The sequence below is a fragment of the Poecile atricapillus genome, chromosome 3 (genome assembly GCF_030490865.1).
Source record: "Poecile atricapillus isolate bPoeAtr1 chromosome 3, bPoeAtr1.hap1, whole genome shotgun sequence".
Classification (NCBI taxonomy): Eukaryota; Metazoa; Chordata; class Aves; order Passeriformes; family Paridae; genus Poecile; species Poecile atricapillus.
In genome coordinates, this window is record NC_081251.1 from 75,812,505 (window position 1) to 76,100,862 (window position 288,358).

General features: G+C 37.8%; 1 protein-coding gene and 1 long non-coding RNA gene across 2 annotated transcripts; both read left to right on the forward strand.

The window, feature by feature from the left end:
- Nucleotides 1-28,620: 28,620 nt before the first annotated feature.
- Nucleotides 28,621-31,114, forward strand: LOC131577430 (uncharacterized). Its single transcript, XR_009277206.1, has 3 exons — nucleotides 28,621-28,672; nucleotides 29,546-29,666; nucleotides 29,903-31,114. It is a non-coding gene; the product is annotated as an uncharacterized LOC131577430 (long non-coding RNA).
- Nucleotides 31,115-39,366: 8,252 nt separating this feature from the next.
- Nucleotides 39,367-212,756, forward strand: PDE10A (phosphodiesterase 10A). Its single transcript, XM_058835297.1, has 22 exons — nucleotides 39,367-40,594; nucleotides 115,754-115,882; nucleotides 143,549-143,577; nucleotides 154,514-154,634; nucleotides 156,515-156,564; nucleotides 170,097-170,237; nucleotides 172,643-172,798; nucleotides 175,513-175,563; nucleotides 177,354-177,412; nucleotides 180,002-180,053; nucleotides 183,591-183,733; nucleotides 185,933-186,025; nucleotides 186,580-186,766; nucleotides 188,167-188,309; nucleotides 190,299-190,382; nucleotides 192,792-192,942; nucleotides 195,515-195,670; nucleotides 198,874-199,046; nucleotides 200,158-200,269; nucleotides 202,020-202,100; nucleotides 204,206-204,294; nucleotides 208,692-212,756. Exons 1-22 carry the CDS (start codon nucleotides 39,730-39,732, stop codon nucleotides 208,807-208,809), a joined length of 3,183 nt encoding a protein of 1,060 aa, XP_058691280.1. The 5' UTR covers nucleotides 39,367-39,729; the 3' UTR covers nucleotides 208,810-212,756.
- The last annotated feature ends 75,602 nt before the right edge of the window (nucleotides 212,757-288,358 follow it).

The following is a 288,358-nucleotide window of genomic DNA, read 5'->3' on the forward strand; positions in this document are numbered from 1 at the left end:
AGAAAGCAGGAGCTTGTTCATACAGGGAAATTTTGCTGATCACACTTGCATAATTATAGCAGGATGGTTAGAAACATCATTCCTTGCATAAATGCTTTTATTCCAGTGTAATGATGTCTATTTGACAGACCTGTATGTCTTAGAAGGACTATAATAAATTAAAAAGTATCATTTTTTTTTCTGAGAGTCATAGTGGAATATCTCTAACTAATTCAGATCTCTGTGTTAGGCTTCTATAACTTTCTGGGTGGCACAGATAGAGATGCCCTGTAATACAGTCTCCTTGATAAAATGATTCTAATGAGAAGGGCAGCATGTAGCCATGGGTCTAAAATTTGTGAATTTACCCACTAAGCCACAGGTTCTTCTCTTGCCTTTGAAGAGATCATGATTTAATCTGCTTGTGTATGCTCATTTGTCCTCTTCTAACAGCTAAGGAAAGCCTCTTCTTTTCAAGTCTCCCAGGGTGCTGCCAGGTTTGGGTCATTAAACTTCAGATCTGTGACTAGGAGGCACTATTAGCTTTACTGCTTGATTGTATTATCCTATTGTTTATATGACTGTGGCTGTTCTTTAAGGAACACAATACTATATAATCTCTATCCTAAAGAAATCCCATCTCACAGAGAAAGAACCATATGCTGTAATTACAATCAGGGTTGCTATTAAACACCAGGCAGTTGTTAATTTTCTGCTGGTGCCCAGGATCTCAGAGGCATCCCCTTATTTTTCTGCCTGTGACTGGGAGCAGTAATGAAGAGTGATTGGGACAGGAAGAACAGTGGCCCAAGATGGGTTCCTACACCATCCCCTTTAAAAGGACACATGGATCCACAGGCAGCAGCCCTTGCAATAATGAAAACTGCTTCCCTATGGATTTGTGTCTTTGGGAAACATTGGGCATCGTCTGCATCTTGGTGGGTTCTCAGATGTCTAGTAAGGGTTATATTTGGAGGGTGTGTTTACTGTCAGGGAAGGCACCAATAGGGTGATAGTCTGGCTTTCATCCTGCTTCATTGTGTGGAGGCCTCTTGGATCATGACTGGAAAGGAGTGTTAATAAAGCCACATTTTCTCCACCCCTGTGGAGAAAAGCACCCTCCATTTCATCAAGAACAAAATTTGGATGATCTGAAGTAATCTAAGACCACTTAAAATCCTCTTTCATTGATACTGGTGTAACTTTATGGTCTTCTGTGGAGTACCTTATCATTTACATTGGTATAAAGGAGAGATAAATCAGTTCTTATGTGCACTGCTGACCGGGAGAAGAAAAAATTAAATACAGTGTTGCCTCTTCGTTTTTGTCCCAATTTCCCTGTGGTTTCCTGTTGAGAGATTCAGATCTCTTTCTTTGTCTCTCTTCTCTCATCCATTTTACAGTCTTTGCACTACCTCTTTTTAATAGTCCAAGCATCCATGTGAATGGCTTATTAGAAACACCTGAGTTTGATAGCTGTATCATTTGAACCTATCTGGGCTTCTATTTAATCTCTGCTCGTGGTATGTCATGATGAAGAATAATGCGGGAGAAGATGACGTGTCCCTTATTCAATAGCATCTATCTCTTCCTTCATTATTCTCTCTACTGTAGAGTGAAACAAGGATAACAAAGTTTAGATCTTGTCTCTTTTGATTGCTTAATTCATTTTATAGCTGTATATTTGTAACATAGCTTTGACAAGTATATCTTTGGTAGAAACTCTGACCCAGTTCTTGTCTTCATGGGCAGAATACTGAATTTTCTTACAAATGCACTTCTTTTGTAACAGGATTTTTTTGTTCTTGCAATTCATTTTATTGCCTGTTTTTTGTGAGGAAGGTGACGCTAGCAGCAAGCAGGTACAATGGAGAATTGTGCATACAGGGCAACATGTTTCATTGTAAAGCAGTAGACAGGTTTAAGAGATGTTATGTCTTAAGACCACATATTTGTTCCTCAAGTGCCTGTAATCACATCCTAGGGGTAGATGGTTTCAGTAGAAGTGTTAAAATCATGAGCTCCATTTCTAAGCACATTAGGAATTATGTAGCTGCATTTGGTTCTTTAATGAAGGACCGACATTCCCAACATCGAAGGTTGCCCCTGACACTAACAAATCATTAGCATAATGGCTATGAAACATTTTCAATTGATTGTCATTCTCAAATTGCCAAGCATCTTTTCTGCAGTTACCAAATAATTTAATTTTTTTTTTCTTGGACTCAAACAGTTGAGCAAAATTTCAAGGCACAGCAGGCTGTACTAATGAGGATAAGCAAATGATGGTGTGAGTTGAATATCTGTGCCACTGCCTTTGCATGTGTATGTCAACAAAGAATATGCAGAATCTTGTATTGCTGCACTAAAAGGGGGGGTGGGGGGTGGGGGCAGGTGGGGGAGGAATGGGACAGAACCCACAAAATAGGTGTTATTTACATGGAAAACAAAATGCTGCTTGAGGGGGTGGGGTAGGTGAGCCCAGTGCTTAGTCATGCTGTGCTCCCTCTGCTCGTCTGCCTCTCTGGGGCTTGCTTCGGCTTGTTTGTTTGTTTGGTTTTTTTCTCAGTTTTTTCAGTTGTACATCCTCTTCTTACAGGAACAGTCGCTAAAATAGCTTTTTTTCCCCCTTCAGATGTATAACATGTGCTTGTGCTCAGGGGGTAATTTGTGCCCATGTTTAAGGAGGAGGTTGCCTTTGTTTCTGATGCCTTATTCCAGCAATAAGACTAATTATGTTGGATTTTTTATACTTTTTGTACATGCCAGGTTGCTGTTGGACTCATCATATTTCAAAGAGATTGAATACAATCCATTACAGCATTAAGTAATTACTCATCTGTTGTGGCAACAAGTAAACCTATCATAGTGATGCTTGTGTTGATAATGTAGGAGATATGGACATTTCAGAAATACCACTTAACACTGCTTTTCTCACTGTTTTTAATGGGAAGCATAGTTTCCATCCTCAATTGTAGCCTCTGTTGACCTCTTTATTTTTTCTACTGGTGTATTCACCATTTCTGGATGTCTCTCTATAATAGCATGCCTATATGATGGTTATTTGCACTGTTTGCCTGTGTCCTGTCTACATATTGCTGCAGGTTTTCCTACCTTCTCTGGTTCAGGGCACTGAGGGATTTTCTGGGCTGTTATGTATGATGAAGCTATCTCTGCAGAATTCATTTCATGCTTTCCCTGTGTACAAATGATGCATTTGCTGCTGGAAACATTTGAAACAACTGGATCTTTACTGTGTATTTCGTTGTTTTTATTAGACACAGTCTCTTGTTCAGAGAAAAAAAGGATCAAGAAAACTAAATTTGAACTATTTGGGGTTTTGAACTGTTTTGTGTCCCCAAACTTGCAGCACACTTCCCTTCCCCACTCCTACCCCCCACACAGACCCCACCGCTGCTGTACAGAAAAGCATTAAATGGCTCTTCTGCCCTGTGCAGTGAATGCCTGCCTCTTTCATCCCAAACATGGGCTTTTCTATTTGGTGTCTGTCTTGAACCAGACACTAACCAGATGTGGACTATCACTGTTTCAGCAGGCTGTAAAACAAAAGGAAAGAAAAAGAATTCAGTGGAAGTGGAAAAGTTTTGCTGGTCATTAAACTCAGTGTCAACGCTTAACAATATCATATTATAGCTCTGGATAGAACTTTTCCTCTCCACTCAGTTTGGATAAGTTTTAAAAACAAAGTGCCTGTGGAGATGGTTTTACCTCTCTATTACCACTGTGGTCACTGATATGTATAAAACTGCAATGAGTGGTACAAAGTCAGTGTTGGGAACAGAGGACAACATCATTTCAATATATAAATATTACCATTTCCAAAGGACAGTTTTCCTAAACTGAGGATGTTTTTTGTCTTGTTGATGCCTGTATTGCTTTCTTTATCCAACATCCATATTTTTTAACATTTTAACAAGCATAACACAAGGTCATGGTTAAAACCTGATAGTGCTGACACAAGTGAAATTTTCATCATTGACTTTTGAGAGAGGCAGAAATTTCCCTGTTGAATTCTGTATGCACTTTTAATGCTGTTCAAACCAGTCCAAAGATGATTTATTGTTCAAAGAAATTGTGTGGCCTATCACACAGGTTTTATTTTTCACAGCAGTGATCCTAACCAGACCTGAGGTCGCAGCACTGACACTGTGCAGGAGGAAACCTAGTAGTACAGGACTTGGCAATTCACAAAGTAATTTGGGATGTTTGTTTAACATTGCAGTCAGTGTGTTTGTAAAATTGCTGGATTTTTTTCCCCCTATTTATTTTCTTTGTTTTTATTGTCTTGGTGATGGGTTTTAGGCTGAGTCTGTAGGCTTGCCAGAGTATTTCCTCGGCTGTTTACACCTGTTACGTAAATCCTTGGCAATAAGCTATTTTTCTCAGATGTGGAGACATGTTGGTTTGAACTACACTACCTGCAAGTATCATGGCAGTATTGGGATTTTGTCCACGTCCAGCAGTGCCTATTCAAAGGTGTCTCAATCTCCAAGACACTGGGAGACTGGGACTCAACAGCCACACAATTCACCTATATTTCTGTATTCACCACCAATCCATCTATATTTCTGGGGCTGTTGCTGCAAAATAAGAATGTTAAATATTTGCACCTTTGTTTATTTAAGTAATAAGACTTAAGGTTAAATCTCAGTCTAAAAAACATGGGGAAATGCATGGCTCCATGTTTTGCATGTAAGGCTATTTTTTTTTTTTTAGTCTAAATATTCTGTAGTGCTGTGTGTTGCACACCTTTGAGAGTGGTAGGCCTGAAAAATAACAATAGAAATGATTCTGGATTTAACTTCTTTCAGTCTCTCTCTTTTGGTTTGACATGCAATATCAAGCAACTCTAATTTGTTCAGACCACTTTTATTTTAATTCCTTTTTTTTCCATATTCCTATTATTAAAAACATTCACTAACAGCCTTAGACAGTATCCTGTAATAAGTGGGAACTATCCTACATATCCTGCTTTAGAAAGGTGTAAGGGGACGGGGAGAGGCTGTACATTTGGGGCCAAATTTCTGTTTGTCCATCAGTGACACCCTGATGGCAGCAATGCAATCAGTGTCAGATTTATTTGTTTCTGAGGATAGCTGTAGACATCTATTAGCTGTAGAGTAATAGATGCAAAGTTCTCAGAACTGCCTAAGAACTGCAGTGCATTCTGTCTTGAAGCTACCCTCTGGTGTCTGGGTTGTAGTTGATATTTGAGGAGGCTTGAATCAAAATTTGTCTTAATATGACTGAGAAGTAGGAGTGGTCTTAACCTAAGGTGGGGAACAACTCAAGGCTTTTGATTTGAGCAGCATTAAGTTTTGGGTTTTGGGAGAACCTGGAACACTCAGCCTTGTAACAGTGCTCATTCTGAGTGCTAAGATAGAGTCCATCCCAGAAAGGTTTCCTCATTGTTTTGTGACAGAGTTAGTTCAAACAGGTAGGTAACAGGGAGAGAGGGGATTAGTTATTCTCCAAGAAGAGGGTAAGCAAGTGTATAGCCAACATCTCCTCTTCAGAGGTCCTCGCCACTATCACCAGCTTCCCGACTGCTGGAGGACTGGGCTGGGAGCACAGTGCCCTCTGCCCTCTGACTTTGCAGAGGAACAGAACTCCTGCTTCAAGTTTGCAAGTCAGACAGTGCACCAACCAAAAGCTATTTCATTCCTTGTGCTGTCAGAGGTACCAGAGGTCGGGCCAGGGTCAGTTAAGGTTGTGTCTGCCATTTCAGTGCCAAAGACTTTTGGAATTGCTGCAAGTGATGATATGATGAATGCTTCTGTCACAGGGTGGTAGTGAGCAATTTACAGTGTTTATGCCATGTCTGGAAGTAGTTCAGCAGGGCTGGTCTTTCCAAATCTGAAAAGCATTTCAGAAGTCTAGGCGTAGGCTTTCAGGTCCAACTGTTCAGTTCTGGATAGTTGTTCTGGCTGTACTATTTTCAAAAAGGGTTAGAAATATCTAAACAGCACTGCTGATGCAATAGAGACCCCAAATCAAGGGGTAGGGCAGTCACATTTCCCTTGTCCAGCCACTACCATACTTTCTCTTGAGGAACCATTACTTATTTTGGTTGTTGATTTGATTCTTGTTGAGTAGGGTACAATGCAAATGGTGTTCCTCCAGATACTTGGGCTCCCTACCAGTCAGACTGCCTGGATGCTGGTCATTAGGTCTGTTCAGAGAGCACATATGAAGCCTTGTGTTTACATGTTCAGCAAAGTTAGATCTGATGACTTGAGCTGGTGTTTTATCAGTGCAAGCTTTTTGCCATGCATGATAAATATTTCTAAGAAGCAGTTATGATGGGGAAGCTTGGAAAGGATTGAAGCGGGCAGTAAAATTTCAGCATCAGTACCAGTGCCCTCCTCTGCTGATTTGACCTTTGAGGGTTCTGGGCTGTCTCTTCTGTCAGAAAAAAGTGTTTGTCCACGGCTGGCATTAAGCTGTATTATCAGATGACCTAGGGCATACCTATGTGTTTGGTCATGATCTTTTGGCATGAAGATCTAAGGCAAGAATGTCACTGAGCACTATGCTCCCTCTACCTTATTTTCCTTTGCTTTTTCATCTGACCAAGTTCTTCTTCACTTCCTGCTGCAGGCTGCTGTATTATACATCTAGCCATTGCTCAGTACAGCTCAGATATCCACCAAGTGGGAGGACTGTATGAGTGTATGAAGCTGCGAGAAGGAATAATTGATATCTGTATTATTGTGTTTCTATGTATATACTGCTATAGCCACTGATGGATTTTTCATGATGCACTGCCCTTGTGTATCATTTTCCTTGACTAATTGGCTGTGACAGGCAAGATGAAACCTAGGAAGACACAATAGTTTTAAAATAAATGCACTTGTCTTGAAATTGGAAATAATTGAATGATCTGGATCCTAATTATTCTTGTACTATAGAGAACTTCATGGTTTTTTTTTTTTTTTTTTTAATGGAGGTTGATTTTTTCCTTCTGTTTATCTTCTGGTTTTTAAAGGATCCAACTACTAGAAATTTTAAGTAAATCTCTAGTGATAAAAACCTAATGTAATTTTATTTAAAACCATATAAATGAAAACCCAGTGTCCTAAGCTGTTTCTTTCAAAGCAGAACACAGCGAATTTTTCTAACAGGCTAAATATCATGAGACTCATGTTGCAATACAATGAGAATGGGAGAAATGGGGGAATTTAGCAATACCCTAGATATTGTTGAGTTCAAAGCCACACTGAAATAAAGCAAGCCTTTCCAGACTTTGCAGGGAAATTCATGTCACATATATGTAGCTAATAGATACATATGTTATATTAAAATAATTTCTTATACTAAAAAAATGAACCCATCCTGTTATAAAGTCATTTAATGTTTTAATTTTGTCAACTTAATTTCATGTTATTTTGTGTGCAAATTAACATTGTATAATTAATACTTAATTTATAAGTAGAAAGAATGGTCTTGAGTTCAAGTAAATTTCATTGATTTAATCCTGGGAGCATATTATGAAATGTAAAGAGCACACACAGTTTGAGAAGAGCCTGTGATTCCTGCCTCTGCTTGTTTTGTTGTGTTCTGTTTTGAAAGGGCAAGCACGTTTGATGCATTCAGACATTGGAACAAAAGACTTTCTGCTAACTATCTTTAGTTAGGAGAAATCACCAATGTTGGCTTTGATTCCAGTTTTAATAAACACAAATGGTGATGACAGCTTTGCTTGGTTTTTAAGATTGTCAGTCTGTTTCCGGATGCTTTTCCTGCTTGGGCCGAAGGCGGCTGAAAGCCTTGTCAGGGTGGGCTCTGAGCTCCGGGGATGGAGGGGTCTGGAGCACCCTGCTTCCAGTCCTGCCTGCAGCGGGGTGAACTCACGAGCTCCTGCAGCCCCTTCAGGAACAGCTTATGTAACTTCGGACATGCCAGCAATATCCTACACTGTGAAATAGTCTTTTGACTGTTTGCTGGCTTTTTTATTTATTTTTTTTTCCTTTTTTCTTCTATTTCCTCCCCGCCTCCTTTCCTTCTCTCTCGGAGGGATTGCATCATCTGCCTGCATTTCACATCTTGGGCAGCAGGGGAAAGGAGTTGAATAAATCAACATGTTGCTTTTATCAAGTAAATCTCTGTGAAGTGGCCTGGTCGGAAGAAATTTATATTCTTTCTATCTAAGCCGTCTCTAAAGAATGCTTCACCCCTTTTTTCCTTTCAAGGATTTTTTTCAAGGCTTTCCAAATCACTTTATCCGAACTTGTGATGAGTTGAGGCTGTGTTTTCAACAGTTTGCAAGACTGCTAACCCCTTTTCTCAGAACTAAGATGGTCTAACAGCTAAAATAATCAGAAAATCTCCTTGCTCTAAAGACACAGTGGGACTGTTACCTCCATGAGAGGTAAACATCCAGCACCTTTCCACCAGCATGAACTCGAGATGGAAGGGAGGAGAGAACCTATCTCAACACTACCCAAAGCTAGAGAAAGTAAGATGGGTGTGAGGAAGTGATCAGTTTTCAGTGGTAGCAATGGCACCGATATCAGAAAAAAGCATGGGGCTGTGGTGTCAGGTTTTAGCATGCAAAAATATTCTCAGTTCTTCTAACATCTTAAAGCATGGAGCAATGTCTACAGTCACAATTTCTCTTGTTGCCAAGGATTACCTCGTTCCACTTGTTTGTTATTGCTGGTTTTCATGTTTTCCTGTTTCTCTCTCTTTTTTTTTTTTTTTTTTTTCTTCTTTGTTTTCTTTAAAGGGGAAAAAAGAAAAAAGTCCCATAAAAAAGAAAGCTTTGCTTGGTTTCCAGGATTACCCTGTGAATGATGTAGGAGTACATGCTCTATATTAAACACAGTTGGATACTTTTTATCAATTTATATTGAAATCTCTTGTTTTCAAGATGACAAGATTAGGGATAGGATTTGGTAGGGGCATGAAGGGAGGTCGGTTTTCCCCTTAGGCAAATTGATATATATAAACTAAAAATCCTGAATCAAAAAGAAAAAAAGCCCAAAACAACAAAACAATAACAAAAAAACCAAAACAACCCAACAAACTTCCTGGCAATCTTTTAAGCTTGAAAATACATTCTTATATTGGGGGATGAGTATCCATAGACTTGTTTAATCTCTCAGAGCTTCTTCTGGATCAGGCAATGCCTTGTACAGTCCCTCAAAGAGCTGTATTTCAGAATAAGTTTGCTCTAGTGGTCTTGCCTTCCACATTGCCACTGCTGAAGTTCAGAGACGACCAGGGATAGATCTTTAGAAAGCCACATGTATGGCAAAGAGGAATGAAGCCCCTGTCTCCTGACAAACAGATTCCCTGTTATTGCTACTAAAGGCTGGATGTGTCTGTCTGCTGTGCTGCTGGCTTTAATGGGAAGAGACTGGCTCTGCAAATAGTCATCATCTTTTTTTTCTTCATTATAGCCTAGGAGAACTGAAAGGGCAGTGAAAACAGAAGTACCCTCACAAACATAAAAGGAAGGACTAAAGGCAACATCTGTGGGCTGTGTTCATGTGCAGGCTAGGACCTGCAGGTGACTGCTTGGGTTTGATTTTTAATGAAACTGCAGTTAGAATCTCATATCTGATGTGCTTCTCAAGAACACAATCCTACTTAAGGGTAATATTAATACTTCATTTGAAAGTCCTTACCTGTGTTATCAATGTTTTAGAGGATGACAACAGTGTTTTAACACGATGAATTTATTTTGTAATTTTTGTAGGTTTATTACTTTTTTCTTCCTTCAGTCTGCTAATAAAAATATGTATGTTTTGCTTTTACTTGTAAGAAATTACATGTTCCTTGTTTGTGACATAAATTCTCTGTTTTGAAAGTTGAATTATTATATATATATTTTAAGAACTAATATTTTTATTTTACTTCAGTTCATTGCAAACCATATTCCAGGAGCCAGTTTAGCTTGTCAGCGTTATTTTAGATGTAGCCTTCATTAAATACCTAGAAGCAAATTAAAATAATTTATGTAATTAAGATATTTTCTCAAGGCTTTGGCTTCCATCACCAGAAACACAGAAAAAGGGTGACAGGGACTTTACTGTTTCGGAAGTAGAGAACACTTAAGTGCCAGTGAAGTATAGGGTACCTTTATATAAAATAAACATGCTAGAAGAAAACCTTCAGCAGTATCCTTTGCATTTGGTTCGCTTTGCTGAGAAAGGAAGTGTTTACTTGAGAAAGCATCTGGATTTTATTGTGTTTTAATTCATTGTGGACAGCCTGATGGAGTCTGGAACCACTTAGAATGTCACAACCTTTCATTGTCACATGCAATGTGGAAACGAAATAAAAAGCGATCCAAATCTCAGGCTATGTAGGCAAGTTGTTACGTTTGCTGTGGTCTTCCTTCTATAAGACAGACTTCTTGAGCAAATACAAATTTATAGTGACAGTCCTTATAGTGCCTATTTGTTAATCTGGATAGTCCTTATCCAAGTATCCTTTGATAGTTGAGACTGTGAGCTTCAGTCAGTTTTCTCAGGGATAGGAAATCAGGAGAGAATCTGTGTAAAATTAAAAATGAGCAGAATCCAAAGACTAGAGTACCTTTTCTCATCAAGGCAAATGAGAGGAGGTGGCATCTGTGGTGGCGCATCTGGGTTCACTACTTCTTGGTTCCCCCTCACTGGTTCAGGTCACTTCTTTTTGTTACGATAAGTAGCATCACCGGAAAGTTAACTCATTTGCAAGGTCAACCATGGTCTGCAGGCATAAGTCTGACTTATTTAAATAAACTTTATAGGTTTTTTTTAGAAGCATGCCTGACTTTTTGGAATTAGTTTCTAGTCCCATTTCTAGTGACTCATTTTTGAGAAGATTGATGTAGACAAACTGATCTTCAGTGAGCTGCATCCAGCAGTTTCATTTTTTATAAAATTTTTAATTTATCATTTTAAAGGTAACCTGCCCACCTACATGAGTCTGGTGAACAGATGATACATTTCAAGAGCAGACACTTTCATTCTCACTCCTCCTCTGAAGCCTATGCAGTTACATCAGAAAACAATTTGGACAAATACATCTAAGCAGTCCTTTTGTTTAATAAATACCCACAAAAGAATCTGGTATTCCCTTTCTCCTCATGTTCCCATTCTTCTCTTTGCGTTTTACATCATGCTTTGTATCAATCTGTTTCTAGAAGTGTTTTCATCTTCAGTAACACTTTCTGATGGCAAATCCTTTGCAGCATTAGTGCACAAAGATCTTTGTTGTGAAGCAGCTATGTTGTATGTTTGTGTGTATATAGCAACCCTGATGGCCCTAAGCCACAAAGACATAAAAATCAAAAACTGATGTACATGCAGTGTTGCTGACACAAAACCAAAGAAATGGAAGAATCTAGAAAATGAGGGCAGTGCATACCTTCCACCCACATGTCCATCCCTTACTGTTACTGCAAACCCCATGCACTTAATTAGTGGAGAGAAAACTTGCCCTTCTGCACTGTCTTCACTAGCTCCTTCTCCTTCTCCACACAAAATGCAAACAGTAGAAGACTTGCTACAGCACTGAATTGTAGCAGCAAAGGATGGTGTGCAGGAGGTAACTGGAGTGGGGGAAAACTGATGCTGCTGCGGAACCCATTTGAGACTAGGATTTATGGTCATTGATTCATGATGCTTGTGTTCATGGTATCATCATCATATAATACCCACTTGTAAGTGGACAATTAGCAAATGTGTATTGTTTAGGTGGTTATTAGCAACACTGAAGGCACCAAGATCGTTGTTTGGCAGTGAATGGTAATTTCCTAGTTCTGTTGAAAGGCAGATCAGCAAGGAGGGCCCCACTGGGCAAAGATGTTGCACTAGCAGGAGCAGAGGTGCGATGAAAGTTTCATCTCCCCAGTTAGCAGAGACCCTTGGAAGGAGAACTTAACATGATACAGTGCTAAATGGCACAGTCAGTTCCCTCCCTTCCCACACTGTCTCTGCTGTGCTTGTGTAGGACTGTCCTGGGTTGAGTTAGGGACTGTGGTAAAGTAGAATTACTAATAAAAATGCAGTTTCTCATGAATCCTCCTTTATTTGTATTTTTATTTTCCCCAAAACCATACTATGCAATGTTTGACTAAAGATTGCTTGTAATGCTAACTTCCTTTGAAAACACTTGTAAAACATCTGTTCTGTCAGTATCTGTGTCTTTCCGTGGGGCTTATCCTAGAGCAGGATGGAAGTCAGACTATGGTTTTACTTTTTATTGTTGATGGGAGAAACCAAATAAACAGTAAAATGTGGTTTTCCAAAGGGAGATCAGCATTTAAAATACTATTAGAACAAATGGAATTGCTAGATTCAACAGTGTGGACACATCTTAACATAGCATGCCTGTGATGAGTACATGCATGTAAAAAGCACATGCATTTTGGCCGCTGTATGATGCATAAAAGATGGACGTATAAAAGTTTATTATAGCTTCACATCCTAGTTTCAGGCACAAGTCCAGCTTTCAGTGCAGGTGTCATTCCTGCTGACTTTAAGGGTCCCTGCATGCACAAAGGGTGAACATGACCTTGGCTGCTCTATGGAGTGTAAGTCCAGTGTGTTGTACAAAGTGCATTGTCATGGTTCCAGTAAAATCCTGTCACATATGGGTGATTCATAACTGATGAAGGCCAAAAGACTTCTGTGCTTTTCTAGTTCTGCTTCTTATGGGGCAAAGGGAACCATATTTTCAAAGCATGAAACAGCTTTAAAACTTCAGCAAAACTCTACATCATAACAGAAATATTTTGGTTCCATCTATGGAGGAGACACTGGGCAATGTGGCTGTATACATGGTGTCTGCAGGATTGCACGCAGCTGCCAGCCCCTGGCATCGTATTTCTGTGTACTTTCTTATAAAAAAGCAGTTCCTGCACAGTTTGCAATTGGCCTTTTTAATTGTAAACTTCTGTTTACTGTTGCCGTGGGTGTTTTTCCTATTTGAACCACAGCTTAATGGCTCAGGAATCTCTCTCGCACAGGTTAAGATCTGCTTTCTTTCTATTGAATTAAAGAGATTGAAGTCCATCTGTTTCCCTTTGGTATGACACTACTGCTGCCTCTGTGAGTGAGCTCTGCTCACCCATGTGATGGTCTGGTGATCCCAGGGCTGATTTGTATTTTGTTACATCAGTGGGAAAAAGTAATTGCCCACTTAACTGTCTTCATAAATAACAGGTTATTTTCTCACAGAATTCTTTTGTTTGTAAGTTTATTTGTCTGAATTTTAAATAATATCAGGGAAGTAACTCAATTTGCTGACAGACTAATATGTTGTGAGAAAGGCTTGTCATTGGTTTTGTTCTGAACAATTTTACTGGGAAATTATTCCCAGTAAACTCCTAGTTTATGAGGGTATGAAACCAATTTGCATGCTGCCCCTGTGGTAGCCTAATTTATCTGCAGAACTATTATACAGAACTCACCAGTAGTTCTCACATTGGGAGGAAGCAGATATGAAGTAGACTTAAGTATGGTAATGGACAAGCGCTAAGGAAAATTCTGCTTCATGCCACTCTACTAATTTCCTAAATGGCATAGCTCCTTGGTACCTAAGTTTTGTCTCTTGTTTTAAAGAAATTCCTGAACTGTGGATTCAATGTTTGGAGCAGAAGCAGTGAAAAGCCTTCTATAAAACTAAAAGAAAAATAGCAAGTGAGTGTAGTATCAACTTCACTGAACTGAAAGTTAGAGGGAGTTTTAACCCTCCTCCATGTGGCCCTGTTCCAATAGTGATGACACGGTAGCAGACAATGGTATATTTGACCAATCCAATTCTGAGTAGGTGTTAGATATAATTTCTAGTGCCAGGGTGCTTTACTGAAGGACTAGTATCTATTGATATATAGGAATGTCTATAGGAAGGTTCTACCTGAACACCAGGAGCAACACAAAATTCTTGTTTATATTCTAAGGTCACAAGTAATGCACATTTTCATCTAAAGTCAGCTGGGCACCCTCAAGGTGGAAAGCAGTAAGTAGGGAAGATATATAAGAATTTATACAGGGGATTTGTTTTTTTTCTCTGTCTTTAGATAAGAACAGTGATTCATTCCCCACCTTCTAGGATATTGTACCAGTTTTGCCTGGGATAATTTTGTTCATAGGTCATGAGTATCTGTATTTTAGGTACCACAGCAGTAATAACACTGTGTTTCTCCATGCTGGCTGGAGCTCCCAGTGACAAATACTGTGCAGTGCTTGCTTTTCCCCAGGTGGGCTGTGCAGCACCGTACCTGCTCAGCACTCCCCCAGCAATCAGTGCCAGGTGGCAGCAGTGCTCAGATGGATGTCCCTGAGCAGGCTGTGTCTGCAGGAGTTGCTGTCACGTGTATCAGCTGCAGCATGGAGATCTTCTTCTATCCTCAAAGGTATCCTATGTGTAGGTAGGGGCTCCAGAAACTTGAACTTCTTCAGATTCATATACTAAAATGTCAAAGGTTTTTTAAAAAAGTAAATGGAGAAAATAAGCTCCTTCTTATTTTTTTATGCCTCTGTCATCTGATTCACAAAGTTTGCAAACATTGATTTCATGAAACCTTAGAAAAATTCCCACCCCCCCAAAGGGCATTTTTATTCCTTTCCTTGGAGCTACATGTAAAAAACTGAAAAAGCCCAACCATCCTGGAGCTCCTTTAGGGAGTAGGTAAGGCTGACTTACCTTTCAGACAAAGGAGGGAGAAGGAAATCTCTCAATTGACAAGACTTGTTGTTATCGTTCCCCTTTATAGTTACAATTTTTATTTTATTGGAAAGTTCTTTGTTTCAGAAAGCCTTTAGCTTGAGCTGTCCCAGTAATGAGTGCACAGACAGGTAAAATTTGCCTCTGAATTTCAGGTGTTGGGTAGTGAGGGCCTCCAAAAACTGCTTTCCGTCTTGTTGGCTGTCTTTAGAGTTTTTGTTTGGAGCTTTTCTTAGCTGGAGAAAATGACTGTTCAATGCTCCAGCCATTCCAAATCCTCAACAGAAGATCTGAACATGCTTAAAAATCTTTCAGCATGTTCAGTCATTATGAGTAAAAGAAATGTATCAAACCAGACACTGTATAACTTTCTTCTTTAACTGGAAGTCTAGGACTCAAAACTCTCGGAGATCAACATTGTCACTTTCTTCTCTGTAGAGTGGTTCTATGAGGTGGTGAGTCACTATATTTTAATTTCTTGCTTTTGTTTAACTGTTTGGAAAATATGCCAGTGCATTACTCCAAATAGTTACTCGTTTCAAGAGACAGAACCAACAAGTGTCCCCAAACTAGCTGTTCCTCTGAGCCACACACTAAGCCAAAGCAGAGCTGCCCATGAAAGGAGGCTCGCTGGGTGTAAAAGCTATCTGTGATGAAAAGAGCAAGCAGCGACTCCTTGCAAGACGCTGGTGTCTCGGGGAGGGAGCAGGAGGGGCTGGCGCTGCAGGCACCCGGCAGATGGCATTCTGCTGGCTGCATCTGCTGTGTGCCAGGAAGCAGGGAAGTGATGAGCACTGGGGTGTGCAGCCCTGTTACCCCACTGCCCTCACCATCCTCTCAAAATAGGAGATGTGGTGTCATTATTTGTCTGGTTTAGTGGGATACGCTGCTGGGATTGCCATCCAAGTATTGCCAGCCAAGGGGAAATAACATTAAAGGTTAAGAGCGCAGAAAATAGTCAGGTCACTTGCAATTTAATTCAGTTTGGAAAGAAAGAACAAAGTCCAGAAGTTTCCAGACTGGAGGGGGGTGGGATGTTTACAATTTCTACGGGCAAGCTCAGATTTCGGAGGGTTCTTTTTTCACTCCTTGTTGCAGTATTTGCTGCTGCTGTTTAATGATTATACTTTTATAACTAGTAAACTGCATGGAACATGTTTAGACTCTGTATACTGAAATTATAGGAATCCAGAATCAATCATTTAAGATTCAGGATGGTTGCAAAGGGATAATGACTTCTGTTTTGCTTTTTATTAATATCATACCTGTAAAGAGATAAATGCATGTACTGTACTGCCCACTGTCACTCATTGTGGAAGTTTCTAAACCTCCCCATCAATGCCAAATCTGAGTATCTCTGGCACTAAAGGCTTAGTCCTGACACTGTTCTCACAAGGCTGAGAAGTACACTAGCAAAGGATGTCAGTAGAGGGATTAAATCATGCTGAAAGCCTCTTGGGGAGACATTTCAGTTTGAGGCCTGAGGTATCAAACCTGTCTTCTTGGTGCTCTGCCTTTGAAGCCACTTTCACCTGAATTGCTCATAAAAAAGTTATCTGCCTGCCACTCTTAACAACATGATCTCTCTCCCTGATGAAGCTGGGATAACCACATAATGATAATGTAGGGGAAATGGAAATACTAGCCAAATAAATACACACTGGAATAAAACTGGAAAACATCCTCTAAGCTTCCTCCCCCAAGCTTAGAGCTGGCAGTCAGAAGAAGGTCAAGTGTGTGCTGCTCCTGTAGTCCCCAAATCTAGGCTGCACAGCTCCTACAAAAAGTCTGCAGTATAAGGCAGTATAGCAGTATCCTTATTATTGTTTATGCCTGTATTGCTGGCGTTGGCTCACTGTTGAGTTTCTATGTCCTGAGGTAGACAAGATAACCCCTTCCAATGTTTCAAGTTCAGAATACATTGCCTTTACCTAAGCTACTACCTGCTGTTTCACCTGGGAGTGTGTGTGTTTGGTCAACCAGTGGATAGTATCTTTTCCCACCTCTCTTAACAGGATGATATGGATGAGCCCTAAGAAGAGTTTGGAGAATGTAAACCACCTTTTACATATCTCACTTGGAATAGCATTTTTGAATGGGCTTGTGCACTACAGTCTCAACATACATCCTTTAGTTCTTTTCATGCAACAAAAATATTCATAGGAGCTGAGAATATAGAACACAGTCTCCCCACAGGTTTTCATTAAACACAGAAGTTCTCAAGTGATTTGTTTCAATTTGTTTAATAGTTTTGAGATAATTCTGATATCTCCTACTGATTGCACATGCAAATACCTTGGGGAATCTGCAGAAGTTGCTTTTGGATGGTGTTTCTTTAGCAATGTGTGGCGTCTACATTCCAATTTGAGACTATTGCTTATAATTTTCTCATTCTTTTGAGAGAAGTGATTACAAAGACTTAAGATGACAGTACCAACTTAGTTGGGGCCTAGCATTTTTACTTGTTGAGTTTAATGTATAACCTTGATTGCAAAACTAGTCTGAAGCAAGCTATTTTCAAGTCTTCATTTTCAGGGGGAAGGGCTAGAAAGTAGTTTTAAAATCTTAAAAATGTTTCCTTTAACCTTGTGATGCCAAACACAGGAACCCCATGCTAATGCCTTGTAACCAGAAAGGAAAATAGTCATCAACAAAAAAAATCAAGTTGTCTAGAGCATCTTTGGAAGAATGATCACAGAAAACTCTGCCTTGTGAAATAACCCAGTGAGTAGGCTGGGTTGGGTGGTAGAACTACACAAAAAGTTGTTAAATCCACAAGGATGGTATTTTTCCTTTTTGCTTCCAGCAAGTACCTTCTTGGTGTACACCATATTGACCTCCAGGTTTTGTATAAAGACTTGCTGCTATTCAGCTAGAGACATCAGCTTCAATTATTCACAGCTTAGTGTAAGATAACAGTATTTTCTTGGGTTTGGATGGCTTTTGGTTTTGGTAGAGTTTTATTCAGTATATCAATATCCCTGTGTTATGCTTTTGACAAATTCCTTAGGATCATGAAGTTTAATGTGATTTTAAAACTTGAGTGATTAATTTTTAGACTGCAGCTCAAGCACTATTACCATGGCTTAAGAACAATAAAATATTCTAAGAGAAATTTTTCTGTTTGTGCTTTTGGACAAAAGAAAAGAAGAGGAATAAATAAACATATAGAAACCACCATTTGCTCCATTAAATGAAGGAATTGAAGAGCTATGATTATGAGAGCAGTCAATTCATTCTGAATTTCTGTACTTGGTACAAAAGGTTCAAATAGACACATAAGAAAAGCTGAAATAATCCTTGCCTTGATCAGGTATTTCATATCCCACCATTTTTGATGCCAGACAACCACAGCACACCGTGATTAGATGCTACTTCCACATTAGTCTTGCAATTGGTTGGGTTTATAAAGCATGGTATGCGCTTGTTACGTAGCTGCTGGTCTTCCTTAATGCTGTTCTGCTCTGAGCAGAGAATGGGAGACAGAACCTGCCAAAATCATTAGGTCAGGGATAGACTAGTACAGGGAGGTGAAAAGATTGATGAGTACAGGGAATATGGGCACGGAGTATTTCTGATAAGAGCACGGCCACATGGATTTTTTTCACAATGAAAGGCACTAGAAACAGAGGAAGGATTTGAGGAAAAAAGTCCTGCCATTACAGTGGTAGGAATGATGCTAGCAACAGAACTCAGCATGACTTTGACAGAAGCAAGCACATCTTTGAAATCCACTGAAAGTTTATTCTCATCATTCTCACAGAGGAAACCATGACTGCTTCCCCGGCACAAACCCAGACTCGTGCTGTGTGCCTTGAGAAGAATGGCCAAGCCTTTCCCAGCTCTGGTTGTCTGTGTGTAACAGCCACCTTTGGAAAGTGCCAGGGGAGCCTTGCCTGGAAAGTACAGTGCCAGGGGTGGTGAAGTTCTAGTATTTGATGTAAATCATCAATGAATGGTGAGGATAGAGCCCTGTTGGTGGTCTGCTTCTCATCAGCTCCAGGGCAGGGCACAAACCCTCCAGATTTAGGTATCTGCCTCTGTGTTCCCATTTCTTTAATATAAAAAGCTTTACCAATGGTGATAGCTGATGGGCTTTTTAATGCACCAGCTACAGAATCAGGCTCATTTCTTAAAAAGGCTGTTAATGAATGAAGTGAATTGTTTGGCAATCCAGTCCACATGGAACCTGATTAAAAAGCAAATATCCTTGAAGGTCTGTTAGGTTGGATCTGTTGGTTCCTCGCCTGAATCAAGACCAACAGCTACTGCATAAAAATGAACTTGACCTGATTTACGCTTCATAATTCTGTAGTGACTCACTAATTAAATTTCACAATTCCAACTGCACCCCCTGGCTACTCATAAATATCTCAGAGGGTTTAAAATAATGTAGGTGTTAGTCTTTTAGAAAGATACTGTCAACCTATCTTTTAGAATCTTTATTTACTAAATTCTGGAACTATGGTGTCTGTTTCCAAATACTTGGAAAATACTTCCACAAATGATGAATGACTCATGTGTTTCATCTTTCATCTCTAGGTAACTCATGGTGACATAGTGCTTGATCTCCCTCTGTCCCTAAAATATGCTTGCTTACCCCTCATTCATGATTTATTTTTCTGCTCCTTGCACTGGTTACTTCACCTGAAAATGTCTCATTGTTAATATTTATTTCCTCACACACAGAATAAAGTGTCTCAATCTTCCACTTTCAAAGTAATGCTTGCTTTGTTATTTCTCAATGGGCCAAGTTTGTTCTCACATTATTCAGGTTTCTGTTATGTTTATTTCTCATGCTATCATCTCAGTGGGCTTAGCCTACCTTCTTTTAACTTCTTTGATAGAAATTCCTTCTGCTGCTTTTTGAAGGGCAAGCAAGGTTAGAAGAAGAGATTGGGAGTTTATAATGTGATTTTACCTCTGAGTGTGATCTTCAAAAATGCCTACCCTGTAAGTTTCCCACATAGTGTACTGGAGCCAGAAAGTGGCAGGTTTATTTGTAGTTGAGACAGTACCATATTTCTGTACTTCGTCTTTCCATCCTGTTGTTTCCCCCCATTTCCTTTCTGGAAGACATCCTGATGTTAAAATAAATTCTCATGCTCTAGGGCTTCATCAGGCTTCACACAGGGGTTAGGAATGATATTTATGCATACTGGGAGTGGTTTTCACCTTTTTATGACTCCTCAAGGACAGAAAAGAGTTGTAGATGAGAGACATCATAGGGGAGATAGTAGAGGGAGTTCTCATTTTAAGATACCTGTGTAGTGTCTCATAGTCTTATATCCCATGTGAAACTGCAGACCACATTTGCATCTGCCAGGGGAAAAAAGTATTCTTCAGGTCACTTGGCTGAGACCTGGAAATAAACTTGATTTTCTCTTAGGATAGGTATGTGGATCACCTACAAAGAATGTGTGGTTGTACCACACCTGTGGTTGCAAAGATTTGAGTTCTGTCTTCCTTCCTGCTCATAGCCTTGGAGCATGTAGACAGCTTGGTTGACTGAAGAGTCAATTGCTTTATTATAATGAAAATCATTATTCTCAACAGAAAGGGCAGTGGTGAAATTTAACAGCAGGAGGCCGCAGTAGATCAACTTGTGGTCTCTTCTAGCTTTAAACACTAGGAAATCTCCCTCCAAAACTGATGCCATTGTTACTCCATAGGTTTGCTGGCAAGGAGAGAATTTCAAGGCAAGCATCCAGCACCCACCCACAGATTGTGTTGGCTTTGAGCCTGGCAGCTTGAGTCCCTTCCAAAATGTATCCAGGATCTTCTCGTTAGGAATGCAGCATATTGCTGGTTGTGACACAGATACAGCTGAGTTTACTCCATGTCTTATCTGTAACCTTTTAAGATTTTCACATGGCTTACTCATTTGCAGAAGCTTTTGTAAACCTGAAAACAGAAAACAGCATGGGTTTTATGCAGCTACTGCTGTTTTCCCTGATTTAAGATGTTCCTAGTCTTGCCTCTGGGTATCCTTCATGTTACTTTCAAACCTCCAAGGGTCTGCTGTTGTTGCTTTCTGGCCCGCGCCCTTCATTTTTTCTGGGCAAACCTCCCTCTAGCCTGTTGATGTTGTTCCTAATTGCCCAAAGGAATCATTGCTGAGCAATGTGAGGCATTTCCTTCCCTCTTATTAAAAAGCACCAAAATAAAACTTAGTCTTTCACAGCAGTGGCTACATCTACCACATCTTAACATTGTGTTATGGCTACAGCATTTTGGACTGTTATTGTAAAGTAGCAAGGTGCTTTAGATCAGGTTTTCATTAATCATTCCTGTTCCCTGACATTAGTACACACTGCATGTACGTGCATGGAGGCTCAGTGAGCAGCCTAGTACTTCCCTGACAAAAAAAAATTGCATGTGCCAAGGTCTTGTCACTATGGCACTGTAAACACTGGGAGGAGACCACTGTGCTACTGTTTACATGGGGCAGGACTTGTTCCTAAACTCCAGTGAAGAAAAGTCAATTGAAAATGTTTTTTCAAGGTACTTAATTTCTGTCCCCTGTACTTACCACCTGCTATTATTTTTATAGAATTACTTGGGACTAACCCAAAACAGAGGTCAGTTGTGCTGGTTTGTCATAGTGCTTGAATGTGGAACAGTAGATCCTTCAAAGACTGACCAGTAAACTGGTAAATACATAGTCTAAATGAAGTCTAAAAAAAAAAAAAAAGAAGCTAGGATCAGGCAACTGCTACTTCATAGTGATACAACACAATTCTCTTCTAAATGAGAGTAAAAGCTTCAATAGAATTCTGGTGATTTTTTTGGAAAATGTTTAATGATTACTGAACACAGTCTACTCTCATCACTCTTTCAGACTCCAGGACTGTCCCTGAGGTTCTTCTGGTTTAGCAGATATAAAAACTCAGGGAAGAATTGTTGATGAAATAGATTTTGTAGTACTATTAGAAAGCTGCATGATGCTTTACAAGTCCTCAAAAATTAGCTTTCGTGGGTGTTAGCACTTTCTTGCAGTCAGATGCTTTGATTAATTACACCCTCTCTTAAAACTTCTCCATGAAAAAAAATCCCATTCTTAACAACCAGTTAGTCACTGAAGGTCAATAAACTGGAAGGAGAAGTCTTGAGATTCCTCTCACAGTAATGGCTAGTGATAATCAATCAAAAGTTAAATTTATTTTCAGAGGGAAAGTTGTGGTTGCTCTTTATGATAGAAATTCTGGATCATGAATATGCCAATAAGATTACAGAATTGTTTCATTTAGGTCAAAAAGATATCCAAGATCATCGAGTTCAACCTTTGACAGATCACCATCTTGTGAACCAGACCATGGCACTAAGTGCCATATTCATTTATTTCTTGAACACCTCCAAGGGTGGGGACTCCATGACCTTGCTGAGCAGTCCAATGTTTAATAACCACTTCCATGAAGAAATTTCTCCTGATGTACAACCTGAACCTCCCCTGACACAGCTTGAGACCTATGTACTCTCATCCTGTCAGTGGTTGTCTGAGAGAAAGATGCCAAACCTCCCTGGCTACATCCTCCTTTCAGGCAGTTGTAGAAAGTGATAGGATCCTCCCGAGCTTCCTTTTCTCCAGGCTAAACAACCCCAGCTCCCTCAGCCATTCCTCCTATGACACTCTCTAGAGCTCTTCACCAGCTCCTTTGCCCTTCTCTAGGCCTGCTCCAGCACCTCATTGTCCTCCTGAAGTGAGGTGTACACAGAACCTGAGGTGTGACCTCACCAGTGCCAAGTACAGGAGCACAATGACATCCTTGGTTCTGCTAGCCACACTATTGCTGGTACAGGCCAGGATGCCATTCTTGGCTGCCTTGGCTCATGTTCAGCTGGCTGTTGACCAGCACTTCCAGGTCCTTTTCTACCAGGCCCTTTCCAACCACACTTGCCCCTGCCTGTAGTGCTGCATAGGATTGTTGTGGCCAAAGTGTAGGACCTATCTCTTGGCCTTGTTGAACCTCATACCTCTGACCTCAGCCCAGTGATCCAGATCCTTCTGCAGATCCTACTTACCCTAAAGCAGATCAACACCTCACCCAACTTGGTTTTGGCTGAGAATTTACTGGGGCTGTACTTGATGTCCTTGTCCAGATTTTTAATAAGTATATTAAACAGGACTAAGGCCCAGTACTGAGCCCTGAATAACACCACTGGTGACCATCCGAAAATTGGATGTGGCACCATTCACCCCCACTCTCTGGGCCTGTCCATCCAGCCAGGTCTTAACCCAGCAAAGAGTGGACCTGTCCAAGCCATGGGCTATCAGGTTTTCCAGGAGAGTACCATGGGAAACAGCATCAAAATCTGCTGCAGTCCAAGTAGGCAAACATCCACAGACTCTAGGTGGGTCTTCTGTTCATAAAAGGAGATCAGGTTGGTCAGGCAAGACCTGCCTTTCCCACCTCTGTGATGTCTGGGCCTGATCCCTTATTTGTCCTGTATGTGCCATGTGAATGCATTCAGGATGATCTTTTCCATAAGCTTGGCAGGCACTGGGGTCAGGCTGAGAGGCCTGTAGTTCCCTGGATCCTCCTTACAGTCCTTCCTGTGGATGGGCATCACATTGACCAACTCCAGTTGTCAGACCTCCCTGGTAGCCAGGAACTGATGATAAATGATGGACAGTGATTTAGCAAGATCTCCCATCAGCTTCCTTGGCTAAATACCATATGGTCTTAGACTTGTGAGTGTCTAAATGGCTCAGCAGGTAACTAGCTATTTCCTTCTGGATTACAGGAGGTCTATTCTGGGATGCTGAAGTCACTCCTTTAGTGGAAATTCCATCTGCTTCTCACCAATAGCTTGGAGAGTGGAAGGCCTGGGCTGAGATTTAGTCTCAGGAGCAGGGTCATGTTTCCTTCTACTCTAGCTGGAAGGATTCTTCCAAATGAAAAATCATCCCAAAGATGTATTTTAAAAGTGTGGTTGCCCTCCCTTTCATAAAAATGATTTACAACCATTAATGCCCTAGAGGCAACCAGAAAGCTATCAGAGCACAGAGAAAGGTTTGAGCTGTGCTTGGCAGAAACATGTACCTGCACATGAAATGAGAAACCTTAAGGGGTGAGGAGTGCTCTATTGAGTCTTAAGACATTAAGAGCTCAGTTGTTAGTCTGGTCAGTCTCAAGGTGAAATGTTATTTCAGCCTCCTATTAGCAGCCTCCTGAGATATCCATTCCACTCTAGTTTTGTACCATTGCACTGATTTTGATGCTCTACCCTGCAGAGGAAGTTGCTTTGATATCTTTTTGCTCTTTATTCCTTTATTGTTACTGAAAAAGCTAATTCAGTATTGCATTGCCAGCATGCAAGCACGTGCTGCTTTTTGTTTGATACTAGGCTACTACGTTGATGCAACCTGTTATACATTAATTGTATGATTTCAATTTGCCATTGGGGACTGCTGAAGAAATAGGCAGGAGAGTTATTTGTGCCTCTTTCACAAGACTTTTGGTTCCTTCCCCATTCACAGATCTCCAGGAGCTGTCCTGGCCTCTCTTTCTTGTCCCTGGCCTCTGTGTCTTCCCTCTTTGCTTGTCCAAAGTTCCTGGCAAATTCTGCTGCCTTTAGGTGGGAGAGAAAAACACCAGTTTTAAATAATTTCTTAACTCATCCTATATGGCTGGTGTTTACTAACACACTTTAGCTGTAGGATCTTCAGTAGTGTCTGGAGTTAGCAAGATGTTTTGGTTCTATTCATTTAAATCCTCTTTTTTATCAACATGCATAGCACTTTCTGATGGAGATAAAGATGCCCTCAAAAACTTCCAGCCTATGTAAAATGGAGCACAAACAAGAGAGAAGAGCAGCATGGAAGAGGGTGAGAGGGAAGAGGGGAGAAAGGGAATGGAGGCGAGACTGGCATGTTTACTGGAAAAACTTACTCAGATGACTGATACTAGTGAGTTTTGCAGATTAATATGGATAAGTTTTAAGGCATTTTTTCTGAATGTGGCAGAGGCCACTGTTAAAGTTTCATTGAAGCTTTGTGAAAGGGAATAAGGTAGGAGGAAGAAAGAGTGAATGCATGCCAGATGGGGTTTAAGAAGAGAAATCTAGGCATAGATGGCATGAAAAGATCTTGCAAGCAGGCATGTGAGGGGAACACAAAGGGGATGGAGGGAGTGAATGGAGATGGGGGAGGGCCAGGCTGAGCAAATGGAGCAAGAGGAGGAGGATGGGCTAGTGGGAAGGGGATATGCTTGTGAAGAGACCCTGGAAAGTAAAAGTAAGGAGTTTGGCATTGGTTGAGATGGGGGGAATGGAGAGCACATGGAACCCCCTCGGGGGCTGAATGCAGGTGAAGGTGCAGAGCTTGCCAGCCTGGACAAGTTTGAGTGGGTCTGGAGGGCACTGAATCTTCTTCCTGGAGAGCCCACCTCAAACTGTGGAGACCAAGGCCTTGTTCCAATGATAGCACAGTGAGAAAGGATGATGTTTTTTAAAGGTACAGGGAAGAGGATTTATATAAGACCTTTCTGGAGAGTCCTTCATTGGACTCAGCATTGCAGCCATGATACATGGACAGTCATAAAGATATTAAAATGAAACAAGGTACCAGCTCCTAGTTAAAAAAAAATTAAAAAACATCAAGGGGGGAAATAACTAAACTTTTTTAAAAGTGGAATATTTTCCCCAGCTGAGCTCAGCTGGCCTTGGTGACCAAAACTGTGCTGGCAACACGCAGATCCTTGTCCCTCAGCCACGTACATGTTGTTTGCCATTACCATATCAAGCAAATTGTTGCTTGGGGGATTACCTTTCGATGAGTGTTGGTGTGATTCAGAGTGCGTTCAGTTTTGTGATTCACGGAGCTGCAAAGGAAAACTGATGACTGGGGGCAGGGGAAGGAGCACGACAGTAAGGCAGAAAATCAGTGTCCAGAAGGCATTTGTGACAGGCATGTTTCAGAGTTTCTAATGATATCAGATAGAGACATTTGGCAACAAATACATTTATGCTGCATGCTTTAATCTTTACTTTCTGATGATATTTTAATGTTTTACAAAAACACTATTGCTAACATATTAAAATTAGTATTTTTAGATTGCTTCCTACTCTTAGGTAGGTTCTGTTTAATCACACAGAACAAGTTAAACCAACTGTTTCAGACAGTTACTGGTTTGGGAAGGCACTCTGTTTATTGGGCTTTGTTCTGAAGCCATTATTTTTCTTCTGTTTTGCCAAATTTCTTCTTCATGTGAAAAGTTCTGGTTAAAACATGCATTCCCCTTTCCCTCAACTATTTTTTCAAAGCTAGGGTTGCTAGGAGCATAGAAGAGGCCACTGTAGATAAGCCTGTCTGGTGGTCTTTCCCTGCTTTGAGAGTTCATTCTTAGAAAGTTTGGAAGAATCCTCAAGAAATCTCAATGAAGTCAACTGTGGAACTAACAGCTCATGGGAGAGGATTTTTCCTAGTCTCATTCATTGAATTACCAGTCTAAATTCTGAAACATAGGTGAACTTCTAATTTAAAGCTTGACCTTGTTAGGCTGATTTTTAAAATAGCAGTGATTCATACAGCATGGTTACACATTGCATATTCTAAATATTTTTAATCAGTTATACAGTTTTAGCATTTCTGGAGAAGAAGCAAACTGTTTTAGTTACTAACTACACTACACTACCCTACCGTGGGCCCTCAAGTTTCTGAAAACTGATACTTTCTTCAGAAAACAACCAGGAACCATCAAGCTACACAAGTGCTTAGGTATACCTCAGCATTCAGCATTAATTATTTAGTTAGTTTAGTGTGTATAGTAGTCATTTGTACAAACACAATGTCCACATAGTCCTTAAACACACAAGAACAAAATGTTCCAAGGATTAAACATGGGCTGAAGTGACCTGTCAGCTGAGGATGCTCAGTCAATGCCTGTGCCTGGAATACGCAAATCTCTAAAAAAAACATGATCAATAATATGTACTAATGGAGCCAAAAAGACCACTTTATTGGGTTTTTATGGAAAACAGAATGCAAATAATTATGATGAAAATAAAGAAATTCAGAAAAACTATTTTTCAAGTAGACACAGCATTTCCCAAACAGCAGGACATAATGGTTTTGAAGTTACCTGCAAAGTCAGAATTACTCCCACAGTAACTTATAGTGAATAGCCTGATCAGACAATGACAGCAAGGAAGAATGAACTTATATAAATAATAAAAAATATAAAATTATAAAATAAACAATTTCTCCAGTGTATTAAGTACAAGATGCTTTCATACAGTATCTGTTCTTTTTGTCCCACATAGTTTCTTTTAAAATTATACTTATTATAAAGAACTTCAAAGAAATCCCTTTCATTATGCAGTTAATGCAGGGCTTGAAAAATGTACCTTATATTTAAAAAGCCAGTGGAGACTGTGTCTACATATGTGGGCAGTTTGGTTTGGTCTCCTGAATGGAAGGTCTAGTTGTAATTCTGCTTTCCCTGGCTTTTTAACTTTTTTTGTTGTTGCTTTGGTTTTGTTTTGTTTTGGGTTTTTTTGTTGTTGTTGTTGTTTTGTTAATTTGTTTTTGTTCATTTGTCTTTGTTTTTTTTTTTTTTGTTTTTGTTTTTTGTTTTGTTTTCAAATATTCTTGGAAGGCACTTGCTGATGAATCAGCAAAATATGACAGTCTTGTTAGCTTTTCAAGTGATTTTCCATCTGGTAGATTCATCTAATTGGAGTGGTGGGTTTGAAGTTATTTGCTGCTACTCAATTTGTGCAATTCAAATACCTGCATGAGGATTCCTAGACTGCCTCCACATCCTGTGCTGATAGAGAAATGGATCTACTCTTTGTCCCATGTAACTACATCAAATACTCACCTGCAGCATGAGGCTTAGATAGCTTCTTGCATTTTTTGCCCTTGGAAGGAAGAAAACATAATCTCAGCGAGATTCCTATAAGCTATGATCAGAGAGGCTTTGAAAACAGAAGAATTATGAAAAGTGAATAAGGCAGTCAAACAAGGGAAGGGCTGGAAGAAAAGGGCCAAAAACATGTGGTCGGGCTCTTCTCTTTGCTGTAGAAATTACCCAATCCATTGAAGTCCATGGCTTTATGCTGGCACAAAGCAGAAAAAAAACAGGTGCAAGATTTCAGGCAAAGCAAGGACACAATCTTTCATGTAGGTAAATAAGTGAATTAACATTGTTTAGCTTGGACTTCTCAACCAGAAAACTGTTTTATGGTTTAGGAAGCAAGAACTTAAAGGGTTCATTAGATAAACATATTTCTGATTGCCTGAAACTGCTGCAGGGGTGTGGTAAGATTTAAAATAACTATCTGAATGGCAAAAAACTTCCCCAGAGCTCCAAGACGACTCCACTTACTTTTCCATTACCCTTCTCTATATTTCCCTTCCTTCTGAATTTTAACAAGCCATCTGATTAATACATCTGTTTTTCTTTTTTCTTTTGTGCTTTCATACATGATATTTCTAGATCTTTTTCATTTCTTCCTACATTTATTCTTGCATTTCCTTAAAATGGAACGTAGTACACACTGATAGCTCTTTTCTCAAAGAGAAGTATCTTTGCTGAAACACAGCTGTGCTGATTTTCACGCAAGAGTAGTAGTGTGAATTAACTTTTTGTTGTTATTATTCAAAACAAGATCAGTTTCAAAAAAGCCTTTTGAAAAACTGAATCTGACACACAGCGTACACAGAAGTAGAAGCTGTAATAAATCCTGCTGGGGTCAGGCCATTTGTGTCCCAAAAAGGAGTATGGCCCAGTGTGACTGCAGCGCTGTCAGTTACGTTTGTATTGCTGCCTGAAACCCAGCTACTGGAAAAATTGAAGAAAAGCTTCAGAAGCACCTCAAACTGTATGTCAGGCTTCAGCACAGTTCATGTGGATCAAATATTTTCACTTGGCAAAGTAATGCAGTGATCTCATGAAAACTGTTAATATTAACAATGCACTAATCTCTAGGTGGGAATCTTCCTTCAACACCCAGGCCAGGCCAGATTTCTGATTACAAAGAACAAGTTCTCAATGACAAGATGGTACGTTTAACTGGGGAGGTGGGGACTTTTATACATCTTACTATGAGCAAAAAGCAATCTGAGGTTGGTGGGGATTGGGTGGGTTTCTTTGTTTTGGTTTGGGTTTTTAATAAAATAACAGGTCAGTTATTGTTGTTGTTTGAAGTTTCTAAATGTCTTCTCAGATTAAATGAAGTCATTTATGTACATTGTAACTTAACGCTTGGTAGAGTGGCCTTGCGTAGAAGACTGGCAGTTCACAGACAAGGAGGCATGGTTTGATTTCAACCTTGAGTGTGGTTTTGAAAAATTACACTTCTGTTGAATATGAGGGTTTGTTTTAAAAACCATTCAGTGTCACGTATAGCAAAGAAAAATGGCCATGGGAAGAGGGAAAACAAAGGAGAGCAGAAGTTTGTTTTCCTTAAAAAAAGCAGGACAGCAGGCACTAAGGGCAAGCCGTGCATTGTGAGCATGCTGTCGGTGGCTGAGACAGCAGGAGGCTTTTTAGGCAGGGCTGGAGCAGTGCTCTTTGGGTGGCTACCCTGCTGGAAGAGCTCGTCTGCTTGCCTTCCTGGAAAGGCAGAGCAGGCAGCCAGGTGCCCTCCGGCAGTCTGCGGCTTTCGGGATCTGCTTACTTTGCCTCTGCCTGAAGCCAGCCCCAGCCTGGACTCTGTCCTCCTACGTGCGATGGAGGAGAAAATACACAGTGATCTTGCAGGCAGAGGAACACAGGAGAGACCAGAATACATCTGTGTGGTTTTTACAATGGTCTTTTAGAACGCTTCTTAAAAAATTCCTGCATAACTTCAGGGGTAAAAAAAAGAATATTAAACTTTCGTGCTTCTTCCTCTGTAAGGCAGCATTAGTGAATGATGCTTCCCTGTTTTGCAGAGCTGTCAGGCAATGTCTTGACTATTTGTGAAGTCTGCAAAAATATTAGGTGCTATGGACCACCTGAGAATGAAGTGTTTATAGCTAAAAGGAAGACAAGTGCTCTGTTGGCATAAGGACGGTAACAAATTTAATTTAGCAAGAATTTGTTTGGGGACTGAACTGGTTTTATATTTTCTTTCCTACTTGCAAGTAAGGGTGTGTTAGCAGAGTTTATAAGTTATAAAATTTGAGAGTACATTTTCTGCACAGAGGGGAACTGGTGCAGACTTTAGTATGATTCAGAGAGCTCTGAAGTCTGTATGACTGGAAGCAGAATGAAACATAGCAGTTCAAAGTGCAATATCTCTCACCTAGGGACGAATATGAATGCTGTGTTTGAGCTCATCCGCTGGAAACAACCAAGAGGAAGGAAAGTCCTCATGGCTATGTTCATCACAAAATTACTTGGGCAGCAGTGACTCCTCCCACCCACCCAGCAGTATGATTATGATCTATCAGGCAAAATGTCTCCAAAAGAACTGGCAAATGTTTAAGCTGTCTGTAAAACATTAGCAAGAGCTGTCTGCGACTTTAGTCACCTGCACTGAGGGAAAGTTAATTCCAAGTGGAAGGGGTATAGTAAAGGGCTTGTGAGACACCAGGAAACAGAACAACTGTTATATGAAAGAACTAAAAGATTGTGCCTTGATTAGTCAAGGAAAATTGTTTGAGAAAGATGTAACTACTCTCTTTAAATGCCAAATGTCAAAAAGGTGGAAGATATATTTAAAAAAATTTGCCTGTCTAATTTTTTTTCCTACTCTGTTTAAAGGTTCCTATGGCTTCCTTTCCCCTTCATTAAAAGCCCTGCTCTATAGATCATTTACAGCTGCATTAATGTTACCATGTTATTTTAGAGCTCCATGGGGATGAAATAGTCAAAATATTAACTCCCACTAGTTTCTAAGTGAGAAACACTCCTAGTTTGCTAGGTGAGAAAAATGGTATTCAGTTTTGAGTTTGTATTGTGATATTGATGTATTGTGATAAGCCATGTACAGAGCATGTGCTGGTAAGCAGGAAAAGCCATTGGCAGCAAAAAGTTTTGCTTTTCCAATACAATTAATCAGATTTTATTTAGTGAGGCCCCATTCAGTTAAACCACAACTTAGAGTAACCACAGGTGAAAACCTCACACAGAGATTTAGCTAAATGGAAGGTTTGCAGTCTCACAAAAGAATCCTTCCTCCAGAAATAAACTCAGAGTTGCTCCTGCATTAATGGCTTGTTTTGTCTGGATGTCAATCTGTACTGAAGAAAAAAAAAAAAAAGGTAATGATAGATAATTATATCTGAGTGTGCATGAGCCATATCAGATGTAGAGATGGTCTGATTGACTTGGGTGTTGGGACTGCTGTGTGGTTTATTTTTTCTGCTCTGGGAAAATGAGGGCTTGCCAGAAGCTTTCTCAGTTTATGGGTTCTGAATTATGGGGTTTGGTTGCAACCCCATTGTTGCTTTGCTTTGAAAATTGTCAGACCCAAGGTTCAGCATTTACATCTCTGCAGACTGTATCCAGCAAGAGAGAGCTGAGCTGAGGATGTAGAGATAGCTTCAAGTGGGTTACACTGTGAGTTTCCTTCTGATTTTGTCCTAAAAGTGCAGGACATTAACAGAAATAAAGGGAAAAAAAAAAAAAATTCAAATAAACTTTTTTTTCAAAATTTTGTAGATACTGTTTTTTTCCAATTATGACGGTAGCATACAGTTCTACATTTGTTTTCTAAGTAATAAAGCAATCAATATATTTTAAAATCCCTGCCCTGTTTGCCTAGCAAGAATACAAGAATTCCCAACCTGAACAGGACTCCTGTCAGTTACACCTATGGAATCCAATTTTACTTTCTTACTAAGGAGAACACATAAAGAAATTATTTGTGCCTATTTTATTTCTGGACTGCTGGTCTTGTGTTATCATAGGAGGAGGATATGTCCTGTTTGTTCTGCTTGAACTCTTGTGGTCTGTACTCGTCTCCTAGTCATTCATTCAGAAGACACATATCCAGCAGGAGAGATGAAAAACTCCCTGTCTCTGTGGCCAAGCTGATAAGATAACGCTGCTTCATTTCTACCATCCTAAAGCCTCCTCCATAGGCAGTCCCAGGCTTCTGGTAGAGCTAGCAGTCTGTCCTTCCCCTTCTACTTTAACAGCTAACCTTTATTTGGACCCAAGGCTTGGGTAGAATCTCCCTCCTCTTTTGAGGACCAGAGCTTTTTGTGGGACCTGCACAGAAGAAGGGCAGGAAAATGTGCTTCTGTTGGAGAAAGACTTTGGAAGCAGTAAAGGGAAAGCAGGTGAAGTGCTTGTTGCAGCTGAGAAAACAGGGATGCTGCCAGCTTGAAGTATGTTTACTGAAATGTAGCAGATGTGGCAGCATGGCTCCCCAGTAAACTGGAGAGAAGAATGGATCATGCATGAGGGAGAGAAAACTGTGGTAATAACAGGAGATACTGGATGATGGCAAAGGAGATAATGGGGAATAAGCAAACAAAGCTATAAAAGCCACTGAATAAAAGTGTATGACAATTCTGTTATTTTTAGAGGAGAATTGTACTGAATCAAATAAACTGGTCTGCAATGGTCTAGGGTTGTGTATATGAAAATATTTGTTCTGGGATGATGGCAGTAATACTTCAGCCTTCTGTGTGCTGGGTTTCACATGCTGATGTTAAAATATTGCATAAAGAAAATCTGTATTGTTAACTTGATTCTGATGCTACAGAAATACTGTCTATGTGGAAGAGACAAAGGGAGAAAGAAAAAGAGGAAAAAAATAAAGGGAGAAGTGGGAAGAACAGATAGCAAGTGTGTCCTATGGTGGAATATAAAGACAGCAGGTACATGTTCATAGTGTGTGCACGTATGTTGCTGTAAAGAAATGAGGTTTATTTAATTTCTTGGTCCCTAAGGTTAGGATGGGATGGAGAAAAGTTGCTTAGATAATAAACATTTTTCAATTTTATTAGCTCAGTTGTGCTGTTGAATGAATGCATGTTACAGCATTCTGAGATCCCACATGCTACAGCTATGTTTGTACAATAAACTCGAAGAGTTCAAGCTTTCATTTTCAAAGTCAAACTTTTTAGTTTTCAGGACTGAAAAGGTATGGTTCTGTGTAGAAATAGGTTGAATGGCTTTGAAACCAAGCTTTCTAGAAAGCACATTAAATAATCTGTGGTTGCTAGAGGTAAGCACTTCTTTGCACTTTTTGTCTCATCAAGGTGCTAACCCTGAAAGCTAATGACTGCATTTCACTGTCAACAGCCACATTTTCAGGTCTGACTTTTTTAACATAAGGACAGGAGTAAAAGTCCTGTTCCTCACAGTAGGTAGTTTGGTGGTCAGTGCAACTGAAGGAGGGAGGAATTCAAGTGAAAAGGGTGAAGCATTCCAAAAAAGCACTTATTTCTCTTGAGCAATGATAAGACATCACAAGGTGTTTGCATTCAACATGAAGTTATTTTATTTGTAAAGGTTGGATTCAGTCTCTTTATTTTTTTTTAAATTATTTTTTGTACCTCCTGTTAATATCAAAAAGGAACCAGCTGTAAGTTTAGGCTAGGACAAAGTTAAACTTAGAGCTGAGATTGCTAATTGCATCAAAGAATTTGTCAGTAGGGCTTTTCATGAACTGTTCAAACCACATTGGGGAAAAGTCTGCAGCTTTTTACTGGTTGTAGAATTTGGGAAAATGAAGAAAGGGATAGAAAGAGCGAGTTATAGGGGAAAGCTGGCATCCCTGTCATGACAATAGTAGTGTATACTCTGTGCTATGTGCTAGCAAGATGTACACACAACTCACCGTGCATGAGTACAATATAAGTCAGTATTAACCTTTCCTTTTGGATTTTTGTTAAATATATTCTTTAGTTCATGTAAAGAATAGAATTTTTATGTTCCAGTTGAGTACAGAATAGAAATAACTTATTTGTCTGTAGCAGATAGCAAATTTTAACAAATTTCTATCATAAATTAACTTAAGATTTCATTATGAAAACAGAAAGGTAGAACTACAAAAATCCTGATAATGCTGTTTATTTTTCTTGCAATAAAAATGGCTCTTCCAACAGTATTTGGTAACAACAATGCTATTGCCTACCATGCCAACCATTACATCCTTTGCTCTTTGTGTTTCATTACTGCTTCAGAGGCCCTGGTCCCAGGCCATGATCCTGTTCTGCTGGACAGGATTCAAAAGATGTTTTTTGTATCAAAAAGCTTGCAGTGTTTATGCTGCTTTGGGTTTATAATAAAGCATCTCAGTAAAGAGAGCTGCTACTGGAGTTTTAATTTCTCTAAAGGACATTTTATCTGGAGGAGTGTCCCCTGCTTTAACAACAGTAACTTAAACACAAGCAGCCATTTCACTCTCTGAAAACCCTGTAAATAAAACCAATAAATATCTGTTCTTTAAAAGGAAGAATTATCATTGTCCTGCATAAGAAAGCACAAAATGCTAGATGGTTTAATAAGGTTTTGTTTGGCTTCTTTTATAGTCCTTTATAGGAAACAAATCTGAGTACAATTATTGTAAATATTTCTCTCTGTATATTAACACTAACTTTTTTTTTCATTTTAAAATTAATCCTTTTTATTATTATTTCAATATAATATTTAGTAATATGTCTACCTGAAAATTTTGTGATTAAAGAATGTCCTACCTTTACACATGAAGTATCTTCTTTCCATAAAGAATTGTAGTTTTTCCATGGAAAATAATGCTGGAAACTTCTCATTGCTTTTGTGTGTTTCTAAACAGAGGAAAAAAAATTGGCAGGAAAAGACATGGTCTTCATAGCTTTATTAATGTACCCACTATCATACAGCACACAGCATAGCACACTTCTAGGGAAACTTTTTATCATATATAGTTTCAGACATAGAACCTTTCAGCTATGTTGAAAGCTGAGCAGAAAGTGAAATGACAGAGCAGAGCTGAATGAAGTACTGAAAGTAAAAAAGATATTTAGCTGGTTACTATTATTATTATTATCATTATCATTATCATTATTATTATTACTGATGTCAGTTATCTCTGAACAGACCTGGACTTCTTAAAAAATATGGGGTTTTGATTTTCTGGAAGAACTGCCATTCATTTTGTATCTCACGGTTTTTCTTCTGCACCTGGACTAGGTAATTCCCCAAAATATTTTCAAAATGGCTGCTAACACAGGTTTTCCTGTTACCAACACTTGCAGTTAATATTGGTGTGGAAAAGAGGCTTGGATGAGTGTTTGTGGGAATCAAAGAAAATGGTTGATACATACCCTTTAAACAAACTTACTCCTTGCATGAGTATGGTGTTTGAGAATTGTCCTTTGTAAGAAAAAACTCTTATGAAGAAGGAGATTCTATAAATTACTCTAAAGGCTTGACTTTAATAAACAGTGTCTTTTCTGGAGGTTTCTAATTTGTGATAGCAATTCAGTATCTGGGTGGCAATAACTATATTCTGTGAGATCATTCCAGAAAATCCCTGGGAAAAAAACCCAAAAATACAAACCCAAACCAATTATTTTTATCAACTTTCTCAGAACTTTTCCATAAATATTTTTACTTGTTTATTTTTACTCAGCCTCAGAGCTTGAGTTTTAGCTGCATTTATCCTTTTGTTGCCCCTGCCCCACTTTTCCAGCAGGTTGCCTTCTCGCTGTTTCATTGTGGCTGCTTCTGTCTCACCCACATTCAGGTGTTTGGTTCTGTCAGCTCCTCTACTGCTATCATCCTACATTTTTATAAACTCCCTTTCCCCATAGTCTGTCCTATTTCTTATTATTATTATTATTATTTTCCCCCAAGGAATTGGTCACAGACCATAGAATGGACTCAGGATATAAAGATGAGATAAGAGGATTTACCAGACAAAAGAGTGGGACCAGATAACAGATGAGTCACTGTCATTCTTGAAATGAAGCCAACAGAATTGGGAAAGAACAGGTGTTTGGTTTTAAGCTGTATTTAATAACAAAAAACTTTTGTTATAACTTGATTTTACTTTTTCCCCACAATGTTTTTCTTCAAGTATTTTGACTAATATTGCCAAATTATTGCCAAACAGTCTTACTTGCTGCTTTCAAATCAGGCCTATGCTTGTAAGTACAGTGCACCTGATGGCTTCAGTGACTTCCTCGTGGCTTTAGTGTGCTGTGAATTCTGAATTCCTGGAAAATCACATTTATCCATGTAAATACAACTAAAATCCTTTGCTTATGCTCATTGACACAGGGCATTTGTACCACAGCCATTGCACAAGGTTCAAGGGAATGCACCAGAGTATTTTATCTTGACTTTTATGTTTCTGTGTTTTTAAAATCCCTTTTTCTTCAGGGGGAGGGGATGTGTGGGGGAATGATGTAGCAAATCTCACTGTTTCATATTGCAGTGGGTGAGACTTCTCTGATAAATGACGTGAGTATATGGTTAGTACCAGAGTGGGATCAGTGACATCACTGTACTGTGGCAATGGAAATTTTGATGCTGACTGACCATTGAAAACCCAGACTGACACTGATGAGCAAATGTGATTCACCATTAATTTATCCCCAGGTATTGAGATGGCCATGAAGCATATTTAACTTGTCTGCAAGTCTGTATAATTTACAAATATAAATGTGGAGAGCTTGAAAATTTATTTTCACTGTCATCTAACTTTTCTCTGTGATTGCTTTTGCTTGCCCAGCCAAGAAGCAGGTGACCAATCAGGTATGAATTGCCATTTGCTAATTGTAACAAATAGTAATCAGATGAATAGTTTGTAAATAACCCTTAACCTGAAAGCTGCTTTTCTAGAATATCTGATAATTTCTTACAAATCAAAATGTATTTTGCCTGTTTGATGAACATACAGATACATATTTATACATGCACAATTGACATGCCTTGTATAAATACACAGATATCCAGTCTGAGGCAGTGATATTTGAACAACTGCAGTTTAGATGAACAACAATTGAGGAATTTATCATAGATTAGCATAGTTAAACAAGATTTCCAGAATTAGAAATTGATGATGTAAAGTTTCAGTAATTTACTCTTGATATTGACAGAACAATTTGAGACAAATCTGTCTAAAGGACCTGCTTGAATTTTTTTGGGTGACTGGCTCTTGCTTTTTGTCAGTCATTTCAATCTGAAAATCTCTTTCATCTCTTCAATTTAAACATTTTAGTGTATGAGTTTTTCTTATAAGACATTTTTAATTGCTAAACAAACAGGCTGCGATAACAAAACACAGTTCACTGAATTTTTGTTTCCATTAACAAATCTTTCTCGTGGAGAATTTAAATATTCACTGAATCTCTAGTCGTTGTGCAGCAGTTTCCAGGGAAAAGCTCTCTGTGTAATGGTTGGACTTAAGGAAATAAAAGCATCTCACAAAAAAAGGCAAGTGAAATGGTTATTAAACTATTTTGGTAAAGGCAAATGTACTAAGAGAAAGTGGATCACAAAAGCAGATTCAGTTTTCTGCTTTTTAGTTCAGGGTTTTTAGGCAACAGGTTTTAAGAACCACGTGGATGGAAACAGTTTAGTAAAACCTGAGTATTTTGTTTTGTTTTGTGGGTTTTTGTTTGTTTAATTAGTCTCTAATCTGTTTTTGCATTCTAAATCTTTTTCAAACTGTATGGATTGTTTCTCACTGTTACTGAACATTCAGCTGGCTGGAAATGCACTTTAATTTGAGAGCGCTGCTATTTTCAGAAGACTATCTTTTTCAGTGTTACAGATTGATACATATAGACTTGAGCGGAGTTGGTGTGTTCTCTAGCATTAAAAGATGTCCTGAGATGATAAATATAAAACACTTGAACGATTTAAAATAAAACCCAAAAGCGTAGGTTTACACTGTTTTCAAAGCAGGAGTCGAAATTCGAAAGAGCGAGCCTAATTTTGAAGGGAAATAGGAAGACTGCGGTAGTTCGATGAGGATTCCCGCCGACACCCGGACCCGGGAACGCAGCACCTGGAGCGGCGGCGGACGGCGCGGAGGTCTGATCTCCGGGAAGGTAGAGGAGCAAAACAGAATCTCCCGCTTTTCGGGTGCCCTGCTGGCAGCGGCAACACAAACATCTTTTCCGCCAGTATCTGCAACGATTGCGGCGCTGTCCGCTCCGTGCCCCCGCGGGGCAGCGCCCGCCCTGGCTGCGCCGGGACCCCTCTGTTCCTCAACAAAATCTGCTGCCAGCGGCACGGCGGCGGCCCCGCCCGGGTGGGCACCAGCGCGGCGGCCGCTTCTCTACCCGCTGGCGGGGGAGAGCGCCGAGGGGATGCGTCGTCCCCCTGGGGAGAGCGGTTCCCTCGGGCCCGCCCAGGTAGCTGCGGGGCAGGAGCCCCTGGCGCTGTGTCCAGCCGCGGCGGGATGTCACCGCGCCGGGCACCAGTGCCTCGCAGCCGGGCCCCAGAGGTGCCCCCGCGCTGGCGGTCGGCGCCGCGGGTGCCCCGAGGGAGCTCCCGCCGGGCACCCGGGCAGCCCGCGCTGAGCCCCCGCGCCCCCTTCGAAGGCGGGGGACTCCCCGCTGCCCGACAGCCGCCGCCGGGCGAGGAGACACGATGGCCGGGAGCCGCAGCCCCCGCCCGGGTGCGCGCCGCCGCTTCGGGGTGAGGGCAGGGGCGCCAAGGGCTGCGCTGGCTGCCCGGGTGATGAACGACGATGGCCGGTTCCCGGAGCTGACAGCGCTGGGGGCGCGGCTGTCCCGGGAGGGGAGCTCGGCGGCGGGCTCCCCGCAGCCCTGGGGCTCTGGTCGTGCCGACGGGCGGCGCGGAGCATCGGCTCTAGGGCGACCGCGGTCCCGCTCGGCCCGGCCCGACGGGAGCGTCCGACCGGGCTGAGGGGAGCCCCATAGCCAATTGGCCATGCTGGCCACCCTTTCCTGCTCCTGGAGATGAACCCCGGTGGGCTCTCCTCCCTCCTCTCGCTGGCTGACGAACAGAGCAGAGAGAATTTAGGGCGAAAACGAAATACAAGCGGCGGGGGCTTTGAGCCCGGTCATCGGCCCCGTTCCAATCCGAGCCCGCCTCTGGGCTTCCCTTGGCCGGGCGTTCGGCCGGCGGCTGCCCCGCTGAGGGCCGCCGTAGCGCGGACCGCCGAGGCACCGGGACGGGCGGGCTTCGGCCGGAATGGCGGGGTGAGGCGGCGGAGAGGGACCCCGAATGCCCGGGAACCCCAACGCGGGGTCGAGGTGGCGGCTGGCCAGGGTGACAGGCTCGGCTGGCGAGCGACGGTGCCTGTGCTTGCGGAGCAAGGCCGGTGGCAGCCCCGGAGCCACACTGCACCTGAGAGCAGGGTCTGAGGCAGTCTCCGGGGAGCCGGAGGACTGGCGTTGAGGGCTGGGTGGCTGTCAGTGTGCCAAGTGGTGGGAAAAGCGGGGGGGAGCCAAAGCAAACACGAGTGATGCTGAGCGTCGGGGAGGGTCTGCGCATCTTCGTGTAGAAATGGTGTTGGGTGCCCCACAGAAACGAAGGGTCAGCTCTCTGGCGTCTCCAGCCCAGGCACAGCAGGGCGTCTGCCTTTTGATCTCAGCAGCTGGACACATATGTTTAAAATAATGACACCGCATAGGGAGGATCTTTTCCTCGTGTTTCTCCCTGCTTTCCCTTTAGGTAACCGCTGTGCCGTAGCTCCCGTGTGCGCGCCTAGCAGTGAGAGGAAGGGAGGGAGAAGGGAGGGAGGGAGCCTGGGAAGCGCTGGCTCCGCCAGTGGGCGTTTTCTGGCGGCCGGGGCTGGTGCTGGAAGCGGCACTGCAGTGACTGTATCTGCCTCTTTGCAGGCGAGCGCGCACATACGGGGCAATATTTGCCTTTCTTGAAGAAAATGCAGATTGTTGCCTTTTTCTTACTTTGAATGCGAGGTGGGAGCATGGGGAAAAGCGGACTTTAAAGGGGATCGAAACCGCTTGGCGGTCAGTAGCGCCCTGTCCCCTCTGGCCTAAAGGGGGAACGGAAATGTGAGGATTTTATGAGGGCGGGGAGCCGGGGTGCGGAGGAAATACTGCCCGGGAGTTGCCGGAGGGAACGCAGGACCGATCCGCAGTTGCCCCTTCTTCGGCTCCGTCCTTTTTCGGCTTTCCCTTTCGCTTTACTCCGGTATCTCTGCTAGACGTCCTGCCTTAAACTACCGTGAAAGGGAGGGAAGAGCGGAAGCATGTCCAACCCGGAGAAGCGGATCTTATCCCGCCCCTCGGCCCCCCTGGCTGCAGCACCCGGGGAAAAGCCCGGCTCCGGCAGCCGCCCGCTCCACTCCCATGGCCAGAGCGGTGGAGGTGGAGGCAGCGGCGGGTCTCCTCCTCCTCCCCCCGCTCCTGGAGGCGACTCGGCTGCCTGCAGCTCCCTCTCTCTCCTCCTAACAACCATCAGCAGCAGCAGGAGCCGCGCTACAGGCACAGCCTCCTCCGCCGTCTCCGCCAGCATCGTCTCTAGAGCGGCAGCGGCTCCTTTCCTCGTTCCAATCCCCTCCTTCTCCTCCGCTTCTCCATCTTCTTTTTATTTCTTGCCGCCGCCTCCTCGTTTCCCCTCCTCATTTTCCTTTAACCTCACAAGTCTCCAAGGGAGGGAAGGAGGAGGAGAGGCAGCGAGAGCGGCAGGAGGAGGAGGTGGAGGAGGAGGAGGAAGAGATGTTGGCGGAGCAGCAGCAGCAGCAGCAGCTCACTTGATCGCCCATCCAGGCGGCAGCGGCAGGAGGAGACTCTTCTGTTCTTCCTCCATCCAGGGCTTGCTGCTCCGTTCCGCAGCCGGCGGCCCCCGGCAGCACCACTCCCGGCTCCTCCTCTCCCCAGCCGCCTGTCGCCCGTGGTCCTGCAATTCCCTCGGTGCTGCAGCAGCAGCAGCCCGCGGCGACGGGATCCGAGGAGGCGACGGCCCCGGCGGGAGCAGGACTCCTAGGCGGCAGCAGCGGCAGAGAGGCGCCTTCTTCTCCTTCTCGTCTCCCCTGCTCCTAGGGCCAGACATGGAAGATGGATCTAATTCTGCAAGCTGCTTTAGGAGGTTTACGGACTGTTTCTTGAATACAAGTAGGTACCGGAGCGCTGTGCCCGGCGGCGGGGTCGCGCGTGGCTCGGGGGAAGGCGAAGGGCAGTGTCCGAGGCTGGGTGCATGCCTTGTGGAAAGGGCATTTCTTTGTGAGTGGGGGGGAGGCGAGGACACAAAGGGGCCGTATACGTGGGGCGTGCGTGGACGCATGGAGGAGCGGCCGGGTGTGTATTGAGGATGTACGGACAAAGGGGATGCTCGATGTAATTGAGTGCTCTTTGTGGGAGCTGGCTGTTAACGCCTCGAGGATTTCGGCATCATTCCGGGATCAGACAACTCTGCGTGTATGTATGTCAGTCCTTTGCCTGGTACATGCTTAATTTGCTCAGGAATGACACGTAGGGGAATGGAGACTGTCCCCCCTACTTACTTGAACAGGCAATAAGGAAGCATTGTGGTATCGGCAATTGACAGAAAAGCGGCGGCGGAGGACCGAAAAGGGTGAAATGGATCGCTTCTTTCTCCATCCCCCGTCAGATCTGCCACGCGCGTTCACATTCCATATTTCTGATTCGGCTTTGGTACCGGGTGCCGCCTTCCCCTGGCCGCGGCTCGTTGTAAGGCGGGCCAGGAGCCCGAGAGGAAACATGTGCTCCTCGCTACGAGGGGCTGGCGCTGGAACGGGGATAGTGACCGGCTGGCGGGGAGGGCGGAATGAAGGGGGAATTGAGGCTGTTCACAAAGGGCGCCCCGCAGCCAGCCGTTCCCAAAGCCTCGCCGGCTCTCACCGAGCCCGAACGCGGGGGAAGGGCGCGGGGCCGCGGTCGCCCCGTGCCGGCAGGCGGGGATGGGGCCGGAGCAGCCGCTCGGCCTCCTCTCGGTGCGGGGCTCGGCGAGTGGGCTCCCCGTGCTGGCCGGGAGAGCCCGGCGGCAGCGGCCGCGGCGTGCGGGAGCGGGGAGGAGGCTTCGCATGGCACGAACTCCCCGTTCGCAGGGACGTGCGGCCCGGCTGCCCCTCGGGTGTCTCGCCCTGCCGGCTTCGAGGCTCTTCCCCGGCACGCCGCGCCCCGCCGGGTGCGCGCCCCGGGGCTGGGGTGGCCCCGGAACGGCGGGGGCTTCGGGCCGAAAGCGCCCGGGCTCTGCCTGCCCTGTCCCCCCGCCAGCCCTCAGTTCCAGCGCCCCGCCGGGAAATGTGCTGGGGTTCGGTGTGGTCACGGGACTAAAGAATTTACAAGCAGAGCATGTATCAGGGCTGAAATATACATACATACATAATATATATTTTTTTTTCCTAAGGAACTTTTTTTTTTTTTTTTTTTTTTTTGCTTGTCTAGTATTTTGATGCTTAGGGCGACTTCTATCAGCTGTGGTTATATTTTCTTTCTGTGACAACCCCTTAGTTTGTGGATCTATGCCTTGAGGTGTCCCTAGACTTGAATTTTAATCTATTAGTATATTTTAATAAAGGTGGCTTTTTGGATACAGGTGAACCGTGTATGGTTCATTGGGGGGAAATGAGAAGAACTCCAGAGATGTCCACTGAAACCACATTATCTGTTTTATTACTTACAGCTGTCTTGAGCACAAGAGCCTGCAAGTGTGGTAGTACTTGTGTTCCAGAGTAGTAGTGAATAAAGATAGTTATATTTGCTGCACTGTCTTTTTGCAACTTTATTCAATAGTTGAATATGATACAGAGCCACATACTTGCTTATACTTGAGACCTCAAGGGAATTCTAAACTCTTTCAGTTTTAATTTTCTTTGTGTTTGAGAGTGGTAGAATGCTGCCATGAGTGTGATACAACGCTGATGTTTTAAAAGAAGCGGTCTTGAGAGCAAGGAACTGAACCAGGGAATGTGTATCACGTAGGGCAATTCACTTCTATTCCAGACTAGGTAAAAGATTATGTGGAAAACATCAGCTTTGTTCAAAACAGCTTTAAAAAGCAGTAGTGAATTCAACTTAAGCTATTTTATGAACTCTTGAGCACAAGAAATTTGGTCATCTTTCACTGATTGTGACCTCTGACTGAAGATTTTCCGGCAGGCAGGAAAGGAGCAGAATTATTCTTTCCCCTGTGAGTTTACTGACGTCTAAGAAGACATGCAGCCTCTCTCTGTGGAAACACTTTTCCATACCCCACAGCCCATGCTCATGAAACTTTCAAGAACTTAAAAGTCTGATATTCTCTGCTCCTCTTTTGAATGTGATTGAAACTGACCAATGGGCTGAAAAGGTATTAGTGAGGTCAGACAGACAGATGGACAGACATTCACATGTGGTATGTACGTACATATGTGTACCCTTCCCTCCCTCCCAGAGTGATTGCATAAATCTGATTTCCTTAGGAAACCAGGCTGGAAAAAGGAGTGGAGGGAAGTCAAACAAGATACTATTCAGTTCCAGTGCAGCTACTGCAAAGAGCACTTGTCCAACTGTTTGGAGTGCTGTGCACAGTCCTGGTTACAGTGCGGCCGGAAGGCTATATTGTTTTGAAGAGGATGAGATCATGTAAAATAATGAAGATAATGTGCTGTGTCTCATAGCTTTTGTTTCCTGAATTGTATTTTAAGTTCTAAATCATATCTATGTACATATATTTGTTCTTTGACTTTAAAGACAAAAAAACCCAAAAAAACCAGCCTTAAATATTTTTGCAGGGAACCTGAGGAGTTCTGTAGGAAAGAGACTTGAGATGAGTCCTTCTGGAAAGAAGATTTGAAAGTGACAGAACAGAATCCTCAAGAGTGGGAAACAGTGAAATTGTTAGAGATATATTCTTCTTTCATCTCTGAGCTCTTTTGTTTGACTTGCATGTTCTCCAGTCAGGATTTTGTTAAAAGGTTATTATTATTAAAATTTTAGATTCTGCAATACTCAGTTTGTGCCATATCTGGCTATTTTACTTATTAAAATTCCTAATGAAGCCCTGGACTGCAGAAGCTTATATGAACTTTGTGTGGTGTATGTTGTTTTTCTTAACTGTTTCAAGTCTTGGTGCATAACACAGAAACTTTTAGTATTGAACATCCTGGATCAATATTCCAGTAGAGTTCTGCCATATTTAGAATACTTCAAGTTGCCAGGTATTCCAGTATTTCAGATTTCCAGGAAATGTCTTGCCTTTAGGGAAGCATCCCATCTTCCTTCCACATTCAAGCTCTCTCATGGTGCAGGTGTAGCATATATCATCTGAGGTGTCCCATGAGTCTGCTGGCAGGTATGAGCGCTTTAAAATGTCTGGGCTTTCTGCTTGTCAGAGAATTGTTTGTATTTTTATTATAGGCAGTTACCTTTTTTTCTGGCTGTTTTAGTCCATACCTTCACGTGCCAGATGCTAAGACTTTCTGACTAAGCAGCACTCTGAGAAAGAATACATGTAGGAAGATCTGTTGTTCAGGAAGAAAATAGTGATTAAAATATAAATTATGCCAAAAGTGTTCCTGTTGCTTGATCTAATGGAAAAGTTAATCTTGTCTTGACTCTTGTTTTTCCTGGTCTGTGTATTCATTTTTTTTGCAATCAGGGTGTTCTAAGTTAAATGCTGATGTTCAGCAATGAATCCCTCGTGTGAAGGTGGACAGAATTTGGTTTTCCAATTAAATCATGCTTAAAATTTAGAATATGTAAGAAATAAAATTGTCTCTGGTTTTCACCCCATGGATTCTGACTCCAGGTTAATTGAAAGCAAAATTATCACTAAAGTAGGATACAGTTAAGATAAGTGATATCATTCAACAGCTCCCATCAGGATTGGTGTTTCACATTTTGCATTAATGTATAGGAACACCATGTATCCTGGTCTGCAGCACTGCCAGTCTATTTCGTGGGATAGCAGAACAATACATAGGGCAGACAGCAAAGAATGGCACAGAAAGGTAATGAAAACCATGCAAGCACAGTAAGTTAACAGTGGAGAAGGGCTTTCTTTTCCGAGTCAGGTATTTTTACAAATGGTTGTCTGTGAAACATGCTGTTTACATTTGGAATATCTAATGTTCTGTCCCTTTGACTCCTCAGCTCTGCTGCCTGTGCCTGATGGTTTGGGAGTACCTAGCGCTCATAAGCCTTGAGAGAGGAGTAGCGCCTTCCCTGTTAACTCAGGAACCTTGCTCCTCCTGTGAGATGGACTGTGGAAGGTGTGACTGTGCACAGTGGGATAGTTTACAGGAGATGGTTTCTGTTTGCCACTTGTGTGAGGAGGATGGCAGCTTATTTAATATTCTAACACAAGGCTGTCATCTTCATCTACCCCATTTGTGTCCTTCTCCCTTTTTGCTTGTGTTTAAGCCACTGTCATGGACATGGTGAAAATCTGAGGTGTAAAGATGAGTTTTTATTCAACATGTACGTGACTTAGTGACTTGATTTTGAAAGCGTCATGTGAGTGCTTATTTGCACTAATGATCCAGGGCATATACCTGACTGACTTGCTTTTGTGTCATCCGTCATACAGATCAATACAACAGTAACTTCTGCTTAGCTTTAGGATTCTGTGCCATTTTCTAATACAAATAGATTATAAACAACATTCTCTCAATATTATGAAATTGTGGAGTCACTTTTTGATTCAGGAAGTTAAGAATGTGAGTCTGAGTGAGTGGATTTTTACTTGGAAATGGCTTATGCAGCTTGTTGATTATGTTAAACTTGGCTGTGTTTATAATAGTATTTCAGATTGAGTTTAGTATCAGCTCATTTTTTTTAATACTGCTTTAAAAGGTGTGTAAATTTCAAGCCATTCTGTTTAATACTTGAGCATTCTATTTTTTGTTTGTTTTATAATATTGCAGTTTTTGCACTGTTTGCACTATTATCGCATTCTAAAAGAAAACTAAAATCGTAAGTAAAAAATATATAGAAAAAGAAAAAAGGCTGTTTGAGGATTTTTTAATTTTTATGCTCCCTCTGCTGGCTGTTTCAGTTACAAGTACCTGTACTCAAACATTTTTACTAAATCTGGTTTTACTTTTAATGCTTTATCAAATAAGTAGTAAAGTGTACTGATTTCATATTTTTTAAAATATGAAAAAAATGCATAATTGTTGAATGAAGAAACACTATTTGCAGGAATGGGAGGTCTGACACTTTTTTTTTTCTGGAACAGTGTTTCCTTTTTTTTTATACCTCATATTAATTTTAACTCTTGTTCTAAAAATAGTTGAATCTTTGGGTGTGTTGGTCACATCTTTACTAGTAATTTTCACAGAAATAACAATTTATATATTTTTTCCAAACGATTTGTTTATCTGTTTCATTTGTTGTAACAAACTTATTGTCCAGCTTTGAAGAACAGCTGTGATAAAATGTAAGTAGTTATGCTATGTTTTGTTAAATTGAAAAAAGATAAAATTCAGTCATGAGTTTGACTTACTTCTACATAATTAGCAGCAATGCTGCACTCAAAGTGTTATGCAGATGTAAGGGATAATTTCTTAAGGATTTTTTATAGTAGTGTACAATAGTGTTCATCCAAAATATTTATAGCACCCAAAAATTGTAATTTCTAGGAACTTCAGAGATTACATACAAGGATTGCTTTATATATTATAGAAATGAAGCCATTTCATTCCCCGTGGGTGTCAGCGATGGCTGAAGCAGTTCAGCGTTTCTTGCTGGTATTTCTGCTGAAGTTCCAGGCTGCTCGGTGGTGTGTCCTCGCTCGTGCTGGTGCTTGGCTTCCCCCGGCCGGAGTTTGAAGAGTGCCACCTACTGAGTGACAGCTCCGAGAGCGCTGCTGCCTTTGCCACCTGAAGGCTCTCGCAGCTCAGCCTCGCTTGGCTTGGGGATATGACAAGTCGATGCAGTTGAACCTGGCAACTTGTGTGGAATCAAGTCTCAGCTTTGAGCTCTGCTATTAAATGATGCAATTTATTTATTTTTTTCCTAAGTTGTTTCAAGGTGAGGAGGCTGGATTTTCATCCTGCCAGGTGGGCTTCCCTTGCCATCTTTGTCCCCTGTTAAAAGCTTGTGAGAAAGTGTTGTATTTCTGTGGTTTCTTCATCACTTCTTGTCAAGCTGTCATAATTAGTGTGGGAGGAACCGGCCTGGCTGGTGTTTATGGAGGACTTTTGCTATGCCAGACAATGTAATGGTGTGTTGCACAGTCAAATGAGGCCATTCAAAAGGCAGGCAACAGACTCACCACCATGACTTTGTTAACAGATGAACATTCCAGAATGCTCATGATGTGTTTGTTTTTGCAGGAGAAAAGGACATTTTGGTTAACAAGTCCTAAATTTTTACAGGAAAGTCATGCATTAATCTTTAGCTTAGTGCACTCTAAGAACGCTTTATTTCAACATTCAAGTATGCTAATTATGTCTTTTAAAAAAAAACTTGGCAGCTACAAAATGTATCATTTACATACTTACAAGGAACTCCTTTATTTCAAAGTTCTTTTAATATATCTTTTCATGGTGATTTGTTGCTGCAGGATGGCTTTCTTAATTCCAGCTCCTAAGCACCTTGTCACAGGTGGCATTAAGAACAAAAAAATATTTGTTTTACAAATTTCATGTTCTTTTGGAAAACCATTGATAGCGAGTTTTGTCTGTGTGAGGTTTTTAAGAATAAAATGTCACATCATTAAGAGATGCCAAATCTTATAGCTGAAAAGGACTTGAGTTGTGGACAGTATATTGCCTGAAGACTTTCTGAAGTAGTTCTGACTCAAGAATATTAAAAGAGAAAGGTTTTGAATATTATTTACTGCCTTCAGAGAACCCATAGTAATGTTATTGGTATCTAATGAAAATAATAATAAAAAACCTCAATGTAGAAGCAGCAGTAGTAATTTTACCTTCTTTTGTGCTGGGACTCAAAGAAGAGACTGTCATGGTCTGAGACCAGTTAATCCACCTTCCATCTGAAAACTTTTAATTTTTTCATTAGCACTTATTGATCTGATTTCTTGTTTCTGAATTATTCAGCCAATAATTGTTTCAACATTCTTCCTTCCTCTCTCTTTCTACTTGCGTCAAAAAGAAATCCCCTAGTGTCAAGCCACAAATACTTTCTTAAGTAAAAGGAAGAAAACTTTTGCATCTGAAGTTCTAACAACTTTGTATAGAAACCTCATATCTCTAATTCTTCTGACCCATACATACCCAAAATAGCAGGTATTTGTAGCTGCTGACAAGCACTTCTGTGCTTACCTTAGTAATATTACTTGATTTGCTTCACCCTGTGGGGAATTTCCACATTGGCAGGAAAGAAGCCACTTTCTTTGTCATGTATATTTTAGTAGCATTTCTACAACATTGTGGTTCAGAGAATAAGATGCTTATCTTGAATTATGGTGGCTAAATGTGCGTCCTTTTTATTCTTTTGTAGTTTTCCTCACTGCCTAGTTTTTTATATCTCCACTGTATTTCTTCTATAGTGTATTATCTTATTTGCTTCCAAACTGGGTAAAGCTACTTCCCTTTCTTCTAAAGGTCTTTGACTTAGTCTTAAAAAAAGAAAGAAAAAAGAAAAAAAAAAAAGAAAATGTCTCAGTATTTCACTAAAAATTTTGTTCGCTAACACATAACCGTTGAGTTTATGATAACTCATTCTTTTACTTACACTGGGTTTTTTGTGTTTATATTTTGGTTTTCTTTCATGCATATACGCATACCTTGGCAGCTTCTCTAGAGTGAATTCTTTTTTGGAACATAGCTCTGTCGGCTGTCCTTTCTGTGCATGCCTGTCTTTTGCTAATATTGTAATTTCAGTTTTATATTACTTCCCCCTAGTCCACCCATAAACTTTTTTTAGCTGATGTTTCCTTTTTGACTGCTGAATTGTGTTGATTTTGTTTCTTCCTGCAGTGGTTGAGTGTCTTATACTGTCCTTTTTACAGTGTTTTTGTTTTCCCCAGCTACTTCTGTTGTGTGAAGGCACTATGGTGCTATTCTCCTTCATCTGGTATGGTTCACTTAAACAGTATTGTCTGGATTTTTTTTTTTGTAAGAAGAAATTTTGCATGGTAGTTTGAGAACGCTCATGATGTGTTCTGTATTTGTGGTGACTCATTGTATTTCCTAATCCGCCACTGTCTGCCCAGCCCGAAGTGTGATGTCAGTAGAAATTTTTTCATGCCTTTTTTTGAGCACACGTAGGACTGATGAAAGTTACAGTTTGATGTAACAGGAAACTGAACTCATCTGTTCTCAAAACAGGCACTGCCTTTGCTAATATGCTCAGGTTTTGTCATGCTAGGCTTCCATGTCTCGTTCTTGAGAGCAAATTGCTTTTGTGTGGATGTGTCCCAATGTTTCTGTTTCTTCAAACTTTGGTTTTCACCAGTTCAGACTCCTGAGACAACTGCTCTTAGAAGCTGCTTTTTCATGGATCTTAGATGTTAAGTGTAGTTTTGTGGCCTTCAGCTCATGATTAGGAATGCAAGAAGGTCTTGGGATTAGAAGTGTCATTTTGAGAAGTGCTTTGAAGACGTCAGAGGGAATGGGTGACCTGCAGGCTCCAGTGTTTATAGAACAGTACAATTTCTGGCTTAGCTCTTGTGATGGTAGAGACAACAGAATCATTTGGCATGTTGCAGGAACTTTTGTAGACTTTTTGTGGGTAGGAATGTGCTTGTAGATTGCGTGTTTCTTTCAGACCTTTTTTGGACTTTTGTTGGAGCTATATGCAATGCTCATGCATTTGAACTAAGCACAGATTACGTGGGCTGAAGCTTTAGTCCTGTCTATTCTGCTTAATTTTTAGTGAGCTTCTCGGTCCAGTTTAGACTGATGCCTAATTGAATGTGTTGGGAGTAAGCAAATGCAGACTGTTCCCAAACAGTACTGGGAATTATACTTGCATCTTCCCGCCTTGTGAAAGCAGAAGAGTTTAGCTTTGCAGACACAAACTGTGTCATGCCCCCGTACTTTGTGGTTAAAGATCACGTTCTGGGCTGTTTTAATTACTTGTTCAGGGACATAGCTCAATGGAGCAGCAGAGGACCCAAACAGTCTGAACTGTTTGTGGCAGTAGGCAAACCTTGTTTCTGCACACCGAGTTCTCCTAGGGAAGGAGCCACAGGTTCTACAAAGTCTTGAATGAAAGATGCGTGCAGTGAATGAGGGACCATATTGGAGGACATGGCTTGCTGCCCGAGTCAGCACAGTTATTTATATTTTCTGTCTTTGTTTCCTGAACTGGCTGCTTTGAAAGGGTCTTTGGAGGTTGTGACTAAAATGTGTATATGAATGTTGATAGGAAAACAAGAAGACGCAAAGTTGGTCACTTGGCAAGGATGAATGAAGTGTGTGTGGTGATATTACATATCTAAATTAATGAAAGATGGTGGAGACTTGTCCATTTGTGACAGCAGTATTGCAGGGACAAAAATCAGGAATAGAATAGGGAGAAGACTGGAATGGTAAGAGGTGTTTAACATTTTTATTGCTCAAAGGAATGCAATTACAGCAGAAGAAAATGCTCATCCTTATAGGGAAAGCTATTTATAAACTTTAAGAGATTTCTTTTGGAGTAGATGAAAGGCTTGATATGTAAATATCTCCCAGCAAATTATCAAATTTCAAGGGAATCTCTTCAATGAAGTATAAGATTTGACTGAAGTAAAAGATTACTGTTTTTTAAGTGTGAGTGTTATTTTTCTTTTTAATGTCACGAATGCTTTCTTTCTGCTTAACTATTAACTTTTTCCTCCTAGCAACAACATAAGTGTGCATGGTGAATGTTATATACTTTATGAATGTGCTAACAGATAATATTTTAATTTATTTCTTTACGTTTTGCAGCTTATTATTATCTTCATGAATAGGCCAGCTGCTACTTGACAATCTTTTGTTTATGCCAGCTAAGAATGTCCTTTACCATTGTTTTTTAAGGTTGCTCTGAAAGTTTTACTGTTCTACCCCATGTGGTTTTTATTTCCGTTTTCCTTTTTTCATTTTCTTTTAAATGCTTTAATTGTAGTTTAATAACTGATCCACCTTGTTCCTGCTTTTTTTTTCCCAACAGTTTATTAAAGTGTAATTCTGGCTACATGTAGAGCACATGCCCTTCTCTGTCTCTTAACATGAATGGCCTTGGGTGGCTCTGGCCGTGGATATGTTGTGAGTATAGCTAACATCACTGTGGTTGGCTGCTTTGATGATGGTGACCTCGTACTTGTCCATGACAAGCCTTGGTTCTTGTTTACAAGATGATGTTGCAGGTGTTACCTTCTGATTTGACTGCAAGGCTAATTTTTTGTTTGTTTTTCTTCATTCAGCTGTCTGTACTTCTTTAAAAAATATGTTGAACTACTCTCTTAACACTTTGCAACATCTTGTTTTAACAACTCGTGTTTGAATCAAAGCAACTAGCCATTCTGCTGTGCCAAGAAACACTTCTTCCCAAGCACTTCTAAAAAGGAGGTTTTTGTTTCTCTTGTTTCACAATTCTTTTGCTGTTTATGGAGCTGAAGGGAGGAATGGTAAGGAAGTTGAAATTTGCTATATATATCAAAATTGAAAAGAGAACATGAAAACAATTACACAGTTGTATTGAGCAATATTGGAATTTTTGAATTCTTTTGCCAGAACAGAAATTGTTTAAGCTTTGTTTAAATATAGTTCTGTTCTGAACTTCGCTTTGGAACTTAAACTTGAGTTGACAAACTGATTTTAAATCCTCTATAAAGACTTTAATATTTGCTTAAACCCATATGATTTTGGAATGTTTTAGATATCAGAGATGAGCTCCGCAGGTCTACTAGAGGCAACTGAGATACCTAACCTGTGCTTCTTTGCTTGAAGTCACTACCAGCTCAGCAGAGGTAGCAGGAAAAAGGCTCAAGCGCATGGTTTGGCTTCCTAACCTGTGATAATCGCAGAGGTGGAGGTCTGCTGAGTTGCTGAGCTGTAGGCTGCTGTGATGGGTGAAGAACTGCAAAGGTGACCTTGGGTCCTACTCGTGTACTGGTAATCTCTAGAAGCAGATTGCAAAAGGCTGTTAGGAGCAATGAGGACATAAACTGTTACACTGTCTGGCTTCATTCCCCTGTCTGTCTGTTAATTCTGGAGCACGTCTGATCCCAAAGCAGGCTGTTTCAGGGAGTTGAGATATGCTAGGTGCTTGCCGACTCTCTCTGGTGTAGAGTAAGTTTTCTAATAGTTCACTTCCTGAATAAGTTCAGGAAGTGGAATTTGTGGAGTCAAAGGGTCACTGGTTCTGATGGGAAGCCTGGTGACGTTAGCCTGTTGCTGGGAGCTGATGACAGGATAACCCCTTTCATCAGCAGCTCATCTTAGATCAACTTAGCTGTGCTTGGTACACTTACGCCATAGTTTCGTGGTCACTTGAAGTTCACATAAACTAACCCTCCTGTTTAAATAAATGGACTAATTATTCCTCCTTAAGGCTGCTCTTTCTATACATGAGTACTCCTCTCCTTGTGCAGGCATGTTTAGGGGTTGGAAGGGTATGTTTAAAATATGTTATTTAACATGGAGGATGTTGTGGTTTTAAAGCAGTAACTAAAAAATTACTTATTTCTTGCTGTGAGATATGGATTAGAACAAGAGCAAAACAGGCTTAAAACTTAAATGGAATAAAGAAAGTTGATTAACAAAACTACAAGAATAAAAACACCAGAATAAACTTCCAAAATACTTTTATCCCCCACTACTTGACCATTCTTTTGTACATGTGACAACATAGAGACAGAAAAAACTTTAGAACTTTGGTGGTTAAAACAGTCCCAATTCCTACTACAGTCTTTTCATCAGTCTTTGTAGAGAAAAAGAAGTCTCCTTCTGCTAATCTATGGAGTTTCTCACAAGAAAACTATTTCTATTATAGCTTTCTATTTTTCTGATGCCAGCTACCCGGAAATCTTGTTATCAGTTCACTCCTCCCATTTCACATCACTCTGAGGTATGTATGGGCCATGAGTTTAGGGATGTCATTTTAAGGATGAGTTATTTAAAGGCAAAAGTCCTCTTCATCTGTCTCTGTGAGCTCCACTGGAAAGCATTTTTCTCATTGCCCCCCAAGGCTTCAAATCTTCACTTTACTCTGTTCCAGCACCTCACTGTATCACAATCACTCTACTTTTTACTCAAAATCCACACTTTGAACACTCCATTCCTCCCAATATACTCTGTCATGAAATAAAGGAGTTTTTTTCAAGATCTTATTGTCCATCTCCATAGCTTTAACAGAAAAATATTTCAGCTTATAAAACATCTCCTTATTCTCTACCTTTTCTGAAGCTTCTTTTCTTTACTGCCTCTGATAGTTTATAAAGTCTCTTTACATGTTGATTACTCTCTTTTTCTCTCTCTGGATAAAAAGATTAATCTGCAAGTCTCATCTGGGTAATGAAAAGGTTAAAATCTTGCCCAGGCTTTGTAGATGGTTCTGTGATCTCTGCCGGAGCAGCAGCTGGAGTTGTCTGCGATGGAAGATTCTTCATGGCTGCTCTGGAGAGTGTGGTCACTGGCTCAGCCCACTGCAGGTCAAGAGCTTTTTTTTCCTTTCTTTACTCGGCAGTCTCTGGTGAATTCAGTCACAGCAAAAACAAAACTGCAGCCGAGCCAGGGACCGGCCTGGCCTGGCCAGAGCCCGGGGCAAGCCCCGCAGGCCCCATCTCCCAGCCAGGAGCCGCTGGGCCCAGCCCAGCCCCTGCCCCCTGGGGCCACATGGCCTGGGCAGGGAAGGGGAGGCCAGCCGGAGCTCTGTTACCTTTCACAGCCAGGAAACAAAAAGAACAAGAGAGCTCTGGCTTTACATCTTAAGTGGGTGTTCACAGGTTGACTTAACTTTTTAATGGTCAAAACTGCTGTCAATTCTTAGAAATGACTGATAATTGGTCAGGAGGAAAGACTCCCATCAGCCACCAGCAGCTTCAACTTCCTTAGCTCCCAAAGCTATCTTAAAGGTAAAGCCACCCCATGACAGAGGATGAGGATATAACATGATATATTTAATGTAGACTTTGCCATCTTGGAAGTCAGCTTTATGGAGGTTGCTGCTTATAAGCTCAGGTGTTTGTTTTGTTGTTTTTTTTTTTTTTTTTTGGTTTTGTGTTAGTTTTGTTTTTTTTTTCCTCACAGAACTTTTATTTCTTTTGTACTTTTGTTTCAGTACTTTCCCCAGCCAGAATGTGCATGATGTTGACAGGAAGTGTTACTTGGCTTTTTTTTTTTTTGCTTTTTTTTTTTTTTTTTTTTGGTAGCAACCCCCAAATCCTTCTAATTCTACTGTGAAGACATTTTACAAAGATGGACTTGCTAGTTTTCTTTTGGGCTTTTCTACTGGTGATGGTTGCATGAAGGTTTTTTTTTCGTAGAATCATAGAATATCCTGAGTTGGAAAGGACCTGCATGATCACTGAGTCCGATTCCTGACCCTGCACAGAACAACCCCAAGAATCACATAACGAGCCTGAGAGCACTGTCTGTGTGCCTCAGAACATTGTCCTAACACTTCTTGAGCTCTGTCAAGCTGGTGCTGTGACCATTTCCCTGGGGAGCTGTTCCAGTGCCCAACCACCCCCTGGGTGAAGAACCTTTGCCCAATATCCAACCTAAACCTCCTCTGACACAATTTCAGGCCAATCCCTCAGGTCCTGTCAGTGGGCACCAGAGAGAAGAGATCAGTGCCTGCCCCTCCTCTTTCCCTCATGAGGAAGTTGTAACTGCAGTGAGGTCTGTCCTCAGTCTCCTCTTCTCCAGGTTGAACAGACCAAGTGACCTCAGCTGTTCATCATATATCTTCCCCTTGAGGCCCTTCACCATCTTTATTGTCCTCCTTTGGATGCTCTCTAATAGTTTTATATCCTTTTTTGTGCTATGGGGCTGTAATAATCTCTTGTCACTTGCATATTACTGAAGAATGGAAAAGGAAAGGGATTAGGTAGAAGTAAAAGAATATTAACTATTTTTCTTAGTTAATGGTCGGAGATAACCTGAAATAATTAAACATACCACCCCTGCCCAGCCCCTGCCCCAAGCACTGAGTGAACACAGACTAGTTCTCTCAACAAATCTGGGAGTTTGTAAAACCAGGAAGTTGTAATGAGCAACTCTGTCATCTTTCCAAGCAGCTGAGGAAACCTTAACAAAGCAAATGAGTGACTACAAAGTAGAAAAATGGCAGAGCCACAATGGCTTCTAATCTGGGGATCCCTCTGTCAGACCACATGGTTTTAATGATCCAAGTAGAATGTTGCTTTAGCTTCCTGTGATTTAATTTGTGTTTGTGTCTGTCTTTTAATGTAAACAGCTCACAGATGCTGGGGATCTGGGAGCTTTGGATGAAAAACATAATTCTCTTCAAGGGCAACAGTGAAATCACTTTAAATGTTCTTGCATTGAAAGCATGAAATATGAGGTAATTATTAGTTTTGATTAGATCTATTTATGCTACTGCCACTTTTCTAAGTTACATTTTAATTGAGGAAAGAATTAGTGTTTTAGAAGATAGCATTATATATAATATATACTGAGAAATGGTAAAAACAATAAAGATGACAAAATTGCCTCACCATCACCAAAAAGACTGGGGGAGAAAAAGATGCAAGGGAAGACAAAAACATGTTAAAGAGAAGACAAACTAGAAGGCATTATTAGGTGCTTCATGACTGTATTTGCAATTCATAGTTTGCTGATGAGTTACCATTTTTTGCCTCTTTTATTGATCTTGAGCATTAGAACTTGAGGCAGTTTTACTTCACCTTTTGTGATGAATTTGCTCTGAGTTTCAGAACACGCTTTCTTCCACCTATATATTTACTGGTGTGGTCTGGCCACAACTAAATGTGCTACAGTCAGTGCTGTTGCTTAAAAAGTGACAGATTAAGCCTACTGAGGGAAAGCCTTGGTCAGTAAAGTAAAGTTTTCTGTAGATGTTTTTATAACTCAAGCATGCATCCTTGCATCAGTAGGGAAATCTTTCTGAAGCTATATCAGAGCCCTTGAACTTCAGGGTAATTACTGGGTTTTGGGAGGAGTACCAGTAAAGGGTGTAAACAAGGAGAAACAGGTAAGTACCTTTAAAATTGTACAGTGATTGTAAAGTAATATATCTCCAGTCCAAATTATGGTTACTGATACTTTCCTGTGCTGCCGTTCAGTGAGCACTTTGTCATTTTTATGCAGAAGCACAGATAGCAGTCACTTTGTGTCCTGTGCTGTTGGAGGTTAAATGTTTGCTTTACTTACTGGTGTCTTTTATATCATTTGTCTGTCAAAATATTCCTGTGGAGACTTAGTCCTTCACTTTTATCAACTGATCACCTGATGTGCAGTTATGTGAAACTTTTGAAGTAATACTTAGGATTTATTTAGTTAGGTTTTTTAGCAGTTTATTTCAGACCTGTTTGGTAATAATCTTGTTCTGGAAAAAAAAAAAAGTATTTATGAATTATTTTGGTAAAATGCTGCAATACAAATATTGTCATCTTACTGACATAATGCTTTCTTTTTTTAGAGCAGTGTATAACTTGGGTACCACCCAAACTGCTGCTCTCCTATTTTGTATGTCTTCATATTTTAACAGCTTTGCTTTCTTGTTTTTTTCTGCTGAAACACCATGCATCTGCTCAACTCTGCACTTGTTCTATTCTAATTTAGTAAGACAAAGACCAGTAACCCCTAAACCCCAATCAATTCAGTAGTCATTAGTTCTGAAGTCTGGATATTCCTGATGGTTTTTCTTTTCTCCTTCTTTCTCCACCCTTTTCTTGCTGCCTGGAATGTCTGCTATCTCATAAGATGGGCAGAGTTGCTGTGGACACTTGCTCATGTCTCTGTGGTCTTCCCAGCTGCTGATTTTCATGAACTCACGTGACACATATATATGACAGTCAAATTTGATTACAGTTAATCACAAGATCAAAAATCTATTCATATGGGCAAATTTTGTGGCTGACAAGCCAGTAAGGCAATTGCACGTTTTGTTACTTTTGACTTTTTAAGGATCTGTTGGGTTTTTCTTGTTGTTGCATCTTCTCTGGATAGCATTGAGGTTCTATTAATGATAGCTCTAATTTCTTTGCATTCCTAAGATTTTTAGTGCTTTATGCACAAGGCAGAGATACATAGCTTCTGCAGGAGAGGTCAGTGATGTTTTCAGTAGCTTTTTCCTTCTCAAGTGTCATTTACCAAGGGACTCTGCAATCGAGTCATCGTGATGGAAGTGCATCTCAACTGATGTAATGCATTTGTGTTTCCTGGAAACAGGACAAAAATCACAGCTCTGCTTCACATTGATTTCTGTTGTCATGTGTCGTGGTTTTAAGCCCAGCTGGAGCTTAAGCACCACTACTTATTTTTTATATTTACTTCTATAATTTGATCTTTTTGTTGTAATGGATTGTTTTTGCCTTATGAATCCAATTTCCTGACATTGGTCCCTCAAAGAAGTATTGAAAGTTTTTATTCATGTAGAGTATTTTTACAAAATATTTTGAAATATGATGTAACCGGATTTCAACAGAACTTCTGGTCTTTTTCTCTGCAGACTATGCTAAAACAGGAGATCAACATGATTGATATGACAAGAGGGGCTAGATGCATAAAGCTGGATGGACGTGATAAATTCGTCAAATAGACTAAATATTTATCTAATGCGTTTTACTTCTGTCAAGACCTGTGTAGTGTGTATTTCTCCTGTCAGGAATGTATTTTCTGATGAAGATGCATTCTCAGTCTGTCTTGGAAACTAAAATGCATTAAGCTGAAACAGTATCACTTTGTTCCTGTTGGCTGAAACTGTATATGTTTAAGCCAAATCACTTCTCTGTCTGATATTTTTTTTCTCTTTTGCCTAAAATCTCATTTAATCTGAAGCGGAGACACATTGCATTTTGTCACCAGAGAGTATTTAGTGTCTACTACTGAATATTGTGTTTTGACCTGTGGAACACAGTGACTTGTCTTGCTATTTTTTTGACATGGTTTCCTCTGCTTGACTTCAGAAAAGGTTACAGCAACATATGGAAGAGCATGAGCTCCATGATGTACAAGTGGTTGGTTTGACTGCTTGAGGTGCCCAAATGTACTTATCTGATCACAGTCAGAAAACAGTGCACAGAGATTTAACTTAATGGTAATGTAGAGAGAATAACTATGTGTATCAAATTTATAACCAGAAAAATCTTCAAAAATGCTCCCTTATTTTTTCCCTATGTAGTCTTGGTTTTGGTGGGGAGAGGATTTGATGAGAGGTTTGATGTTTAGTAATTGTAGCAGATTTTTGGTGTATTTAAGACAATGGTGGTATAGGAGCTCAGAAAACATACAGCCAATTAAAAAAAAATATATATAAAGCAACAAAGTCCCTCCTGTGTACAGACATCACCAAGATATTTTTAGACTTCAGCCAGACTGCATGATGTTGTTGTGAGAAGTTCTGTAGAACTTTTTAGGCACTCTTAATGGTTGTGTGTGTGTAAGCAAAAATGACTACTTGCAAAGGTTCCCTTCTGTCTTGGTCATAATGGTACTCTGATGGCTCTGTATTATTAAAAATAATAGTAATTGTGTTATGAAATTCTGTTATGAGTAATTCCCAATTCTAGCTCATGGTCTCAAGGAAGATTGAAAGGCATGGGCCAAACCTTGTGTTTGCTTTGACAGGAAGGCAATGGCAGCTAGACAGTTGTTCTTTCAGAATACTGAAGCTTAGAAGACTCAGTGGTTGTTTTTTTTGTTTGCTTAACTCTGCATAAATCCAGCTGAAGAGAAGTTCTGCAAATGGTTTAAAAACAGTAGGATAAAATTATTTTGTAAAGTAAAACAAAGTATGTTTTTGTAACAGCTGGAAGATACTTTGTTTATGTTGCTTTGTGGCTGTTCCTTTTGCTAGGCCAAAGATGAATTTGCAACTCAAACCCCAATAAAACTCTAAACAAGAGCTGGATCCATAGATGAAAACTATACATAGCTTTTTTTTTATTTTTTTATTTTTTTTCTGAATAGACCTTTATTCTTTTAAGTGGACTGATGTGTCTCTAAACTCATTTGTGAATTAAATAAAGATTGGTTTAGCTCCAGATTTCAGGAAAATTAACTTAGAAGGACACTCTCAGATGATCTGAACTAATGAGTAAGGTATGTTAAGCTGGTGAAAGTTTTCCTTTTTCAAATGTTGGTGCACTCAGTTCCTACTAAAGAGCAAACTCATCTGAAGCAACTAGCATCCTCTTATTTTATTTCTTTCATAATTTACTTCATATTGAACTGCTCAGTTATTCACATGGCATTTCTGTAAAATCATACATTGGCAGAAGCTCAAGGCCATGACCTGCAATTTCTGTATAAAAAAGTAGAAATCAAGGGAAAGGAGGGAATTGCAGGCCATGATGTACTTTTCTATTCAAACTTCTATCTGCTGCTGATTTCTCCTTATTTGTCCGACAGAAAATGAAAAGCAGCTTTCCTTCACTAACTCCCTCACAATAAAAAATAGGTTTTTTTTTCTTTGCTTGTCTGAAGATGTGGAGATGGCAGCTTGTGTTTTACTTTTGAAAGGATTGTGATATTTTCATGGAGTTTTAAAGAAAACAAAATATTAAATAGCTACTGTACTAAGGGACACCAGCTGTAAAATACACTAGAGGTGTATTTCTGAATTGTTACTTGCATTTTGTACTTGAAACAGACTTTTCATTCCTACAGTGTTAGTGACAAGTATTCAAAGGGAATTGGTAAGGATAATGTTAGTCCTGTAGCAGCTGAATTTTTAGAGCAAAGAGATGATTCTCCTGATTGGATGCTGCAGACAGGCAACTCCCTGCTTTGTCCTCCAGCCAGTTGTGCAATGTTCAGGGCTGAAAATCTGTCAACATAATTTTTTTTTTTTTACTTTTTTTTTATTATTTTTATTTTTATTTGGGACACTTGTGGAAGCAGACCTTCAAAGCTCCTTAACAAACACACTAAAAAGGTGCTGGATAATGATTTGGATAAGAATAATTAATTCAATTAACTTAATTCCAGGTTTTGAAGAGCACAGTAGAACCACCTGAAGAAGAATATTTGACATCCAATTATGTTTTAGTTTGTTACATTTAACAAAATTTTTCTCTACTGAAAGTGGAGGCTGAGGAGTTTGTGTTCCAGGAGATTATTGTCTGGTCTACAGCATATTTAAAATCCCTTTACCTTCTTTTATCTGAGGTATTCACATGAATACTTCATACACTTGCTACCTCTGGCTTGAATTCAGCTTAATTTTCTGGACTTTTTTTTTTAAAAGTTTTAGAGATATCCCTTTCTTTGACTCAACAGATGGGCTTGTGACATATTTGAAAAGCAGGAGGCTTTATGAAAATAAATGGTAGTTGCTGTTTCTGAGGCTGCGATGAGGAAACACTGGTGTTGGTAATGGGGAGGAGACTGGAGTCTAAACTAGTTTTCCATTCTACAGCTTTTCTTCTGGTATTCACATAATTACATGTAGACAGCAGGGTTTTTTTTTTTAGTGCAAAGGTGGCATTTTGAGGGACTACTGTGCTGGAGGGGTGAAATAACCCTTCATCTGATTTTATGGGTAAAAGGAGGAAGGGAAATAATGCTTTTAGATGCTGCTGTTAAATGGCAAACTGCTAGAATTGTTGCAGTTTCACTTAGTCACCTGCTCTCTTCCCTTGATGATTTTAAGTTATGCATGGTTTAAATTTAGATTTATGGTGAATATATTTTTCTTGACAAAGGTACAATACATTAGTAAAATTCCCATGTATTATACATGTAGAAGGTGGGCAGCTAGTGGAAGCTAGGGAGGGAAATAGTGTACTACCAAGTGCCCGTAGTGGTATTTTTAACAGCATAAATGAATCTGTTCATGTCTGCCTAAAATACAGAGGTGGCATTCCTGGTGCCTCCCCTATTAGGGCTACCTGCTGAATGGGTGAGAGTGCTTTCAGTGGTCTTTCCTCCTTCCAAAACTTGTCATTGTTAATTGATTCCTTTTAGTAGATGCAGTATCACCAGGAAGAGGGTTTTTTGGGGGGTTATTTATTATCCCATCACAGTTTCATTTTAAGAAGATACTTTCCTCAGAAAGACCAAACACCTGCCCCCCATGTTTGACAGCTTTACCAAGGGAGAACAGCTGCCAAATGAGTGAGACTGGAAGCTTTATAGAAACCCTTAATCTTTTTGAGAAGTATTAGGGATGGATACCCAGCAGTTACAATTCTGTGACTGCTTTAAGTAGCCACCTTTTAGCTATTTGTTGCCTTGACTAATGCTGGCAGCATAATGAGCTGCTTGGTTCCATTGTGAGACACACTTTGAAAGATTAACGTGTGCAGGATGTCCTCAAAGGAGGAAAACGGAAGAGAACAAGAAACCATATAAAAAAATACCCAACATAAAATTTTGTAGTGTCCTTGCCAATCAGAAAATAAACATAGCTGGAAAGACAACTGGGACACCAAGAAGTGGAAGGGGCAATAAGGAATTTTCTGGCAGAAGATTTAAAAAATACCAACAAAACATAAATAGATTATGACACATCAGTTCATATTTTTCCATTGAGAAAATACAGTCCCACCTACTCAAGTTTCTGAAAGAAATATGCCAGCTTCTGAGTAGCTGAAATACCAGCTTTTGATCATATTTCTTGTGATATATTCTTTATATCTTAATAGGGCATAGTGACTGTGGTGATTTGTTATCATTTAAATAAGGCACGTTCTTCATTGCAAACAGCAGCTAGTTTTCTGGTAGATGCCTTTTATGGTACACTTGGGTTTTAATGCTTCCTCAATAATTTCCTTTGTTGCAGCTTAAAAAGGCAAAGACTGGTGTGCCTCTCAGTTTCTAGGTAGCTGAGCTGAGTCTGTGAGAGGGGTTTCTTTGCAGGGTTTCCGGTGTGAAAGGGGGATGAAGTTTCTTGGCCATTTAGAATGTCTAGTTCTTTGGACTTCGAACTTATTTTTCAGATCTATTCAGACTATGGATTCCTCACATGTACGGGTTTTTTCCTTACTAAAGATAGTGACTTCAACTGCAAGTTGTACATGGAAAGGTAAAAGAACTTCACAGCCCCCTGAGTATCAGAGACTAGTGTTTCATATCCATAGTGTTCTTCAGGCTGTAGGTTTATGTAGAACTGCATTTAAATATTAAGAATGGCAAGAAAGTAGCTGAGACTTTGCTGAAAACACAGGGATTTTGCTTTTTTCTTGTTTCCACTTTTTCAGAGTTGCAGAATTTATTAATGCATGATATCTATTTTATTTTAAAATTTTTATATTACTTTTCTTCCCTCCGCCAAGCCCTCAGAGACACAGCTGTCTGCCCCGTAACTTTCACTGTCATCATTAGCGCTCCGTTATCTCCCGTGGCTGTGTGAGGCTTTAATCTTCCATGAAATTGATGGTGGCGATTGCTGCTAAAGCTGTAAAGGAAAAACATCCGTTCACCTTCGTGTGAAAATGGATGATTAACGAACTCCAGAATATTTCCTCTCGGCTCTGAACTGAGTAAGTAAGGCAGAGTACCTCAGGGCAGTCTAATTTCCTGGCTTGATAATAGACTGGGAAAAGAGCCATTTGTTGTCTTCAGGGTTGTCCATATATGGACAAATCTTTTGCCGGGCTGAGTGAGAACAGTCATCTTTCAGGAAAGAATAGAATGTTACAGGATTTTAGGAAACAAAGGTTTTACAAGCCGAGATCTGGCTTAGAATAATGGAGGATAGTTTGCTTCAACACGCTTCAGACCGGCACAGGTTCAGGTTTGTATCCTGGAAGTGTTTCAGAGCATGGCAGCTCTACATGTTAAGCTTACCCCCATTGTTTGGCAGCCTTTGCGATGAGGACCGATGGTGACGTTGGTGTAGGTGACCTGCAGACTTTCACTGCCTTTTTATTTAGTTATGGATTAGAGATTAAGAAGACATTTGAGGTGAAGTTAAATACAAGAAAGATTATTTGAGTCTTTCACCATCTGTGGCCCAGTTGTATGCTTGTTTATCATTGTATGAAAACCTTTAAGAGTATCCCTTAATGATTTGGAGAATCAAGCTGATCATTGTCACTCAGGAGATCCAAGAATAGCTGATTAATTCTTGAGTTGGCTGCAGAATTGTGGTATTTTCTACTCACTTGAAGCCGGGGTTTATGCGGGGTCCCCCCTGTTTTTATTATGAAATATGGACTGTGTGTGTAAGCAGTGATTATTTCTGCATATTGTCATGAGACAGACTTGAGGACAGGAAGTGGGTGGGGGAGAAATGCATCAAACTCATGGATGAAGGATTCTGTTTTATTTATTAATCTAGTTTCAACTGGTTACAATATTTTACATATATCTTTGTTCCAGGTGTAGTTAAAGAGACATTGATTTCTAGAGAATAGGGACTGTAGAAAGAGTCCTAGATTTCTAGTAAGGGACTTTGTTTAAGACTTGTCCCAATGACTGTGTTGTCAAGACCACAGGCACCCAGGTTAGGACACTGGTTTACTTCTGACCTAAGGGAGATTCAACAGGATAGCACATTATGTTACATTGATCTGTAGATTCTTGTAGAGTTGTTGATATTCTTGAAGATGATTGCATTTTGACACATTATAGTTCAGACCAGCTTTAACTTTTTTCCTTTCTACCTGTTGTAGGGGAAGTTATATAAGAGAAAGAAGGCATGATTTTTTATTTCTTTTTTTTAAAGGGTAGTGGGAAAAAAGCAGCTGATGTGCTTTAGGCATTACTGAAAGTTTCAGCTGAACTTCTTACCACAGAAATGAAATATTGTACAGTAGATTGCTTAGACTTGACAGATGCTTCTAGTGGAATAATTCTCTTTTTGACCATAGGGAAATGCCCTTAAATATTTTTTATTATTTTAGGGATTAGGTCAAAAAAGGTTATGAAAATATCGTTGACTACTGAAAGTATTAAGGTTACAATAGAGGGAGGAAAGAATGGGTATAGGGCAAGACAGCAACTATTATCTTGTCTTTGAGACTAGGGTGTGTTAAGTGCTATCAAGAAACAGTATCTGCATTGACTGTGTTACTGGGTAGGACATCAAATAATGTAATGCAGTTTCCATAATATGGGTGTAAATATGTGGGATTCTGTAACTTAACACTCTTCAATCAACAGGAGATTGATGTGGCCTCACTGGCCTAAATTTTTAACCTTACATTTTTTCCATGATGTGGGGAAAGTATTTCACTATTTTTATATGCTTATGCTGAAAAATAATGATTTTTAATTCGTATTTTGTGGTTTGTTTTTTCTTTTTTTTTAATTGGGGAGGGGATAAAAAAGGTTTGCTTCTCTTTGCCTTTTAAAATTAGCAGCGAATGCTTCAGTTTCCTGATCATGTTACAGTGCTTTCTTCTTACAGAGCTGACTTAGAACCTTTGCACAAATCTTCAGCTGTGAAAACTATCATGGCATTTTCATGTATTTATTATTAAGTTGGGATAGTTTAGGCCTTTTCCTGTTTTTATTATTACAGTTTTTGCTGAAAGCAAAAGACAGTGCTGCAAAGTTGTTTCTTATTACTAGTGCCTCCTTTCAGAAATACCTAATCCCCTATTGAAAGCAAGGTCCCAATCTGGATCTATAGCAAACACTGGACCATTTTTTCATTAGGTTAAAGGTTTGTGTTAGATTAGGTTCAGCTAAGAGAAATGGACTGAGCCAGATGAAATAATTTTCTTTACTCATTCTTTAAACAATTATGTTAGACAGGAAGGTTACAGTAATAACATTTTTTCAAGGAGAATAAACATGAAAACATACATGAATAAAGGTAAACTAAGGTGTAAGTTAATTTTATTTTTTACATTTCACTTATTTTTATGCTTTTTTTCAGAAACTGGACTAATACTTGGCTTGCATTACTTAGGACAATTAAATGGCTCATTAACCAACACTGAACTTGTCTTCAGTGCACCGCTAGCCTGAGCTTTGCAATGAAAAGCATGTTTTGCAATAAAAGCATGCTTTTATTTAGCATGAAATATAAAATTTCGTGGCATGTTAGTGAGAACATGTTGAAGGATAGCATAAGATTTTAGATATTTTTTCTGATAAAAACGTAGCCATATTAACTATCTCCATCTGTCATATATATATATATGTATATATATATATATATATATATACTCACATTTTCTTATGTTTCTGCACTGCATGTAGTACTTTATAAAATCCATTTTTCTTCTCTCCTTGTCAGTTTTACTCTCTGAAATCCCTCTCCCCTTGTATTTTGTAAGATTGCTTTTTTACTGTCTTATTTCCAATGATCCCGCTGAAGTGTATTCTATTCCCTGGCTGTTGAAGTGGTACTAAGTTTTTCTTTATTCAGATAGCCTGAGAACTTCCTCCTTTCCAGGCTGCCACAGGCTGACTCCTGCTCTTCTTCATCTGTTTTTTTGGCACCATTGCTGCACTTCATGGCAGGTCTGCTGGAGCCTCAGTCTTGGTTTAAAAGAATGAGAGTTAGATGATGGTGTGGATTGCCTGCATGACAGATTGCTCCAAATGTTTACTCACAGCTAGTTTAAGGAGAAAAGGAACAAACTCATAGGGAATTTGCTCAGGAAAAGCATTTCAGATGGTGGGCTGGGTGAGAAAGAGTAAGAATTGGGTCACTGAGGAAGTGCTTTCAGCCTAGGTCTAAGGCAGATTATGACCAAGTGGAGAGAAGGGCAGGCATTTGGGGAAGATTTATTTGGTCAGGTTACGAAGAACCACTGACAATTTTCTTCTATTAGAGGCTCTGTTCTATCTGATTTATGGTGATGGAGTACTAGATTGTCCATTGCTGAAGTTTCTATCTGCTGGATTGTTCTTCCATGTCTGAGACAGAAATTCAACCTTAAGTGAAGTACTGTGACTGGGACCATGTCCACATTAATACGTTCAGGTCAGAAAGGTTATTTTAAGGTGACTGTCCTAGTTGTTTTCATTTGTTCTTGGATCACATCAGAAAATGGCCCAACAGGGCATCCATCCTTTAACTGGGTTATTTCAGACTAAACAAAACTGGGGTGTGCACTACAGCATTTTCTCTTAAGTAAGTTTGGTGTATAGGACCAGATTAGATAGAATTTGAAATAAAATTAACTAAACATTAAAAGTGTGCATGCTGTATTCACCCACCTACTTTGGTCTGTAAATCCACTCCTGGGCAAGCTGTGCTAATGTAGGCACAGACCTGATTGGCAGCTCATTCTATAAAAAGTCAACAGTACCAGAGGAATCCTTTACTGTAGTCATGGTGGTAGCAAAATGGGGAACCCAAGATGTATGTCATGCACTGAGTGATGTTTTGCATGCATCTAAGTGTCTAAAAAATTACTTTGAAGACCAGGGTCTGCTGAACAGCTTTGGCAAAAGACGGTGGAAGTACTATGGAATATTGATGTAAGAATATTTTATGACCCATTGAAAGGAACTCAGATGGAGGCAGATGAATTGTTTTACTGTGGGCCTATTCAATCTGTTCATGATTCATGTGTTTGTAAAACATGGCTAAGGCATATATATTGTATTGTTTTGAAATGCTATCTTGGGTTTTGGTGATTTATTAATGTTATGAATTTGATTCTGCTGAACTGGTCCAACTTGCAAAGAAAATCAGAATTTTTATTCTGCTGAGGAACAGCATTATACTTTGTGTCGGATTTAGTTATGGAAAGTGCGAATAAGTGTGGTTATAAAAAAGTCCAATCTACTTACAAAACACAAATGACAAGAGAGGAACATTGCATTCTTCCCCACACTTAAATACTAGTGTGTCACTGTTCTGGTTTATAACTCATTTTGTAGACTAATCTCTTGGTTTTGGTTCTTTTTATATTTATATCAATACTGAATCTGACAGAAGAGTCCTAATATAAACCATATAATATGAGGTTTTTTGACAAAATTTGTGAATGTTGGCTTTTTTCTTTGTTCTCCTGTATCTAGCCAAGTGCATATTTTCCTAGCCTCATAATGGCTAATGGACAATCCTATGTCCCCTTTTTTGATTATCTAACCTTTTTAAAATAGCTTCAGTCAGAAAGAACTGAAGGACTATACTTTGTGCACTGTGTGTTCCCAGTCCTGTACTCCTCACACAGAGTATAAATTCCAGTGGTATGTTTTAATTGTGACTAGATCTTTTCTGTTATCTTCAGACTGTCCTTCATGGTTCACTTTGCTTTCTCTCATCTTTGTTTATTAGCGTTGTTTCTGGTTAGGTAAGCTAAATGAGAATCATTCAAAGTTTGTCTGGTTTTTAAATTGGCTGCTGTAAAAGAGTGAGTATGGCGAGGAAAAGCAAGAGGCCAATTTTGAGCTTCAAATTTCCTGTTCAGCAGTGCACAGTCACTGGCCAGTCATAAGAATATCCATATTTGCAAAATTAAAGGAAACTGAGCAATGCACCCTCTGTTGAGGTCTGTGCTGATACCAGTTATTTAGGTTTCTATTTGTCCTAAGACCAATCTGATTTGATATCTGATGCTATTGATCCATGTAGCATTTGTTAAATCTAACAAGAATTTATATTTGCTGTCAAGAAAGTGTGTGTTTCAGCAATGAAACACAAAACGAGTATTACAAAAAGCATGATCTGAACCTTTCTTTAACTGAAGTTTGTAGTGAAGGTTTCCCTGACTCTCAGGAGCTGGGATGAATGTTTTGGTGGCTATTTCTAGGTCTCATGCAGTGGGCCATTCTTACATCTCTGCATGACATGGGGAGATAGACATTCATGGGATGGTCCTTGCTTGGGATTTAATAATTTGTGTTTTGACAAGTAGCCTTTTTGTTAGATTTGTTGGAAAGTCAAATAAGACCCAAAAAAAAGCAAAAAAAAAAAAAGCATGTGTTTTAATTGACTTATTGGTAAATACTGTTTTTCTTTTCCCCTTTTTAGTAAATCACTGGTTTTACCTTCATCAGGTGCAGCATGTTCTCCTAATGCTGTTTTAAGTTGCCATGGTCACAGTTATTTGCAAGTGTTTTATTGAGTGATAACAAGTCACTTTTCTGTCTTGCAATTTTATGTATCTCATTGCTAACACTATAATCATCTGTAGCACTAACAGTGCACTGGCAGAAACATTAAAGTGTGGTGTTATCTCACTTTTTCTTGGTGCAATTCAGGGAGTATCATGTACATGACATTTGTATTGTGTTTTGGTAACATTAGGAAGTAAGAGTGTGTGTGTTGTGGCTTTTGTTGTTTTGTTCTTTTAAGCCAAGCAATTCTACTGTAGCAACATTAGTGGTTTGTTAGTTGTTTTTGGTATCCAGAGATTCTGATGTGAAGTTGGTTTAGGAAGTGAACTGTGCAAACACTTGTAATAAAATGTAATAAAACACGTAATTAAAGCTGTACATGTATGATAAAAGCTGTACCTGTGTCCATGTGAGCAAAGTTATCCAAGGCTGCCTTTGACTCCAACAATATAAGCTAAGTAGCTAGGAATTTTTGAATTTTAGTGGTGCCATGTGGCTAATATAGAGGACACTGGCAGCAGTGATTTAACCACAGATAAGGTGATTTTATTAATTGGTCTTTTGCACAATATTGCTTACAATTGTACTATGTTGGTACTTTTTAACTGGAGTGCTGTCTTGTCTGTTTGCATACATTGAAAGCGTGTTAAAAATGTGGATTGTTGTGCAAGGTTCTGGGCTATTAGCTGGAAAAACAGAGTGGAGTTCATGTGATGCAAGAAATGTGATACAACACTTAGTATCTGTATAAGTGTTGTGATACAACAGTTGTTGTTACACAGACATAAACCACACCAAGATGTAGGATTTGTGTGTTTGATCTTGTTTAATGTACATTTCTCTGGAGCTCATTCATTATTCTTAAGCCATTCTTGAGGCAGCACCATTCTTGCTGTCAACTGCAGAGGACAGAGCTTTTAGGCTGCACTCGACCATTTTCATGAAAATAAATGGAAGCAAAAAATATTCTTTCTTTGTGAGCTGTTATGGAAGAAATAGCCACTGAAATGTTTGGTTGTTATTTAAGCCTCTACTCCCATAAAACTGATTTTAACTGAGGGGCTGGGGTGTTGGGAAGGAAGCAGGAGGGAAGTTAGGTTACCTGAAGATGATAGATACTTATTTCAGTCTACCTTCAGGTCTCGGGTGTTTGCACATGCTGATTTCAAAGCAGATTGATTATTGTAAGGAGTTTGCAGGAATGATGCCGGAATAAATGTGTACATAAATCATCACAGGATAATGATATTTAACTTGTGATGTAGTCTTGATGCTTTATGTGTTTTGGTGATTTATATACTTTGTGTGCTTAATAATTCTGGAAGGGTATAAAGCTCAGTTTCAAGCTCTTCTGATGAGATCTAAAAGTGCCACCTGGGATAGCATGCTATGATGGAGTTTCCAGTAGAAACTTGGAAGCATACAAGCTACAAATTTATCAGATAGAAGGAGGACTGCTGTTTTAAACAGTAATCTATATAACATCAATTACAGGTTTAGAGAAAATAATTTAAAAAGACAATTGAATATGTGTTTATAACACTTGTCTGATTTGCATTTATGTAGAAATCCTAATTTTGTTTTCTTCAAATGTAGTTTAAAAGAAAGGATGACTTAATACATCTCTTGAATAGTTTAACTGTTGCATGGCAGGTATTGAGGTCACCCTTCCATAGAGATCAGTAGGTGTGCACTGCTGTTCCTTTCCACATGAAAAGTGTACTTTGTGGGCTGGCTAGGACAGCCCTTAGGATCATGTAGTATGTGGTCATGTTGCCAATAATGTTACCATTGGCTCAGGAAAGGCTTGAATGATGAGTTTACTCTAACTTCTGAACTCTGGCATTTCTCAAGTGAGATGTGATGACATAAGATTGTGGCTTTTTTCCTTAATTTTCCATTAAAGATATAATAGAAAAGATGAACTAGCAAAATTTAATTATTTTCCCATTGTAAAAAAATAATCAGCTATCCAAGTTGTAAAATGGGGCCTCTTAAATTAGCAGTATGTTAGCTAGCATGCCTCTTAAATTAGCAGCAGTATTGTTTGTTAATAAAGGTTGTGAAGTGAAGCTTCAACCCAAGCAAAAGTGACGGGAAGCTGAGCAGAATGTTATAAAGTGAGGATTTCAAAAAGAGCTTGTTCTACCACCCTTTGAGGCTAAATTACATGCTTATAAAATAGAGAGTTACCAATTTTACTGTTATTTCTGTGGAACTGAATGTTTTTCCTGAGGCTTACCATACCTTGGGAACATATTTAATGCAGGTGGAACATGAAGGTTCTGGGACAAGTGTTCTGAGCATAGTCAATTATGAATGTCCATTGGTTACTGTTTAACCATATTTGGGGAAGTCTTCTTGCATAGCTGGGTATCAATCTCATTTATGTTGTGATCCCTGTTCCTATTTTTAACTCCACGAGGCACTAGAACTAATTAGATAAATGTACAAATGAGTAGGATTTACTGAATGTGGATAAATTTGTACAATTTTTGCTGCTATAGAATGCAGCTCTGGTTTTGTGTTCAGGATAAGTTCCACTGAATTAAACTGAGTCACAGAAAACTTTTATTTAAACTTTCTGATTTATGAAGTGATGATTTTAAAGAATAGTGTTGAGCAGTCTTAACTATAAAGACAGACGCTCTTATTCAGTTATCGATTTTGGAAAATTTATTAAATGTATATTTTATTTTTACTTTAGCAGCAATTATGGTAGTAATAATTATATGTGATGCTTGATTGTTTTCATTAAACTCTGTGAGGACAAATATCAAAAAGAAAAGAAAATAAGCCAGACAGCAGTTGGACCACTGAGACCTTGTGTGCTTTGATGTTTTAAGGCAGCCTGAGAAATACTTCAAGCTAGCTGAAAGACTTGGTGCTGGTGCTTCTGAGATCTCTGCTTCCTAGCTCAAGGGAGAGCAAGGGAAAACATTTCCCCAAGGAGGGAAGATGTGTCTAGGAACTACAGGGAGGACTTTGTCGGGAAAGAAGTGAATAGCAGAGAGAAGAGGAAGAGGTGTGCCAGAGATGCTGATTTGTGTCAGATCACATTATCTGTTGAGCTGGCCTCAGGCTGGGCAAAGTTAGGGCTGATTGGATCCTAAATGAGACAACAAGTGATTAATTAGCCCCATGAGACTGAGCAGTGGGATTGATAAAGCTTTATTCCACTCTGGTTTTGTCTGGTGGCTGGTCCCCCTCTATTGATGCCTTTATATGTTTTAAGGATTTAGCCAATGTTGCAGCCATTTTTTCAGTGGAGGCACAGATATACCCTCTTTTTTACCAAGCTGTTTTAGAGTGATCTCATTTGTGTTAACCCCCTGAAAGAGATGAATATTTTCATTGCAAATGGACAGAACTTTAAATATCTTTCACATTCATGTGAACATTTGTATCTATATTTTCATTATCAAATTTGCTCATTTCTTTTGGAAATCGTACAAAACTAGTGTTGTTTCACATGGATTACATGTTCTCAACTTAGTATCTCTAGAGGTACCTCTTCCCCACTGTAATGCTTTTGGCCTGTGTCCCCAAATACTTTTTCTCCCATGGGCCTCAGCAGCCATGTGGAGAAGATGTGATGTGACTGATGGTGTGGGTTGACTGGCTGCCAGTGTGCTGATTGATTAAATCCTGGGCACGCAAGAGAAAAGCTGAAGCTCTTTTAACCATGGGCATGCCAGTTTACCCAGTTGCCAGTGGTCATAAAACTTTCAGAAATGTAGTTATTTTTGGATAACTCTTGTCCTGTGCTGGTTTTAGTTGAAATTGGCTCCTAAGTCCAGAAGCTGTTATGGGAAAAAAGCAGAGAGCCTGATGATCTGGCCAGTCAGGACCGGAGGTGTGAACACTGTGGAGCCTGGATGTTTTCTCCTCTAGAATCCTGCAGTGGCTCTGACTTGCACAGGATGTTTCCAGACTGGCATAAGCCTAACGGAGTGAATTCAAAGTGCATTCTTTCTTCTTGTCTCTGCTTTAAACTCCCGTGTTTTGGCATTCAAATCCCTGATCTCAAGTTGCAGGCACAATGCTGTCACTGTCTTCTTGCCTGGGAAGGTACCATGGCAAACTGCAGGGCAGCAGGCTGCTTGCCTTCCTGTGGTGCTGTGTGGATGTGAGTGTGATGCAGCATAACTAGTAAGAAATGCATTTATCCTTCGTGGTGTGCAACCCAGTGTACTGAGAGGGTGGCAGCATGTTACTTTCTGAGGACTTGTATAGCGCCTGAGCAAATGAACTGGACTTCTGTTAGCTTGAGAGGTAAGTCTGTTTGCAATCCTGTTTTCATTCACCATTCACAGTGTTGTTTCAGTGCATTTTGTGTTAGTGACAGAGGGCTCTTTCAGGCAAAAGCTGTTGGTGATTTGTAATGTTTAATAACATATTGATGACGAAGGAGAATCACAGTGCACACAGCTGATGGAACGAGGTGCCTGGGAGTCTAACCCTTTTCAGGATGCTATTCTGTGGTGGCCACAGAAATAGGGCAGTGGAAGGGAAATGTGTTGCAGGGAAGGAGATGTGGAAAGAGGAATGAGTGCAGAGTGGATTTGTAAGGGGAAAGAGTTTTGTGCTAAGGATTCAACATCGATCCTATGCATTTTAGTGAGGTTTCTTTAGTGTGGATCTGCTTCAGTTTTGTGCATTATAATACCCTTGGTCTTCTTGGAGTGCATCTTCTGGTGTAGCTCAGCCTACAGGGAAGCTTCCATGCATGTGCTCTGAGTCTCTTCAGCCATGGGGACCTGCCATGAGTGGGGTACATGGGGAGAGTCACTTTGGAAGCAAACTTCTGAACCAGTTATGAATGAATAGCCTGCTAGCAAAATGCTAACATGGTTATGCCCCCCACAACTGCTGCTGACATGCTTAAAGAGCACTTTGAATCCTTTTTAAAAAAGAAGTATAGTTTTTTTTAAAAGTTGCGAGTTTTGGTAGCTGTGAGAAAACCAAAGATGAGTGTCAGTGGTGGGTAGGCCTCAGCAGCAAAGTTGGTCCCAAACTGTAAACACAGCAACCAAATGACAGGTTTTGATAGATATTCACAACTGGCAGAAGATTAAAAAAAAAAAAAAATAAAAAAAAGCAAGGCCAAGTGAGGTGCAAAGGGAAAAATGCTACTAAAAAGGAAAGGAAAAAACCCACAGGGCCAGAAAGATCTTTACTGGATGGAAAAGTCAGTCTTCCATGTGAGGAGAAAAGAGTTGTTGCTGAGTTACTCCATTCATAGCCGTGGTGTCTCCTAAAGAGAGGTTACCTAGCTCTGTGTGAAAAGCAAGGTGTTAGCTGCTTTTGACAGAAGAGTAGAGCTGGTCAGCTGAAAGAGATGAATTATCCACTTTTCTAGGATTAAAAATTTTGGCATTGCTTGTAGTGACTGTAGGATTTAAAGTGAGAAACCTTTGTTAATAAGAATGCCTCACTGACTCATTTGTGACTGAGAGTGTTTTTTTTTTGTTGTTTTTTTTTTTTTTTTGCCTGAAGAGGGTTCAGTTCTTGCTGTTTGCAGGAGAAATTCAATGGCTTTGGAATTTATAAATTTTTCCCTTTCAATTTCTACAAGGTCAGTGAAAGGTGTATCTCAAAATTTGCTGTTCAAGGTTTGCTTCTTCATATTTTTTCCACTTCAAAATAAAAAGGAGAGGTAAAGCTAGCAAACGGCCTTGCAACTTTTTCACTCCAAAAGAGATTTCTGTCCTTGCACACTTTTCTTCCTCCTGCCTGTAGACAAGAGGGAGCTTTGTCTACTCACTTGACTGACCTGTCACTTCCATCACTGACAGTTCTCTACTTTTATGTGGAGATTAATGAATAATTTGTTATTTCTTCTGTCAAACTTTAAAGCCTTGGAGGAGCAAAGGACACTCTAAGCTTGTAGTCATGCAGCTTTTGAACATGGAAACCCTTGTAATGCTGATGAGAAGATCTTCAGCTGAAGTGGTTGGATCTGGTTTGGCCATTGCATGGCTTGCTTTCTCTTGTGCCTCTACGAGAACATAGTAGCCTAGCATATCAGAGGCAGGTGTGCTGTTGAATATTGAAGTGGCTAAGATGAAAACTGAGGGCTCAGTCCATCAAGGTGACTTTGCTTGTACTCTTCTAGCCTGTGCTCAGTATCCTTCGTCTGTAGGAAGTCTTCCTTGCTCCTCTGCAGGAAATTGGCTCTAGTTGGGTGCTCTCTAGCCTGTACTGTACGTCCACTTCTCCAGCTGCTCATGAGCAAGTGCTTCTACTTTGCCAGGAGAGTTTACTGTGCTGTACAATGCAGAAATGGTACAAAACTGCAGGGAGAGGGAGTGGTATTCTGGAAATAACAGGAAAGAAATTCTGGGAGAAAGGAGAAGCAGTAGAGGGCCACAGAGCTCAGGGAGCAGGACAGCTTGATTGTTTTTGGAGAGAAACTTGTTGAAAGGAGAGGATGAAATCAGGATGTGTGATGTCAACAATCCAAACAGAAGGAGTTAATAAGAGTTAGAGAAATGGACAATTAGTGTTTTTTTGGCAAGGATTCCCATTGGAAACTAATATATGTGACTAAAACAAATATTAAATATCAATCAAATGTTAAACATTAGATAGCCATTTTCCACATGTTCTGGGGATACTTCATTTGACAATATTTGCTAAACAAAAATAATTCCAGTTTGGGATGTTTAAATCAGCCAGCACCTCAGCCCTTTGCACATCAAAATGCAGCATTTTCTAATGTTTATGGTTACACCTGTTACATGCAGCAGCTGGCAGATACATTGTGTAGAAGCTGTTTCTCAATTGTTTAAAGTAAAAGTTTGAAATAAAAATACTTTCTTGATTCTGTTTTTTTTTTTTTTTTTGGCAGCGATAGGATGATAGATGGGAGCTGTACTTTAGTGAACATCTCAAGTTATAATTCATGGTCTTTATTTCAGAGCTTAATTTCTTCAGAGTATCCAGAAAAAGTAGGCTTTGCCATGTTGCATCCATGTTTGGTGAGAATCATGGATAATTTTTTTTTTTTAAATTGAATGAGAATCATTATTTTTCTGAAGATAAGGGAAAAGAAAAGCGCCTTAAATTTGTGTGCCTCAAATCTCAGGCAGGCCTGACCCTGCCTTTTGGCCAAAGAAGTCTGATCAGGGCAGGACCAGATGAGTAATGTTTGTGGTGGTGCAAATCCCTGGTGACCCATTCTGAGCAGCTGCAGTTCCTAATTATTGGAAAACTCAGGTTTTGACTAAGACAACAGCTGGGGTTTGGCAGGTTAGTAATAATACAACAAATTAGCATCATCAGCTTGACAATGGCAACAACTTTAAATGTCGACTAAGAAATTTTAAATTCTTTATTCCAGTTTTGCATGTTGGCTAAAGGCAGAAAAAATTGGCAGTAAAGTAAATCCTCTGAATATAATTCACTGTTCAGTGTATGTTGCTCAGGAGTAGCACAGTAGAATTAATTGGTACTATTCATACTAGAGTGATGAAGCAACTGGGTTATTTTTCTCCATAGGCTTGTCCAGTCCAGGGAGTTTTGTTCTTTTTGTAAGTTTTGCTTCAGAGTAACATTATATGCTTTATAGAGATGCCTCTGGGGGGGATTTTGCTGCACTCCCAAGATAGATGATAAAATATAAGGCATATCCAGCTGTGAAAATAAGCCCCCTAGCCTATTATTTTAAAACTGATCTATTCCAAAATGTTTAATAATTGAGGGGATTGTGCAACATTCTTTTTTACCGTATAGTGATTTCAGATACTGTTCTGGTCAAATGTGAATGCTGCTGGTGTTTCAGTTTATAATACTACCTTTCATAAACTTACAACAGTATCAAATATAGAAGAAAAAAATGGTGGATGTGAGAAAATATGTAGACAAGATGGTATTTTGCAGGCCAGATGAAAAATAAATTTCCATACTTTGAATATTATGCCTGAGGCTTCATAATATTTTCATTTGGTCACCTTCTGCATGTATAGATACAAAAGCAGGGTAGAAATTTTATTTTTAAAAAAGTTTGTGGTTTTTTTTTAAGGTTATCTTTTGTATTTCACAGGGTTTTTTGGGTTGTTTTTTTCTTTTTCAGCCATGGTCATATTTTCTTTTTTGTTGAGTTGTCAGAAGTGATATGAGTGCTATGAGCAGTGTAATGACTCCACTACTACTTCTAGAGTAACAGTTATCCTAATAATCCTGAAAGGATAGTGGGCATCCCATAGCTGTGAGAGGAAAAGATAATCTATTGTGCATTGTGCACAATACAAGAAGAGTATAGCCTGCATCATTTTAAAATAAGAGGTAGAGGACAGATGGGAGATGTAGAAGATAGATACCTTTCATATATGCTTTTAGTTTTTCTGGTTATTCTGTGATAACTGAATAAATGCTTCTAGACGTTGCCACTAAGATTACACATCAAATTACATGCTCGGTGGCAGTTTGCCACTGCCAGGGGCACTACTGCATATCTAATCTGATGCAGGGTTAGAGGCAGTGTTTTCTTTACTAACAGATGCATCTACAGAAGTTCTTTAAATTTTAGTATTATACATTTTGCAGTTTATAACAAAAAAATAGTACTGCTACTACATAGAAACAATGTTGAACAATGTTTTGCTCAGCCTTACTAACAAGAGTATTAATACATCGTTTTTGTAAGCCTATGTTTTACTTGGACTGCATCTTGTGGAGCAGAGGAACTATAAATATTTGTAATTGGTCTCATTTGGTTATCCAGCGTTACTGTACTAGACGTACATATGACATTCCTCTTTGTTTTCTTTTCCTTGTGTTAGTTCTATGCTAATCCATCCTTTTGTGATATTTTGGAGAGAACTTTAACCACTTTTCACAGATAACTACTTTAAAGCTTAAATGGTATGTGTATCTGTACAAACTAAATCAGCATACTTCATTCAGAGCTAGTTCAAGAGGAGGACAAATCTACTAGTCAGAGCCTCAACTTCTTCTTTGTTTCTAGAAATTGTCTACCATTTCTGAGGATTCCCAGCCTGATTTGTCAGTGTGCTCCAGAACTGTCTTGAAACAAGCTTCAGCGATCCTATGGCACTTTATGTGGGATATGTTTATGCTGATAACTGCATAGTAACACCTGTGTGACTGTGTATTAATTTTTTTTTCCCTTCATGTTTTCAGCCTCTCTTCAGTGATACTTCCATGAAAACAGTTCTCTGAGGGTCTGATGCCACAATTCACTCCCACAGCATTCCATTGCATCATTAAATTAATTACAGATGACCACAGACTAAATATTGTTCAGAATTGAACAGCCCTGCATAGGCAGGTGTTGAAATTCCAGAGAGCCAAAATTACCTCTGAATCCATACTTGGATTGTTCATAGGCAGCTTGTTGCAAGATCAGTCATAAATTGTGCCCAAGTGACACTTTCAATACTTACAACTTTTGAACAGAAGGTAGGGAAAGAGCAGGGAATGTTGTTTACATACTGAAACTGAGATAGGTATAACTGCTTTCATATGAACCTGCTGAATATGTTGGTATTTTATGGGTTGTGTGTGGTAATACGTACTGCTAAGGTTAATAGTAAAGACAATGGAAATCCTGAAATGGAATAGTTTCTGTTGTTGAAGGAGTATTGGTTAGGCCAAAGACATTTAAGTGAAATATAAAAGCTATTGGTTATTGTTCGCAGTTAAACATTGATCTCAAGTATTTATAACAGATGCGTCATATCGGAAAATGTTACTTCTTTTCAACAGTTGTACACCAAGTTTACAGACTAGCAGATTAGTGACAAGCTTTGGTATTCATGTGCTGAAAAAGAAAAACAAGGACAAACTTTATAGCCAGAAAATCACAGATTAAGCAGCTGCTTAAAATAAAATTTATATCAATTTATGAATTCTGTGAGCTATGTAAGTAGTGAAGAGGGAAAACACTTTCCATGTTATTAAATGACGTTTTTATGTGCTTCCAAATAATATTTGTGTAATTTGGGTAGTTCTGATTCCTAGTCTTTTATTATTGCTAACTATTTTTATTAAATGTTTGAGTCTAGTTAGCTTTTAATAACTATATGAGGAGATAACCTTGAATAAGATAATAATATGTATTTTAAATTTTTATTTAGTACCTTAGAGGAGTCTGAACCAAGCATGCGGCTTTTTTAACATAAATAATCTATGCTGTAGGACAGTAGCAGTTGGTCATTACTAAGTTTAAAAGGCTAATGACTAAAAAAAAAAAAAAGAAAGAAAAGCAGTGAATTCTGGGCAATAGAATAATTCAACTGACTTTAGCCTTCTACATATGATAGGGGTTTTTGCAACCTGACACAGTAACAACTTATTTGATTAATCTGACTGAAATAACTGAGTCTGTCTGCTTTACTTTTATATTCTTCCTTGCTTGATTGAACTGTGGAATTTATCACCACAGATTCATCACAATATTCAGCAGCCACTCCTCTATGTGAAAGACTTCCAAGGGAAAAGCTCAAAAAAACTTAAAAACAGTGAAGATCACAAGTCTCTTCATTTGTTATACATGTTTTTCTGGTCTATTACTATTGTCTTTTAACACAAAGGCCATCTTACAGGTGGAAAATGAAGGCATTTAAATCCACATTGTGAAATGTAGCCACAAATGCCACATTTCTATGTGCTAGGATGTCTCTCCTCAGAATTCCAGTTTCTTTTTTTTTTTTTTTTTTTTTTTTTTTTTTAAATCACTTTCACATCACAAAATAAACCTAAATGGAAAACAAACTGTCCCTCCTGACAGTGGGTCTGAAGAAGTCCCTGATGGGTACCAGAGCGGGACATGTGGAATTGCTGGTTCCTACTGAGTGGTTTGGCCTTTAGAACTTCCTCAAGACCTCATGGGAAAACGATGTCAGAAGGGGAAATGGAACTTTTTTCTCTAGAACAAATCTATTTTTATTAACAAAAATATAATTGAGGCTTCATCATGGTTTCCACTCAGAGTTTCTGGTTTAAATGCTCATTGCTCTGTAAAGCTTAGTGCTTTTTAGGTAAGCAATTCCCAGGCTTTTCTAGTGCCTGAGAATGGTTATTTTGGGATTATTTTGGGACTTTGCATTAATACAGTTTTCTGAGGGAGAAGAAAAACAGGAAAGGATGACTGACCTTTTAATTTTATTATTTTTATTTTTTTTAATTTAAGCAAAACTTTATGTTGAATGTTGAAGCTTGAACTTACTAAGAACATGATGCTCAAGTGTTTCAGGTCTGACCACTACACAAACTTTGAAAACTACTTTATGTGCAGGATTCCCATTGAAGAATTATTAGGTGTATAAAGTGAGTAGCTAGAGGGGGTCTGCTGCTTACGTTTCAATAACCTTGTGTTTTCTTGTGTCACATCTCTTGATCATACATTAACAACGGATAAAATCATGCTAGCATGGTCTAAAATTATGTTTTTGATTGGTTATTTGAGGTCTTACAGAAAAAAATGTGTACATGTCAATATTCTGGGTTTTTTTTTTAAACAAGCTTGACTAAAAGCAGATAAGATTCTCACTAGTGGAGCTCTGTCTGGAAACTAAAACTTATTTTTCTGATCATTCATTTGAATATTTGAGGTAACATTGAGTTTGACAGTATTGGTAGTTGTTGTGATGTTTTGGTTTTTTGGGTGTCTGCTCCCTTCTCCCCCTCTTCCAAAGGCAAGTCTATTTTATTTTACCATTTCTGAAAAGAATTGAGCTGTTTATCTGTAAGTCTGGTCTTTGGAGGTTGCAAATGTTTTGATAAACTTGTCTTGAAGAGTGAAAGTTGGAATTGACAGAAAAAGGCTTTTTCTGACACAAGCAATCTTCCAAATTGTCAGTCGAGGATCTAATTTCAAGTTAATGAGTTGAAAATAATTTCATCTTTCCCAAAAGACTTGAAAATACTGGATCCTCCTGCCAACTGTAGGGTTTGTTTCTCACTCACTGTGTTTTAAGTGCTTCTGCCCTCTCCTTCTGCAAGGCCTCTGACTACTTCAAGGAGAGGAGTTTTTACAAATTATAGTGGGAGTGGAGCCAAACAGCCACATTATTTTAATTAAATAATGTTGCAGCTTTTAATTTTAAAATGTTAATTGAAATGCTTTTTCCTTACATGAGTAAAGCCTAAAGGATCACTGTTTTCCTCTAACAGCTGCTCACATCACTCCTACCTAGAGGATGGAGAATTGCATTCCTTTTGCTGACTTAGTTTTACCAGAGCTGCCAGTTGCAGCAGAGAGACTCAACTGTGAATATTGACAGCATGTGACCTCAGAAGTTATTATGTTTGTTTTAATTAATTTCTTTGTATTATAGTTTTTCTTTAATGTGGAAAGTTCTCTTGAGCTCTTGTTTTATGTTTTGAATAATTATTTAAAGAGCATTCCTTCTCATTTTCTTGTGATCTATTGGCAATTTTTTTCCAAGAAGTGTGGTCTAGTTGTGTTTCTGTATGGGGCTGTGGATTAAAACATCATGATTTAAATCTGTGGATCAGAGCAGAAGATTTATTTAGGATTTAAATGTATGATTTAGGGATTTGGGGGCTGAACATTGGGGTAAAGGTAAAAATATGGTATGACAAAGTGGAGAACACATGAATTTGAGGCTGTAATTATTTAGTATACCAAAATATGAGCAAAAGAAATTGTGGCCTCAAGAATGTGGCTTCCGTGGCTATGTTGCCACACTGTAATTTATTTCAGACACTGCAACAGTACTGCTCTCAAGGTGGACTCCAACTTTGTATTTATCAAAGCTAAATTTGTTTTATTATCTTATTTTGTTAATGACAAAACATCAATAGAATAGTAATAGATAGAAATTATTTTTTTTACTGTTTTATGCTAATGTTTTTTTTAAATTATATACCTTATTCTTTTTTTGAAAGCATTATCAGTAATGGGTCATAGGACTGATTAATAGAAGACCTTAAGAATGCAAACTCGAGCATAATTGGTGTCAAATACACACTAGGTAAAATTATTACTTTATGTACCTTTCCTCCTAATTATTAAAATGCATAAAACAAAACACAATTTAGGCATAATCTTTGTCTCTTAACATATGCTGCAGGTGATAATTTTTGGTATGCAAGTGGGAACATTTGTGTAGGAGAAGGTTTATTAAAAGGAGTCTAAAAGTCTCTAAGTGTAGCTAAGCACATATGCTTAGAACTTAATAAACTTAGATATGTGCAACAAGCAGCTTTCCATTCCTTGCTGGAGGCTGGAGTCAGCCTTGACTTGGAACTGAAAGTTATAACTGATACAATATAAGCTCAAACTGAGCTATTTTGAATAAAGCGCCATTTGCAGTACATGTGTTGCGTTAATGTTTTGGGCCTGGGAAGGACAGACTATACAGCTTAGCTGAAGGTAAAAGCTATTCGTGCATTCTAAGGATCTGGCCTTTGCTTGTACTACATCAATTAAATCTACTTGCCTCTTAAAACTCTTGTATTTACTGTGTTCTCTGTTGTATCGATAGAACTGTGAAGGCAGGATTCAGAGACGGTTTTCTTGTGGCTCCTTAAATAATTTCAGAATGAGGATGATGAGCCAAGATAAATCTCGATTGAGTGAGTTTTTAGAATTATGCAGAGAATACGCTGTATAATATTTGAGCTGTATTTACAAACAGTTATCTTTGGTGTGTTTCATTTGATTCACCATTATATGTGTAAAAATGCCTGCACACTGTAGAAATATGACTATCTCTTAGTTCCTCAGTGTTCCAGACATTGAAATTCATGCCAACCTATGGCTAAACTCACATGTTACTACTAAGTTGTATGTTTGCTTTGCCTGCTTTTACCAGGTTCTTCTGTCGTCAGTTTTTCCACATTTCCCAAATATCCAAGCTCTCTTTGCTCCTTATAATAGGCAGAAATAGATCTATCTGTAAAGGGGTGTGTCTTAATGGATGAATTGAGTTGACATATGAAGTCAATGCTGTGACCAGCTTGAAGCATCCATTAAAAGTTTACATGAACGTCTGGGGGCTCCTTGGGTCTTGCCACTAGCATGGCTGTGGTCCCTTAGAGAGAGAGGCCAAAACAAATACTGGCGTCTCTTTCCCCTAACACTCCATGCACATTTGTCCTCACCAGACCTGCAATCTGAGTTGTTACATGCTACTTTCTCAAGGTTGTCAACACATTTGAAAGGATCATCTAGACACTTTTCAAATGTTCCCAGCTACAGATGCTTGTGGCTTGCCTTGAAATCCTGTTGGATAAACTACAGACACTTGAGCCTGCGGCTACTACTTGAAACATGCGTGACAAATCTGTTGATTACTTCTACCTAACTGTCATTCAGCTTAAAGAAACAACCCACAAACCAAAGGCAAACCACCAGAATTTTCATGTCTGAAAGGTTATTTAGTTTTATTGCAGCTGGAAGGTTGACACCTGGTGCAGGCAAGGCCCCACTTTCTGTTTGTCTGGAGAAGCAGAAGAGCACTGCTGCAGTGCGAGGGGAGCTAGACCTTTCAGAGGAAAATCCTTGCAGTCATCCTTTTGGATTATCTGCCCCTGCCTGATTCATGAGGAAGGGCCTGAATAAGAAACAAAACCAGGGGAGTCCCAAGTGTTTCCTCTAAGAGTGAGGCTGCATTTAAAACCAAAAAACCTGACAGTAATCTGATATCACTACAGAACTACAATATTGCACTTTTGTGGTTAGTTTCACTAGGTGAAGTTCTTAAATTTCCTATTTAAAAATACTTTAAAAAGCTTGCAAGATTTCTTATTTTAAACTTGTAGATGAACAGTCATCTTCGTAGAACAATTTTGATCCCTTTCACAATTCCAGTACTGCTGTAGACATTTGTGTGTGGGAGTAACTTAAAATTTCTTAGGTATGTGAATATGCCTACTGAAGTCAGTAATACTTAAAATTGGACATGTTTGCAGGTTTTGACTTCTAGGCTTCAGCACAGAAAACATTTTCTGAGAAAAAGTTTTATTCTGTAAGCATAATCTCATGATTTTCTCCACTCAAAAACTGGAGTTTACTGGAAAATCTGCTGACAGGTTTATGGACAAACCAAATTCTTTTCTGGTGTACTAGATCTGGGAGTGTTCATGTACCTGTGTCAGTGAGACCCTTTCTCCAGTGATGAGCAGGCAACAAGCCTCCTTGCAGAGATGAGTGTTCCAGTCTTCTGGATAAATCTTAAACTCCCAGTCCAGAGAGTACTATGAACAGTATAATATATAATTATATCTATAAATAGATAATATATAAAAATAGATAATATATAAATAGATAATATATAAAAATAGATAATTCCCTGTGTGTTTTTCAAAAAAGTTAAATGAGTGAATTTTAACATTGCACTTTGCCTCTGAAGTGAGCAGCCCAGTCATTAATTAATTATGATGGTATTATCACCTGTGTGCATCCAGTAAGGTACTGGGTGATGTGTTGTAGTTGTACTGGAGCTTCAGAACAAAAGCTTATAAATAAAGCTGGCAAAAAAAAAAAAAAAAATCAAGGAATCTGGTAGAACAAATGTTCCTGCATAATGAAAATAATTGATAAAATTAATAGAGGACCATTAATAGAGTTGCTTTACTAATGCTAAACGGTTTGTTATTATCTTTCTGCACAGGGAATGTTTGTCTAGAGACTTCTCTTTGAGAATTTATTGTTTTCTCTGTCATTGTGTTTTATATATCTAGGAAAAAAATGAGAAAGTAGCAAGTTGAAATAGAACTTTGTGGAATTTGACTGCAAATGGCTACAGTTCTCTGGGAGAATCTAAGCATCTTTTTCAGTGTGCAGCATCAGCTTTGGTTGTCCTGGCAGTTTTCCCCAAAGGAGAATGTTGGCTGCAGTGTGTGGGATGAAGAAGTGCCCACAAACAAGGTCAGATCTCATCAGCTATGCTGAGCTGAGGTTGTGAGGACTGCCCAGGCAAGGGAAGCAGGCTTTGAATATTCTGGTCAAGCACTCTGGTTGCTAGCAAGAGTCTACTTGATTCTTCCCCATCCAGCGCTCCCCCTCCACCCCCCAACATTTTAGAGTGCACAAGATCTAAATTTTCAGAAAAGATTAATTTTGACATGCATTATAAGGTCAGATAATATAGTGTGTAGGTCTGGTATTACTTCTCTTACTTGACAGAGGTGAAGTAATGGCAGCATTGTTTGTTTTAGAAGAGATTTCGTTAACATGACAAAAAAGAGTTACCAGAAGGCTGAACAGCTAATGATTTTGGTATGAGCAGTCTTTGAGTCATTTTTCTTGAAGCAAGATATTTAGTTTGGACTTTTAACTTTATAAACTGTATTTCTCTTGGGAAAATAGGAATGGGTGTTAAAATAATCTGTAATTTCATTTCAATTAGAATGAAAAATAATAGTCAAAATTATTAATGTCTCCATGATGTTTTCATGAAAGTAACCTGTAGTTAGTTTTACTGAATTCAATGGAGAAATGAACATTTTTTCTAAACAGCGATGAACAGATGATCGCATAATCGAATGTACCTTATAGCATGCTTAATTTCCCATACTAATGTCCTGTGGGAGAGTCTTACTTGTTTGATGAAGATCAAAACATATAATTATATAGATACTACTGAGTCTACATAAAAGACTTCCATTTATTTTCTGATGGACCTTCATGCTGTCGGAGTTGTTAACATACTAACACAGTAGACTCTTTCCTGCTACTTCTGTGGTACTGCCCACGATGGAATGAAAGGGGAGTGAAACACTCACTAATTCTGTATCTTAGATGCTTTTACATAACTGATATTTAAAATCAACTTGAATTTTTTTAAAGTACAAATTGGTCATAATAGACTCAAATGTCCTTCTGTACACAAATAATTATGTCATTCTTTTTTGTTCACTCCTAAAGCTGTTTAATTTGCCAAAGCTAACTAAAATCTCTCCAGATAAAAACAAAGACCTAGAAGACCCCAAATTGACATCAGTTTTAAAGAGAACATGTGCTTATGCTTCATTATTTTTATAAATTTTAAACATATTCTATGGATTTTTGAGATTGTGTTTGCCCAAGTGCATACCTTTTGTGCTATGATCTTTTGAGGGAGATCATGCCAAGGAGTATTTAGAGAAATTTCATATGGTTAAGGAAACAATTTCCTCCTTCAGTCTGTGCTGAATCATTTCTCTAGCTGTGGACATGTCTTATCTCTGGATAAGATAATAATTTCTGCTATATGGGGTTGTTAACTCTCTTGTGGCACTTAATTAGCTGTGATATGTTAATCCTCTGGTTTGGCAATTTTAGCTCTCTTAATTCTTTTGCTTCTGACTTATGTACTATGTGCAGTTTTGGTTTCCAAATATTTTCATACAGAAAGCTGTTGAGCAGAATTGCATCAGAATGTCAAAAGAAGCAGTGTTGCCTTAATGTCTGGTGGGGTTTCTCTGTTAAGACAGTAGAGTTTGGGGATTGGTTTATCCATCTCACATGGAGTTTGGAAATCTTAATTTTATCAGTTGTTTGCATAAGAGATTGAAAACTGGAGAAAATGGTCAAGGAAAGTGAAGGAATCAATACAAGTGCGGAAAGGTGTTTTTTTTTAATTAGAGTATTTTTAATGGATGTGGTCAAGATTAAGGTGACTCTTCTAAAAAGGATGTTCAACATGTGCAGGGTACTAACAAATGTCCTTCCTTCTACTGGCCAGAAATGTGATTATCTTTAGGTATATGAAGAGCTCCTATTGGCTTCATTGTACTAAGTATGTTAGTAGAAATAGCATGTATAAAAAATTGAACAAGATTGTACGAGGAGCACCATGTGGTTCATTCTTCAAGGCCTGTGCTGGCTCCACAGGACGTGAGGGGTGGGGGAGAGTCTTAGGTGAACGTGACATGGGTCGTTGATTTAATTTGATGTAGCTTTGTACTTTTGTTATAATATAAACAAATCAGGTTTGTTATTTGAAGAAAGACACACTGGAATATTACACAGAATATATACTCACTGTGTAGGGGCTGTGACCCAATTTAATTATGCAAAAAATTTACTTAATTGTGTTAAAGAAACAGCTGACAAAGCATTGTCATGTAACTGGGATGTAAGAGCTTAAATTGACTTGTATAAAATTACTAGGTATTGTAAATTCACACTGAGATTTTGACACTTGTTCCAAAAACAACAAAGGAGGACGTAGAGGGGGAGTTGCAAAATGGAGATACAAAGTAGACCCTTTTTTGCGCTCCAGCAGCCACATTATGGGACTGATAGGGCCTTCAGAGACAATGCACATTATTTTTTCATGTGTCTGTTTTTCTCGGCTAATGAAGCATCACATCCAGTGTTTATGTTTGTGTGTCATAGATCTGTAGCTACACTTAAAATTCATTTGTCAATTGTGTTTTCAAATTAAAGTAGAAAGAGTGAAAAATCACACACGCTAAGAGACATAACTTCTATAAGTCACAGGCCTCATGGGAACACATGATCCCATATGGAGTGATCCTTGATCACTACCAATAACTTCTATATTTATCATTTGACTCAAGGGGGACCACCATACTCTCCAAGCCACCAATTCAATATCCCGGTCACTATGCACAGGCCTTTAAGATGAGTGCAGTAGTGGCTTCTTCCAAGTGCAGAAATTCATCTATGAAAGTTAGGATGCAGAACAGTGTCTACAGGTGATGTTTCTCTTCAGGCTTCTCACTTATTTTTCTCTGTCTCCTAATCCTGAAAAGCAACATCCTGTCTGACCAAAATAAAGTAACAGATAAGGAAAGAAAAATCTGAATAAAGAAAATTATATAGCAATATAATTTTGTAGATTTTCATAGCAAACCAGTGGTTATGTGTTTCACTCTATAGACAGTTTTTAAAATGATGGGATCCTTGGTCATAAGTTTTTGCTGTGTTTTATGTACATTATTGGTATTTACTTAAAAAGTAGATTGTATTTGGAGGAGGAAGTGTACTAGTGCCAGAATTACCACTTCAGATGAGTGATTGTCCCACTGACTACACAGTACTGTTGTAGTTCACTAAGTTGGCACAAAGTGAGAGATGAAACTTGAAGCACACTCTGGTTACATGCAACAAAACGTTGCAATTTTTGATGATGCAGTTTATGAAAACAGTGTTTAGAAGTAACAAAAGAAGAATCTTCATTAGAGTGAACAAAACCTGTGACAGGCCACCCAGTCTTCACAGAGCTCTGCTGAATCCTTAGCAAGCAAGGTTTCTGGGCAAGCAGTGAGCCCTTTTTTTTTTGTCCTCTACTGATGTTAATCTGGTCACTGCAGTATAAGACAAAAAGCTTTTGTATGGAAATACTTGTAAATAATTATAAAGACTTCTCAAGGGTGCAAATCTACCAATTTCCACAGGTACTTTAACCGCTTTTCATGTTCTCCTTTAATTTATATCTTGTGATGCATCTTTAGAGGTAGAGTAGGTTAAGGAAATTAATCTGAAGGAGGTGACTCTTTCTTTTGCTGTCTGATTCATACACTTTGTGTAGGAAGCGTAGGATAAGACAAATAATATTTTTCTGAGTAATTATATTAATTTTTCAGTTGGAATGAACCTTGGAAAGCAGATGCTTTACTTGAGGATTATCTTCCATGGTGAATGTTTTTCTGAATACTAAACACAAGGGTTCATTTGTGCAATCAAGTTTTAAGCTTGAAGTTGTGCTGTATCGTAAGGCTCTTTGGTTCTGAGAATAATTTGCTATAATAAATAGCAAAAGCTGTTAAGTCCTGCTGAAGCTGTGCATTTGGGGTAATAATCTGGGCTGTTTAAATCTTGCTTGCAATAAGAAACTGCACCCGTTCATAGGATTCCTGGAGGACACGCTTGCCTTGATAAGCGTTTTCATGAGTATATCATATTCCTCATTTCTCTGGCAACCCTTCTATCAGCTGCATGTGAAAGGGAGCATTGTCCCTCCAACACACACATTATTCTGCCTTCTCTGAACCTGGATGAGAAGAAGTTCCTTTCTTCTATGAGTGTGTGGGAAAAGCAGGAGAAATTTCTGTTGAGATTTTCTGCACCCGTACACAGCACAGTAGGCCAAAGTATAATCGAGGCTCTGTCCTGCAGTCCAGCCTGGTTCACCAGTCCCGTTTGACCTCCTCCCTCCCAGTTATACACACCTTCCTTCCTTCCTTCCTTCCGTCCTTCCTTCCTTCCCCTTTTTTTTTTTTCTCTTTTCACACCGCAGAGGTTGAAGTGCCAGACCCTGCAAACTGATAAGATAAGAACGACATGGTCTGTGCCATAAGCCAAGGGTCCCTACTGGGTCCACTGACGCACACAGTCCTCCCCTGATGTCAAACAGCTGATAAGTAGCACCTTGGCTCCAATCCCAAACCTCTGTGCCAAGAAGGGAAAAAAAAGGCCTTTGTCTGGAAAAGGCAGCTCTGTTAAGATATTTTTTTAACATCTTGCTGCTTTTCTTGAATCCAGGCCAGAGTTCTGTCTGTTTAAACTATTCAGTATTATTCCTGAATTGTTTGGCAAGAATAGATGTCCGCTCAAAAAAGTGTGTTTAATTCATCATGCGTGATGTATATTTGACTGTACTTGCAGCATCAGACACACAATACAGTGTGCAGGGTTTATAAAATGTGATAGCCAAGCCCACACTACAGTGCTGTTTAAAACTACACAAAGCTTACTTTTCAAGAATGTAGTATCTGATCAAGAAGCAGAACAACAGCAAAGAATTACAAATTTAAGACTACATTAATGATTAAAAAACCTGGGTTGGTTGTCAGAGTGCTTCCATAATAAACATAGGACAGTACTCTTTGAAGTCTTTGAACTTTTATTGGTTTTGTTCATCTATGTAGTTCTTATTGCTTGATTTTTTTTATTAAACCATAGGTTTAGTGCTTCAGATTTTGAAAGATATGCTCCTACCTTAGAAGAATCCCATTTTCTTCTGTTAATTTTTCTTAACAAAATAACTTTGTGCTGATTAGTGCAGGATGTTAAAACCTTTTGAAATAATATGAGGTCATGAGCTTACATGACTTCAAAGCTTTATGTGTAATATTTTTAAGATAGGAAATTGAATGTGTTTCATAGTCATGTTCTTATTTTTGTATATTTATTCAAGCCTGTTGTTTGCAAATGGCATGTTCATCTATATAGATGTTTCAAAATTTGTACTGCTATTTGGAATTTCTAGATGTGTGTCCAATTTTTCTACACTTTGGTGTTCTTGCAGATGTATTTATAGGAATATACAGTCATGGTTTTATTTCACACTGCTGTAAAACCAAATCCAAAACAGACATGCCAAGATAACCCAATTAACCACAGGTCTCAAGGACCTGAGTAGCCACTGCAGTGGCTACTGTTGTTGAAGTCCCCCTGAGGCTGCAAGCCTTTGAAGTGTTGCTGCTGTAATGAAGCTGTGGCAGGATGGCACTAAAATGGTTATCCCATGCTAATAATTCAAATCCTTATCCAGAGCTTTTTTGGGAAGCTACTTGGTTTCAGGAAATACTTCATAACACTTTTGGAGGTCTGCTTTTAATGCTACCTGAACCAAAGGAGATATGTCTGTGTGTTACGAAGCACAAAGGTGATGCTAAGTTTAGTGCGTCATTTTTAGTGATGATAAAGTGAACATCAGTGTCTGTGTTATATGTGCTTTCTTACATGTCTTGTTAAAATATTTAGACTCACTTTGGGCTACTTTGTGTATAAAGCCATATATCTTACTTATCATCCATTTGCAGAATTTCATCCATTGATCATAGGAGCAAAAGTTTGTGTGTGTGTGTGTCAGTTTAAAATGCCAGACAAGAAGGTCTACTGCAAAACAGCTTTTCACAGTTGCATAGGATTATGTTAATGCTTAGTGCTGCTCAAAGTACTGTTTTGGGTATCTGAAAGTGTAATTTCTCTTAGGACTGACTCTGCTGGCTATATAGCCATTGCTTGCAAAATTCAGCTGGATTTCCAGTCAGGAAGAGCTTGCAGGATTTGTGCCTGAGTGGCTCTGAGTTGGACTGGATGCACAGCATCAAGTGTTAAGGGCCAGGCTGGATGGGGCTTTGAGCAAACTGGTCTGGTGGAAGGTGTCCCTGTTCATGGCAGGGGAGTTGGAATGAGATGATCTTTAATCTCCCTTCTAACCCAAACTATTCTATGATTCTAAAATACTGTGTTGCTTCTCAATGTAGTTGTTTTAAGTGATACCTAAATCATCCTGAAGTTATCCATTATGTACTTTTTAACTGCATAAGAAGTCACAATGAACAGAGCGTGGTTTAAATTAAGTGCAACGCTGACATTTCAGGGAATTATTTCTAGAAACAAATGATGCAGTGAATTTCGTTAATGTGTTTTTCTACCATATGATAGTGGGTCTTGTTTTCTGATTGTAAGGAAGGATTTCCCTTGGCTCTCTTCCCCTTCTTAGTCTGGTTATTGCATACTTAATTCTCAAGATAAAGTCTACAAAAAGTTTTCTTTCATGGAAAGAAAAGGAGAGGTATTCCCATAGTTCTCTGCTGCTGGTTTCTAGAGACCATATTCACTCTAGAAAGCTTTTAAAGAGAATATATTATGAAACATGACTTAAAAGGCTAGTATTCAGCTAACCATTAACAACAGAAATAAAATAAAAAGAGACCCAGATATTATACACATCCCTGTATAGTTTCAAAACTGTTACATATATAAAAAGCTTTTGTCTGAAAAATCTTTGCTTATACTTTGCAAGAGAAACTACAGATAGATAATGTAATTAATAAAGGCCAAATTTCATCAGCTGACTTCAGCAGCATGATGTTTCACCCTAGGGATTCAAGAATAATTTTCCCTGGATAATTTTAGAAAGAATTGCAATTATTATTTTGAAGTCATAAACATTTCACAAATCCTCAGTGAAAGCTATCATACATATTATATAGTATTAATTTCCCATGTAATGTGACTCCAAATAGTTTATACTCATGAAATGTTAATGTTTATAAAATACAAAATAGCTTAAATTCTCATTTTATCAGTTAGCATCATTTTAATAATAGCATGGAAAGATAATTGTGTTTTAATGTGAGTAATTGTATAATTTTTGTCCTTTAGCAATTTGGAGGCTGAAATGTATTTCATTATAGTCAACAGCATGATCTCACTGTCTTTAAAGAAAGCACCAGGCTGTGTATGCTTCTTTTGCTTTTGCTACAATGTTTTTTTTTTTTTTTGTATTGCTTATACTAGTTAAAATTTTTGAAATAATTTTCTACTGAGTAAAATTAACTTTAAAACAGATCCTGAATCTCTCTGATCAAACCCCTTTTCCAATAACTCCATTTTTTATTTTAAAAGACAAGTTTATGTGTGAAGAGTAGTCTAGTAATATATTTTTGACATTCTAGATGTTTCAAAATCTGTGTACAGGATGTACAACATGACATGAGAGGAGGACTATGAAGGTTATGTAATGCAGAGTAACTGAAAAAATGTACCACTTAATAAAATAATCAGAAACGGTGAGATATAAAATGAGTTATAGCTTGTGTGAAACAGCCCTCAAGATGTTCCTTACAAAAATCCTATCTGATCCACTGGGAAGTTGTAAATGAGGTTGAAATGTGCACTTGAGGCTCATACAGTGACTGTAAGATAGTAAGCTTTAACTGAACAATTTACACACCTGTATTAGAAGTTGTGAGTAGGAACATTTCATCAAGTTAGTTACAGCCTAAACAACAGTATTTGATGAAATTCTTCTTGAGTTCTTTGTTCAAGGCTTTAGTTCTCTGGGGCTGCTCTGTCTCTTCCAGTCAGTATGGGGTTTTGGTTGCCTGCTGCTGACTTTTTCTCCCAGACCCAGCAGGCGTGCTTGCACCTGTACCTGGGTGTGCTGTATTGCTGTCCTGGGCAGAGAAGAACTGCCTTCTGTCAATAAGTTTGCAATGTGGAAACACTGCTTGGGAATGGGATGTACATTGTCCCTCCATGCTCTTGTGTGCTTCCTCTGTGCCTCTGAGAGCCTCTCCCAAGTTCTCATCTCTTGGTGATTCAGAAGGGAGACCAATAATAGGTGTCCATCATTCCTGTGACTGGTATGTGGTAGTGGTTTCTAATGATAAGCTGAATGTTTCTTGTGGGTGTTTTTTTATATCCTCCTTCCTTCTCTTGTACTACTTCAGGCTTTTCTGCTTCTTGGTTTTGGAGCTGCTGTAGTGAGCTATAAGACTGTCTCAACTTTAATGATGTTCCATGCATTAGCACAGATAAAACAGGGAGCTTTCACTGAAATAATGCTGAGATTGCAAAGCGAACCATGTTACTTAAAGAATAATTTTTTCTTGAACTTAACAGCAGAGACAAGCCTCTTCTCGGGCTACATTTATCTCACATCTTTCATAGAAAATGGTGTTAAACATGACTGTACATGTACAAAAGTCAGTGGATTTTTGCCATTAGGCAAGAGAGAAACTGAAAAGAGGGTATATGAATCAAAAATCTTGATAAACTGGAGTAGTTATGTGTAATGAACAAAGAATGATAAACAATGCTGCATACAACATATGTAAATGTCAAATCAGAAATAGGTAGATTTAAGCAAAGCAGAATCAGATATGGGCATAGTAGTGGGTAGCAAAATGAGTAAGTCAAAGTATGGCACAAGTCTTAATAAGAGAAATATTACAGTTGAAATGTGAAGAGTAATTTCCTTCTCTTCACTGCTGGTGAGGCTTTAGCCAAAATAACAAATATGTTGAAAGACAATTCTCAGTGGTACCTATGACTTAGAATCCAGAGGAAAGCAATAGACTTGTAGGAGACTGAGAAAATATAATAAATTTTGATCCATCTAAAACAGAGAAGATGGATTGAAAAGAACAATGTAGAACATAGGCATCAGTTTGAGACAACATGGTACACGAAGCAAGACAGTTGTTTTCTGTTGTAGGTCATAGTATCACAAGAGAAAACCTCAGGGAGACACTAACTAAATCATAAGAAATGTTAACCAATATAAGCTGGAATGTTTGCTACCACAGACTTTTAGGAACACCTAACAAATGGCATCTAAGAAGGAGTACACTTAAAAATGCTTACTTGGTCTTTTTTCAGATCACAGAAAGAAACTTAAAGATTCTCTCATATTCTGTGTTTCTGTGCTTTTTACTGTGTAATTGGGTCCTTTTATGTTTTAATGACCTTTGTCATTTAAATTTGAATGTAGAAATATAAGGATTTAAATCCAGAAGCTTTGTAATAGTGAAAATTACACTTTACTTTGTTTATGCTAATTAAAAAAAAAAGATAACACACAATTAGTGAGTGACTTGCATTTAAGCCCTTTAGTCTTTCCCCTGAATCTTGGCAGCAATCAGGAAAATGCAAGATTTATGAGATTTTAGAAATCTCCTCCTGCTTTTTCTTTCACAGAGAACAATAGTTTAAAGCTGTCTTTCACAGCTCTTTTATTTCTTCCAAAACATAATTTGGTATGAGAACACTATGCTGTTAAATTCATGTAATTAAGCAGTTTTGTTTGCTTTTACTTTCAGCTCTTTATAAAGTGTCTTCCAAAATCCATTAGAAAGCACCTATAATCTAGGAGAGGCCAAGAACTTGTGCAGTATTTGCTTAAATGTTCCCTCGGATAGAAACCTTTTGTTTAGAGAAGGGACAAAATATTCCCGATATGTATGTAGACTAAAGACAACTGAAAGGTCAGTATCTCTGTCCCCAGCTGTAGAAAAATGCAACATGAGGACAGCAAGGAGCCAAGACAGAAGAAGCAAAGTGATCAGGCAGAGAGATTAGGTGCATATTTGAGTTTCAGAATATGAGAGAATTTGATTATGGCAAGTCTGGAAACCAACGTGCAATTTTCAAACTGTTGCCCTGACAGTGGCTGCAGGAAGTCTGTGCTGGAAGCAGCAGAGGAGGGGTGGGGGTGGAGGGAGAAGAGAGGTGATAAAAACTTAAATAGTGTGGCAGCAAAATATAGCCACAGTGTTCAAGCTTTGTGTAAAATCTGTGCATTTAATACAGCATATGGGGAATTACAGAAGTCTGGACAGGAAATAATTTAGGTGTAAATAAAGGTATATTGAGGAAGCCTGACATAAGGGATACTGTAGTGCACATTTGTGGTGCATTATTGTTTCTATTCTAATCTAAAATGATGGCTGCAAATGTAAAACACAAGCTTTGGAGAGAACAGGTATGTTTTGGATATGATCTTGGTGAAAATGGTAGATAGGCCACCACTGCTATCTGGTGCAACTACAGATAGATGCACCAGATAATGCAACGATTCAAAATAATATTCAGCAATTTAGCAAAGGGGTTTATGTTTTCAGATGGTCAGTGTTCCATGGAGAGCTTAGGCTAAATTGCAACAGGTGAATCCCAGAGTCACAGAATGTGATGATTTGGAAGGGACTCACAGGGATTATCAAGTCCAATTCCTGGCCTTTCACAGGACCATCCACAGAAGTTACACTATGTGTACCAGAGTATTGTCTAAACGCTTCTTGAGCTCTGTCAGGCTGGTGCTGTGGCCATTTCCCTGGGGAGCTGTTCCAGTGCCCACCCACCCTCTGGATGAAGAATCTTTGCCCAGTATCCAAACTCAACCTCCACTGACACAACTTCAGGCCATTCCCTCACGTCCTGTCACCGGGCACCACAGAGAAGAGATCAATGCCTGCCCCTCCTCTTCCCCTCATGAGGAAGTTGTGACTGCAGTGAGGTCTCCCCTCAGTCTCCTCTGGGCTGAACAGACCAAGTGACCTCAGCTGTTCATCATATGTCTTTCCCTCAAGGCCCTTCACCATCCTTGTTGCTGTACTCTGGACACTTTCTTAGAGTTTAATGTCTTTTTAACGTTGTGTCACCCAGAACTGCCCCCAGCACTGGAGCTGAGGCTGTCCCAGCTCAGAGCAGATCAGGACAATCCCCTCCCTTGCCCAGCTGGCCATGCTGTGCCTGATGCCCCCCAGGACAGGGTTAGCCCTCCTGGCTGCCAGGGCGCTGCTGGCTCGTGTTCAACTTTCCCTTAAGCAGCATACACAGGGCCCTTTCTGTGGCACTTCTCTCCAGCATCTCATTCCCCAGCCTGTCTGTACATCCAGGGTTAGCTGTTCCAGGTGCAGAATCTGGCACTTTCCCTTGTTGAACTTCATATGGTTGGTGATTTCCCAGCCTTCTAATTTGTTGAGGTCTCTTTTTAGGGCCTCCCTGCCGTCGATGGACTCAGCAGCTCCTCCCAGTTTTGTATCCTCTCTGAACTTGCCCTGTATCCCTTCCAGTCCTGTGTCCAAGTCATTTCTGAAGATGTTGAAGAGCACAGGGCTGAGAATGGAGCCCTATGGAACCCCCTTAGTGACAGGTGCCCAGTGCGATGTCACCTCATTCACTGTAACCCTTTGTGTCTGACCTGTGAGCCAGCTGCTCACCCATCCCATGATGTGTTCATCCAGCAGTGTGCTGGACATTTTGTCCAGAAGGATCCTCTGAGAGGCAGTGTCAAAATCTTTACTGAAATCCAAAAAGATTACATCCCCCTAATCACCTATGTGGTTTATCTTGCCATAAAAGGAAATCAGGTTTGATAAGGAAGAGTTTCTGCTCATGGAGCTGTGCTGAATGTGCAGTTCTATCCCAGCTGATTTTTTTTTCCAGTGGCTGGGAAAACATGTTCTTTCTTATAAAGTATTGAAGAAAATACCTTAAAAGAAGAAGGAGTTACAGGAGGTTTCAGTTCAAAAGATGGTGTGAGGTTACAATTACAAGCAGGCAGGCTCAAACTTCACAGACTGAAGGAATGCAGCATATGGATTAGAAGGAAGCAGTGATGGGACAGTTGCTGCCTAGAGCCTCTAGCTGTTGTTTTGTGTTGCCTGCACATCAAACAGAAAAGTTTTGGACACCCTTGATTTACATTCATTTAAACCGACAATCTTCTATGTATCATGTGAAAGCCACAATGTTACTGCAGGAGTTTATTTTAACTTGGTTTGAATTATCCAAATATGCAAATTCTTTCTTTCCACTAAGTGGTAGAATTTACAAAGGAACTGAAGCATATTGGGTAACTGTCATAGAAATGAGTGCTGCTTTGGCTTCTACAGGACTCTACCTCATTTAAAAAGCTTATTAAAGTACCTGCCAGCTTTTTGTGAGTGTATACTCTCTGCACGTTTGACTTGTCCTTTTGAATGCTTTCAAGTTTCAAATTAAATTCCTGTTATTGCTGTGCTACCTATGTTTGTGAAAAGCATTAGGATACTTTTTAGTGATTATGACATGTGTGAGAACTGTTTTTTTCCAGAAACAGTGACATTTCCCTCTTGTGTAAGTTATTTAATTAATATTCCTTTATGTTGTCAAAGAGGATCTTTCACTGAGAATGTATACCTTCTGCAGGCATATAATTTAATAGGATTTATAAATGAATTCCTGAATTGAGAAAAAATTAAGATTTGCTCTGGGTCTCTATTTATAAGTTTTAGAAATATCCACAGAATCATTGCAGTATTTCAAACTGATTTGATTTGGCTAGCTTTAGGTCCACTTTTTAGGGTGAACTGGAAAGTGTGAAAACTTGTTGCTGTTCTCAGAGTTTATAATTGATCTGAAAAACCACTGGCATCTCAGTATTTCAATTGTTTGGTTTTTTTTATAAATATAACTGAAAAAGGTGACTGCACATTCAGGACATGGTAACATTTCAAGTAACTCCCACTGAGTTCAACGAAAGTTAATGGCAAAGCTTCGCACTTCTGAAAATAAGATTAATTAGATGAGGGTCTTAAAATGCTAGGCTCATAAATATAAGACCCATCACAAACCATTTAAAACTCTATATTCCTCTCATGTAAGATACTTATTTTCATGTAACTGTATTATTGAGATTTTTTTTGTCCATACTGATAATTTAATCAGTGTTGAGCCCTCAGGATGGATTGCTCTGTGTATAATAATGTGCTAAGGAGAGGAAAATGACTGACAGAAACTTTTCCCCTCTTTGCTGTCAGCAGTAGCATATCTTTAAATGAATGGAGATAGGTGCTTACAAGCAGCCAACATTTTAGCTGTACAAACTGTTTGTTTGGGAATGTGGAAGACAGTACTTCAGATGATTAAAAAGACCTGACACAAATCACATTTGAAAATGTTTACGCAGGGTACGTACTGCAAAGTCATTTTGCACACCAGTATTAACACTGTTAGATCTTTTCACAGGAGTTATAAATAATTACAAGGTTTCAGTAAGAGACATCAATGGTGAAATATTTATTTTGGATGAGCTTATAGCTGTAACATTAAGACTAAAATACTGACCTGACTTAATCTTTAAGTGTCAGGAATATAAGATTGTAAAGCTCTGTGAGTTTATAACATATAATAAGGTAGTAATTTTCATTCCTCCAAACTTAGAGGAAAAAAAAGTACAAGAATCTTCTCTTTTTCTTTTTAATGATCATAAAATTTATGTTCTTGAATGTCTGTGGGTTTAATTAATCAATGTTTTTAGTACCTGGGGATGATATTTAAACAGAAAGAAATTTGTTATGTAAACATAAAAAACCCTGTATTTAGTTTTTTTTAAAAGACAGGTCTTTGCTTTGTTTTCAAATAACAAAGTAGTGACTGTGGGCCCTAAAATGCAAGTTTACTGAGTGCTATTTACAGCTTGCTAGAGTTCAGTTATAGGAAATGTGAGAGGACAAAAATTTAAGAACTAGTTTTTTTTTATGGCAAGATTCATGTTATTTAAGGAGTGACATTAAGGAGCATACAAACCTCTGCATCACTGTTTTTTTTTCCTATCTTCAGAGGCAATCTGTTTTTTCAAATAAAAACTGAGGATACTTTGAAGATTCTACTTCTAATAATCCAGCCATTACACTACTCTTAATTTCAGTATCATTGTTCTGAACTAGAAAGTAACTTCCAGCATCAAGGCACTGTGACATTGGCTTGTTTTCTTGTGAGTGCATGTGGTGCATCTGTAATTTTTTCTTTTAATTAATTAGTAAATTTTTTCTCTTTAAAGAAACCAAGACCTATGAAAACAAGGTAAAGTCAGTGCTATATTGGGCATAAGAGTAGTGTGTATCCTTTGGTGCTGTTCCTTCACTGTTAGAACTGGGTGGAAAGAAGAATTTCACTTTTCATGACCCAACAAAAGTGCTGCTGTTCTGGGTGACATTTCTCCTCTGAGCAAAAGAGTCAGACCCGTGTTTTATTACAATGAATTCAGCTGTTAATCTGCTTCCTGATGCTCCCCAAGGCACATTATATATGTTCCTACTACCTCATCTCAAACAGTTCTCTGAAATGGGAGCTCTTCCAATTGTTCATTCACTTGCCATAATTTAACCATCACACTGGCTACAATATTTCCATTCCTATGGTCATCTTCATATGACCATACAAGTATGTGTTGTACTTTCATAACCACAGCTGTAATATTTCAGCTATTATTTTTGTTTAATAGTGCAAATGAAATAACCTTTATGCTTGTTTATTTTTATAGAATAAACAGATAAATCTATAAAATTCTTAAAAGTTTGGCAAGTGTAATTGTGTATCCTTAATAGCAGGGGAAAGTTATGGTAGATTTCTATCAATTTAATTAAAGCTCCATCAAGGGAATAGTTGTTCTAGAACGTGTGTGGAATGGTAACACATTAGATCTTTGTACAGGGACTTTTTGATGTAATGCCCTTCTACAGTGGATTTCTCTTTGTGGGTGGTGAAGGGAATCCCTAGGTCCTGATAACAAAGTAGTAATATTTTGTCTCTAAGATTTGCAATCCTTATCATTGTAACTGCAGAACATCTTTCCAGCATGGGAATTATATTTCTCTTAGGGAAGTCGAAAGCGTAAATTCTTAACTGATGCAACAGTTTAGTAGCATTTGCTTCCTCATGTTAAAAGCAAAGCCCAGTAAAAAAAATATGCACGTGGATGGATGTGAGTTGTTCTAGGAGACGTACTTAAACCAAAGCAAAACACCCCCTTATTGTTATAGTTCATGTGTATTGTATAGTAAAATTTCACTATATGGGAACCAGAAGTAATTTTATGAGAGCAAACTTAGATCAGGGTGTACCCCTTCTGCCAGCTGAGTGCTGTGGTCCTTGTGCTGGAATACTGTTGCTCATTCTGCTTCTGGCTTCATCACTTCTCAGTGTCTTTAACACCTGTGACCTGCTGCAGAAGATCCCTCCTTCCTTCACCTGCCTCCAGCCAGAGCTCCGTGCTGCCTGCTGGGCTAAGGCACTCTGCAGGGATTTAGAAGTTGTGGGTTCAAAGATCTTTGGCCATAGAGGGTAACATAGTACACATTTTACCTTCTTTTCAGGTGTTCCTGCTACTGGGAGGTTGTATAAAATATTGTGTTTGGTGGTTCCTTTTGGCCTGTGTTAGCAATATACTGATCACATCCAGGGTTACAGACTCTCTTGGGTGTTTAGGCACCCCTTTGCACCCCGCTGGTCACAGAAGCAATGACAGCCTGTGATTTTTCATGCTGTTTCTTTGATTTAGATGAAATTAAGGTAGTTCAAAATGTGTTGTAGATGCATACTCTGAGCATGAAGGAAAGAGAACCCCAAATATGTTTTTCCTGAATACTAGAGGAGAAGTTTTTGAATAACAGTAGAGATGCTTATCCCATCTATATGTATTCCCAGATAAATCTCAAGGAGTCTCTTAGCAGTTGGTCTCTCACCAAATGTTTTGTTTGTTTGTTGTGTTTTTTGTTTTTTGTTTTTTTTTTTAAATGAAGGCAACCACACACCAGAAGTTACTATGTTGTATATTTGACAACTTGAAAAAAACACGCCATGTCAGGAGGAAGCAAAATATCGCTCTGATAACTCAGGTTTACAGCTTTTGCTTAATTAAAACTTTTCTTATGGGGATTACTTAAATTCCAGCTGATTCTTTTGGATTTTGTCACTCTGTAAAAAGTGTGTACTATATATATATTTTATGAACATTTAGAATATAATTTCTCTGGGATAAAGAAAATTCGGATGAATACAATAGATTTCTAAAGGAGTCATTTCAAGTTTTTATTATCTTCTACCATAAAAATCCCAACAAATCAAATTCCCCTCACCCCTCAGAACTCCACCAAGCTCCAGATATTTCATTCACCTTTTGTAGTAATTGTAAATTTGGAAAGTATCCTCTACATGTTTTATAGTTGACATAAGGTTGATAGTCTTTGTCAGAACACTTTAATGTCAAAATAGATTTGATGTTAACTGGAGAACTCCAACAAAAAAAATTTGCTGATTTCCTTAACTGTTCCCAAAAAAACTGCCCTGTGCTTTTCCACTTTGTGTGCTTAATTGCAAAATTAAAGCAACTAAGAATTAATGTTACCTAGCAGGTATTGAACTTCAGGGCAAATTATATTCTTTAAATCCTTTATTCAAGATAATTATTTTTACATCAGTAAACCCACTGATTTTTCATGTGTCACATGTGATATTTGGGATTTAGTCTTCCAACAAAGTTTTTATAGGGATTTTTTTTTTTTTTTAAATGTTATACGGTTCCTTTTCTGAAGAAAAGCTGCAAATGTTAATCTAGTTTTCTAATTTTTATCTTTGAATGATGTTTTTTACAAATGTATTGACTACAGTTTTGGAAGATCCTAATTAAACACATAAGTGCTTAGCAAGGGATGGTTATGCATAAAACTGGTTTTGAATAGCAGTTTTGACTCCACTTTGTCTATGTCTCTTTGGTGGTACTTCAGATTGATGAGGTAGCCTTCTTGGGTTGAAAAACACTGCTTGATTTCACTGCATTTTTTCTTTGCCTGACTCTAAGGAAGCTCATGTTACTTGTAATGCATTTTCCTTAATGGTTTGTCAGCTAAATCAATTAGTAAGTTTTAGCTCATTCTGGTGCTTCTAGGAAGGAAAGTTAAGGAAGCACATGTCTGCATATTGCATAATAGAGGAGTTTCGAGTGGCACAGAGATGTGGGCTCTCACCACTCACTTGTACGCTCTGGAAAATGTAGTTTTGTTGAAATGAAAGTACAAATATATTGGTTTTAAAATAAAGATTATGAGGAAATAATTTGGTTTACTTTTTTTACAATTCTAAAGAACATAATAAAATATGAAGTAGCAAAATGAAAAACAAACAAAAATGTCCCCAGTTTTCATACTCCTATAAAGTTATCTTTTTAATACTGGTTACAAATAACCCCAAATTTCAGACTATTAGAATATTTATGTTTCTTGGGAAATTCTACTTTCCGGCTTCTTCTAAGAAATTAATTAGATATGGATATTTTTAAAAAGTTCTTGTTTATTGAATCCAAAAACTGTGTTAGCTGATCTTTTTTAGACATTATGCACTTGAAAATTAGTGTAGTTACTGGCCTCTCGAATGGCATGCATTCATTCTTCCACATTTTAGGCTGTAATCCCCAATCACTGTAGACCAGAGGACAATCAATGTTGCTGTATGAAGAGATCTGCCTTCCCTCAGCCTGGACTGCTTCACCCAATCCCCATACTTGACACTCTTTGTTACAGCATGAAGGTTCACACAGGTAGACAGGATGATTTGACTTTGGAAAAGCTGCCAATTTGTGTTTTGGGTTGTTTCATTTTTTTGTTTCTTTGGTTGGTTTGTTTTGGTTTTTTTCTGGTTAATTTTGTACTAGTTTGGTTAGTAATTTAATTTACCTCTTGAATAGTCTTTGTACTCTCTGACCCGTGTTCATCCTTATGCCTCTAAAGTTTTCTTCTGCATTTTCTTTGTGCTTCTCCCAGCTTTACTCTGTCTATTTATCCAGGGTGAAAATTTAGCCATCTATGCAGCCCTTTTCCTGCTAATAATATATCCAGTATTTCTTGAGCTTTTGTATCTACATGAGGAGACGACTACACCTAAAGAGTTTGAGTAGATGCATTTTTAATTACTCTTTGCTTCCCTCTTTGTTCTTTTTACTAATCTCTGCACCACCACCACTCTCCCAGTTAAAAATCCATACATATTAAAATTTCCCTAGCTGCTGTCATGCTGAGTGTGCTCAACTTACTTATGAAAATATTTGGTGTCTATTGACTTTGAAATTCTTGGATTTCTTGCAACAAAGTTAGAGTATGTGTGTCACAGTCACTTAAACAGAAGCATGGCACGATTGCTTGTTTGCTGGAAAGATGTGCCAGGGACTTGGATGAGCTTTGCTATCAGGTACATTTGTTAGCTCGTGTAGTAATGTGAACGGTGCCAGCACTATTAAGTCCTCAGAACTGCTGTTCGCAAAATTACTAAGCCATTAGTCTGTAAAATAATGTGACAGTGATAGTAAAAGGGAAAGAGTAATGTACTGGTATTTATGACTGCTTTTTTCATTGATACCATATCCTTGAGAGACCTTCTGCTGCCATTTTTCTTGCAGTGCAACATGGAGTCATTTTTTAGTTATCTTGGATGCACTGGATTTTCTCCAGATCTTTCATGTCACTGTCAGTTAAATTGAATAGTATTAAATTTATATTCTCCATCCCACAGAAGCTGCAGTCTTGGAGGCTTTCCCAGAGTGAATCTGAAGGACTTTAAAAATGTTGATAGCTACCTATTTGTTACAGCTCTTTATTTTGTCTAATTTAAAATTTTTGAAGTCCTTTTGTGTTCTTCTCCTATTGTATATTTTATGATACAGCTTTTAACTGCTTAGTTTTGGCAGAAGATCAGTCTGTTTATGTGCTATCAACATGTTTTTTTAGATATGGCTCTAACTTTTTTTTTTGTCATTGTGTGATACTGTAAGGGACCTATCATGGGCTTATGAGAGATATTGGTTTGGTCAGTGAGCTGGACTGAAATCAGAATCTCAGCCACCAGTACTGAAAATTTATGACCAGCCTTGTGGTACTGTGCCTCAATTTCATGTGTTACATTGTATGTCTTACATGGACATATCTATAGTTTTAAAGTGTTTTTCTGAGTGCAGTCAATGGCCAAGTTCAAACAGGCTTTAGACAAACCAGGCTGTTATAAAATAATAGTAGAAGTGATTCTACCAGAATTTTTTTCTCATTGAGTCCTTTATCATCTTTGCCTGTAAAAAGTTTGTATAAATTTTTATAACAAAGACACAGTGCAGAATATGCATCCTGTGAATGTGGGAATTTTTTTAAAAGCTGTTTCCTGAGTCCTGTACAAATATAAGCTCTCAGTTTTCATGTCTCTTATTTTCCTTTCACTTCTGCTCTTTCCAACTCTTCTCCTCCCTTCCTTGTTCCTTTTTCTGCTAAGGATGCTTTTTGGAGGTGAACACGTGTTTGTGAGCTACACTGTCTCCAAAACAAACAAACGAGGGTGGGGACACGATGAAGGGGAGGAGGACAGGGAAAAGATGCAGCTGCTCATTTTTAATTTTTGAAACTAGCCTTGAATTCTTGGCATTTGTTTAAGCTTTATAATAAAAACTAGGGGCATGACTGAAACACTGCGCCTTTGTTCTACTGTGGTTGCCAAAAAGAAATTCTTAAAATAGTAACAAATAGATTATTTGAATTCTTGTCTAAAATAGTATCGATGGAAGATGTTTTGCCAGATGAGGTTGCATGCGTAGAGCATTGCCACAGCAGTGAAAGCTTTTGGAAAAGCAGCCAATGCCATATGTTGTTTTTTATTGTGTGGTGCCAACATCCAAATCAGTAGAAGGTATTTTCACTAATTTCACCTGCCAGGAAGTAGAAATCCCTGTAGCATTTCTTCCTGTAAATCTATTGAAGCTGCTCAAGCTGTGTGCCCTCAGAGTAGAGAAGGCCAGCAGCATCCCAGCGTTAGGAAGAGCATTGCCAGCAGGTCAAAGGGTGATCCTGCCCAAATACCCAGCCCTGTTAAAATACATCTTGAGTACTGGGCCCAGTTTTGTACTCCCCAGTGCAAGAGACATGTGGACAAAGTACAGTGAGTCCAGCAAAGGGCCATAAAGATTGGTAATGGACTAATCAGCCTGAAGAAAAGAGGGGCCCTCACCTGTTTGTATAAGTTTCTTATGGAAGGGGGGAAGTAAAACAGATGGACAAAGAGCTTTGGGTGCAAACCGAAACACAGGGATTTCTACCTGAACACAGAAAAACACCTGAACACTGGCACAGACTGCACAGAGAGGGTGTGGAGTCTCTTTCCATCCTTGGAGATACTCAAAGCTGGCAGACCAGGACCCTGAGAAGCCCACTGCAGCTTGAGCAGAGGGTCACTTTGGTGGCAATCTCTAGAGGTGCCTGCCATCCTCAGTGAATCTGCAATTCTTGTGTGGCTCTGCTTTGGTGTCTAGCTGAAAAACTGGAGTATGGCAGATACCACTCACATAGTTTTCTGAGTGGTAATAGTGAAATAATATTATTAACATTATTAGAGAAAAAATTGTGGTTGAGGAACAAAGCATGAAACAATGTGTGGAATGAGACATGTTTGGGGCTTTGTTGCACAACCCTTCACAAGTTAGTGAGCTCTTACCCACATGAGTAGTCTCGCTGACGTCAATAGGACTACTCCTGTAAGTGTTCACCAGTGCAAATAAGGGTTGCACAATGTGTCCTGGTCTGTAATATACAAGTGTATGTTACACAGTATTTAATTATCACTTCAAACCTCCTCTACTTCAGTAGCGTATTCTTTAAAATATCTCAAATGATACTGCTTTTCCTAGGCTGTACTTTACTGACATAGAGATATCATTACATCCATCACCATACAATTGAGCAGAGATAGCATCTCTGAAAAATCATCTTTGTCTGTTCATTTATACAGCTGAAAAAAAAAGAGCTGACAGAAAAGAAGAAAATAATTCTCTTCCTTGATAATGTTTTAAATAAATTGGAGTTTCTAACTTTTTTCTGACAGTTTGATGGAGTCAGTGCTTTACTTTCAGTGCTTAATTAGTCTGAAGGTAGGCTTTCTATTCCCCACAAAAGAATTAAATAGGTTTGATTTTATTTTAAATGTCAGGCAAAGTTCAGTTTTGTATAGTGAGGCATCTTGTATCTATATTTTATAGTAATACAAAATGTAGAGCAAAGGGCAGTTTCCAAGATCACTTATGTGATGCTAGCTTTTGTATTTCAACTTTATTGCTGAAATATCTGCTGTGTAGCACTTTTGGTGGTGTTGAGGAAAGGCTATGATGTACCCTCTAACATTCAAGTGATAAAGCTGGAGTCTCTGTCACGAAAACTTAACTTTTTGGGAGTGTTTTAGAAGCTTTTAAACTTTAGAAATTATTTTCTTGTTTTAGGTATTGAAATTTTTGTCAAGGTGTTTGAATGAGGTTAGAGAGTTTTCTGGAACTACTGTAGGAATAGTTGAATATTTGCATCTTGATACTTGGAGTTAAATCTCTTTGGAATTGTGTTGTAAGAATACAGTGTTATAATTTAGAAAAATGAGCCTGTTCCACTGTGTAAAGAGGATAGATGTTGTTCATTCAGACCAGTGGTACCTTTACAAAGAGTTGATTTGTAATGCTGAAAACTCTTTCAAGATAATCATTAAAGTATGAAAGAAAAAAAAAATGCTGGAAGGTAAAATAAGAAAAATTATTACTGAAATTAGAATGGGATTTTAATTTTTTATTTATTTATTTAATAGGTACACTCACTTTATACCTATTAACAACCTGAAGAGCCTAAATGGAAAATGCAATAAACTGTTTTACAGCTTAGTCTTTTATTTAAAATCAGATGTGTTTTTTAAAAAAATGTTCACCAGCTCAGCCTTAAATTTGTTAGGCTTCATGTACGTCTAACAGATTACATCCTTTGTGCTAATCAATAGGTGAGGATCTTGGCAGCACTTTCTATCTGTCTTTAAACAAATAAACCTGTAGATACCATAACCAATCTTTAGCTCAAATAAGAATAGCACCTTGCAGCCTGCTTCTTGCAGCCCTTCTAAAGTTTTCTGTTCAACAACTCATCAGGTTTGTGCATAGTAATCTTTTTGGACCAGCAAGGCTTTTGATGCTGTCTCTCACAGGATCCTCCTGGACAAAATGTCCAGCACACAGCTGGATAACAGTGTTACATGATGGGTGTGCAACTGCCTCAGTTGGACAGAAAGGGTCACACTGAATGGGTGACATCAGACTGGGGACTTGTCACTGCTGGGGGTCCACAGGGCTCCACCCTTAGCACCGTGCTCTTCAACGTCTCCATAAATGACCTGGATGCAGGACTTGAAGGAGTTACAGAATATGTGAAATTCTTCATTTAGACTAATTTGTATATTTTCCTAAACGTTTTAGTTTAGTCATGATGTCAAGAAAAGTTCTGGGCTAGCATGGTTTGCTTTTGAAGAGCTTCCTTTCCATGAACCAGATCAAACCTTTCTGGGGGTGGTCGTGTTATATTCCTTCTATTAGTTCTTTTTAGTGACTGATTTCTCTGGCTTTTGTACCTTCTCTTTTTGTGAAGGATGTTCACTGTGTTTCTCTTTAAGCATCCTAAGACTTTAGGTTTGGAGGGGATTAGGAAAGAAAGACAGTTCTGATCTGTGGTGCTGCACATGGGGTCCTAGTATCACCAAAGGAGAGACACTCAGGTGTCCAGCCTTGTTGCTAGGTAGCGTGTTATTTGACTGCATGTAGGTGTTATTTCAGAAGAGTCCTGTGCTCTGGGAAGCTGTCCCAACATGTCTACTAATCTAAGCGTTAAGATGAAGTGGGGTGCTCCTTTCAGAAGGAAGAACATTATCTGTCTCCAATTTAGTGAAATAACAGAATGTGACTTGGCACAGGCATGTAGTTAGTATCCCTCAAAGATTTCATCATAGTGGATCTTGTTTGTGGAATAAGTTAAGGTGCAGTTTATAAACAGGACTGCACATTTATATTGGTAAGTATATTACAAAGCATTCACAGAACTTTATTCAAGAAAGTTTGTTTTAAGTAATAAATCAGCAGTAAAAGATTGGTAATAAAGGGAATGGTACTGCTTTTAAGCCAGAAGAATTAATTCAGAAAGGGAGCTGCTCCAGGATTAGGTGTTAGGTGGGAGGAAGACATTACATCAGCCAGAAGGTGTTACCGAAGAAGACATAAATCAAGAACTTGGTCCCAACACCTGTTCTCAAGTGGGGAGTGAAGGCATTCTAACCTTGCTTAATCATTAGCTTCTAAGTACTTTAATCTGAAGCTGTATGTTCTGCGGGACTTTACATTTTTCATTATGAGGTATTAATGTATTTTACTATTTATTTAGTCTCTATTAAGATATGCATTACACTTCAGGTATATTTTGGGCAGGAGCAAAGTACCCTGGTTCCATGTGTTCCATGCACAGCAGAAAGAAAAAGGTAAATAATTATACTGAGATGTTCCTTTTACATCTGCAAATACATTTTAACCTACTTCAGTATAATGCTTTACTTATAATTATGTTAATAATTATTTTTATCAGCAACCTTAAGATGATACAAAACTCTCTCAAGAACACGCTTGAAATTATTTGATTACAATTTGCAAATCCTGGAACATGTCTGTGGTCCCTTTGTTAGCTTTTTGCAGAGTGTTAATTAAATTTCCAAATTTGGTTCCATCATGCACCTGGAAGGAGAATAAAGCTTTTTACAGACCCCTCGGAGTTACTCCAATGTGCTAATGAGAACTAGAGAAAAGCTGCTCTCAAACCAGGAAAGTAAGACAGTTTCAAACAGCCCCATACATCAACTAATGGATGATATTACACCATAACAGCATATATACAGGATTATGCCATTCAGACAAGTTGAAGTGTGTTTTGAAACCCCATGAAAAATGAATATTCAAATTGAAAATACGTTGACTCCATTAGGCATACATATAATTCCTATAGAAGGATTATAGGCCTTTTAGCTCTAGCTAATGAAAACTGATTTCATCAAGAGTGTTATATGATATTTTGCTTTTTAAGTTAATACCGAAGCAGGGCTAAGAGCTGCCAGTACTGTGCGATGTTAGATTTTGGGAGATATAAGCAGCTGAGTGTCTGCAGATGTCTAGGGCTCAGGCTTGCAAGATGCTGATAACATCAGAAAAAACACCATTAAAGGTGGTGGAAACTAAAAGCCTTATGTCCATGCCTTGCTTGGCATCTGGCATGTTCAAGTGCATCCAGTGCTTTTTCATAAGGAATATGGAATTTGAATTACAGGATACAGGATGCGATGTTTGTTGATATTCTTTCTGTATGAGCAGATTCCAGTTCTGTTCAGCTGAGCTGGTCTTTATTTTCTCTCTCCAAAACTTTAGCAGAGCTGCTGGCATCCTGGCAGAGATGTCACGTGGCTACTGCCGTCATTCACATGTATACAGAGCTGCAGGTTTACAGAGTTACCGGAGGCTCGTATAATTAAACATTCACCTTTGAAAGAAGATTTGAAATTATTAATAACAAAATTTATTATCTGTGAAACAAACATATGCTCTTTTAAAGTATCTAAATCAGCAGTGAGGTGTTTTCAGGTACAGCATTATTGGTTTTCACTGGTGATATGCCAGAGCCATGTATTGGGTTTTTTCTAGCAATGCAGGAGGGACTTGGAGGAGGAGGGGCAAAAAGGGTGACTCAAAAAGTCACTCAAAAGCTGCTCATAGACAAGCTCGTGAATTGATTTTTCAAGAAAAGAGAAAGCAAAGATGTCTGACCATTCTGATTGCTTCTCCTTAGTGATAATACTTTTTGCCAGACCAGTAATGTCAGGTTTCAGAGGGTTTGGGCACTTGGTCACATTACATTCCTGTGTACTTAAATGGATTAAGATAAAAAGTCTGACTTGAAAAGGATATTTCAAAACTGACTGTGCCTGTGGTTTTGAATTCTGATGCTTTGAACAAAGAAGGGATTGATTTAATGGGATTAATGCTTAATCCAAATGAAGCAATGTACACACATGCCTTGAATGCTTTTGAGAATAACTACAAATATCACTTATAAAGTTCTGTAGAAAAATACGGAGAGGTGATCTTTGTGTGAGTAGGAGATGGGACAAGGCTGCTTTAGATAAAGGAGTACACAGGCAAAGCTGTGTTCAAATTAGGTCTTCTGGATGTTTTTCAGACATTTCAAGTCTTTTCATACAAGTATGATATTTATTTTCAAATGCTGATTTTGAACAAGTGTAAAACTTCTCTCTGCATAATTTTGTTACTTCAGATAAGAAAAAAATATTTTCAAATTAGGCATTTTTTCACTTTTATTTGAGGTAAGGTTGTTTTCAGTTTCAGATGATGCCTTATCTTTATCAACATGATTTTTTTTCTTTTCCCCTTGGCTCAAAGCTTGGTACAATATCTTGTTAGCTACTTGGAGAAATTAAGATATTGCCTATATTTTCTGTGACTCTGCAGCCCTTCTAATTTCATGGAAGAATTGCTTATTAAACCAAGCAAGTTAATTTGTGTATTTTTTTGGTTTTAATTACTTTCTTCTTGTTTTTAACAGATGCAACATTGGCAGCATTTGTAGTTATTTCCTTTTGTGTTTATTAGCAAAAGCCTTCTTAGCCAAATCCACCTGATTTCTTAAAATGATGAATGCACACCCTCACAATGTGTTTTCAAACCATTGGATCCTGTCTAAATGGGCAAAAGGTGTGTCAAGTGTAAGGGTTTGGGGAGACGCAGTGACTGCAGTCTTTCAGAGATTAGCTGCTCTAAGATAAAATGCTGACCCTTGGCGAGTGTTAGGCTGGCTCATCAGTTTTTACCCATTCTTTCCGGGCCCCCCATGTGGCCCCCCCAGGCTGGGAACCAGAAACTTTAGGTGAAAATTAGAATTCTTGCCTAATCATGAGGTTTGATTAAGCTAGTGGTTTTAGAAAATAGACCAAATATCGCAACGCTAATGAAAAAATTGCAAGAATTGCTAATGACGTGTGTGACTCATGTTGCTAAATGGAGCAGACTTTTAAACATAGCTCTAGGCTTCAATTCTTTCAGCTCATTCACAGTCAGTTCTGCTTTATACTGAGCTCAGTGAAGCTATTCTCAGAGGAGAGAGCAGTGTGACATGGATTAAGAGTCAGAGAGCAGAGCCATTAATCCATTCAGTACTAAACAGGTTATCTAATATCTAAGAAATGTTTTAAATATTTTAGGCAGCATAAAAAGCTGAAGGCAAAAATACGACTGTCTAGTGATTTTTGACTTTATGATTTTTATTTTTTTTTCTCTAAAGGAAGGCTGTTGAAGACTGACTCAATGGCAAGGAATAATTACTGATAATTGATGTTTGAAGCTTTTTGTTTCTTGTTTTATTTTTAAACCCAGATCTGCTAAAACTGAGATAGTAAACAGTGTGAAGGAGCATTCTTACGTACTAGAATTGGATTTTCATCTGGAATGGTTCTTGGCATTGCATCTTCCAAGCCAGCTAGTGATGTCCTGGGCACGTCTCAAATGTTGCTCTGGAGTAGGGTCAGGTCAGGAAAGGTTCCCAGCAGGCAATCAATCTTTCAGTTTTCCCTCAGCTTCATTGCTGGAGATCAAGAAAGCTTAATAGTAAGGATGAAGGAGTTATAAATGACTTGGTTTCAGGTCAGTGAACAGCCCTAGACATATTCAGTTTACTGATATAGACAAGCCTACAGTGATTCATTGTAGTACCATTATAATTTAGAGTAAAACTCACTGTAAAGTGAGTTTTAAGATGCTAAATTTGGTGTAATTTGTCACCTCTGCCCAAAAACCATTTTCTTCCTTGCACAGACATTAAGTGGATGGTGATAATCAACAGAGTGAATATTTATTGCATTTATTAGAAGAATCTTTCTAGTCTATAAACTTTGCTTATGCTTTATTTCTTCCTGCCCATTATATATATATTTTATTTGAAAACTATCTTCATACACTTGAGGCTTCTTGAAAAATGTTTGTGTCAGTACCTGTAAAGTACTAGTATAGTACTCCCAACTGTAACAAATGTTTCCTAATATTCTCTTATTGTGATTAGTATTTTTTTTAGTGCTAGAGATGTTGACTAATGAAGCTGTTGGTGTACTTACGCTGGACAGTAGGAGATTGCTCTGTGAAAGCAATTGATCTCTTTTAGGGTTCTAATTGATGTTATCTTTAATTAAATTTAGTAGTTGTTGCACTGGAAGGTTTGCTGGTAGATCAAAAGGAGAAACCTAGGCTTGAGCAGGTCAGGAAATCGCTATTAAGCAGCCTGCAATATTCGCACTGGCTTTGTTTGAGACAAATAGAGGTATTTTGAAAGGTGGTGGTTCTGAGGGTTTTTGGGGTTGTTTGGCTTTTAGAAATACTAAAAAGCAGTCAATATTTTAGTTATAGTTTTGAAACCCAAATGATTTAGTCTTGGTACCCTGTTGAAATAAATGAAGAGTAAATATAGTTTCCTGTGTTGGTTCATAATCTACATAAGTATTTCTCTTTAAACAGGTCTACTGAACTAGCTGAATTATCTTCAGATAAAAGTTTCTTTATTCTTTACCCTCTGTGAAATGAAGCATGTTTTTAAAGTATTAGTCATAGGACCATTGAAAAGATAGCTATTTGTCAAACCAGACTAGGTAAGGGCTTCGGCTTTCTAGTTTAAGTTGCAATAGCCAGACTGTGACACTTGGTAGCAATATCTGTACTTTCTATTGTTAGTTTAGTAAAATAAAAAAGGAAAAAATATGCACACATAATTTTGGCTTCAACTGTATATATTTCTGTTATTAATTCCAGTAAAAAATAAACTATTTCTCATAGTTTGGGTAGGGAAAAAAATCTCAAAAGTGACACCAAATCACTCACACCTGCTGAAATGAAAGTCAATGAGTTATTTAAAAAAAACCAAAACTTTGAACATCACCACTTAAAAAACCAAACCCAAAACACAACCCCAAAATGTTAATGGGCTGGCATGAGTTATGCCAAATGAGATGCACAGCTCGAGCCTCAGGCATATGCAAAGTAGAAAAACAGGGCTATGTTTTTTTCACACAATGCACTAATATATAAGTTTCTAGAAATACTACAAGTTAACACAATTTCTTTTCTATCATTTTATTTACTCTTCTCACTCTTAACATCTTGGGATGAGCCTCCTGCTAGAAAAGTCATTTCCTCTGGTGGTAACAAGGCCTCTTGCTGATCAAGGAATTGCCTCTTGGGTGATGTCAGGAGGAAAGGCTGTCTTCTGCACTCTGCTTTGCATTGAGCTTTGCCAGTTTTACATTGTCCTACCCTGAAATAAATGAGATACACAAAACCCCCCACAATTAGGTGAAACACTTGCATAAACCCCAGTATTTATTGTAAAGTTGTATTTCCACTTACTGTTAAGAAAGGAGTGTCCTAGAAATAAAAAATATGAAACCAAACTCAACTTGATTAATAATTTCCATACATATGAAGAAACTTTTAAAAGCAGATGGTATGGCCAAAGAGAACATTTCAAACTGAGATCTGCACAGCCTAACTGGGTGTGCTGGTCAGGAAGTGAGGAGCTGCTGGGCTGCCACAAGTGGTGGGCAGCTGGAGATGTTTCTTTGCCTATGGTTTGGTCAGAGGGCAATGAAAAAAGGAAGAGCTTATCTGATATATGCGTGTCCTTCATTATTTAATCACAAACTCAGAACAAATAGTGTGTGCATAAAACATGACAACAATGAGTTATATCAGATAGCAGCACTGAAATGTGATTTTATCATTTTAAAATAATACAAGAGGGAAAGGTGGTTTGGTGTGTGTGTGTTTTTAATTAAACAGGATATATGTATGGAGGGCAAACTCCACTGCATAAATGGAATGAATGGACACCCAAATCAAATGCCAGATTTCTCCTTTAATTCCCAGAGGAATTCTTCCAGTCTTTCTGTGTTTTCTGCCCTGCTGAATGCTGGCTGTTTGCCAGAGTTCAGCCCTCTGGAGTGATGGTCTCTCTTGGTAACTGTCACAGCTCTGCCAGAGGACAGGTGGGTTCCAGATACAAGAGGTGATGCTTCCTGGGGGTGCATTAAATGAAGTGAGGGGAGCTTTTGTTTGGGCTGCTTGGGAAGAAGTGTATAGACCAACACAGCTAAGAATGTGTGCACTGCTGCCTTTTCCTTTGCTAGGCACTGTTGATGTATACAATACACTCGATGCTTCAGATAAGAAATGATGAACAAGAATGAGAGAAGTCCTGGCATTTCTGGAGGGTATGAGAAGTAGTAGTGAAGGGAGAAGTAGTGGAGAAGAAATATTTCTCATGTGAATGAATGTAGAAAATTTGCTGCCCCGAGTACTTGAGACCAATACATTAGAACAGAAAAGTTAATAACCAGCACAGGCTTGTGTTATGTTTATTGGTAGCTCTGTAAATGGCACCTGATTGGCATGATAAACTTTTGTTTCCTGAGTGTAGGTGTGTTATTGTCCTGTTTATTTAAATGTTAGTAATCATTACCTCTAAATATTAAAATAGGGTTTGTTTTTTTTTGCATTTTTCAGAATTAAGAGATTACAATGCTTCAATAGAGAGGTCAATAATTAACCAAAATACATGTAGTAGAAGTTTTCAGGAGTATGCGAATGTTCAAGAGGTCAAGTATGTGCATGTTGTTATGCAATGACTTTATGCTAAGGTACATCTTTCAATAAATAAATAAAAAGTCTTTACATGTGCCATAAAATAATTGCTTCTGCACAGCTGTAAAATGCTCTTACATTCAGGTATCTTTACAACACTTTTTAGCCTTAATGTATATAAAACACAAACCATAAAAAATTCTTTGAAAAGGTTTATATTGCTACATTGTGTGAAATTACATGTTATTGTTAGTTTTGGTTGTGGAGTTTGTGTGTATGTTTGCAGGGTGTGTTTTTTGATGCAGCAGGCTAACAATTGGGAGCTGACTGATAAGTTTGCCTTAATCTATGTAGAAAATAGGTTTAAGTTATTCCTATTTAATTTTGCAAACATAGTTGTAAATCCTGTTCTTGCTCCCATCTACAAATCCCACATTGAGAAAGAACATCTGTGCAGAAAACTTTAGTGAAATAAAGAAGGGTAATTTAAACACTGTTTAGGATTTCTTATATCAGCTCCATGAATCACTTTTCTGTATAAGGTTAAAGCAGAGTTTTTACCTTTAGGTTGCTGAAGTTGCATGATATGTATATATTAAATTTGTGACCTAGAGACTGAAGTCTAATTTCAAATTGACATCTTATTGAATTTTGATATGTATTTTACAAAACTCACAACATATAAAGGTTTGAATCAAGACTGAAAGGTTATTTTCACTGAAGAAGCAAATCAATCTTTTCAGAATTCCACTTGCTAATTTTACAATTAATTACAATTAATTTTTCAGGCCCTAGTTTTTTACTAGAAGCCAAAAAATGTTTCTTTGCCATCTAAAGACAGCTTGGAAATAGCAGACGTTTTATGACAAGTTTGTTTTGATTATTTTTCATGTAGGTCTTAAAAGGCAGATAAATTTTGAGGGCTAAATTTTGACATTCTGAGGGCTAAATCTTAAAAATGTGGTACTCTTTTGAATGATTCTTAAAACATGCTTCCTTTTCAGATTTTATCACTATGAAATTAGAAATACTTGTTTAAGGTACTACGTTTTTCTCATTTGAACAAGTTACAGAATTATATTAATGGGTTTGATTTTTTTCAGAACATGGGAATGTTCTGAATCCCTGAATTTGCTTTAAAATAATCTTGTTCATTTCACACTTGTACTTCTTTATAGCTGCATTATGATCTAACTCTACAAGCTATCACCTGAGGTTAAACAACCGAAGCAGTGAGGTTTTGCTTGTTTTTGCCCCACCAGTTGATTATCTACTTGTCTTACTGATTTAGGATAAACCTTTTCTTCTTTACTAATGAAAATCAGGATGCTCAATTATGTCTTATTCAAGTGATTAATATTTGGGGATAAGTGGCAATATTGTTCTTAGAGGCTATGATACCCAACAGGAACTGCCACCTCTGGATTAAAAGCAAGGCTAGTTTAAACCAGTTTTGAACTGCTGAGGGTTGATGTGGGTGAGTGATGTGGTGCAGTTGGTGTGAGGAAAGTGGTGGAGGTGGTTGATGCTCTGCAGATGAGAGCTGTTGGTTTGTCTTCTGGTATTGCTTCCTAAAGACTTTCACAGTAAACATTTGTAATAGATCTTAACTATTACCATCGCTGGCTAGCATTGAAATTGCACTATGCCTCTGTTCATCACATTCTGATACTGTGCAAAGCACAAAATAGGAGAATTGATCTCATTTTGCGTATGAATACTCTCTGAGAGAGGTCAGTGTTGTTCAGAGGAGAGTTTCTTTTCTGCTGAACCCTGACTGCTTTCTGTGGAGAATTTACAGTTATATTTAAATACGCAAAACACGAGAATACAAAAAAAAAGAGAAGATGGCATATTTAGTCATTACAGTGGGTGTTACTCCTCTTCCCCTGGTATCTCATTAAGGCTTTTGCATTGGGGTGCCTGTTCCCTCTGTGGTAGCCTGGAGCCAAGTCCCTCAGGACAGGTGCTTTTTATTGCTTCCCCCTTTGGACAGTCTCAGCACTGCTGGGTTCAACTCCCTGTGGCCAGTTGTTTTGTTTAGGGGATTCATGAAGTGTATAATGAGATTATGATTTTGTGAATTTGAAAGTCTATGCATGTCAGGGATCTGAGATTCTGAATATTTCTTCTTTTTCTGAAATGTTTACTGGAGTTTTCTTTTTGTTGCAGATATTATAAATACTTTTTCTCTGAAATTATTTTAATTTTTATAACTAAGTTACTAAAGCAATAAAAGCATGCCTGTGAAAACAGTTAATACATCTAAAGTACTTTAAGTAATTATAGTATTTGAAAATTGCATATGATTTTGATGTTCCATAATAACTTGTGTTGATTTTACTGCCATTTGCAGTGAGAATACTGAATTTGGTGCTCTGTGAGACATCCCAGATCACTTTCTTCTCTCTCTTTCTAACCAATTTCTTCATCAATATATTATCTTGCATAGCTTGGAAATAATTTTATAGTCACAATTATGGTCATGAATTCCTACCGGGCTATTTCTCCTGGCTAATTTATATGTACCCCTTTAGGAGACTTTTTGTGCACAGTACCTTGTATGGTTACGCTTTGCTTCTACCATTTTCTATATTATAGCTCATTTTTTTTTGACAGGTTATTGCTCTCTCAGCTCTATTTAAATAGTCATATATTCAATCAGTGTTGAACAAAGGGATATTGATTCTTGCTGGTCTCCTGGTATTTTTTCATATGAAGGAGTTCATATCAATAATGTAATCAATTAATGTTCTCTTTTTCAGGCTTAACAGATGAAAAAGTGAAGGCGTATCTTTCTCTTCACCCCCAGGTACTGGATGAGTTTGTGTCAGAAAGTGTAAGTGCAGAAACTGTGGAAAAATGGCTAAAAAGGAAAAATAACAGGCAAGAAGGTAAGTGCCTTTCATTTGTGATTAATATTTACCTTGAACAGCTCAGTTATTTTCAGATTTAAAAAAGAGACCTGGTTTTGGTATAACTTGGCTGTTATAATTTTTTGTGTTTGGGCTGTACCATTTTTTTGAAGACAAAATAGGCTAACAATTTTTTTAAATATTTTGATACTTTTGGTATTTTTATTTTGAAATATACTGGTATTAATATTGGAAGTTTAGTTTATCCATTTTGAACTGCAAATACTATCCATCAACCTGTAGTATCTGTTCTGAGAACATGCCTTCGTAAAATTGTAAAGTTTTGTTAAAATTGGTAAGTTTTGAATTAAAATTATCCAGTATGCCTCAGTAAATTACTGGATATACCAAGTAAATTACTGGATATACCATCTGAAAAGTTCATATTTGCAACATGTAATAAGTCGATTTTAGATAAGAATGTTGACATAGATATTATAACTCAGTGTGTTAAATTTTGGAGGTATTTCTGTTAGGTTGCTTTAGGTAAAATACTTTGCTAAATAGAATCAGAAAACTTTCTTTTGAGCCAGCCTGGGTTAGCAATGATCATAAATTTTGTTATGATCTTAAATTTTGTGGGATTTTCTGCAAATATAAGATTCATCTAATGATGCTTTGTAACGTACCAGGTAAAATGCAAGGGAGAAAATTACCAAGGTTAGGGAAGAAGCACTTGTTTTGCTTTGTGGCTGACTTCTAAGGTGTTTAGGGTTTTAAGTTCTAATGATAATTCTTATTTTAAATAGAGAGCCTATTGTTGCTTTCTAGAAGATAATGTTTTCTGCAGAAATATATAAAAATAAAATTATGATGGACAAGGGATGGAAAAGGCTATATTAGGCCAGATTTTTGGTCGTAATGACTACATATCATTCTAAGGTGGCAATACATTTTTGTTGGTTTAAAGAGATTGCCTAGAAGCAGAATAGAAGTATATAGCAATAGACTGTTTACTACTTTCTTTGTAGTTTCCAAACTACAACACTGCAGGAGGCCTATTGTAATAATACACAACAGCAATCAGAAAAACAGTGTTATGAGTCAAGGGAATAGGCTGTGACAATGCTTTTTGTAAATAGATGATAAAAAATAATTTTGCATTACCAGAAATTAATACTTTTTGTTTTTTATGCTCATTTGAAAATAATAATTTTGTCTAAGGTGCTTGAAATCACTATAAGAAATCATTGTGTGTTTGAAACAGTTTATAGTCTGAGTCAAACATCTTTATGCTAAAACCAAAGAAATGCTTTGGAGAATTTTTAGCTTCAAGAATCATATTTTGCTAAGTGAAATCTATTACCAGTTTTTCAAAGTTTCCAATTTTTTGGGGGAAGGCTATAAATGAAAGATAAATCTTTGTGGATGTCCTCATGAAACTTTTTGTAGCAACTCTAAAGCAAAGTGACTGCTGACCATGATCCTAGCAAAGTTTTAGTGTCAACAAGTACTACAGTGTAATTTGTCTGGTTCTTTCATACTCTTTAAAAATTCTGTATTATGGCTAATTTTCCCCAAATTTGTATTAAAAGTGTCAAGCAATAGTTATGCTCCTATTAGGACTTAGCTTCATATCTGTTAGCATCCTACAGGCCTTTCTGCCTTGCCTGCTACTTCTCTTTTGCTGACAGTGATCTTTAAGGTGGCTGTAGTTACTACACTAAAGGCAGTCACATGGATGTGGCCTCTTTAGTGCTGGATTTTAGGTAAAAATAAGAACCAGATTTAAAACTACACTTGCCATTTAAAAAAGATTCATTTGAGAATGAAATGGATGCTGATGAGCCTTGTCTGTGATTTTCTTGTAGAAAGATAAAGTCTATAGTCATATAAAATATTTCTGATAACAAGATATCCTAATCTTTCAGAAAGTAGTATTTTCAGGAAAGAAATTTACTAGATGGTTTACTCAGTTCATGTTATGAATGTACAAATTCTACTGCCTGAGTTATGGTGGTGGTGAGAAATGTGGGGGAGAGGGTGGAACGGATTCTTTTGGTGTCAGCACAGATCTGTGGTGACTTAAAGTGACTGTAGCCTAAGTCACTTCACATCAGTAGGGGTATCATTTTCCCTCTATCCCTTTTGCTTCAGTCTAGTCTACTTTACAAATGCTCACATCATGTCATGTGATACAGCTAGAAAAATAAGCTTTGTGTTTATGAGGAAGTTGCCAGGCAGGCAAAAGGCTGTTTTGAGGTCTCTGGCTTAGTGTCTGTACTCTTACACGTTGGTGACGCAGAACAGTCATTAACCTATATGCAGAAATTGTGTCCTGCCTGATTTACAGACATCCAGCTGTGTGTACTCTTCAGCCAGAAGTCAGTGGGCCTACAGCCAGGGTAGTTTATCTGAATTTCATTAGCATGAACTGAAATGTCTGATTTGGACTTAAATGAACCAAAATTTATCTGTGACTGTGATTCAGAATTAATAACTGTAGATGGTTTGGGTTGTTTTCCTTTTAACTTAAATTATTAAAAAGGGAGTAAATCACTAAATATTGCAGTGTTTAAGGTAAAAATATATATCCCAAAATATAATGAGTTGAGTCCTCAGTGTGTTAGATCTTGTATCTATCATGGTAAATGTTAGATTGAAATTTGCTCATGACAGGTTGATAGTGATGGTGATCTACCTGAGATTATAAGACATTTTTTGAATCAACTTGGTTTTTTCCCTTTCCTGGTGTGCTGGAGAAAACCTGCAAAGGTAGCTCTGGGAAGGAATACTGCTTATGCTGATTTTTGGGTATTCACTGCAACTTTTTGCACTGACTGTTATCTACCCATAAATTACATACTCAAAACACATCCAGGCTATTGTATTGTTGCACACAGAATTTTCGAACTTTATTTGTAATACACAAACACTTGAGTTTTAAATTTTTCCTATCCAGATCATGGCAGAGTTATCTGCCAGAAGGAGATCTTTTCTTTTCCAGATGCCTAGATGTAATACTCACAGAACTCATGAGACTTCTTCCATTGTCCTCTTTTATATAACTCAAACAAAAGTGGTAGATGATTATAGCCAGAGCCATAATATTAGGAAAGCTTTAGACTCTGCTGCTGGATAGATCCTCATCTCCCAACATATTTCTCAGAAAAATATTTATAAATTCCAACCTTAATTATATTATTTGAAGCTTCACTGCCACAACAATAAGAGGCTGAGCACATTGATTATAAGCCAGATGTGCATCTTTTACATTGTTGATACTGAATTTCATAGATGTCTTTCCTAATCTTTTTAATTACCTCTTATAATAAAAAGAAAGGACAAACTGTACTGGCACAGAATTTCTACATGGAAAGTTGCCTATATCACTTAAGAAATTCTTCACTTCCCATGGCCCTGATGTTCATCACAGTGCATGACCATGTGCTTAATTACTGCTGAATCTGGAAACATTAACAGCTTCATACACTATTTTTTTTCCCAGCAATATTTGCCAAAAACATGTAAAGCTATGTATAGTGGGAACTTAAGGTGCTTTGCTGTTGTTAATACAAATGTTTTAAAATAATTAATAAATACAGTTTTAAATATCAAATGGAAAGTAGTACATTCAGTACAGGATATGACACTGATTATACTCAGAAGTTATCATCTTTTAAGTGCAATTGACTTGCTGCATTTCCAGGAATCTGATATTTCATAATTGACCCGTTTAAAAAAAAAAAAGTAAAAAAAAAGAAAAAAAGAAAATTGAAAGTAGTTGTTTAATATAACATTAGTGTGACATTACTGTAATGTTTGAACTGAACTAGGCTGCATCGTTGACACATAAATAATAAAAGTTCTGTACAAAAAGATATTTCTGGTGCTTCATTTTTGGGTTCTAAGGTATCAGGATGATGGGCTTTAAAGTTGATTACAGTCCTTGTAAGAAACAAAGTAGTGAGTTTTTGAGAGGTGTTGATGTGTGGCTTATTGAGGGAGCAAGTCTGTACTTAGCTTTTTATTGTTAAAGAATACCAAAGTACATATTTCTACATTAGATCATAGTTATTCCATTATTTACTCTTAATTTTGTTATTTGTTCCTGCTTTTAAAAGATGGTGTAGAGAGGCATGTTATTTGCACTTCACCCAAGGTTTTAAATAGGTGAAAATATGGCTAACATGCTTCTTTTTCATTAGCAGGGATAGTGTATACAAAAAGATACATGTAAGGAGGATACGTATCAGTATGTGTATGCTAAAGAGATGTCATCTTACTGCCAGAATTATAAAGAAAAAAATGGAGCCTAATCTTGATTTGTTAGTTTTTGAGGTCTGTGCCTTTTTGCACCAGCTGAGCAGAGATACCTGTTCTGTAGTACAGGGTAGTAGCTGTGGAGCTGTAGGTGAAGGATACTCAGAATCTGGAGACTGTCACTGCTGTGATGCTCCATAGCTTGTTGCAATTCTGACTTCACCCCAGCCTAGGCAAGAGGAACTGATACGGCAACATGTCAACAACCTCCTTGATTTGTAATTAGGGTGTCTTAATATTCCGCTGACGCTGCGGACATGCTCTTTTATTCCAATGCATCCCTGCTGTGCTTATGTTTGTGACATCCAAGCAGGCAACAAATACTTGCCAAAAAGCAAGCGTATTTGTGGAAATTATTTGGGCAGAGCATGACTTTGCGCCATTGACACCATAGTAGTAGCTCTTAATACTTCTTGTTACCAAACTCCACTACTTACATATTTTGATGCCTTTCTTGAATTTTTTTTCTCCTCAAAATAATAATTCTTTTTTCTTAAAAATAATAAGGTTGTATTTCTAATTCCAACTGGAATAATTGCTTGCTTTGCTTTTGCTCTTCACTCAGTGTTTGCTAATGGCCAGTTAGATATAAAATGTTGGTCTGGTTGGTCTTGTTGATCTGAATCAAGGTAACTTATGATACTTACAGGTGCTACTTTCCTGGGATAATATCCAGACTGACAAAATTTGTCTCTATGTGAATGCTTTTATCATAAAACTCATGGATAGATATTTGTATTGTATAATTTGCAGGTTGCCATTTTTCATGTATCTAGAAAGCTTATGTTAGTATCAGTATTTCAGGGGCAGACAGGTGAAGGCACTTCCCAGTTCTGTGCTTGAGCTCTACGTAGGAATGCCATTTTAGTCCAGATAATGAAAATGGAATAAATGTGTCAGAGATACAGAAGAATTTTTGAGCCATTGCTTTTAAAAATTTATTGCTGCATCATTTCCTGAAAGACTGTAATTTTCTGAGGTGAAATGGTTTCTTTCCTATGTGATCGGTTCAATGTGTGGGGTTTTTTTGTTGTTGTTGTTTTATTTTTATTTTTTATTGTTTTCACCTAATTAATTAGAAGAGAATCAGCTTATAAGTGGGATCATTTTGGCTGTGAAAATATTGAGAAGGAGTAGATGAAAAAGTTCTCCCTGTTGTGTTGTCAGCCTGTTTTTTTGGACAGAAAAGGTTAATGGAAAGGATATTTAGGTTAGATAGAACAAGGTTTTTTAATGTATTGATAATACAGAAATTATTGATATTGATACTAAAATATTTAAAATATTGATAATACAGAGAGCAGTGGCATCTTGGTAGATAATACTGAGGTCTTGAGCGATGATGAAGTCTTTTGTTCGGTGTGCATCTCAGTGTTGAAGGTGTTGCTAATTTTATTCTTTGTTATTTGAATGGCTATCACTAGAAAACTCCAAACAATGCTAAAAATGGCTTGGTACATTTTTTTTCTTCTAATTTGCTGAACAGTGTGAGAGTTTATTGTCTGGTTGTTTTGGGGTTTCTTTGAGTGGGTCAGGTGAAGGAGGTGATTTTTTGTTTTTATGGAGTTCTGTATATTTAGAATTGTTTAGATGGTCAGAGATTTGCAGACGGTAATCCTTTAATGATGGTATGTTTGGTCGTAGGAAATAGACATCACTGCTTGGTCTGAGCTCCCTCTTGAACTAATTTTGTTAATCACATTATAGCTAGAGCAATTATTCTCAACATGTACTTATACTAATGTTTGTTGTGTCTTTGTTAAGCTTGAATTAGGAGTGTTTATGTTTTTTCCGTCTACTCAAAACCACTGTTTCTCCTTACTTATAAGCCTGGCTACACAGAATCATTTTCTGCTCAGTACTGCTAGTTATATTAGACAATTAACAGACATTAATTTTTGTAATTTCTCAATCTTCTGGTAAATTAAGACATGGAGGTTCTTTTACTATCATACTAAGAAATAGGTTTTCACTTTCCTTATTATTTCTCTTCAGTTTATGTTTTGAACATTTCCAGAGGATCAAGATCTTTCTAAAGAGTGTGTAGTAGGAGAGAGATAATATTCCAATAATGGGTTAATTAACATTACATGCAGTACAAAACCATTTCCCTCCTGCGCAAGGCAGTTCTCCTGAATGTTGTTTGGCCCTGCTGTTCTTTGTTTTCAGATTGTTTCTCTCCTGTACACGAATCTTTGTTTTTAGAGTAAAAAATCAAGTGAACAAAAGAAAAAAAAATCATATCTCAGTAATTGGTGGAGAAGATCCATTCTGCTGATGTATGCAGAGACTGTATACCCATGCAGCCAACACTTTTTAATAATGATTATTTGTGTCAATGTCAGCTAACCTGTTTTACCTGCGTTGAAATGGAGTAGGAATGTTCCCATGGTCTGTAAGCTGAGAAAGAAAGAAATAACAAGGGAATAGTCATTAACTTTTATGGGACTTTCAAATCCAAGCATTAGAAATATTAATATGATTAATGTTGGCTAGACAAGGCCTATAATCAAAGATTGACCAATAAGGATAAAAAGACAAAAACATAAAATAACTAATACATGTTAGCATTGCTTGTTCTGTCCATTAAATGAGACTTGCATCATTGAGGAAAGGGAAGTATGCAGTCACACAGTGTGCCAGTTTGTTACACCACATGTGCATAAAGAAAGGATATTTATTCATGGATGTTCTGTATGCGAGTAGTGAAAACTCAGTTCAGCAAAGTTCTCAGTGCCTTATCCATATATAATACACGTATAAAAATTCTGACATCTCTTTTGTATCACAGGAAGTACAGGAAGCCCTGAGGATGAATGAAAATTCATCTTTTACAGTGGAGATATCTAGCTGGATATAAATGTTAATGCCATGCTCTAAATGGATGATTTTATGTTTCTGTGGACAGAAGCAATTAATATTTGTCTTAACCTCATATTGGCTATTAGTGAAGATTTTCAGCAGAAATTTTACTTCTGAAACTGCTCTATTGTCTTAAGGCTTTGAAAGCAGATTGTGTACATAGAACAGTACATCACAGACATAGTATGGGCTTAATGAAGACCAAACATTTTCAGTGTGTGATTCTGTAGTGATTTAGCTAATCATGATGCTGATTCAATTGCTTTATCCTTTAAAATATCTATGATTAGGTGGAACTTTAGGCTAGTTGTCCTGTGTTTGTTTATCCAATCAGATTTCGTGCAGCTAATTTAAAGTGTATACTTTTCATACTCCCTTTATTTGTCCTAGTGGTCATCAGCAGATCAAGTTCTTTGTCCAGAAATTACATCTTCATACTGTTCTTCCTGGAAATTAAATAAATCCTGTCAAATATCTTTCAACTGGACTATAATAAACTGCTTTTGTTTGGTTTGGTTTGTTGTTTTTTTGTTTGTTTGGTTTTTTTTGCGTGTTTTATGAATGAAAGTTAAATTATATTCCCACATCATTCAGCAAGAGGAAGGCCTAAGCATGACTTCATTTCCATTGATTTACTTCTATATATTTCCTAATTGCTCCTCCAGGAGATTATACCTGTTTAAACATGTTGTAGGAGAAATACATGTATTGCGCATAAATGAACACTGTTGCCTCTGCTTAGCTGACATAAAGTTTTGTGTCACAAATATTATTCAAATACTTTGAAGGTGTTAAGCATGTAGGAAGAAATTATTTGGTTCAAAATATATACTCACATTTCAGACAATAAAAGATCCAACAACAAATAAACCCACAAAACTTTGAGATAAACCCTTATCAGTGACCTTCAAAGAAACAAATATTGGACAGAAATTCCAGGTATTGGAGGAAAAATCCTCCTGAAGATTATTGAGTTGCTAAGAACTTGGAAGTAAACTATGGAATTCCTAGACAATTTTCACTACAGAGGACTTCAGCATTCTGAGAGGAATTTTTATTTTCATAATATCTCTGAAAAGAATGGATGCATATTAGTATAGTAAAACTTCAGTTGTACTAAAAATTAAACACAGATGCATAGAAACTGTAAAGAATCTCAGAAAGTGTCAGATAAAAATAAGGTTTGGTTGATCTTTGCCTCTGAGGCCTAGTTGCATGGCATGTCACATCTATGAGGCTAAACTGCTTTTTCTTCACATCCAAATGTGATGTTGCATCCAAGCTACCATCTGGAGGTAGTCCTGGGCAGTGCAAATTGGCAAGATCCAAGCCATGCTGTGGGTACAAAGTTAATCAGGTACTGGTGATATTCAAGCCAAGTCTACAGCTCTAATTCATCCATTACTTTAGCTTGAATTAGCTATTGCAGCTCAAGGAGGATGCTAAGAATATAGTGGAAAAACAGCCATTAGAGCTTGGGAACAGATAGAGAGCTTTGCCAAATGCAACCAGACAGGAAGCATCATTAAGTCACTGTGGAAATCTGAGGTTAATTTGAAGTTCAGATGCTCTGTCAGGTACTACCACCTCCTCAGGATACATAGAAGAGCAAAGTTAACCAGATATGTAGATGTCTTTAATCTGTATTTCTAGAAGAAAAAATAAGCAAGAAATGAAGTGGTTTTTCTTATGTAGATTTCTTTGTTGTTACAATAGATGTGACAAGCTAACATTTCTATCAGCACAGCAGAGGGGAACAATGAACTATTTGACTAGCAGCATGTGAGACTTGGAGGAACCACTTCACCTGACTTCACTGATTATGAATAAACCTGGACAACAGTCCACTGAGTTTGTGTTTAATTGTTTTAATTCTTTAGATAATTTGATCAAAATGTCTGACTGTCAGTTAAGCAAGAGGAGGAGATTGTGTATGGTAATTTTCTTTAGATCTGAGGGGAATGGATTTTTTTTCCCTGTGGAACACTTAAAGCTCAGGTGTAAGGAGGTTTGGCAGGAAATTATAATGGATTATAAAACCAGTATCAGTTGGTGTTGAGCCAATGATAAGTATAAATTTTACTTGAAGGATTTGTCTTTTTTAAGCATAAGGACAGAAAAGATAAGAAAGAATTGCCTAATTAGGTTAAAGAATAATTTCTTCTCAAAATAATTTTTGTTTCCGTTTTTTTATAAATTCTGTGAGGACACTTACATGTACTTAACTAATTATATGGCGTTTGAGGATGCTCAGTTATTATCCATAGATCTTCTGTTCTTTCATAGGAGCTTTGTTGTTATTGTGGAGGGAAGTTAGCAGGGTCTGAATTTCTTGCACTGGCTAGAGCATCTAGTTCTAATTCAGCCAGAAAAAGACCCCCAATTCTTATAGTGTTACTAACTCTTTATAAAGCCTTTCTTCCTTATTATCTTTACACAATGATGACTTTTGTGATGCTGCTACCAGAGAGGGATTTGTTATTCTGCAAAAGCCCTGAACTGTAGCAGAAGTTTTATAATTGTGACTGTCATGATGAAAACAGTTGACAGATTTACCTTTTTCCATAACAGAAGAATGAAGGGCACCCTGCAAAACAAATTGACTACAGATTTGAAACAACAGGATGTCCTTTTTCACACAACCCATGCCTAAATTATGAACCCATTAGCATAATATATTTGAGATGTTAAAAATGTAAATGGGTTCAAAAAGTGATTAGACACATTCCAAAGAAGAAATACTTCATCAAGAGCTGTTACATACTATGATCCTGATGCAGCCTCCAGCTGAGAAAATTCATAAGCATCTGATTGCTCTGAGGACATACTGGAGTAAGTATACTCTGTACATCTGTAGTCTGTGTTTTCTCTCCTTTTCATACAGTGTAAATTCTTCATACTCTTTTCCTATTTCCTTTCTAAATGAGCTGTTACTAGCCATTATCACAGGCTACAAACTTGAGTAGATGGACTTTTAGATTAGAAGAATCAGGGTCATTATTCTCTGTCATTATGCTTCTCTGGCCTTTCTGGGATTTATGTACCACCTGTTCTTAGAATTATGAGTCAGTTTGTCTTAATAACTCATTTAAATATGCTGGAAAAGAAACTGGGATTTTATACTATAACACATTTTATGTGTTTATGGATCTTAGATAAGCTGCAAGAAGTCTCTTCAGTTATAACAATAAGGCATCTTTGAAAGTCTTTGGAGACAGCACCTTATTCAGACTTATCTTAGACTATTGCAGTACTGAGCTAAATTATTTTATTCTTTCTTTCAACCTGTAGTTTGCAGAGATACCCATAAGTGATGATCTTTGACTACAGAAAAAAGAAGTTTCTCTAGTTGAAATTGTTGAGTAACAGTGATTAATAGACTTTCTCACATTTCTTTTTTAACGCAAAGGTAGAATATTTTGTGTGTTTTATTGTTTGTTCAGGTGGCAGAAGGGAGATCTTTTACAGGGTGCTTGGTCCTCCTCCTAAAGTGTTAGTTTCATTTGTCATTAAGTATGGGGACTGAAAATGAAAAAGGATGATGGTGTTGATGAGCAACAAAGATTAGGAAATTAATAAGACACAATTCAATAATAGGTGTGGGAGGAGGAATGTCTGTGAGTGTTTGAAGGGTTTATAGCAATTGGGTTTAACTGACATTGGGTTTTGGTGGCTGGGGTGGGGAAGTGGCAACAGACTTGACATATTTATACTAATTCAGTCCAAGAGGGTTCATTGTGAATACTTGGAAATTTCTTCATGAAGTGCATCAGGTATTTGTATAGCAATAAAGAGATGTTTATTCTGGGGGACTTGTTAGGCAGTGGTTTTGGATTTACAGTGAACACCTGGGGAGACTTTTCAAAACAACTTTTTGAGCTAGTAACTACACAGTGACCCTTCTTTTTAAATCAGAGTTGTCATGACCCACACAGTGAATGCACTTCAGGGAGAGGAGGTTATTTCAAATGAAGTTTTAAATTACCAGAATGTGCTCTTTTTGCATTGTATTGCCTAGGAACCCATGTCATTGTGACACCTGCTAGTTTGCCATCATATATTTCATGGTCAATCATGAATGTGCTTGAAAAATAATCTGAGTTCTCCCTATTGTCTGTTACTTTTCTTGAACAAAATGTTAAAGATAATAGTTTTTACAAATGTGTGCTATTACCAGGTTGTGTTTCCCAACTGTTCTCTGGCCAAAACAATTTTTGGAGAAAATAACTGTCATCTCCCCATCTTCCAATATGATTGTGTTAAAAAAAAAATTTACCTCTGAGGAGTAAACAGTGACCATAAATCTCTGATACATTTCAGTGTTTGAGGTACCTATTGTAGCACCCAACTGCATACACCTACTACAGTGAATATATAGATATGCATCTAAGAACAGAGCAAATGGCACCATATAATATAGGAAAAGGGTATTTAAAAGTATTTTCTCATGTTCTGAGTTGGTTTTTTTTCTGTATTGAAAATTGTTTGTTGCACCGATTAATAGCAGTTTTCGAATTTTGAATCAATGCAGTTTGGGAAGGTATAGAAACAATTATGGCTCTGCAAAATTAACAATATTCACAGAATAATATCGTAGAATCACAAAAACATAGGAAATATCAGAAATACTGCTGTTTTTCATGGTCCAGTCCAGTGACCATTTTTAGATCTAAACATTGATGAATGAACTACTGGCCCATGTTGGCATGGAGAATGGATATGACTGGAGAATGGATAGGCTCAAATTCTGGAATAAATACTACAGTTGTATGTTTCTACACAGATTTACTTAAACATTGATGAGATTGGCCCTTTTACATAGGGACATAAACAAGATTCTTTTAAACACTCTTTCAAGAAACCCACCAAGACGAAGCTGGATGGTATAGGTGATTTGAATGTTTTCTTTGCAGTGTTACAATGTCAATGCAGTTTCTGTTCACAAATGTGGATGACTCGTTATCATTCAGAATTCAGCATTTTTTGGTGTATGTAGCTTTCCATCAGCTACATATGGAGATGCTTCTGGAGCACTTCAGGAAAATAGAAATGCTGATAAAAGCTAGCAATATTTCTGAGGGCAGCTTAAAAAAATTTAATTGGGCAGGTTTCTGATTGTTAGAAGTGCCAAAATAATTCTTTTAATAGAAACAATGAAAGGAGAAAAGCTATGTACCCAGAATCCCGAGGAATAAATACCATGTTGGGAGTTCAGCTTGTTTCTTTTCTTTTTTCTTCTTGTAAATGTAGTTAAAGGGAGAGAATATTTGATTTAGATTTTCTTCATTCATAATAAACATGCATAAAATCTTGGATAGTACTTGAGTTATGATACTTGTTTTTCTTTATTTTTAAGATGCATCTTAAAGTAAAGGCTTGTTTCAAATAATACTATATTTTCTCTGGATTTTTTCTCAGCTCTACAATTAATTAGCTGACTTTTTGAAGAGCTCCCTCTTCTACAGACTGTTAAGAAGTTGTTGGCTTTTTCTGAGTGATTGTTTTTATGGAGATCTTCAGGAATTTAAATCAAAACCTGCTTAGCTCAGCATTATTTTTTTAGTACTTTAGTACCTTAATTTCCTTTTGATAAATACGCAGAATGAAGCCTGGTGTTGTTTAATTTTCTCTACCTCCCTATCCTTATAATTTTTAAAATATATACTAATATATTTCTTAATGCTAGTATTGTTAGGAGAGACACAGTTTTATTAGGTTTTCATTCTGAGGTCTGCCATTTCTTATTACATGTTACAGTGACGGAATGATTTTCCTTGGTCTCAAGGTTCTCTCTCTCTCTCTTATGATATGTCCACGTCAGTTATGGTTGGTTGTCTTTCACTACTCTTTCTGAAGGTGGATTGTCTTAAAGAATGCATTAAAAGAATATTTTGTACAGTTGTTAGGTGAGATTTGTGTCAGAGACAGGTAGTCAGGAACTTGCTGACTTCTTTTCATAAAACTTTGGTGAGGTCTGATTCTACTTTTACCTCTTAGAAATATATATTTAATAAGAGCTTTTGGCCTGACTCTTTTCATATCCTTGAGGCTTCATTCATGCATCTCCAAAGGTTAGTGAAAACCTTTGCTGTAGTAAGTGATAAACTCACACATTTTAATAGGGAGACTAAAGTAAAAGAAGGACAGGCATTTTTTCATTCTTAGAAAGACCTCTTTTTGGACATTTGCATCAGATATCACTTTGGGTTTTGAAAATGTTTTTAAACATGTCCAGGACCCAAGCCTAGAGAGGAATTAGCAGAAACTGGCTTGGTAACTCTTGTTTCCTCAAGGAAACAGATTAGAAGTCTAGAGAAAGTACTAAACTTTTGTTATGACCTCTCAGTAATCCTGTTATCTCAGTCTGACCTTTTCTTTGAAAGTGCCTCAGATTCATTGCAAGAGATTGTATTATGATCAAATATATTTGATTTGACGTATTTAATCTTTGAAAATTTTCCTCTAAGTGGTTGCACAAAGTATATGTTGAGTTCCAGATACTGACATCTATATACAAAGGAAAAAAACCTCACAAAGCTGCAGTTCATTTTGTTAGTTCTAACAGAAAGTCCTGGGTTAATGCAAAAGCAGAATGTATTTTTTCATTTTCCCAAAAAGATATCTTTAACTCCTTATGACCTGTTGAAATGCTGCAGGAAAATACGTGCTGAACAGTGGTGCCTTTCCTTGAGCTGATGATACAAAGTTCTTGTTCTTCTCCAAAAACACATCTAAAGATGAAGTCTCAGTGACTGTCTAAAAAGTTACTGTACGCAAAGAATAGGTTAAAAAAAATTGTCAGTACTTAAATGTTTGCTCCTGCCTGTCATACTGAACATCTGAAGAACCCTCCCAACTTGCTTATAAATCCTCATCTTATTGAGTCCTTGGACAAATTCAGAATCTTACAAAGTTTTCTCTACTAGTTTCAGCATTTACTAGAAAATTACTGCTCTGAAGATGAGTGTTTGAAAGATACTGTGGCATAATACATGAAAAATTGAGCTGCTCTGTCTGTAGAGAAGCTTAGAAAACAGCTTACCTGCTTATCCCACTCATGGTTTTTGTAAACATCCTTGGCTACATTCCCAGTAAAGATAGGAATATGAAGTGGCTTTACCAAATGATTTATTTCTTTCCTTTATGTACTGAAAGGAGAGCCCTTTGGGGAAGCGTAGGACAGATGAGAAAGGAACAAAAGCAGGAGTAGATGCACGTAGACTACAAAAAGGAGGGATGGATTGTATAATCTATTGGTGATGGCAGGGTGAGACACTCACCCTTTTCAATTAGCACCCCATAGATGCAAACAAATATGTTGTATTTGTTCTATTTCCTTTTCTTGCTGGTTTTCGTTCCCATGAAGTAGGAGGGCACAGAGCCTGATTTTTTTTTTTTTTGTCTTAAAGAAAACATAACTTCTGGGATATAACAAGTCACGATTTAAGTAATGAGTCCTGTTTATATTAATATTAGCTGTCAACTTAAACCAGCATGCTAGAGTTGGTTTCTAAAGGAATGTATGCAATTATATACTTGTTTTGTGTTTGTGGGAAATCCTTTTATGCATCAAATTAAAGGACACTTGCTAAATTATGTATAGAGAAAGAAATAAGTTTAGTGACTGATAATATTTCAAATGAAAACTTTTAAAGTACTTAATAAGGATTTTTGCTTGTTTTCATAATTACAAAGTGATGTTAAATAGGAGAACACAGGATTCCATTGTTAAAAAATTATTTCTGAATATTTATTTTGCTGTTTTCTGTGGATCAAATAATGTACAGTATGAATATGGCCAGCATTGATCAACTGATAGGCTAAATTCAAAGACTATTTTCCTTAATTTTTGCTCTCTAAATTACCTCCCATTATGTTGCCAAAGCAAATGTGTCTTTGGGGACAGAACCCAGCCTGCACCACACAGCTGACTGCCAAGCCTTTCCACTGGAAAGCCAGCCATTATTTTCTACTCCCTACTGCACAGTAGGGTGCATCCACCCATTTACAGCATTGAGCCATGGCTTTTTATTTTATAGTAACCTTTTGTATTAGATATTCATAGGAATAAATTTTCTCTAGCCATGTAGGTCATATTTCTCCCAAAACAAAAACTGAAACATAATAGATACCTTTTTTTCCCTAAAGTGTCTTTGAAAAAGTTGTAGTCTCTAGCACTAGGTTTTTCTTGGAACTGAACACGTTTTTACCCTGTCATTGATATTGTAGGCACACCTTATCCAATTTCATTGCCGTACTGCAGTCGGCACACAAATGAAAGTAAATTAGGGAATAGGTTTGGATTCCTTCAGTATATCTGGAATTGTAATGGAAAAAGAAAGTATTGAAAGCAATAACAGAGTGTAAATCAGTTACTGAAATCACAGGCATCTTTTAGAACAAGGTTAGGGAATCTGTCATTGCTCTGTCAAAGGAAATTTCTCTCCATGCTTCTTTTCTACTTGAGATTTGGCTAAATAATTCAAAATTAGGAGGCTGAAGATAATTTTCAATCTTAATGCCCTTCTTCTTTAACTGTTCCTAAAATATTATCATCTAAATAATCAATCCTAAATCATTTAGATGCAAGATGGACCAATAGAAAGTGTATACTCAGAGGTATGACTTAGCAGTGTTTGTCTTAATTGTTAAGTCTTTCCAGATTTGAAGGGAATAATGTGAATTCTTACATAAACCTTTCTCTGTGTGCTCTAGAGGTACCTAAAATACATTGAACCTTCTTACTCATTCCAGTCCTGTGCTAAAGGAAGCTAATAGAAATGAATGTTGATGTGGTCATCATGTTCTTTGAATGGAAAGACCCATTAAATCTAGACATCTCTGCAACTGCTACGAAAGAGGATGTGTCCATGTCTCCAGCCTGAAGGAAGCCATAATTGCATTTTGCTTTGTTAAATATTAAGCTATTGCATATGAATGAACTTGTCATGTTGAAAAAAAAAAAAAAAAAATTAAGTAGCAATCATCTTAGCAAAGAGAACATTCAACGCCCCCTTGAATGTCTCCAGAATCTCAGGCTCCTTTATTTGGCACCAACTAGCCTTGAATAGCCCAGTCATTATGCCAATGAATTCTGTCTGCTCAAGTGATGTTCGCTTAGGCCAGGACCTTTTTGTTCCCAGGAAATAACTCTGTGGTTGATTTAAGCCTGCACTGCCTGCCCTCATCTTCCATCCCTGGGTGTGTATATCCAGCCTTTCCCATGCATTGGTTGTTTTGCTTGTGTAATTGTAGATTATATCTATGGCTCACTGCTGCAGCTGTAAACTGCCCCAAAGCAGTGGGGAGAGCACAAATGTGGCACTTCAGGCTCAAATTGGTTTCTGCTGGTGTGGACCTGCACCTTGCCATTCCTTTCTAGATAGTTTCATCTCTTCAGGAAGAGACAGTTTCAAATATTCTAATCTGAGATGGCATCAGCTGGATCTGATCGAGTAATAGACAAACATTGATAAAACACTGGATATGGTTTAGGTAATAGAATCACAGAATGGTTAGGGTTGGATGGAACCTTAAAGATCACCTAGTTCCAAGCCCCCTGCTGTGGGCAGGGACACCTTTCTCTAGAGGAGGTTGCTCAGAGCCCAGCCAAGCCTGGCCTTGAACACTTCCAGGGATGACAGACCCTCAGCTTATCTAGGTAGCTTGAAGAAGTGCCTCCTCGCTCTTTCAGTAGAGAATTTCTTTATAATGTCAAATCTAAACCAACTCTCACTGCAAGTCCATTCCCCCTTGTCCTGTCACCATGTGCTCTTGTAAACAGTCTCTCTCCATCTTTCTTGTAGGCTCCCTTCAGGTACTGGAAGGCTGCAATTACATAACCCCAAAGTCTTTTTTCCAGGTTGAAAAAAATGCCAGTTCTCTTAACTTTTCCTTATACAAGAGGTGCTCCATCCCTCCACTCAACTTGGTGGTCCTCCTCTAGACTCACTCCAACACATCAATGTTCTCCTGTGGTAATGGATCCTTCCATTTCCAAAGGAAAAGTGCCATGCAATTCTTTAAACTGGAGAAAGATTGATGCTTTGAAATTGTACATGTCTCCCTTTGAGTCATTTTCCATGTAGGTATCAAAGCAAGGGCTTTCCAAGAATGACGTGTTAGGCTGAATAAAATATGCACAGAGAGGACGGAGTGCTTAAAGGAGTTACACTTTAACACAGATTGTACTAATAAAATTTTCAGAGAAAAGTGGTGTGCATTTGAATAAATCTGCACATATGGGAACTGGTATATATTAATTTGGAGTGAAAGCTGAATTTTCAGTTTGTTAGCTATCTCTTTTTATAGTAAATCCATTTTGGCACATTTTGAAGGTGACAGGAATTTGCATCTTATTCAAGTTAATTAGAATCCTAGCAGACACCACTTTACCAAGTCGAGACACTGCTGTGGCTCAAAGACAATAGAAGGTAAGGCAATCAATTAGAAATTAGTGATTCCAAAGTGAATTCACTGTAGGCTAATAAATCGAAATAGTGAAGAGAAGAAAAGATAAAGCACCTCAGGTATCAAATAAGTCAGTAAGTGGCACAGCATGTAAAAGCACGGACCTATGTGCTAGATGCATTTGGCCTTTTGTTTATTTCATAAGAACATCACCTCAGTGAATAAGACTTACATTTCTGTGTGTATTATTTCTGGACCAATTTCATTCTTACTTATTGTACATCATAGTATAAATTTTATATATACATTTAAAGAAAAGCAAATGTAACTGGCTTTTTCCCTTTCAGCTGTCTTGGAGACTGTCAAACTTGAAGTCCTTTTTATAGAATTCATGCTCAGAATGCATGGAGTAACTTGGAAGTGACCCTGGAAAATAAATTACTGTTTTATAGAGCTTTTTCTGCATTTCTTTTTTAGCTTTTGTTTCATTTGGCATATTTGTTTTTGTATACTAACTCATAAATGTGATTTTATAACCCTTATTTGTACTTTTATGCTATTTTGAATCCAGCAGCTTTATTTGCGATATTACTGTCTTTTTTTGTATAGTTAGTGTTGTCTAATGAACTTATAAATACTTCATTCTACTAGAATTTTAATAATGCCATCTGTTCACTTGATGGAAAATGGCAAAGCACACTGAAGCAACTACTTTTTTTTTTTTTGACAGCTGTATTTTTAAAGCTTACAATTTAAGTTTCCATCATTCTTTTTTCATTAACAGTAGCAGTGAACAATATTGGAAACAAAAGGAATTTTCTTTTTGTGCAATTCTTACCTTGTGACTTACATGTATGATTTTCTTTAGATGCAGTTTGAGGATTTTTGAACTGTAATAAACAGTATTTTTTTATTTTTACTGGATCTTGTTTTCTACCATGGCAGAAAGTAAAATAATCCTAGAGAGGTCAGTAAAGTACATCACTGTTGGTAGCATCTGACAACTTTGTCCAAGTTGCTTGCTCATCCTAGCATCTTTGTCCCTCTCTCCATGCATGTCCTCCTTTTGGAACTCTTGTTTTGAAAGTCTTTTCTTTGGCACTTCATTCTTTCTCCAGTCTTGCTTCATTTAATTATGTTTGTCTTTTGAACCACCAGCTTATTATGTAGTTCTGTAGGCTGTTCTCTTTGGTGTATTGTTTGGTGACTTAGTCTCACTCCTGCAGTTAGCTGTCAAAACATGTGGCCTGATGTCTGGAAATGGTCAGGTCCCCTAGAAGCTCCCGAGGGAATTAGTGCTGCATGTGGAAATTGGGTGGCCTTGTATGTAGGCCTGAGTAGATGTCAGACCCAAATACGTTAATTAACACAGCTCTGGTGTTTCTGAACTAGGTAGATGTAGCATATACAGTGTCTAAGAAGCAATTGTGTCATGGGGTTGTTTTTCCAAATTCCTTGTCCAAATAGTTGTGTGACGCTTGCTTACGTAAGCAACTCGTGTTGGTGTTGACAAAACTCTGTGGCAGGCCTGATGAAGGGAGTTGGGAAGAATGATGCTGTAACTGACAAGTTATGAGATTCCTCAGTCATGACTGTTTCAAAACTATTTTGAAGGCATGGTGAGAAGGGGCTTAGATTATGAATTACCCTTTTCAAACTTGCAGGAATAGATTTTTCGCTTGGTTGCTGGCTCTCAGTGTGTGATCATTAGTAGTTCTCTGAGATTGACAATTTGGGAGATAGACACAGCTCCTTATCCCAGCAGGTGGCAACTTCAGCCTTGCTGAAGAGGTGCGGTTGGCTCTGGTTCCCTTTTTTCCACCGACAGAAGTGGTACTTCCAGTTTCTCTTACTGCTGTGTTAGATAGAGTTTATTAGCTTTCCAGCTGATTTCTTTATGTATTTCCTGATTTCTTATTAAGTATTTCAATTAATTTACCATCTGCATTGGATTTTGTTAGTTAAATAAAAAATGCACATGAAAGTAATTTTGTCTTTCATGAACACAGCCCGTTATTAATTTACTCTAAGCTTGTGGATCTGAATTTGCAGTTTTCCTTTGGACATTTCTTTTTTTTTTTTTTTTCTTGACATCTCTCAGGTGAGCTGTGAGTAGAGAATTCTTTCTGAAATTTCCAGTGTAATCTCTTCTCTGTGTGAAAGTGTGTCTGGGGCACATTTGCCTTGCAAGCCCCTAAAGATGGGATGATTTCTGTCACCAAGTCTTTCTCAGGTTTCTAATTGCAGAGATATTGTGATTTACCTCACTTTCTTACAGTTTAATGATTCAAAGAGCTAGATTCTTATGATGGGACTGACATCAGTGCCTGATAGTACATCCAGCCCTCAGTTTGAAGCCTGTGTCAGAGTTTCTGTAATGAAAGTCGGTATGTAGTAGATTTGTTGGCATAGTGGAGCATGAGGATGTGCTGGTGGGAATACTCAGAAATCATCAGTCCACTGAGAACTGGGTTCTACCTGTCAATTTTTGTGGAACTTCTTGGAGAACCAGTCTGGGTCAAAGGATAATCTGTATGCTGATGTGCCAAGGCATTTAATGACCATATCTCCTCATGCATGTGGACTGCTAGGTGCCGTGACTGTGTGGTGTCTTCTGATGCTGAAGTGTCTGATGTTGGCTGTTACAGCATGTCCTCGAGGTTACACAAGACCAGTCAGAGCTATATAAACACAGCTTCATTGGGAACATTCTTGTTTTCAACCAGGGACAACTGGTATTCGTCACATTCTTATCTTGTCTTTTAGTAAGCTCACTGTTCAATAACCTTCCTCAATTATTTCAGATAACCATAATATCATCTTAAAGGTTCACAAGTTCACAAGTGGCTGAGTCTCTACAACTTAATGAATGACCATTCTCACGTGAGCAGTGGTAAATCAACGTACCTGCTCATCATTAGGGTATTTAACTTCCTTTCATTTTAAGGAATTGGGTGCCAAACTGCTTTGGAGACATTTTTTTTAAAATTATGTATCCCTGCCTAAAATCTTCTCAAAATCTGGCTTAGCATTTTTAATACTGCACCTACTATTAGGGAGAGTTAAAATTTTGCATTTCTTCAAATGTCAGTAGAAGAGTACTGAACTCCAAAACACCTTGGAATTTTTGTTGTTGTTGTAGAGCAGCCAAAAAGATAATTCTTTTAAGTAATTTTTTCTTGTATCATTCTCATGAATTATAATTACCTGTCATTATAAAATCTTTTTAGAATAAAACTTACTAGTTCAGAAATTCATAAGGTGCTGTCATTATCTTTCATGGAGAACTGTCTATAATTTTGTAGTTATATATTCTGTTCTTTTCCACTCACTGAAGTTATAATTTTATATTTCTTTTAGCAGTCTTCTCATTGCAAGCAAAATGTTTTACTCACAGTGGTGGTACTGATAAGTAGTAAATAGTTCAATCTTCTCTTGGTTTCAATCTGTTCATCATGTTAGTGTAACATGTCATTTTTCAAAGACTCCAAAGTCATGAATTATCTGCACATCATTTTTCTGTAATATTCAACTCAGTCACTGAGAGCTTGATTATGATTACTAACAAATCAGCTGAAATATCCTAAAAGCAAAAAGACTTAATTTGTAAATTTGTAAATTTTAGTCTGTCTTTTTCATCTTCAGGTTTTTTTCCTGATTAATTTAAGCATATTTTAGTTTCTTGGTTTTCAATCTCCAGAGTAAAGTAAATAAAATACATCTCTAATACAAATGTACCTATGTTGTAGTTACAGTAGGGTTTCTTCAGAGGGATTGAAATTATTCCCCTGACATAAATATGTTTCACACTGGATCACTGCACCCTCCCACGTGGTAAGGTATCATCTCAAGCTCTAATGATCCCTTACCCTTGTTGACGTTAGCAAACTTTTCCTCTGGGGCATTCTCTTTTATTTCTTTTGTCAGCTGTTCTAAAGAGAAGAAAACTACTCAGTCTTGATTTTTCTGCAAATTCTGAGGCTTTTACTGCAAAGTTCAGTAACATGACAGTTGTTTTCCATGTAATCAGAGGTGCAGAAAGAAAAAAATAAAGCAGACTGCGAAGCTCCTTGTTCTACCTTTGATTCTCTGTAGCGATAAACACTGGAATCTGAAAATTTCAAACAATTTCTTAAGAGTCCAATAACTTACACTTTTATTACATGGACATGTTTTTCCCTAAAAAAAACCAAATCTTTTATGTTTCTAATCAGAAAGAGACAAGAATACAGTGATCAAAAAGGTAGGAATGAGCACAAAATAGAAATAATGAAAAGCAAAAAGTTTGCTAAAAATGTTGGTACTGATTCTCTGTTTCCCCAGGGTAAGTGAAAGATTACATTCTTCCTAACATGTGTAAGATTATTATGTTCTCTTGCTGTCACTGAGCCATTTGCAGTATTTCCTGCTCCAGAAGCTGACAACCTGCTGAAATTTCTTGGTTACTCTTTGGGCCAGCAAGTCTTGGAACTTTTCTCCCTGCCAGGGATGGGAATGTCACAGCACTGAGCTGTGTGATCCCATCCCTTGCCTCGTTGGGCTCAGAGTGGAGTGTGGGCTGTATATAGATGTTGGGAAAGCAGGAGGAAATGTCTTTCCTTAAAGTTCTCCAGGCATCTCATCAGCTGAGAAGAGGTATTCATGATCTAGGAATAAACAAACTCAAGGCCAAACTCAAGAGGCCCAGCAGGGTCCTAACAGTATGTATATTTTTAAAATATCCAAATAAAATATTTTTAATATTATCAATATTTATAATATTTTTATTTATATATAAATATGTTTTTAAAATATCCATATGTCTTGCAGTGGACAAGATCCAGTGGGGCTTTTCTCAGGTTGCTGGAGCTTTGTAGGACCTGCTTCAGTGTTCTCTTTTAATCATCTCTTTCAGCCCCAAACCACTATACATCACAGAAATGCCATGACATTTAATACATGAAAGCATTTCTGTTTTCCAATGCATGCTGTAGCAGTTCTATTGATTTTAATGCAATTACTTAAGGTATATGTCTGAATAGTATTTAAACCAACAAAAATGTAATTTTTTCCTTGTCTTTGAAAACACCCCATGAACACAATAATACTTTGATTTTGATGTTTGAATTTGATATTTGAAAAATATTCAAGAGTAAAGGGACAGTTCTATTCAAAAGTGAGATGACAGATTAGTAATGATAACGCTGTTTCTTAGATACATTGATTTCAGTAAACTCTAAGGATATGTTATAAATTAAAATGGGAAAATCAAGTTTGATTTAAAAAGAGTAATTCTGAAATTGTCTTACTACTGGATGAGAGCCTTCCTTCACCAGGCATGCTTGCAAGATATGTAATTAATTTTAAAGAAAGCTGAAATTCAGCCTGTGGAGTGAAAGCCAGGCAGAATTTTGTACGGGACAAGAAAAGCAGTAGATATGGGCATGGAGGTATAGCTGTAAACTGGTAAGTATGAAAACATGATAAACTGTTTTACACGCTCTTCAGCCCATTGTCTTGTGGCTGCATTCCGGTAATAAACAATGGTGATTGCACCTCGTTGACTGATACGGTAGATGAGCTAACCAGTTTAACACTCTTGTCATTCAACAGCCGTGTTGAATAGGATATGAAGTCATCGGCTAATTACCATAAAACACAATTATAGACTTTCTTGGTAAAGCATATTTACTGCTGGAAACTATTAAGTTTCTTCCTGATGGTCAGAGCCCAGGTTCCAACATGATTTTTGCTGAGGTGTATTACACATGAGAGACTTCTATGGAATTTTATGGAGCTTTTAGCAGATGTGGGAATGCCCTTCATAGATTAGTTTAAATTGTCACATGCATTGTACAGTTGAGGATTTTTATGAGCATGGATGTATAAGTGTAGAGCTACCCCTGGATCTTCCTCATGCCATTCTGCTCTCACAAGGACTGGTGATACTTTCAGAAGATGCCTTTTGGAAGTTTTCTGGCCAGAATAAGCCATCCTGCGAAATTTCTCCAACTGTTTCATCAGTTTAGTGTGGGCTAAGACCATAGAAAATAATAAGTTTCCAAATTTACTGGATTTGGGTATGTCTAATGAAGCCAAATGCACAGTCCCCTGCATCCTATTGTGTGTAGTGCCCTGTTCACTTATATGCGAAGGAGTGAAGTAAAATTTTAGAACACCTGGCAGACAATATGTTTCTCTGCTTACCATCTGCAGTGAAGTCTTGGTTCAGGCTTTATTTATTGTCTGATGCATGTTAGTTAAGAAGAGGAAGAACTGAGCAACTTAAAAATAAAAATGTAGATCTTATTGGTCATGTAAAATAGCTAGAATTCATGTTTTGTCCTTCTTCAGGGAAAGGAACACAGTATGACACCAGTGATCAATCTAATGAATATTCTCTTTCAATGTCTAAGTGGATGTTTAAGCAAACTAAGTTAGTTTTCCGTGAAGTAATACAAGTGGTTCTGAATTGTGAGGTAAATTGAGACTTGAAAATCAGGAGGTTTTCAGATGCCCTTAATGAGATTGTGCATTAAGGAGCAAGAATGTTTTTGAGTGATGGCTTGAAATTTCTGTTGCATATGTGTGATAGTTACTGCTTTAGGAAACTTACCCTCAGCTGAGGTGTCTTTGAAAGGTCTTACAAATTCAGTGGAGACATAAACTGCCAGATTCAAGATGTCTGAAACAAGGATGTAAATTGCAATTAAAATAGACTGACCAATTTCATCTGACTGATGCCATTCTACCACACAGATAAAGTAAACCTGGTAAACTTTATTTCTTGGTGGTGAGATCAGTCTTTAGCCCATCTACACAAATTGATGTGGAATTTCTATTGATCTATAGGTGTATGACACTTTTCAAGGTAAAAAAAAAAGCGGCAAATATATACATACCGGTCTAATTGCAGCATTACAACTTCTGTCTTATTATCTGAAGCCTAAAGCAAATTTTTAAAAGAAAAGTTCTCAGGTCAATTTGACATCTGCTGTTTGGGAAAACATTCCTTAGGAAACTGTGACTGTAAAGCTATCTGGGATCTCAATAAACAGAATTAATCCTGAGCATTTGTTTGCTGTCATCAACAACAATAGTGTACCAGCAGCAGTATTTAACTACACATAAAAAAGAACAGCATAAGACAAGGGAGGAAGTCAACATTGTTTTTCCAGAAGAGTTCCTGTGATAAAACTAACTGGAAATTAGAAGCATTGCTTCCATGGTAAATGCCTCAAAAATTTAATGTCTGAGAAGTTGAAAACTTTCTCTGCCTTAAAGTTTTCTTTGTGAATGATCTGGTTTAGCATCTTGTAATTGTCAAAAACTTACTGGCCTTTGTTTTGTTTTCTTTTGTAAAATACATGCATAGAAATCTAAGTATGAAATGGGAATTTATTTTTTTAAGGTGCAAAATGAAATCTGAATTTTTCCTATTCAATGAACAGTTACACAATTTAATGCACCTCTTCACATACACCCCAATAAAAAGAACCCCAAGCCAAACTAAACCTAGCATCATTTATACTTTCCCAAACAACAAACTTCTGTGGATTTTTTTTCCTCTCTGTTCCCTTTCTTATTTTCTGCTTCTTTCTATCTTATATTTCTGGGTTTAGTATGGAAGCTTTCCCAGATGGATGCTGTCTTTAATTATTGTAATGATTATTTTGCATAACTGTAGTGCACTGTGCAGTTGTTAATTAGAATTATATAGGTAGTTAACCTGAAATTGCAGTGGCAGTTACGTCTTACAATGGGGTGAAAGTGATAAAATTGTGATGGTAGTAATTTATATTCTATATGTTACAATACATTGATTTTGTTCCAGTAGAGAGAGATCACTAGTATGATTTACCCATGTTTTTCAATATATACATCATGACTTGAATAAAAGGATGAAGGGTTGAAGTTAATTTGGAAGATAAGATTTTTAATTTTTTTTAAGGCATACTTATCCAGGGTACTAAAGGTACTGAGTGAGAGCTAAAACAGGTGGCAAAGTTAATTCTGATAAATGCTGACTACATGGGGAAAGTAATTTTACACATACAGTGAGGGTGGGGGGGAGTCTTAATTATAATTTTGAGAGACATATCAATATTACAGAATATAAATGTTTGAAAATGTTAGCCAAGGTTTAGTAACTATCAAGAAAGAAGTAAAATGCTAGGAATTATTCCTGTCAAATAGAGAGAAACTCCGTAAATCATTCCTGTGTCATTCTGGAAGCCCTAGCTGTGTTTTTCTGAGCTGCAGTATTGCCTGTAGTTCTGGACTTCCCACCCCAGCAAGGTGCAGTGGGACAGAGGAAGTGGCAGCAGTGGTAAGAGTTACCAGCAGCGAAGCAGACCAGACCTCTCAAATCAGGAAAGGTTTAGATGGGGTATGAAGCAGAGAAGGACTTGCTTGAGAGATCTGTAGAATCCCAGGGCCGATAAATAAGGTGAATAGGCTGCATCAGATGAAATATATAATGTGCAGATTCAAAGTAAAATAGTTTTTCTCGTATTATATGTGGAGCTCATAGCATTTTGAGAATGCTGAAGACTCGTGACTCAGTTTTAATAACCAGCCAAACAAAATCTAACACCCCTCCTACCTCACAAAAGTGCGAGGAAGAAAACCCCATCCTTTAAACAGAAGTGTGTCACCACTGATTGAAGAAATGTTTGATCCGTTGGTTACTGAAAACTGCGAGTACACTCCAAGAAAAGTGTCATGCACCGCTCTGTTTTCTGTTATTCACATTTCCTGTTGCTCAGTGTCAGAAGTCAGGTGGTAGGGGAGAGGGATTTTGAGTGTAGCTCTGGCTGTTCTTGTAACTGGTATGTAGATTTGTCTGGTTCAGGAAGATAACATCACTGAAGGTGGCAGAGCATGTGTTACACATTGCACTGCAAGCAACAGAACTGCCTTAAATTGCTTAATTATGTTTATGTCCATGTTCTGCATGTGTAAATTAGCGGCATATCATTTGACTGGGATTAAAAGAAGACTAATATTCGCTCAAGGTTGTGAAATATATTATTTTCCTTGGTATTGCTCAATTTTGAGAGGAAATCTGTATTTCTACAGAGAATTATGTCATCAGAAATTGTGTGTTAAATGAGTTTGCTATAAAATATGGGGGTTTTCTATCTTTATTGTTTAAAAGTTCATCTTAAATGGCAAGATATAAAGAGCCTTTGACAAATATAAACATAGGGTATTTTCTGTGAGATTAAATCTATTTCCTGACTTAATTTTAATTTCCAAGTATAGTAATTTGATTCCTAGGAGCAAATAAAAGGTTAAAAGTTCTCTTCATGTTTTCAGAAACACTAACCAACTAGAGGTTTGTAAAGGTGTATTAAAGCTACTTTTGGTGTGGTTAAACTGAAAGTTGGAAACTCTTCCTGTGGCAGATGTGTTCTTGCTGCTCTCCCCACATCTTCAGAAGTACTACTCAATGTTTCAGCTCTGATATTGTACCTGTGTTTATTTATATGTATCAAACTCACCAAAAATTCATGAAAGTTTGTTTGCATTTGAAAGGAAAAAACGTTTTTTTTTATACGTACATGCATACATACATACATACATATATTTATAAAATCTTGTAATGTATTTTCTTTTAACATGTTATGCCAGATTACATCAGTGATGTTCCTCTTTTCTTATGGCTACAAGACTTTTTTTCCACATCCAAAAAGTTAACAGGACTAGAATCTTTGATATTAGAACAGAAGGTCTCAGTCTGCTCACTAGATTCCTTGTAGAGTGTGGGTGGCATTTATTTGGTAACAAAGGCCTTTAATTCTCAGACTATTGGATATAAATGTATTGTTCAGCTGGGCTGTGCCAGCTTCCCTCTGAATTCTAAAATATATGAAATTTTGTATTTTTATTAAGTCAGGATAGAATTCCTAAATACTTATTCCTAATTTCAGTTGATTTTTAGCTTTAGGAGTTTTTAAAAGATCGTAAATGCAAACCAGTCTCAGAATATTTCAATCACTTGATCGAATTGTATTAGGAAAGTTTTGTACAAATGTGCAAAAATCGTTTGAAGTTTTTTTTATCTTGTTCTTCATTCAGCCTAGAAAATTCCCAGGGTGCCTAATTGTTTGGTTTGTTTCCTTTTAGATGAAACGGCTCCTAAAGAAGTCAGCAGGGTAAGTGCTGCTCTCTATCCCCTCTAAACAGAAGTGGCCCACTGTTCACTTGAGATGATTTTTCCATAGACTGTGATTGACTGATAGAGATTTCTCTCTATTCCCTGGTTATAGTGGATCTCTAGAGGAAAAAGTGCTGTACAGACTGTCTAGAGAACAGTTAATAAGGAAAATAAATGTTAGGAACACTTGATTGGCTGTAAATAAATTGAAGGGTATTTTGCATTTAGAGTTCTCCCAGTGCTATTTTCATGATCCAGTTTTAAAAAGGTACTTCATGGAAACCTGGAAATTCATGGGACTTTGAACCTAACATCAGACTATTTAATCAGTATAACTGCCTCAATAGATGGCAAGCATAGGAAGGTAAGAAAAATGCACTATTTAATAACTCCCTGTTGAGATGTGGTATGGTACAATGAGTTAAATTTTTTGATTTAAATTATTTTGCAGTGGTCTGCATGAAATGCAATGTACAATCCTAAAAAAAAACCATTCAGTAATAGATTCCCAACCCTAGCCTTATATATGATTGACATTGTGTCCTGAGGAATATCTGCCCATTACTGAGGACTAATTACAGGGATCTGTTAGGAAAGACTACCTTTGCTGTCAATGAGAAAAGATCAGTACATGGCAATCTGTTGCCCCTAGATGGGTCCAGCCATCCTGAGGGACCTCATAAGATGGGAGAGGCCTTACAGCTTTCCCAGGTGGAATCATAGTTCTGTTTTTCTCTCTTTCTTGAATGTCTTGAAGAAACTATTTCATGTCCCCAGGAGAAGCACAGTAGTGTCAGACACATATTAAAAATAGGGCAGGTTGAAAGACTACATAAACTGTCTGGATGCTCCTGCACTCAGTAGAAGTCCTTTGGAAAATGCTAGAATGTGGAAGGAGAGGAGAAATAAGGCTGGTATGGGAAACCTCAGTTTTGTAACCCTGTGAGCAGAGGGCTGGGATGAGAGGGAGCTGAAGTTCAGCTCACATGTCTACAAAAAAGAGATTAAATGTTGTCTAAAATGAGTTCATTCAAGCAGACATTTTCCATATACATGACATGCCATGGACTTATAAAGGTGCTGGGAATTTAGGTGAAAATTAGTATGTTTTAGTAATTCATTAGTTTCCAACACGGTTTTTGTTCATACCTTTGTATGCTACTGTTATGACAGTGAATACCTTTTGGTGTTATGTGGAATTATTGTTATTAGTATATCTATCTATATTGTTTTGATCTCAAAATAGCTAAAGATCTGCCTAAGAATCTCAGAATTACTAATTATGTACGTGGGAAAGTTCCTTTTATTTGACATTAGTTTAGTAGATTAACATTTACCTAAGCCTCTGTAAAACAGAATTACAGAATATATCTTGATTACCACATCTGAGCTATTTAAGGAAAAGAAAACAAGTTCTGAACCCCCAAATCTGCCTTGCCAGTCACTGCCTGTGTCTCTCAAACTGGTTGCAGCCATCTCAGCCCCTCAAAGTCATATGTAGGGGCTTAGGATTTCCTAGAGATGGATGGGCTGTCACTTGAAGCCCTGGAATCAGTAGGGTACAGATGATACTTCAGATGTTCTTATGTAAACATTTTCTCCCTTGTTTTTTTTAGCCATCAATCATTGTGCACTTGGTATGTATACTGTGCTGCACTACTATGTGGTTTGGCTTTTTAAAAATAAAGTACTTGAAGGTACTTCAGTAATACACCATGCTACAAATTAACAGGTTTGTTTCTTAGCTGTATTTTTTTTTGTATACATAATAATGTAGACCATTGTAATACATCCTCTTTCTTCAGCAGCAGCTCAGATACCAGTTTAATTAAAATATGAACATAAATTAGAATTTAAATTAGGAAAGTTCTGTACGTGAGTAATGTTTTTCAGACAAAAAGACATGTTCATGCTGACTGAAGAATTATGAGTTTTGAAGTCATTAAGTTACATTTTTAATTCCTGGAAACATCTGCAAGAAGCAGCTTGTATCATAGGGAAGGAAAAATAAGGGTTAGTGAAAGGAAATTTATTGCAGAATTAAAGCACCGATTGCTTAACAATATCATGTTAGCTACAAAATGAGGTAGGAATATACTGTAAAAAATCTTTAATTGTTCGTAGGAAATTTCAGTATTTTCAAGAGTTTTATGTTGCAGTTTCACGCTTTGAAAATTTAAGAAATTTTGAAATGTAAGTTTAGAAATCCTCTTGTATGGGAACTGCATTTTGAATATATTTTTACCTTCTTAGTAAAAAATTAAAATAAAAAAGCAAACTTGGCTGTTGACACTTCAAGTTTTTGAAAGAAGGGGAGAAGGAGAAAATAGGAGATAAGTTGCACATAATTTAAATTTTGGGAATTGCAGAATAGAAAAGAAGCTTTTCAAAATTTATTATTTTTAATTCTGGTCTACTAATGACAATTTTGTCAATATTTTGGTGTTCAGAAATTATATGGAAAGATTTCCTCGTTTGGCCTGACATAGCATCTGATGGGTGGTGGAGGGGAAAGATTTCCTGATTCCTGTAGACTGCTGTTGGCTTAAGAACAGCTCTGGTTACAAAATACCTCATGAGCATATGTGGCCAGTGAACCTGTGAACTTTTTTCTGAATACTGGTTTCCAATGTCTATGAAATATATGTAACTGGGGACAGAATCCCATTTTTTGCATGATGCAGTATTGGGAGCATCCTTGGAAATGCTGAGCTTCTTCTGCTTACTTATTGTGCAGATGTGCGTTGGCTGATCCCATCCATCCTAGCTGCATAAGCGGTTTTCTGGGCAGAGGGATTTCAGAAAGAAAACCAACGATTGAACTACTTGGACAAAGAAAACTTAAGCTGAATACTTTGTTATTTTGCTGTTTCATCTGCAGTAGAAAATAAAATAGAGAAGTGTGAGTTTGAGCACTGAGTGCATGTGTATTCGTGCACATCTAGACTAAAGATGTAGTTCTCTGACAACATTAGTGAAAACAGTGCACTTTGGAGACATGTTATTCTTTTCAGCTGGCAAAAATAACCCCATTCCTTCATGAACTATAGCCAGGATTCTGTTCTACGTGCTGCTAAGTTTCCTGTGATCACTGTGTGCTCTTTTGTACCTCAGATTCTAAAGTTTAAATGAAAATACTCAATGTTCCTGATATGATCACGGCAAAATTGTTCATTTCGTTTAATAACTTTCCATTCCATGTTTACTTGAACAATGCTTCCAGGGAAGCTGCCTTTTGGCAAGTACCTTTGCTTTGTAAACTCTGGCAATGCCAACAGCAATTCACTTTGTAGAAGTTTACCATATAAACACCAGAAAATTATTACCTAGCAAGTGACTTGCTCATTTAGAGTACTTTATTCTTGGAAACAGGAATGATGCTTTAATCCTCTCCTTTCCCCTTTTTGGACTTGCAGCTTTTTGGCAGCTGCCTTGGCACCAGCCAGTACCCAGCACAGTATGTCACTGCCAGTCACAGAATTAGCAAGTGTGTTTTCAGTAAATAGTTGCAGTAATTGCATGTATCTTCACTGTGCAACTGATAATAAAGGCTCTTTATGACACATTGGCAAAGCAAGCCCCTTCCTTGTAGTATCTTCTTATTAAAGATGGGATTTAAATGTTTTCACATCATCCCAGAACTGAGAACAAATGAATCAAAAAGTTAGGGGAACTAGAACAAATATAAAAATATATATAAATATATATTTAGCCTTTAGAAGTGTTGCAAATGGCACTGCACCTATTGTCACGAGAAGATGCTTGTATAAGCTGACTTCTTTAAAAAGAAAACCTTGTGAATACTGTGGTAGTGATAAGCAACAGTGGTAGGAAAATGAAGAAGTTTATTTTTAATTTTGTACATGGTGTCTTTAGAGTGCTTGCAAGTCAAGTATTAGGAGGGAATGTCATTTTATAAAAAGCTTTTTAAAAAGAGGAGCAGTATTCAGCCTTGTCAAGTTAAACTGAAGCTCATTATGCTGTTTGATTATATAATCTGGAGAGGTGATATAATTGAGATATTCATGAAGTTTTATGAGCCTTACAGTTAATAACAGATTATATGGTTACTTCTATGTAATCATAATGTTCTTTTCTCATAAGTGAAGCCTTTTCTTTTTATGATATATTTTTCCTATTGTTAAGCTATTTATTTCCATGTTACCATTTGGTAACGGGGAGGGAGCCAATGGGAAGGTTAGAATGGATGTCAGTGAGTGGGGGTTATGGGGCAAGAAGCTTTGTCTAGGAAAGGTGTTCACCATCTCTCTGAGGCTTGGAAATCAACTACATAAAAAGGCTGGGAAATGTGTGCCTTCAAAACTAGTGAGTCCTTTCTGTGCTCAGAGTAAGAGAGCTGGTTTGCATCACAATAGGGCCTGTGCTGCCAAATGTCATCTTGTATTTTCCTTTCTTTGCTTTTGTCATGAAGGTGTTTGATGAGTGAAGAAAAAATTCATAAATACCTGGTATGGTGCTGCAATGCTAAACTTTATTTACCGTGCAAGTTCTAACCTATGTCCTCTCCAGTCAAAACAAGAAGAATAGACGTCAGACAAATGCGTGTAGGAGCAGTTTTCTCTGAGGCTATGTACAAGCATTAAAATTAATCACCTCAGCTAAGACCGCTCTTTATAGTTTCTTTCTTTCCAGTGTCCAAGTTTAAAGAAAACTGGTTACTCCAGCCAAGCCCGGTTACCTCTTCTGATTTTTTTTGAGTTTCCTCTCCAAGCTCATTGCTGCTCTGAAAGCCATCTCTGTGCTTCAGGCTTGCTTGACACTTTCTTCAGTCTGAGGATTTCACATCCTTTGGCTCAGCATTTCCACTTTGAAACAAGCAGTTTGATTAGCCTTTTGTAAGTTTGAGGGGTTTGTGTTATTTAATTATTTTTTTAAATGAAGTGTAGATCCATATTTTTGTTTCTTCACATGTGCAGTTTATATATGTTTTCAGTGTTATTAGAATGCGGTTATCTTGTGGTTATCTATGTCCCAAAATAACAAACACCAGTTTCCATGCAAGATGGGAACTAGCCATCAGTGCAGATAAACAATGCAAAACATTGCAGCCAGTGAAAGTGCCAGGCCTAGAAAAGACAGAAGTACATGTAAATATACATGGCAAACATGCACACAACCTCTCACTACACATAAAAATGACCTGAAAAAATTTTTGTGTTGATTTAATTAAATAGGATGACCTTTTTTTTAATTTATTTTATTTTTTTTTTATTTCATTTTTCCCGTGCTGCCATTTCTTTCTTTATAACCACTGGTCATCAGAAGTGCAATAACATTACTATAGCTAAAATAAAATAAAGCAATTTCTTCCATTTAAAGAAGTAGGTGACTACTGTGATATTTACAGTTCTGGCCTTCTTTGTTTCTACACTAGCTGTCTGAATACTCATTGTGATAAAGTGCAGTGACACATGGAATGAATATTTTAGGTAGTTTTAAACCAAATGTCTCTTACAAGGCCGCCTTTGCCTTCAAGGGACTGTATTTAGTCACCAATATGTTCCTTTCTAATTGTGCATTCCTTTGTGAAGACGAAAAAAAAAAGGAAACACAGAAGAATATTCTTCAGTTTAAAAAAACATTTATTATGTGGGTAAATAAAGTAATAGTACAAAAATTCTTAAAGGCCATATATAGTATTTCTTTAGAGAGGATACAAGTAATTGGGTATTGATTATCTTTCCAAAAAATAAATTATGGATGCAACTGGAAAATTATATAGACCAAGTCTCTCAAATCAGGATGGTAACTGTGCATATGGGATTTTTCATAATGCTACCCAAGAGAAGGGAAAGCTGATCTATTTCTGAAAAAAAAAATCAAATAGTTTATTTTATTATTTCTGTAGCAACAATTATTTTTTTATGAGAAGTACAGAAGTGTTGCTGTTTTTATAATGCAAGTATCAATGGCATTGAGAACATAGGTATGTAAGACCTGTCTGTTTATACTTCTGGTCAAGTAAGAAAATACCTAGCGTGAAATATTTTGGACTGACATCTCAATCAAATATTAAGTTAATTCAGACCATTAAGATTTCAAACAAGTGTTCTTTTTTTATTTTGAGGGGTTTTTTAGTTAATTTTTAAATTCTTTCCCTGATGACTCCTGTTGCCAAGACTATAGTTTTATAGGAAAGAAAACTTGTGTTGGATGGACATTTATGACGAGATTTTGGTTGTTTTTGGTTCAGCAGCTGCCTATGTTCTGTAGTATGCTAATAGAGAGGAGCTGTCAGTTTTATAAAGATGACTGAAGAACCTTGGGTGAAATCCAGTCCCTGCCTAAGGACATTCTTCTGTGTAAAATGTTGCACAGAATTATTTTAATTCATTGTCTCCAAGTTTTGATACTGCCATTGACAGTTTAATTTAGGCAGTTTGAAGAAGCTGGTTGTCTAAAACACTAACTGATGTAACCAGATTGAGAATGGGTGTCATAAACTTCTGTGTCCATGTACAATGTCCTTGGCCTATGCACATCCTTTATTCTCAGTGATTTCACACCATTCAAGAGCTGAAGTTCCTTGCACAAACCTCTATTTGCCCCAGTAGAATCTAATCCTGGCCCAGGAATTCCTTTTTACCTGGACAGCTGAGTTCATTTTTTCTTTCTGAAGAATGCCATTTTGATTTCACAAAGTGTTTTTGTTGTTCATTTTTTGAGGCTGTTTTTGTTGTTGTGGTTGGTTTGTTTGTTTGGGCTTTTGTGGCTTTGGTGGGGGTTTTTCTGTTTGTTTGAGATGTTTCTCGTTGTTTATTTGTTTATTTTATGGCCTGCTGATATGTCTTGGATCAAAATTATGTCACCAGTTTCAAGTGCCTCTCCATCTGTCCATGGTGTGGACCCCTGTGACAGCTCTAGAGTTCCTTGCAGTTGGATAAAATTGGTGGCACTGGATACATCAGGTCACTCAGCACTGCTGAGGCTTTTATTGTACACTCATCCAAGCAGACTGCACAGCAGTGAGAGTCAGGCATTGGCCCTCTCTTCCTGGCTCCTCTGGCATAGCAAATGAAATAAGGGAAACCTGGGATAGCACGGTTTTCCCAGGACATTCAAGTTTGGTTGATTTTTGTTTGTTTTTTTTCCTTCTCTCATCCATTGAATTTCTGCATCCCCAAAGTACATTTGGCTAACCCTCTCCACATTAAATGGAATTTGGGTGCTTGTTTATTCTAACTCTAGTCTGCAATAGGGTCATGCAATTTGAGGCCTGCAAAAGGGCTAAGTTCTGTTGCAGAACCAGGAATCTGTTGATCTGGAGAAAGAGCTCTGTTGTCGGGAGTAAGTGTTACATAGAAATTTACTCATGGCTATTTTCATAAGACATTTTAAGAAGTTATAGAGCAAGCAAATCGAATTCTGGATTATGCTGGCACTTGTTTACCCTCTGCTGTATTAATGAAGGCTTTTTGTTGCAGCACAGGGGCTTTATCTTTCATGCAAAAGCATAGAATGCCTGTGGCACTGCTGCTATATGATCATCAAAGTATGGAAATAATCTTCATTTCTGGTTTTTTTGGGCTATTTTACTTTAGATATTAAATTGTGTACATGAATATTAGTTTCTCCATATGTCTTAATTGTTTAGAATGAATACTTAAAATTTACCTCTACAGTATTTCATTATCTCCTTTAATCTTTATGTTCCTAGCCTCCTTCTTTAGTTCTAAATCACAAAACTATTCTTAATCACCTGTCATGGGTTGTTGTCTTCTATTGCACTGCAATATTCCAAAGACTAAGAACCATATAAATATTTTTACATAAATCCTGTAAAAACAACCTTATTTTATATTCATAAATTTTATTATGAATATTTATAACACAATTTCCCTTCTTAATTGTTAGTCCATTTTCATAGCTTTAAAATATACACAGCTAGTAGAAATATGATGCTGGTATGATAGTGCTAAACTAGTTTTTAGTCTAGTTGAATTATTTTATGTAATGACATTGAAATTCAGATTTTTACAGTAAGTATACCAAAATACTTGTAGACACTGAATCTTAAATAGAAGGAAATCAGCAATGGGAAGAATGAATTAAGGAAAAAGTTTATGAGCATTAATAATGTTTAAATTGCAAATTCAGAAACTCTACTTACTCCATATAATAGTGTATATACATACATACATACATATATACCTATATATATATATATATATAAATACTCCTTTTCCACTGAATGTGTTTAATTTTTTTGAGGAGTTGTTTTCTTGAAGTAAGTTTTACACCAAATATGCACCAGTCTGTATTAGCAACCACATTGGGTAGTGCTCGTACCAGAGGTTCCTGATGACTTACTCAGTGTTTAAATACATGGTTTCATAAAGACTCTTGTGGCTTTTCAAGCAAACGTAATTGTGGTCATCCAATCTAAAATGCCTAGAACCTAATTAAAAAAAAACCTCTTTCACTCTACTGTAATAAAACAAAAACCATTTCACAGCATGATGGAGTAAATTTATGTTGGTGATTGATCTAAGAATGACTTAATTGTGAATGTGGACAAACTGTGTTCATCTGGCCAGTTGTGGGTGCGCAGAAGGTCGGCACCAGACGTGTGCCACATAACGATGGCTGGCATTATGCAGCTGCCGACTTTTCAGTGGTATGGCAATGGTTCTCCCTGCTTACCAAACGTTTGCAAGCACATGTGGCAGAGGTGAGGATAAAGGGCACCTAGCTATTATATAATTATTATGCATGCTGAACTGCTGCTTGATTAGAGGGAAAGCAGTCATTCTGCCATGGCTGTTATGCCAATGGGCTCGTTTTGATGATGTGTTCTCTTAACGTATTAGCTTTAACCTTTGAAGATTTGATTTATATCCTGACTGTGCATCACAGGCGAAAAGATGTGTATTCATTTCCAAGTTCCGAGAAGGAATTTTTCCAGATGATAAAGGCTTTGTGCATGTGTGCTTGATTAGCTGCTGTTACTTTAGGGTATGTGACTACACACATTTTTGCAGACTGGGGTTAGCACGTCTGAATAGTGTAGACTCTTGTTCACCATTTTCCTGCTGTATGGCTACTTATGGCTACAGATTGTAAGCATAAAAACTCCACTTGCATCAAACTATGCTATTGTTTTCTCCCTTTGAATAATAAGCATACAGGAATAAATGTGGGACACAACAGAGGGCAGGCAGTGGAAGCTTGCCAGCTGCCATATGGTGCTAATATTGGTGGTGGCATGCTGTATTGTAAACTCAAGGCTTGCAGCAGTTTATGCATTTATGCAGTGTGACCTTACATCGCTGTCAAAATGTATAACTGTCACATCATTTTACCGAAAGAATTATGAAGTGTCAGGTTTGTTATACATTGAGAATATTTGGACAGCCTAGGACTCAAATGTTCTAATATGTCCATGTGGAGCAATAGATTAATAGATTAAGAAGAGGTCATGGCAAAGATTGTATATTCTCAGGAGCCATTTTAAAGTCAAGATTAAGATCTGCTGAATTTAAAGAAACTGGGAATTTATATTATCCAGCAAGCACTTTGGGTTTTTCAGTTTGTGGAGCTTTTTGGTTTCTCTGAGATGAAGCATCAAATGTATTCTAAATACATATATTTACATGCTCTGTATTCATGATATAGTGTGTTGTATGCATGAAAAGAAGAGGGGGAATAAAAGTTATATCATGAAATATATTGTGTAAGTGATGTGCTTAATCTATCTGTAAATGTCACAAGTAGAGGTTTCCCACATTTACAGAGAAGATCTAGAAAAATACTGAGCAGTTACATATGTTCACATAAACATTGGCATGGTAGTGGGCTAGACTGTGATACTCTGAACATTTATGATATTTTCCATAGTAGTTTATATTAGTCTGATCTATATTAAACTTGTCTCTGAAGTATGAATGAGCAGAAGAGTAAGCCTTAGTCTTTCAAGCAACATTAATTTGTCTAAATATCACCAGCTTAATTTTTAGTTTAAGCAATGTAATTTACTGCATCATGGAGTTCAGTAAGTAATTGACCATATTACTTTCTTCAGTTACCACATTACCAGTTTTGGGCAGGGTAATGAATCTTTACTTAGTACCAAGTATTGCTTTCTGTGAAATTATTGTTCATGATGCTGTCATGCTGCACATAGACATTTAGTGCTGTTTTTATCAGCCCTTCAGAACTTGGGAAATGGATAAACAAATGCAGCTGGGTCCCTGAAGGGAGGCTGCATCTTCTTTCCTGTGAGATTTTAACCATGTCATGCTGTTCCATCATACCAGCAATCAGCACCCCATGGCTCCCATCTAAATATTCTAACTGATTTGTAATCTGCCAAAAGAATTGATTTGTGTCTGCCATCATCAGTTGGAACAAGTGCCTATGAAGCCACACTGTCTGGCATGATTTTGACTTGTGATTTTTGTCCATCACTTGGTTGGTGTTAATCACTTCATTATTTGAAAGGCTGAGCTTCCTGAGCTACCACCACCTGAAAGCTCTGGTGCTTGGCACAGTTCTGCCATTTGGCACATGAATCTGAGGTGGAAGAGGTGGCACATGAATCTAAGGCAGTTGGTTGCTTCCTTTCCTGGTGAACTAGAAGATTAAAAGGATGGAATTGAAGTCTACTTACTTGATAACTGTCATTTCTCTCATTTTCTTTAGACATTATCCATGATCCTGTCTCAGTTTAGGAAAATATTAACTGTTCAGTGATGTTTTCAATGTGCTTTGAACACATGTCTAATGAACAGAGAGTGGTGTGCTATGCCTCTTGTTTAGCAGTGACCTTGCTCTTCAGGCAGCTGGATTAGGACAGTTCTGCTTGGCTTAGTATTGAAATCTTAACATATTATTTTTAATGAATATGTATGTTTTAAACCTGCAAAATGCATCTCAGTTATTCTAAAATGTTCCTCTCATCTTTGCTTCCCTAGTACCAGGATACGAATATGCAAGGCGTAGTGTACGAATTAAACAGCTACATAGAGCAGCGCCTGGATACAGGAGGAGATAACCAACTGCTTCTGTATGAACTGAGCAGCATCATAAAAATAGGTAAGAAGGAGATTCAGATGTCTCTAAGCTGTTACTCAGCATCAGTGCACAGTACATTTCTTACGTGGTTTAATTAATAAATTAATAAAGACAGGTATTGAGGGATAACAGTGTTCCCATTGGATGTTCTCTCAGTCTGAACTTAGTTCACCTTCTGTCCCTCGGTGAATCCCTAGCTGCACTTAAGTAAATTTCATCTTTGGACAGAGTTGTGTATCCAGTTGGGATATTAGAGTCTCATGTTAAATGAACCAAAGAATCGACTATGATGGTGTTGCAGTTTCAATACTGAAAAAAAATAAATCTATCAGTAATATCACTGCATTCTTAAACTCCTTTTGAAACAATTGAAATGTCTCTGGAAGAAGGCCTGTCTTTTGTGTGATCTCAGTTTAAACTCAGTTGTTTAACTATTTTTTCTATCTGATGTATGTTCCTTGTGTGGTAAGCAAATGTTACATATGATCAAAAGTTAAAAAGTAAAAACAAACAAATCACTCACAATAACAACATAAGTGTAATTTGGCTTCTTTTTAGCCAGCGTGGACTTACTCAGTCTTCAGTAGGAAGTGTCATGGTAGATTTCAGTCAGCTCTTTAGAAAGGTTTTATTGTCCCAGCTACTTCATCATTTTGTAATGATGAGTAATAGTTCTGGTTTATATATATGATGTTTTAAAGGAACGTTTTCTCTGCTGATTTTGCTGAAGATGTTATTTGGATATTGATGTCCAACTCACAGCAAATCAAATTTGTTAATACACAGCAAGTGAGACTTGACAATACAGATTATGTTTTACAATTTTATTTTTTTATTTTATTTTTTGTAAAGCAGATGGGAGGTTTTTTTTTATATTATTTCCTTTACATTACCCACTTGCCTTGTAGGTCAATATACTTAGGTATTAAAGCTGAAGGATTTAAAATCTGAACACAAATTACTGTGTCCTCAACTTGTAATTACCAGTCCTGCTCAGCTGACAATGAGCAAGTAACTACACATTGGAACTTTTTTCCTTTTGTCAAAGAAATTAGGAAAGCCATTTGATTTGATTGAGCACAAGTAAAATTTTTCCCCTTAAATGTACTAAAAGGATTCTTGAGTTCATTCATAAAACAATAGGTACCAAATATGCCTTTTTACTGGCTAGAACGTTTATTAACTTTTGTTTGACACATAATCCAAGCCTGCTGTGTAAAGCAGTGTGAAAAACCTTTTCTGCTATATACTGTTCTGATTTTGAGGGTAAGTTATGATGGTTGGTTTACTCTAAACTTTTGAGAGTTTAAGGAACTTGACTTTACCCTGTTTCATACCACAATCTGAATCTGGCAGAAATCTAAAAAGTATAAACTTTCTGGTGAGTGTCAGTATTTTTAATATGTGCAGAAAATAGAAACAGTTTGTTTGGAAACACATTTTTATAGCAGTATTTGTAACTCCTCATTTTCCCATGATTTTTTCTCTTAAGGCAAAGACAAATATAACTTAACATTTACAACTGGCATTTATTTTACTCATAGAGATTGTAATGGTATCTGGTGGATTATACTGTAAATATATTTTTTTATGTGACTCCTATTGTATGAATTAATTTGCATTTACAGACACTAGACCTTGGAGTATAGACGTATAAAGAAGTTGTTTCTAATTATCTTTTAGAATGCAGTAAATGCCAATAAAGAAAGCAAGAACTCTGTGGTACCTCTAACTTTGTAGACTCTAGGATATTTTAGGGGACACAGCAAAAGACCTTAACCTTTAGAAGTGTAGACGTTTGTCCTAAGTGGAATTGAATCTGTGGTTTCACCTCAAAGATGTTGCATAAGTTTTATTTATCCTTGTGAGTACAATTATTTCTTTTGTTATTGCTTTGGCAGCTACAAAAGCTGATGGATTTGCACTGTATTTCCTGGGAGAATGCAATAATGTAAGTATACTGGATTAAAACGCTGCTTTTCTGTACTTTCACAAGTATGTTTTCTAATATAGTAATGGTGGTAATGAAAAAAATATTCTCTGCATTTAGATCCTTGGTCTTTTTGTTTGTTTTTTTAAGATTTGGCAGTTATGCTATTGTTTCTCTGACTCTGGAAGCTTAACTTGTGATTTAGCCCTGTTATTAATTGTCTTTAAGGAACAGAAGACTTAACATGGATTTACTCTCTGCATAGCTACTTTGCATCTAGTTATCTCCCTGATTTTTTTTAATGTTAATTGTCAGCTGCAAGTTGATAGTGACGTAATGTAAATTTCAGATGTGGATTCTAGTTGGCTTAAAATAAATAATACATTTAAAATTTATTATCTCAATTAGTTTCTGATGTAATAATTCAAATAACAGTGAGTCCAATATTTGTTGTTTTGTTATTTGAATGCTAGAATACTTTACATCTTTTTCTATCCAGTTTAATTTGTACAGTTAGCATGATACACGACTTCGTAGTTATTTTGAATGGGTATCAAGAAGGAAATGCAGTTTAGTACTTCAGTCAGTTCCCTCAAATTAAAAAATCACAATTTTCCAGAAATGTTATGTTTTTGATTGGTTCAAGAAATAAGTAGTAAGTAGAGAGGAAAAATATTTTTTCTCATTGGTTTTTTTCCTTCTTTTACACAGCCAGTTTTAATAGTTTATTCTTGTATAGTCCATCAGCCAATTTCCTTTGCTCTTTGCGCAATATTTGAATTTAGAAAAAAATGGTAAAAATTACATTTTTGAAGTAGTTGAAACAGAATTGAAGATGTACAAACCCGCAAGTAACTTGATGTGGAAGGAGGCCCATACAGAAATTTCCTATATGAAATGGAAATGAAGTTTTACATTTTTTGTGATATGATTGTTTCAAAAATTCTGTTTTCTCTTGATGACTTCTGTTGAGCATAAGAATAGCATATATTTTTAAATAATTCTTTCACCAAAAGATATAATTTAAGAAACATGTTGTTTTTCCTTTATGAATGCAATCTTTGGTTTTCATTAGTAGGTGACAGCATTCATTGTCTTGGGTAGGGGGTGATGCAGACAGTCACTGAAAAGCTCCCTCCTGCTGCCAGAGGCAGGAACCCGCAGGAAGTTCAGCCTCCATCCCAAATGCACAGTGCTGGCCAGCTTTGGTGGCAGTGACTGCCTGCCAGCTATTAACTTAATGCCTTGAGACAAAGAGAATTCTTACTATGGTGAGCTTTTTCCTATTAGATTAGTGTGGCATAATATGGGATTACTCACAGCCTTCTGATACCCTGAGGGCCTGGGTACTATATGACCTTCTGCTTTTTTTTTTTTTTTTTGTAATAACATATTAGGCAGATGAATCTATTTGCTTCCCATTAAGCCAGTGCAACTCTTTCCTGAAAAAAGATCCAACCACTAAAAACACACATTGACTTTATTAAACACTGCTATGTAGCTGCATCACCCAAAATGGAATGTTCTTCATGTAGTTATTATAGGGACAGATCCCAAGTCCTTTGAAGTTAGTGTGAGATTTTCCATTCACTTCAGTGGGCTTTGGGCCAACTCATGTTTGTAGTCTTGTAACTAAATGGTCATGCATTAGGCTACTTCTTATAAGAAATTGTCATTGGAAATTAATTTGGATAATTTCTTATTATTATAGCTTAATTCAAGAGCTCTTGTCTCTTGAATATTTAATTTAAAGGATGCATCCAAGTGAGATTAACCATTGCCCAGCAAACCCTGGCAATGTGGTTTTATTTATTTTTATTAAATGTCTTTTTAAAATGGGAACAAAAAGATTCTGCCTCTCATGCAATAAGCAAAAGCAGGAATGAGCTAATTCTTTGAGCTGAAGTTAAAAAAAAAAAACAAAATTCTAAAACCCTTGGGCTGGACAAAGTATTTACTGAATATCTATGTCCATGTGTTCAAGAGTAGTGTCTGGTGTTTGGTGGCTTAATATTTTGGTGCTATATTTGTGATTTGAATTTTTCAAATTTGGCAAAATTCTTCCCCTCCCTCCCCGCACCTGTCATCCTCTCAACCTTCTCCCTTCCACAATTTAGCATTGGGCTTTTTGTTCATTAGCTTGGAAAATATCTGCTTGTTATCCAGCCAGTGTGTGTGGGGGGGTGGGGGGTGTACATATTTTTGAGAATTAAATTTTGGGAGGGGAGTATGTAAGAATGGAGGAATCTTATTAATGAGTAGATAACTACTTTCAAATGGTTTTCTAATATTTACTGATGTGTGTTCTGACTATATTCTGTAAAGAAGCTTATGACCAAACCTGAAGCACAAGCACTAACTCCATTTCAGTCCTGGTTTAAATGTGTTTAGGTACACTTTTGCTTCTTTAAATTGATCCCGATTTGAGTATTTTGGTTTGCATTAATCTGATCAAAGGAACATTTTTGCAATATGAGATATCCTTAACTACCTTTAGCCTGGATTAAATAGCAAGTTTCTAATTAGGATATGAGATAATTTCCTTTTAAAAAAAAATGCTTAAATTTTGCAAAATGAAAACCATTAAATGATTACTACATACTTTGTGCTATTATTTATTAATATTGAGGAAATTGCATATCATTACAAATTGCTTTTTTCATGGATTACTAAGAGTGCATAGTAAATCATTCTTTGGTGCCATATTTAATATAGGCAGAATTTTCTTTTCATGAAGATTATATCAGAATTGAAAGAAAATTCTTCTGATTTAAGGAAATACTCAAGATTGGCCAGTCCCTTTCTTTTTGCAAAACACAGATGATACACTGACCTTTAAAGGAGGAGAATGCTTTAGAAAAAAATTCCTTTGGAGTTTAATGGCACAAAAATAAGTTTGTAAAAATATCTGTCCATATAAAAAGGTTTTTTACAGCCTTATTTTCTTTCTCTCTTGAAGTTTACATACTATATTAGAGCTGGAAAACAGCATAAGGACTAAGCAACTTCTGGCTGACAGTTCAGGTTGAATGCCTTCAGAATATTTACTTGAGTGAATTTGCTTGAAATAGAAGATGCCACATCACTTGCAGATTCCAATGCATTTCTTTATGCAAGTATTACTCAGAATTGGTGCCAGAATGGTGCCAGTGTGGACAGTTCAGTTATTTTAGCATCCTTCTGGGTGTTCAAATTGCTTGGAAGCACTACCACTCAGTGCAGTCCTTACTGACAGTGTTCTGATGGTGATTCTGCTTTTCAAATGATTGCTCCCTAGCAGGTAAGCACTTCTTAGCGTATCCAGCTCCTTCCTTCCCCATGGAGTTGCCCAGTGTATCAGAATCTGGTTCTGCCTCTGATATGAATTTGGTAGAATGAATTGCAAAGTACTTGTGTTAAAAACAGTAGAGCTTCCTCATCAGGGTCATGATCTGAACAGATCTGTGCCCATACTGCCTCTGGTATTCCTCTTCATATCTAAGGAATTATCTTTGTCCATGGGTTAGCATAGTTATACAAATCAAATTATTTTTTTCTTAAGGTATGTAGCATCCATTTTACAAATTTTATCTATATACTGGAGAGCAGAAACTGTTCCAGATCAAACAGGAACGTTTCACAACTCTCCAGCAAAGGTCTTGACTTTCTTTCAATTTTCTTTTTTATTACTTATGGGGATGAATATACAGTTCATAATTCTCCTGTTATGACCTTAATTAAGTATCATCTTCAAACATGACTTAAAGGATTTACTGAAAGCCTCATATTGGATACTGTATGTATAAATCAATTGCCTAAGTATCATGCTAGCTGGGCATGGATTTAAGCCCATAAACTGACATCTTCACAAGGCAGTATTTCTAAAATACTTATCAGAGTTTCAGATTTCCTAATGTATTACTATATTAATCAATTCTTCAGACACTTCTTGTTTATAGTTCTCACTTGTATGAGTAATTTGCCTCATGATTACACCGTGATTCCTACGTAAAGATGTATGACTTCGAATTTAACAGGCATACACTTAGAGCAGCTTTTACTTGGTCTTGTGTTACTTAGTTCCTAAAACTGCAAATTGTGTTGACAAACAGATTATCCTCGCTTCAGACAGAAGTTTCCAATAGCTTTATTGTAAGAAATAATTATGTGAGGCCACAAATATGTGCACATACTCTGTGCTTCAGGGAGTATTTTATTAAGCCATTCTTAAATGTCTGGTCATGCAAAAGTTGTTGTAGCTCGATGTGTATGCAGTGCCACCTAGTGAGTTTATGGCGTGGGTGATTTTAATTATTAGCCCAGGAAAAAACATGTACGGCTTGCAAACTCTCTCCGGTTCTTGAATGCATAGACATCTCTGAAATTTGAGCCTTTTAAACATGTTTCCAGATGAAATCCTTCTAGTCGCAAATCAATTCAGGGAGCTTTGGTCTTTATCCTTGAATCTATTCTAAGACCATGTGGGGTTGTTTAATATGTAAATATGTTTAATATGAAGAGCTCTGTTGCTTTATTTTTTGCCCGTGAATAGTGATACTCAAAGGAGAGTGAAACCTCTTGTTTAGTTACAGTGTTTGAGGGTGAATTTGAGTCAATTAATTATCAAACTGAAAGAAATAAATACATGTCAAAATGTATTTTAGGGAAATTTTGGTCTTGTTTAATTTAATATTCAGCTTAATGGACTTATGGAATGTGTTCACAATGAATATAGTATCATAGAATATCCTGAGTTGGGAGGGACCCATCAGGATCATCGAAATTCAGTTCCAGGCCTGCACAGGACACCCCAAGAAATACCCTGTACCTGAGAGCATTGCCCAAACACTTGAACTCTGTTAGGCTGGTGCTGTGAACACTTCCCTGGGAAGTCTGCTCCAGTGCCCAACCACCAAAGAGTGAAGAACCTTTTCCTGATATCCAAACTAAACCCACCCTGACACAACTTCAGGCCATTTTCTTGGGTCCTGTCAGTGGGCACCAGAGGGAAGAGATCAGCGCCTGCCCCTCCTCTTCCCCTCACAAGGAATCTGTAACTGCAGTGAGGTCTGTCCTCAGCCTCCTCCAGGCTGAACAGACCAAGTGACCTTGCCCCCTTCTCCTATGGCTGCTCTTCAAGGCCCTTCACCATCCTTGTGGCCTTCCTTTGGATCCCCAGTTACAAATTTAGATCTCCTTTATATTCTGGCACCCAAAACTGCCCCCAGCACTGTTGCATTCCAGGGCTGCAGGATCATGTCCAGGGAGGCTACAGGTACCAGTGACTGGCATGGGACACCAACGAGGTGGGCTTCTGTTCATGAAACCATTTAGTCAACACAGGAACAAACTCAGATCCAGAGACAGAGAGCCCCAACAGAGGCAGGGTGATGGGTTTTGAGGGACAGAACCGGGGTGGAGCTCACGTTCAGAGACCACTAGGAACAGAGCAAGGGAGAAACTCCAGGGGCTCAAACCTGATTGGAACACCCTGGGCAGCTGCCCCACCAGGGGTCCGGGATGAGGCAACTCTTCCCAGGCTCACAGGGCCCATCCCCTGAGGCAGAGGAATGGAATCCACTCTTCCCTGGCTTTAAAGCCGTGCCTCTCACTTTAATAGTGCTTATCTGAAACTAAATCTTTGTCTCCCTGGGTGGGGGGCACGTCACAGAGCACTGGAGCTGAGACTGCCCCAGCTCAGAGCAGATCAGGACAATCCCCTCCCTTGCCCAGCTGGCCATGCTGTGCCTGATGCCCCCCAGGACAGGGTTAGCCCTCCTGGCTGCCAGGGCACTGCTGGCTCAGGTTCAACTTGCCTTTGCAAGGGACCAGGACCCCCAGCTCCCTTTCTGTGTCACTGCTCTCCAGCCTCCCATGTCCCAGTATGTGCACACATCCATATTAACTATAGGTAGAATGCATAAATTTCTAAAAAATCAGACAGAGTCCAGTTGTTCCTGTTTCACTATCAGAATGGGAGGTTGTTTTCCATAAGTCTGCAAAGATTTAGCCAGGTACCTGGTTTTGCTTAATATATGCACTAATGCATGGGTGAAGAAGGAGCATAGGACTGCAGATATGTTTGTAGGAACAGATTAGATTTCAAAATGGGCTTTGGGAAATGATCAGAAGAAACCAGACGATTCAGTTAGGAAAAGTGTTTGGTTTTCCACATATTGCCCCTCTGTGCAGGGCAATTGATGATGCTGAGAAAGATTCTAGGGTTTTCAGTGAATTTGAAGGTAAAAATAATTCTGTATTAATTATTTTATCAAAAATTACACTTATGTGTGTAGCACAGGCAGAACTCTAGCCCTAGTGTAAAGTATTTTTCCTATTTCTCTTTCCACTGCTAAATCCCGAGATGGAATAATGGCTCATTTAAACACTGCACTTTAAGAAAAAATAGAATTGGAAGATCTGACAGTGAGTTTAGGACAGAGCAGAGAGAATGGTCAGGAAATAAAGAGTGGTTTTGCTTAGTCTAAAGAAAAGAAAGTTGAGGGGTAAAGATATACCTGGATAAGGCAGAGAGGAAGGGAATACCTTCCAATAGCTCCAATAGCTATGGTGTGTAGGGCAAGAAGCAGTGTGCATGACTTGGCATTGGAAAAACTTCCTCAGTTGTGGTTCTAATGAAGCACTACAGTCTGTTGCTTGTGCATGCTCAGGGATGCTCATCCCTGGAGGAGTGTTTGGGACCTGTTAGGACAAATATTTTCCAGAAAAATGCTTAGCTGACCATGCCTTAAAATGGAAGGAACGGTAGAGAGGTATGTCAACTTGGTTTTCTGTGTCAATGAACTGCTATAACTCTCGTATTTTTTTTCTTGTGTAAATCAACTGGAAAGTTTTGAGTTCAGTGCAGTTAAAAATTAATACTGTTCAGAAGAGTGAACACATAATCCCCCTGCCAAAACCAAAAAAAACCCAAAACAAACTGCCAGTAGTCCTACAGTAAGTGCATCACCTTCATTTCACAAGTATCCAACATTTGTGCATACTATGTGGTTTAAAATTGCAAATCTCCTGTCAAGTACACTGTGATTTATTGCAAAGGAAACAAGTTTTTATAAAAAATGGTGGTAGTTGCTGGTGGTTTTTCCTTCTTTTATCTCTGTGTGCTTCATACAGTCAGACTGCTGCACTTGTGTTTAAATTCAAGATATAGTTGCATAGAGCTCTTTAAGATTTTAGCATGTAGTATTGGGTTACTACTTCAGCTAAACCAGATAATAAATCCAAGGGATTTGGCTGTGAATAATTTCCAAATTAATTGTTAATTTGTTTTTCTTGGTCATCTTTCCCTATTATGATGAGTTTTATTCTTGCTAAAAATCCAGACCTTAGGGCATAGCCTTTGTAAATATCTGCAGATAATTTTTTCTTTCGGTTGTGTGGTCTTACATTTAAGTTGTCCTTTACCAAGAGTAAAATCTATTGCTGTTACTGAACAGAAACATATGTGAGCAGCAGAAGCCATTAAACTCACTTAATATCAGCTTGATCAATTTCCATTTCTCTTTAATTTTTTCTTTCCCCCAAGCATCAAATCACATAGCAATGCTTTAGTATGAAGGCTTTCATTTAATGTCAGTTGAATATTAAATGATTTCCCATGAAGCACTTTTTGGGACCAGTTTTATCAGCAGATTGTGCTGTGGAAGAAAATAGATCAAGATGCAGTCAACCCATACCACCAAAATAGTTTGTTAGGGGAATGCTTTGTCACATGTGTACTTTAACCTTCATTTTAATCATTAAACCTTGATCATAGACAGGCTGCTTTTCTGCAAGGAAATTTTAGAAAAATTGGTTTATGATTGTCATTTGCTTAGTTAAAAGTAGTTATGCAAAGAGAAGAAATAACAGTTTGTGAAATAATGATGAGGATGATGATGAATACATGTTTGTAGTTCAAATCCTGTCAAACTTTATGTAGTTGGTTGAATGGTTTCTAGTTTTTGTGAGACAGGATTTGGTGTTGTACTAGATTCCAACAAACTGCATACCAACAGTGACTAGAAAGATAGCATCAATGATACCTGTGGTTGTCCTCTTCATTGGAAGAGCCAAAGACTGAAATCACTGAAAACTGCAAGTACTTTCTTAGTGCTCTAACAATATCTGTCAAGAGTTGCAGATGCTATTGTGTTATGAGACTTGCTGCTTCTACTCATGTTTTCTTTTATTGGGATTTTAATCTGCTGTCTCTGTCAAGCTTTAGATTTTCAGTAGGAAAACCAACAATGAGGCCAAGTTATGCCAGCATGACAAGATTTACATGAGTAATTCTTCCTCTGCATGCTCTTAGCTGTTAGAAATGAGGAGTAAAGAACTTTTTTTCAGCCCCAGTAAGAGATTCAAGATAAATTAGTTAATAATTTTACCAGACTGAGTGCACAGTATGAAGGAAAGAGCACCAAAAATCATGGTATTATGGCTTATTGAATATACACTGATTTTCTTATGTGTCTTAAAGCCAGGTTGGTGGGTTTATCGGTGAATTGAGGATGTTGTTTATATCCTCAAGAAACAGTTACAGTACATCATTCTGCATCCCTGTAGACAGGAAGGCTTGTTAATACATTCCTATTTAAAAAAGATATTAGAGACTGCAATATGTTGCCTCTACCTAGAGTGCCTAAAAAACATGGGTCATAGAATAGAGTAATAGAATCTTTTAATTTGGAAAAAAACTCAGAGATGATTGAGTCCAACTATATAGCCTAACACCATCAAGATGAAACAGTGAATTTTGCAACATTTTTCTGTGTTCACCAGTGTTTAAACATTTGTTAAAGTCATAATTTATTTTGGACTTTCTGTTTTGCTTCAGTTTGTTTTTTTAAGAACCTCTTGATCTCTGCGTTCATGGTAGGTCATTAGTGGACTCCAAACCACACTGTTACATCCATCAAAATTAATAGGAGGTTTTTTGGCTGTGGACTTTATCTAAGTGAATTAAGTGATTAAACTAGGAGGGGAGGAAAAATTTTGAAGATTTTAGGCCCAGCCAGAACAATCTGTCCTGTCACAGATGGAAGGAAAGAAAGCACCTCATGTGCTCTACGGTTTTAACACGGTACAGGAAGTTCTTGATGTCAAACTTCAGTGTTCCCCTGCCTACTACATTTAAAGAAAGAAGTCCATCACTGTTGCTGCTGGACATGATGTAGAAGTATGGATTCACAGCACACACCAGAATGGGTTGCTAGGAAAAGGGGCCTTTATTCTCTGAACTTTTCAGCTACGGGTTTAACATGATTGGTCAAGGGAACACCACCTCTTGTCCCATTGGTGGGACAAGAGAAAAATGCACAATCTGCAGTTATACAGAACTGTTTTGATTTCTCAATCAAATCTCAATTCTTTTTATTATCATAAGATGGTTTAGTAATGTTGTCCTTGAGTGAGAGGTCTCCCAAGAAACTTTTCCTTGGGAACAGATCAGCCACTGACAGGCTTTAATTCTCTCAGGCTCAGAGAAAATCAGGTCCACACATATGGAACTTGTCAGAAGAATATTGTTAATAGGGTAGTTGAGACTAATGTAGGAAAGGAGGTTCTGTCTTTGTCTGGAAGGAGGGTAAACAGATCAGAATTGAGAACTGCAGAGTCCTGTGGACTGCCAGGTGCTAGAATACCTGACCCTGGAAGCTTCCAAAGGATTCTCTCTCCGAGCTAATGTTTGTCCTTTTGTTAGTTTGTCAGATCCAAACTGACTCTCCTGTTTTGGGTGCCTTCTCTATCATCAGCTCCAGACATACCTAATGCTCTTTCTACGCTAGTTATCTTTTATTACTTAACTTTTGCCTAGAGCGAGACAGTGACATTCCATTATCAGTAAAGAGCTATTTGTATTTATCCTTTTCTGATACTTAGAGGCTCACTGCAAGTGATAATAGGAGCAAAAGGGTCTATGAGCAGTGCACAAGCATCCTGCTGCTTCCTCAACCTTTTCCTTTTATTGCTTTGTGAGTTATCAATATAGTATTTGGGAAATCAGGGGTCCTAATAGTATCTTATTTCCTTTTTTATTGACTATATATTGGTTAACTTGTGGATGAAGATCCACTGGTTTCTTTTTTTTATTATTAATCATTGTTCATTATCATTACCAAAAATACAATCTCTCTTTTTTGAAGTAAAATATTCAGACCAACAGAGAAAATGCAAAATTTATTTGAAAGGGCCCAATCTATCCATTCCTTCACTTACTTGTGAAGTTCTATGCACTATATCAGATGTCTGTATGGGCACAGTCCTAGTTACCTTTTGAACTAGTGAAAGTTTATTGGAATGCACATTTGCAAATTAAAAAAATGCTGGAATCGTTCATAGAAAAAAGTAGGTGAGCCCCATTTACATTTACATTTATCATTACTGCAATACATTTCATTTCATAAGTATTTTCTTAAGCAAAAGAAAAAAATAAATGTGAACTGGATAGGTTACATGAAAAACCTACTGGTTTTCAACAGGGATAATTTTAGATTCCCATAAAGCTGTGTCTGTGGGGTGCCTCAGAGATTATTTCAGTAACATGCCATAGTAGAGCAGAGCACAGTTTGTTTTGTTTGGCTGACCTTGCCATTGATGGCTTCTATTCGAGACATCTCTATATAATTAATTGGCAATAAACATTTAAACTCATTCAGATTTAAATTCATCAAATATGGAATGTACAAACACTCATAGCAATTTATCACGTGTATGTATAAAGTCAGTGTGGAATGGCAGAAGCTTATGGATTAATTTCAGTTTATATATGGTTATCAGAAATAGTGCCATTCTTTTTAATAGTGCTGCATGGTCAGAATAAGATTATCAATTGTTATGCACAGTCATTTCTACCTCTACAGTTAGGGGGAACAGTGGCAAATTAAGAACCTTTTGGGTGGATAGTTAGCAGAGTTTTTCGATCACTGACCCCTTAGCCACAGGTCTGCAACTTTCTGTAGAAGCAAAATAGGATTGCTTCTGAAAAACAACTTTTTTGGAGAAGCTGGAAGTAAAATAATGTTCTCAAACTTTTTCCAGCATAGGGAAATTTGCTTACAGCAGTACTTCATGATGTTAACAACAGAAGGGCTTACCAGACAAAGCAATACACAAGGACACAGGAAAGACTGTGCAGGTGAAAGCAGCTTTTGCAGGCAATACTTCATGGTGTCAACACAGGTTTTTGGCCATTGAAGATTTAGTGAAGAAGAAGTGTTTTTCTGAAGAAAAATATGTATGTGTGGGAGAAGTGAGTTCTTTGTTTTCTGGTGCAAGTGGCTGTTTGGTTTTCTTCCCTTTTTTCCTTGTTTTGAGAAGCTCTTTCTGAGAGGAGAAAAATTTGTGCATTGTTTTGTGTTTAGTGTTGGGTATGACTCAGAAGATGAATGTGGAAAAGCACATTTTATACACATAATTTAAACAGAACAGTAACTTTGCTAATGGTACCTTGGCAAAAAGAATAAAATATATCTTAAGTAGGTAACAATGGTGTGAATAAAAGTGTTATTCTTTAGCATCTTCAGCATAATCAACTTTGGTCTCTGGCATCCTATTGATTTTGAATGATTCCACTACTTGGACTACATCAGTCAGACTCGAAACACTGTGTTGCATCTCTACATTTTACAGTACTCTGCAACAGAAACCACCTTTTCAGTTTTGAACACATTATAGTGTGACTGTTCATATTACAAGAGTACTTTTAAAATAGTAAATCTTAAGCATATAGTGTAGTGGATCAGACTTCTGTAAAGATATGCATTGCAGTATTTCTATGCCCTCTATATTTTACTACCTTTTTTATTTTTTAAAAAAAAAATATTTTATACCAGGGCACTGATTTAAATAAATAAAGATCTGTGGTTTCTTCAGTTTTATTAGAATAATGTGCTTGCTTTTTTTTTTTTTTTTTAGATCATGGTGTGCTTTTCTTGGCTATGTTATGTAAAATGTTCTTTTTCATTCTATTTAAGTGCATGTAAAAACATGAACTGAAGCTTATGAAGGCAAGCAACTGTGAAACTAAGTTTTCATTTAGAAATTGTATGTATCTTTATTGGATTATAAGCAAGTAAGAATAAATGGAGCTTTTTATTCTGGTAGAGTGAGCAAGCTTGTTCTGGCAGATTCAATGTATTGATTTAATGATTCTTCATGTTTGGATGTTACTTTTTTTTTTTAACTACATTCTTGTAATTCATATGGAAAATAAACATTCTGACTTTTCAAGTGTATCTTACTTCTAGAGGCCACACTTCAAAGAAGCTGTGAGCATAAATGGGTTTGAAGAATAAGGTCCAGGTTTAGGATAAGAATAAACAGAATATTCCATGATTTCATGTTCTTATATTATAATCAAAATTGAGTAAATAATCTGAATATTCAGTCCATGGAGGAAACATCTTTCCTTCCAAATGCAAAAATCACTTGTCAGTGCTAAAATAGTTTGGGGCAGCTCTATTTAATTATTATTTTTAAGACAGTTTAATTTTCATCTGTATCAGATATTAGGAAATGAATTACTGGATGGAAAACTCACTTTCTTGTCTTGCTGAATTTTTTGAGACTGACTTTCTGGTTTTGTCAGAATCTTGAGTGTTTTCCTTTTCAGCTTGCTAAATACCCTAACTGTTGGACTATCCTACTTGGATAGACTTCAATCTTGTTTTGACTATGAATTTCATACTTTTTTATTGACCATTTGTTTTCCCCTCAGCAAAAAGTCCCTTTCTCCTTCCAAAATGCTGGTAATTCATTACAGCTCAGGTATCTTCATCACTGCAGGAGTATCTTCATATGGTGCATTACATTGCATCTCTTTAGTTCTGAACATTTCAGTGTGGGCTTCTTTTTTTTGGAACTATTTAGTACTAATGTTTTATAACAGACCATGCATGTTTGTAAAGAAAGGATTTATGAAAGGAATTATGAGTGGATGCACCTCATATCATCATTTTCTATGGCTGATAGTAGATGTTGGATTTTAGCATGCAAATTTTACCTGGAATAATTCTTGCTAGAAAACAGCTCCTGTCTCATTGCAGCCCTCATGAAAGCAAATCCTGATAGTAAAATTAATCAGCGACACAACCTGTGGCCGTTCTTATGAGGAATGCTAGTAATACATTGTGGTGTGGCATTGTCATCTATCTCTGGTATTATATAACAAGAAATTTAAACATTATGTCTACTTTTTGAGTATTTTCTATTGAAATTAATGAGAACATCCTAGATAAAAAATTAATGTTTTTCATACAAGGTAATGTTTTCTTCTGTGAGTCTTGTATGCTGGGTATTGTGTGTTTAAAGTAAATGCGCTCCTACCCTGATATAAAAAATTACTGACTTTAGTCATCCACTGTTCTCTGGAGGAGTTGTCTGTGAGTTCCTGGGAAACTTTAGAATGGGATTTTCTAAGGTTTCAGAAGAATTAAGTGGTGTTTATTCAAGTTTTTCTCAACATTATCTGCTTTATTGTACATAAGTTGTGCAGCAACTGTAAAAGTAATTATGCGTTCTAATTGCTTTTTTTATCTTTCTTTCTCTTTTATTTTTTTCCTTCTAACTAGAGTCTGTGTGTATTTACACCACCAGGAGCTAAAGAAGGACACCCACGACTCATTCCTGCAGGGCCCATTGCACATGGCACTACAGTATCTGCTTATGTAGCCAGATCAAGAAAAACGTTGTTAGTAGAAGATATTCTGGGGGTAAAAAGCTTTCTTTTTTTAATGAGATATTGCAGCCTGTTCTTAGAATAAATGTTTTGACGCTGAAATGTTTATTGACATGAACATTTAATGGTAGAATTGACATCTGTCCTGATACCAGGAAAAGAGGTTTGGATGAGTTTGGATTAGCTGATGGAATAATTTCAGAATATTTAATTTATTCCTAGTTTTAAAGGTTTGGGTTTTTTTCACTTTGGTTTTGTATTATTTTACAATTTTTTTTGATTGTCAGGTAAAGGACATGATGGAACCACAGTCACTTGGAAAGAACAACTAATCAAAACTCCTGCCGTCTTGGTCTTGAATTATTAACCTCAAACAAGTAAACTTTCATATAGTCAATCAAATTTGAAAATTTGATTTAATTTTAATACAGAGCTCACACTGACAAAAATGTCAGTCAGAATTGTGGTTATTAGGCAGGATTTTTATCTCTGCATATTCTAATGTAAAGCTAGAATGCTGATAGTATCAGTAGATCCACATAAAAAGTACAGTAATGTAACTGATATCAAAATTCAAGCCTTTTTCTGTAACAGGAATTGGAAATTCCTGAGTTGATATTCTGGTAATTCTTGGCACTCATACATGTGTCTTTTTTAATTCTTTAAAACACTTCATCCTCTAGTTGCATCTGTGCAATTTTATGAAATTGGTATTTAAACTGTACTTTGTGTGAGCACTTTATGATTAGTTGGCTATGAGAACACCAAGGAAATTTACATTCTCTTCTCTCTCTTTATGTTTCCTATCTTTTCAAGTTTGGACACTGTGACACCAAAAAAAAAAAAAAAAAAAAAAAAAAGATTTGACATTGCTATCTCTACTTTTGAAATTATTTCTTAAAAATATGTATGACCTTAGTAGGGCAATCCTAGGCTATAAACAAATACCAGATGCCTAATGTGAGGACACCTAAACAAAGCCACAAAACCAAAAGGCAGAAGCTGCTTTCACTGTTGTAATAGTCAGTGCTTTCTACACACTCTGGACTGTTAAGATTTTATGTGTTGGTGTGTTTTTTCAGTTAAATTAAGGGTTTAAATTGTTTCTGGTAATTTTCAATTAATATCATGATATCCTTACATACAAGAGTTCTGTGTTTTGATTTTACATTCTTAGCAGAATCATGGGGCTAGTGAGGAGGAGTTTGGAACTTTTTTGTTGGTTTAATATCCGTGATTCATTGACCACACAGCAAGATTAATTTTGGTGAGATGGTTTGCCTTCATGTGATTTTAGGAGCTTCTCAACAGCAAAAGGGAAGCGGGTGCAGGTAGACTTGCCAGCCCTTTTTTTGTGGGAGGACAGAACTAAAAAGAGAAAGCAGAAGGCTCGTGTTTCAAAGTGCTTCCCACTCTCTTTTGTCTGTCATTTGTTCAAATTGATTGTCATCTTAGTAATTAAGGTAGAGATTACTTGCTGTTTTCTTTGAGAAGTGAGAGATTTTGATCAGCCTTGAAGAGGTGTCTATCTTGCCTAAGCACAGCCTGCAGGGAACATCTGGTACGAGTCAGGTACTGAAGGAACGATGTGCAACGAAGTGAGTCTTGCACACTTCACATCGTGCTCTGACTGCCTTGCTAACTGCAATAAGCAGGTGCTTTCTTAGGTCTGCCTAAGAAAGAGGCCCTTTCCTACATAGGGAAGTGAAGTAATAAAGCCCTATAACATTCCCTATGAGGACTGAAAGTTATGTATTTTAGGATTATGTATTTGGGCTGGTAGGATTATTTTAATATTTGCTTCTGTATCTTTTGCACCAGTGTATTCAGGATGCGTAAGCAAAGGAAGAAGATGATTACTCTCATGCAATTTTTTTGGGAACACATTTTCCTCCTTAGGAGTTGGCTGAGGATTATAACTGTGTAACCTAAAGCCTTAGCCTCAAGTTTCAATTTTTGTTTTCTTGAAATCACTGTTGTCTGCTCTTTAATACTGAGATCTGAGCAGTCCTCTTTGTGATTACAAATTCTTTGGCATTTTTTGGAGAGAAGGATGGTGGAGTGGTAGTGTTGCTTGTCTGGTTTTTATTTAATCTGGACTGGCATTAGCAATAAAGTGTTGTTTTTTGCTGCCTGTGGGATTAGAGAATAAAGCATTATATAAACAAACCCAAAGCTGGGTGTAATATCACAGGTAATTCTGACCTTACATCAATAAGGTTATCTGTATTATTAATATAAATTAATATTGAGACTTTAAAATTGCATTTTTGTAGATACTATTTTGTAAAAATTATGCTGAGAGATGAGATTTAATGAATTTTGTAATTTTCCTGCAGATTTCGCCAGATAAGAGGGGGAGGAAAACATCAGTTATGTCTTTCCTGTCAATGTTTTATCAGATTTTACATTTTATCAGATTATTTTTGCATTTTCTAGGATGAGCGATTTCCCAAAGGTACTGGACTGGAGTCGGGGACCCGTATCCAATCTGTTCTGTGTTTGCCAATTGTCACAGCAATTGGTGACCTGATTGGTATCCTGGAGCTTTACCGTCACTGGGGCAAAGAAGCCTTCCACCACAGTCACCAAGAGGTGAGCTTGTGTGCAGCCCTTGCCCACTTCCCCATAATGGGGACTTCAGCCCTGTCCTTGCCAGCTCTCCAAACTTCCTTCTCTCACTCTTCACATCAATTTCTAACTTCTTCATGCTTGATTTTTGTTCTTTTTAAAGAAAGAAAATAGGTGGTGATTTGCATTTTCAGTCAGAGGAGGTAAAATATACAAATACAGGGACATATAATTTTACCATGTCCCCTTTTTCAGATAAACAGATTCAAGGTTTCTTTATCGATTATAAACTCAATACAGAACTCTTAGAGAAGTTAACACAAAGTAGGTAAATGAAATATAAGTGTAAATCAAACATCAAAACCCAAAATCACTTTCTAGAAAAAAGACAATGATCAGTTATCCTCAGTCTCAATCTTAACTTTCTAGTACAGCTTTATTTTACTTTATGGTAAGATTTTAAATTTTTTTTTTAGTTTACTTTTTGGTGTGGCTTCTCAAGGAATGAGCCCTATCACAAAATAGGGTGTTGTAATGTTATAGCAACAGTTTATCAAGTCTCTATGCTGGGTCTCACAGGAGGGGAAAAGCAATTTTACTTTAAATCAAACGTGAAACAAAAGAGATTTCTGATATTTGCATTCATATTTTTACTGCCACACACTCTCCAGCACCCAGATGTGTCTGTCTAGGTGGTATTTCCAGTACCAAGTACCCAGGTAGTCCCTCCAGAATTCCTTGCAACAGAAGGACAAGGGATGCTGTCTGCTGAGTCTTTACGGTCTCCTGTTTTCTTTCTAGGTTGACAACTAGTCGACCTAGCATGAGCAACGTGCTGGTTTTGGGTCAGGCTTTAGCTTCTAAAAGCTGATAGCTGTTGTCTCTCTCTAGCCTGTCCCATCTCTGTGAGTTGTCAGGATCTCTGTCCTTTGTCTCCTGAGTTAGATGTCCTTAGAAATTGTGTATAGAACTGCTGGTACCTGGATGACCTGCCAGTCTGGGTGATGCTTGTAAAGCTGTCTTCTGCTTTTTTTAACTCCTGATGCTTCCCTATCCAGATATGCCCATTCATATTCATCTTCCCCTTTCCATGACTGTTCTGCATACATGACTCTGTTCATACAAGTCCTGTGTATTTACATTGTCCATCCATGTCCATTTGTCAATCTGAAGCTGAGCTGTTAGCCAAACACACATGGATTTGAAAATGGAGCAGGTGTGACAAAGGGAGTTGCTGCACTAAAGCTGTTCCAAGTGCATCTTTGCTCTCATGTCAGGGTGAGGATCCCTGTTATGTCCCATGTCTCTGATGTAAAGATGAATTTCTCTCTGTGCAGTCTCCCAGAGAAGGGAGCCTGAACACACAGTTAGGACAAAATGGAATGAATTCTAGTCGGGTGTGTTGTCTCAACAGTGGTATGAGGTCTACCATGACGCAGTCTAGCGGTACTGAACAGGAATTATTCGTCTGAAAAGGAAAGAAGATATTCAGGCAAGAGATACTAAAACTAGTCATCCCAAAGCAGAACAGCAGCAGTATTTGTCAAGTGTATATTTTATCAGTAAGCCAAGTACCCTAACATTCATCTGATATTTACATGTATAATATATACATATTAGTTGGGTAGTCAATGCCACTTCAGCTTGTTGTCACACCTTGTATTTTTTCAGTGGTAGACAGAGGTCAGGGTAAGGGACTAGATTAGTGTGGTGGTGCCACTGTCCTTGCTCAGAGAACAAAGAACAGGTATTCATACAAAACCAGGCTTCATTAATTCTGCAGCCTACATACAATGTATTTAATTTTGAAAATTATCCTATTACATTAATCAATCTACAGTTCAGATAGGTCTCAGACATGCATTGTTTTGTGAAAATATGAATACTTTATGTTATATGAAATACCTTCTGTAGTTAAAGTTCATGAATGTTCCACTTGGAAAAGACTGGCTGCTGAGTAAAAGTATTTTATTAGTAAATTAAAAATATTTTAAGGTTGCTTTCTGAGTGTTCTAAAGCATTCTTTTCATTTTCAGGTTTCAGAGAGCTTTTGGATGCTATTAGCAATTTTTCTGAAATGCGTGCAAAGTGTTCTGTTTAAAAATATAAAATTTTTAAAAAATACCTTAGGAGGGTATGCAAAAGCTGACCTCTTGTGCTTCTGTTCCCTGTGTTCCTATAAAGCTCCTGCGCTTCAAGGACAGGAGATTATGCATGGTAGCACATCACAGTTAGCTGCAGTTTACATGACATTTGTTTGAAATGTTGCCTGGAAACTGTCATACTTCAAACACTTGAGCTGAGAGATCAGGTCTGGTTCTTCTGCCACCAAATCAGTAATGAGAGAAACAGTGCCTGTTTACAGCTGGAAGTAGCTTTTGCTGAAGACATGCAGCCTCAGAATGCTGTTAAGGCATACTTTATTTCTATGGCAGATGCCTTTCAAGAGTGTAATTTTTAAAGCCCTAGGCTGATGGGTTGTTTATTTTGATGTTGTATTTCTGAGCTGATGGGTGCCCAATTCTGCTTCTGAAAACTATTGGTAACCTCTAAAATTGAAACACTTGCAAGTACACTGAGACTTTTGCAAAATAACTGTCTTCCCTTAAATTGTTACTGCCTGCTCGTCTAAAACAGCTCAGTCAATTTACTTAGCAGGTAGTCAGAGAAAAGAGGCATGTCACTGATGAGCAGTTTTCAAGGTTTCTTCAGAGAGAGCTTCTTCTCTTTTGTTGCAGGTTGCGACAGCAAATCTTGCATGGGCTTCAGTAGCAATACATCAAGTACAAGTAAGTGTGAGTGGTTTTTCTTTTTATTTTTTTGTGTGTAATTTGTCTTTCAGAATGTGTTTAGTAGAAGCATGGATTGTGATCAGATTTAAGTGGAGATCATTGATGAAGCATTGATTAAAGGCCCTTCCTTGAACCTGGAAAAAATATGCTGACATTTTTGGTGTTCATTGAACTAGTTTTCCTCACTTGCAATCATGGATCGAGTAACAATATTTGTGCTACAGGAAAGAAATTTGAACGATTAAAGCAGATTTATCGTAACAATTTTGCAGAGTTGTTTTGTTTTCTTTTTCTTGTGGAAAGGCCATTGCTAGGCTAACTGGTTGCTTTCCTCCTGCTTTGCTATTCAGTTTGAAATTATGAAGTGTTGCTAGAAAAGCCTATTTTAAGCCATCCTTGCTAGCTGCTTCATGGTCCTGTAACTACTGCCACTAAAGATGCCTCATGCTGTCCCTAGCTGGGTGCCTAATGGAGCTTCACACAGTGTCAAGCTGCTCCAGCAAACCCCAGCAGCTTTGCTAATAGGTTTTGTTACTTCAGCTAGCAGAAGATGGTAACACTGAAATTAAACGTATTCTGTCAACTCAGAGAAGATGCTAAAATAGATTCTTCTGTCAACTCCCAGGAGGAAATTCACGATGTTCTTTTTTTCAAGGTGTCTTTCATACACTTGTCAGAAGATATGCAGAAAGCTTCCTGCTTTTCTCTTCTATGCTCTAATCTTTCCTGCCTCGGTGCTGGAAGTCACTGCCTTTGGGGTGGTCATTCACATCTAGGCAGAACTAGTACAGATTAGAATCTGGTACAGACTATTGTACACTAGTAGAATTGCAATTGCATACAGTTTTAGCTTCACCTTGTAAGAATTACTCTCTCCTTGACTGAGAAGTCTTTTACATCTAACAAAACACTACAGGAAAAGTTAAGTTCAAGCTTGTCCATTGATCATTTTTATTTCTCTTCCTTCTTCTAAGCAGAAGGCTTTCTCTTCCCAAGTCTTTTTGCATGAGAAGAATGCAAGAGCTTTGATCTGGCATTTTGTATCTGCATTGCACAGATGAAAGATATTACTAGTTCCAAGTGATCTTTTTGTGAGTGTAAAATGTCCAAGCAGTAGAAGCTTGTTATACTTTTGGCATCAGTGCTTGCTCTAGTAATATACAGATGTACAATTATCTTCAGATACAGAGTATGCAAATAAGTGAAGTAAAAATACAGTTGAAAGTTCTGCTTCATCTAACATTTTTCTTCTAAAAAGAAGTGTGCATACTATTTTCTGTATTCATATTCATGCTGATTTCTCCCTAAGTTGAGCATATATCATCTGCTGCTTAGCTTAGTTAAACTTGCCTGATGTCAGTCTGCAGTTGTGTCTATATGCTACTTTGCAGCCTGGAAAAAAAGTGGTAAGGGAGAAGGGAAACAAAATATTTGACATTCTCAGAAGATCCGAGGGTCTGGATAAGGAAATGTTCATTCCATAATCACAGTCAGTGACAGCCTTTGAGACAGCATGAAAAGTGTAAAAGCCAACAGCTTTCAGTGAGTCTTAGGAAAGATTTTACTTGTGTTTCACAGTTTTAACTCAGCAGCTAGATAGCTAAGATTGAAACCCAGCACACAAATTCAGCTTTAATTTTATTCAGTGCTCTCCATGTATGTATATACACACTTAAACACACACGCAAGTACTGGTATTTTTTTCATACAAATTAAAGGGATGGGACTTCGGTTTCCCTCTGACTTCAGTTTTCTGGAGCAAGTGGTTCTATGATTTGTGCTTCCAGGTATGCCGGGGCCTTGCCAAGCAGACTGAACTGAATGACTTCTTGCTTGATGTATCAAAGTAAGTGTGATTTGCAAAATAATCTCCTGGGTTTTTTTGATGAGCTTTTCTAGGGTGGCTCTTCCAATCTACCTGTGTTCACTCAATAGCAGTAGTGGAAGCTACTCACAGATGCAAAGGCACATTTCAGGGGGTGGGCAAACTTCAGTTCAGGGATAAGAACAACGGGTATGTGTGGCAGTGGTGTATGCCTTTCATAATTTTTTGGTGTTGGTGCAGATAAAAATGCGGCATTCATTTATACCTTACAGAAATCTTTTATTCTTGTGGCCTTTTGCATGTTTGTTTTTTTTTTTTTCCCCACCTCCTCTGTCAGAGTTAAATGTGTCCATCTTTGAGAAGTGACAAATTGCTTGGTGTCTCATGGCAATTTTAGAAGGCTTGAAAGGACTTTACAGAGAGTTATTTAGTGTGCTTCAACTTCCCTTATTCTCCCAACAATTTTTTGGTCATCAATGCATGTATTCATAAATATATGGACTTCAGAGTTAATACTTGAAGAATCAGCCACATGGTTGCTCTTCTCATGCATTTTCTGAAGGCTCTGTTTTAATTTTCAGACTTTTACTGCATGTAATATGTTTGCTTTTAATTTCTTATCAATATAAGTCAAGATGAATTTGAAAGCACAGAGAGAATGTGAATGCTTGAGCTTACATTTGCAAAATCAGTTTAGTGTCTTAGGTGATCTGCTCTTCCTTCAACTCCTTTTGTTTGTCATTGCTATTAGGATCTTTAAATAGCAAAGATAACCAATAAATTAAAAGATAGACCAGAGCTGTATTTTTGGTAAATCAGTCTGAGTGCTTAACAGCGTTTTTAGAAACTAGTTGGTAGGAGAATTTCAAAGTACATCAAAAAGTAGTGTGATGCTGTGGAAAAATGAGATACCTTGGATTATTGTTGCAAACACTTTTGTGGGTCTTGATGAACAATTCTCAAACTGATGAGATTAGAGTATGTCCAAGATTTCTATGCCATTGCTCAGGAATGTAGGCAGCCAAGCTGACCCAGCTGGAAGGGAGAGTAATAAACCACAGGGAGGAGTCTGCCCCTTGCAAGGAGGCAAGCTGGTTGTATCCAGATGTTTTTTTCCAAGCCTTATTCCTCAGGATGACCTTTTTTTATTAATTTCAGCATAATTTGGAGCATGCCTCCCAAAGGGCACTCTTACCAAGTCTTGCACAATTGTATTCCTTTCCAGAGTGCTTTTATGTTGCTAACATCCATACTGAGCTAGTTTACAAAAAACTGTATTTATGTACCCAGATTGGAAATCTTACCCAGGACTGGCAATTTATTCTTGGACTGGCATAGTACTGAGATTGATTTAAAGAACTTTGTAATTGTTTTACATTTTTAAGGTAAAAATTACAATAAATACTGTAAATATTTATCATGCCTCTACAAGAGAATAATTCTCATACAGCATTATCAGTTGCTAGAGTTTTTTTGTTTCAATAGGAAAAGAAAGTCTGTGTTTTAAGGAACAAAACTGCAAGATCATTTAATAGTATCTTTATGAACTTTATGTAGGCAAATACTTGTATCAGCAAGAAAATAATTAGTTTCCTCTTAGAAGTAGTCTGTATCTTTTCTAAAATAGAAGGAGAATTTCCTTTTCAGTGAGGATATTGTTAGCGTGCAGTGTCACCAGGACATGTTCTGTAACATTTTAGAAAGGGCAGAGTATGCAGTGCTCCACCTCTTCATGTCCCTGACAATACCAGTGTATTATGTATCTCCTTCCCACTAGATCCAAACAGAACTGAGCTGTATATATATTCAAGGCCATGGGACAATGCCTTTTGTCTGCGGGGAACATTGTAATCCAAAGGTTATTAATACTTAGCATGTGGAAGATTTAGACTTCTTTTACTAATAAGTTTGACCTTTATCTTTCAATGTTCTTGACTGTCCTTGAACAGTTACCACTTTGCTGTAAAACTGAGATTCTTTTTTATTCTTTTTTAATTGTTAAGTTAGAAGTTCCTTTTCTTCAGCTTCAACGAGTGTTGATAAAGAAGACCCATTAAGAGTTTCTTAAATAGTTGCTTTTTAACTAATATTAAAGTTTAGATAATATGATGTGGATTTAACTGCTCTACCTATTTTATTCATTTCTCAGAGCATAACATGTGTAAACCTAATACGATAGTTTGATATTTTGAAAGAAATGGATTTTTTTGTCGTTGTTTTCTACTTTTCCTTTTTACTTCTGCTTTTAAAATTTTCAGTGTGTTAGAGGTGCCAAAGCATTTTGATGCATTCTTGGTGTTGCTCAGCAGGAGCCTATTCAGTTAACAGCAGGCAATATTTGGTAGTGTTCTCCTCTTTCTATGGAGAAAATTCTATGTATAATAAAGAATATTCTCAATTCTGTAGAATAATGGCTTAAGGAAACAGAGCTAGGACCATTTCTTAATTCCCTTGTGCTATAGCAAGCCAGTCAGTCAATTTTAAGGTGCAATGGTTTCTCCTCACCTTTTCTGGCTCCATGTAAAGCTGTGGTGAAACAAGAGCCCCTGACACCCATTTGAGAAGTGTTTGACTAAATGCCAATGTTTACTGACTTCTCTTTCTCTGCAGAACATATTTTGATAATATAGTTGCAATAGATTCTCTACTTGAACATATAATGGTAAGTTGTCTTTTTCACTTCTAAGTTTATTAGTGGTAGTTATTAAAGCCGTTCATTCTCCTTCCCTTAAAGACATTATGTCATTGAAATATTTGAATTGTTTGTAGTGAACTCATAGTACAAACAGTATAAACATGTCTATACAGAAAACGTGGTAAAGGACAGCTTGATTTGTCATTGCTACAACAACTTCCATTCACAGGTTTCATAAGGAGTGAAACATGACTGTCTCTGAACTACAGGGTTACTATTATGTTCTGAGAAAGTTTGAAAATTGTAACTGAAAGGCTTCTGGTTGTCCTTTTATTTCAGCATGTTATACTGATTCCTTCTTCCTAAATTCAGTTTGCTACGTGCTGCAAGACACTGCTGAAGAAGTTACTGTCTGTAGCAAGGGATAGAGTTTAAAAATTACTCCTAGGGAATTTTCCTCAGTTGCTGAATGAGATGTGTAAGACCGTGGAAAACTACACCCATAACTAGTGTGACAGTCAGTCAATGTTTTATAGAAACCAGTAACCCAAGTGGCCAGTTCTTCCCATTGAAATAACTAATTAATGAATTAAAGTACTGTTCAAAAGCAGTTTATGAGTTTCTAAATCAATTTCGAAGTCAGAATTATTTCCTGAATAGCTTTAACAAATGTGTGTGAACTGGTTGTTTATAACATGTTTTGAGTGTTTGATATGTGAATTATGCTTTTTAGCTTTCTGCACATTCATTGCATTCTGCAGGTCTTTTTCTTAAGTGTAAACCTGCACAAATAGTGGTCCATGGTACCATTGCTTAAAATTTACACATTCAAAAAATTACTTCCCAGCAGTACTCTGATATGTGCCCCAGTCTTCAAAGTGATATTCTTAGCTAGACTATTCAATGACAGCAATGTTAGAATGCAAACAACATTAAAATGGTTTTATTTAGAAACATGAATTAGTAATGGAAAATATTCTGCAGTGTTTGTGTTATTCTAGTTAGTACACAGTCAAGAATTCAGCACATAGGACCCATTTCTGAACATTGACTTTTCCAGTTTAAATGAACCTCTTAAAAATAGCTTAGCATTTAAAAGAACTGGTATAACATAACATATGGCATTGAGAACAAATATTGATATTCTTCCCTGTTCTTCCCTGTGAATAGAGATCTGGTGGAAAACACAATTGGCAGTAAAATATGGTTACTCTTTTATCATCTTTTCCAACACTTGGCTGCATCATGATTCTGTATTTTAACCTGTGTGATGTTTTGTACTCAGCTTCCTTTTAAGCTGTAGCTCTTGTCTCTTCCTTGAGCCAATTAGCTGAATTATGTGTTTGTACATTTATTGCCATTTTATGGGAGCATGATTTTATCATTATGTGGCTTATTCTATGTCTTACTGTGAGAAAAGATCAGAACTCAGTTTCACCTCACTACTTCACCCTTTGGTGATTGCACTACAGCTTGATTTGTTCCTCCTGTACTAAAGAAAAAAAAGTGTGTTTCTTTCTATTCGTTTCATTTTTATTTTCATCAAAATCTCTCAGCAAAGCTAGTGGTATAAGGGTGTTTTTTGAGTGTAAATGCAAAGAAGGGAAATAAAAGTTCAAGTTGCCTTACAAATTTTCTTGTCCATATGCTTGAGTAGTTAAAAGCAGCTTATGCAAAAGGTGGTCCCTGGCTTCCCTATTGACAGTGCAGAACATAGTTTTTTGTACTGATACTCTCTTTCAACCACTGGTCAGGAATCGAGTAAGGGATTTAGAGAAGTAAAACTCTCTTATCCCATTAATTATTTCTTGATTACTGCTGTTTATGTAATCATTTTTGAAAAGCATAAGTTGTGACCAAGGTAAGTTCTTGAGTTACATGCATTAAACCACAAAAGATTAATTGTATAAAGTCAACACTGTGCAGTAAATTTTACAAAGAAATCTTATACAGCATCTGGATAGAAGCATTTACTGGACCCCTCATTCTTTTGATAGTTTCTGTTCACTCTTTTGAGCAAATGACTAAGCAGTCCAGGTGGTTAAGGTCTTCAAATTTCTTAATGCTCTAAGGGGGAAAAATTCAACAAATCTTACTTCTAAGGTTGCACACTCCCTGACTTTTCTGTTCAGATGGAGTAAATGGAGAAGAAGACAACAGAATCTTCCTGAACACAGATTCCATCTGTATGGGAGGGCCCTCCAAGTTTTGGGCTTGGGCTAGATGGTATCTGTGCAGTTCTTCTCATATGGCATGGAACTAGAGTCTCTCAGCTAATGATTTTTCATCTCATATGGATTTTTTTCTGCCGAGCTGTAACACTTGTCCATCTGCATTAGTATGGAATTAAATACTTTATTGTTTTATTTTTGGAAGACAAGAGATAAGGTGGAGGAGATCATTCATATGGAATTCTTTTGAATCCTTAAAACATGCCAACTGCATGCATTGCACACCAAGATTTTGGTAGCCTCTTTCTGTAGCTGAATGACTAGGTAGGTATTACATATAAAGTGGAGAGAGATCCACCTCAGATCCTTCTCTATCATGCACTTACTGTACTTTCTGAACAAATAAAAAACACAGGAGACCTATCTGAATTGGATAGAGCAGGTCCTTGTGCCGGTATATTGGCATCTTAACACAGTGATCCTTGTTTGATTTTTGTCTCACTTTTCCCTCTTTTTCTCAGAAAGACTATTGTATATCTGAGAAATACTTCAGTGAAGAGTTTCTGTGTTCCCAAGACAAGATTCTGTTCTGACAGTCAGTGCTTCTGGGAGTTATTTTTGCTGAGATAAAACTAGTTGGTTCAAAGTAAGATAGACACCATGCAAGTCTGTTGCTCTACTGTGTTACTCCCTTGGCTTGGACTTTGGTTAGTTCATGTACATTTTCTAAGTCTTAGCTCTTGTGCAAGTACTGTCCCTGACATTGGGAGGGTGCAGCCATTTCCTATGCCTCTGCATAAGGCAATCCATAATGATACCTCTAATGACAGAATCACATTGTTACAGAATATTTCTGACTTGGAAGTGACCCACAAGGATCATTTGATCATTGTTTTTACAAGGCACACTTAACTTTTTTAGAAGCAAACACTACTCTTTCTCTCTGCTTTGTCTTTGCTGGATATTAAATATCCATATATTTGCACTAAAGGTGAAGGCAAAAAGCTACAATTGTTCTTAGGTCTTGCTCTAACTTATGTATTTAAAATCAAGTAAAGAGGAATGGTATCTAAACATAGAGGGAGGAAAGGTACTATTTGGGAAAGCCTTGAAAAACAATTAAATAAGAAAGCCTATTTTCTTTTAGGAAACTTTCAAGTCTCTGAAGATATTCCTGCACTTCTTGAAGAGAACACTCACATTTTCAGAGAAAATGTTGCATTCAAGATTTTAATTTTGAATTTTTCTTAAAAGATTGCTCCTGCAAACAGATTCCTATCCTGGATAGCTCCTCAAAACTTTTATTGTACAGGGATGCGCGTTTGTATCAGGTATATGACTGGAGATGATTCAGCTCATGACCATTAACGCTAGTTTTGTTTTTTGTCTGTAGATATATGCAAAAAACCTGGTGAATGCAGATAGGTGTGCACTCTTCCAGGTTGACCACAAAAATAAGGAGTTGTATTCAGACCTTTTTGATATTGGAGAAGAAAATGATGGAAAACCTGTCTTCAAGAAGACCAAAGAAATAAGGTAAGAATAGCTAGCAGAAGAGTGCAGTTTCATTATAGCTATGGATGTGCAGGCATTTTATTACCCAGTTTCTGTGCCTATCTGCAGGTACCCTGACAATACTTGTCATACTGTGATATCATTCCCACCAGGACCCGCCTCCAGAAGGTAGTACTTCTGGGAATGACATTGCAGTGCCATCGAAACAGCGTCTCTGAAGCTATAACGTCACTCCTGGAAATGCCGTCTTCCGGAGGCGGTCCTTTTGGAAATCATGTTGGGAAAAAAACAGAGGTGTTCTGAGGTAGGTAAAGGTGCAGGTAATAGTGCACCTAATCCGTAGTCTGCCAGTTTGGGACTTTTTTTCCCAAGAGGGTTCCCAAGAGGAATTAAAATTTGTGCGATTCAAGCACATCCAAAGCAAGGAAATCACAACTTGTACTTCTTATGGATGGATTAGGCAAATGTAGAATTGAATATGGATTGGTCATTGGTTTTGAAGGTTTCAAGCTCAATAATTTAATTCTACTTTTCTCATGTGAATTTAGATTTTCAAAATTTCAATTAATTGTTATACTGAACAATGCTTAAAGTGGTGAATTTGAAAATGTATATTGTCTGGTAATGACTAGAAAGGATTCTCTGACTAAAAGTTATGTGTATTTCTGCTTCATGTCACAAGCACCTAATTTTTCCACTTATATACTTTTTGAATGAAAGAGGCTGAATATCAAAGTAAATATAGTGTTTTTCACTTTTCAAAAAGTATGTATCGCTAGTAGATGCAGACTAAGATTTTCAAAGGCACACAGGTTTCAGATTTTCAGCTTCTTAAAAGTAAAGAATTGTATGACTAAGTATCCTGTACTAAAATTTTCCTAAAATATTCAGCGTTGATTTTTATCAGAACTTTTTTCATTTCCTCCTTATACTTTTAAAGTTCTGGGCCAATATGAGATGTGATTCATGTCTTCATTAAGACTCCTTTAGACAAACTTACTCCCACTTACCATTGTGTGAGTGAGAATGGAAGGAGTCAAAATTGGTGCAATTTGCGTACTGACAAGCAAGGAGGTGGTGTAAATTAAAGAAGCTGGCCTGCTTTAACATGCACTTTCATACTCCTTCTTGATAATTGTTTTTCTTGCTTATATCCTTCTGTCTTTTCTGTATGTTATTGAAATGTTGATTCTAAGTGCAAGCGTGTGAGCCATTTCACAGGTACGGTATACTGAAAGTGAAGTGCAACTTAAATATCTAAGAAAGTGACACTGAGTGAGTCATCAGGAAGGAGTCTTAAGTTGGTGTAATGTACCTATCAAAAGAAACAACAGAAGAATCTAACTTAAAGTTAGGTGTACAGGGTGAAATCCTGACAGCTTTATCACTAACTTCAATACCAGGCACCACGGTACTGTCAGGGTACATTTAGACTTCAAAGCATTCCACATATAATTATTTTAACGTGGTTTTCTCCATAAATTATCTTCTGCTTTTATGTCACAATTACTTTATGTCAAAATACTGAAAATTATTTACTCACAAGACAGACGTACAAATTTTTCAGATACAATTTAAGAACATATTTGTTGTGTTTAATTTCCTTGTGGTGATTAAGGGATGCAATTAGTACCATGTCATTGTTTGATTGTCCTGAAACAGGCTAATCATTCCCAAGTCTACATGGCAATAATATATATATATATATATATATATATATATATATATAATGTTTACCTATGAGACTTTCACTGGTCTTTTTCCAAAACTTTGTTACCAAATCCACATACATACACCACCCAAGGAAACAAGTTCTATGTTGCTTTTATTGTGTCTAAAGAAGAAATGAATATGTAAAAGTCATAATAAAATCAATACCTTTTAAATATAAACACAAGTCTTAGGTTCTGACAAATGTTATGTTTGTTAGGGGTAACCTAACAAATCTGAGTTATTGAAAATTTTGAATTTTTGTCACTAAAATGGTCATGTTATGCTATGTTTTGTATTAAACTATGTAGCTATATAAAATATTTTCAGAAAATATCTGTTAGGATGTGATTTTTGTTTTATTATGTGCTTCTAGTTGTTGTAAGACTTTTCTCCTCAAAGCAAGAAAATGGCGCTGGTTGAGAACACCCATTACTGTGCCCAAGACAGACTCCACTAGAAACATGAGTTTTCCATATTTTGGCTAATACACATTTTTATTTTCTCCAGATTTTCTATAGAAAAAGGAATAGCTGGTCAAGTGGCAAGAACAGGAGAAGTCCTTAACATCCCTGATGCCTATGCAGATCCACGCTTTAACAGGTAGGATGCCCTTCATTGGAGGGGAAGATAGATCATCAAACCTTTTACATAAAATTGCTGCTTAAATTCCATATTGAGATGCATTCATGGAGCTGTTGCTCTCTGATGAGGAGGTAACTTACAGATGTTTAGAGATACTTTTAAGATACAAATAACAGTATTATTTTTATCAAATATTAATATAATGGAGAAAAATTTAGTTAGATTGTTGCCAATTTTCATTATCAATCTCCTTGCAATCTCATTTGTTTCAGGGGAGAAAAAACAATTTGTTAACATAAAGCATGCCTAAGAATATTTAGTATAATTTAATATTGAGGCAATATTAATTCTTTGTCTTGCAAATGGAGAATAAAGGATTAAGTTCATTCTAAGTATGACACAGTAGATAAAAATATTTGATGGTTTTGAGGGTGAAATTCTTGCAGCTACTAATTAAGTCTACTTCAAAACGTTGCAACATATTGTAAAACAACATTTCTGAGAATCAAAGAATACATACCCATTGATATTAACTCTTTTTCCTTTTTTCTTTCCCTTTTATGGCTTTCCAGAGAAGTAGACCTCTACACAGGCTACACAACCAGAAATATCCTGTGCATGCCTATTGTGAGCCGAGGAAGTGTAATAGGTGTTGTGCAGATGGTGAACAAAATAAGTGGAAGTGCCTTCTCTAAAACTGATGAGAACAACTTTAAAATGTTTGCAGTCTTTTGTGCTTTAGCCTTACACTGTGCTAATGTAAGTTTTATTTACATTTTTGTAAGTTATAATGAGAATACTTAAGTATTTTGATGTTATAGATTATTAAAATGATTTGCAAGTCTGTTGAATTAACAATGTATTCCTTGCTGAGTAATTCTATTTTAAGAGGATGATAGGGATTTCATTTGAAATAAGTATACTCTGGATATATCAATTTTGTGTAGCTAAACTGAGAGAGCAAGCTCTGAAATGTGAATGATATCTGTGTTCTCTTTTCCACTAAAAAGTATGATTCTTATTTACTTTTACAAATTCAGATTACATTTTATAAATTTAATTGGAGAATGGAGGTATGCTATATATCCTCTCCATTCATATTCTTAATACTCAAAGATCAATTTTTACACTTATATGCTGTGGTATATACTTTATAATTATCCATGCTTCTAGATAAGAGTGGGTAGCTATTTTTGTCCTCAAACCTTTATCATCTCAAAATTTACTGTGCCTGTAGAAAACATAAGCAGTGTAATGATCATTACTATATAAGTATAAAAATTCATTAAATTCAGTAAAAGCACAATGCAGAAGAACTGAGTTATATTCATAGGAGGCAAGATAAAATGCAGTGCCAGTTAAGCCTGGTGATTTACGCTAAGTAATTTTACCAATATCATCCCAGTGGTACACTGGGGCAGCAAATTTTATTACCAGGTACCTCAAGTTGTTTCACTTGGGTCAAGGCAGGCAGAATGGACTGCATATAAATTACACTTGGGACTATGAACACTCAGTTGTGTGTGTGTGTGTGTGTGTGTGTGAGTTCACTACTTTTAGATGGTAAATGTTACCATTCAGGGTGTACCGCTCCAGAGGATTGTTTAACTAGTACATTGTTATGTTCTGACTTTTTTTCAAACCATGCCTTGCGTGAACCTCTCAGTAATTCACTGTACTTGTTCTTCATACTGAATAGTAATGTAGGTATTATAAACACCCCACATATATTTTATATACTGCATAGATAGCAGTAATTTATGCCAATTAATGGAATTCATACAGTGGCAGAAAAATATGAATTATGTCCTATTATAGGGCTTCTCTCTGTTAGAATTTTGCAAGAGACTTAGTTCTGGTTTTGACTCCTCAGCTTGGATTGTTTTTCTTGGGAAAGCTCACACATGATTAAAAGTCAGCTGAGTCTTAGATATTTACCTGAGTAAGTAGATGAAGAATGATGTGATAGAAGGCCTGGTTTCCCAGAAGTACTAAAATCAATGTAATCTGTCGCTTTTCTAATGTGTGAAGTTGTGCAGCCAAAAAATAGCACTATCATTTTTGCAGATGTGTATTGTAATAATCACTGCTTGAATTGAGGCAGTAGTTTTTTTTTCTTTATTAAAATTCCACATTCATGCATGACTTCTCTTTTTCAGATGTACCACAGAATTCGTCATTCAGAGTGTATTTACCGTGTAACAATGGAGAAGCTGTCCTACCATAGTGTTTGTACAGCAGAAGAGTGGCAAAACCTCATGCACTGTACACTGCCTCCACATATTTATAAAGAAATTGAGCTGTAAGTATTTTTCCAATGTAGCAGCAGTTGTATATAGCCTGTTAATTTTTTTTTTTTTCCTTATTTGTAGTGGAGATTTTTTAGGAAGCACTTTTAATGTTTAACTACAGAAATATCGTGGTGGTTTTATCTCTGGCTTTCTTATACTTAGCTCTGCTTAATGGCTCGTGAACAAAATTTATCCATCAAAGATATGAAATTATACGTACTCAGATTTTTTTCCCCAGGAATGGGTAGATACAGTAGTTGCTTTAATCTAATCAAATTAGGATTTGAAGAGATGAGCCTTCATTCTTATAGTCCCAAGTCACCATCAGCTCAGAGCCAGAGAGGAAGCTGAGCTTGGAATATCAATACCTAAGACCAAATGCATGATCTCATGCTCTTGGATATGTTTTAGAAATAAGCACATATCTCCCAGCTCATTCCTGGGGTTTTCTGGGTTGTGTGTCTTTTTTAAGTTTGGTTTTGGGGGGTGTGTGTAGGGGGTGTTTTGTTTTGTTTTTTTGTGAGTTTTGAATATGGATGTGTGTGTGTGTTGTGCATCTCTTGTGCTTATTGAAGAAAGGGAAAATGATAATTCAGGGTTACAAATCCCAGGTGCTGAAGGTTGGAGTTGCAGCCTAACTTTGGAGGAGAACCTCCCTTCCAGCCTTTTAGGCTTTCTCTGACATAATTTAGTTATTTTCAGCTGCTGTATGCTGAAGATGAACTCTACCTGTATTTTATTGGCCAGTCCCTACACAACGGGAACCATAACATTTTTAAGTCACTGTCTTCAGTCCAGGACAAAAAATTCTGCTCTAGTAACCAGGTGCCTAAAATCAGCTCTCTCAGTCACAAAATCTAAGTTGCCTTTTTAAACCTCATCTCCAGAGCTCTCTCACTTCTCTTTGGCACTAAGCATTGTAGCTGTGAGTGACGTGAAAGCTTGTGCTTAACAGGGGCTGCTTATAGTTAAAGTTCATTACATGCTGAAGTGATTTGCTTGAATGCCAGAGCATTAACAGCTTGCAGGATTACACCCTAATAGAAGCTTATTCTTTGCAATACAATTTCTTGTTCTTTGTTAGGTGATATTATATAACCCACCTCCTCAGCAAAATTGAATTTTACTTGCAAAGATGACAGGTTTCATTCTAAATTATATTAGCATCCTTTAGTTCAAACAGAATACATTTAACCATTTTCCAAGCAATTCAGCTACCTTCAGTCCTCTCACAGCTCCTGTGCTGTTCAGTGTGTCAAGAAGTTAAGGTTCCATGGAGAAAAAATAGAGGACTTTCAGCACAGAAAGTGCAGGGAAAGAGTTAATTGATAATTGTAAGAAAAACAGTTCTACTGTCCCGAGTCCCTGAAATTAAGCCTCAGTATTGTTATCAGGGGAGGGGAGATGTCTTCAGGTAAAGAAACATTAAGAATATGGTATAAATATTGATTTTTTAAAATTTGGCTTGATTTCTGTTAGCCAGTAAAAACTGGTATTTTTCTCTATCAAAATTAGAGCGACTCACATGCAATTTTTGAGAGAAATAATTGGAAAAAAAGCCAGTAAATATATTATTAGAGACACCATCTTTACAATTCCTGGAAGAAAGTCCTGAATATTTTAGGAATGCCTGTAAACCTCTCATTGTCCCTGAGATATTTTTATTTCTTTTGTCTATTACTTAATCTGTGGATCCTTAGATAAAGCTATATGTTTCTGTTAATTAAAAAAAGCCAAGAGCTAACTGCAGGACTTGATCATAAGGATCTTTTCCAACATAAATTACTAAATGATTGCATGAAACTGTGAGCATAGTTCCATTGACCATAGCAGAAATATGTATCTTGACATTACTGAAAAATCTAAGCTGTAAATTCAGCTTCCTGTGTGAATTCAGAAAGAAGTGAATCTTGCTGGATATTCATTTCCTAGTAATTTTCACTTGTTTTCATTACCAATGAAAAGGTATTATCTTTTCTAAACTGAAACTTTCTTCATAGATACCATTTTGATATCAGTCCATATGAAGATGTTTGGCCTGCCATTTTTGTCTACATGGTTCACCAGTCCTGTGGGACAGCCTGGTATGAAGTATATTATTTCTTTTTTTAATTGTCAAGTCTGTATTTGTTGACTTATAGTTTTTGAGATAATTACTTCCTAATTCATGGTCTATTTTCTTTGGTATTGATTTACTATGTTTGGTCTGTACAGGACTGTAATAATCAGTCTGGATTTCCTGTTTCACCTTCTCGGTTGTTAGTTAATAAAATCTGGGAGCAGTGAGGTTAAAGAATTCATTATATCACCCAAACAGTTGTCCTTCCAATATACAGAAAAATTGTTTGGTTCTGAGATGAGTTTCCTTTTCAGACAGAAGATGGCAAAGACATAAAAACCACTCTTCCCAAAAAAGAGTAAAGGTGCATGAAAACTGATTTTTCAGATATATAGTTGCTGAAATTAATAATGTATATGGTAAAAGTAAACCAAGATAGATCTTATCTTGCTAAATGCATCTGTTATTTGCATAGTTGTGCATTAATTATGCAAGTGAACTATTTTCAAATTAAATGCTTAATTTGCTGTCCTTTCTCTCAGTGTTCCTTATCATTTCTAAGATCAGTTTTCAAATTACAGAAAAAAACCCCAGCTATAGATGGTCAGTTGAAAGGGGAAGAACATCCCTACGAAAGGGAGCAACATTTGGGAATTGTTTGCTGGTGTTTCATTTTATTTTTCTAACTGAATGAATGCCCTCAAAGTGTGCAGTCAGACTGGGGGGTCTTTTTCAGTCTTCCTCAATGCTGCAAAGGAGGTGACTCTTCTGAGCACAGTTCTCTACTGCTCACTGCAGTTAGCTTGTTTCCATTCCAGACTCAATGGCTGTGGATGCAAGGTTGGCGTCTGTATTTTTAGTCAGGTTCTGTTCTCTTCTCTCTCTCTGACTACCAGGCTCTTCCTTTCAATGTGTAGCTTTGATGGGAAAGAATTGATATCTACCTGATGTTTTTCAAATGGGCCTCAGCTTTCATATATAAAATTAGGGAAACAGAAGTGAGGAAAATATTTGAAAAGGAGACTGTTGGAACAGGAGTTGTATTTAATTTCTGAAAGAACAAAATTTCTCAAACCTTTGAAACAAAACCAAAAATTTTACACTAAAATTTGATTTTTATATGAGAAATAAGGTTGTGCCTTAAAATATTTACCTATGTAATGTATGATTCTCCTGTCCAGGGAGGATTTCAGAGAAAAATCTATCATATTCACTACATTTTGTCTTCTGAAGAAGTCATATTTTACTGCTTTAATCAAGCATGCAAATACAGCAGTGGATGAAGTAGTAGAGTAGTAGTAGTAGTAGTAGTAGTAGTAGTAGTAGTAGTATTCAGCATCACAGATAATGATTTTTCCTTTGGCTTTGTACTATCATGTAATATTTTACTTTGATTTGTACTATCATGTAATAACCATTGAGTTGAGATTGGAGTAGATGGAAGTGACTATTGTGATATTCTTGAATGTGAATTATGATGTACTACTTTAAACAATAGTTCTATCATTGACTTTCTAGAATTAAGAAATCTTAAAGTTTTTTGAAAGAAAATATGCCTTTGGTTTTCTTAATGTCACATTAGGGCTGAGAATAATAATTACATTGCTTAGTACTCAACTGAACAACACATTTCTGCCTGTTTCCATGTAGTAGATGTGTCCACGTAGGTCAGAGACATTCAGCTTTTTTTCTCACCTCACAAGTACTGCAAAACCAGAACATTAGTACCACTTTCCTGATACACCCAAGAAATTATTAAAATATGGAACTTAAAAAGAAAGTCAAATCACAGCAACAGAGGAAAAAAATGGAATAAAGGAAAACTGCCTTGTTTTGAGGGAAAAAGTCCTTGATTTAGGACTTAACAAAATATTGTTTGGTGAGAAGTGAAGAAACCATGAGATATGAATTTCTGCTGTTAGTCTAAAGTGGAAGAAAAAATCTACAAGTATTGGAAAAATAAAATCTTCCACTTCTCACAATGTCATTATGGAACATCTCTATTTAAACAGGTTTATTTCTTCTGGGTCCTTTGCTTAAAAACCCCAGAATTTTCTATTTTGATCATCACAAATCATGTTTTCAAATTATCCATTAGATGCGGAGATGTACTGTATTTGAAGTTGAATAAGCAATTGAAAGAAATCACTTCAAGTTTCTGGGAGCAAGGAAGGTCATGCAATTGTGTTGACTGAGCTGGATAGCATGACTTATGTTCCCCAATTTAACAGATTAAACTAAGAGCATCGTCAGGCATCTACGCTCCTCTGTCCTTGCCGAACTCAAGTGACTCTTCATGTCATTCAATGAGTCATCCACAGTGAGAGTCAATCCTAGCAAGAAGGGTAAATAAATCAAAGACCATCTTTTCTCCTCTGCTGGTTGTTTTTCCTCCTCTTATTTCTTGTCTCTGACTGAATTATTTTCTTCCTAGCTTTGAACTTGAAAAGCTGTGCCGATTTACTATGTCTGTAAAGAAGAACTATCGCCGCGTGCCCTACCACAACTGGAAGCATGCAGTTACTGTGGCACATTGCATGTATGCCATTCTGCAGAACAACCAGGGGCTTTTCACTGATCTAGAGGTATGTGACATGATGGTATCAGTTACACACCTCACCAGAGCTGTCAGCTGCTGTACAAGTACATTTTCTGCACTAGAGATTTTTTGTCAGCTTGGGCAGAGTGTATGTAAAGGTCTTCATGGAGGAATGGGTGGGAGTCAAGAGTTTGAAGGGGGAGGATTACTCAGATTCCTAGTCATGTTTTTCAGGATTGTGCCTTAAAAAGCAGTATAAATCCATGTCTAAGTTTTGGGGTTCTCCCTGCCCACTTACAATGACAATCTTTAATTATTTGACTAACTGTAAGATCTGTTGTGAGGGAGGGAAACACCCTGGATCTTGAGTTCTGTGAGGTGCAGGAGATCCTGAATAGGATGACAAGGATTGCAGAGACAGCCAACACGCGTGAGTAAAGCAGAAGAGCCAAACTTTAAACTGATCACTAAGTGGGAAAGATAACTAGTAAAATGGAAGGCTTAGACATTAAGACACAGTATGGAAAACTGTCACTTGGTTTTTTTTCTGAATTATGGTAGGCACTACAGGGAGTGCTGTCTCTTAATAATGTTACATGGAACTTCTGACTTGGAGAACCTGTTTTCTGTTGTGTATAACTCTGCCAAATATTATCCATTTGGGCTGAAGTTTTCCAGGCTCTGTTAACTTCAGGGTAATTCATCTGGGGAAATTTCAGGCTCAATTGTTTGGCTGTTTAAAAGAGACATGCTAGTAGAAATCAAAGTTCTGTTCAGTGTATGAGAGTAAAATGAAACTTGCTGAACTCTCATTTGAAAAGGTCTAGTTTATCCTGCTGTAAAGCAGAGACTTTAAAATTGACACTGAAATGTGAAAGTGGCATATACCAGGCATATGCTGAAATTTAACCAAGCTATATAAGTTTGAAGAAAAAAAAAATCAGTATTACTTTAACCACAAAAATCTGTGGAGTACAGCCTCAGAGAATTTTTAAAGCTCTGATAACATTCAGTACTAACCAAGTAGTAAGCCCCATCTCTTTGGAGATGCAGAGTAAGAAAGAAAGGGAGAGCAAAAGAGACAGCTGTTAAGATGGATGGAAACAGTCTTTTTCCCCTGCAAACTCCAGCCAGCCTTCATCTATTTGGGTGTCTTATCCCAGACTATATTCCAGCTCTTTTCAGCAGTCTCCTTTCTTGATACTGGAGATGAGTGCAGCAAGAATACAAGAAACTGCTGAAAGAAAGTTTGGGGATCTAGGGATGGGCTGACCACGCATGCTGACAAACCTCAGTAGATTTAGAGATGGGAAGAGAAATATAAAACACTGCAAAGGAGACATTGGTCTGGAGCAAAATAGAGAAAAATGCAGTGGTTAAAGATTTGGGATCCAAGTAGGGACAACAGATACAAGGTCTAGAGCACTGCTATTAGGCATTGGATAATCCCAAAGAACTGAGACAAGAGTGACTTCCAGAGACAAGGAGACTGTTACTGTGTGACTTCAAGTGGTAGCGGTATGTGTTATGTTCCTAAGGGTTCTGTGTGGACACATTCTGCTGCATCATCACCCCTGTTTTTTTATATGCTTTTTAAAAATACACTTCACAAGATGCAATATTGAAGACATCATTCAAAATAGAAGTGAATGTATCAAAATCAGAAATACAGTTAGTGTTGCTACAGCCTTATTTCCACACATGGTATGTTTGTGATAATATTTCTAATTACATCTTTGCTATTTTTCTACAGTATCATGGGTCTCTTAGTATAATATCCAGGTTGGATGTTGTGCACTTAATAGATGGTTGATCAATATTCTTTTTCTGCTTCATTTTATAGCCCTATTCTTGTTTACTGAACACTCATCAGAACCAATTATAAGACAAAGCTATTGGGTCTCTGAAGAAATTTTCATGATACTTCATGCCAACAGTGACAGAGTCATAAACATTATTGAATTTTTTTTCCAAATACATAAGCTGTGTGAAAACCTTCTGTAAAAGAGATTTCAGGGACTCAATTTCTTCAGGATATTAAGGATTAATTATATAAAAATAAATAATTTACTTATATATTTATTATACACTTACCGTATTTATTTGTTTACAATTGCATTGTACAGCATTCGTGACTCACGTTAGTGACTTCCTAGAAAGAAACCCACTAGGAGATTTGGTTAATATCTCCAGGAATGTTACAGAGGCAGATCTGGCATTGAACTTCAGTGTGCCCATCTTGACCAGCAGATCATATGTCTTTTATATTTCCTCTCCATCAATAACTGTGCTTTTTATTGTTTTACTAAACATGGTAAGGATTCAGTGGATAACTGGACTGTTTAAAATGCAGATTTCTTCCAGAGCACAGTCCATCCAATACTGTGTTACTGTCCAACAATGATTTTTAAATGCATAGGATAATTAAAATTGGATCAAGAATTTTAATTTAGCGTGTGTTTACTGTCATGTTTCTCTCATTTCTAAAGACATTTCTACAAGTGCTGTTTGACGGCAGTGTTAGCATACCGCAACTCCTACAGTATTTTGGGTAGAGAGTGACATCTAGGGGCAGGAAATACATCTTGCTTTTCATGCTTGTGTCAATTTTTTTGTAGCGAAAGGGTCTTTTAGTTGCATGCCTGTGCCATGACCTGGATCACAGAGGTTACAGCAACAGTTATCTTCAGAAATTTGATCACCCCTTAGCTGCTCTCTACTCCACATCAACGATGGAACAGCACCACTTCTCACAGACTGTGTCCATCCTGCAGGTAGGATTATTGAAATTGTATGTTCTGTGCATTAGTGTCCAGTGGCGGAAAGAGGAGTCACATCATTACCAAGTAGATTTTCTGAAGCATGCTTAGTTTAATTTCTCTATTATAGTACTCATTTAGAAGAGTAGAAGATTTATTACAGCAAGACGGGTTTCACAATTAGCAGCCCAAGGATTCAACAATAGTGCAAAACACAGCTTTCTCAAATCTTCGAGTTATAAAAAATATTGTGTATTTGAAGGTCTTTACTTATGGCCTGCCTTTGAAGCTTTTAGCTTCTGGTTCTCTGGAGGTTCTTCCCATGACCGTATGAAATAGGAACTTTGAAAATGAAAAATCATTTTCTCAGTTACATATAAATATTTTGTCATAATATATTTCAACAAAGTTATCAGCTATCCTGAAATTTTGAATAAAAACACAAGTACTAGCAAAACTTTTTATGCAAAACTTGAAAACCTGCTGTAATAAATTCTGTGAACATTGAATGTGTGGCATGAAAGGGGAGATGTAATTTTTCATGCATGAAACTTGTAAACTATTTCATTGTGTCATCCTGTGCTCTTTTGTTAGTCAGCAATTTCAAATAAAAAAAAACAAACAAACCTGAGTAAGGTAATATTCTGTGAAAGAGAGTTCCTAGTATGAGGTCATGTGTCTTTATGTTTTATGAAGAGAAAACTGCAAGAAAACATGCAGATGCTTTTTGGGAAAATACAGGTGTGCTACTGACACACACATATTTTCTCATGAGTGAAATCTTTATAAGTCTCAATTAGAAGAGTGAGAACTCTTACCTGTGAAACCACTGCTAGTCCATAACATACTTGTGCTCACTAGTTTCAGTTTTCTGTGCACACTCAAGTTACAGCCTTACCTTTTACTGTGCTACCAATTCATTGTTAACCTTTCTTTCTTTCTGGTTTTTCAGGGGAAGATACTTATTTTCTTAAATATATAATCAGCTTTAAGGAAAAAAATAACATATTCTGTCTTGTATTCAGAAGCACATCTTGTGATTATAGATTTAGGCATCATATACATTTAATCACAGATTGGAAGCTTTATCTCTGAATGTTCCTTCATGTAGGAGGGTGTAATTGAATCCTCCAGTGGTGGTATGGCATTAGATGTTTAGTGTTTGTTCTTCATGTGAATTTGTGTGCAGTGAGCATGTTCCTCAGTCATTAACACTTCACTGTCCCAAACATTTTGCATTTTTTCTGGCAGAAATGTTGTAATCAATGAAAATCCCATTTGTCATGAAGGCAGGGAACCCTTTTTCTTCCCTGGCATCTCCTGCATTTGCTGTCAATTTGAGTGAGGAAAGCAGGATAAGTGACCAGGGAGGTAGAGTGGATCCAAGACACCAGCTGCTGAAGCACCCGTGAGTGGTAACTAGCAGCAAAGGCAGGCTAGAGCAGCCTTTTGGACTTGACTTTCGGGTTTTATTTGAATCAAAAAGTCTTACTGAATTCATGGACTGATGCAAAAAAAGCCAAACATTTAGAGCCAAGCTCTTTAGGGTTTATCTGAGAAAGTTTTAATTTTACGTTAGTAACCCGCAGTACTTTTAACTGCTTGAAACTTCAGAGCTGCTTTGTTTATCCACCTGCAGTTCTAGTGTACACCATACTTAGGACACAGGGTTCTGCTCACTAGCTTTAGCTCAGCAGGCAAAGAACAAAATCTTAGCAGTTTATTTTGTATGTACTACTCAAAAGCCCAAGTGACACACCCATAACTGGCAGCTTCTGTCAGTCCTTTGCAGAATCTGTTCTTTTTGAGTAGTCTGAACAGAAGCTGTCACAGTGGTCTTTCTGAGAGTGTGGCTTCCAAAGCCCAAGAGTAGAATCCAGAAAAACTATTAAAATTAATATTAAAAAATATTAGGACAAATAGCCTGGTCCCAGCAATTAGCAAGATAGGGGAGTAACGGGTCCCCAAACCCCTAAATCATGAGAACTAGTAGTAGTAATTTTTGCTCCCAAAGTGCTGATGGTGGGTTAAAATGTTCTGAATTTTTTTTCTTAAAACATCCTGTTCTATTACTTAGAAATCTGTCAAAGGAGCATTGAGACATAGATGGATTGTATTTTCTATTCATTATTCACAATAAATCTACTTGTCTAAGTAAAAGTCCTGGAAAATGATGTTTATGTTCCGGATGGTGAGAGAAACCGAGCCTATTTGTACTGTAGAAGATTTATTTTGAGCAAATTATGTAAATGCTTGATGAAAGTCAGGGAAACTTTTTGAGCTTCAGCCCAAATGCCAATTAAATGTCAAAACACCTCTGCATATGATATATTTTAATGATATTTTCTTTTTCTGAATGTGTACACCTTGACATGGCTAGCTCATTCTTTCTTTTTTTTATCTGCTTCCTCTCAACAGAAGGAAGACTTTTGACAAGTTGTTTTCCAAATCTTAGAGACAGCAGATAGTCTTGACTTTTCGAATTGTGATACTGCTTCATGAGTGATAACAGTACATGGATGTTGTCAGTTAAATGCGCAATAATTCCTAGTAGAAACTGAAAAGTGATGGCAATGGTGTGTTACCAGAGCCTCCATAATGGAAACCGTTATCTTTAGTTTATGAGTCATTCAACTTAAGGTTGAACAAAGCAGCTTTTCTCCCAAAATGTTCATATACATTAAAATAATTATTTTTATATAGAAAATAATGTCAGTAAATGCAGTGATTTCAGGCACATTTCATTTGGAACATTAGGAAACCAAAATTATTTTGCATTTTTAACTTCAGTGTTTATTTTTCTATACTATCTATTACACAGTATCAAAACTATGCTTAAGTGAATCAGGTACTCAGTTTACCAACCTGGCTGTGCAGACTCTGGGCCAAAATTGAACCACAAGTTTCCAAGCTGACACCTTCTGGAAGCATTGTTTTTAAATCAAAGACAAATATTTCAGTCATTTCTCTCTAGTATTACTTTTAGGCTTCAGAAGGAGAGGTCCCAAAAGGAAATTGGTGGCTTAGTCATATTATTTTTCATGACAGTGTTTACAAAGGAAAAATAAAAATGGGAATTTCAGGCTATTAACATTTGAATTTGCAAGAAAACTTGTCATTGGACTGTAAAACCGTCGTAACCTGTCTAGTGAAATAAAGACTGAAATCATCTCAGAATTAGAGCTTGTGCTTTTTATTGGTTTTTTACTTTTTCATAGCTGGAAGGGCACAATGTCTTCTCCAATCTGAGCTCCAGTGAATATGAGCAAGTACTCGAGATCATCCGGAAAGCCATCATTGCCACAGACCTTGCCCTGTATTTTGGAAACAGAAAACAACTTGAAGAGCTGCATCAGACAGGAGCATTAAACCTTAAGAACCAAACACACAGGTAAAGCAGCAGATCAGTAGTAGGTCCCTATGGCATTAGTCTAGAGAGAGAAGCATTAATTTTTAAAAATAATTATTTCTGAATTATTTCTTACATATGTGATGTCTAAGACCAGCAGTGTGTAAAATTCCACATATGTAATAGTAATTTCCATTGCTTTATATTTACGTTGACCCTTACATAGCCAATGACTTCTCTGTCTTAACTTAGGGGAAATGCTCTTTGCATTTATTGATTGATTATAACTGTGTATCTGTGTATTTCTTCTGGTATATTTGTCTGTTGGTACAGTTTTAATGACTGCCATCACACTGGCATGCAGGTTAACAAGTTCTATGCTTTTTCACATGGAATAGACATACTAACAACGATGCAGGTGTCCTTAAGGGACATCCTAATTTCTCCATTGGATGAAAACAAGTGAATTTAAATTAAATTGGCGGTTTTCTTTATAAAACTTAGATTCACAAACCATAGATTTGTGCCATAAAATTGATAAAATAGGAACTGTTTTTGTGTGTGTAACTTATTCTAATAATGATTTTTATATTACTGATGTTGTTCAGTAACTCTGTGAACAGGTTTTTCAGCGTGTAGGATGGAGTTACAGATTAGATTCTTGTTCTGTCAGAGTTCAAATTCATTCCAACAAAGCAATGACAGCATCTTAAGACAGACTCAGAAGCACTCTTTTCTCTTTTTAGGAGTTTTTCTCCTCTCTTTAAAGAACAAAGAAATGCAGCAATAAGATATGCCATCTTTCTTTTTATAGACTTGTACTGTATATTCAGAAAATTATAGAGGGGCATGAGAGTGTTTTAACAGTCAAGCATTCTGTGTCCTTGTCTATGTATGTGATTGTGTAGAGGATGGTCAATGAACTCTGGCTGCAAAGAATGTAGGGAACACAACAAGGAATACAGTATACAGTCTGTGCCGTGCCTTACCAAAGAATCATAAACAAATGAGGAAGAAACAATAGGTGGCAGAAAATTTGTACTGTGTATTAATTGCTGCTGATTAAACTGAGGAAAGGGAAATGAAAGCTTTGCAGAGCGATCATTAAGTCTATATGAAACTTACAATTTAATGTTATTTTATTCTATTTTAGAGATAGAGTGATTGGCCTGATGATGACAGCTTGTGATCTGTGTTCTGTAACAAAGTTGTGGCCAGTTACCAGACTGACTGCCAACGATATATATGCGGAGTTCTGGGCTGAGGTATATGTGATTCTTCTGTTTACTCTTCTTACAAATGGAAACATCCAAGAAGGAAAAACCCAACTCTAAGTATTTTTCAATCAACATCTTGGTGTGCTTGTTTTAAAGGGAGTTCCCTGGTGCATGCATGTGCTCGTTGCTTACTCTGAAGTTATTTAATGACCTGAGTTAGCTATCTAATTTTCAGGCAGTGTTTTTTCACTCTGTTCAAGATAATGTAGAAAGTATGTCCTAATATAAAGTGACCAAGCAACAGAACATAGAAGAAGTCACTAACTGTAGTCACTAACTGTAGTTTTTGTAGAAATGCAAAATATGAAACCCACCTCCACGTCAGCTGCCTTGAAACATACTTATAAAGCTATAGTGTGAGTACAGAAAATGCTAAAGCAAATATGAAAAACATTAAATTTTTTTGAGTCTTCTCTGTGAGCCAGCTCAAGAACAGTGTCTCAGAGAGAGCAGCTTCTTCAATACATAAAAGTTACTTGACAGTTAACGTGTACTGAGAATTGAAACAAGGAATTAAGCTGTAGTAATGTAATCATGTTCATAAATAAATATCCAGTCTCTCATGCCATGTGCTGAGGTGTAAATGTCCTAATTGTTTAATTTTTAATGTGGAAGTAACTGCTCTGGGGATAAGAAATAAATTGCATAGAGTGGAGTTATGCAGTTTAGGAGACATGATGTGTTTTCAGGACTACTATTGCACATGTGTATGGTAAAGTGTTTTTCTTTTCCGTTATGTGCCCTGTGGAATCTCGCAGTATTTGGTGGGCTTATTTCTATTTTACACAGGGATAAAATAGAAATCAGGCCCGTGGAGTTGATGTAGCATGCATATATTGCAGAGATTGTTACCCTGCCTGTTGCGTGTTCATTATGAAATTCCAGATGTGCTGTTCTTGTGGGTGCATTTCATATTCACATGTTCTTGTTCTCTTAATTATAAACAGCTCAGACTACAACAAAATATTTGAAAAATGCTGACTGTATAAGCTCAAAGTTCTAGTTCAGCACTCACTTTCTGAAATGCCTGCACTGGAAAGTGAGTGTTCTTATGAGTGGTAGAATGGAGGTATAATGTTGACATGCCTCATTGATTACATACTCAACTTTTTTGCTTATAAGTAAAAAGACTTCTCAATGCAAATTTTGTGAGCTCAGTGGAGAAGGAAGGATAAAACTGATTTTCCATACTCAAAAATAGTAAAGATTGAATTATGGACATAATTGCACCTGTCTAGATGTTATTTTTTTATAATCCATGCATGAGTTAATAAAGGTAGATGTTGATATATTGTTATATATTGAAAAGACACAATTTTTGACAAAGAAGGTACACTGTAAATTCACCTGACTTACTCAGCTTTTCCTTGGATGGGTGAGTTGTGTTCTACTGGCCATGGTATTATAGTGCTTTACACAGATATTTTTAAAGATGAGACTAACTGAGCAGATAGAGGAGAATAGAATGATCCAGTTGTTTTTTATTATGGAGACACACTTGGAAACAAGAAAAATGTGTATACATTGATTTACAGCATCTACTGTTTGCATTATCACTTAGGTAAATGAACAAAATGAGCCTCTCCTTGGGCATTTTTCTGAGCTTGCCTCAGAGTGATACGACACGTTATTTTAAATTCTGGATTTTTAGACTGACATATAGAATAGAAGATGGAAATTAATTCAGGTCTCAATAGTCTTGTTGTTGTTTTCTTAATCTCTCTCTACTTTTCTCCAGGGTGATGAAATGAAGAAAACAGGTATTCAACCTATTCCTATGATGGACAGAGATAAGAAAGATGAAGTCCCTCAGGGTCAGGTATGAGCTCTCTGAATAAAATGGTACTTGTTTATACATAAAACATTTCTTGTGTTAGTGAATATTGCTTTTGAAATTGGGCTATTCAAACCACTGAATTCTATGTTCTGCATGCAATGATGTTATTTTTTAAAGTAGCAGTGAAAAACTTGTTTTCAAATTTTTGCTTAAATGGCAATGTGCTCTTTGCTGTAATCACTTTTTCTTTTCTTTGTACCTGTAGCTCTAGCTAAGACCACAATCACCTTGAATTTTTACAAGTGTCAATGATGTTTTTTTTATCTTAGTAAGTGGTTCTTTCAGCCCTTAGCTAGTACCCAAAGGAGGGTAGGAAAGATGGTGAAGGGCCTTGAGGGGAAGCCTCACAAGAGGCAGCTGAGATCACTTGGTCTGTTCGGCCTGGAGGAGGCTGAGGGGAAACCTCACTGCAGTGACAGCTTCCTCATGAGGGGAAAGCGGAGAGAGGGTCCAGCACTGATCTTATCTCTGTGATGATCAGTGACAGGACATGAGGGAGTGGCCTGAAGTTGTGCCAGGGAGGTTTAGGCTGGATATCAGGAACAGGTTCTATATCCAGGGGGTGGTTGGGCACTGAAACAGCTCCCCAGGGAAGTGGTCACAGCACCAGCCTGACAGAGCTCAAGAAGTGTTTGGACAACACTCTCAGGCACCTGGTGTGACTCTTGGGGATGAGCCTATGCAGAGTTGGACTGGATGGTCCTTGAGAGTCCCTGCCAACTTGTCATATTCTTTGATTCTGTGATTTTCATTGAGCCAGAAGGTCTACAGGGTGACTGTATCTAATGTCCCATTATAGCTTTTGACAATTATAGAATAATCTTTTTCCACTGAAATAAAAAAGACCCCCTTAAAATCTACCAAACAAGAAGAAAAGAAAAAATCCAAAACAAATGGCAAGAAAATGAGGCAGTATGTGAAATACTGTGGATAAGCAGACATCCCATCTGTATGTAGCCTTGCCTTCTCAGCAGCTGCAATTCCTTTCTGTTAATTGCACTCTAAGTACTTCATCTTAGAGTGTATGGTTCACAGCTCAGAAAATGTATCTTATTTTTATTTAAACTATACAGAGGATTTGGTTACATAGCAGTATGGGAGGAATCTCTGTGTTGATGAAGACAAGAATTACTCTTCAATTTCTGAATAAGGATCAAACTTTGGACTATTAAAAAAAGAGATATTATCAAATGCTTTGGTCATGGTACAACACATAGGATTTCACAAAAAGGCATTTAAAGATTCTTCCCAATTCTGCCCAGGGATCATAGGGCACAATTGTAACTGTCGTAAGAGTCTGGGATAACTGAGTGACGTCATAATGAATATGAATTCTATCATCCTTGATAATATATAAGTAGCATTTTCTTAAAATTTCTTCATGTCATGACAATTCAGCTATGACATTGTAGCCATCACTCAGGCCCCTAAGCCTGTATGAGTCAGATATCATTAAAAATGTGCTCATTTGTTGTTCCCTAAATATGATAATGGTAAAAATATATTATTGAACTGCATACATGAGAAGCAAATGCAAAACTGCAGTCATTGGTCACACTGCACACCATTCACAAATGTGCAAAGCCCCCAGCATTTTAAGTACATTGAGCTATGCAATATATACCCTGGAAGGCATCAGAGCAATCCATAGTCTGGCCATATTTTGTGAATGCTGCACAACCTTCCTTTTTAAAAAAATAAAATCATCACGTGAATAATGTTGCAGAAATGTCTCTAACATCTCCACCTACTTCCCGCTGCTACTGACACCAAGCAAGTAGACATATCCTGAACAAATGAATCAATTGAATAATAAAAGGTTCCGTAGAAAGCTTATCTGAAGTAGCCAAATCAGTCATAAAAGAAAGGCATGTAAGCAGCTTGTACTTACCGAAGATTTTAATATTTCTGCTTATTTTAAAGTATTTGGATATTAAAAGCAGATGCAGAAGTGTGAGTAACTTATATATAATAATAATATAATATAATAATATAAGTAGTAATCAGGTAAGGAGCTTTGAGCTGTTAGATTCCAGTGTTGTAGTTTGCAACAATTTAACTATTTTTTTCGTTCTTCTCTAACATAGATTGGGTTCTACAATGCTGTAGCCATCCCATGTTACACCACCCTTTCACAGATCTTTCCTCCAACTGGGCCACTACTCCGAGCATGCAGGTGAGTAAATGTTCAGAGCTTATAGCTTGATCAAGGAAAAAGCAATAGTGCTTTGCAAGTTTGCCAGAAATACAGATTTTTAATTTTGGAATTTGCGTGAACATGAGCAGAGATACACATCTCACATTAATCTTTTCAGAAACCCAGAGGTGATAACTACTCTCTGGGACTGTCCATTGTAGATCAGACGCAGCTGAATAAAATATGTTGGATGCTAAAAGCACTTAGAGAGAAACAGTTCCATGTTTGTGCATCCCTGTCTGCACTAATTCAGTGTAATTTCCCTCTGTGTCCTTTTTACTTCAATGTGGTTCCCACAACAAAAATTGGCTAGAATTTTCTTTAATTAAAAAATGTGTGTTTAGCATGTGGTTCTATTTCATATCAGATAATTTCTATTGAAAGTATTATTATTCTTTCTATTAAATTTATTTTTATTAAAAAGAAATATCCAGAAAATATTCAGTAGTTGAGAACACAGGAGTAGTAACACTGGGGTATGGGAGAAGCAAATGTAACTTTCTCCTATAACACATTGGGTATGGAGCTTGGTTTGTGCTGGAAAAGAGGCAAGACTCCTTTACCTTTTGGCTGCTTCTCCACTTGCATGATGGTGAATTGCTTTGTAGGTAGATTGTCCAGTAACTATATCCTAGGACTTAGCAATCTTTCCTGACAAAAATTTTGCTGAAATCAGTGTATGCTTCATGAAAATGTTGCAGTTTCAGGTTAATCCATATTTTCTAGAAAACCCCAGCTGTTTCATAAAATGCCAGCAATCATATTTAGTGGTTAAGGATCTGTTTTTCTATGCTCTTACTAGTACTATCTCATAATTTTTGTTTTGTTGTGCTCCTTAAATTCTATCTTACATTGAACTTTTTTTTTGGTCATGTATGGCACAGCTACCTCCTCTCGCAGATCTTGTGGACTACGTTATTTCTGAGAAGTAACAGACAAATGCCTTGAAATGAATGTAGTAGCTGGCAAAACAATTTCATTCACACACAAAAACTGTTTCATATAGCTGCGAGAAGATTACGTAGGTCTGTGTCAGTGTTACAGAGGACACTGCCTTATGAAAAACAGGAGCCATCGTGAATAGGCAGCTGCCTCTAAGCTGGGCATGGCTGTGCAAACCTTAGATGGATATGGAAGGAATATTCAGGAGGATTAGAGACTATACCTCTGTAGTTATTACATTAATGGGGCTACAGCTGGAATTTTGTTTAGTGTCTATACTTTAAGAATAGATAAAGACATGAACAAACAAGAGAACATAAAGAGCTGAAGGAATGTTTTGAGATATTAGTAGAGACTAAATAATGTACCTGGTTTATCCAAGAAAATCATAGAATCTCAAAATAGTTTGGGTTGGAAGATCCCTTGGAAGAGATCATCTAGTTCAGTGACTCCTCTGTAGGAATAGACATTTTCTGCTAGAGCAGGGCTTCATCCAACCTGGCCTTGAATACTTCCAGGGACATAGCATCCACAGCTTCTCTGGGCAAGTTGTTCCAGTGCCTCACCACCCTCACAGTAAAGACTTGATAAAAAACAAGTGTACTTAATGGAAATTAATGGAAACTGGCCCTTAGAGAGGTTAGGTGGAGTGCTTAAGACTGCACAGTATATTTTACAGGAGCAACAATCTGGGAAGGCACATATCTTTTGATTTCTGGCCACATGGATATCCCAATGAGGCTTATTTGCAGAAGCGGCCTGTTTTGCTTGGTAATTCATCTTTTACAACTCAGATGACGATATTTAAAGTTGTATTGTGGATATCAAACACCCACGTAAGCATGTACTCCGGATAAAAGCTCTCCCTAATTCTGAAGATCATGCATGAACATCTCTTCAAGAGTTGCTTTCTCTTTAGAAGGTGTGATGTCTGAAGTAAAAGCAATCAGACTCCTGGCAGAGATTATATGATTTTTTTTTCTATTCCAGGAATTATGTTTGTAATAAAGATTGTTATAATGATACTTCTGAAAGCTACACTGGCACAGTCTCCACACTGCATAGAGCTCTAGACAGACAGCTCCCTGTCTTGCTGTTGTGTATTCTTTAATTTAGCTTGTGCTAATGCAGACTGAAACATAGATGAGTAGATAAAGCCTCGGAAGGACTAAAGAGCTTCTTGAAAATCCACACTCTGGCATAAAGCCTTCTGAGGAGCAGTTTGGTAGTTTTATCTTAGTTTTGAAATTATCCTCTGCTTTTTCTTTGAAGAGAATGAAGAGGAAGTTTGAGGGTTAAGATTTGGAGATAGAAAATAGGAAATCTGAACACAGATATAACTTTAGGTGCCCAGTTAGAAGAAATTGATATTATTGCAGGGTCTAGAATACTCCAGAGTGTTTCAAATGGCTGATTTTGCATTACAATTTTGTTTTTCCTTTATTTTTGATGGGTAATTGTTATTCAGTGTGATCAGAGGCATGCAGCCTCATTCTTGTTTGGTGTTTACTTAGTTGCTGACTGAACCAATTTTGATATCACCTCTTTACCAGCAGTATTCATTCTTGGAATACAATATTTAAGCTGCTGTGTCCTTGAGTTCTTTGAAACTCAGACACCAGCTGCAAATAATAGCAGCAAAAGCAGCCGAGGCAGCATGTCAGCATCAAGGCTTTTATTTTTAGAACCTCTGGGCATTTATTCCAGACACTAGGAGCCAGGGCTTCATTGGGAGCTCAATGGCAAATGAATCATATTATCTATACCTTACTAAAAAAAAAATCATAAAATATCCAACACTGATTTCCCTAAAGTAAGATAGCACCTAAAAGTCTAGAAGGTTTTCTTGTCTGGTAATTTATTCCACATTTTTAAATACTTTCTTATCATCCTGTGTAGATCAAAACTAATAGCCCACCTGTGTTACAGTGTTCAGAATAAGTCCTAGGTAAGTTTTGTGGCCTATGTACTCAGTAGGCCTGCCTAAGTATAAATATATGGTAGTGTATTTATTTAGAGGTTGAAGTGATTTTTTTTTTCCTTTATTTCAGGCCAAATTATTTCAAATTATTTTCCTTGTGCTTTTGGGTCTCTCAATTCTTGCTGAAATTGATATAATTAAAAAATATTTTGGCTGCAATTCTCATTACTTTCCCAGGTCCAGGAAGGAGACAGAAGTAGTGATGCTTCATATTTTCTGATCCTTAGTGCCTGATTGTATTAGCTGAGGTTCAATGCCATATTAATGCTGGCTTCATAGCAGTTGGCATGAAGCACTGGCAGCGCATTTTCCTGCAGAAAATGTTGTAGGTATTAACCTAGAGGGCACCAGCATTCTTTGGCAGACTTCATCAGATCCTGCCTTCCACCACGCCCAGAAAATGCAACATTTTCTCCTCTTACCTGTAGGCTGTGTTTTCAGATCAATATTTGCTGGTTTAACAAATGTTTTGGCAAGGCTGTGGCATAAAAATCAGAAAAGCTCTGCCACATAAATTCCAATGTGCTATCATGGTATGACATAACATGGGAGACGTTTTAGTACTGTTGCCACCCTGTTTGTTTACCAAAGGCATATAGGAACTGTTGCTTTGGTAACTGGGATTTGACAGTACAGAGATGAAACAGTTGGGTTTGCTCTCTTTCTCTCTGTGTTTGAAGACTGAATGCTGAGAGTTGGCTACCGGTTGCAAGGCCTGTCATGAACATAAACTTCCAAGTCACTAGAGTGGTACTGGTATACACTATGTGTACACTAAGACTATGGGTTTGTATACCCTTCAGATCATTAGAACATTACCAGCTTGATTTCTCATCATTTTATGGCTTATGAACCAAATTTTGGACTTAGGACTGGCCAGGCTGTGAGGCACTAAAAGACATTTATGTCTCAAGAAAGGGTACCCTTTAAATGTAGTAGACTGATAATATGATTACCACAATAGTAATTGAAAATTGATACCATGATCTTGGCATGCTCCATTTTATATACTGTCAGGCAGCCCTTTTGCAGGAGTTTCAGAAAGCTTAATCTGCTTCTGTGCTCCAGAGTGCCGTTGCAGAGTCTCTACAGTCATGTCTCTCTTGGATCACAGCTGGGCTGTCCTGCAGCCATGAGGACTATGAATTTGTCATGGAAGGAGGTGGTAGCCTCTAGCTTCAGAGCTTGCTTTGGGGGAGGAAGATGTACTGTAGGCTAGGATCAAGTTAACATGGATATGAGTCAGACAGAATTACAAAATGGGATAAATTAAATTGAAGGTTGAAATAATGTATAGATGATAAGAGCTTGATGACGTACAGGTACTAATATAAATATACTTACAGAAATATAAATCTCAAAGTATAGTAAAACAGACATTATTGTGAGGAAGAAATAAATCCCAGTAAATTTATGAACAGTGTCTTACCTTCAACTTTTTTTGCACCTCCAGGGACAATCTCAACCAATGGGAGAAAGTAACGAGAGGTGAGGAAGCCTCTATATGGATTTCTTCTCAATCCCTTGCTCCTGGGACCTCAGATTCTCTTCCTGTGAAGATTGATGACTGAACAGTAGCAACAGATTGCTTTAACCTGAAAAGCACCCCTTCTTGTTTTGGGGATTGTTTTTTCTTTTGTTTCATTTTTATTTGAAAAAGAAAAAAAAAGAAAAAAAAAAAAAACAAATGGAAAAAGGAAAGCTACAAAAGGCTAAGAAGTAGACCTGCCTAGGAAGGTAACACCCATGGAGTTGCCTCAGCTAAATGACTCTGGCAGCCAATCTCCTAACCTACACCAGTGACACAACGTAAACAGAGGGAAAATGACAACCCAGATGTTTTGGAGTCAGCTATGAAAAGAGAACTTACAACTTGTGAATATAAAAGACTGGCCTTATCTCATGGGCTACATTGCTGAGGCCTTAATTTAAAACTGATGGGGGGTGGGGGGGGGGGGGGAATCTTATGGGGCACTTCTAAATTGTATCTTTCTAGTAAGGGTTTCAATGGTACTTTTATTATACCGTACTGTGGCTGGCTTTAACACCAGTGTCACTTGGGAGTTCTTGGCTATAAATAGAATATACCCATTGCTATTGTGAATGTTTATGTGTGATCTACTTGTAATCAGTTTGAACTCCAGCAGAATCCTTGGAGACTATAATTTATGCTTAGGTTACAGTGAATTCTCTTGCTGCAAACTAAAGGAAAACCAACATTCAGGTTAAAGTTTTAAAGTACTTCATTAAGCATCATGATGCCAGTTGTCTGTCACTCACAAGGGAAATGTTGATAGAGCTAGTGATGGTGCTTTGTTCTTTAGGATGTTTTTTAAACCTAGACAACTCCTCCCTTAAAACACTGGAAGTACTGGATAATTATCCCCAATATGAGAGGGAGTTTCAGGTTGGAGTTTTTGTATCCATAGTGACAGAAATATTGGATTAAAATTTAAATGTGACAGCAAAGATTTCCTTGCCTAGCTCACAATTAAGTCATAATTTTTATTTCTATCTACTGAGCTGTATTTTAAAAGGTATTGGAGATATACCTGAGGTATGCTATCTGCTGGGAACAAAAGCCTTGTCAGAAAAGTCAGGTCTGATAAGAGGGATTGTGGTACCATCACAATAAATCAAAAACGTGTTTGTATTGACTAGCTTTTGTGTTGCACAGTAACACTGCATGTCTTCTACTGCTTTTTGCCCCCATCACAAAATGAGTGAAATTAGAAAACTTCTCCATTTGTCTGTTTGTTTTTTTCCCCTAGTTAGCAAAATTTCCAAGTTTAGAAATGCCTTTCTTAGTGAAAGAATAGCTGACTGAAGAAAAGTACACTAATGGTGTGTTTACAGGTCTGTGCTGACTTAGGCTTCAGCCTTACAAACTTATGCACAGACTTACATATAATGCCACTCTTTTAAATTTAGTGCAATTGTACAGAATATGTTTCACAACACTTAATTTGCCTTTGTCTTTCTCTTCAAAATAATGATAAAAAAAGATCTTCATAGTAATCCACACAGTAGGTGAGAACACAGTCTTTGCATACCTTTCACATACAGCCTATATTGCATTATGTGCTTTTTCACAGATAATGCACTCTTGTGGAGGTTCCGTGATAACATGGCCATTGTGTAACTGCAATGAGTAATAGTAGTGACCTCAAGACAGAACACAGGTTCTCTTTTGCCATCTCCTGTCTTTTGGGCTCTGTTGCTCTAATAGGCATGCCAGCTTTTGGGTTTCATGTGAACAACTTGGCCTCTTGAGTTTTGCCTTCTGTTATGGTCGAGCACATGCCACTCTCTGTTTATGTGTACAGTACGTGATCTGTAGTCGCATAATGTATAAATGCACCCAAGCCTTTGCTGTATATTGAGATCCCACAGGCTGAGAATTCAATATGAAGTTATTTTATTTGTATGATGCATGTTACCTTGTAAAAGCCCCATAATTTTTTTTTTTTTTTTTTTTTTTTTTTTTTTTTTTGGTTTACCTTACCAATTCTAAGTGCAGAAATTCTTTGGTAATCACAGCAAACTGGTTTGGAATTGAAAAAGAGCAAAAACAAAAGAGAAAAAAAACATGACAAGAAACAATTACACCAAAGTAGAATGAATAATATCTCATGCTGTGTCCTCTACTTTCCTCCTAGCCTTTCTCTTTCAGCTAAATAATGCAGATGCAACGTTTCATCCACTAAGTACTTGAGACAGAATCCACGGCTCCTAATATACATGGAAATCATCTAAATCTATGGTGACTACAAAAATATTCTTTGAAATTCAGATACCCCAACAACTGTATGGAATGATTTCCTTCGCGGGTTAAGTATATTTGCTTAAGCATATTTGCATTGAATGTATTGGCCATTATTACCCTTTTATTAACCTTTCCATTTAAAAATGCTGATCTTAAAAGCATTGCAAAAGTATTCCTTATTACATTTTATCTGTGTGTATGGAAAGGTTTTCATTCATCTGTTGCTCACTGACAGTAAAGACAACTTCACTAGTTCTGTTTCCTACCGGTAAAAATGCTTGTCATTAGCACACACTATGTTATGTTTTGAAGTTTATAATAAGTACTGATAGAGGGCATGTTTCCCTCGAAAATTTGTCAAATTGGCAATAACTTCTTCTATTAATGTCTCAAGCGAATCAGCTTCTGTTTCTAATATAGAACTATCCAAACCACTTAAAATATATGTTTGTTATAGTATAATGTCTATTAGAATTTTTAAAAAGTGGCTGTGGTTTGGTTTGATTTCCAGGTGTGTAAAAGGAGAAAGGTCATGATAAAATATTACTCCTTGTTAGGACCTAGACCAACAAAAGTAGTCATGATGAGCTGGTATTTTTAAGCAAATGTAGTCTGTCTTAGCATTTACAGAATACAGATTCATGTGTGTAAATATTTTGTAGAAAAAAGACATGCACTTTCAAAATCAAACCCACCAAAAGTTATAACTTTGGAGCTGCATTTGAATTTCATGGCTCAAAGACGTGTTGAGATTTAATTGTTCAAAATTCTGGATTCAAACTCACAATCGATTAAGATATCTAGGTCTATAAGGCATCTGACTCATTAAGTTAAATTTTGAAAAGTCATTCCTCCTTGCATTTTTATCCTACTAAAAGGATTATCTTGCCCAAAAGAATGTATAAAAAGCTTAACAGATCTTTCCTTTCTTAGAAGTGTTAGATTTTATATTCTTAGAATTGCATTTTTCTTGATAATAATTCCAGCTGCTTTTCCCTCCTACATCCAGTAAAGGTAAAAGCACTGTTTGAAGTTGTAACTGAGCATTTCTAATGTCTTATGAGCCTGAAAGGTATGCACTAAGTGAGAAAAATAGTTGACATAGCATGACACTTATCTGAGATGTTGCATATTTTATTAAAGCATGACAAATTTCATTGTTATGATTAATATATGAATTTTGCATGATTTTGCAATATTCTACTGTAATGGTTCAACTCATGGCAGTAATTATTTTTCTATAGGTGACCATTAGAGAAACGAAACAGGGGTTTTTTTAGCTGGAGTATTTGATCAAGCATATTAAATTGGAGAGGACGTGCAAAGTGGAATTCATCTTTTTATGTGGCACAGATTTCTTTCCTGTGTGTAACCTTAAAACAGCGTGATCAGTTTGCTGTGACTGCACTTAGAGCATTTAGTGTTAAAATTGTAGGAGTAGCAAAAAGCACTATTCATGTTAAAAAATAGAGATTATTAGATGCTCAAATCAATCATGAACCTCTTGAAATAATGCATTTGCCTCAAACACTGTGATATTGGACCAGTTCTGTGAAGTATAACAATTAATTTATTAATTCTAAACAGAGAAAAGGCTTTCTGCACACTACTACAAGGAAGTTCATGTTCAAACTTTAGGTTATATATCCCAATCTAGCAAAGGCACATCATAACTTTTGTTTGCTTTCTGACCAAAAACTGTGCTCGATTGTAATACGGGTGTATACTCTGTCAAATAAACCTAAAATAACGGACTGCTTTCTAGGGTAGATCAAACTGATTTGTAGAGTAGTTTCATAAATATTCCAAATTCAGGTTGGGCTGTTATGTGGAGAAGAAAGAACTTCAAGGTAACAACATTCAACTTTATTACATTTAGTGAGCTGAAAAATTTGTTTTATATATATATATATTTACACACACATATATATATATATATGATACATATAAACTATCTTTGTAAAAAAATATGCAAGTGCAATAATTTAAAGAGGTCTTAACTTTGCATTTATAAATTATAAATACTGTACATGGTGTGTAATTTTTTTCATGTATTCATTTGCAGTCTTTGTATTTAAAAAACAAACCTAAACCTTTACTATTACGTTTGTACAATAGAACAGTAAGCATTTATTATGATATAGCTAAGTTGTAAATAAATTCACAAACCAAACAGCCAGTACATATGCATATATGGGTGTCCTATTGTGAAACCTGTTTTTGCTTTTACTGCTGGCTTTAGCACAGCAAGATGACTTCTGTGGATATGTAATTATACATATAAATATATGTATGATACATAAAATATATTTAGAAATGTTCATAATTTTAATGGATATATCTATACATATACTTTGGTGTGAATATTACTGAATACAGAGTTTTTTAATATTATTTTTCATGTTTATTTTTGCTATTATTGGGAGTGCAAGTGAGAAATGGAAATGTGTGTGCATATATGTGTGTTTATACCACAAGTAAACCACAGCACAAAGTGATGCAAAACACGATGGAGTCTTTTGAATAGGCAGTGCTTGTTGTTCCCTGTATTTGCAGTTTCGTGCTTAAGGTATGTTTTCCCAATGTAAGTCTTTTTTCAATACAGTTTTATCACCTATTGCGGGTTCATGTTGTCACAAAATGCAAAGAAATGTCCTTTTCTGTTTGCCCTCCTGCTGCCAGGAGCTTACTTTGCTGTTGATGGATAACTTCCACACAGATGGAATGTGAATAATGTCAGTGCAGCTGATACTGAATCATGTGCTGCCTTTGGGAACTATTGAGATACTCAGATGCTGAACTGTAAGGAAATAATCCTGCACCCAAATTCGTAAGGTCTACTTCAAAGCAATATAGGGCTTTAACAGCTGACAGTATTCTGAAAATACAAGGTAGGTTCAGAGAACTGTAAAACAAAATTCTGAGCAACATATTAAAAATTAAATTCAAAAATAGCTGGAAAAATAAACAAAAGGAGAAAAATAAATCTATGTATTTCTCCACTTAATATATACTCCTGTGACCAGCCCTTCTAGAAAGCTCTGTTTGCTGAGAGGGCTAGTATTTGTGATGAGAGAGAAACTGCACTGACATTTAATGCATTTTTAGGGTTTGTTCATTAAATTTAAAACTTTCTGAGTTTTTTTGAGGGAAAGGCCATAGAAGAGGAATATTTCTCTAAATACGATTAATTTAGTACTTTCCACCTGTTTCTGTTTGTTGACAAGGATCTATAGGCTGATGTCAATTAACAACTTTCTGGACAAGATTTAAAAATTGGTGGCAGTCAATTGCATGCCTTTTCATATTTTTCTGCTGGTTGTGCAGACTTGGCTGTTGTACCACAGAGTGTGGTGCTTTGCCATTGATGGTCACTGTCCATTTAGTGTGCTTTCTTTTCCTTAGTATTTTTAGCCCATTGACATTGAAGAACATAATCAGAAACATACAAAAATAAGGCCTGGGTATATTCCCTGGCAGATAGTGGAAAATATAAATGTAAAAGCACCTTAAATTAAGCTCACTGATGTTTGTAGAGGAAATGAGTATTGCTGTTGGTTTTGAGGAACTTTGAATTTGCCATACTTGAAAGTAACCAAGTGCTCTGGGACAGAAATAGCAATGGTTTTCACCCAATCAACCAGTATTGGAGATTACTTTGTTGTACTTATTTTGCTGAAGACAATTGCTAAGGGTGAAATTCCCCTTCCTCAATCCGTAGTCCATCTCTCTGAGGTTAGGGAGAAAAGTTTTTTGCAGTGTGTTTCAGTAGCACCCTGGAAGAGCTATGTGTACCACAGAGGCCGCTTACAAAGGTGAAGATCTTTGGCTCAAGAATGAGTTACAGAGAAATGCATCAGGAAGTAGCTCATGTGTGCATTATAGCTGTTGTTTAAAAGTCTAAAAGAAAGGAAAAATCTGAGACTCAAGAAATACGAAAAGAATGAATTACAGCAGGTAAAGTCTCCCTCCCTCCCTCCTGCCCTCCTGCCCTCCTTTTTTTTTGTAACATTGCTGGCAGGACTAAGTGGTTTTCACCATATCATCTGTTAACGTGCATCTGGCATTAATAGTTTTTCTTTTTTACAGCATTGTAAGCACTGTGAATACAGGCAAGAATATGTTTGTAGTGTTTCTTTAGCTGTATTTCTGCTGCTTTTAGAAATAACATTAGTTGTTAATACGCACTACTTAATTAGGTCATTGGAAATGAAAAATTAGGGTTTGTAAAATGAAAAAAAAAATTAAAAAACCAAAAGCAAAGTAAAAGAAAAAATGAAAAAAAGACCAAAAACATTTTGGAAGCACCCAAGAGAGTCAGTAGCTCTCAGAAGCCTCTGAAAATTTTCCCATCAATGTAAGTAGCAGTAGTGAATGTGATACAGTGATAAATACGAAGAGTTTTGATGAACAAGTTCATCAAAAAGAAGTGGTACAATAGCTAATGTTGATTTCCAGCTAGTGAAGTCCAAGTTGTTTTCTGCTACTGTCTTGTGGAAAGAAAAGCATATTCAATATCAGGTGTATTTTACATCTTGAGACAAAAAGAAAACCATCTTGCTGAAAAAAATGTAGTTTCTCATGTGAGTAGTGTGGGAAAAAGGCCAGCCAGAGGTGCTTTTCTTCTGAACATGAAAATGTACTGATGCTGGAAGAGAAGAATATATATATTCTCTCTCTCTCTCTCTCTCTCTCTCTGTATATGTATTCTCTCTGTCTCTCTCTCTCTATATATATAGAGAGAAATATATATTTGGAAATACATTTGGAAAGACAATGGCCATCTGTTAGGATGCTACTTATGGACTTGAAGAAACAAAATTGTTCTGTGACATATTTCCATTATAACTTTGTGCAAGTTGCCAGAGACTGGATGGTTTGAGTATTTTTTCTTTTCAATTTATTTAAGCCTCTAAACACTTTATTTTCTTGTGTGTTGTGCATATTGGGAAATACTCCTGGTTACATGCGGTTTAGAATTCAAAATATATGTAAAGAAAGATATTTACTTTCCTGCCATGTGAAGACAGATATCACAGGGCTGTGATGCCCTCAGGTATGCTGCTGATGAGTACTTCCTTTCCCATTTTCTCTGGATGTGAGGGGAAGATTAAGAAACCACACTGAAAACTTTCAAGCTATGGTTACACCTTTAATGTTTGAGATGCTGCAGTGACATATAATCTTAAAAAAATTCAAAGTTCTATAACTCAACACTGTAGCAAATTTTGTTTTAAATTTTTACTGAATCCTATTTAAGTACAAGTGACAAATTGATTTGGGTACCACACCTGTGTAGTTCCTGTTCTGCAGTAATTTTTTAAGTCCTGTTCCAGAGCTGCTGGCAAAAATAATTCTTTGGATCCTTTAAACTATCCCAATCAACTCCAGTCATCAGACAACATCCTATTTTCCTCCTTTTTACTTTCTGCTCTTTTTGTGCTATGAATTTTATGGCAGAACAATTTTTTTTTTTTTTTCTTTCCCCTTTGAGGACTGCATAAGTACAATAGATTGCCATTTCTACATCCTTTCAATTTCTGTGAGCTGAATTTATTCTTAGTGGTTGGAAATTAAAAGTGTAAAGCTATTCTGCAGAGCTGTGTTTCAATGGTTTATCTAAAGTACAGAGAACAGTGTCTACCAAAGACTGAGCTAATGGGGTGGAATTTGCAAAGGAGATCTTAGTTTCTTCCTGCCCTGAGAGAAATAATTTTCATCCAGTATTACATACCTGAAAGTCTTAGAATGAAGTGAGTGCTGTGCCATATGAGAAAAAGGTGAGGGCTGATGGGAAATGAAAGATGAGGCACTGGTCAGCCTAAACTAAGGAGGCTGATCTGAAATCTCAGCTCCCCAGTCTTCCTGGACATTAGATTTTCCTGTGAGTTGCATAAGGCTCGCATGCAGAATCACTGTCTGCCTCATAGTAGCACCATGCAATGCTTAGCAAGAGCTTTCTGAGATGCTTCAGATGGTGTCTCCATGTCGGCACAGATCAAATGAATGTGTTTGGGAATCCTGGTACTTTCTTTTGAAGCTGAAGCTGTATTATGAACCTGTTTAGGAACTGACAAGAAAGGACTACAAAGTGAGATCAAGATGATTTTGCAAGACCTTTTACCAATTTCCTGAATTTAATTGATCCTGCGTAGCCTGTGTCATAGGTGAAGCCATTTGTGTATCCTTTTGCTGATGGCTTTTAGTCACAGTAAAACAGAGTTTTCAGGATTTGCTTGAGCTTCCCTTTTGTTTGATATCTAACCTCCATCTGACAAAATGCTTCTGACACAGATATTTCCCCTCCCCAGGAATACTGATGCTATGGGAAATGCTGTAGCAGACATTCACATGGTAAACAGGAAAGATTTTTTTCACATTCTTTCAACTGGAACGTGTACCAAGAGAGGATCTTTGTCATCATTTTCAGTCAAGTCAGTCAATGTAAAACGTACCATGGGAAAACTGGAGTGAAACATTATTCCTTTTGCAGATGTGGGAAGGGTTTTGTCAGGGAGTTATTACTAACTCTTTTTCTGTGTTTTAGTAGCAACTCTGTATTTTAAAAAAGAGAATTCTGTTTATTCTCTGGCTGAGAATGCCATAATTTAATGTTGATGCTGCTCTAGTCAAGGCTAATGTGGTTGACACAGACTGGAACTGTCTTTTCTATGAACTTTGCAGGGTAGGCCGATGGCTGTAACCCATTTTGTTTCCTTCCATAAGAGACATTACTGCCATTTTTGTCCTCAGTTGAGAGGAATAGTACTGAAAACTTCAGCAGAGAGAGAGGATGGGCTGCAACAGACTGAATTCCTTTCTAGAGCTTGTCTCTTCAAGCTTTCCTGGACATAAATGTGTTGAGAACATCAGTTTCACTAGTGCTACTTTCACCTTGAAAAGAAAAAAAGTAAAATAAATAGAGTATGTTATGTTCTGCAATAAGGTTAGAAATAATTAGACACCAAATATGAACTGTGTGATTCTCCACAGTACATTACAGGGTTAGTCCAAATTTTTCACATGCTTTTTCCTATTCATTTCCATAAGAGCAACTATTTTTAAAATGCATGGTTTTCCCACAGCCTGTGTGGTTCTTCAGCACTATACCCACATCACAATCACTATCTGTTTAAAACAGAAGTAACCTAGGAAAAAAAATGTAACTTGCCCTAATTTCTACATGAAATGATGAGAGGGGAATGCTTGTGAAAATTCCTCTAGAGAGCGATATTTTGAAAAAAAACAAAACCAAAAAACTAACTTTTTTTGTACTCTGAGAGTAGTTGCATTTTTCTTGAAAGTAACTTACCTGGATACTTCTGCAGGTTATATAGACTCCAAATAGCTATTTTTATCATTGGAAATAATAGATTCTCAACATTTATGGCAGCAACAGGCTGAGAATATGCAGAAACATGTTTCCTAAATGAATTATGAAAAATAACTTCAAAAGGAAAAACAGTGATGTTTTAAAATGCTGAGAAATATTTTTTTCAAGGATTTTTAGCATGTTGCCAATCCCCAGCTTGCTGAAAATTGTGTGTTTGCAGAGCAGGGAGAGCTTAAAAAAGCTGCAGTCACTTTCCTCTCCTGTAGTCACATACAACTGTGACTGTGAGGGATCTCACCCAGAAATTGTGCTGCACATCACTCATTGCAGCAATAAGTGCAGAGAGTGTTCTGTAAGTCCCCTCTGTTCGACAAAGGTAAGTACCAATGGTAAGGTCATCTCTGTCTCTCACCAAAGCCACAAGCATGTGGACACAACCAAGCCAACTATACCCCTGTTCAGAAAAGTCTTTGAGACAGGAGACCCTGGTCATCATCTCTGCTCCCAACATTATTAGCTGATGGAATCCACAGGAGCAGAGCTGATGTGAAGTCCTGGCCAAAGGGCCTGAGACTGCACTGTGCTCCCAAACAGGTACTCCTCTGATCACAGGGCTGGTGAAGCCCAGCTTTCTATTGAATTGCATTATTGTCCTTAGATTTGAAAAATTTAAGTTAGGTTTTCTGCTATCTTTACATGTGCTTTTTTAATTTATCTCTGTTCTCTGTTCTCCCTTTGCTGTGTTTTGGCTATGATATACAGACTCACATATTATGTAGAAGCTGGCTAAAAGAATGAAAAGTTATGGGTGGACCCCAGTCCTTTCCCTAAACAGCTACCTCTTTTATCAAATATGGAACTTTGTTATTTAGGAGGCTATTCTCTGAAGTTTGAATGTAATCAGCCAATGCATTCAAAAGGTTTATGGTGGGAGAATGAAGGTGCCAGGGAGTGGGAGGTCTAGTGTGACATTGCTGAAAAGCCACCCAAGATATCACACTGTGCCTTACGGTTCAAACTTTGACTGTAGAACTATGGTGAAATATAAGGATCTATTGAAGCCTCACGTACTGAATGAATGCTGGAGAACTTCTGCTTTTGCCATTCCTAATACACAAACTATATACTGCAACTTGCCAGCACTTTCTCAGAACAAGTCTGGACACCTTGTTTTTCTCTGTTTAAGATGCATTGTGTAGAGACACTTTACCTCTATCTGCAGTGGGGAACAATGCTTCCTAACAGACAAGCCTGGCTTGCAGGACTTTGGACTTCATACAGGTTATGTTTCTGGTACAAGAGTGTGAATAGGAAACTGGGATGGAGACAAACAGCTACATAGCAGGTATTTAAAAACTATCATAGGTTTTGACTTGTTAAGGAATTCTGAATTTGTTTAAGGATTTAAGATTAGAAATTCTCTTAAATCTAATCCTGGTGTTTGGAGCTGGTGATGGCATGAGCCTTCCCTGTGATACTGATGAGACTGGATGCTGTGACTGTTAAATATCTGGACTGTGATGCTGTTTTCAGGTTCTGTAAATGCTTTTCGATGAATGGGTTTTATTTAATGGCTCTATTTTTTCCTTTTTATAAAGCCTGCCCTGCACAGCAATCAGGTTTGATGGTGAACCTCTCTCACTCATCTTCCTGCTGTTTTCCCTCTTCAGCCTAGAGCTTTCTGGTCTGTCACGATGACACATGAAAAACTTTGGGCTGGATTCTGGCTGTGCTCATATGGGTTTTCACAGGAGAGTCTTGCTGACTCCTTCCATAAAGATCAGCCTTAAAGAGGGATTGGGACAGGTGTAAATGCTTTAATCATGGTCAGCTCCTGAAGTTAATGCTCTTCCTGGCTTCAGAGGGAGCAGTGTAATTAGTGCTAGTTGGCAGTGACCTCAGAAGACCTACTCTAATAATGCAAATGCTGATTGCTCCCATTCCCCAGCTTTGGATCTTGCCTTTGGCACAAGTGTTAGTGCAGGCCCACTACAGAGCACAGATTACATATCTGACTCAATGCCAGAGATAACTAAGAGTCTACCCTCATTTTGCCTCTTCCCTAACCACAGTCTGCCTCTGATTAATGCCATGGGCCTGTACAGCCTCTGAACTGCTCTGTAGATCTGAGCACAAGGCCACTGCAGCTGCATTAGTCAGGTTCAGGCTCCTGACCGAGGCTTACTGAGCAAATACAACCAACCCTTCAAATGGATCCCCTGCCCTCTGCTTGATGATGTCTTCTTATGTAGTAACAATATGAAATTAAAACAAATTGAACTTGTGACTGTGACAAAGTACATAACATCCATAAGATATTTGCATTTCAGGGCATTTGGGGGAAAAGTAATATTAATAAAACTTACACCAATAGTTCCAATTTCTTGGCAAGCTTCTCTGTTCATTGCAAATAAAAGCCCCACTGTAAAAATAACAGTAATGGAAGGAATGCTGTCACTTCTTTTCCCTTTACACAAGCATAGTTTGAGAAGTAGGAGCAATAGCTCAGAGGTAAGAGAGGCTTTGGTTTTTGGTGCCTGAATGTTTCAAGAATAACAAAGCTGTATTGATGTACTTATATTTGTGGTCAACATACACAGAAGAGCTGTCTGGGAACTATCACTGCTGGGCACAGAGGGGAGGTTTCATGTTTATTCTAAACTATAACTGGGTCCAGCTGTTTTGTGACTCCTGAGCATAAACCAGAGATTCTTTCAAAGTAGGAGCTCAAGCTGCTCTGTGGCAATCTGCAGAATGGATGCCAGCTTAAGGACAGACTTTTGAGTCAGATAGGATGACCAGTGCTGTGCTCAAAATGTGCAAACGTGGTTGTCATCTAGTTTGTCAGGAATCAGGCATGCAGTGCAATACTACTCAAACTTCTAAGAAATGGATTGAATTAGGTATGTTTTTAAGATTAATATACAGCATCAGTAGAGTAGTTAGTGTTTGTTTATTTATTTATTTATTTGATTGCAGGATTTTTTTTTTATTTTGTTTGGTTTGTATGGTTTTTTTGCCTATTTTTTCCCCATTTGTTTTAGATTTCTTCTGTCTGCACAGGAAACAAATTATGGGATTGTATAGTTAATGCATATGTGATAGGATAACTGCTAAGGAGATAAGGGTCTTGATTGTGGCCCTTAAAAAGCCAGTCAAGCAGGCATCTCTTGCTATCTGCCAGGGAAAAGGGTGTCTTCCACTCTGTTTCTCGTGCACTCTCACTGTGTCATCAGCTTGTCCATATTTTGATTGAACACCTTGATGCAGGTCCAGAACTCTGGTCTGACACTCATGGAAACTTGGTTTCTCTGTTTCTATTTTAGATATCATGCTCTTAAGACTTTCTATCACTTTTTGTCTTTCACCTCTTCCATAGACCATTTACTATGTGGTTTTGCCCCCTCTGATTTTAAGTGTACAGACTTGCTTATATCATGTTTCTAACGTGACAGATCCTTCTGCTACACAGCCAGCTCAAGTCACCTTAAATCATTCTGGAGAGTCTCATGTCTTGACTTGATTCTGCCTTTTAGTCTCTCTGGATACTGGTGTGACTGTCTGAGGATATGGGAATTCAGTTTTTCTGGGTTTAGCCTTTTGCTCCATCTACCAAATGCTGAAGCATTGTAGCATTGTCTTGGTACAAGAATAAAAATCTTCAGCCACTGACTGCCATCAGCAATACAAACACCCCTTTCCTTAGTGATTAAAATATTTTTGATAGAAAAGACTTGGTGATCTGTTGATGAAAGAAGTTTTCTTAGCACTGTATTTTTGGAAATTAGCCAGTGTGGAGGAAAAACCCAAGATTTATTGGAGGACTAGGTGTAAGGTTTTCGTCTCTCAGAGTCTTATTGTTTATAATATCTGAGTCACATGATCTCTTTAGAGCCAGATGCAGCCTCAACCTGCACAGAGGTTAGGGTGATGGTCAAGGTCCTCTGCACTCCTGTGTTGACAGGAAGGTTGGTGCAAGACTTGGAAGTGAAATTGTGCCTATGAAAGAAGCAGCGGTAGTTAGGACAAGTCACTGGGAAGGGGAAGAGGCTATCCCAAAACCCTGACTGAGGTCATTGCACATCTTTGCACCCACCCACCAGGATGATTTGTAATTGGAATCTCGCTCTTGTGCAGGAGCAAGGAGCTCCTATGGTAAGTTTAGGGGCCCTGGAAGAGGGCAGTGGGGTGCAGATCGGTCTGAAAACTGACGGGGCCAGTCTGAAAGCAAGCCTGGGTCTGGCCTTAAGTCCCAGGCAGAGGCATGGCCGAGGGAGCATCAAGCCCAGGAGCCTGTCCCAGGGCCAGGTGGGTGCCCTGGGGACAATGGAGCATCCAGAGTGTCTGTGGTGATGGACAGGACCTGTGGTGAGTGTGCCCCTGAGTCTCTGCCTGGCTGAATCAGGTGAGCACCTCAGTGCTGATACACTGGTTCCTGTCAGCCAGATGTGGCTGAAGGGCCACAGGTAAGAAGTTTAGGAGGGGAAACCACGTGGGATGAAGCAGGAGAGCCTTTGTGCCTGTTGGATGGTGATGCATGAAGTTTTGCTGTAGCAGGACATGTGCTCAGAGACATGTGCTGCAGGGCTAACCCTGCCCAGTGTCCTTATCCAAAACCTGACATGGAGCCTGGCATATGTGTGTGTGTCTTTTGTTATATGCATCCCAAGCTTCCCTGACTCTTGGGATGCTATGCTCAGCTGTACTGAGCTGCTTTGTCACGCTTTTAAACTCTCTTCCACCCTCATGCTCTGCAGATAAAAATAACCCTCTGCCTCCTTCAGGAGGTATTTCAAGAGGAGAGATGAAAATTTAGTTAACAAATCTTTCACTCCACAAGTGCCAATTATGTGGGGGTTTTTCTCAGATGGTCTAAATGATGAATATAGCTAGCTAAATTCAGAGTAACCATTTTCAACCTGTGTTTAGCACTGAAGTGGGCTGTTTCTATTTTCAGGCCAAAGAAGAATTTTTGTGCCTGAAATCCCATCCAAGTTCTTGTAAGTATATCAGTCAATCTAATAAAAGAGATTACCTCTTCCTACGGACCTTGCCTCACTTACATTCTTCAGGCACTGTGACTACAACAGCGGTGCTTGCTCATCTTTGCTGTTGCTTCTCTGCCACCTGCAGTGAGCAGCTTGAATGTACATGACAGAAGATGAGAGGAAGCACATCAAGGTATTTCCTGACTTTTACAGCATTTCATTTGCAAGCTTACAGACCTTCCTGGAAACACAGTAAAAGTCAAGTTGGAAAGGAGCCCTGGAGCTCACCCAGTCCAACCCAATTCCATGTTGGACTAATAGTTTTGACTAGATGCTCAGCACCATATCTAGTGAAGTTGCCAACATTTCCAAGCATGGAGCTTTCAAAACCTCTCTGTGCATGTTACTTCAGTAATCCTTCAGAAATCTTTCTATGCAAATTTTTTCCTCACATCCAACCTACTATTCCCGCCTCTCATAAGATCATTAGGTCACTCACAGACCACCTCAGTGCTCTAATTTCTGAGCGATGCAAAAAAGCTCCTCCTGGGGTGGCGTGTGCTTCAGCCTCTCAGCAGTTTTGGTGCTCCTTTGCTGGACTTTCTCCTGTTTGTCATTGTCTTACTTGCTCTACAGACTGGTCACCCTGTTCCAGGCATGACCTAGCCATGTAAAGCATAGGGGAATAAGAGTTCTCCTCTGTCTGCTGGCTATGCACTTGCTTGTGTGGCCTAGTATGTGATTAGCTGCCTTCATTGCAAGGCACATGGCTAGCTCTTGTGAAATTTGTCAGAAAGAATCTCCTAAGTACCCTTCTGCAAAGCTGTTACACACTCAGCTCATCCCTAGCATGTACAGCTCTGTACATGCTACAATTCTTTTTGGTCCTCAAGAGATTCCTACTGGCCAATTCCTCCAGCCTGTCAAGGTCTACCTCCCTACTTTTTGTTAAGCATTTAGCTTCCTGTCTATTTGTGCTTGTCCCCATGAAATGTAGACGTGTTCAAAGACACAGTTCCCCTTTAGAGCAGTGTTTATCTGTATTCTAGACTGTAGAGGCATGGTGGGATTGCTTTGTAGAAGCAGGCTAGTCTTAATTGCACTGGAGATGGTCTTGGAAGGGGAAGGGCCTGTGCTGCCCGGTGCATACTTGACAGGATGCAGACATACGCCCCAGCAGGAGCTACAGGCCCTCAGGTGCTCATCCTTTCTATCTGCTCTTTGAGAGACTCACTAAGGAGAAATAAACAAAAAAATCCTGCTCTTGAACTGTTCAAGAAAGCCATCCCATTTTTTCTTCATCCCTTCCCCTTACCTTGTACTTTACCTCATCTCTTATCCACTTAGATCTTAAAGCTTCAGTTTAAAAAAGGACTGAATTAAAGGCTGATTTTGCGTGGAAGTTTTCAGACTACCATGTTCTGCCCAGAGAGGAAATGAAGGGACAGCATCTGAGTATGAATTTATCCCAACCCAGATTGGGATTTCCCTTCAGGACTCAGGTGAATTCTGAATGGGAAAAACACAATTAGTGTTCTATGAAACAAGTGTTCTTCTCTGCTGAATACCTAGCCAGCCTAATGTTACATTTCTAGAATAACAGTAATCTCCACAAGAGGGTTTTATGTCAGTTTAAACACAGAAAAGAGGGGAAAATATGATCAGTTAGGCAGATTCTCCTCAGTTGCAGCAGTTGCTGCTTATCCTTTACTCAATAGGAGGCAATATGCTTTTTCTCTTGGATGTTTTTATGAGAAAAATCACAGTCTTCTTAGAATGTTAATTTCCATCCCTCCAGCACAAGTCAGTCATAGCAAAAATTAAATAATTCTGGAATTAAAAGTGACATTTTAGAAAGAAAGAGGTAAAAATTAGGTGCCAAGGAAGGAAAATTACTTTCCCCCTCCTCTTTGTGTCATGTTGTTGATGAAAGAATAATATAGTTCTACTCTATTAGATAACAGTTTATAAAATTTACTTTGTCTTTCAGTTTCACACTCATTTTTCCTGGGTAGCTGCAAAAGCAGCTAGGGTCTGCTCTTGGTCACCTCAGGCTGCTCACCTGAAAACTGGGAAAAACAAGACATGGTCTCTTTTCCAGGCTAAATTGAATTCTTGCACCCACATACATTTTCTTCTCAGCTGTGGTTTCAGCTTAATCTCTTCTGGAACCCTCCGGTTGTTTTAAATGTTTCCTGATACATGGTGACTGAAACTGAACATAACATTTGGCCAAAGCCTCTTCTGTGTTGGGAACACTGACAAAAGTATTCCCACTTGCTATGTGTTGAACACTCATCGTTCTGTATACCTCAAAATGACATTTGTCTTTCTCACCACACTGACATTGTTGATTTGTGCTGAACAATTCATCCACCATGTTCCGGAGTTTCTACTGAGCCAGCTGCTGCTGGCCACTGGGAAGCTGCTTATTTCTGCAGATATTGAAGTTCATCCAGCTGTTCTGCGAATTTTCCAGTTTATCAAGAGCATTTTTAGTTCCAGTCCTGTCTCTAAGACTATCTGCATCCCCTCTCCATTTCATGTCATCTGCAAATTTAAGACACATACAGTGTATTTCATCATCCACAGTATAAACAAAAATGCTCGGAAAATTAGATACAGATTCAGGATAAATCTCCGTATAGAATTGCTTGTTACTTCTTCCATTTGGACAGGGAGTCTTTATAAGTACTCTTTGAATATAGTTATACAGAGTTCTTGATGTTTTTATTTTGTACCCCTGAGAGCCTGTTGATTCAGATAGTTTTCCTTCCTTTTTGTTTTGCTTACCTAAAACAGTAGTTCAAAAGACAATGTAAAAAGCCTAAGTAAAGTCAAACCATGCAACAGCAACTGCTTCTCCTGCACTAATGCTCTTGAACCATCATATTGGTTGTTATTCAGCTCTTTGTTAGCTCTTTGTTTGGCATGTGGAGGCCTAGAGCGAGTTTACCTTTTCCCAGCTCTTTTCTTTTTCTTGGCAGTGGAGGGTAAAGTTGATGAGCTTTTCTACTCATTTCCTTTCTCCCTTCCTTACTTCTTTTAAACACAGACCACAAACTTACAGCTTTCTCACAGCTGGTAACTCAACAGTCTACAGCTATCCTCAAAAGCAACTGCTAATCTGTTTGAGACTATTTCAGACAGTTTTTCAGACATGGTGGACAGATGTTCATCAGGTTTAGCCAAATTAGCAACACTTTGAGTGCTACCTAATCTGGTCATTCAGGCCAGGTTTTATAACATTTATTTGGCTTTCTCTCGCTGATGCTGCCTGTCACCTTTCCAGTGCAGAGTCAGGAAGAAGGAATTATTTGGTGTACCATTGAAAGAGATTAGCCTTAGGCCCAATATAAATGAACTGGCAGGAAAAGTTTCACTCATAAGCTGCAAAATTCATGGGGAGATGTAGGGGAAAAAAAGCCAGAGACTATGTTGTTAAGGAATGTGGGCAGAGGCTGAGCTTCACAGGAGCCCACAGAAACCTGGAGATGGCTCCAGGTTTGTCTGACTATTTGTATACTGCTGTGGACAAGAATCATAGAATCCTTAAGGCTGGAAAAGAACTTTAGGACTGTCAAGTCAAACCATAACCTTTCACCACTCTTCTCACCACTAAAATGATATGTCCAAGTGCCATATCCACACATTTTTTGAATGATTTCAGGGATGGTGATTCAAGCATTTCTCCAGGTGTCCTATTCCAATGACTGGCCACCCTTTCAGTGAAGAAACTTTTTCTAATATCCAAGCTAAACATTCCCTGGTATGAGGTCAATTTCCTCTCATCCTTTCACTTGTTACCTGGAAGAGGAGCTTGACCTTCACCTTGGTACAATCTCCTTTCAGGCAGCTGTAGAGAGCAATAGGGTGCCCTTTCAGTCTCCCCTTCTCCAGGCAGAACAATCCCAGTTCTCTCAGCTCCTCCTTATCAGACCAGTGCTCCAGATCCTTCACAGGTTCCATTGACCTCTCTGGACATGCTCCAGCACCTCAATGTGTTACTTGTTACTCTCAATATGTGGAGATGGGACTGGAACTGAACACAGGACTTGAGGCGCAGCCTCACCAGTGCCAAGTACAGCAGGACTGCCCTGGTGCTGTTGGCCACACTGTTCTTGGTACAAGATGCCATTTGCCTTCTTGGTCACCTGGGTGCACCTTGGCTCATGTCCTGCTGTCAAGCAGAGAAGGTCGGAGAAAGCAGCATATTTTTGTAGGCCATATCTGTGTAAAATACTTTGTTTCAAAAGTAGAATGGTTTTGTTGTGTGTTGAAGGATTTTGTCATCTAAACTTTTCCCTTTTTAAAGTATATTTTATCTTTCCTCTTTCTATTAAGTGTGTACTGCAACAATCCATTTCACCATGGAAAGAAACTGTCAGGCAGGGAGCCTGGCTCATCACTTAGACAGTGTGGAAATGGTTTACAGTACAAATCCTAAACTTTACATCTCTGGACACTTAAATCATAAGAAGTTTTATATGCCATCAGAGAAAATAAAGCAGGGATGGTGGTACTCTGCCAGGAAACAAACTTGTTTCATAATAGAAAGAAATCAATTCCCAGCTGAAAATGAGAGAGCAAGGAAGATTAAAAGATTTTCAGGTAAATTTTCATCCAGCATCCCTCTGCTTCCAGAAAAGCCTGATTTTTTTTGTCCTAACAACAGACATCCACAGTCACCTGTGACTTGTGTTAGATTTTTCTATTCCACTGGAGATGCTAAATTTGAAAGTACTTAAAAGGAAAGAGGAGGGAACTGACAGATTCCATGAGAATCACCAAAAGAGATGAGTTAGATGTGTCAGAGGTTATGGTGATAGAACTTGTCAAAGAGGAGTACCAGTTCATACCTTCACACTTGGCTGGTGTAGCTAAAACTGAACAGTTTAACAAGTTCTTGCATTTCCAGGAGGAGTTCATAGCAAACTGTGAACTATTACCAAATGATTTAATGGCAAAATAGTAGAGCAGCATGAAAGCAAGCTGGCTAAAATAAGAAAAAGAGTCTCCAAGTGGATGGAAAGGTAAATTTTGCATTATCTTTCTGGGTGGATTGGTTGTGTGTTCCAGGAAAATGAAAGAGGTATAAGCAAAAACACCTCTCTCTTCTTTTCAAAGACCCAATCCCCTGTATCTGCTCAGTTGAGAATTCGTAAGACACATCTATATGTGTTACAAAATTCAGAGCCCAAATTTGTTATGCCACTGTTTACCCTTCCACTGTCACATGGAAATGTTGTGTTAAATATACAGGAAAGCAGGATCTTGCAAGCTAGTGCTCTGTAGGAAAAAAATCACTGCTGGTCAGCATCTCTATAGGAGCTGTATATTCAGTGTCTTGTCCAGCAGCACATTTGAAATAATTTGTAGAAGAAGCTGCCTTCTCTATGTGTGCTGCAGACTCTTTACACACAGGCATGTATATCTGGCTGGCCCCTTGTGATGGGTGGGATGGGGAGTGAATTTGATCACTGAAGCACACACATTTTGCAGTCAGAGTTAGATTCACAGAAATTAGGGATGGAACTTAATGAAACCAGTTGGGTTTCTACGAAATTTGGGTCAACTAAGAAATGACTAGGCCAGTGTGGCCTGGACAAAAATGGACATTTCATACTGATAAGAGAAATGTTTGAAAGAATTTGGCACTTTGTCCCTCACTATGGTATTAATAGCCAGGTTTTCACCTTTTGTGAGATGCCAGCTTATTTAAGAAGGAAGTTTTACAGAGAATTTAGCAGTGGTGTTTGCTGGACTGTGTGTTTGCTAACAGAGAAGACAGAAATTGGGCTTGACTGGAGCAGCCATCCCAGTAGAAACCCAAGTACACCAGAAACTGCAAATGATCAAGCAAATAAGCAGAGATTGTTAATCTTGTATATCTCCAACATACTTCCATTGGATATTAGGAAGTATCGTATATTTAGGAAGTATTAACACAGTTAATGAACTTGCCACAAAAGTTGGCTACTTCCCATCTCAGTCAATAACCTCAAGCAACCTTTCTCCTCTGCCTCTGAGCTGAGAGGCCAGAGTAAAAGGAAGAAGGGCTAGGGGAGAACAGAAGAGGCAAAGTACAATATTATATCAGGATAACAACTTGATCTTGTAATTTTTGAAGCATTTTTTCCCAGGAAACCTTTTCCCCAGGGGCAATTTTAATCAGTACAACTTTTGTGAGATAAAGCAACTCTGGTACAAAGCTTAACAGAAAGCTGTACTAACTACCAGTGATGCCAATTTTTGTCCTTTGATTAAATGACCGAGCTTTCTACCAGCCTTGGTTTTAAACAAGTATATTCACAAAGTGAAAAACTGCCATAATATATTATCTACCTAAAAAAAAGGCTTGTTGTGAAAAATTTAATCTTTGGTACAGAGCACTTTGAAGTGAGGCCAGCAGCACTCTTGAGAAAAAGTTCCCATGTCAGAGGAACCCAGCACAGGTCGCCTAAGAGACCCCCTTCTTTCTCTTGCCTGGATTTATTACTCAGACATGGCAGTGTATAACTATGAGATTCTAAGTGTATTGTTTTATTTTAATTAGTTTAATTTATGGTTGTATTCCTTAGCTAGGGGCTCTTGGGTTATCTCTAGATTAATTATGTCTTTCTGAGCTAACTGTAACTTTTAAAAAATGCACTGTGTTCCAAGGTCAGCATCTTGTCTTGCCACTTGCTCACACTTTAAAATCAAATGTACTCAACAAACTTCATGGACTTACAGTATAATATTTTTTTAAATTTAATCACTTTTGGTCTCAAAGGGAACAGCCAGTTTCTTATTTTCTCTCCTTCTCCTACTTTACACAGGTAAGCAAACAAGAACAGAGAATACAAATGTTAAGAGAGATGCTTGTATCAAAAGTTGATTTCCAGTCTCCTCAGTGATTTGAGCTGACATAATTTCATTCTATAAGCTTCAACATGTTAATGGAAAAAGGAGAAATCACAAGGCAATAGCACACCTCTGCAAACCATCTGCACAAGCCACAGTATAGCACAGGGGGAAAAGGTGAACGGCAAATACGTATATTAATTGATTCAGGAGCAGGATACGGTTTCAGTCAGTGCTTTCATTTATTTATTTAAATTAGGGTCACGAGTGTGTATCTGTGTGTATATGTGTGTGTGTGTGAGTGTGTGGTGTTTCCGTCAATTTTTCTTGACAGACCAGCAAATTACACTGCATGGCTACAAAAGATATTGTCTTTAGTGCATTCCCCGTTCTGCTTCTGGCCCTACTGGTGAGACAAGCCCTTGCACGTGTCCCAGTGTTCCTACTGTGACTTTATGCCTTCTAATTAACTGCATAGCAGCAAACCATCACTCTTTCTTCCTGCAGTGTCCCCCAGGTTACAAGACAGTAGCATCACGTGCCATACTTACATTTTCACTTGCTGAAATATCTCTGTATGGTCAGGAGAGTAGGGCAGGCAGTGTTCAGGAAAGACGGACAAGTTCTTTCCCAGGTATTCTCTAATTAGGAGTAACACAAACTGACACCAAACATCTGGTTATCACTTAAGCACTTTGCTAAAAACAGTATTTAAGAAAAAACAAAACCCAACAACCCACACACAACCTCCCCTTCCCCAAAGAAAAACAACACCTCCTAAACCTCAGACTTTTAATTTTTGAGCCCTAATCATAAATCCCTAAAATGTTTGGGGGATAAAAAAATTAAGTCTGTAGCCTACTGGTGAATAATTTTTCTACCTTTCACTTTGATGGTGACATATGAGTGATATTTCTTATCTGACTTACCAGGCAGTTTTCTATTTTTTCCCTTTTGATTTATTCAGTATGCTGAATTGTAATAGTTGAAGTTCTTTATTTAGGACAAAATCTGTTTGTTTTTGTTCTTGGGCACTTAGGGCAGTGATTTGCATGTCACTAACACGACTGAAATATTGTACCTGAAAATTACACTCTGATTCTGTACTCTATGATTTGATGGTAGTCATGATGAAAATTCTACATTGGTTCTTCCAGTGATAACTGAGGGAGCAAAAAAGTCATCTCTCCATACTTTTTGCTGAAATAATTGCACATTAATACCCAACATTCATAGGCAAGAGAACGGAAGAGGAGGACAGTGAAATCACAAAATCCTTGCAGAAGAGGAGCTACTTGGGTAAGTGAACTGTGCTGAGAATGACACTGTAATAGTTGAAATCCAATTGATCATCTCTAAGTTTTTAAAAACGCAAATGCAGCAGAATAAACAAATCTCCTGTCACAGCACAAAAGCTATGATTTTCCTGGATCCAAACTGAAACAGGAGTCTGTAATATGGACTCTTAAGCATTTTTTGATAGTCTTTTTTCCTCTCAATTCTCAATTTATTTAGAGCATGAGCTCTTCTGGACTCTCTTCTTATAATACATTACAAAGTAGTCTTTATTTGTCAATATTAGCTCATTTCCTTGGTGATGCTATAGAGAAATTAAGTATTTAAAGTCAGATATGGGCATTCCCTGACCTTATGTTTGACATAAGAGATCTAGTGCTCGCCCTTTGATTTATTGTTGACAGCAGTTTCTGTAGGAACAACCCATAGTAGGGAAATCTGAGACAGCAGCTGCTTACAGAATAAGCAGAACATTGTCTGAATAGACTGTGCTGGACTTCTTAAGTGTCAAACCTATTGTCCTTCTGTCTCCTTTTTGCTAGAGCCACATCAGGCTTTTGCTGCTTTTACTGGAAAAATGCTGCTGAACAGAGGGTGGTATTTGCCCCAGGCTTCCAGAAGAAGTACTGCACTCCCCTTCCCCTGACTCTCCCTCCAGTGACATCTCAATTCTGGTGAAAGGAAAATGTGTTAGGAAAGATGTCTTCCACTATGGGTGTAGAAGGGAAGCACGGAGGAGATGTAAAACCTGAGGGCAGAGCTGTACTTGACTGGCCCTGCCCAGCCCCTTTGGAACCTCTTCCCTTCATGCTCATGGCACAGGACCCCATCTCAGTTCATCCTGGACCTGTCAGTCCCTGCCCATTTCCTTATCTCACTCTTTTTTATTCTTTCTTGTTTTACTTTCCTTAGCCCAGAACCAGACCTGTCTGTTTCTGACACCTTCTTAAGCCCGTGTTCTCCATCAATCCAGAGACAATCCTGTGGATTTGCTCTGAGGATTTCACCCCAGTTATCCACTCTCTTTAGTGATGAGCCTGGGAGTACCTGTGTGATATTGACAATCTGTTGAAATGAAAATGAAATGTAATGATGAACATGGCACAGTTGACAGCGTAAGAGCTTTCTCTAGGTTGACTAACACACTGCTCAGTGGCATAACACCAGAAAGGATTGTCTAAAATCAAGGGGTTTACAAGTCTGAGTCTTCATATTTACTGGCTGTGACACATGCAGAAGACTATCCATGTTTTTTGTTTTGTTTTTTTTATCAGTAAAAAATCTTTAATATATTTAAAAATGGAGGCATCTTTGAATGGTTGAAACCTGCCACAGAGATTTTTTTTGTTTGAAACCCACCATAGAGGTATTTTTTTAAAATGTTAATCATTAGTTACATCAACAGTTCATTCAGAAGTTTTCATCAGAACTGAATTTTACTGAAAATTTCATTTAAAAAATGGTTCCAGAACTTGTAGCAGCACACCCCCCCACTAAAAAAAAAACAACAAAAAACAACCAAAAAAACCCAAACAAAACCATTAAATCCAATTGCACAACTTTTACTCCACATTTTACTCTTTTTCTGCATTATCATAGGCTCTGAACGCTCAGGGCAAAGGGATGAAATGCAGAGAGTCAGGAATGGTGTACAGGTTCTTATGCAGAAAGCCAGTACTGCTCTGGAAAGAAATATTTCAAATGCTATCAACCTTTGTAGCAACAACAAGGTAGATGGGATAGAGCAGAAACAACTAAATAGAGTTCTTGAAGTTTTTTAAATGTCAGGCCTTGAAGGAAGGCCAAAGGATTAGACCTTGTGGATGGATGGTTCTGGGCAAAAAAAGTCTTTCTTTTGTACCAATCATTGTGGGAGACATGGTTAAAGTCTCAGCAGGACCAAGGCTTTGTTTTGCCATTCTCAGCTGAACAGCACCTAAGAGCTGAATGTCACCACAGTGACAATCTTCACACAGACTGCAGCCTGCACTGTTAAATTACAGACTGTCACTTGCTGTGGTGTTGGTCTTCTTTTGTTCATTGTTTTGTTTTTGATTGGAGGCAACAAAGCCTAATTAGCCTTCTGCTGTGGCCTGTGTTCTTTGGACAGTCCCAGTGCTTCCATGCCACTGTTGTGTGCCCCTGATGTTTTACATCACAACTTCCAAATCTCCTTAGCACTGCTCTGAGCTCTGATCCAACTTGCTACTCTCAATATTTGACCTTATGTTTGTTTAACTAGAACTCTAACCTTTAGGCTTGGAAGGTGTCCTGGCAGCCTACCCTTGCCCACTCCACTGTCTGAACCTGAAGAATTACCAATCACACTTCCACTCAGCTGGTGGTTCCTTTTTTTCACCCATCTCTTTTTCTTGTAAATGTAACTCTAACAAGACTGGATGAGTCTAGAGGTCTTTAATATCTTTGCAATTGTTGTTTCCAGTGTACTTAATTTTACTATACAATATTTACAATATTTACACTGTGTTTTTAAAAGGTAATTTGGATGATTCTGCAGTTAAGAAACTGGAGTATGAGACTCAGGCTCATTAGCTTTCATTAAGGCAAGCAGAAAGATGACTAACAGTGACCCAGTAATCTACACGTCTATACTTGTCTGCAGAAAGAGAATTCATGATGTGTTACTGTGGGATAGTCAAACTGGCATGAATTTAAGATGGATCAGGGCATAGTGGGGAATGTTTATAGCTCATGCACATGCAAATTTTATCTAGGCTATTCAGAGATTGATTTTGTGCAAGCTTTTATAAATATTTAAAGATAAAGGGGAAGATATGACATTTTGTCTTCTGCCAAAGTGGTGAAAGGGAATCATGATAAACATCCCTGAATTATCTAAATGAGTTCTTGAGAGATTTTTCAGCTGTTGGTATAAAAATCCAATGCCCCATAAGACTGTTCAGTTCTGAAGAGCAGTCTGTTTCCAGAGAAGTCTGGGCACATGTGCTATCCTAATGTCAACTTGCTAGATTTGCATTAAAAGCAACAATTGAAATTTGAGTCATTTGCATGCATTACTTACTACTGACAGCCTAAGACTGAATTTTTCCTCTTGCCATGGATTATGTGTAGTCTTTTCTATGTGTAGGGAAACCATCCTGGGAGGGAGGGCAAAGGGAAAGGTTTTTTTATACCAGATGGGTTTTTTTAAAACAAATAACATTAGTTAGCAGATGCTAAAATATCTGGTAGGATATTTGAAATCTGATGATGGAGAGACAATAAGAATATAGATATGTAGGCAAAGAACTAAGCTGTCCTTTTATGTTAGCGTGATATTGAATAATGTGTATCTGATTCACTCATTCAGTGAACAAGAGGTTCCCTCCTAGGAAAAGAAGCTGCAGTTTTAATAAAGAGGAGAGTGATTGAATCCTGTTAGCTCCTCACAGACAGTCAATTCTTCTCTCCTTTGCATCACTGAGCATTCAAATCTGCAGTCACTTTGCTTTAATTCACTGAACCTCAGTTTCTCTCTGCCCTGTTAGAGCAACATTTGATCTCTGGGCGTGCGTAATAATCTCCATAATATCTAACAGCTATTTGCTTATATCTACTTTTGTATATGATCTTGAAAAATATTTATGCAACTGTTCTTCTCTTTTGTTCCAGTCTAAACTGAAGAAATAATTAGAAACAGTTCAACAGATGAATCAGACTCCAAATAATAAAAAAGATGAGAGATAGGACAGTTCTGAGTTGAGCAGAAAAGAAATATGGTACAAATTAAGGCAATAAGCTTCTAAAGGGTCAGAAGGAAAGCCAATCAAAAATTGCCTCAGCTGCTGAGATTTTTCCTGTTACTATGATCAAAATGTGCTGATACCTAATGAAATAAGGTATGTAAGATTTCCTATTCTTCTTTTACTCCTGGTCTTATCTGAAACCAGTAGGTGTCAGTGGAAGACTGTCTAAAGGGTTAGAGATTTCTCAGGGGATGAAACCCTTGAGCTAGCAGAAACATAATAACTGGATTTCATGCTTATGATGAGGAGGTTAAGCCCTGAATCACGTGCTTTCAAGTGCCATTCCTAAGCTTCTTTTCAGCCTTCACTGTATCAGTCCTGAATGCTTTAGTTATCCATACAATAGTCCAGTCTCTCTTGGAGGTTTGCTCAGTGCTTTGATTCAGTAACAGCACTGAGGTTTACAGTCTTTTTATGTATTGCTCAAGAAAGTAGTGTCTTTTGATAAGTAAGCCTTTTGATCGGTAAGGAATCTGTATTAGGATCTTCGAGTAGGATAGAAAACATAAATCTGGAAAGTTTTGGAAGAGTGAAAAAAAAAAAAAAGCTGATTGCTGAAAGTAGGAAACCCTGTGAATGTCACCAGGATAAAGTATAACTACTATAGTATAGATATAGATATAGATATAGATATAGATATAGATATAGATATAGATATAGATATAGATATAGATATAGATATAGATATAGATATAGATATAGATATAGATATAGATATAGATAAAGTATATACTATTATATAGTATAACTAGTATAACTGACTGTGGCACACCTGCCTTTTATGACTTTAGTGAAAACCTGCTCTGAAAGCCATTTTCTTCCAGAGCATGAGAACCTTCTGATTAGTAAATTATAAAGTGGTAAATAAGGAAATAGCAGTTCATGGGGTGATGTAAAGTTCCTTTTGTGGAGAAAAGAAAGATCCAAATCTTCTTAATCTTTCTTCTGTGCAGTGTCAGGAACAGTGCTTGGACAGTCAAACCAGCTGTGGTTGTGGTTTGTTTTTTCCTTCAGCAGCTAAACTGGCCCAAATTTCTCTCTAGTGTAACTGTCTTCCAATCAATGAACATATGCCTGAATGCAGCTGCTCTGATTATGTTTGTTTCTACAGCATGGTACAGATTTTGAATTCCACTGCTTTGCAGTCAACCACTAAAAAACCTGTAAAATCAGTCATTGGCTCTGGATCTCCCACAGGACTAATGAATAAAACAAACAGAACTCTCAAGGCCAAGGCATATCTGAAGAATATTTTTGCATAAAATGCGCTAAAAGGCATTTAAACCATGGGTAAAGGTTTCTCCCTTTCTCCTTCTTGCCAGGTACTAATTTTGAAAGTACTAACTCAGTTAACCTCAAACTTCCCCTCCCTGTCTTCCTCAATTACACATTGAGGAATTAAAAGTAGCCAAGTCAGAAAAATGTTAATGTTGCTGTTCTTCTTTTTGTGTTACTGCTGTATTTAGAAGCCCAAGCCAAGATATTTGGGGCACATGTGCTAACATGTGCTGGCACTATAGGGAACTAAGCTTTACAAATACTGTTCAAATATTGTTTGATGGATTCTTTTTTGTTTGTTTAGGCTTTTTGGTTTGTTTAGTTCAGTTTTTTGTTTGTTTGTTTTCATGTGGGATAGCAAGCTATTAAAAAAGTGTTCAATCAATGTTAACCTGAAATCAGAACTTCACAATTTTCTCAGAGGAGAAAAGGGAGGTCCGAGTATATTTTAAAATTGAATAAAGTTTTCTTAATATTTTCTAAAAACAAGGCATTATTTTCTTCTCTCTAGATGACATTTCTTTGAAGCCCTTCCAGGACCAGTCTCTTATTCTGATCCACAGAGTGAGACTATGCTCTTCTTTCTATTCCTTCTTCAGGAAAAGCAGGATCTTTGAGAAGCTGGTGGCTGTTGGACCCCAGGGCAGGCAGCAGCAGGAAGAATGGGCAGGCCTTTTCCACACATGAGGCAGTGCATCCCTCAAATTTGGCTCACTCTCTCTTCGCCCAGCCTGCCTCACTTTCATCAGAGCTGTTGGCTCCCACTGGATCTGTTAAGTGAGTGCAGATACACAGACCAGAGGGATGAAGAGGAGGGCTGGCTGCCACTGACAAGCTGCTTGGAGAGCAGGAAGTTTAGGTGTTCTGTGGTCTTTAGTGATGAAACATCATCATTGCTCAATACTCAGTGCCTGGTCCTGAATCTGACACCCTGGCACAAAGATGTTACATGTTAAATATGGCTAATGAATTACTTCAGACTCTGAAAGCCACTCCCAGCTCCAGGACAGCCCCTCAGACAACAGGATTTTCCTGACCTGCTCATTGCAGGAGTGAGACAAGCCAGAGGTGAGAAACTCTCACACAGCAGAAAAAGGCCAGTTCTTCCTCTCTGCATTCTCACTCTCTTCACCTGTGCCTTGCCTTCCTCCTTTCTTCCCTTCTGCAATTGCAAAGCTTTGTAGGTGTAACCCTGCACCCATCTTTCCTGACTATTCCATTCTCCATAGCTTCCCCTGCAGAGGGACACAGGTGTGGGAGGCACATAAAACAGGATGATCCTCAGCTGCACTGCCACCAGGGAAGAAAGTGGTTTATTTGTATTAGTACAGACTAATACACTTCACTGGAGTGAAGGGCACTATTTGTGCATGCAGTTCCGCTCATCCCTAGGTGAGGAGCTGGCAAGGGCCTGTAATACAGCTCTGGCTGCAGCAGCATGTACACTGACAGGCTGCAGAGGAGCTTGCTGACAAGCTGTGAAAAGACAAAAAGGTCTTTGCCTCAAATAAGACCCTGGCTGGACAGAAGCATGAGCTGGCCATGTAGGTTCTTGTAACATAATGTTACTGACCTGTAGTGAGGTGAAGAGACAGTGAAGCTGGCCTGTAAAATTCTGAAGTGCATTTTTTCTGGACTCTCCTAAGGGAGTACAACATGTTTATTCTGCTCCTTGTGTGCTATTATCTGTTCTTTGTGCTGGGACTCAGTAATTTCCTCCTTGCCTCTATTCCCATTGTGTCCAGAGCCTGACTATTTTTGCATGAAGTGCTAAGGGATCTTGGTTGGGATGACTGTGAAAGGTGAGTGGCACAGCCCATGTGCCAGCATTTATTTCCTGATGGAAATAAAGTGTGGCTACAGTGGGTATGTGTACCCAGCTGAACTGGAGACAAGGTTGTGGGTGCTTGGCATGGTTAACTTAAGCTTACAGGTGGGAACACCTACTAAAAACCCTATGGACACAGCCTTAGATGACAATTAGCTTTGCACTGCCAGCTCTGTTTTAAATTGTGTATGTACTTTTTTTTACTTCTGGAAATCTAAAGCAGACATGAGACAAAGAGAATAGCAAAAAAACAAACAAACAAAAATAAACCTGCTCTCTGTTTCAGAAGAGCTTGAATCCATGAGGTGTAAAGTTCTTGATAAATGGGAAGAAATGAACACGCTAGAGACTGTGAAGAAAGAAATAGTGGTTTATGCCGTGATGGTGCATATAATGGCAATCACTCCTAAAAAATATCCAGGCAAAATAATAATGAATTCTAAACATGTCCTAGTAAGATTTCTGGAGAAGTACTGGTATCTATGTAGATACTACCACTACCACTTTTAGCACTGAGATATTGGCCCTCAGTGGTCTTTATTTTATCCCCACACAAAAAATATGTGCCAAATTTGTGAGCTTCTATGCTCACCACAGCATCTTAGCCTCTGCCCCTGCAATGGGAGGCTTGCAGGCTGACCCTCACTATGTCAGATGATGATCTACAGACATAGGGGTTTGGTTATTTCTTTATTCATGCTATAAGTTTGGGGATTTGCAAGTAAATATACATTAAACAGCAGCATCATTATTTTTAGCTTGTTTGTTTCTTAGCCTGGAGAAACAGAAAGTTCTGGGTGGGATTTTTAAGTATTCCAAGTTGGCATCATCTATCCTTGAAATGAATGCTGAAACACCTAGTGACTTCAAGGAGGGAGAGATAGGACTGTCTCCTGATTCCCTTTGAAATCTCATTTCTGAATGCTGAAATAACCAAACATTTCTGAAGATTATTCACTAGTATATCAATGACCATAGCTGTGAACACATTTCAGGTGCAGACAGGAAGTTTAAGTCTAGATTGAATCAGTCTTTGATGGATTCTTGATATCAAGTAATTGAGTTTTAATAAAATGACAAATATTAACATGAATACTTATTTGTAGAATATAGTTGTTACTTTTTCTTGTAATTCACTAGACTCCATCATAATTGGTTCAGCTCTCATAGTCACCGGTGATGTGCAAAGCAAGCAGTGAGAGATAGGCTTGTATTGGATGCTGTGTAATCCAAGGTACAGAACTTGCAGAAATTTGTTCATGTGCTAAAATTTGCATAGTGAAAGTGGCCTGTGTGAGTACCACTTAAACTATAAAAGACAGATGCTTGCAAATTTCTGCAGGATCAGTGCATTCAGCATTTAGAAACAATATTCCTTCTCTACTGGCTGTTGTGCAGTTAGAAATAACACAAGATATCAACAAAGACACTTTAACATGTCCTTGTCACTGGTTACACTGATAAATGTTCCAGCTGTGTGAAGCGAGGAGGTAATTTCATGCAGCCTAAAGTACAGTCAGCATGAGTAGGGGATAAAGTGTCACTCCTAATAGTGGGCAAACAGCAGTTGCTCATGTAAAGCTTATGTTTGACTAAGCATCTAAAAGGTCAAACATATCTCCAAACTTACTGTCCCCTGAAGCTGTTATACCTGTTGACAGGAGATAAAATGAATTAATTAAGTATACTATGAATAAAAAAGGTGCCAAAAAGTCACAGAAAAGCTGAAAAAACCTGTGAAAAACACATAACAAGAAAATTGCAGGTATAAGTACAGCCAGTTTTCTTGTTATATGTTTGACCATCTTTAAATTCAATGACATATTTAAAATAATTATTTTTACTGCCTAATTTTTCAACCAACCCTGTGCACTGCTGCCTAAGAGTACGCAAAAGAAGTCTGTCACTTGTTTCTAAAGCAATTAGCAGGCCTTCAGCATCAGAGAGCTCCGGGGAATGAAGAGAACTCTTGGTTTGTTTAGAAGATTTACTTCGTACCAAGAAATTAAAACAATGAACAGCAGCAGTAATTTATGAACTCTTTCTTTCTTTCTTTCATTTTTCCTTTTTTTTTTTTTTTTTTTCTCCTAGCAAACAGGACTACTTAGGATCCATGTGCCTTGTGTAAGGCTCCTGTGTAAGCTTCCGAAGATATGCTCCCCTATGGCATGATAAATGAAATATGAAATATGGTCCTCTTAAAAAAAAATATCCACTTTGGGAAGTTCTTTCTTTTTTTTTTTTTTTCTTTTTTTTTTTTTTTTAAATACGTATATTCAGAGGCCTTTAAATATAAATTACTGTTCTTTAGAGTGGGGTTTTTGGGGGGTGCTGAGCTTGTCTGCATTGTAATGAAAAGGGATAGTCAGCAGATGGCAATGTTGTATAGTTATCCAACAGGAGACAGCCACATCAGCAAGGGAGGGAAGCCTCTTAAGTAGCCATAAGGGAAAATGGAATGGCCCCTGCAGGCCTTTGGAGACTTGGCCCTTCAAGCATACTTCGGCTGAATCCTCGTGTAGGCTTTCTGCATTTGTAACGAAATTTGTAACAATTCAACATTAAAACCCCCTCATTTGAAAGGGAAAGCCCAGTATAATCTAAGAGCTTTCTAATTAAACTAGTTCATTGCCATATTCTTTTAAAAACATTTTATAATGCTGTATAACACGTTCTTTGCCGCAGAGGTTTTATTTTTAAAAAGATAAGCGTGTCTGATGCATTTTCTTTTGCTGGAATGTTAACAGATCCATTTAACTGCCTTTTCATGCTCAAACTAGGAATCAACTCATCAAACATATTTCTCCAATGCCAATTAAAAGTTCTCTCCATAGAACCCAATGTGGTTCAAGCATACGGCAAGCTAATTTATACATGAGTTACCTTCACTAGCTCTAATCCCAAATGACTGGAAATCTTCTCCTTGGCTCCAGCAAGTTCCAGATTAGGCCTGCTTTGCTTTGCCCTCTAGAAAGTGGAAAGGTATGGGATGTAATTACTTTTTTTTTTTCCTTTTCCTAAACTACCATGGAGAGCTATTAGAGTATTTTGATCTAAATATGTAAATCAAAACTGCAAAAGCTTCCTCCTTCCAACTGTACTGAAGGCACTGGAAGGAGGTAAAAGCCTGTGGTAGATAATTCTGACATATAAAATTCATGGAACAGCTCAGCAAGAGGAGCTTGGAAAGGCTTCTGTAAAACATAGGAACTAACAGATGCCTTGAGAGAAGTGAGTAATAGCTTGTATAAAACAATTTTAGGTTCTGCTGCACACTCCGAAGTCTGAAGCTCTGTGTTAGTAGCCAAAAAAGCAGGCATCATTTCAGATACAGGTGAAAAGTGAAGTACAAAGCTCATTGCATTCAGAGCTTTGTCTAGCAGCTCAGCCTAAAAGCCAGAAATGGTCATGGATGCTGAAAGACAAAAATCAAGTCATTTGTAGCACAGTACTAGCTGTAGCAAAAAAAGATGCTATGAACACCCTTCCTTGTTTACATGGTAAGACCTGGTTTCACTGTCTGCTCAGTTTCCCTCAAGGTAAAAAAACTGGCAAGAGGAGAGGCTCTTAGACTCAAAGAGGTATGTAACTTGAGATGTAGTGCTAAATTAAAACTCCTGTCACACAGAGACTACTTACTATAATTTATGTCAAGGTTAATGGAGTAAAAAGTATTGGAGTATTTGAAATGCTGATCAGCCATGTTGCCAATTAGCTGCTGCAGATTTTTTGTTATATATTTTGAAAGGTATTTCAATGTTTCCATTTTTGTCTTTTTTACAGGAAGTTCAAGGAACTAGCACAGAAATTTTAAATAAACTGGAAATCACTCAGGAAAATCAAAGGTCGGTACGAAATGTTAAAATATCTATGTCAGTGTGGTTGCACAGAAAGTGTTAGAGTGATGGAAATGCCAGTCATAACAGCTTTGGGCCAAAGTAAGACAAATTAGTTACTGATAGCAGATGCATTCAAGTGTTCATTGCAGAACATACACAGTAGCAGCTGGGAGTCATAATAAGATATTATAGATTTGACTTCAGTGTGACTCAGAGTATTAAATAATAAAACTTATGCATAGAGTTTAATTAAAAATTCTGATTGCTTCAGTTTTTTATTAACAGAATCAGAATACTCAAAGCTGGAAGGGACCCAGAAGGATCATCAAAGTCCATCTCTTGGCCCTGCAGAGGAAAGCCCCAAGAATCATGCCATGTGCCTGAGAGCTTTGTTCAAACACTTCTTCAACTCTGTTGGGCTTGGTGGCATGACCATACAGATACAGACCAGACACATTATGGTACTTAAAGACTTAGAAGTTTTCTGAAAGCATCCTGCTGATGTTTTTTTTACACCTGAAGTGGACAAGTTCAAGCCCTAGTCTCTTCTGACACTGCTCTCTAGTGACTGTTTTGGCAACTTCTTTGTGCAGTGCAATTTCCTTTCTATTGGTAACTAGCTTGAGATTCTTAAACTTCTTTGATGTAAACACTTCTTTATTTGAAAGGGGTGCGTTACTGGGTCATCTCAAGCATTTGAAGTAACATATTTTAAGAAGTTAAATCATGCATGTTTGATTATTGATGCTGCCTCTCACAAGTATTGAATATAATTGTTTCTGTGGTGCTTTCAGCATTTGGTTTTAGCACAAGACTCTTCATTTCTGCCGTGTTTTTACGCTTCCAAAGCTCTGTATATTCCAAACATTTGGATGAGGAGCCATCCAACCTAACTTATCCACTGTCAAGTTCATGAAAAGCACATACATGAAACACAGGTGTGTGTTTCAGCATGTTTAACATAGCTTCAGATTGGTGGTTGTGAGTTTGTAGTGCTGCTTAGAGGTTTGTTTTTTCTACCTGAAGTACAATTTTACAGAAACTGAGTCAATGTCAGCCAGAACCAAAGCTTTGTATGAGATGAAAAATATATCTATAAAATATTTGAAAAATCTAGTTTGTTGTCCATGAGCGTTTTTGTACGTATAATTTATCAGTGTAAGAAATCACTGCATCCAGGCAAATCAGGTAGTGGCAGGCTGCAGTTAATTTAATTCCTTAGTTTGCTGCATGCCTCATTTGTTAGTTTAGTAATTTAATTCCTTAGTTTGCTGCATGCCTCATAGTTAGTTAAATCATTTGTTAGCAAATGATTTAATCTATCAGTTGGAGGTGGACATCTTAAGTTAGTGAAAGGCCCGAGGACATGCATAAAGGCTCACTGACCTGAATGCATTTTGGGTCAGCCTTTCAGGGTTTCAAACATTACATTATGGAGTTGTTGCCTTTTGTTACAACACAAAAATCAGAGAAAGATTTCTCAGATTTAGATTTGCAGGTGGTGTTTTGTGCCATAGGGACCCCAAACTGTTGCTGCAGGTTCCTGTTGTGTCTGTGACCTATAGACTCCCATGCAGAATTATGACATTGTTGGTAAGAATCCAAAATTATAGTTACAGACTCCAAAGAATAAGGGCCATTAATATAGAAAAGAATAACTCTATTTTCATCTTACAGCCAACATTTGGTGTCAAGGGGGATGCTATATTTTCTGACACTCACAGAAATTTTTACTTTTAAATTTTATTAGAGAAATAACAAATTTCTTTTTCAAAGAAGCTATGAATATTAGCAAGAAGAGTCCTGAACTCAGATATTATGAAATATAAACATTTTCAATTAAATTATTTTTTCAAACTTAAAATAGAAAATAAATAATTCTATTAGTCTATGAAATCATAAAATTAAGACTATGCTTCTGTTAATTTTCTGTCTCTGGCTCTTGATTGAGAATTGTGATAGGTTTCATAAGATGGTATGTACAGTTGTGGTGCACTTGTGTTGTTGGAGGGTGGCAATACAAATAGCTCTCAATTCAGGAGCTGCTACCTAATAATCTAAGACCACTAACACACAATAATTTTGTGAAGATGCAAAGTAAAATACCATAAAATAACTTTATGGTATGAAGTTATTGTATATCATGTTGTTGTGATTTCTTGGATGGATGCATTCATTAGGCTTAATGAGGGGGTGGGGAGGAATTGAGGAAGAAAAACAGTAAAGCAAAGCATGAAATCTAAATGAGCAGTCTCCCCACCAACAGCAGGGAGAGGAGTTACTAGAAAATGATTTGTATTTCACTTCCTGCTTAAATTTGCAAGTATTTCTTTGCCAGAGCAGCACACTAGTAGATCTAGGAAGTTGAAGATGATGACTACAAAATTATGGGCAAAATAAATAAACGTTTTGGTTACTGATAGTTATATTCCCTTTAGGAACTGAACATAAGTCAGTGTAGCTGAGGTGTTGGAGATTATATAAAGCACCTGTATGAATAGAAGAGTTCTTTTCTCTTTCCCTTCAAAAAGTATGGATGAATTATGTTCTAAGAACATGAGAGACAGAAAAGGTGCAAACAAGGTTATAAGGCATGGTCACACTTGAATCTGCTTATAAATTGGAGAACTGTGCATGAATCTACTTTCTGGTATTTCTTTGATTTTGAATTGAGAGTTGAGTGATCTGCAGGTCAGGTATGGGACTTGGTGGGTAAATATCAATGTCATTTGGCAGACAAAACTTGGACAAAAATAAAACTCAGTTCTTTCTGAGAGGATAATAGGATATATTTTGTTAAAAATTAAAATTTGAGAACATTATAAATGTGAAATAATTGGTCAGCCAAAAGGCTATTAGAAATAAAACATAAAGGTAATTACTAGTAGATATAGCAGAATACAAGGTTAATTAGTCTCATTTGTATGATGTTAGTAATTGAATGTAATCAGCCCTGGGATACTTACAGAAGCGCTCTCACTAAATGTTTTAAAAAATGTAGCAGAAGGATTTTTACATTTTGCTTCAAGCAGAGCTTATGTATAAACCTTTTAAAGTACCACACTGTCTTGGGATTTTTGCATAATAAAATGCTTTGTAAAATTAATGTCCAAAATTCTACTCTCCTCCACAATATTAGGAATCGCATTTCTAGATCTGACATTATTCTCTTTCTCCAGGACAGATCAAGAAGACCAAAACATTAATGGTAGCATGAGATTTCTGAATCAAGGTATGTCTTGAGGCATAATTAATGGCAAGCATCTAATTATCTGAAGTCAAAACTGTATCATCCTTTGTCTTTAATGCACATAAGATAACATAGATGAAATTTAATTAGAGGCAAAACATGGATTAATACTTTTTTAATATCTTCAGTAGGAGCTTTCTGCAGGTGCTAAGAGATTCTCTGGTGAATTGGGAAAATATTTAGGCTGTCTGTGGCCAGATAAACAATTTTCAACAAACAATTGACTTAGCCAATTTCTTACTGTTTCTGCTGTAAGACTATGATTTCTTCAGGCTTAACATCTATCTTTGAATTTTTTTTTTATTTTTAGTTCTCATTTGAGAAATTAAAACTGTTTGAAATTCAAAATTTTGAAAATATTATTTTTTACCTTTAAATGGATGAAGTCATGATATGATTTTATTTGTTTTCCTGGTTAGAAGGTTGTATCCACAGGTCTAGTGGAACTAGTGAAATCTATTTTGGACTTGGCTTTCCATTCTAATTTGGATTGGTCAGCTGTCTCACTACTTTGTAAAAATGTTTGTTGTCAGGTCTTGGCAGCTCTATTTGATCCATGCCTAAGTCATTGTAGGAAAGGAAGGCAGCAGGAAAGCAAGTTATGCTGTGGAAATGATGATGTTCACACTCTGCATTATAAAACTTTATAGGACAGTGCCACGGATGTAAACCATTTTTACTTTCAGTACATAGCACCAGATCTAGAGAAGGTCTCTCTTATATAGAAAGGCATAGGGGGTTGTTTTCTAGAGCTGCTGCATTGAGGCAGGTAGGTTTTTGCCCAGATCAATTCCAACAAATTTTAGTTATCTAGCAAGATGTTAGGGAGTATGAACCATCCCCTGAAGATTAATCACTCTCTTTACAAGCAACTTTGAGTGCCTGAAATTAGATGAGTTGGTCTTAGTTCCTTTTCTACGGCTCATAATGGGAAGACCCCTGCGTGCTGCCTGTGTTTGCATTGGAATGTTGATTATCACAGGCTTAGATCTCAGTTTCTGGTCTGTGCTTTTGTTGGCTGTATGCTTTATTTCCTTTTAGAAAGATGTGGGACCTAGTAGGGGGAGTTTTGTTACCTGAAAAGGAAAAATTAATTTCTGACAGTCTAGAAGAAAATAAGTAAAGAAAGATAAATACTCACAACTTCAAACATACTCCTAATTTCTTGAGGGTGTTCCAATGGAATCCAGGCTTGAAAAACTGCTATTAAACCCCAGAACAATATATTATAACTAAATGTCAAAATCAGAAATGTGTTTTCATTTTTGCATATGCTGTTGAGGATAGCTATACTGTCTGCATAAAGAGATATCATATAGCATTTTTAGAAGATGTCTAGTGCTAATAATCATTATATTAAACAGCTGTGTTATTCTGTACAGTTTTATGTACAGTTGTATGTACAGCTTTCAGTAGGCACTGCCCTCTTTCCATCATGTCTCCTTTCCATATGGGAACACCAGCTGATCTCAGGACAGAACTCCCTTGTGGAAGTTATTTAAGTATATCAAAGCTGCATCTTCTAAATAAGATCTGGATACTAGTCCTGGACCATGCCTCGAACTATGGTGGTATGTTGGAAAGGTAGAATCAGAAAGGAATTATAAATATGACTCATTAGCCAGAAAGGCTAAGGAAGAAATACAAATGAAAGCACGGTTTGAATAATTCAAAGAAACTGGTCTGGCATGCCAGAACACATTCTTCCCCCCAGTAAAACTAAGCTGGGACCCCTCTCCCCAGTCTTATAAGGAAAGGTCTGAAGGACCCTGAGATAACTAAAAATATGCAAAAGCAGCGATTTCTATAGGTCACACACAAATGTTACTGTATTAGTATACTTATAAATATGGGTTGGTGAAGGAATAGAATATTCAATGTATAGATTATACAAACAATTGTAAAGGAGAGCTCGCTCTCTTCTTCTTCCTCTTTTTCCGGCTCTCTCACTTCTGTTCTGTTACTCTCTTTCTTAGCTATCTTAAGTCCTGAACTCATGTATTCATGTTCTACCCCTTTTTTCTATTGTTCCCTTTGAGCCTGCTTTGAGCTTCATCTGTTGGCTCTCAGCAGGGCTCCCTCACCCACACCCTGAAATAAACTACTAACATCTAACTCGACTATAGAGACGTCTCTGCCGTGTCCCAGGCCGTCCGCACGCCGAAGAATTTCTTACAGTGGTACATACTGGTATATGAATGTTGCTTATGTGAGTCTTTTCATTGCCCCCAAATTTTGACTTTCATTTTATGAAATATTACTGTGGCTGAAGTTGTTTTGGTTTTTTTTTAAAGCATAATAAAGCATAATAAAGCATGGATTCAGGTCAAGTGGAAGCATCTGCTTGATTTTGCAGAAAGTCTGAAAAACAGGGAAAGAAGTAACCCTTTTAACTGGAAGGGGTGTTGTTTAATGCCTGTAATTAAACCTCTCCTATGAAGAATGGTTGCTTATGAAGGTATGTGAAGGAAAAATAGGAAGAAAACAGATCAGACCAACTACATAGCATTATCCATGCTAAAGGAACATCTTTTTTCCCATACACAATCAATCTGTGAAAAATGGACTTTTTTTTATTTTTTATTTAATGCATAATCAAATGGCAAGGGGACATGGAAATAGTCACACTTTGTAGCAAACAAGACAAACCCGGAGATGTCAATTTATCAAATGGATATATTTGCATTAACTGGAGGAACATTCATTCCAAGAGACTCATAGCTTGTGCATCCCAGTTTAAGCAAAATCTATATTCTATTGCTGGAAACTGTTAACTGTAACTGCTGAAAAGTCTTATTAAAAAAAAGAAAACAAACAAAACCAAAACCAAAAAACCCTCAACAAACAAAAAGCCATATGACAAACAAGAAATATCAAACCCACCATTTCCAAACAGATAAAATGCCTACCCCAAAACAGCAACCCAGGGGTCGGTCTTCAAATTGCTTGAAGTTGTTTCTTATTTGCTTGGTGTTTTGGTTTTGTTTTTTTTTTTTGGTTTTGGTTTTTTTTTGTTGCTGTTGTTTGGTTTGGTTTTTTTGCTTGGTATTGGTTTTTTTGTTTGTTTTTTTTTAATTTGTTGGGTTTCTCTGTTTTATTTTTTGTTTGGTTTGCTTTTGGTTTTTTTCAGTGTATATTTTTTTCGTTTGATCAAGTGTCATACAAAGGTTGTCACTGTAGCAGATGACACTGTAAGATCTAGTTGAAATTACATCATGGAGCTGAGTTCTTAGGGCTTTGCCTTGTTTTGGATTCAGGTCCATAAAAATTCGTAGCTTCTAAAAGTAAAATATCCTTAGTTGTCTTCCTCTACCTTCTTTTTGGCTCAAGCCACTGTCTGAGACACAGCCTGAATTCTGCAGTGGTACCTCTGGTGTCTCAGCACTGATGTGTGTCACTTACACTGGACTCCCGTGGGATCTACCACTGAGGCACTGCTGTCCCTACTCTGCACACAAACAGATCATGAATCCATCTTGTCCTAAAAGACGTCTCTTAAAATATTTTTAAAATTTTATTTTAGACCTGTGGGCCCTTTATCCTGACTTCTAAGGAAGAGTAAAAGAACAGGGATTATTAGGAGAATTAACAGCATCTCCTAAATTCAGTGAATGACTTTCTTTGGATCTGCCATCCATGCAACTAGAGAGAATTTAGACAAGTCGTTGTGAAAAAGGAAGAGAGAAAGACAGTAGTATCATCTTCATGAGTTGCTGCCCAAGATAGCATTTGTCTGTGGAAATCTGCTATATAATGGCATTTTTAGAAAGAAGTGAGAAGGATAGGATTTTTTATGGCTAACAAAGGCAGTCAGAGTTATAACAGTTATGGCTGAAAACAGGAAAAGACTTAAAAGTAAGCCAGAATCCCTCAGTAATATCTAATATGTGAAGTAGGAAGGGAACACCCTATAGCAACATATGGTGCTGCTTGCTACTGGAGATAGCACTCCGTGGAAAATACTTTCTGAATTTGGGCCCATGGTGTCAGTTCCCATGTCTGGTTTAGAGATGGAAAACGGAGAGCTAGTGCAATTTGTGATTGCCCTGGAATGTATTCTGTGAAGGTAATTTAAAATATATGTATGAATTTTTAAATTTTTTTAAGCATTTTGGGTCATTTCAGTAAAGTCAGGGCAGAAGAAAGAAAGGGATTTGAACTTTTCAAGGACAATATATGCATTCACTTCACAATATAAAACAGTCACTACCTGAGTCTGATCTACACTTATGTACAAGTACTGATTAGTATTCTGTGAACACAAATGCATGTTTTGAATGAACTAATTATTACAGCATATTTTTAATAATTCTCTTCTTGTAACCCTCAATTTATCTTTATTGCATTTATGAAATAAATGTATGAGCTCCCAGAAGGTGAATGTAATATTATTTTGTGCTCACCTCTCATCAGAGACTTTGCCAGAAGTTTACAAACATCAATTAACTTTCACCGTGCTGCCATCTGGGAAATAACTCTTCTTACACCCATGTTACAGATGGATAAACAAACAGGAGCTAAATAACTTGGCCAGGATCATGGCGCCAGTTGGGAATAGAGATTTCACACCATCTCCCAGTCCCTCACCCAGGTCTAACCAGTAAGCATGCTGCCACACAGTTTGGTTACATTTTGGACTGTTTTTAATGAAGTAAGTTGCCCTTTTTTTCTTCTGAATCATCCCAAACTTGTAAACATTTTATTTTAATAAATAATACTCAGGCCAGTATTTATAGTTAAATAATTTTATCCTCACCTTTGGTTCTAAGATTCGTGTATGCTGCTAACTCAGGATGATAGCAGACAAAGCACAAATAATTTTTGTGATTTCCTATAGAAAGACTTTCCACTGACAACAATTGCTTTTGGGTCAGTTTCTCATATTCATATAATAAATTGATCTCTTCAGTTCCTCAGTTAGCTTATTTTTTCCTTGCACAGAATCCTTTCTTTATTCTAATGTTTGGTTGATAAGGCATGCACAAGGGATGAGGAGAGGGGCTTTTTTCTGTTGTGTATTCTTCCTGTATTGTTGGTAACCCCTTTAAACCTAATAGTGATATATCTAATTGTGGGAGGAAATAGAAAGCTTCTAGTTATTAAAATTGTTCTCTTCCCATTTCAGCTCTACGTAATTAAAACTTTTGGATACGAGTGGGATTTAAAGGTGATCTCAGTTCTCCCTTATGCGTGATATTAATTATAAAGGCATGAGGACCACTGCTACAGTGGCTCTACAACATTGTAGGATATACTTCCATGTGAAAAATGGGTTATTACTGTTAGATTGCTGGATTTACTTTTCCTAGAGAGAAGAAGTTGCCAAAGAAAACTTTGTATGTTACTGTAGTGATAACTTCCAAATTTTAGGGACATTCTCACAGAAGGAAGCCATCCTTTCTAAGCTGTGAGATTTAGGAGTGTCAACTTCTTTCTGATTTTGTCACTGAGATGGATGATCATTTAAACAGATGTGTAGATACATTATGATACTTCTCTTTGTAATAAATATAATTATTATTTTAAGATTTTAAAAGATTTTTAAAGATTACACCTCAGGAAGGTGGAATCCAGGGAGCAGTCAGGCAAGGGCTGGTATTATCCTGAAGTGAGTAGTTATTGTTATGTCTGTTCCCAAGTGAAATCCAATCATATTGTTCACACATTAATCCCAACAGGGTGCCTTCAGAAAATATGATTAATGAGGTTACCTGTGTTTAAAGAATACAGGTTAATAACTTAAAGAAGATCTGCATAAGAATTTGATTCTGGCCAGACAGGCATTTTGCTTCACAAGGGGCTAGAAGTCTGCCAAGCACCACAGCACTCATAGCTGACTGCTTGCCTTTTGGACAAGTGGCAATCACTTTTAATCATGCCCAAGGAACGATGTTCCCGGTTGAAACCAACTTTTCGCAAGCAGATGTGAGCAGCCAGAGGGTGGGAAATCATAGGACATCTTTGAAGGAAGAAGTGATGGGAAGAAGATTTGCATAAGAAGATCTGAAGTGTTGAGGAGAAGCAGTAAGTAGCGAATCCCAAATCAAATACTCATCTGTTTAAAAGTTTTACATCCTCTGATTGTGCCAAGCAACTAGATGCTGGGACCTGATCTATGAATGGGTCTCACAGTGGGTTCCATGTGAACTTTTGGAACTGAGAGAAGTAAGAAGCTTTCTTTGAATATTTAATTTATTAATGTATTTATTTAGTAAAATATTTAACTTTCATCTATTTAGCTTCTGTCAGTAAATTAATCCCTTTACATTTACCTTAATTTTTATTCAGTTCAGTTCAATATCAGGATGCTGGCAAACGTCAAGATCACTTCTTTTGGGGAGGGAATTTCAAATTTGACTGTAGGATTTTTTAATTTTTAATTTTTTATTATTTTTTTTTACTGTCTTGTAAATTTATTTGTTTTAATTTCCAAAATGAATCTCAGCATCTTCCCAGCTGCATAGACTAGTTTGTAAGATGATGATAGAAATCTATGTGAAAGAAACCTTTTGGCTAACGGCATAAATTAAGAATAGAATAGTCTGATGCTCAAAAAAGTAGTTGGGATCTAACATTTAATTTACAAACAATTTTACAAGATTGAGTAGGCAACACTTACTCACTTTTCTCAAAAAAAAACCCCTTACCCCTCCCCCCCCCAAAAAAAAAAACAAACCCAACAAAACAACCCAAAAAGGCTTTTATTGTTATACTTTGAAAACATAAAAATATTCATTACATCAACTGCATAGGATAAGCTAAAGAAGGACCTTTTGATTAAGGTAAGAATGGAAAAGTAAACAATCTGCAGTATATTAAGTGAAGTATTAAAAGATAAAAGACACTGCTCTGATGCATTCAAGATACCAGAAATCTCCCAGGCCTGGAAGCAGATTAGCAGAAGACATTTTCTACCCCTGAACATGCAAGATTTTGGCATAAGTTTCCACAGAACCCTTAAAATAGAACATTTCTCTCTTTAAGTCTCAGGAGAGCAGGCTTTCTAATTGAGTTTTAAGATATTCTATTGCAACTTTTACAAAGAGAGATATTTCTCTTTGGTGGTAGATTTGTTATTTTCTTCTCATATGTATTTTTCTCCTGTACTCTGAAAATCAACTAAAAATGCCATGTAAATATTTTATTCTAGTTCTATTAATAAAATGAGAAATTCTATTAAAAAAGATGATCTTTAAAGCCAGAATTATTCTCATGGTGATAAAGATGACACAGGCTTAGACGATTATTTTCTTCTTTACCCTGTTCTATTCTGATATGTCAAACTATCCTTAATCCAGCAAGTTGAAACTTGCAAAGTTTTTTAATATAAATGATGAGGTGGGTGCTTCCATCACAGAAACACAGAGATGGAAGGGTGCTCTTGAAAATGAACCAAGTCCCAACACCAGAATTAGATTCTCACCCTCTGCAGCCTGTCTCATTTTGTGCTTCAGTTTCCTGACTTAGCTAAAACAGTTTTCTCTTTCAGAAAGTCTTTGTAGAAGAACATCTGGCTGACTTCTTGCAGCCTTTGAAAGGGGAATTACCATTTAATGAGATTTCAGCCATGCAGTTTGATGGAGGGAAGAAGACTGTGTCCTTCACTAAGTGAAAAATCTTTTAAATAAAGAAAAGAACCAAGGCTTCTGAATACTCATGTGAACATTTTGTCTTAAATAAAAGCAGAGCTTGTTCAGTGGCCAAACTCTCACTACTGTTCAAGCAGTACCAGGATTTCATTCACAAGTTTTGTATCATGGGCCAAATAATGCAGAGGTAAGTCTGCTTATTGCCAGATTGTACATTGTAAGAGGTAAACTTAGAGAAAAATGAAAAACCACCTGCTTCCAAAGGGATGAACCCCATGGAGAAGGTTTTGTCATGAGGAAGACCTTTGTCAGCAGAATTCATTTTAAACTGGAGGAAGTCTCCTTCAATGGCTCATTCTGTAGAATTATCAACTTGCAACTATCTGGGATGGGATTTTCTTTTTGCTTTAATTTTAGGTGTTACTTGCCCTTAGACATGCCTGTGCAGTGTCATGGATGGTTTTTCAGTTCTGCAGTTCACAGGGTTTGCTTGCTTCTTATCTCTGGGAACATTCAGGATTGCAAATTATCCATCAGATGGAAAAACTAAAAGGCTCACTATTCTCTACTACCTTAAAACAAATGATCTCAACTACTTCGATTTTCACAGTGTCTATCTGTCCCACGCTAGGGACCTACTTTACCGTAGACTCCAGCACTATATTTCTTCAAATGAGCAAGTAATTCCCACTTATTAACTGCCAGGAATGGGATACTTACCTCAATTCACTACAAAACCTGGACATAACAAACAATCATAGTGTGGTATGCATTTCTTCTATGTTGTTTGTCAAGTTAATTAAGCCATTATCCAAAGCAATTAAATTATTTAACCTAGAACAATTGGTATATTTAATCTCTTTTACTTTTTTTCCAATAAATGAAGTGCAAGAAGTGGGTGGTAGTAGTAGCAGTAAGATATTGTAATTAACATTTAGTTCTGCTAATAAAAAAAAACCAACAAACCCAAACATGATTAAATTAGTCAGTTACCTAAGTGAATTCAGAACAGAACACTTAAAAATGCCTGTTTATGCAGTGAGAAAACTAGTTACTAACTTACCACAAACTGTTTGATGATGTGAAAAAAGTGATGAAATTTTTAATGTCTACATTGGATCATCTAATTAGGAGCAGATTCTAGTACCAAAAAACTCCATCATCCTTATCTCTTTGCTTGTTTTCATAAAGCACTGTATTTTGGGCCAAATCTTCAGAAGGAAATGCTAGGTCGCCCTGTGAATTATTCCTGTGTGTTCTTTAGGAATTTGCAGAATAGAGCCAAATCAGGACATCCTGACACCAACATAACAGCTGAGAGCAGTCTGGACATTTCAGGGCCTAGAGGTGGGTATATACAGGATTGGTGTGGTGCCCAAGGGCTGGGTGGGGGAGCAGCTAGTGGTGTTTTGTGAAAGACTGAGTATATAAAAATAGTAACACAGCTTTGTGAAGTTATGGGCAAAAATCACAGTGTAATGGACCCTTTGGAGTCTGCAAGATGGCTCCTTTTCCCAGCTTGTCCTCACAGTCTTTCAGATCTCAACATCTACAGCCCCTCCTGATACCTGCAAAGAAGCCTCTCTCCACGCAGACAACTGCCTTGCCCATTCAGACCTGCTTGCTCTGCTCCTCCTTCCTGTTTCAGGGACCACACAGGTGTGCTGCCTGCTTGTTGGGGCTGCCCGTGCCTCTTAGATGGCCCATTGCTTTGGGCTGTCACACAAGTTCCCCTCAGGGAACGTGCAGCTGTGTAAGATAAAAGGGCACCAACACATGGGGAAGTTGGTAATGCAGAGGAAGAGTTGCATGTTTACTATCAGTGTTTTTCTAGTACTAGGCCTGCATAACATTGATTTAAGGTTGTAATAATATGGCAGGTCTGGTTACCAGACAGGACCAAGGTGGGGAAGATCTTTGCTCAGCAGGTATGCTAACCCCACAAAAAGAAAACAAGCCAAATGTGCAGTTGCCAAGAGCAAGGTGCACAATGAGAACATACATAGCTTGCTGACGCAGTGTAAGCTCAAAGTTTACAAAAGGTGTTTTTTGGAAGATGTAGGCTTTTATATAGAATAGGTACACTTACATGCTTTAAAAAGAGTATTCATACATAAACCTGTGTTTCTTATTTTTCTTAAATGAAGATATAAGTGGGGAAACAAATTAATATTTAAGTAAAGATCCAATGATGTTATAAAACCTATTTACTTCTCCCACGTAACAAGTCGTGGGACAAGAGGAAATAAGCTCAAATTGTATCAAGATTTAGATTGGATATTAAGAAAAACTTCTTCACCAAAAAGGTTATCAAGCGTTGGGATGGGCTGCCCAAGAAAGTGGTTGAATCATCATGCCTAAAGGTACTTGAAAGACATAACAGTGTGGAGCTTCAGGACACAGTTTAGTGTTGGCCTTGACATTATTAACCTAGGGGCTGGACTCAATGATCTTAAAGGTCTTTTGCAGCCTGAGTGATTCTGTGATTATTCAGATGTCAAAGAAACACTAAGATTTCAATTAAAGATGCTATAAAGGTAACAGGGATGGAAGGAAATATGTTAGGAAAGGAAAATGTGCAAATAAGGTATGGTATGCTTCAGTCTGCATTACGGTATGAAGGGAGGTAGAAAATAAGGTAAGCAGAACAATAAACTAGAAAACTTTGTTACAGGGATGTCAGAAGCTGCTTGCAAAAATCTGGTTTTTCTCTTTGAGTATTTTATAACTGCTGTGGATCTTTTCAAGATGGCAAGGGGAGGTGGGGCTGTGTATTTTATAGTTACTGTGTTGTACCCAGTGTGGGGGGCAGGGCTTGCTTGGGCTGAATTCTAGCTCTGTACCGGAGCTCTGCAAGGGTGTGGGTCTCAAGAAGAGATCTTACCGGTGTATCCTCTCATTTTGTTTTAAAGGACAGCAACTTCTATCTTCCTTCAGCTATGGGGCAGGGGTGTGTCTGTGAAGGGAAATCGTCACTGCCCACAGTGTATTGCTCATGGCTTGTTTGTAGCGTTCCTAGGGGTAGCCTTATTTAGAATTCCTGCCTGTGCCTGTCATGACTGATCTATCTTTCCAAGTTCCTTGGTGCTTCCTTGTCTGCCATGAGCTCTATGAATCTTTTGACTTTCAGCACCAGCTGAGCTGTCCCAGTTCCCTCTGGGCAGCTGAGTGATGTCCTGTGAGGTGCCAAACAGACCAGGGCTTCCCAAGGCAGCCTCACAGTTCTACATGGAGCTGTTTACTGTGGAGCAGGTAATAAGTTTTTAAGAAGTGTTTCAAGGTAAAGTTATGAATAATGTTGAGTAGAATTGGACCTTTAGGAAGAATAATTTCTTTAAAAACATTCTAGTGTGGTTTGGGTACTTGTCTAGGACTTGTAAATATTTGAGTCTCATCTGCAGAAATGCTCAGAAGATCTCTTCTGTGAGAAAAGTGGCTGCTGATGAGTTCTTTTCTGCCTGTAAGTGTGAAATTAAGGAATTCCTGGCTGCTTCTGTGAAAAGTTAACTTATTTCAACTGTGTCAAAAAGTTGACTGTGTCATGTTTACCTAACGTTTTGAAATTAAAGCTTAATTTGAGGTGATAGAACAATACTTTTCTGTGAATACTACGGCTAACACTGCAACTGCAGGTGTTGTTTTATTCACGTTTTTTATAAGTTTTAAGCTAAGACTGGATTTCTGTAGCATGCAAATGTGCACAAGGATATTTCTGCCATCTGTCTCTATGCCTACATATTATAAAACCGAGTATATCAGTATAAAACCAAGCTATTTTGTAGACCACATTAATTCCTGTCACAACTTTACATGTCTTCTCAGTCAGTCTTGTTAAGTGTTGCCTTTTGTTACTATTGCTTAGTTGAGGACAGGAAACACAGGCATTCTAACCATTAGGATGTGTTATTTTTTAATTCCAGATCCCTCCTTAGATAAAGGTAGTAAAGAAATCTAACTGAACTCTTTTTTCTCCTGCAAGTTAATGCTCTGGATTATAGGGTATTCTGGCTTAGTTGCTTTCATGGTTTGTTTTTTTATGTTGGCTTGTTGGTTTGTTTGGTTGGGAGATTTTTTGGGGGGTTTTTGTAGTTGTTTGTTTGGGGGTTTTGAGGTGTGTTCCTTTGTTTTGTTTTGTTTTTTTTTTAAATGTTCCACTTTGGGTACAAAATATTGGAATATTTTTACATGTGAAGACCAGAACCCAAGTGTCCCAAATCTCAGATGAATGTCCCAGTGATCAGTTATTTACTTGTCTCTCCAGCATTTGGCAAACATTTCAGTATCTCATCAAGGAGAATCAGCGTGCACAGGAAATACTGCTGCCATGGCTAGGATGTCCTCCTGTGCATGATGCAACTGTGTCCAGGCAGAGGAGGGAACTTACCTTTGGCCTCTAAATTTCTCACCTCAGTCAGTAATGAGCTTTTACTCATGTTGAGGTAGTTTTGTTCTGATCTATTAATTTAGAGGCTTTAACATTGCTATTTTATATTCTTTCACCTTGGGGAAAAAAAAAAAAAAAGCCCCCAAACTGAAGAACATGTAAGTGGCAAACATTGGTATTACTACTGTGACTGCTTTAACTGAGCTAGCAATGGCACGACTCTCTTTGTGCTCTAAGAAAAAGGATTTTCTGTGAGAATTATATTAAGACTTTTTTAGCTGTGAATATTTGATATTGTGCATGGTAATCAGGTTGATTAGCACTTCCAGGAGTTTCTGTTAATAAGGGAGAATTTGTCTGAAGTATGTACATGCACAGAGGTGAATGGCTATTATGCAATATATTATCATCCTTAAATATATATAATAATTAATTTCTCAGTGTGTGTGTGTTGTGATTCACCATAATTTTGTGTGAACTTCAAAGGCCCCTTATCCATTTTGAAATACATCCCCTCTGTTATCTTAACAAATGTTGCTCTTTGCTGCAAAGTCAAAGTACATTTGAATGTAAGGCCACTTACAGCATATTTATATCATCATGGAGTGACCACAGGGAGAACTTGTAAGGCTCTAAAGCATAAGCAACCAGTCACCATCCATAATTGTGGACTTTTGTTATTAACCCCTGTGACCAGAGTACTGCTGGATGTGGAATAGAACACATAAAGTATTTATTGAAAAATAATAAAAATGCATTCCCCAAACAGAATTTTTACTTGCAGTCTCACAGACAGACTTTGTGAAACAAAGGAATTGAAAGAGCAGCCTGCTGGAAACTATTGGCCACAGGGGATGAAAAAAAACCCCATAAATCTGCAGCTGAAAAATATTGTCAGACAAATTAAATTAGCATTTTTATAAAAAAGTTTAGAGCAAATTAATTGCTCTCTTGAACTTCTAACTTCCCCTAGAACTGAAGCCTGCAACTAGGATGAAATTTTGTTTTGTTCTGGTAACATTTGTGTGTTCCAATTAATTGTCATTTTTTTTATTGTGTGGATGGCTGAACAAAGCCTGATGTTACATCTAGAGTCAGACAAAGTATTTTCAGTGGCATATGAAACTAGGCAAAATTCTGTTCCTGCCACCTTTGAAAATAGGCCTCTGATGTATTTATTGCAACAAACATCTCTACTGCTTGATACTAAATTGTATAATGAGGCCACGGAGTGATGGGGGAAAGACAAGTGGTAATGCTATAATCCTGAGGGATAATACAGGTTCAGATATTTTGATTGATATTATTATCTCACTTGAGAGTAATCGTCACCCGTCTGAAGAGGATCACTGTACACTGAAAACCAATGCTGATGTTTTATGTAAGAATTCAGAGGTGTCCATGTATTATGCCTATAGACTACATGAGGCTAATCTTGTTTTTTTCTTTTCTTCCCCCAGATCTGAAAACCAGCTAAATTATTTTCTTCTACTACTGCCCCCAGCCCACCAATGTTGTTATAAAATCCAGGGATGGTTTCTAAGAGAGACAAATTTTATTTTGTGTGTGTTAGATCAAAGTAAATTATTTTTCTTGAAAAAAATGTTTTTGACTCACATGTTTGTCTGTGAAAAGTGTCTATTCTCAGGAAGTAACTTCAGACCTTCTCAAGATTTGTGCTGTCAACTGGTTATTTGGTAAAGTAGCAATGATGTATCTGTTTCCTATTCAGTTTTTCTTCAGTATGTACATTCCCAACAGGAGTGGGACCCCACAGCTGATGAAGGTCGAATACTTGTTAAATGTGGAAATGACAGGGTATACTGGGAACTGAGTCTGGCCAAGGAGCATGGCTATCTGCTGAGGTTACCCTTAAGGCACTTAATTAAAACTCCCAGCAGGAAACATCTGCATAAAACCAGTTTTGGTTTTGGGACAGCCTAGAAATTTCAGATTCTCAATGAATTTTATATTCTCCCTCCCCCTCATCACCCCCACCCCCTCGCCCCAGTAAAAGCTTATTCTCTTGTGTATATCAAAACAGACAATATGGATTCCATTAAAAAACTTGGAAATTTTCATGTGGTATTCTCAACATGTCTAGCATAAAGAGGAATGTCAGGACTGTAGTGGCAATCACTTGTGTATGCATGCAGGCTTTAGCACCTTAAGGGCAAATAGCTTCTGCCTTTTCATGTCATTGAAATTAGAATGTAGTAGAATCGGCCCAGCTTCTGAGCGGCAATACTGCGTGATGCTTATTTGGTTCCTAGTTTAAAGGTATTACATGGGCAAAAAAACATATAAAAGAAATGAAGCTCCACAGGGAGTGAGAGAAATTGCTGAGTAGTATTTAGACTTTTATATTCCAGACTGCTGGGGGAAGGTACCATTCAACAGCCATGGCCATTTTTCCTGTTCTCTCCTTCTGTCCCTGCCCTGACAGTTCTTATTATTGACCTGGAACTGAGCACTTTTAAAATATTTTTTCAGTGCTTTCATGCACTCATCTTTAAACTTGAGGGGAATTTTTTTAATATTAAAAATGCAAGTATAAGAAATTAATGTTCTAAAGCCTGGAGTGGATGATTAGATCTGCTGAAAATGAATGGAAAGACTAATCCAAGTAGCAGTAATGTTTTCAAACACTTTGTGTCACAGGTGGTATAGTCTGCTATTAGAGTCCTAAAAAGCAGTTTTCATACTTGTTGCAAGAAATCCCATTTGTATGGTGAAGAGGGAGGAAGAGACATAAATGGGGTACCTTGAGGAGGAGAACACAAAGTTCTCAGAGGAAAAGTACAGTGGTCGGCACTGACCTGCCTTGTAAATGCGGAAGATGAAGGAAGTTTATTTGCTTCTTACTGCTGTGTGTACATACTTCACCAGAAATGGGTATCTTTGAAAGCATTTTTGAATATTAAAAAACCAAAATAATAACAGTGGCTGGAGACCCTGACAAAAAAAGTATGAAAACAACCTACAAATGGTTTTGTAAGGGTCAGAGAAGATGAATGAAAAGGAAGGACTGTGATATTGGTCATATAAAATCTGAGAAACAACTTAATAATACTCACTAGGGATCTGCATGCTGGGTGCTAAGAATAGTCAGGGTATTTGAAAAATATGTTGAACCCAGTGGAAAATAATACTGAGCCTGTTTTAAGATATGGGTTTGGTCTGGGCTACTCTGTGAAGTCCTACAAACTTCATGTTTCTACTCTCAGAAGTTTGGCTGGTTGGTGTTATTTCAGTAATTTTATATTGGGAGTATAATCATATTTTAAGACTTTATTTAAAGCTAAATTTCAGGAGGTGTTATTCAGATGTTAAAATACTAGCTTGACTAATCAAGGATGCTACTCCATAAAAAATAATAGAATATTTTCCTTTTCATGTTTTCATGTCTTTGTAAAGAAAAAAATCAAATTGTTCTGTCAAAATATTTTCCAACAATGGAAGCAGGTGTTGACTCAAAAGAAGAAAATGTTTCAACCCCTATAAACTAGTGAGAAAAATGTTTTAGCTTTTGTTATAAATCACCTTGAGTCACTGATAGCTATATTAAAGTCTGTAGTGTATTAGTTCTCTCATGTCATGAAATGTGTGAGAATAAGGAAAAAAAATTACTTATTTTACTTTGAGTTTTGGTGAAACATCTTAATTTCTACAAAACAAAAGTTCTGAGTTTGATACCTCAACTAACCACATGGAGAAGGTGTCTGCATACCAGTTTGCAGTGCTGTCAACAGGTTATGAATAGCAACTCTCCAAAGACAAAGCTCAGGATGAAATTGTGTATTTGAGCAACTTTTTTACGGAGTACCATTTATAATGAATTGTATCAATGATCTGAGTGCACTTACATTGATCTGAGGTATGAAACCTTTATTTCACCCTCAAGTCTGAAATCTTGCTCTTGCACTGGAACACTGACATCTATGATTTCATTTGTCTTCTCTTTTATACTTCTGACTTGACAGTACCTAGCTTGTGACATCTTTCCGAAAGAAAGGAGTACTTCAGCCCATCAGAGCTGAATTCTTTATTTCTTAAGGTAACAGTTTAATTTTTAAATACTAAGTTTATTCTTTTGTAAGTAGAGTCTAAGTTTTACTCACTGGTGAATACTTGTGAAGAATAAATGCAAAAAACCTCAACCAATCCCCTACAGGTTTACTTCAGATTTCTTCTGTTTTCTTTCTTTTGTGGGCTTAACTAAAGAATTTAAAAAGATCTCTGGTGAATAAGCATATCAGATTCTGGCTTTATGCTGGGAAATTTTACTGTAAATGCCTTTGAATCCATATTTAAGTCTCCCCCCCTCTCCCCTATTTGATTGTTTATCTCATTTTTTCCTCTTTCATAACATAGCAGTGTCCTCCTCTGTTTTCATGTTACTGGGTAGAAACTTGAACACTTTTTTTGGTGTGTTTTGGTTATTTGTTTGCTTGTTTTTGTTTTGGGGTGGTTTGGGTCTTTTTGTGTTATTTTGGGGAGGGGGGGGGCGTTGTTTGGTTAATTGTTTTGTTTAACTGTATTTGTATTTTCAATACTCTTCCTGTCATGTTAGGTGAATTTTGTCCTGGAGTCACACAATCCAGGGAGTAATCTTCAAGACTTCTTGACACTTTTATAGACACTTTGGGTGGGTATGATTGGCCCAGGTTCTGTCAGTGAGAAACCTGGGCAGGAGGACATCAAAGCTGACATCTGCTAACACCACACTGCCAGATAAGATATAGCAGGGTGGCAATAAAACCCTTTTGACACAGAAAAAGAAGAAATAACTCCTATTATGTGTTGTCATCAGTGGTGTTTTTCAGGAAAGCAAAGGCAATGGGAACTTTCACTCACTAAGAACAGACACTGCTTTTAGTGGAACAAGTTGCATGCATTTAGTTAGTGGGGTGCTTAATTTTGTTTTTGGATGGGACTTAAAAGTATCTGGGCTAACAATTTCACATTTACTCAAAAAATTGTTCAACAAGGTCTATGTGCTTCAACTAGCATCTATTAATGTTTTTGAACTCCATACCTATTATGATATATCCCCTGAAGAACAGAATTAAACTGTGTATATGCATTTTATATTCATTGCATATCTATTTAAAATTTTTATTAAAAGAGGAAATCCCAGTCTGCCTCTGTAGAATAATGTTTTTTTTCCTGAAGTATGGTACCCCATAGTCCATATTTTCTGCCTTTTTACTAAACTTCAAGGCAATGAATTGCTGTTGATTACATTATTCAGCTATCAGCTTGTTTTATTCCCTCAGAGGGTGTGGGAGGAATGCTCCAGAAAAGCCTGTTGGAAAGCAGCAGTGCTCCTGCTGCTTTTATTCAAGTTTGGGCTGGTTCTTACTGGACTCCTGTGAAATGGTGGTGCTGTGATACTTTGAAAAGCAAGGAAAAAGAGGGATCAGCTTTTAGCCTGTGATAAGAAGGCTGCTGCAGGTTTGCATTTTGTTTCTCTGTCCCTTCATTCTAAAATCTGTACTACTGTGTTTAAAGTCATTTAACCTAAATCTTCTTCCTACAGGAAAAAAACTTATATTTTGCCCTGAATATCTCTCCTTTTTCCATATCAAACTATTTCTAAGAACCCAGTGTTTTCCCCTTCCATTTAGGATACAACTATATGCTCCTCCTGCAATCATCATTTGTACTGCACACCCTTTATCACCACTTTGCTCTTCTCTCTGTGACATCAAACATAAGCCATAGCTTTACTCTTAGGACCTAGCTGACCTTTCTCCATGCACCCAAAGCTCAAATCCCATCTCCAACAGCCATCTGGAAACCAGCAGTGCCAGACACTCATATCCTAATTTTTTTTAAGTTCTTGAGTAGTTACTTTTGTGCTGTCTCCTGTTAGGACAGATGCTTGTGAGCAGTCCCAGTACTCACCTCCAGCACCTTGAAGTGACCTCATTGCTCTCTTCCAAATGCCTGATAGTAATTTTCCTTAAAACTTTCAAAATACCTACCAGAGACTTGACAGGAGCTGGGCTGCCATGTGTTGGGCCACCAAGAGCGGGCATCAGCTGTGCTTCTGAGTGCTCATTTCTCCTTGGTTTGAGACCATCGCCTTTGTGCCTGTTTGCCTGCATTCAAACCCTAAGGCTTGCAAAGCCAAGATTAGAAATCTGTGCCACGGTTATTGGGGAACATCCATCCACTCCCTTCTCATTATGGATCTAGCAATTAAGTTTTGCTTGATTTTTTCAGTATATAGGAACCAGAAAAGGCAATAATGCACTGGTGATATTATAAAATTCATTATACATCGGTGTTTGGAATAGGTGCATACCAAGCTTCAATTATCATGGGAGGCTTTTGTTTGCTGTATGATGTAAGCTGTAGCATCACCCAAATGTGTGTTCAGTGCCAGCCCTACAGGGATTTCCTTCCATAACTCCTCTCAAAACTGCCAGCATCCTTTTGGGTTCTCTTTCTGGCAATGCAAGTTTGTGTGAACTTTTTCTGTTTTCCTAAACAACTTATGTTTGATTTATTTTATACAGAATATATTTATCAAATACACAGGATATGTATTTGTAAGCTGAAATCTGTAGTTAAAAGTTTTACTATTATTAAAAGTCTCACTTTTGGCTGGTATATACAAAGACAACCTAACAATAAAAAATACAGTTATTTTGTGAGTTTCTCATACTTAACTAGCTTTTCCTTGCACCTAGTTTGTAAGTGCAAGAAAATACTTGATCTGTGTATTTTCAAAAATAAACTGGAGAACAGAGATTAAAATCCTCGCCTTACCCTAGATTTCAGAAAGACCTAAAAAGAGTGATATATATTATTTTGAAATAAATTATAATCAAAAAAACTCTATGAAAATTGCTTATTTCAGTCCTATTCTTCAAAAAAATGTTAGGGTTTTCAAAAGATTTTTATGCTTTTGTCATCTAAATGTTAGTCAGACTTTTTAATAATTAAACACTGATGGCTAGAAAAAAATTAATTATGCATCTTTTAGGCCACAGAAAGAAACTGTTTTAACAGGATACAGAATGATTTAGTACGCATAAAATTTAACATTTAATAATACCACAAGAACATTTATTTTAAATGTTTCCATGTTCCAGTCCTGTCTAATTAATATTTAAGTGTTAGTGCACTGATTATGCTCTTTTTTCTCTTGCTCAGTGAAACTGAATTTTTTTCATTTGACAGCTTTTGGTTGAAGCTTCAACAAACCACACAGCAGAATAAACCTGGCTACTTGAGGCTACAGACTTGAGGACCCCAAGGTACCTCAGAAGTAAGGTTCATGAAGAACGGTCTTTAGGAATGCTTTCTTTAGAAATATAAGCTGTTGTTTATCACCAACAAATTATACAGCAGAGTGTTTGGAAGGCATTATTTGATTTAAAAAGGGTTGCATCCATCAGGTCTGCATTTTCATGCATAACTGCAGAGGCAGTGAAGATTGTGTTGGCTTGACTGACATTTACAAGTGTGCACTGGAGCAAGTATTCTAATGCCCCCTTGGATTTTAGTTCCTAAAAGACGTGATGCACTTGGCAGCCTATCAGATTCTTCAGGAGTAAAGACAAAGGAGAAGCCTTTAAGCTGAGCAATAATTTTCTGTTAAAGTGCAGAAATGTTGGTTTTAAGATAAGCAGTGCAAAGACAAAATATAGATTGGTCTGGATGACACATTCTCATAGTCTCTTCTATGACTCTTGTCCTTATCAAAATAAGACCTGATGTTGTTTTTAAGTATTTTTTTTCTAAACAGCTATACAAATCAGAATAGTTTCAGAGGAGGAAAACCACTACCATGCTGACTAAGAGGATATGTCATTTAATATTTTTGTTGGTTTTCTTTCATTGCTGATGAGCTAATATCATTACAGGGTTTTTGACATTACAAAGAGGTGCTGTGGAGTCAGGGCCAAGAGCTGGGAAGGAGATGAGAGAGTGTGCTTGGGAAAAGATGCAAAGTGCCATTGCTGAGGAGTGTCTGACCAGGCTGGCTGCTTTGTAGATCCAACTGCAGCTCAGAGTTGCCAGACTCTGAGTCAGTTTTGGACATGCTCGGGATTAGTGACTTTGCAGTTTGCATTAGGCATGGCTGTGCCCTTGAGGCAACAGACAGCAATTCTGAGCTTGATTTCACTTCTTTTCCTGCTAGTTTCTAAGACATCTGTGACAAGAAATGCTGTGCTTCTTTATACACTTGTGGGGAAAGAAAGAATTATAAGGAGACAGCACTCCTGATTGAAATCTCTGCTCTTTCATTTCATCTCTAAATCCAATATTATTTTAATGCTTTTTAGTGCTCTGCAAGAAAAGTTGAGCTATTGATAAGGCTTTATCTACAGGTAAGTATTTCTTTTCACATAAGAAAAACAGGTTTTAGGGACCTGTAGGAAATTACTTCCTATTCCTCTCCATAGATTTGATGAAATTTTCAGGTAGAAAGTGGTAGTGAAGTTGAGGAAGAGAGAATGAAGAGACAGCATCTACCCATCTGCAAATATGAAATGTATTTAGATTTAATAAAGGCAGTGAGCAAAGGGATGGGACTTGAGCAAGTAGAAAACCTTGATGGCTTTGACAAGCCTTTTCTTTATTCTCTTGAGCTAATTGAGTCACTTGACAGGTTAGCATCAGGGTACAGTCAAATTCTGACAGGCTAATTTGAGCTTGTGGTTCCAATGAAACATACATACGGCACTCACTATATTTAGTGACAATCAGTGTCATTTTCTCCTTAAATGCAGACAGCTCAACACATTTATTCAGCTGCCTATCTGGAAATGAAGCAAGCAACCCAATGATGAAGGTGAAGCCAAGGGTTAGGTCAGGGGGTCTATTAGCACTTTTCATAAGGCTTGAGATCCAGAAGGAGGATGGGAGATTGACCATTAAGCTGGTCTGAGTGACACTGGTAGAGGGGGACAAAGGATGGGAATTGCCATAAGCTGCCATTTGATGTGGTAAACACAGGAATTTTTCTTGCCATAATTGAGCTAGAGATTCAAAAGTCTGATGACAAAACTATCCCTGCCTAGCATAGGCTACCTCCTGAACACTGAGTAAGCACAAAACCACTCAGGACTGCATAATCTTAACTACATTTTGGAAGGGTATTAAGGAAATTGGCCAGCTGGTCTGTGCTGAAAGACAGCAATCCTCAGCCATGAGCTGCCCTTCAAAACGGAGGAAATTAGACTATGTGCACTCTGACATAAATATCAACTAGAACTACAGTTCTACAAACAGAACTCCAAGTGATCAACAATTTCACCAAACTCCTAAATATGCTCTTTGTGCAAATAGTTTGCACTTGCGTAACGTCACCTTTGTATGCATGCTTTGGCAAATTTGATTTGGGCCCTAAAAGTACTAGATAAATGTCTCATGAAGACATAGGGAAGAAGGAATATGGATTTTCAGTGTTAGCTCATGTTTGCTGAACTTCCCATGAGTTGGGGTCAGGACCTGTTTTGTCACGTCATCTTTGGCTAATGTTAAAATCTTGGCACTGTTGTGCTACAAATCTAGCGAAATGAAGACTCCATAACATTCTTCTCTCTTCTTTCCAAATTTTAAATTTTCTTTTGGTGGAAATTATATTTTTCTTTTGGAGCAGATGTAGCTATTCAGTGTGACTGTAAAATATCTGAAGTACGTAGTGTCAAACCCTTATTGCAGCAAACAAAAAAAAACATGTACGCTTGTAATGCTGTAACATAAGACTTATTTATTTACCTTTTTTGCTTATGATGGTTGAGTTCTGTGTACAAGAAGAGACAGCTTGTGCAGAGATTGTTATTCTTGTCCATTGTTAAGTTTGTTATGACTGATACTCTGATATAGTCATAAAAACAAGAGTTGGAGATGTCTAAGACCTGTTTGTCTCAGGTTCTCAGGAACCACTTCTGTTCACAAGGTGTAGCTGTGTATTGTATATTCAGGAGGCCTCTACTTTTTTTTCTGATCAGCAGAGGCCAACACACGGCTAACTGAGATGCAAGAAGTCTGCACTGAGCTATACATGGTTAATTTATTTAACATGGCAACTTTTGACTTTAACTTTTAGCCTATTTTCAGTCTTTACTGATAATTAACAAAATTCCGTTGTCACTTTGGGGACAGAGAAAAAGAAACTTGCAATGAAGGCTTGAAGCTGGTTTTCCAGAATTTGGCTTTGAACTGCTCTTACTACTCATGGCAGGATTTATATTTTAACTTTTTATTTGTTTTCCAAATGACAGTCTCCTCAAGAGTGACCATTTTATAGAAGCAGAGGAAAATGTATCTGTTACCTTATCCAGAAAATTTGATAATTTTCTGTTGCCTTTATTCCATTTTAAAGTATTAACATGTTTCTTCAAAATGTATCCCTGTCTTCCCTCAACACAATCAATCTTTCATTTCTCTATAAGATTATGTTGATTATATGCTAATGTGATGATTCTGTCATTCAAAATGAAAATCAATATTTTAATGCTAATGCAGTGATTTCAGTTTTGGAGGGAAACCTGTAGTTAGCTCCATCATGCCAACTTTGTGTGACATATGTCACAATTTGGAATTGATCCAGCTAGGTGTTAGGTTGTAAACACCGTGTTTCCTCTCCAGTGTTCAGAGGCTGAGATGTAATTTATTCCAATCAGGATGTACTTTGACAAGCCAGCTGAATGGGATGCAGCTGCTGTTGTTAAATATTTCCACCTCTCCCTGCTTTTCAGGTTTTCCCAGATGTCATAATCTTCAGAGCTCTCCATGCAAGCATTACAAGCAGCTCTGCCAAGGGTTAGGAAGGAAGTGAGAGTGGGATGTACTAGAAGGAAAAGTAGCCCATTATACTCATTATGGGAAGAGATGGACAAAAGGTTTTGATTGGAAAAGCCTTCTGCACTGATGAATTGCTAATTCGCTAGGATTCTAAATCTGACAGTTATTGTGCATTTGATGAATGCTTTGGAAATTCTATATATGGAAAGACATCCTATAATAACATGACTCAGAAACAGTGAAGCATAAGCCTTTTAAAACTAGAGATCCTACCTGAGCTGAAATTATGCTGATTTTGCTTTGGAATACAAAACTTTGAAAGCTTGTGTATTATCCTCCACTCCACAAGCCTAGCAGGTAAAAAAAGCAATGCAGTAGTCTTCACATACCAATAGAAATGCCTTTCTCCTAAACCATTCCTCCCAAGCCCATGAAACTTTAGCTGGATAACTCTTTAGGGAAGCTTTCTACAACTTTTCCTTGTCCTTTTGCAATGGAATAAGCAGTGGAGTTATTCCATGAGGTCTTTTGAAAGTGTATTGGTGGGAAAGAGAGTATGAAGCTATCTGCATCTTTTGAAATTGAGTCCTTGCCACTTTATGACTGGCAAGGAAACAGTAAAGCTTGTCTGTATTTTGTTTAGCCACAAGCATCACATAGACTTATTACCCCATCCTTGGCTAAACACATTTCTTTGGGTTTTCTGTGCTATGGATTATCTAATGGCTAGTTGACTTCAACTCAGAGCTCTGACCTTCTTAGTCATTTTAAACGACATCAAAAATACTTTCTCAACAATTTAACTTCCCTTACAATGGCTTGTCGCTCTATTAGGAACAGTGAGAAGAACGACACAGACTCTCTCAGGAGTTAGTCAGGAGAATTTCTCTTAGTTTATTACTTCAGGTCTTTTTTATAGACCGATATGTGGAAAGTACAGAAAAGAAAACTCTTATTGGTTAGTAAACTAACACATCACCATCATTGGTCAGTGGGGTTCACCACCCCCCGACCTTCTCTTGCCAGAAAACAAGGAACAGACAAACAGCACCTGCAAGGCTGTTTTCTGCCTCTGAGGATTGTTTTAAATCCTCCTTATGAATTCCCAGGCCACTTTCTCAGGCAAGACTGAGAAAGCTATTTGGCCTGCAGTTTCACATGCTCTGTGCTTCAGAGTTAGCATCCACAATGGCTACTTTTGCTTATAGTCTCTGTAACTGTTTTTCTGCAGTCAATATTTTTTTTCTTTAACAGTGAAGTAAATTGTGAGAGATTTATAGTTTTGTTAGAGAGGAGCAAGTGAAATTAGAGCTGGTTCTTGGGTTTTATTGACTCTTGACACCTTTGTTGCTCTGATTTCTAGAGCCAGGAAATAAACTTTAGTTTACTACATTTGATGTATCCAAACATCTTCACAGGGAGAATAATGCTTTGACTGTTACTTTCATAGCCTTTGATTGAAAGTAAAAGTAAAGACCACCAACAATGAAAGAATACTTCTCCTCTTTGAGATCAAACTGCAAGGAGAAAACAGTAGGGAAGGTTGGGTTACATGACGTCCCTGAACAGACTTGGGGATAGATTAAGTTAAATTTACAACAGTTTCTCTATGAATGCTCAGTCTACAAAGAAAGCCTTCCCAGCTCCAACCCATATTGTATACTGCTTTGGGAATTGCTCTGAAAAAACCTTCTATTGATGGTTTTCAGGCAGTTCTGGTTCCTCCAGTATAGGACGGTAGTAGAGAGAATAATCTGGTTTTCTGTTAATAAAGAGACCAGATTTTAGAAATTTGGCTATGAATTCCCTTAGTAGACATAGGAAAATGTATGTCTTCAGGCTGCCTTACACGGAACTCTACAACTACCTGGAAGGATGCTGTGAACAGCTGAGTGTCAGCTTCGGCTTCCTAGTAGTCATGACAGGACAGAACCAGAGGATGTACTCTTAAGCTGCCCCAGGGAAGGTTTAGGTTGGACATTAAGAAAAATTTCTTCACAAACACGGTGATTAGACACTGGAATGGACTGCCAAGGGAGATGGTGCAGTTGCTGTCCTGGTGTCATTTGAGGGAAGACTGGATGTGGCACTTAGTTCCATTGTCTAGTTGACATGGAGTTAGGTCAGAGGTTGGACCTGATGGTCTCAGACATCTTTTTCAACATAATTAATTCTGTGATATTTTACCCAGGGGTTCTCCTACTAAGATTTAAAAGGGTATGTAACTTGTCCATTTGGGTAAGGGCCAACTGTATTGCTAAAATGCCAGTTAATGCAGCTTGTAATACTTCTGTGGTTTGCTGCAGGTTTGGTTTGTACTGTTGTTTCATTTCACACAAAATGAAATGGTGAGAAATAGTGGTTTGACAGTAATTTCCTAATGTTACCTAACATTAAGGCTCTATTTGGACAAAGCAGAAGACCTGCAATCTACTCCCATCTTCTTGGGCCTACAGTTCCCCCTCTAAAAGGGATCAGCAACATGATCTGATGGAAACTTTCAAGTCTGGTAGTATTTAAGTTCTTGAGAAACTACCTACTTGCTTCTGGTTTTGTGGTAGTTTTTATTTTTCTTTTGTTTCTTCATTCTGCCCTTATGTTTCCTTTTCACTTATGACAATTGGGAAATCATGTGAAAATAAGTTCATTTGTACTCTTGTCATCATCCACTTGTTCTGAAAAATAGGATAATTTATGAAAGTAACAAATTAGGCCAAAGTTTAGAGGTGAAAAAAAAAAACACTGTCAAAATCCTTCTGTCCTGCATTCCACACTGCAGTGGCCAGCCTGCCATCATTCATCAAAGGAGACATGCCAGTGATACAATCATTGTTGAAGTGGGTGCAAGACTATAGACATCTACAGCTGTGTAACAGCTCAGATCAGCTTTCACTGTTGGCATCAGAAATGTCATACCCAGATAGAGAAAAAATTGTGTACTGTTATGTGCACAGGCATATTTTCAACTTCATACAAGTCCAAAATTAAAAAACATTTTCTTCTCTCTTCTAGGAACTCCTGTCTCTGACATTTATTCCCAAATAATATATATGTAAATGCTGTTTCCAGAGCTAATTATAGGGGGTTAAATTGCTATATCTTAGAGCAATTCCACTTCCTGCCTTAGAATTAGTGTTTAAAACTTACTGGTATTTTATCTGTTTTATTTCTCATACCCACTGTTGTTTCTCATCTGTTTTCTTCTGTTTCTTCTCACATACAGTCTCATTCTTCCACCCTATGTAATGGAATGACTAATAATTATTCTGCATGAGAATTCTCTTGAAGAAGGAGAACTGAGGGGATGGTGTTTTTAATTATTCATTACTCCATGTTACCTCAGACTGCTAATGTTTTCTTTTTTTTTTCTTTTTTTTTTTGTTTACTTGTCTGTTTGTTTTATCTTTGTGATTCTTTTTGCAGTGTGGCAATAGTGTTTTTTGTGTACTTTTGGTGTCAGAGCTACCACAGGCAGAGCTTCTACTGATGGTTTGTCATAGCAGAGTGGAAAAAGATCCTGGGTAAAAATGTTAACATGGCAAGTTCCAGCTGGTGCAGACTAATCTGAACAGCAGGATTATAAGTGGACTGGCACACCATATTGTGAAGCTGTTGTAAGAAAATTATTACCCAAGACTTTACACATGGAGGATTGCAATTGCATTCAGGCTTTTCTTCAAAGCACAGTTTGCTGAAAGGAAAGGAACACAAATGGGAGCACCTAACCAGTTCTTAGGACATAAAACTTTAGGAGTGAAGAATGCTGCTTGGTGTTCAGAGACAAATGTAAGTATCAGATATGTTTTGGGTTTTTTTAACAGATAGGCCAGTTTTTCTACTGCATTTGTCAGAACTGTTATCTAACCTAACACATCCAACACAGAAGTTAAATATATACTGAAACAGTTCACCATAATTAAAAGTTTCATTGGTGTTGCTGTGGGGTTGGCATTACTCAAGGATTATGTGGAGACATTTATCCCTACGAAATTTAACCTAACAGTACTGGATAGAGCAGGACTAGCAAGTTGGGCCAATGCTTTTGGTAAATGACATGTAAATCACCATTTCACTACTGGTTCACAGATATCTGTCAGTGGGGCTTCCCTCCTCCTGCTTTCATTCTGCTTATTATTTCTTGACACACACAGGCTCATGAAGCTGCAAAAGAATGTGCAAATAGATCCCTGGGACCTCATAGTGAATTTTGCCCCAATATGTAATGACAATCAATTGTGTGGAGATGCTACTAAAGTGGTTCTAAAAGGCAAAGTATGGTGTTTAGTCACAAGTTGCAGATTTGTATGAATTGAAGGTTTTAATGAGATCATTCAGACTGGCTCCACTGAAGCGATTTTATGACTTTGTGTTAATTTGTCTGGGAAATGTTTATGGTATTAATAATGGTGCAGGTAGGCCCAGCATTATGTTCAGTGCTGCAGTGGACTCACACAATAAATGGATGCTTGGGCTCTATGAAAATGTGTCAGTCCTTCTTTTTCCAAAATATACGGTAGTGTTCACTGCTTCCTACAAGTCCATTTTAAGTTATAAGGGAGTTTTTATCAAAGCAGGCATAGTACAACTTCATGTTATGGATTCTTTGTTTGTTCCTTATTTCCCCTTTCTGGTACTTCATTGCTATCAAGCTGCTTGTGATTAACACAATGCACCTGTTTCTGTTTGCTTCCTGTCAGTTACACTTTTTTTTTTTGCTATTAGGTTAATCCTCTAGAAAATTAATAGGGTTTTTTTTACAATTTTTTAGAAGCTGCTCAGGAATTTATACCTTCATGCTGAGTAATAAGTGCCTGGAATGAAGGTTGTACAGATGGAGCAGCTCTGACAGCACTCTCTGATCCTATCAAGTAGCTCACCTTATGACTGTGGAGCAACTGAAGGGTAATTGTGCTTGCTGTTTTGCTTTCCTCTGCCATGGTTCTCTGCGCATCCTCATCCTGGCCACGTGGAAATGATAGAGTGTGATGAGATATAAACTTCAAGTGGCTGGCCTGGCTAATCTTTGGTTAGCACAGGACACATTTCAAAGTGACACAAGAAGAACTATTTGAACATGTCCTGTTTCAAGGTCTCCTTCTTTCAGGAAGAGACCCTGATGATACCTTTATGAATAAAAACAGTCCTGTCCAAACTTCCCCAGGCCCATTTTCTATTTGTTGGACACTTCTTGTGCCTACCTTCTCATGTTTTTGTATTGTTGCTGTGCCAATGTGGGGTTAGATTCTGCTGCTGACTCTGCTTCACAGCCTAGCTCCCTCTTGAACTTGTCTGAGTGTTCAAGGACACCTCATGTCTTCTTTCATTCTAGCAGTGCCAGATACATGAGGGTCTTCCACTGCTTTGTGTTGAGGTGGATACTTGGCCTTGGCCTGGCCTCTTGGCTTATTTAATTGGGGCAGAAAGGAACTTTTCTCTGAAGGTTCAACGTGTTTTGATGTCTTGATAGCTTATCTTCACGGAGGTCTCTTTTCCACACTTGTTCTCTGCATTGTTACTCCTGTTTAGGACCTGTAATCTTGCTTCAGCCAGCCAGTTCTTGTACTCTGTAAAGCCTTCCCTTTTTCCCCACAAGTTCCCATCTCAGGAAATTCTTGCTGTTTCTAGGCTTAATTTCTATTTTCCTGTTCCTCCATTAGTCAGTTTCAGAGTATAAGCTGTCAGGGCACACACTTTACCATCTCCATGGGATTTAATGCTCTCCCTCCCCAAACTATCATTCAGAATAACTTTAGTACTGCTTTGTGGGAAGCCTTGAGCTCAAGGTTAGTGTAGAATGAAGCATAAGTGTGGGAGGCTATTTCAAAGGCCATCAGGATGTGCTCTATCACATTTGTGTTAGAAAAATAACTGCTGAACACAGTGTAGTTACTGCATATTCACAACTTTTTAATAAAAAACATTTCTGTTTGCTGTTTTGATGCTTACCTGAACCTTCTGAGGTTGTCTCTAAAATGGTTGTTCTGGTCTTAATTTTTAAAAAGGTTTGTATGTATCCCATCAAATCAGTTCTCTTGGGGCCAAACAACTTTGGAAAAGACTGATTCTAGCAGGTTATTCTAATTACCTTCTCACATTCTTGCTTGCTTTTTGCATCTTTTCCAAACATTTGAAACTGGATTAAGAAGATAGTTGATAATTCCCATTATTTGACTAGTAGCCAATTTAACTAGTAGCCATCTCACAAAGCTCTTCTCAACAAAATAAGGCTTTTGAATACAAAGATATCAAACTCCAACAAAACCCAGATAAAAAGCCCAGAACACTAACTAAATCTGTATGGTATCTTGCCAGTCAACATATAGTATTATCCATAATTTCATTAATCTTAAAGTCTTACAGACCCTACTTGTGAGAGCTTAGTAGCTTCACCTCTACAGTGAAGACATTTCCGTTTTCTGGTCAGTAGCAGACTCATGCAACTGAATAGTAATCAACATTTGTCTTGAACCTTTTCCAAAGGGAGATTGTAACAAATTCACTTCATGTTTTGGTTTGGAATTTGATAGAAATAAATTTAAAAGAGTTGTGATTAAAGGCCATGCTTCTCACTGCATTCAAGAGATATCCAAAGGCTTTACAAACGATGAGACAAAAGATCGAGGATTGTCTTGCGCTTTAGATGGTTCAGCTACATTGAAACAAATTAAATTGCCCTCCAAATTGGAACTTTGGCAGTGTGTCCCTGGGAAGAAGATCCCTGTTCCTCCTGCCTCAACCTGCACGGTTCTGACCTTTTCCCTTTCGTGCAAGACCCTGCATGAGCAGGTGTAGCCTTAGAGGGAAAGCCTGTGGTGGCTGCAGCTGAGGTGGAAAGGGCAGCCCTGTGCTGCTCAGTCACAGTCAGGGTTCTCTCCATGCTCCTGACATGTGGGCCTGGCTCATGCTCTGTGCTCATCAGTCTGCTGCAATTTCTCAATACCGAGAGATCAGTTCTGCTTCTTCACAACCCACATAAAAACCAAGGCCTAGAAATCCTGGGGGCTCTTCCCTCTCCTAGAAAGTGATCACGAGTTCAAGCATCCTAATTTCCTACTGGTTTGCTCACAGGAAACAATCTTATTCATTCATTTACTTGGCTTGGTCTTCTGAAATGACATTTTAACAGAAAGCAAGTATTGATTGCAAGTTCCTGCTTTTGCTCTGAAAATCGTATGTTGTCCCAAGACCAGGAATTTCAGTACCTTGCCTTTAGGTGTCTATATCATCTCCTTGTCTCTAGTACTAGGAGAACTGCTTCTTTGTATACACAGAGGTTTGGAAGATGTTCTGCTCCATATTGAGAACCTGCAGTTCCTTGGTGTTACTAAGCAAGATTTAGAGAGCATGGCGTGACCACAGATGTTAGTTGTTACCAAACTGGATCCACCTTTATGGAGCAGGTGTGTTCATTGAGAAAATATGAAATAAAAATAGTAATTAATGAGCTTTTATGTTCCATGGTGCCTTTACACTTGAACCTTGAGTATCTTATTGTATGCTCTGCCGCTAAAAATAATTAGTTTTAAGTGCATGTGTAGTTCACCTCTCTAGAGAGGTCTTTGACTTGTTTACAAGGTTTTTTTATTGTTCTACAACTGAGTGAATTCATGCTGATGTTTCATTACAGATTGAATAGCATAAACAGTGAATGTGAACTAGAAACATTGTTTTAAATTCCATAGAAATGCTTGGCTCAAAAATCCTAGTCACTCACCACAGGCAGATGTTCAGCCATCTCCAGGGAAGCAGGGCTTCATAAGCTTTTATCACATGTAGTGGTCGCTTGAGAAGTCGAAACACCCCATCCTCCGTCCTGTTCCTGCAGGTTGAAATGCTAGGCATGATGCCATATGGTATGGAAGATCCCTTGTATCAGTTGGGGTCAGATGTCTTGGTTGTGTCCCCTCCCAGTTCCTTGTTCACACTCAACCCACTCACTTGTGGGGTAGAGTGAGAGGCAGAAAAAGGCCTTGACCCTGTCAAGAATCTGCTCAGCAATAACCAAAACATCCCTGTTGGTGTTGCACTGTTTCCAGCACAAATCCAAACCACAGACCCTTACCAGAGACTTTGAAGAAAATTAACTCCACCCTAGCCCAAACCAGCATGTCAATCTACTTATGTTTTGTTTCTAGATTGCAAAAAAACATGTCCTTTTAAAAAGTTTATCTCCTTGGAACTGGGCATATACATTGGATGCTAGAAAAGACCGTGGTGGGTTAATCTTGGAGTCAGGGATCCCAGCTGTGTCCTCTCCCAATCTGTTGGGTTGGGAGAAGCCTTTGCAGGCACTTTTGGGGTTGGGGAGATGGCCTTGAATGCTGTGCAAGAGCTGTGCAACAGTAGCCAAAGCAGTGGTGTGTTATTCACACTTCTCTGGTCACTAGTGAAAACGCCACACTGTATGGGCTGCTATGAGAAAAGTTAACTCCATCCTAGCTGACTGACTACAGGAATAAAAAGATACAAACATAAAAAGAGACAAACAAAAAGAGACAAACATAAAAAGAGACAAGCCCTGGGGTTGTTTGGTTGTTTGTTATTTGGTTGGTTTTTTTCTTTCGTAAAGTATGCATCTAATGCTCTGGATCCATAATTTTACCAAAATATTTCTGCATCTGTGTTTGGTTGGGTAACCTTTGATTCAGCAAGGGGAGATACATTTGCCACTAAAATTATTGGATGTGATTTTCAAACCAAGCTTAACTTCATAGATGAGATGTTTGAAGCGATCTTCATGAGTTAATAGCTTCATCCTTGTCTGCAGATGAAATGAATTGTTTTGGTCAGAAGAGTGAAAAAACCTAGAAATCTCATTACCATTTGGTTCCTGGAGGGGTCTTTGATTTTGAACTTACTCTTTGCAGACAGTAGCCTGTGTGCACTGATGATCACTGCTGGGAAGCAGCAAGCCATCTTTGCTGTGGGACATTCAGGTCTGTCACCCTAGAACAATAATTCTCTCCTCACAGCTGCCATAAAGTGCAATCTGTTTTTCAGTCAAAGGGTCAGGTGTGGTTGTTGTCTTACCAGGTGCAGATAAATCATATAGTGCTATACTGTTTGGTATTGGTAATGGGATGGGAAAGTTCAGGAGATCTGTTGACTTATAGAAAGTTTTTCAGTTTTGCTATTGCTCTTTTAGGGTCAAGAGTGTAGTAGAGGTCTGTGTAGGTTAGAAAGCTCCTAGTTCAGCATTAGACTTTATAGTCATATGCTTGTTAAGTCCTTAGGAATACACAGGAAGATTGGTCTCCCTGATATGTCACACAGAGCTACAGAGATTTATGGAATTATTATTAGTAGCAGAATTTCTCAAGGATTTGATGCTTTTGACAAATATAATGCTGAATGTTGTCTTTCATATTGCCAGCTGATGGTTTTCAGTTGACATTGCTGATCAGGGCCTGAAAATTCGGCAACTTAGAGAATTTTTGTCTTTAAAATCTAGACTATATTTTCAGCCAAGGTGAGCAGATACCGCCTCCAAACTGTAAGGTACCCTCTGAGAAATCTAGCCCTTGATCTGCTCTCTATTTCTACTTATTCGTTGTTGGCATATTTTATGATCCTGCCTTGGAAATGGAAAACTTGGCTGTTTTATTGAACTCTTGCTAACAACTGGCTCTGTATTAAAAATCACCCCTGCCAGGCCTTGAAAATATTTTACTGCTACAAGAAACCTTATGAGCATTAAGCTGAATGTGGGCATTTTGTAAACAATTCTAGGAAGTTTAGGATTTTTTATATTTTTTTTTAAATATATATGAAATCTAGAGAACGGTGCTGTCTGTGGCTTCCAGGGGACATGCATAACAATAGCCATGTAAGTAAAGCAGCGCACTATGAAAATAATTGTGTCAGCAAGGATGTGGAGTAAGCCTTAGAGGTGAAAGAAATGTGTGAATTAATTTCAATTGATGGTTATAACTGTGCACAAAACATACTAAGAATGAGGCAATGTAATCAGTGAAATTAAATAGTGAAACCACCAATTCAATATACACCCTTACATTTTTGTTTCCTTTTCTTTACAGCAATATACACTATTGAAGGCCATAGTAGTGTAGGCCATAGTATTAACTCAGAATTCTATGCCAGAATTCTAATTTTCTAAATAATAAATTTTTATATTTTTCTCTTATCCAAGGATGTCCCAAACCTTTCATCTTGCACAGTACCTTTTGCTATAGAAAAGTCAGTCTATACTGACCAGCAGTCCTTATTCAGACTGCTAAATGTGCAATCTTTGGACTGAGTGGATCCTGGAGGTCAAAAAGCTGGATGAGGAGGGTGGGGCCACAAGGTAAACTCTGTGAGAGCTATTTCTGGACAGAAAGAACTCCGTATTTTTCCGTATTGAACCTTAGTTCAGCATTATGTACAAAACTACCAGCTCAGTTATCCTTAGCTGTTCTGATATACAGCCTCAGGGAAGCCAGATTTGCACCCAGCATGTCCTTATGGAAATTCACTATTCTCTATTTCCAACTTGGTTTTCTTTTTAAAGTACAGTCCTTCATTTTTGTACAATTCTTTTTTCCTCCATCATTCCCCCTTCCTCACACCTTTTATAGCTATAAACCTATGGTTTAACCAACCAGATCTCTTCTTATCACTTAGTTATTTGAGGAACCAATCTATTACACGATTTACTTTTCCTAAGAAAAGGAAATTTTTTCTTTCTTTTTCTCCTTTTCTTCTTTTTCCCCTGTTCTTTTCACCATTAGTAAATTCTTTAATAAGTCTGGGGAAAATGTTTCCCCTTGTGATTGGAAAGGAATCTGGGATTAAGTGTTTATATCCAACCTGCCATGGTTTGTTAAACCAATTGACACTTAGACTCACGGGAAAGGTCAGGAAAAGTAACCTTTTTCAGCTTTACCACTCCTTAATCTCATTAACTATTTCAAAAAATTGTGCTTTCTCTTCTGGTGGGGGTAGCTGTATTAAAATATCTGTCTATAAATGGGTCTTAAATCAGCTGCGAGTGGATAAAGCATTATCCCTGAGGACCCAGAGGCATCACACAATTTCTGAAACATGCAGAGCAGTTTATCAGAATTTGAAGCAGTTAAGAGAGGGACACTAATGAGGGCCAGCTTACCAGCTGGTGATCCAAATCACCAGTGCCTGACATCTTTGCAAATTATTCTCTCAGGCACCATCTTTGTGTGGTGTCATCTTTTTTGAACAATGGGAAAAATTTCACAACATGAGGCAGCTTTCCTGAAAAGTTGAAATGTTCTATAAGTGTAGGGCTACTTGGGTAGTGCTACATATGTTAAAGTGTTGCTATTTACTTGTTTTTATAACAGACTTTTCATCTGCCCTTGGAATGTTTACTTTTTAACACCTTCATGCACAGATTTTTATTTTTCCTTTTTTTCTGTTTAAGGACTTTCTGCAGAATTACAATCTAATCAAAATAAGAGGATTTAATATAGAACTTGAGTGTGTTTTTGTGTGATATGATATTAAGCTTACCTTCAGGTAATCAGAATTTGAGGTCACATTTAAATTAAGGTTCAACCTACAAAAACCTTCTTTAGTGACTGTACTTTGTGAAACTGTAGCACTGGTCAGATTTGAGGGATTTTGTTGTTGTCATTGCATGTCTATTTTTTTTTGTTTGTTTGTTTTTTTGTTTTTCCCAGAGCTCATGGAAGCAGAATTTTCAGTGTAAAAGACTGACCTAGTAGAAAGTGCTGACTTGTATCTTGGAGAAATCAGGATAAAATATTTCATGTTGAGTGTGTAGTTTACAGAATAAACAGTTCTCCATCGTGCATGCATCAAGAACAATGCTGTAATGAATACAAATTAAAAGCTGGTGTGTCGCACTGGTGGCACGCTTGTAGTTCAAAATGCAGTCTTCTATTTCTTCTGGATGTCTCCCCATCTTGTGATTTGGCTCTGGTTTAGATAGGCTCTTAGACAATTGTATTATACAGATTATATGAGTTTGCATCAGAGGAGTTGCATTTTTTGTTTACATTTTTAATCTCATCTTTCCCAGTGAAACAATTGTTTGTGGAGAGGAATGCCTTCAAAGGCTCTGTTTTAATTGTTTTATTTATAGTAGTGCTATAGCTGTGTATTCTAGTCTTCCATGTGACTGGACAATCTGCACCGCTTTTAGTTGCTGGATGTTATTTAGTCCTAGATGTCATCCTTTATTCAAAACCTTATTTCCCCGAACCTACTTTGCAGAGCTGTTTTATGAGCATTTTACATTTTTTCTATGAAACAGTAAATTACTACAGCTTCTACGTGAGGTGTAAAGTAGTTTTCAGTGCAGGTTTGGTAGCATAATCCAATTTGATATCTCATATGAGAAGAAACATCTTGCTAACTTTGTCTTTACAACTCTGCTGTAGTACTTGGAGGGGCTGGTCTCACCTGAAAGTAATTTGCCACTGAATTTAGTGAATTTACATGTGCTTCTTGTTAACTAGGTTCTGGAGAGGGATCTATGGATATTTAAATTCTGGGGTGTATTTGTAGCTGGGGCTGGTCATATTTCTATTTGCCCTGAAGTTCCTGATAAGATCAAGGCCTAAAATAGAAGGAGTGAAAAGAGAGAGAAGCCTGTGTGACTACAAGTGAAAATATTCCTCTGAATTAACTTCACACCAGTATTTGTGAAAGTGTATTTTTATATGAGTTGAATGAGTAATAAGGTACAACAAGGACCAGTAGCTTCTGTCTTCCTCATGCAATGCATTTTAAAGAATTTTAAGCGTAACTACTGTGTTGTACAGTGAGACTTCTGGAACTCTTGTATAGAAAGTGTCACTCAATTTCCTTTTGCTACTTGATGTGTGGGGCTGTGCATAACAAGATTTTGATTCACAACTTAGTCATGTAAAGGACTTTAAATATATGAGTTTAATATTCAAAAAGGAGTGGTAATGAGTTTGAGATGTGTTTATATCCTTAGCTTGACTCTTCAAAATTTCAATTACTTTTAAAGAAATCAAATAGATGGGTTATTTTAATCTATCAATTTAGATTTCTTATGGGAAAAATAAGAAGCATATAAATGAAAGAAGGGAGGATAAAGAAATATTGGGTTGGGAAAAGCTGATGGAAGACAGCAAGAGCTCATTTTTATTTGTTCTGGCTTTATGAAATGTAGATTTTAAAAATGTTTGGGGTTTATTTTACTGTATTAAAAGTCAGTTATAACCGACTTCTGTATTTCAAACAGTCTGGTGTTGTCAGGAAAATGAATACAACTTTCTCTTGCTGTTAGTTTTACACATCTCTCTGATGTTGAAATCTTTTTAATTAGAGATACCAAATAATATAAAAATATTTATTTTGTCAAGTTCTTCTCTGCCTGTCTTTATTACCTTTACCTTTTGTATGCCAGCAATGAAAATTAACAATTTCTATTAAAAAAATATTTCTATACAACATTATTTTGTGCCCACTCTGTCATACTCTGCTTCACAGATACACACAGCATGACTCGTACTCAATATTGTATATGGTAAAGCCTGTAAAAAAATATTTTCCTACAAAGTCAGAAAACAGTTTTCAAAGGTAAACTTGCTTTTTTTCCATCTTTTATATTCTTTCATACAAGGCTTTAAAGGCATTTTCACATATGCCCAAGGCTTCTGACATTAAATGTTGTCTGAGCTTTGAGAAACCTACCAAGTGGTCTCTGCAAAGAGACAATATATGGCAATATTATGGAGAGCTTGTAACTGCAGCAACAGCAAACACATGTGATCCTAGTGACGCACTTCTTCATTACTCTATGCTCACGGCACAGTGGATGTAAGCTTTGTTCTTCTTATGCCTTCAGCCATGGCAAACAATCAAGGTTCTGGCTGTTGCAGGAAGGATTTGTGAAACTCAAGATTTGGATGACAGACCCTTCCCCCAAAGTCATCATGGCAGGGAAGAATCACTGATTGTAAACTCACTGCAGATTTGCCTGTGTGGTGCTCACTCAGTGTTGTAGGACTCTTGCTTAGAACTTTCTCTTCAAGGGGTAGCAGGAGTCTGGCAGGTCTTAATCACCTATCTTCCTAGTTGCTTTGCAATGTGCAAATATTACACATTAGAGGAGATATGGTTCTGCCTCCACCTCAGTCAGAACTTGCAGTTCCAAGTTGCAGGGCACTGTTATTGAAGAAAAAGCCGTCTCCTCATGTTGTGTGAGTAAAGGAAAAAAGCTCTGCTTTGCAGGCTGTCTCAATATTTTGGGTATAATAAGCCCATGATCACAGCTGACATTGCATCCATTTGAGGACAGGGGTGTGCACAAGACCTAGTTATATCTAGACATTCCATTACCAATTAGAGCCAGCTTCTGAGGCTGCACCTCCTAGTTTCTGAGCAAGGCAGGGGAGGGAGGGAGGATAATTCCCCTTCCTTCCCCATAAAGTTCTCCCCTATAGCCACTAAAGTTCCACTAAAGCTGCTAGATGATGATGAACAGTCTCCTGCCAAGGAGCAGTATAGAGGGCTGTGTTGCAACAGGCATGCACAAATCACCCACTAAGGTCAGTGATGACAGTGCTTGCCTTCTTAGTGGGTGCATCAGCTTTTACTCTCTCTTTTCATAAACACAGAAGAATCAGATTAGACCTTGGTTTTCAATAGTGGAGAATTATTTCCCTTGCCTTTTTTCTCATCTCCCAGTCTACCCCAACGGTGACACAAGACTCATTCTGGGTCCGTCTCTTATTAGCAGAAATGTTGCTGATTCCAGAGGAGAGATTCAGATCAGCAAAATATCCCATTCCAGAAAAATCATATCTTCAGCTCTGGAATGGGATGCATAAGTGTCTTTGTTGCTCAGCTACAGGAAAAGTAGATTTTACTTTGACATTTCTATTCAGTGCCATGGCCAGATGGAAAATATTAGGGTCACATGTAGGCTCTTCTGTCTTCCTTTTTGGGAGACTAAATGTGGTTCCTGTAGGGTAAAGAGTAGGCAATGAAATTGCTGCCTTCTCCTCACAGCAGCCTACTCCAGCTGTGCTGTGAAAGGGTGATGGGTTATTGCTTCTAATGCTGTGTCCCAGCCTTGCTGTAAACATCTAAACCCCTTCAAATTCCCTGGGAGCCACAAAGGTCAAAGAACATGTGCAATTCAGGGATTATGCTTTTGTTCAAAAGGTAAGAGTGATGCCACTGCTACAGAATCTGGTGTGGAAACAGAGACATTAAGATCTTCTAATGTTTCGAGTAACAGAGAGTGTTTTCTTTTGTTATGCTTCCGAACAGAAAATATTGTGTAGAAAGAAGAAAATGGGTTTCTTGACTTGCTTTTTAAATTTATGAATGAGAAATAATGAAGCTTTTGAAGATGAGCTTTTATTTTGGTGATGACTTTCAGTTACAAAAGTCTAGACAGGATAACTAGCCCACTTCTTGGGTTCATGTTGAATTGTTATGTTTTTACTTTGGTAAAATATTACGATGTTTTTACTTTTCTCCTTGGTACACTTTTCCTCTGATAGGCAGTCAGGAATTATGTTTAGAGCACCAGCCTTTGTTTCCTTCTTTACTTGCTGAATCAGAGAGGTAAGGACCAGAGAAAGCTTTTTCCCTAATTTAGTCTGCTTTCCAAGCATCTCCTTGCATATGGAGCTACTGCTGGGTGAAGAGACGGATAAGAATGGGGGAGAAAGAGGTGCACTTAGGGACAGACCTGTACTCTGAAATTGTTCCAAAGTTTGATCTGGTCCACAGGAAGAAGCAGGTTAGGAGACTGATTCTGAAGGAGGATTGATATTGGCACAGAAACCTAGAGGTCTCTGCAAAAGTCCTCTATTTCTTGGGAACAGCTCAGAACAGGTATTGAACAAAGAGGATTAAAAGTGATTTTAATTTCCTTGCAGGAAGAGGACAGAGAATGATGAAAGTCTACATTAAGTAGACCAGAAAATATAGATCAAAATTTATTAAAGAAGACAGGCAGACACAGTAACCACGCTGTTTATACTTGGCTATCATGTTTTTACAAAACATGAGAGCTGAAAAAGTTTATCTCCATAAAGGGTATTCCTTCTTTCTTCCCTCTTTCCTATTTCCTGGGACCTGGGAACATGCTTTAGGGAACACCTAACCATGCTTTCTCTTATTTTACCTTCTTTCCTAGCTGTGTGGACCAGACAAATATCTACCCTGAGCTGGTAGGACCATTTCTGCATTACTTCAGTATAACACAAATATCAGAAAATTCCACAGTTTTTTCCATAAGGACAGACCAACAAAAGCAAAAATTCAGGAAAATATGACTGAACTAAAGCATCATGAGTAATCTTAGTGTTATTCAGACACAACTTTTTGAAAATATAAAAGAATCAAGTTATCCTTTATTGTTGGCATTCCTAGAGTACTTCAACATTGAAGAATTTAAAATAGCTTTTTTCCTCAAAAATGAATAATCATGTTTACTGTAAACAACGGTGATAAAAGTTTTTGTCAGAAACGTTTAACCCTATTCTCACGAGAATATATGAATGGGTAAGTTGAACAAACTCTTTCTGGAACTTGATGGTGGACATTGCATAGCATGTTTTGCAGCATAAATTATGCCTAGTTTCTCTAGCTTGGAAAAATACTTGAACGTAGTTCTGCCTAAATTAATCTCCCTGGATTTTGAAATAAAAGGGAGAGAATAAATGTCAAAACAGCTTGCAGGAAGACACTCTAGGGTGTAATGAGCTATTTTCAGTCATTTACGAGCAGCCCTTACTGATCAGAGAGGTCCCAGTTGACTAAAAGATAGAAAATGTGATGTCCATCTACAAGGAGGGCCAGGAGGAGGCTCTGGGGATCTATAGGCCAGTCAGCCTGACCTTGGTGCCAAGAAAGGTAATGGAGCAGATCTCTTGAGTGCCACCATGGAGCATGTGCAAAACAACCAGGGGATCAGGCCCAGTTTCATCACCAAAGAAGTTGTACAGCAATATTACAGGCCACCCAGGAAAGTGTTGGAGTCACCATCTCTGGAGGGATTTAAAAGTGTCTAAGTGTGGCATTTAGGGACATGGGTTAGTAGTGGACTTGGCAGGGCTGGGTTTACAGTTGAACACAATAATTCTAGAGGTCTTTTCCAACCTAAACAATTCTATGATTCTATGAAAAATTGTGGGATTTGTGTGTTAGCTCAAAGCAAGAATTTTATTTCTCAAAGAAACCAATCTGTCTCTATCACAGAGATTGTGAGGGCTGTCTGATCCTGAAGCACAGTCAACTTTAACCAGAGTTACTGTACTGCATCTAATGAGAGGATTTAACAGTTCCATGGAGCATATTTTCAATACTGTAGTTGCAGACCTTACATACTTCAAGGGAAGAGCAATCTCAGCTTCAAGGAAAGAGAATGAACTTTTCAATAGGCACCGGGCATGAGAATATTTGTATATTTCCTAGAAGACATTTGCATCATATTTTTTGCTGAGTTGGAGTTGAAACATTCACAGAGAGAAAGCATATGCAAAAGAGCTGAGCTCAGGTGTTTGTTCAGAGTTGTGTTAGATTCATTAGGGTGCTCTGTGCTATATATAAATCAAGAATGGATTAAGATAATCTAAAACAGAAGACATGACTGGCAGTTGTGTTTCTCAGCCTTGAACTACGCCATCATTTATTCTGACAAAAAGATATTCAATAGCTTGCAAATTGTTTGCTCACTTGACTGCTTAAATACAATGTTGAGGCTGTTGTTGCCAGGACCAAATTTAGGCATGGTGGTTTGAGCACCTGCTGGGTTAGACAAAACCCTTTTACCAAAGTGACTTTCTTACTCATCCTCATGGGGACTGCTGAGTTGGCTTTGTCAGGCAAAGATCTCTGTGCCTCAGCATTCTTATGCAGCTGTTTGCAGCCTTTACTTTCTTATCAACAGCTTTCTCTTTAAGCATTACTCATCTTGTGTATTGGGCACCAAGGTCTCTTCTACATGGGTTGTACAAGGTCTCTTCTACTGGTGTTGACAGCCTTCAGCAGAAATGGCAGATGAGTTCCTCCTTTGCCTGTTGCCATATGTAGAACTTTGCTGTGCATAAAAATCCTTGAAGTGTGACATCTCATAGCATCTGGGCAGTGCCACACAACTGGGTCCCTGGAACTGCCTGCTGGGGCTCTCCTGGGGCCCTCAGGACTGTGGTGACAACCTGCCAGCTGCAAGACCAGATAGAAATACTAAGCAAGTACTACAAACTGCTACCTACATTTGAATAGACAGTGCTGGGAGCAGGAGGTACTGCCCTTTACTTTGCTGCCTTTCATCTGCTGCCAGAGCCATAACTGCATCTTCAGACTGTCAGTGACTTGCTTGTTTGCCCATGAGCTTGACAGCAGATACTACATGGGTTGTGCTGGAGAAGGCAGCTACATCCACAGGTGTAGGATTTCCTAGCACCTTTTTCCCCTTTGCCTGCCACCTCTTGCAGAGCTGCCAGATGAAGTTTTCACAGCAGAAGGTCGCTGTGTACAGTCCTCTTTGGGCAATACAGAGACTGCACCAGTGCTGCCTTTGAGGGTTTGGCTCTCAGGGCTCTTGACAAGACCAGTAAACCTCTCTGTGCTCTGTGAGGGGCTACATCACAGGACTTGGCCCTGCCCCAACAGACCCTGATGGGAACCTCCAGCCACCAGGGAACCACTGCACCCTGTGACACCTTGCACAATGGACCATGAAGAACACTGAAGGTTCCAAATGTTTGTTGGCGCCATTACATGGTTGTAATGTACCATGCTGTGTCTGGCTGGGGTAGAGACAATTTTCTTCACAGTGTTGGTATGATGGTATGGTTTGAATTTGTGTTGGAAACAGTGTTGATAACACAGAGATGTTTTTGCTATTGCTGAGCAGGGCTTACACAAAGACAAGGACTTTTCTTCTTCTCATCCCAACCAACCAGTGAGTGGGCTGGAGGTACACAAGGAGTTGTGAGGGGACACCTCTGGGACAGCTGACCTCTAGTGACCATAGGTATATCCCGTACTATATGGCATTATGCTCTGCAGATAAACCTGGGAAAGAAGTAGGAAAAGGGTACATTTTGGAATAACAGCATTTGTCTTCCCAAGTCACTTTTACATGTGATGGAGCCCTGCTTTCATGGGGGTAGATAAATACCTGCCTGCCCATGGAAAGTGGTGAATGAATTCCTCGTTTTGCCATCCTTGCATGCATGCAAGATTTTGCTTTACCTACTGAACTCTCTTTATCTCAGTCCACAAATTTTCCCACTTCACTCTTCTGATTCTCTCCCCCACCAGCAGGATGGAGCAGTGAGTGAATAGCTGCGTGGTGCTTAATTGACAGCTGGGGTTAAAACATGATATGAACAAAGCTTAAAAATATACCTGCTGAGTGGCTGTGCAGACGTCTAAGTCCTCATGTTACGTGCATCCTTGTGGGTGTATGTGGTTTTCTCCTTAATGAGCTTGGCAAGGATTTTTGGAGTGGAGGGAGGGCAGAACGGAAGAAGAGTTTGCCCTCCTTTGTACCATGTGGCACACATTCCTCTTAAGCTAATTTATCTAGCAAATTATTTGTATTTGTGACGACCTGTGACTCTTGGCAACAGAAACAGAGTTATGTCTTCTTGTGGCACATTGCAGTAGACATTTAAAATATAATGAGCCTTGTGTTTGTCAGGAGGTGGTGGGTAGTGTAACGTGGGCTATGGTAACATGTAGAGAAGATGTTTTATGCCAGTTCTGGAAAAAAATTGTTGTACTTTGCTTTCATCTGTGGGTAACTGGACTTGGTGACTCAGGTGATATTTTCATGCATTAACCTGTTTGAAACACTAACCTGCCTTTGACAGAAGATGGTAGGTCAGATCCAGCAGGCTTCAAAATTCATTTGATTTCCAATAACTCCTTCCAACCAGTCTGGGCTTTTCATGTTGCCCTTGATAAATCTGGAAATGTTTTAGGTTAGATAGCATACAGCTAGGGAATTTTGCAGGTTTCTGCTTTCAAATAAAACACCACTAATAAATGAGAGCACTTCCAACGTACAATGTGGCTTTTCAAAGGTCTCTAAAAGATTAAGGAATATGTCAGGAGGTGAGTGCAGTGCCATTTTTCTTCCTTTCTGTAAGTTACAGGAAGTGGCGGGTTTATCAGCTGTTTCACATGTTTTGATAGAGACAATACAAACAAGCGTTTCTAAATCTGTGTTCTCAGTAGCTCTC

Excerpts from the sequence above, each read along its gene's own strand:
- PDE10A (XM_058835297.1), top strand. The coding sequence starts at position 39,730 with ATGTCCAACCCGGAGAAGCGGATCTTATCCCGCCCCTCGGCCCCCCTG. Across the intron at positions 40,595-115,753 it reads GGACTGTTTCTTGAATACAA|GCTTAACAGATGAAAAAGTG; the intron begins GTAGGTACCGGA and ends TCTCTTTTTCAG. Across the intron at positions 186,767-188,166 it reads TAGCCTTACACTGTGCTAAT|ATGTACCACAGAATTCGTCA; the intron begins GTAAGTTTTATT and ends TCTCTTTTTCAG.